The sequence below is a fragment of the Amia ocellicauda genome, chromosome 14 (assembly GCF_036373705.1).
Source record: "Amia ocellicauda isolate fAmiCal2 chromosome 14, fAmiCal2.hap1, whole genome shotgun sequence".
In the NCBI taxonomy this organism is placed as follows: Eukaryota; Metazoa; Chordata; class Actinopteri; order Amiiformes; family Amiidae; genus Amia; species Amia ocellicauda.
This window is the reverse complement of record NC_089863.1, coordinates 23373702-23616375: the sequence shown is the minus strand read 5'-3', so window position 1 is coordinate 23616375 and position 242674 is coordinate 23373702. Positions and strand designations below refer to the sequence as shown.

The window sequence follows — 242674 nt, the reverse complement described above, 5'->3', positions numbered from 1 at the left end:
CAATCACTGACAGGGTGGAATGGACAGATCAAGGTTGGCTGTACTGACATGGGAAAATGTCGGTGTGTTGTCAGCTGGGTGGCAAAGGACACGTGCCAGCCTGCCACAGTGTGGGTCTTGAGAATCTGCCCTCGGTGAAGCCAAGGCCTGATGTGAGCTTGTGATCATGTCTGTGTTTGTTGACTCCTTTACTTGGATGTGGGGAAGTGGGGGAGAGCAGCTTGGCACGTATGAGGACATCAGCGTGACGTCGAGAGGCATAAACACACTTGTTATGTGTTCTGGTTTTGCCAAAACAAATGCCCTTCGGTGCCCGATGAAGATCAGGCGTTCTGATCTCGATCTACCACAACTGCTAGCCCACTTGGTTGCCCTCAGAAAATGTTTTAATGCAATAAAATAAAAGAATAATGATTAAGTAGACAATGCACATATTAATGACTTTTAATGAATAAAACATCACAGGTGTCCCTCATTATCAACGGGGGTTTTGCATGTATACACTTGCAGATGTATCGCTTCATAAGGATTTATGCGTTAACTGGCTTGATTAAAAAGCACAAGTTTTTATTATTTTTATTTGCCGAAAGTGAAGTTGTGGCAATCCATCTGCCTAAAACGCCTTCAGAGATGGCTGAACAAAGAGGTGGGGCCTACAACTAGGGGATGGGGATAGGGGTGGTTGGGGTTATTCTCAGTTTAAATCGATGATCATCTTCAAGAGGGGAGCTCCCGGGAAGTCCATGACCACCATTCCCACCCGGAGTTTCTGCCCCGCGAGGGTGGCCAGGTGCTGGTAGAGCCAGGAGTTGATGCGCTGGGCTACGGCGTTGGGGTAAGCAAAGACGCCCGCCCCGCTGGCGTAAGTGAGGAAGAGGCGCCCGCAATCACCTGCCATGGCAGCATCCAGGTGCTCGTAGACGCTCTGCCACTTGGTGGGAATGTGCAAGAGAGTGGGCACCTTCCACTCGTCCGCTATGTCCATGGCGCCATAGGACATCCCGAGGTGGGGGCCGGAGAAGTTCTGCAGGATGATGAGTTTGCCGCGAGCCTGGCCCATGGTGGGGGTGTCCCTGCTGTGCCACAGTAGGTCCCAGTCCCCGTATGCACGGATGTAGCTGACCACGGCGTCGTAGAGGGCGTGCGTCTCGCTGAACTCCTCCTTCACCCTCATGAGCACGGTCTCCGTGGGCCTCTCCCGGAGGAAGCGGGTGACCTCCTCCAGGACCGTGCCGAAGTGCGCCCGCTGGTACACAATCCCGTGGTGGATGGTGAGATTGCCCCGCACATGGCGGACCCGCACGTCCAGGAAGCGGACGCCCGCTCGGAGCTGAAGGGACAGCGGCCAGGACTGGCACTCCGTGAGCGCCCCCCCATAAAACGCCATGCTGTTGTGGGTGCCGGGTAGGTTCACCTCCGAGAGTGGGCGCTCGTCAGGGATGCCCGCCATCCAGGAGGGATTAAGGAACTGGGGACTGCTGGTGTCGTCATAATCAGGTGTCTGGATCGCCCCTTGGCACCCGATGGCAAGGAGGCTTTAAACAGTAAGGCAGTGTGGAAAAAAGTTGGACAAGGCTATTCACCACAGAATCCAAATACCACGTCACACTGTCCTAGCCTCATTACAGCACCAAGGTGGGGCAGACATTGCTATCTGGGGATAGCATTTTACTGGGGATGTATGGAGAGAGAACTACACTGGAATACTAATTTAATAAAGAGAGATGTCTGTATACTGACAGAGAAATACAAATATAGATATATTTCCCACCAAGAGAGAAATATAAAAATATATACAGACAGGTGAGAAATTAAAAGAAAAACCTGAATTAATGAGTGGAGGAACATAATGAATGCTGATGCCTCCAAACAGGTGTACAGCATGATACAATTAAGCAATTCACATCCCATCATGCTCTGTGGCATGTGTACAAATGCTGAGCGGCCCAGTTGAACTCTGTTTTGGATCAAAAACCATAGGCACTGGTCTACAGAGATCTGGTCACATGAGTCATCCTTATTCTCGACAAGTGGGCGAGTGCATGTGTGGAACACAAAGAGAACGGGACAGGCCTGACTGCTGGACCCCTACAGTGAGGGGGTCCGGAGGCTCTGTTATGCTGTGGGGGGCATTTTCCTGGCATGGTTTGGGTCCACTTGTCCCCTTAGAGGGAAGAGTCGCTGCAAATCATTACAGAGTTATTCTGAGTGATCACCTTTATCCTATGGAGACACATTTCTATCCTGATGGGAGTGGTCTCTTCCAGGATGACAATGCCCCATCCACAGGGCATGAGGGTCACTGAATGGTGTGATGAGGATGAAAATGATGCGATTCATATGCTATGGCCTTCGCAGTCACCAGATCTCAACCCAGTTGAACACCTATGGGAGATTCTGGACCGACGTGTTAGACAGCGCTCTCCACCACCATCATCAAAACCCCAAATGAGGGAATAACTTTTGGAAGAACGGTGTTCATCCCTCCAGTAGAGTCCAGAGACTCGTACAATCTGTGCCAAGAGCATTGAAGCTGTTCTGGGGCTCGTGGTGCCCAGCACCTTACTGAGACACTTTATGTTGGTTTTTCTTTAAATTTGTCACCCATCTATATATATTCCACCAAGAGAGAAATACAAATATAGATATATATTACACCAAGAGAGAAGTTTTCACTTCCAGCTTTTTTTGTAGCATTAAGTAATCCACAGATCATCTTCTGTCTTATAAAAGAGTGAACTGTCCAACAAAAGATGTTAATGAATTAAGTGTAATTAATGTGATTAATACAAATTCAAAGAATGCCTTTGTTTATCTCGGGAAGCAGAAGAAATACTACCATCTGTAATTATTATTATTATTATTATTATTATTATTATTATTATTATTATTATTATTATTAAATAAATAATACATTATGAATTTCTGACTGTAAACCTGCTCTGTCCAGCTCTATCCTGCTCAGTGGTGACCTTTGTGGATGGGATACTCACGCTGCCCAGACCCCCAGCCGGATTAGAAGATACCCTGGACTCCCTTTTCCTTTCATCTCTGTGCTTAAAGCCCAGCTGGACCTAATGAGGAGCAGGACAGAGGTGGAAGGGATTTATCAAGTGTTTCATTCTTTAGGCAGCAACAGACAGAGGCACTTATTCTCCAAAATCCTAGAGCTTGCAATAATCCAATGCCCTTAAAAACACAGTAAATACACTCCTAATCTGAAATTGAAGAGTTATATATTACACCAAGGCACATATTACTTTCACATCATGTTGAATATACCTTTGGAAAGGTCAAAACAAACACCTAATGCTACAAAATCATAACTTGAGGTGTTTAATTTGGCTTGTTTAGCCATCAGACCCTGATTACCACTAGTCTAACATTTTAAATTAGCAGTTTTGTAAGTATTTCATGATATTAAAAGCATTATTATTGTTTTTTTCTCATATGTTAACTTCATAAATGTAACTGTTACCTGACTGAAATATGAAGGCTGCCTCTAGCTGGGAACTCTCGTGGTGAGTGAAACAGCCTCCAGATAACATATCAGCTCCTATACACGGGTCCAGGTGGGCTTTACGTAACTGAGCACAGGGGTGGGATTCACAGATCACGCCACTGCTGCAGTTCCCACTAACCCAGCACGGACACACTCACTCTCTGCCCCTCACACACACACACACACACACACACACACACAATAAAATAAAGGCCAACCCAAACAAAAGGGAGTCCTGCACACTCGCTCTCGCTCACTGTCACACAAATTCTGTTAACTCAGCTTCGCAACTCTATAAATTGAGAGAGAGAGAGAGAGGTGGGCGTCTGGAACAAACTTCCCCGACAGCCTAACGACCCAACTGTCCTGTAATTTGTCCACATTTGTAATTGGGTCTGTGTTCTAGTGTTCCCTGCTATGCAAAGTCAAGCTTCGTCCAATTGTACCACCTCTATAAGAGCGTTTTTGGTGTGTGGTTTGTTAGTTTTTTCTTCCGCTTTTTAATTTAACCACAAGAGTATCAGTGTTCTTTATCTGGTCGCCTCAGCGGGTTTACTCAACATGATAGGTGTGACAAGGAATAGAAACTGTAGATCGAAGCAAGTGGAGACATCTTGGGGATCCTTCATGCAGCAGTGGATCGATATGGGCTGAAATATTAATATAATGCATTTCTCCTTTAAGGCTCTAGGTCCTGACACAGTTTCTGTATTGATAGGAGTACTGGGTAAATAGTGTGTGTAGCTATCAGTGTTTTTACTGGACTGTCTGTACAGACTGAGTACAATTCATTAAAATATCCCCCGTCACCCAAACGAATGCAATGCTATTCCATTCTCTACAAAGGTAGGGGACACAGGCTGTATTGTGATGTGAACCATTGGCTATGTCTCCAGTTTGTAGGGTTCCCAAATTAGGACCCCTTGCCCTGCTGGTATTTGTTCCAACTGAGCTCTTAATGATATAATTGAGCCTTATATTGCATTGTTAGTTCCATTAAGGAATCAATTAAGATCTCGGTTGGAACAAAAACCAGCAGGACAGGGGGTCCTCCAGGACTGGTTTAGGAACCACTGCTCTACAATACTCCCTGCGTGTGTCTTCTGAATAGTCACAAAAAAGGATTGCAAAGCTGCAGAGTGTGAATGTATTGGACTTTTTGGATGCCGGGTGTCAATCGTCCAAACAAAGCAGGGTCAATAAAAGCACTGTAGCATTTTAGTCCTTCACCCCAAAGGGTGCCCCACTCTGCTTTGAAGTCTTTTATTGCCATTTGCTTCGTGATTTTGGCAAAACCAATTTCAAACTGCACTGCATGCTTGTGAAATGCTTCACTTTGTACAGCACCTGTGCAAGTCGCCATGAATCGCCATGAATCAATTAGAGCAGGAAAGTGGACAGAACTGCTGGGTTACAGTAGGTCGTAACCGCAGAAAAGGGTGCGCACAAACCCTAGAGACACCCCAAGAGCTAGAATTGCCCAACAGGTTCCAACTGCTGGACACTGAGTTGGACAGTGACAGCTCAGAGGGTGATGGGGGGGCAGTTGAGCACCAGAGCACCATGGTGCCCACTCCCCCCCCAGACGAAGGAGGAGACTCAATTCTTAGAGGTGTAGATCACACAGTGTGTTCTAGTGACAAGGAGACCCGCATGGTATCTTGCCTGCCTGGTGCTCAGGTTGCAGATCTCCCTAAACTACTAGACGGGCTACTGGCCAAAGCCGGGGGGAATCCACTGGTCATGGTCCACATTGGAACCAATGACATAGGAAAAGGTAGGACAGAGGTTCTGCAAGACAAATTTAAAGAGTTAGGAACAAAACTAAAGAGCAGAACCTCCACGGTAGTTTTCTCTGAAATACTTCCGGTACCACGTGCCAGGCCAGGGAGACAGGCAGAGATTAGAAAGTTTAACACGTGGTTGAAATCCTGGTGTAGGGAAGAGGGGTTTAGGTTTATGGAGCATTGGTCTTTCTTCTGGGATAGATGGGACCTGTACAAACCGGACGGTCTACATCTAAACAGACAGCATTATATGTCAGAAATTTAATTGAGGCAGAAGATCCCAGTAATGGAACAGAATCTTTGTGGGTGAAACTTTTGAACAAGAGATCTGGAGGATTAGCGGTAGGAGTGTTACAGACCAGCCAACTCAGATATTCAGAAAGATGCTGCATTGTACAGTGTAATCAGGACTGCATGTAGCAAGGATGTGGCTGTTATAATGGGGGATTTCAATTTCCCAAACATAGACTGGGAAAGCCCAGTGGGGACTACAGAAGCAGAAATAGAAATGGTTGAGATGGTAAATGACTGCTTTCTAACTCAATTTGTCAGGGAACCAACCAGAGAGAGCGCATGCATTGACTTGAGCTTTTCAAATGACCAAGATAGAGTCAGGGGGACAGTAGTTAGAGAACCAATGGCAAACTGTGATCACAATATGGTAATCTTTGAGGCATTCCTTCAAAAAACAAGGTCCAAGTCTAAAACAATGGTCTACAATTTTAGAAAAACAAACCTTGAAGGTATGAGACGGCACTTAGAAGAGGTAGACTGGAGCACACTGGATACAGAGTTAGTTTAAAATGGATGGTTATATTTTAAGAATATATTACTTGAGGCTCAGGAGAAGTTTGTACCAAAACTTAGCAAATTGAAGACCAAAAAACATTGTCCAAAATGGTTTAATAGAGGTATGCAAAAAAAATATAAACAGAAAGAAAATGTTGTATAACGCATACAAAAGGGATGGAGACAAAACTTACTACATTTTTTTGAACATGCAACTGCAGCTGTAGATCATGTGAAAGCATATGATATGATATACTTAGATTTCCAGAAAGCTTTTGATAAGGTTCCACACCAAAGACTGATCCTCAGATTGGAAGCTGTAGGCATTCAGGGTAATGTAAGTAGATGGATTATGAACTGGTTGATGTATAGGAAACAGAGGGTGTCGATTAGAGGAGTCACTTCTAACTGGAGTGAGGTTGTTAGTGGAGTTCCACAGGGATCAGTACTAGGGCCTGTGCTTTTCTAATCTATATTAATGATCTGGACTCTGGGATAGTTTGCAAACTTGTCAAATTTGCAGGTGATACTAAATTAGGTGGCTCAGCTGATACAATCTCAGCAGCACAGGCTATTCAGAGGGACTTAGATAATATTCAGTTGTGGGCCGACACCTGGCAGATGAAATTCAATGTGGACAAGTGCAAGGTAAGACATGCAGGTAACAAAAATGTCCACTATAATTACACTATGGGAGGAATAGAACTAGATGAAGTAACGCATGATAAAGACCTAGGAGTCTATGTGGACTCCTCACTTTCTCCATCCAAACAGTGTGGGGAAGCAATAAAAAAGGCAAACACAATGTTAGGGTATATTGTCAAAAGTGTAGAATTGAGAACAAGGGCCGTGATGTTCAGACTGTACAATGCACTAGTTAGAGCTCATCTGGATACTGTGGACAGTTCTGGGCTCCACACTTCAAGAAAGATATCGCTGCTCTAGAGGCAGTTCAGAGGAGCAACCAGACTTATTCCAGATCTGAAGGGAACGTCCTACTGAGAGACTGAGGAACTGAACCTTTTCACCCTGGAACAGAGGAGACTACGTGGGGACTTGATCCAAGTCTTCAAAATCATGAAAGGCATCGACCACATCAAACCAGAGGGGCTTTTCCAGATCAGCAGGGACACACGCACCCGAGGACACAAATGGAAATTGGGCTTCAAGGCATTCAAGACAGAAAACAGGAGACACTTCTTCACACAGAGAGTCACAATCTGAACAAACTCCCCAGCGATGTGGCTGAAGAGACAATTTGGGAACATTCAAAAACAGACTGGATAGGATCCTTGGATCACTCAGTTATTAATGGACACCAAACGAGCACGATGGGGCGAATGGACTCCTCTCGATTGGACACTTTCTTATGTTCTTATGTTCATAAAGATCATGCACTTCGGACAGCATGACTAAAGGTTAAGTACCATACGTTACAAAGGATAACCCATGGAGTGTTGTGTTTGGAAGTGTGGCGTACTAAAGAAAGGTACCAGCAAACACAATAAAAGAGACCGACAACTCTCTTTAACCGACTTTTATTAGAGATTCTGTGAACCGCAATACAAATATGAATGTAATCTGGCGCAGTCTGACAGACCGCACACAATATGTTCAGAGAATTAGAGCTCTGATCTCGATTCGTTTATACTTGCATTCCCTTCATGAAGATTTTTCTGGTTCACAGGTGCAACAACGAAATATGCCTTTGTTAAAACACAGACATCCAGGGCCTGGAGAGAGAGAGAGAGAGAGAGAGAGAGAGAGAGAGAGAGAGAGAGAGAGAGAGAGAGAGAGAGAGAGAGATGAACAGTTTAATTTCATCTCATCTTCTAGGCAACCAAATCTTAAGAGATGAACGTATTTCTATTGTGCATTGATTACAAAAGATCAAATACATTTAGCTCCCCCTTTAGGAAAAGTGTTTTTTTGTTTGTTTGTTTGTTTTTCTTTTCTTTTTTTGGTTTAACACGTATTATTATTATTATTATTATTATTATTATTATTATTATTATTATTATTATTATTAACATATATTGTTAATACTATAACATTACTAATAATTCACTAATTCAGTTCAATAGGTACCTGACGTCAGCAGGTCTTGCATTTTTCTGACCGAACATCAATCACGTTACACCGAGCCTGTGGACGTCAGCTTTAGCGGAGAGGTCAAAGGTTATTCAAATAAACCCAATAATAATCCAATAAATACATACTAACAGCTACGAATTTGGGGAAGAAACGTGAGTATTATATATATATATATTTACGTTTTTAGAAACAAATGTATAGAATATATAGAATGAGTCCAAATGACCGATGAAACAAAAAAATATGTGGGGTTTGAGTTGGTTTATTTAGTCATTTATTTTACTTGTAAAGCCATTCCTAGCGAAGATCCAGATCCTGTCTTTTCTGACGAAGGAGTTTGGGTGCAGATCATGCTCCGTTGCAACAATAAATACCCATAAGAAATGAAATCAATCTTGCACGACACTATATGCATGGTTGACGTCTATGTATTGTAATATCTAATAAACCGCTCTTATAGATGGCTTTTGCTGTGCAGATGTAACAACGCAAAACGCATTTTGCACACCGGGAGCTGCCAGCTGACGTAACGTTGTAGTAAGGTTGTGTTAGTGGACTCAGAACTACGTTGTATCCACAAAACCCACCGCGTTGGCGCAAATGCCACCCAGCTATTGTGTGTTGTGTGAGTGGTGGGTGATCCCCTCACTGCACGGCATTCAAAAGCCCCCCTGTCGTGGCTCCTTTACTGCCCTCTGGGGGTTTTCAGCGCTTATTAGCACCAGCGAGCGCAAACTGCACCTGTCGCCGCTCATTTGCGCGCCGACGAGAAACAGCCGCAGTGAACGTGTGCAGCAAACCAGCGCGCTTGCATTACGCACGGTCACTATATGCGACATTGCTGGTGTTTAAACATGTCAACAGATTTATAAGACGCTAAACCTCTTTAAAATAGCGCTGTTTTACTGTAGGCGATTATTTTTGTACCAATCTACATTTCGAGCAGCTGTAAAACAGTCCTCGGTTATATTGTCAGCCTTGGTGTTTTTTTTAACATGATCTCTATTACATGAATCATTTTATTTCAATTTAAATGCTGCTAAGGCTTATTGGACGCCGACTTGGACGTTAAAACACAGAGCAGCGCAAATGTTTGTTTTGCAAACTGGATAAATGTGCAATATTGACCTTTACAAGGAAAAGGGCGCTTCTGTGTCGTTTTTGTTATTTTCCCTTGGGATTACTGTTGCTGTTCTGGTGTGTCAATCAGTGTGTGGAGGAGGAGGGGGGTGAAGATAGTTTGATAGTATCTCAGTGGTGCAGCTGTTTTTTTTTGTTTTGTTTTTTCCTCTTACCAGACTGAATACAACAGTTGCAAAGCACACACACAGCTTCAAGACTTTTATTTCCAAGGAAAGGGTTGAGAAGCGCAATCCCAGATTCATGTCTAGTGGGTTTGGATCTTTACGACATAACATGGAGATATCTACTTCTGCAGATGCCCCCGTCCCCCCCTACTCTGTTCAGCCAATAACAACAGTGTCCTTGTCTGATCTTGTTAATAATAGCACCGACTTCCAAAGCCCCTAGCCACGCATTTTTTAACCACATATTAGCTATGCGGTCGCAGGCAGGAAGAGCCGGCCCTCGTGCTCGGGCTAGTGGGACAGTCTCATGCATTCCCTTGTGCTCATTACGGCCGCGCCGTCTTGTTTCAATAGGGATGCATTTAAGGTGCATCTTAGCCTTTGTAAGTGTAAGATTGTGCCGTTGTGACAGATTGTCAGATCATATGAGACAAATAAAACTGGAATGGTTGAGATAATATCCCCTTTCTCGGTAAAAAGCTGCTGCAAGAACGGTTGTGTCTGCAGGTTATTGAGTTTATCAACACAAGTTTATAACTGAGAGAGATGGTGCCTTTTCTTCAGATGCTCCTGAGAGCGAGATTGCCAGCAGCCTAGGGATGACCATCTGTGTCAAGTACGCGTTTTCTTGGGACTGGACTCACTGAAGCCACTTTTCTGCTTGTCTCCCTGTGCCCTCTGGGTGTCCGGATCCATCTAAAGACATTTAACTCTTTAACAGCAGGAGTTTCAGCTTCATTTAACCCTATACAAGCTTATTTGTGCAGCTAAGGGCAGTCATGAGGAACTGACATATAATGAATGCTAACTGCAGCGTTTGCATTCCTGTCGGTCCTAAATACATTGTCCAGCCTGACCAGGGTCAATTCAACTCTTTTCTGGTCTTAATGTGCTTAACTTAAGCTTTGAGCTGTTGAATATACTCTCCACAAACCTCTCAACAGTGTCATGTGGGGTCTGTGTTCAACCGCTGTGGCTAGAGGTACAGATTTTATAGCTGATGAACGGGCCCTGAATTTCCTCTCCTCACACCTTAAACCTGACTCAGAACGCACTGTTAGAGCTACAGTAGCCAAAGACAGCGCCTTTTACTCATCACTGGCCCTCCAATAGCTCAACATGCGCCAATTTAACCACCAGACTTGACTGGATGCACCTTGCGCGTTGTTTTGGGGAAGTGTGCAAAGGGGCGTGAGCAACGGGAACTGGTTTTTCTGTTCCGGCTGTTCATTTTCCTAACGGATTTCATATTTACTCGCTGGCTACTTTGCATGTCTTTATTGTTTTTAAGCCAGAACAGCCACTGGGCTCCTTCTCTGGGCTGTGCCGGGCTAAAGAGAGCGCTATACGGATGCACAGTCGGGCAGGATCCTCTGGTCCCCCCCAGCTGCTCAGCCAGTGACAGTTGGTGCTCAGTTGGCCCTTTCTGGCTCATGAAAGGGCTGAATTATTGGAAACCCCTCGAGGGAGGAGGAGGGGAGGCTGGGGAGGGGGACCTGTGGGTCTCTGGACATGTGGCACATCAGCTGAAATCAGCATGTAGCAGCTTGTGTGCCCTGCATAGCTCAGGCCTCTATTCTGAGTAGCTCAGGCAACTGTAACAAATAATGGTACAGTCCATATGAGCACCCCTGCACATTGAACTTGCAGTGGGAGTGCCCCAAGCAGGGATTGCTGGGAAGAAGAAGAAGACGTGATTGGGAATTTAGAGAGGGAGGAAGAGGCAGCAGGCATCTGAAGAGGTGAGTGGGCAATGTACCTCCTTATCAGTGGCTCTGAGGGGGCATGGGGCACTTGGAGGCTCCAGGGTGCCAGGTCACAGTCAGGATCAGTGAAAGTTAGGTGTTGTGAGGTGTCTGTGTAGTGCTGAAGGGTGGGAGGGAGAGGGCCTGTAGCTGAGCATAAACAAGGAAATGGAAGAGCAGGGGCAGTGAAGCCAAAAGGGAAGCCATAGTTGAGATGGGGGGGCTTGACTGTGAGTTGATATAGAAGAGATTTCTGGCTGACTGGGGACTCCCAATGTCAGGGAGACTAAGGAAGGGCTGTGTGTTGTTCTCCCCTGGCTGGGGTAGTGGCTTTCTGCTGTGATCCAGCTGCTGTCAGTGCCTTGCATGCTGGGGAAGTGCCCACACTGCCACATAGGCTGAGCTCTGCAGGGAAGACAGGCAAAACTCACTGCAGCAAGCACAGGGGGCTCAGGACCCACCCCACAGAGGCAAAGAGGGGGCCTAGTGAGTCGGTTGGACCTTGGTTTATACTCTCTGCCAAGCTGGGGGAGAGAGTTTCTCTGCTGTGCTGTGGGAGAGGGAGATTCCAAGATGGCCGTCGATCAGAGAGTCGCAGCAGGAAGAGGGCTGTTCATTTCCTGCTTCAGCTCTCCCTGCAGTTGGGAGTTTTAACCCCGGGGAAGGCTCCGTTTTCGAGCACTGCGGCTCTGGGGAGGGGAAAAAAAGAGTTTAAGTGTCGCTATACACCTTTATTGATAGTAGTTACTTGACACATGACAGCACAGGCTGTGGGGCCTGCACTAACTGCCCTGTGCCAGAGAGCACTGCTCTATCAGTGGCAGTTGGGGCCATGGTGTAGTAGCATTCAACAGGTTAACGTGTGTGCGTCTTTAGGCAGAACAAAGCAGTGCAGGGAGTCGTAGAAATGTATGTATCGGGTAAACAGGCACTGATTTGATTGTTTTCCTTAGCAACCGGAAAGAAACCATTGTTTCTGTGCCGTTTCCTCTACTGTCAGTTAGCTCTTCTGGAAGTAGCTGCCTGTGTGTCAGTTACATCCCCTGCTGGGCCTTTTCCTTTCAGATTGTATCTGGAGAAGTATTTGAGGAATTCCTCTCTCGCTTAGAGGGTTAACACACAACCTGTGCCGACCACACAACCTCCAGCCTCTGTTAATTATCATGGTGCTGACAGGGTGCATTTTTCTGTTTGTGAAAGCGGGAATTTTGTGATCCGAGCCTTAGATTCCATGCAGAAATGTAGGCCTTAGTCTGAAGTTACATTTGGGTGCTGGTCTTTTACCATTAACCCTTTCCCTGCCGCCATTTTGTCCAGGTATGAATGCAGCAGTCCTGACCGATTTGAATCTGGCATTTTAAGGGTTAAACTGAAAATGCCTGTTTTCAGAGCTCAATTGGCTGTAGGCTTCGTACTGAGATTCAGTCTGGTTGAATACCTGTAGCGGGTGGGTGGTGGGGATGGGACACATTTTTCTGTATAGATAGTACAGTTGCTTATTTGGAAATCGGACATGTTGACAAAGCCTGGCGTTCTTCACGAAGCGTATGCATCCCTTAAGATCTTGTCCCCGCTGTGCTCAGTCCCTGTTCTGCCTCAGACCACACTGTGTTCACACTGTCCCTCACAGAGGGACTGTCATCTATTTCACTCATTTACTAGCGGACAGGGAGGCAAAGGGTTAAGAAGGAAAGGAAGGAGTATTTTCTTGTGCACCTGGATTGTGTTGCAACCCATGTGGGACTGTGGATGCAGAACCTGGGTCAAACAAGAGCCTAAACACAGACAGAACATCGCCCGCCCTGTGGGGCAGCAAGGGTTAAACACTTGTTTTTGTGTGAGCTGTGTAAGATTGAGACTTGTTGTGCTCTTTTCTGCTGGAAATGGTACTTGTCTCCAGTCGGTGTCCTCTTAGACTGAGTACAGAGCACGGTTTGCAGCTACAAACCTCACTAAGGTCATTGTTTCATACTGAAAACGTGAAAATGTATCATTCTGAGTATTGAAACAAAATAAAAACTGCATTGAAACTGCTCTCCAGGATTATCACAGTGGTGCTCCAGCTGAAGGTGTCTAATGATCTCCCTGCACTCTCTTATCTGTTAAGTGCTCTGTTGGTGTGTGTGTTTATCCTCTTTCTCTCTGATAGACACCGATTTGCTGCAATAATTAGTCTTGGGTTTTAGTGCCCTCTGATTTCTCCTTCCAACTTCAGTCTTATTCCCCAAGATTTTTTCTCTTGCTGCCCTAGGACAGTCTAAAGATAAGCAACAACACACAAGCATGCAAACTCTGCTCTGAGATATATAAGTACATGTGTTATTGTCTCTTTGGTACTGGCTTATTATCCCTGTGCCAAGTAATACAGCTTGGCACTGATACAAGCCGAATCCGTTCCAGTCCCATACCTGTTTAAGTTTTAAGATGAAACCATCAAGAGCAGACGTACCTTTCTAGCGGGGGCTCAGCCGTCTTCCCCCCTAGCCTCCAGACTGGCGGACAACTAAAGCTCCCTGTCTGCTCATTGTAATCTCTGCTGTGTTACACTGTTAACTCTCTCCAGAATGAAGAGATCGTTCCCTTGCCTTTATTCTTTTGTTTGCTTTAGGGAAACGGCGCTTAGTTCAGAGTCTTGGCCTCGAGTTGTTAAAAAAAAAAAAAAAAAACCTGCTCTCACATGCTTCGTCAGTTTAACTGCTGCTCCGTAGTTTTTTTTTCTTTTGCTTTTGAAGGGAGTCGACAGTAAACGTTCTTTGTTACTCCTAACAGCTGCTGCAGGAGCAGTTTTGAAAAGTTTAAGGCGCATTTCCTCAAGCAGGTGGCTGTATCACCTCAGCGCGGCATTTCTTTTGAAAAAATCCCATGATGCATTGCTCTCGCAGGGCTCCGTTGGGAGGCCCTGTCAGACTCTTTCAATCTGTCCCAGGAAGGAAGATGTTTTTCTTTTTTTTCCCGTCCTTCTCCTGTAATTGGCCCTCCCATTCGTTCTGAATCCTGTCATGGGGCAGGTTGTGCCACAGAGCCTGGGCCTTTAGCTATGGAGGCTTAACTGCACAGGCCGAGCCCAGAGGGAAGCTCTACATAAAGATCTCTTGGGTTGGGAGCGTTCAGGCCACGGCAAACATGGCTGTATTGAATTTCTGTAGCAAAATTAACCCTTTAGACAGGTGTCAGCCCGTGTTCACACCTCGACCTGCAGTCACAGTGTTATAGAGGATGTGAATTTGGCAGATAAGATCCCGCAATTACAAGTTTTCTTATGGGTGCCGCTCATAACGCTTTAGTGTTTTTTCTTTAGAAAATAGTGAATTGTGTTTTGTTTTGAATGATATCAATGCATATCCACTCTGACTGAGCAGTGGGCTGGTCCTTTTTAAACCACTAGAATGATATTATTGATATTTTGCATATTGCATGATGTGACTGGGGTTAACTTGTCTGTCATTTTCATACACAGGGGTGGGTTGTTGAAGGTTTAAGTGGGATGTGGGTATACCCCTAACTTGCTCTGAAAACAACCAGTTAGTTTAAGTGGGAGAATTGGAAAAGGGTTATTGAATGGTGCTGATAATGAAAATGACTTTCATACATACATCAGGGGTGTGAGATTCCAGTCCTGGGGGGCCGCACTTGTCTGCTGGCTTTCATTCAAGCCCAGCTCTTGGCTCCTTAATTAGTCCAATTAAACAATTAACTGGATGAATTGTTCCCTTCTCTCCAGACTCTGAAATGTTCTGTGGGTTCAAAGCTTCGAGTCATCAACAAATTGTAAAGGTATCGGCTATAAAAAATAAAATAGGAAAGTTCTAGATAAGCCTACCTGAGTAAATAATGACACTAATTAATTAATAGGAAGCTCTTGTTGGAACAAAAACCAGCAGACACTGCGGCCCCCCAGGACTGGAGTCTGACACCCCTACACAACACCATAGATTTATCATACATAAGGACAAATTGTGATTGTGTCCGTGTATTGAAGCTCTCCCTATGATAGCAGAGCTGTTCGTAACTATACCTGGCTTCTAACGCGTTGGGCCCCCTTTCAGCTACTAGGCGACATTTTGTTATCTTTAGAACTGGGAGGAAAATCATTGGAGTTAATCAAGTTGGACTCTTAACAACAAATTGGATTTAACTAATTTATCTCTGTCCTGAGCTAGTTAGAAAAATGCTGCAGGGTAGGGGTGAGGGATGGGCTACACCTGGGGTTAGTGAATGAAACCCTGCTTTTGTTTACCACCGTAGGTCGTGACTGCCTTTACAAAAGCCCTCACAACATAATCCTGCATAATCCTTGTGCCTCTCTAGGACTGACATTGTTCCTAGCTTTATATACGAGTCGTCACTCGCATCACTTTCAGATGGGTGTGAGTGGTTGCGTAAATGAGTTATCCTCCGTCAACAGATAACTTCTGAATATAAGCACCTCAGATAGATTTATGACATCAGTAGTAGAACATATATATACTGGACAGAGTCTTTAATCAGTCTGACTCCCGGACAGATCTCTCCAGTTCGCCCTTAAGCAGTTACCTTTCCTCACTAACAATATCTGTGCATCTCTTATCACTATATTATCTCCAAAGCTGGCTTGTGGGCTTATGCTGCTTGACTCACGGTTTACTCTTTAAAGCATTCTAGTCAATCAGTTACCTATTCTCCTCCATCTCCCCAGGGTGACGCTCTCCCAAAAAAGACATCAACCACCTCCCCGATACCGACACATCCACTCATCTCTCCCTCCGAGGACACCTGACAAGAAAGGAGAACAAGGGGGCATCTTCAACGTAAGGAATTAACTTTCCACTTCCGAATAACTCCTCGATGCCGGTACTTTTTCTATCTAGAGGCCTGTAGTGTCAAACCATTTGTGAGAGAAGTCTGTGATGCTTGAAGGCGCAAGTTGCAGGTTTGCGGAAACGGTCGAGTAACATACCGAGATTTTTTCTTCTCCCTAGTTAAGATCCAGACTTATTATTCCAGCCCGAGAGGTCTGAAGTCTTAACTGTGAGGGAGAAGGGGAAAAAACAGTGTTTCGTGTTTCTGTGCCCTGTGAAAATCAGAATTGTTTACTGCAGTGTTATCGGGTTTTCAATGTGTACAATAATTATACTTTAATCCCCCTTTCATCCCAGTTTTTTAACTATGTTTTTTGTTTGTTTATTATTTTGAACGGTTGAAGGGCTACGACACACATGGGTGTACCCTGAAAGCAGACAACTTTATAATGTAGTGAGAAAGACTTAATCCTTTTGCTATAGAAAATAATAATATCATTATCGGGATGTTAACCAAGGAACAGAGTGTCATATTTCCCCCCATTTTCTGAACCCTACAACTTTGTTTCAATGCGCAGAATGCCAGCTCCTCTCACGGTATTGTGCGCTCCATTGTAATTAGCTTCGTGCTGCTGGTCTTTTCCAGTAAATTCTCTGTATTAAAACCACTGAGTGAAAATTGCAAGAGTCTGGAAGAAAAAGGCCTGCGGTTTCAATGACTAATGGTCCATTAGGATCTCGGACAGATTGCGGAGTGCGTCCTTGTCTCGCCTATGAGAGACTGCATCATATTTTCAAATCCCTTTCAAGACCTCAGCAGAAACTGAATTCCCAAATTGTGGAAAGCTTTTTGGGGCAGGTGTTTGCTGCCTCTTAACTTAATTTCCATACCTTTCCATACTCCTTCTGTAGAGCTGGCCACACAAGTTGTCACCAGTCAGATATCCATATCTGCCTAGGCAGGGCTTCTGTCACAGCTTTGAGAAGTCTGACCTGATCTTTTTTTTTTTTAACGTTGATTTATCAGGTTTAATTTTCCACCTAAAATCTGTATATTCTTGAGATGGGAGAACTATTAAGTGTGTGTGTGTGTAATGACGCTAATTGTTATTGGTTGTGGTGGAATGCACAACCACAAAATGGACCCCAAGCCTTCAGTCTCAGAGCCGCTTACTGAGGGCCTGGTTTTCCAGAGATTGATTCACTGGTTCAGCAGTTTGATATCAGTTTCTCACAGATGGCAGTTTTTTAATTTAAGAAAATGTTCCTGTGGCGTGATTGTGAGTGAGCAGAACAGCTTTGAGTGTGTGCCAGTCATTGGCCTTAAGAGGGGTGCTGTATCCTTTACCGAGCCTGGAAAATCAGACCCTAAGGCAGTGTTTCCCAAACCGGTCCTTGGGGACCCCCTACCCTGCTGGTTTTTGTTCCAACTGAGCTCTCAATTACTTAATTGAACCTTAATTGAAGTAACAATCTGCTTAGATTTTACTTTTTAAATTGTGTAAGAAAATAGTTGTTTCTTCAATACGTTTTTTAATATAATTCTATACGTAACTTAAAACCCCTACTGTTTAAAATAATTGAAAGTCTCTGATTTAGGAAATTATTAGTTCAGTTAAGGGTTCAATTAAGTAATTGAGAGCTCAGTTGGAACAAAAACCAGCAGGGTAGGGGGTCCCCCAGGACCGGTTTGGGAACCACTGCCCTAAGGGTATGTAGAGGGCAGTGGACAGTTGAACAATTCACTGATTGGTTCATGCTGTTTGTTGACTGTTCGTTAGAATGCTGTGAACTCCAGAAATGATGGTTCTAATTGTTTTGATTGTATTACTGCACTTTTTTGATTATGACATCTGCCACGAAATAATAATAATTATAGGGAGTTGCGTTTAATTTAGGAGCAAAGTATTTAAGCCCCCCCCCTCATTTTCTTCACTAGATTATTCTTATTTCCTATTTTCTTATCACAGTTGGCTATTTTTCAGTGTACCTATAAAAATAATGTAACGTGGAATTTTCAACGTTTTAGGATAAATTAAAAATGTCTGTGTCAGTAAACATGATATATATATATACAGTACAGTGCAAAGTGAGTGAACAGATGAAAACTACATCAAATCCATATTTGGTGTGACCACCCTTTGCCTTCAAAACAGCATCAATTCTTCTAGGTTCACTTGCACAAAGTCAGGGATTTTGTAGGCATATAGTCAGGTGTATGATTAAACAATTATACCAAACAGGTGCTAATGATCATCAATTCAATATGTACAGTAGGTTGAAACACAATCAGTAACTGAAACAGAAACAGCTGTGTAGGAGGAATAAAACTGGGTGAGGAACAGCCAAACTCAGCTAACAAGGTGAGGTTGCTGAAGACAGTTTACTGTCAAAAGTCACACACCATGGCAAGACTGAGCACAGCAACAAGACACAAGGTAGTTCTACTGCATCAGCAAGGTCTCTCCCAGGCAGACATTTCAAGGCAGACAGGGGTTTCCAGATGTGCTGTCCAAGCAATTTTGAAGAAACAAAGAAACGGGCAACGTTGAGGACCGTAGATGCAGTGGTCGGCCAAGGAAACTTACTGCAGCAGATGAAAGACGCATCATGCTTACTTCCCTTCGCAATCGGAAGATGTCCAGCAGTGCCATCAGCTCAGAATTGGCAGAAAACAGTGGGACGCTGGTACACCCATCTACTGTCCGGAGAAGTCTGGTCATGGAAGACCTGCGGCCAAAAAGCCATACCTCTGACATGGCAACAAGGCCAAGCGACTCAACTATGCACGAAAACACAGGAACTGGGGTGCACAAAAATGGCAGCAGGTGCTCTGGACTGATGAGTCAAAATTTGAAATATTTGGCTGTAGCAGAAGGCACTTTGTTGGCCGAAGGGCTGGAGAGCGGTACACGAATGAGTGTCTGCAGGCAACAGTGGAGCATGGTGGAGGTTCCTTGCAAGTTTGGGGCTGCATGTCTGCAAATGGAGTTGGGGATTTGGTCAGAATGAATGGTCTCCTCAATGCTGAGATGAACAGGCAGATACTTATCCATCATGCAATACCATCACGGAGGCATCTGATTGGCCCCAAATTTATTCTGCAACATGACAACGACCCCAAACACACAGCGACAGTCATTAAGAACTATCTTCAGCGTAAAGAAGAACAAGGAGTCCTGGAAGTGATGGTATGGCCCCCACAGAGCCCTGATCTCAACATCATCGAGTCTGTCTGGGATTACATGAAGAGAGAGAAGCAACTGAGGTGCCTAAATCCACAGAACAACTGTGGTTAGTTCTCCAAGATGTTGGGGCCAACCTACCTGCCGAGTTGCTTCAAAAACTGTGTGCAAGTGAACCTAGAAGAACTGATGCTGTTTTGAAGGCAAAGGGTGGTCACACCAAATATTAATTTGATTTAGATTTTTCTTCTATTCACTCACTTTGCATTTAGTTAATTGATAAATACATTAACATGTCTATTTTTGAAAGCATTCTTACTTTACAGCATTTTTTCATAGCTACCTAAAGGTTTTGCACAGTACTGTAGATATATTAATATTACTCGGTACAACATAAATGTTTAAAATGCCCATAGAGACTCTCAGGTTTGCATCCTGAAATATGAATATTTTTTTATTATGAAAGGAAAAAAAACAACAGTGTAAGCAAAGCAGGGTAGGGAATATTTTAGAGAAAACTGGTTCATAAGATTTAGAAATTGAGACACGGTTCTCATGTCTGGATGAAGATCCTGCAAAGATGCAAATGATACACAAATAAAACAGAGAAGTGGACATTTGCTACATCTGAATCTGTGGATCCCACCTCGAAAATAAAGCTGTCATTGTGTCACAACCTCATCTCTACATGAGTAGGAATTCAAACCATTTAATAAAAAACATTACAAAAATGTGGCTGATCAGGTCTCAAAACTGGCACTTTATAGCCAGCTATCATTTTCTTTATATCTATCTATCTATCTATCTATCTTTCTTTCTCTTTCATTCTTTTTGTTTTATAAGAATACACACAATTGTTTACCCTTCTGCTGTTTTCCCTCCCTGTTTCCATCCTCGAGTTTCACTATGCCAGCCCAGCGTAAAACCCAGCTACAACAACAGAGTATCGACCAATCGATGCGCCCCAGCGTGTAAAGAATGCGACCTCACACCAGGGCTGTGCTGTGGCCAGGAAATGTGACATTCATCCCCCAGTTACCTGCAGAATCAAGCCAGCTAACGCGTGGCCTTTATCAACGGTAAATGGCAAGGCCTGGATTATCTGAATCCACAGAGGTCTGTCTGATAGATCCTGCCTGTCCTGCTTGTCCTCCCTCACGTTGAGAAGGCGGTGCCTCGGCTCTGTGGATTGCTGGCTGACAGCATTCTTCTAACCCAATCGCTGTAGCGCTCCCTGTGAGTCACTTCCTCTTCCCCGAGCTAAGTATGGTATAGAGGCGAGGCCTGACAGGGGCAGTTGGGAGTGAAATGGTGGCTGGTAGCACAAAACAACAGATCTTGTAGGAAGTGACAGAAGAACCGAACTCGCAGGTAAGTCATCACACCGAGCTGTGGATTTATGCATCTTGTACACGTTAAATGATTAAATGTATCCATTTCTGTGACACTAAATCGGGCCTAGAAGCTTTGCTTGATGATGCAGCACAAATACAGCAAACAGGACGTAAATCCTCAGACAATGTCGAGATGAATGAGACTCCTGAGAGATCAGAACTGGTATTGTAGGATGAGAAAGAGAAGGATAAGCCATTATATTGTCTCTGAGTGCATGTCTAGCTGTTTTTCATATGTATTTACATCTATATCCATGTAATATCCATTTCCTATACTCGTGTGCTCTATCATAAGTAGTTCACTGTTGTTTGTTACAGAAAAGCTGCTCCTCTTTTTCATTTTACTGCAATGCAGTCTTTTTTTTCCTTTTTTTTTTTTTTTTTACTGACGCACACAGAAAGAGCCTCTGTAACTGAGAACAGCCCTTGTGCTAAAATCAGGAGGTCTGAAGACACTCACCAAAAGTGACACGAGAGACATTTCACAACATCGTTAGCCACATCCACGAGATAAACGCGAGCAGGGAGAACCGTAGTAAACACGACTAATGACAGAGGTGTGGCCGGACTACGTCTCTGTGTCTTGCACATCCCTGCATACGGTCTGTTTACAGTCATCCCTGCACTTAAGGGGGTTACTGTAGTAATTCCAGGCAAAGTATGTCTAAGTATGACATGTTTTTGTAGTTCAGTTCTCCCTGACTGACATCGCTGTAAGAGATCAAGGCTGCATTAACCCTATTCAGTTCTCTGTATTTTCGACAAGTTACTGACTAAACCTACCTTTCCTTTATTGATAATGCTTAACAATTCTTTAATTTGTTGCTGTTTTGACAAAATCACTAAATGTAAAAAGATAGGCACAGAAATGAGTTTTCAGTTGTATTTACATCACACACTGTCCTCTGCATTGTATATGTTGAATGCATGGGTTCACTGTTCTGCCAACTGACAGTGCAGTCCCTTGCGTTGATCCCGGTACACGGTCAGTGACCTGTCTCTTCCCGGCTGTCCTTTCAGGTCCGACTGCAGGGAAGAGACTCCGCTCCCCGTCTGGCCTGGCCATGGGCGACACCGAGAACATCAGGAAGACGGCCGCCAAGGTGCTGTCTTGCGTGGAGAAAGTCTCCTCCTTCGCCACCTCCATCGACCCCCTCTTTGGCATCGTCACCTCCCTGGTGGCCGTCGTGCGGAAGGGCGTCTACGACGAGGAGGCCAACGCCCTGGAGGAGGAGTTCCAGACGGTCCACACCAAGCTGGAGAGCATCTCGCAGCAGAACAGGCAGACCCTGAAGCAGATACGCATCGACGAGATCCACGAGACCTTCTCCAAGTACGAGGAGTACCTCAAACACCAGTACCAGGCCTTCAGCAGCATGGTAGAAATGGTGAAGACCGACCCGGAACACAAGGAGAGCCACTTGCAGGACTTCCAGGACACGTACGAGAGAGACAAGGGCGAGCTGAGCCTGGACGTGTTCTACTACGGGGTGATGGGGACGCGCCGGGCCTTCGGGAGGCCTCTGCTGAAGGTCTACATGGAGCACTGCGACGGCAACATCAAGGTCATGGAGCAGAGGTGCTCCCACCTGACCAACCTGTTCCACATCGGGCTCATCTCGCTCATGGCCTACACCGCCGTCATCGAGGACGACGAGGACGACGTGAAGTGCAAGTGGACCCAGAGGGTGGTGGACATCCAAGCCAAGATGCAGGAGGTCCTGAGTCAATGTCATTGAGACCGCAGTGCCGCATGGAGAGAGAGAGAGACATCTGCCTCCGTCTGGAAAGCCCAGGAGGCGGCGTCCGCTTCAGACTGCCCTTTCTTACACAGGTCGCTCGAGCTGTATTGCTGTTTGTTTTTTTTCCCCCTGATGTTCCCAAAGTCTTAAGTCCAAAGATGCTCATCCACCCCTGCAATTCTTTGCACAGTTCTCTTTACATTCCAACTACTGATAAGAATGAAAACGGAAAAACCTTCCCGGAAAGCCGAAGAGCTGTATAGACCGTTGCACCGCAGCCACTTTGTAATATTTGCTCTGTTTTTATTTTGAACTACTCCGATGCTGTTCCTGTCTGTCATTTTTTTTTTTGTTAATAAACAGGATGAGATCCTAATGCCCTCGGTTGTGCCTGCATGTTCATTTCACGAGTTTATATATATATGATAGAAATGTATCATCACATTTCTTCTTTCTCTTCCTCTTCTTCTTCTGTTTTGCTGGATGTCTAATACCTCTAAAATATGGACTGGAAATCTCTTGCAACACCCAAAATGGTTAAATCAATCTAGTTAAGTGTTGTGACCAGGATGTTTCATTTAGTGTCGCCCAATATATTTTATTCCTAATGCAGTATTCCATCTTTTCGTCTTGATCTTCAGTTTTTGTTTGGATTATTTTCAGCAGAACAAAAAGCTTCTGAAAACTCTTCTCAGACCGAATCGGGGGCGACTTAAATAAGTGTTGCACATAGATCCCAAGATCATTATACTCTTAGGTTAGTGCACCGAAATATGCATCCCCCTGCCAATTCTTTCAGCTGCTAATCTGGGTGGAGTTGTTAGTTTAGCTACTGTCTGTACGTAATCTGCATTTACCATCAATAGTGGTCATGGGTCTCAAAAAGGCCTCTCTCTAAAGTCTGTATTATAAGTGAATACGTTGTATGAAATGTCTCTTACTGTATAAGAGATGTCATCTCATACAGTTTGGATGTGAGGACCATGAAGCAAAGCTGAGACAACTATACAAACTGTGAGAAATTACATTGCTTGTACGATAAGAGACACCTTTCACACAACCTATTCACTCATTATATACCTCACGAGAAAGGATTAGACACCCAAATATCGTTACAGTGGAAGAAACATACATGTTCATTCAATTTCTCTCCGTCTCAAAATGTTCCTGTCCAGGCTCCGTGGTCACCGACTTACAGTAGCTGGTCTGTGTTGTGTTTTCATGCTGGTTAAACTATTAACAACAGATGTGTATGGTGACGTTCGTACACAAGATAAGAGGATGTTTTGGAAACGCTGCTCTGTGATTGGCTGGTTCCACATGTGATTCCTAATGTAATCTTATATGCAGTAAGCAAATATCTGACGGGATCAATCCAACCTCTTTTCACATTGCCGTTTGTGCTCATTTGCTTTCACTCCCGCCTGTGCATGTGCTGTGCTGTGCTGTTGTTTCTGCATGACGTCCGTGATTGGTCCGTTGTTGACGGCCAGGGTGTTTGCACCTGTTTCCCTGGAGGGCGGGGCTGACCTCTCAGGTCTGTTTGGTTGTCCCAGAATGTGTTCCTTCTTGTCTGGGAGACATGAGACTGTATAAACTTTTCTCTTTGTGGGGCAGCTTTTCATTCAGGTTTCATTCAACTATTCACAGGGACTATTCAGTCTTTTTTTCCCCTAATATATATTTTTCCTACCGATTCACAAAGATGACATTGAGATTTCTGTACTGGTAACGGATATTTGCTGTGATTATGTGTATTCTTCTGTATTTTTACATTTCCAGGTTAAAAGCACAGCCAGTACAGTCATGCATATTAAGAATACTTTTGTATCCTCCCTGTCAGTTTGCAGGGAACTACGCAGCCAGCTGTACGGCAGGTGCTGCCCTCTCACTAATGAGGTGTAGAGGTTAACAGCCACAGCAAGATCGGAGGAATTAGCTTTGTGGACGAGATTATTTTCATTTTATTTTCATTTTTTTAAGATGATATAAAACCAACACTAACAGCCAGATGAAACCTAAATCAGCTTTAAGATGAGGTGCTGGTTCTGCCAGTTACTTGACCTTAACCAAAATTACATGAGATATGGGATGAGTTTCAGTCTGTTTTTATTGAGAGCTCTTTTTATTTATGTATTTAATTGAGAAGCCTTATTGAACCCTTAATTGAACCGATAATTTCCTATATCAGAGCCTTTTAATTATTTTAAGTAGGGGGTTTAAATTAAGTATACAATTGCATAAGGAACTTTATTATCTTATTAAGGAGCCAACTTTTTATCAATTACACAATTTAACAAGTCAAATGTTGGCAAAAAATATTTTCAATTAAGGGTCAATAAGTAATTGAGAGCTCGATTGGAACAAAAACCAGCAGGATTGGGGCTCCTTCAGTACCATTGGATTATATGAATTGGTGTCCAAGAAGAAGAAGAAATTGCCAAATATTTAGTGTTCCCCTTTACTACAGTGACGATTCAGCAGTTTTCTTGTGATGTAAGCATCCATATACTGTCCTTTGTCATGGGTTTTTCACCTGCCCTTATCACACTGTACTCGTATCCTCATATCCTTCTGGAGCCTCTGATCCGTCCATAAACCCTTTTTTTGTTTTCTTCCCCCCCCTCTCCTCTCCCCAGCCTAGGAAGCCATGTCCGACGACATCCAGGAAGACCGTGACAAGCTGAAGAGGGGCATTGTGAAGGTGCTGGAGTGTGTGGCCACCATCTCGTCGGCGGCCGCCGTGGTCAATCCCATCTTCGGCATCGCGGGCTCGCTCATCCGCGTAGTGCTGCACCAGATCGACGATGAGGAGATCCAGACCCTCAAGAGGGAGTTCAACAGTGTCAACCGAGCCCTGGAAGACCTGTCGCAGCAGAACCGCAATGCCCTGCTGCAGATCAAGAAGGAGACCGTGGACGGCCAGTACTCCAAGGTGGAGGAGAACCTCAAGAACCAGTTCCGCAAGTTCATGGAGCTGGTGGAGGCCCGGCCCGACCTGCAGGGCCGCAAGAGGGAGGATTTCGAGGAGAGCTACAGCAACGACCTGGGCGACCAGAACCTGCACTCGCTGTACGACGGCGTCATGGGCAAACCCAAGCTCTTCAGCAAGCCCATCCTGGAGGTGTACATGAAGCACTCGGGGGGGGACCGCAGGGCCATGGAGCGCCTCTGCACCCGGCTCACCTACCTGTTCTGCATCGGGCTGATCGCACTCATGGGCTACGCGGCCGTGGTGGGCGACGACGAGGAGGGGCTGAGCGAAGAGTGGACCGAGAAGATGGAGGACGTGCAGAGGCGCATGCAGGAGGTGCTGAGGATGTGCAAGTGATCTGGATACCCCCCCCCCCCACCGTCCCTCTCAGAACTGAGAATGTAACCGCCACCGCCCCACCGCTCCCACCCCTCTCCCTTTCCTGAGCGCCCGCCCACTTTTTACAGCACAGGAGAGGCTGTTAAAAGCTAAAAAAAAAAAGCTGTTAGGAAAGCTTTTCTAGGAATCCAAGGGTGAGCGAGGGTCTTTACAGATGACAGCTTGTGACGGAGTAGTTTACACCATTGGCGTGTTTCTCGATTCATCAGTAATTTAGCTTCCCACCGCCCACCCCCCAAAGAAAATACTTTATGGACTAATTAACTATGTCTCAGAGCCTGCTTTGCATTATGGGAAATACACATTTTGACAGTCATTAGGATGCATTATACATTTTGAACCGAAACCAGTTCAATTTCGCCAGACTTCCAGGTAGTCTATAGTTTCACGTGATCAACAGAGGTCACGGATTCCTAATACTCCACAATCTGAACACTAGGGCTCCTTCCAGTTGGGATTTGCACTCAACACATCTATTAAAAGAACAGGTCTCATACTAGCCTTCAGACATTGAAATATGCCTCTTTTCTCCAGACCATTTGTCCCAAGTTGGACCTCAGTGCTTTACGAACGAGCCAAAAAGCACTGTGCGCCACAGATTAATTCCCTTGTCGACTTCCTGCCAGTAAACACTGAGAAAACCTGGCTGAGCGGACACTCCAATTAAAACATGCCATCCAGAGCGAACGATAATGACAGGAAACGGCCAATGATCTGAATTACTCCTCCAAAGCAGCCAGTCTCTGCCTTCTCTCAGTATGTAACCAAATCTCCGAGTCTCATGTTTCTGATCTGTTGAATATAGCCTGATGCTGGTAGTTTATTACCAAACAGCACTACGAATCCGTCTGCTTTAGGAAACTCGCCAGCCGTTTTGAACACGTTTCTTCACACTGCTGGGGGAAAGTGCTTGCCTCCTCTTCCTCTGCACACAGAAACTGAAACGGATGCTCTTCGGAGCTCTGGCGTGTTTGTTCATTGTAAGCTATTCATCCCTACAAACACTAACCCCGTTGTGTCATCTGAGTGTGAGGCTGTGTGACAGTATATCTCTGTAACACTAATTTGAACAAAGCAGCCATCACTTTGTGCAAAACTGTGTGACGCCTCTTCTGTTGGGCAACAAAACAGCAAAAAGGAAACCGTTACAAAGCTCTGAAAAATATGAATATGCAGTTCCATGTGTAGATCTCTTTATTGACCTGATTTGCACTGGCTTCTTGTTGACGTATATCTTTTGTGTGGCTAGGGAAGTTTAAAACTAAAACACTACAAAAACCTCTCCTTCGTTATGTGGCTCTTAATGACAGAATAATAACAAAGGCCCCACTAGATGTACACTACATTCTCAAAATCAATAAAAAAATTACGATATTGCGCAAGTGAAGCGTAATATCGAAACCAGACTGGACTGGAAACTGAAAGAGATTGCATCCTGGAATACCGATGCAATCTTCTTCAGAGGAAAAAAGCTGTAGTCATTTAGTAGACCTTTTTAAACTGTCCTGATGGTTCCGATGTTGAATTGAGTCTGATTCCCAGTTCTAGATATTCACTACAAACTGCAGTTCTGTTGAAATCTCTTGTTCTTTAACTTCTGTTATGCTTTGACTAAGTCACACCAATATGTTTTGCATAGGAAACTGAATGTATTATAATCTTATATACTCTTACACTACACTTAAAATAAACTATCTACGTCGTATTGCTGAAAATCCATCCGATTTATAAGAGCTGTTGAAATATAATCACCCCGGCACGATAGAGGTATTTTTTTTTTAAATCTGCACTTTCATGTCTTGGTTCTTTTTTGAAATCTCGCTAGTGCAGTCATTGTTTGCTGTCTCCTGTTAATGCAGCATGAGTTTGAGAAACGTGACTGTCTTAAGATGTTATAATGAGGAAATAGATATTTTGAAATAAACCCAAAAAACAGGACAGTCTTATCCTTTAACCTCATTACATCGTAACCACTAGATAAATATTAAATCCTATCAGTTCACAATGTCCAGTGTAGTCTGTGCCTCACTATGGAGTCTGTACAAGGGCTCTGAAGTAGAAAGAAAAAGAAAAACCTTCACGGCTGAACCGCAAAGGGTAGATTTCCAGGGAAGGGATGCTCGCTGTATACATAACCTTTGATTATTTGCATCCTTGTTCCTTGGTAACACTGATTTGTTTACACTAGTGCTGTCGCCGGTTAAAACACGACATTGGGGCCAGTCTGAAACCTGCGGCCCGACATGCCTGCAGAATTGAACACGGTAGTCGTTCCAGTTCACAGCTTGCCCTTACCTATTGATTTTGAAAGAGCAAGTTGGCCAAAGAAAGTTTTTTTATTGTTTGTCTGTTTTTCAAAACAGCTTTCACACATACTCTTTCACTTTAACTTAAGTTTGAGGCCTTGTAGAGTGAGATTATTTAATTTCTTTCCAACGTGAGAGATCCATCCTGGCGTTAGATCTGAGCAGCCTTTGCACTGGGAAGGCCTTTTATTATAGTCGACCTAAGACACAAAAACTAGACCCTACCATGCCAAGAGTGCCTCCTGTCTATATGTTGTGAATGCAGAATTTGCCCTTTAAAATGTGTCATATTACATGTCCATTTTGACTCCCGGGACACTACTTAAAACTGAATTGTACTATGCATGTGTTTTTATTTGTCTTCATTGTGTGCTCTTCACTGTCTCTCTCTGTGATCTTGGTCAGTGATGTTTCTGTGTGTTGTTGTACATTTTCTTCTTATTAGAATGCACTTTGGAATACAAATGGAAGCACTTAATCACTCAATAGGAGATACAGAGGAATGATTGGTTTATTTCCTTCCAGAAAATGCTTATTTTTTTGTTCAGTAAACCTTGTTGTACCACCTCATCGTGCAATATTATCAATAAACTGTTACAGAAAGAGGGAGTTTTGTGGAACTGGTTTGTTTTCACGGAATCCACACACGTTTTATTAAAGTTGCATCACAGAATTGCCATAGTTGCCTGACATTACTGATTGTAAGTGGTTTCTTAGGCTGCACTTCATCCTTCCTAGCACAAGGTGGCGATGTAGTCTTCATCATTAAACCACTTAATGATTAATAATCTGACGATTCATCTAAATTACTCATTGTATGAAGGCGCATTGATTAAGAGCAGCAGCCGCGGATGCTTCGCTTTATTACTGATACCCCTTATTCAATATTATTTGTTAGAATAAGTAAATATGTGTAAATAAATCGATATATGTATTCGCCAGTGATTGACGTTGTTCTGTAGAAACTTTTCACAGCTCCAGAATTAGAAATAACGGAAATAAATTATGGCCTTTTGTGTTAAATTGGGACATCATTCTTTCATTTAATGCGAACTAATTTTAAATGTGCACATCTGTAAGCACTGCTCCGCTTTACCTCACTGATATTTTATCCTCCAAAGCCCTGAGAGCTATAGTCTTCACTCCACTGCTCCCAGACTCCTCTGTGTCCCTCCTGTGGGCTGGGAGCTGTATTGAACACAATTCCGCTAGAAATCAGGGTTTTTAAAGTGCTTTTAAATCTTGTTTTAAGACTTTTCTTTCTAAAAAGGCATTTTCTTCATTTGTTCCCACTTGTTTGTACGTTCTCTCTATATCTGTGCTGTTACTGCGTTGTTATTTGACATGTTAAGCGTTTTCTGATGCTTTGCCTGGAAAGGTGATGTATGAAATATGTAACATAAAATTCATATTATTATTATTGATGCTGAGTATAGAAAATGTGTTTGTGATCAATCTGAGTCTTTATTGTATTTTGTTCATTCAGTTCTGCAGCAACGCCTCAATATAAAACTCCTTCCCTCCCATACATAAAAAAGCAACAACTTCACTCTCTCTTCCTGTATTAATTTAGCACCCATCACTTCCCTGGGTAGCAAATATGTTTAAAAAAAATCTAATTCTCTATGAAGCATGACTGTTGTAACAACCTATCAATATACAGACTGGTAACGAAGGAAAAATCTGAATAAATGAGTGGTGGAACATAACGAATGCAGATGCCTCCAAACAGGTGCACTGCATGATACAATTAAGCAATTAACATCCCATCATGCTCTGTGGCATGTGTACAAATGCTGAGCAGCCCAGTTGACCTCGATTTTGGATCAAGATGGCAAGAGGAAAGGATCTCAGTGACTTTGAAAGAGGGGTCATTATTGGGGCACGAATGGCAGGAGCTTCAGACACACAGACGCTCAACTGCACAGTGTTTCAATAGGAACAGAGACTAAAGTTACATCTGCATTGAGATCTATGAGAAAGACATCAGTAAACAGGGTTGGAAATTGTGGTGGAAAGCGTGCATTCGTTGACCGTGATGCTCTTGCATTAGTGCCATATGTAAGGACAAACAGAAGAGCAGCTCTTTCCCAGGTGTCTGAGAATGTCAATGCAGGACGTGATCAGACTGTCAGCAAGAACAGTCCGTCCAGAACGACACAGAGAGGATATTATAGCAGGGCTGCAGTGCAGAAACCCCTCATTACAAAGACAAATGCACATCTGAGTGTTCAGTGGGGCAAAAACCATAGGCACTGGTCTACAGAGATGTGGAAAAAAGTGATCTGGTCAGATGAGTCATCCTTCATCATATTCTGGACAAGCGGGCATGTGTGGGACACCAAGAGAACGGGACAGGCCTGACTGCTGGACCCCTACAGTGAGGGGGTCCGGAGGCTCTGTTATGCTGTGGGGGGCATTTTCCTGGCATGGTTTGGGTCCACTTGTCCCCTTAGAGTGAAGGGTCACTGCAAATCATTACAGAGTTATTCTGAGTGATCACCTTTATCCTATGGTGAAACACTTCTCTCCTGATGGGAGTGGTCTCTTCCAGGACGACAATGCCCCATCCACAGGGCATGAGGGTCACTGAATGGTGTGATGAGGATGAAAATGATGCGATTCATATGCTATGGCCTTCACAGTCACCAGATCTCAACCCAATTGAACACCTATGGGAGATTCTGGACCGACGTGTCAGACAGCGCTCTCCACCACCATCATCAAAACCCCAAATGAGGGAATAACTTTTGGAAGAACGGTGTTCATCCCTCCAGTAGAGTCCAGAGACTCGTACGATCTGTGCCAAGAGCATTGAAGCTGTTCTGGCGGCTCGTGGTGCCCAACACCTCACTGAGACACTTTATGTTGGGTTTTCCTTTATTTTATATCTTGTCTTTCTACTGCTCCAGTAAACACTGCCTGTTTGCAACTCATTTAAACCAGAGCATGTCGTATCGTGTGCCGCCACTAGGCGTCAGTAACGCCTACATTTTGCAAGAAGACACATTACAGTAATTGCAGTTTGTGTATTATGTATAATGCAATGAACTTAACCATACAGACCTCTGGGGGAATGAATTACAGTGGATCTGACTGCCGTGCTGTGAATACCAAGAGAAAGGAGTAATTATCTGCACATCATAACAACCATCCCCAAACCCAACGCCCTTGTGCACTTCCAGCACAGGCTTAGACTAATCCAAGGCCTCACATATTTGGATTTTTTACATATATACATCTATCCCACAGTGTGCATCTTTTACAGGAAACCCAAAGCAACCTAAATGTATTAATAATGATAAAAATGGGGCTGGACAGGACCCCAACTGAGACTGCAAGTGTGAGGTAAACAAAGCTAAGCCGTGCAGGATGTGTCTGCTTTAGTAGAACAAGATAAGACTTTGAGCACGGTCTTAGATTCTCCCAAAGTTTGTCCTTTAAAGTCTGAGTCTGTGCATCGAGAGAATAGGTAGGTAGGTACAATTCTCTAAAGGTGTTGTGAGATACAATACTATCTATACAATAATCAAAGCTTCATTGTTACACTGAGAAACCTTTAGCTTTTTTCTGACGTACAAGACAGTACTGATCAGGGGGGTCTGATTAATGCAGTACAGGAACAGCAAAATAAAACACTAGTTTTCTAAATCAGAGGGATCCTTCTGCCCAACTTCCTTGTTAGACTAACTATTTAAAAAGACGGTGCTTTGCAAAAGTCTTGGATGCATTCAGATGTTCTGAGCAGCAATAAGTTACTGTCTTGTTAGGCCACTTGTCCTTATAGAAGGAAAAAAACACTTGAGTGAAACATCATTTTGAACCAGCAGGAGGCGGGGGTGTCGCTCTCCTCAATAGTAAACAGGTTATTTGGACGAACAGGTGCAATTTACAAAGATCTGAGCTTGGCAACGACAGCTAACCAATTCAAGTCTGAAGATGGTACCCTCATGTCAGTGACTGCAGCAAGGGACACACACATTTGAACCCACGATGCGATCTGATTTCAATGTCGCTTTCTGTTTCTTGACGGTATTTGTGCATTTAACACACCGGTTTTGTTTCCTTGTGCCCCAGAGTAGAGTCTTATGTTTAATACACCATGAGTGGTAGGGGTAGGGTCCATGAACATCTGAACTGCAATCACAGCGAACACAGTGTATTCTGCCCACGCTGAATAAACTACAACTGTGAGAAAGACGGTATAGTACCGAAACCGATGTTCAAACTGCACGCATTTTGTAATATTGTATATCACGATCACGAAATCGAATCACGATGAAAGAAAACATTGTTGTGGAAAACATCCATTGAATAAATATGTGTTTGAAATGCACCAGGACCTTGTGTGAAGGCCTGCCACGGATGCCGAGGACAGCATGACTGGGGAATGGCTGTCAGACACTATACGGTCAGCTGTTCAGTAGTTCCATTCGCACAGAAATCGATGCCACATTGGAAACGCAACACCTCGACAGAACCCAAGCGAGAAGCTATTAGCGCTTTATTCTCACATAATTCATTGACTGGAGCCGGGCTTCATAAACACACCAACACAGTTTGCGCCATTAGCATCAAATCCCATTAAAGACCCCAGGGCGATGACCTGAAGTGGAGAGGCGAGGGGGCAGCATGGAAACGGCTATACAAAATTACTTCCATGCAGTAGTTTGAAAGCAGTGCTTCCTGGAGGACCCCCTACCCTGCTGGTGTTTGTTGCAACCGAGCTCTCATTTTACTGAGCAGTATGGCATCTAGATCCAGAGAAGACAATTCCAGCACAAATGACTCATCCTCATGAGCATGCAGTGCCATGGACGTCACATGTTTTAGGAGTCAATCAAATAAAACGTAATATATGATATACTATTCAACTTAACCAATACACAGTTTGCCATTACACACCACTTATAATTATTCACGCTGGCAAATTGCTTACCTCTACAACCCCTGGTTCTGCTGTAATGCAAAAGTAATCAAATTATCTAGTAACCTGTGCGTAAAGAACCCACAGCCGGTTGCAGAAACAATTTCCTGTCTCGCAATTGCTAAGAATTTAAGATATTAATGATGATACAAAGATACACTGAGGAGACAGACAATGCGCACAGGTGAAACGTCGGGGGAAAGCAGAGCAAGATCGTGTATTGAGGAAAACAAGCCAATTCAAACAATATCTAGTAAGACACATCCAAAAGGGGCCAGGTGACTTGTCCAAGAAGTCCAAACTAGTGACCATTGCTGTTTCTCCACGAACATGAAGCTACAGAAGTCCGTAAGGGAACAGTGACACGGTACCCAACTTGGCACCAATGCATCCAGCTCTGGCGCAAAGAAAGTGAAACATAGAGAGACCCGCCGCGCTCTATTATATATTATGGTCTGACGAGGTGGATTTACATGTTGATTTATTCCATGTAGCCATAAAAAGGGTCTCCCTACTTTCAGACGCGCCAAGCCAGCTGGTGATCAATGCAAGGTGTGGGCCTGATTTGAGATCGTCGGGGAAATGGAGACGTTTGCGCGATTGGAGCCATCTGAAACGTAACCAAAGGACGCACTCCCCATTCCCGGCACTTTACGCACATTTTACCCAAACGTGCCGGCTAAGTCAAAGCAAGCAGCCCTCTGATCTGAATTGAATGTTTGAATCATGGGTTAATCTGCTTAAAGAAGTCACTGCCGCCTTGACACCTGCCGAGCTGGAGGTGCCCCGTAATGCGACGCCCTGCTCCGGAGAGATCCCGTTACCTACCCCGTATTTAAATACGCTGATAAATGTGAAAACGTCAGTGAACACTGCAGTGCATTGGATTATAAGCTTTATACAGGATACATATACATATTATAAAGTATAATCAAACCATTAAATCAGCCTTTAGGCCTAATTGTCGTTCTTTATTGATTATTTCATTTCTTACACCCTCCCCCCGCCTCCTTGAAGGGTGTCCCTTATTTCTGACAAGTATGCTGTGGGTCTAATGACGTGAAGTCCAATGTAATAATTTAGTAATTACTGACACAATTATAAAAATTCCCATATATCTCCCATTTACATTAACTGTTTCCAACACTAAAAACCCCAGTGTTCACAGAAGAGAGTATATTCATTTGCAGTGGGATTTAACAGATACGTGCCATTTCGTTATTGAAGATTTTTTTTTTTCCCCACACAGTTACGCCCTTGCATAGCCCATCTGTAATGGCTAAGAATTTGACTGAAGGAAAAATGCAATCAAAACAAATGCTAGTAATTACTGTTACAGTATTAGAAGAGTTATCAGTAGGGTGTCATGCATCTCTTTTTTTTAAAGAAAAAACTGTAGATTATGTGGAACAAAACCTGGGTGTCAGAATGGTGGAGATTAATATTGAGGGGAAGCACATGCTTTAACGACCCTATATTTCAGCAAATCAGCCACTGAGGATCTGAACATCTTTCCCCCGTGAAGGTCAATGTGTATTTGCACTGCATTTGCAAAGATTTGTTAGTTCATTTTCACAAATATGCCCCCAACTGCGTCCTCTATCCTTAGGAATGAATGAATGGATGAGCGAATGAACACACCAACAGACAAACAAACAAACAAATAAATAAATACATCTTCTTACCTGTATATTGCATTACAGCGAGGGTCCATATTGTGCACGCATGCCGTTCTCCAAAGGGTGTCTTGGTGAGCTTATCCGCGGAAAAGTGCGCCACCTTTTTGCGCATCATCTTGCATCTCGAAGAATATCGCCGGGGTTCTTTATAGCAGAAGCGCACTAATAATACATCAATAAATACAGAAATACAATAAAGCAACAGTGCTATCCTCTGGGCAAGGCGTGTGTCTAGTTGGAGACTCACTGTCCACTGCTGAGCCATTAGCCGCTACATGGCTGTGCGTGGGTTCTCCTCCCCTCTCTTTTCGGGTTGAAGGATTAGTCTCACAGCAGATGCGCCACATCTGCAGCCGGGTTGCTGCCAGTCCTTGGGGAAACCAGCATCACTCACTGCAAGAGTCAAACTTGCACCAGCTGGAGACCCAAGCGTGAAGGACAAGATACGCCTTTGTTTGCAGGTACAGAAGCATGCCTTTCTTATCTTTAAAAGCTTAAGCTACAAATATCAGGTATAGTCCCCCCTAACAGAGGTATACTTTCTCGGATGGAGCAGCTGAGCCGTTTTTAAGGTGTGTCTATTAGCGTCTTATCAAGAGGGAAATCTGGAGCTAAGTGCGCATTTTCCCATCCAGGGGGGAGGATTTGATATGTATTTATAATTTACCACCTGTCTAGGGGGAAAAAAGCAGAGTACTTGCTATGGGAGAAGATTATTTCAAGTTAATTATTCAATCTTGGCTTTCAAAAAATATATTTAGGCTAGATTACAAAATCAAAGTATAACTATATATCTAGACCGCGAAGGAATGTATGCTGCGTAATAAGAGGATCGTATTGCAGATATGTAGGCTAAAGCAAAGTTTGTTTTTTTGATTGGATGATTCGATATACAAATGTAACGTTATTTTGTTTTGTTTATTCATGTATTGACCTATTTTGATCATGGCGTTTTGATATGACAATGGGCGGGATGATTCTTCTTCTTCTTCTTCTTCTTCTTCTTCTTCTTCTTCTTCTTATTATTATTATTATTATTATTATTATTATTATTATTATTATGAGAAGTCTTCACAATCTAGTGCAGAAACTCGGATTAAGATGTTAATATTTTGGAAAATAGGTTCGTGACAAAGCATCTTTGCAGGTCTCCCAGTGACCTTGAATTTCCAGGACTTTGATAAATAAATCATTAGCAGCAGGCTTTGACCTCCCCCGGGACCCGGCCTTTCGTATCTGGAGACAGAACACGATATATATATATATATATATATATATATATATATATATATATATACGCATCATTTAAGTCCCTTTGGAGACTGTTAATTGACGATTGAGTGTTCATGAACACCCCCACAGTCCTGTGATTGCTCTCCGGCCTCTGGGACTGGGGTGTCGTTCATGCAGAACAAATTGGACTCTCTGGGGGCTGTCGTTTTTAGGAAGACAGTAGTTTTTAGGAAGGTATTTCAATATTATACAACAGCTCGCTCTTCTAATACAGTTAGTGGCTGACGCCCCTTGTTCCTGGCATTTCATATCTAATTACGTCTTTATTTTGCGCTACTAGGACGCTGTTGTTTTGCTGTATAATACATATAATACCTCTCTCTTACATACATTCATACACACAAACATATATCATCATCATTATCAGCCTATATGAACCCAGATGTTTCCACTTGCTTCTATCTAGAAGGGATGTCAGACTCCAGTCCTGGAGAGCAGTGTCTGCTGGGTTTTGTTCCAGATAAGCTCTTGCCAACTTAATTAATCCAGTTAATCAATTAACTGGATGAATTGAACACTTCTCTCCAGATACTGAAATGTTCTGTGTGTTCAGTGTCTTGAGTCATTGTAAGGGATCGGCAATAGTTTTAGATAAGCCTACCTGAGTCGATAATGACATTAATTAAGTAATTGAGATCTATAGCTTACATTTTCTATGTCAAGCCTATAAAATATATTTGTTCTTTTATAAATATATACTGTTTATGCAGTGTGTAGGACTATGCCCACACACACACACATATATATATATATACATGCATGTGTGTGGGTGTGTTGGTTTGTTTTTAATTCATTCAGTAGTTTTCATAATTATTTAAAAAACTATACTTTAATAGAATATAATCGTATACCTACAGTAAAATGTTAATTTCACCATGTGTCTACACCTTAGCACATACTACGACTCTTCGTTTGAAATGTCTCTCCTCTTCCAGCCTCAGATCACCAGGATGCCCAGCCCTCTAGAGAAACTGGTGGCGCAGAAGAAGGAGTCCATCGAGGCGTTGATGGAGGTGTTCGAGAGGGGGGCCGAGGTCCTGGCCAGTGCCGTGGGGGAGCTGTTCCCACTGTGCGAGGCAGCCGCTCCGGTCCTCAGGCTGGCCCTGGACAACGTGCAGAGCAGGGAGGTCTTCTACGTGAAGGAGCAGTTCCAGGTCGTCCGCAACAAGTTGGACGTTATCTCTGAGGAGTTGGAGGACATCGACCAGGAGATAAAGAGGAGCCTAGTGGACAGCCATTACTTCACGGTGGAGGAGAACCTGCGCAACCAGTTTCGCAAGTACATGGACATCCTGAACGCCAAGGAGCAGTTCAGAGAGGTCAAGGTCCGGCTCTTCCTGGAGCATTATGGGAAGACCAGCGGGGACAAGAACCTTCATGTTCTCTACGATGCCGTCATGGGCTTCAACACCTTTGGGGAGTCGGTTCTGGAAGTGGTCCTGAGGTACGAGGCGAGGAACAGGAGGGTGCTGGAAGACTTCTGCGTCCGCTTGAAAGAGCTCTTCTGTGTGGGGCTGATCGCTCTGCTGGGCCGCGCCGCCCTCTCGGTAGGGGAGGAGGAGGAACAGGAGCTGGTGAGGCAGTGGGGCGAGAAGATGCGGGAGGTGGAAGGCAAGATGAAGGCGGCCATTGATGAGTGTGTGGCCGCCTTCCCCGAGCAGGCCCAGGAGGACGTGGAGCGGATGATCAAGGAGAAAGAGGAGAAGAGCAACGAGGAGTTGGCCAAAGCCCTGCAGGAGTTCCTGGCCCGAAAGTACGACTGGGTGAAGTGGTCCGTGCGAGTGATCAACCACTCCGGCAGCGGCTTCAAAAACTGGCGGGCAGGGGACAACTTTCACTGTGTGACGGGCAAGAACTGGTTTGAGTTGCTGCAGGTGAACGACACCAACGTGGTGGTGTCTTACAGCCGCTGCCCTCACCCCATCGCCAAGGAGAGCATCCAGCAGCTGATGGACAGGCCCAATCGGAAGGGCGGCGCCCAGGCTGTGGCAGAAGCAGTAGCTCAGGAGATACCAGGGTGTGTGGCAAACGCCATCAGTCGCCACAAAGAGGTCTGGACCGCCTGGAGCTTCCCGGACGAATGCCATTATTGGGAGAAACACAAAAATGTATATCTGTGTGTGCATTCTGAATAAGCTTGGATAAGAATAGGTTTACAAGTCATTCGTAATTCTCCAAAACAGAAATCCTAACTGCTGGTACCGTGTTTTTTTTGACGTTGTTGTGTGCTCTCCACAGGATAGCAGAAGCTCATCAAGTGACCTTAGACACAGTCAGTGGACAGCCACGATTAACCAGGTTTCATAGCTCAACCTAGAACACTCAGCTCTCAACAGCGCTAGTGTGATCAGATACGAAGGTTGTTCATTCAATTAAGCGATTTAGAGATCGCTGGGGATGAAAACTCCAACACCTTGCAGCTCTCAAGCACCATAGTTGGCCACTCCTCATCTAATTGAATGAAATTAGTTGCTTAGAATGTATATTTGCCATTTACATTATCATCACAAGTCATCACAAATGGAGGATCATGGGTAATCTATAAAACCTGGTTAATCATGGCTCTCTCAGGCCAGGGACAATCACCCCTGTTTCACTCATCGTTTCATCTGCATTTTGACATAACATGAGAGAGATAAAAAGCCAGAGAGAGACACTCGGCCCGTTTGTCTGTCAGGTTCCTGGCTGTTTATTGATCTACGAATCCTATTACACAGTTTCATTGTGGATCCGAGAAAAGCTACATGAAAGTCTATATTTCAGGCTTTGAGCGGTTCAGTTCTATGGCTGTTATTATGTAATTTACACACAAATTCATTCCCGCATGCATGTCCACTGCATGTGTTAATCCTGGTTCAGCCATGTGCCTGATCTCTGCCTGGACTGATTGAGAGACACAAGCCCAGAGCAGCATGTGCCTGAAAGTGGTTCAGGGAGAAAGCCACAGTGTCTGCGTTCATTATTGTAAATGAGATATTGATTGCCTTTGCTATTGTCTACACAATTCACTTAGAGATCAACAGCTAAAGGAACGCCCATTCACTTCCTAGAAATATCTCCTCATTATGTTCAATGTTCTTCATCTGCGGAGTGGGTTGGGCGGGTTGGGTTAGGGCCACCCAAGGGTGAGGGAGAGGTATGCCTTTTTGTATCTTTCTGTGAGCTTGTGGACCCCGTTGCATCACTTACACTGCAGTATATTGTAGAAAACAGGCCTGTGCTGGACGACATTTACAAATATAAAATTATATAATTTATTGGGGGGTGGGGCAACTGAAATGTAATGTAAATGTAAATTGCCTTGTGGGCATATCTAAATGTATCTGTAATTGACCGCAGCCACAAGGCAGAGTTAGCTGAAGCAGCTCAAGTGAGGTAAATACATAATGCAAATATAGAGGAATAATTATGAAAATAAAGTTGCAGAACTTGGACTTGTGTCTTCAGAGGATTTTCTTTCTTCATTCTGTGTTGTACAGCGAACCCATTTTTGACTCAACATCTTTCAATATCAATTACACTGTAGGTTTATCAATATTTCATAGTGGAAGAACGAAATCTAGGCTATACAAACCTCGTGTTGAAAGAGGTATTTGAACACCTTTAGGAATACAACACAACCAGGGAAGGCATATAGAGTATAACGGGTAAACAAGAGGCCATCTCTTCATTATTATTATTATTATTATTATTATTATTATTATTATTATTATTATTATTATTATTATTATTATTTGAACAGCTTTATATTTCAAAGCTAATTTAACAGGATTCTGCATATTAGCTGTGTAATGAAATCAACACATTTAACTCAGTAGTCCACAACCTGGTCCTGGTTTTCGTTCCAACTGCGCTCTCAATTGTTTAATTGAACCCTTAATTGAACTAACAGTTTAATTTAATGTTCAATTAAGTAATTAAGCTCTCAGTTGCAGCGAAAACCTGCCGACCGGGTTGGGAACCACTGCTTTAGTGCCACACGCGTTCCCATTATCGAAGAAAAACATCTGTAGAAATTCCTATAAATATATGTATATATAATTTATCGCCTGGTCGCTGTTACTTAATTGATACTTGCACAAAAGTCAGCGCTTTTGAAGTCGGGGCATTTATTTAATCGCCTGCGAATAACCTTTGCGGAGTTGTGGCCCCATTAATACGGTGCAAACGAGCCGGGAAAGTGCTGCGCTCAGCGCGGTGACATCCATCACTGCGGCCGCATCATCAGAGCAAAATCACTGGCGAAGTTAATTGCTAACAGAACGGCTGTGTCAGGGTTTTACCTACTCAACTCAAACAAGCTTTATGGCTTTTTACTGAGCATCCTGGCTCGTCCAGGGGGGAAAGGGAATTAATCTCCTGGCTCATTTGTAAGTCCCCACTTGATTTATATAACCTTATTGGTTTTTACTCTACACTTTGAGGAAGCTTGATTTGAGTGAGACTGAAGGCCCAGTCCTGGGACCGAAGAAATGAGGGGAGTTGGTTTTATTTTTTATTTGGTAGGTGAGTTAAATAGTCAAATACTATTTTTTAGGTAAAGAAAATAACATTTTGTTTTATGTGTCCTGTTTATGTGATTATTTATGTGAAATGGTTACATCTTAGTATAAAAAGATGCTTTCTTTTGCTTCCAGCTGCTCAGTCCTTATATAAATGTGTTGCAAATGATCATCAACAAAATATAAACATATGTAACAGATGACAGCCAAACCGAACATCCACTGGGTCTTTTTCAGACGGTGGCCCTGAAGTGCGCAGCGCAAATGCAAAAGGAAAATCTCAACTGCAAAAAGAAAAATCACAAATGCAAAAAAAACAACACTTGTGTTTTTCCCTTTTTTTTTGTGTTTTGCACTTCAGGGCCACTGTAATGTCATGTCACACACAGCATTATAAATATTTCCAAATCAATGCATTGCAGTTGTAGTTTTGGAGAAGGAGCGCAAAGCTGGTATTGAGTATTACAATCATTCATAATCATTTTGTTTTGACAGTATGGAACAAGGCCACACCTTAAAACATAAACTCACGAAAAAAGAAAGATCGTAAACCCATCTGTGGTCTTAAATAGAAATCCAAAGAGATATTTCAAGTGAACTATTACAAATCCTGTGTAACCTGAAATCAGCTCCCCATGCACAGAACATAACGGGGTCCGGGGAAATACTCCTAATTAACCTTTCCTTAAGTGGCAAAATATATCCTTATTCATTAGTGGTTTTTTGGGTCTTTCCCCTTATAAACGCTATTGATCGCTATACCTTTTATCCCCAATAACAACAGCTTCACAGTTCTCACTGCTGTTACCACAAAGGTCCCAGACAGTAGTCAGGTCTAATGTATCCGCCATTTTGCCCAGTGTTCAGATGTGAAGGTTATTGCGGCTCACCACAGCTAATATATCAACATATAAGAAATGTCATGGATTCAATGGAGCTGTTGTTCTCTGGCAATCAGATCGTCACGGCTTAATTGTTCCCTGGAAAAGAAAGGGAAAGCTGCAAGCTGATTGGCTGATACAATAAGGTCTGTGTTTTATAACTCTGAGCTACTCTACCGGTGATATAATTTCTTGCTCTTTAAAAAAAAAATGATGTAATACTTTTATTTTAGCTTATTTTAGGTCTGATTTGACTAACTAGGTCTATCAGTTTGAAGGTAGAGGGTCTGTCAACAAGATTTGTTGAAATGAAAGTAAAATGTTGGAATCCAGAATTTAAAGTTAATTTCTTGTATTGCTTTCCACCCCTGGACAAGTTGTATAAAGGAAGGTGTTTTTAAGATGTTCAAAAGGTAATATAGCTTGAGAGGAATTCAATTCTATATTTTATAATCATTGTTATTTATAATGAGCATTTGAAAGACTTCGTGGTGGAAAAGTCTCTGCTTTAGAATTCTATAAATGAGTATTTAAAAGTGTTCGATCAGTCCACCCAAGCAACGCAGATATTTCTTGTGAAGTGATATCCACATTTAACTGGTAAACACGTGAAAATAAATTCCTTGTAGAACAGGGGCGTCCCAAAATGTCATGGTATTGATCGCCTCCTCAAGGTCTTCCGGCGGTCTCGAAGAGGCGGGGGGCAGATTTTGATTGATTTATTGTGGAGGAGCTGCTGTTGTTCCCTGAGGGGCTTTAGTACAGACACTCACAAAGCACACTGAGGTACTGAGAGCAGGATTGAAACCGAGAGAGACGGAACAATACAAGAGCAGGGCAGTGGGGAGGGGGAGCAGAAAAACAGTATGTTTTAACTCCACACCACACCTTTTATGAAAAAGAGGCAATGTTGGTTTACTTGCTGGTTCCCAACCCTGTCCTGCAAGTTTTTGATCCAACTGAAACATCCATAAAATTTGCTTAGTTTTACTTTTCAAATGGTTTAACTTAAACAGTTGGAGACTATGGGGATGCCTTATAAACTTTGATATGTAATACTATGTTTCTAATGGTTCAAAAAGAATGCTAAGCTCTGATTAGGACAATTATTAGATCAGTTAAGGAATTGAGATCTCAGTCGGAACACAATCTAGCAGGACACACTTTTAAAGCTTGCCGGTTCTGTGAAAACCTGATATGGATCAAACTGCTGTGCAAGAGGAGTCCCATTTGTATCGCGGCAGGTTATAGAGGTATTATGGTCTGCAAAGTCAGTACAAGCTAAATGATAAGACTTCCAACCCAAACCTTAGGAGTTAACGCCACTGTGTTACTTCCATCAAGATGCTGGGATCTCACGACAGCTAAGGGAGAAGTATCAATATTTAATACACAATTTACTAATGCTAAGAAGCGGGGATGTTAGAAGCCCCTGGAGACTTTCCATCAATGACAGATCAGCCGTGGAGGCTACCAGTAACAATATTACCCATCAGGCCAGAGAGCCCATCGATCAGCCTCCTGTTCTTTAAGTGGTGTAATCTGATCAAAAGCCTTAGAACATTTGTTTAATGACAAAACGCTCCAGTTGTAGAGAACCAGATTAGCTGGCTGTCTTTCTCAGAAGACTGTGCAGGTAGCTGGAATACGGATGCTTATAAGAATACACCCTATCATCTAGTAAAGGTGACGTTATTAAATGACCCAAAATAATATTGATGAATCTGAAAAATAAATATTGAATAACGGAACAAAGAAATGGTGGTAATCAATAAACTGTTAGCATTTATATATCCCCTGACCCTTAATCTGTCTCTCCCCATCTCTGTTTATGTAGATATGTTACAGATATACAGACGGGTGACAAATTAAAGGAAAAACCAACATAAAGTGTCTCAGTAAGGTGTTGGGCACCACGAGCCCCAGAACAGCTTCAATGCTCTTGGCACAGATTGTAAGAGTCTCTGGACTCTACTGGAGGGATGAACACCATTCTTCCTAAAGATATTCCCTCATTTGGGGTTTTGATGATGGTGGTGGAGAGCGCTGTCTAACACGTCAGTCCAGAATCTCCCATAGGTGTTCAATTGGGTTGAGATCTGGTGACTGTGAAGGCCATAGCATATGAATCGCATCATTTTCATCCTCATCACACCATTCAGTGACCCCCTCGTGCCCTGTGGATGGGGAATTGTCGTCCTGGAAGAGACCACTCCCATCAGGAGAGAAATGTGTCCCCATAGGATAAAGGTGTTCACTCAGAATAACTCTGTAATGATTTGCAGTGACCCTTCCCTCTAAGGGGACAAGTGGACCCAAACCATGCCAGGAAAATGCCCCCCACAGCATAACAGAGCCTCCGGACCCCCTCACTGTAGGGGTCCAGCAGTCAGGCCTGTCCCGTTCTCTTGGTGTCCCACACATGCACTCGCCCGCTTGTCCAGAACACGAGCCAGTTGAGCGTCTGCGTGACTGAAGCTCCTGTCATTTGTGCCCCAATAATGACGCCTCTTTCAAAGTCACTGAGATCCTTTCCTCTTGCCATCTTGATCCAAAATCGAGGTCAACTGGGCTGCTCAGCATTTGTATACATGCTACAGCGCAGTACACCTGTTTGGAGGCATCTCCATTCATTATGTTCCTCCACTCATTTATTCAGGTTTTTCCTTTAATTTGTCACCCGTCTGCATATATCCATCAGTCTGTCTATATCTAATGTAATTAATTTATTTAATATTGTGTGTGAATGAAAATATTCCTCTTCTGTTCTTGCATGTGTGGTTAGCTGTTGCTAAGCAGAGCTGTGAATATTTAAGATGACTGCGGAGGGGTCACTGACTCTGTCCTTGATTGCTTGGGTTCTCTGTTCACACGCAGGTGGTGGGGGGGCCCTGTCACAGGGAGGCCTTTGTTAGACTTAGAGTCTCGGGGGGGGCGGGGGGAAACCTCTTTTCACAATCCTGCTTCCGTTTCTCTTCCTGTCCTCTGTCAGCTTCCAGTCTTTATCAGACAGGAGCACAATTTGAGCGAGCATGTTGGTCAGTAAATAGTGTATTTTTAATTCCGCAAACATAATCATTCAGCAAAAGTGTTCAGGAAGGCGCTCAAGTCTACAGCAGAGACAAGAAATACTTTTGTAAACAATGATTTATTCAGGAAATGAAGAACATGGTGATATTTAACATTGAAGTTCACCTTTTCCATCTTACTGAGATTTACGAGTCACCGTCTCTTGTAAGAACCGTGGGGATGGGGCTAATACAATCGAATCTCATTTACACAGCACCCTGTCTACCAAAGGCCTGTGACTCTCTCATATGTGTTCACTGCACTGTGTACACAAATTGAGTGCTCGGTAGTTCTATCAACACACACTTTAAACCTGACCTGAACATATTGAACGTAAACCCCAAGCTTTCAGAAACTGGTCTCTTTCAGTTAATGAGCCTGTTATAATGAAGTCACTCCCCTGGGTTCTCATGGAAAAATACCAACATTCACATGTGGACTAATTAATTAATTAAGCAAACTTGACAAAAAAAAATGGACTAGCCCAGCACCCAGACTTACAATGGAAGTTGCAGTTAAGTACACAAATCCCTTAGAAGCATTTATGAGGTTTAAAATACAGGTTTATGTAGATAAAGGCCCCCGTGACTAGAGATAGAAGCGGCAAAACAGTTAGCACCTGTCCACTGTTAAAATGGTTTGTTTTATTAGCATCGCTGTATTTTACTTTGTTTTATAACGCCTCCAATAAAACTTTCCATACCCAGGAATGTAAATGCGGACAGTATTGGTCCATAAAGTCACCAGCAAGACAAGAACTTGTTTAATTTTCGTCTTTTGTTAAACAGAAATAAGTGCAAGCAGCATTTATCAGTAGCCCAGTAGTGTGGCATAGGGGTAAAACTTTAGTTGCAAACTGTGTAAATTGGGTGGATTCAAAAAAAAATAAAGTAAATTGAATTGGTTTTGAAACACCTTGTTGTTGTCACACACTGTCACTTTAATTTGTATTTTGAATCTCCTCCTCTGAGTGCAATCCCCCTTTCAACCCCTAGGCTGTTACCTTGTCTTGTGTAACAGGCAGGAGTTCCTTGTTGCTTTTCATAGTGAGCTCACCTGGTCCTGTTTATGTAGAAAACAAAAATGGGGTTGAATGCATCATCGTGTTGTTACTCCTTTGCCACAGGTACCTGCCAATAACTCCAAACTTGCGTGGAATCCTTTGAGACCCCTCACCTCCAAACCGGGGGTGGCTGTAGTCACAGTCATTGGTTATGGTCACATACTTACTGTAACGTGAAAAGTTATATTGTTTTTGTTGTGGCTGCTGTGTGTTGCCCATTAATACTCGAGTTTCCTGCATCTCCACTAGCAGACAAGCCCCACAGGGGTTATCGGGGCTAAAAGCACCCTGAGCTAACCGAAAATCACAGAGTCTGTTAAACACAAGGGGCAATAGATTGAGCCTCTCTGTGCTTTTCTGTTATTTGTCCGTCCACATGCACATTAGTGAATTAAACCTGTTGTAATCGGTATATTGATCTCTGCAAGGCCTGCTTTGCTGATGTGTGTATCGAACAGTACAGATCCTTTTGATGTTGGGGGGGGTTAAAAGCATGTCTAATTTTACTAATGGCTGCCGGGAGATACTCCTGTCCTAGAAATTAATATTCACATCTGTGTTTTGGAGTGACTCTGGAAAGAGTTTGTATAGCTGAGGTACAGGAAGCTCTGTTTGTGGTAGGTTGTGTAGGACAGTGGGTAATGTAGGGGACGTTCCTTATCCACCAGGAAGCAGTTGAAATCTCGTAGAAAAGCTACAGACGGGTCCCTGTGTGCTGTGACCGGAGCCCCGGGATCTGGAACGAAGAGAGGAGGGGAAAAAAGGCAGGTAAATATGCACAAAAACACCCAGAAGGGACAGTTGCCAACTTTCAGTCAACTTCAGTGGGGTTTTGAGTATGGGTGTAGAGCAAATGCTATAATTACCCTCGGTGTGTCAGGCCATGACACATGGAAACGTGAAGCTCATGTGACCCACCAGAGCCAGTCAACTAAGGCTAGATTATACCAGTACAGTATTTCTTCTCTATACCCCTGTGTGAACAGTTACAAAATAATACTGTTAATTAAAGGGTGGCCAAGATCTAGAAAGACTGACGTTTGGGACCATTCGATTGGTGAGTTTGAGATAAATTTTCTTTATCTGATGACATATTCCTGTTTTGTTTTCCTGTTGCTTCAAATGGTTTGAAGGTGGATTGGTTTCAAGTCAATGTGTTTTTGGTCCAAATCCAAATCCTTATCCCTTACTTCAGATCACCAGCTGTGACGATTGATCCCACGGGGAAGACAAATTATATTGCGCGATATTGTGAGTGATTCTGCCAGGTCTACTCCTGTGGAAGTGTTGCATTGTGCTGACGGGTCAGTCTTTTCGGTGAGCAAACAGATCAATGGGGATCATTAAACCACTGTCTCTCCCGGCCCTTGTGAAGTAAGATGATCAGGGCCGCAGTGTTAATTAACAGAATCCATCTAGTCTCCAGCTCCCTTCTGCGAGGCATGGATACGGTGCAGGATATTGTCGACATTTTCTTTGGTTCCCAGATGCACACAGCTGATGAAAATTATTATGTTTTTGCTAGAGAGATTATCTTTGTGAATTGTACATGTTCACTAACTTACCCGCGTTAACATTAGACGCTGGTCAAGTGAGTGACATTGGGATTCAAATTATTGTAAGTGCTTTATCTGGTCAGGGGTAAGATTAGTGAGATATAGCTTATATGACATGCCACAATACATTATATTGCCTGGGCTTACAAACTAATCATACAGCAAACAGTTAGCCTATGTCAATATTTATTAAACCTATTTCCTTTGCCAAAGCACTCTGCATTCATAATATCCTTATGCTGTGTTTGCAGCTTGGCTTTGAAGATTCCTTACACAGTCTTAAATAGAAATGTATGTGAGAAAGTGAGTTGCTAAATCTGCTGTTAACACAAGAAAATGTACTCCAAATATCCTTTTTGTTATTTTTTTGACCACCAAAAATGACTCGGAAACACCTGTCCTGTGAGATGTGTCACGCAGGGCTCCTCTGCTCTTATGACACCTCGGGACCATGATGGAAAAGGGGTGAGATGGAAAAGTGCTTGCTCAGGGAGAGATGGATGCGGCTCCCATTGGCACCGCTGTGCAGTTTTGTGGTGAACCATGAATAACCCCAGTCTGCTCCTGCATTCTCCGCCCAGTTGTGGTGACATTTTCATAGTTCAGTTGGGCTCCATCAGTGAGTGAAGAGGCCACGATGAGAAGCCGCCATCTCCACTCAGAGTTCATCCTGCACTGAAGGCCGAGGCCTGTGTATATAATATATACAGCTCTGGAAAAAATTAAGAGACCACTGCAAAATTATCAGTTTCTCTGGTTTTACTATTTATAGGTATGTGGTTCGGTAAAATGAACATTTTAGTTTTTTCTTTAAACTACTGACAACATTTCTCCCAAATTCCCCCCCAAAATATTGTCATTTAGAGCATTTATTTGCAGAAAATGACAACTGGTCAAAATTACAAAAAAGATGCAGTGTTGTCTCGAATAATGCAAAGTTCATATTCATTTTTAAACAACACAATAATAATGTTTTAACTTGAAATCAATATTTGTTGGAATAACCACAGCTTTCATGCGTCTTGTCATGCTCTCCACCAGTCTCTCACATTGATGTTGGGTGACTTTATGCCACTCCTGGGGCAATAATTCAAGCAGCTCGGCTTTGTATGATGGCTTGTGACCATCCATCTTCCTCTTGATCACATTGCAGAGGTTTTCATTGGGATTCAGGTCTGGAGATTGGGCTGGCCATGACAGGGTCTTGATCTGGTGGTCCTCCATCCACACCTTGATTGACCTGGTTGTATGTCATGGACTATTGCCCTGCTGGAAAAAACAATCCTCAGTGTTGGGGAACATTGTCAGAGCAGAAGGAAGCAAGTTGTCTTCCAGGACAACCTTGTACATGGCTTGATTCATGCATCCTTCACAAAGACAAATCTGCCCGATTTTAGCCTTGCTGACGCACCCATGGATCATCACCGATCCTCCACCAAATTTCACAGTGGGTGCAAAACACTGTGGCTTGTAGGCCTCTCCAGGTCTGTGTCTAACCATTAGACGACCAGGTGTTGGGCAAAGCTGAAAATTGGGCTCATCAGAGAAGATGACTTTACTCCACTCCTCTACAGTCCAATCCTTGTGGTCTATTGCAAACGTCAGCCTGGCTCTTCTTTGCTTCTCATTGATTAAGGGCTTTTTTCTAGCTCTGCACGGCTTCAGCCCTGCCCCTAGGAGCATGTTTTGAACCGTCCTCGCCGTGCACTTCACCCCAGCTGCCGTTTGCCATTCTTTTTGTAGGTCACTTGAGGTGATGCTACAGTTGTTGAGTGACATTCGAATGAGTTGGCGGTCATCCCAGTCAGTGATAGTTGTTTTCGCCCTCTGCTGGTCTGTAGCTTTGTTGTCCCTATGTATGTATATAATGGGGTAGGGTCTTTTTACACAAATGCGCACACACACACACACATACACACACACACACACTGTAGTGGGAGGGACCAACAGGCACACAAAGATGAGAAATATGGTGAAAAGGAGTGAATTTAATGTTTACAATGTCGGTGAAAGACAAAACCCTTCCACAGATTGTTGGGTCGCTTTCTTTCGCACTTTCACTGTCTCGCTCTCCAGCCAGTGCCTGCTACTTCAACTCCCCCAACAAACAAGGCAGGCTGAATCCTTGCCTTTATGCAGGAGCCACGTCGATCGGGGGAATCCTGTGATTCTGGGGGATGTTTTGCCACTCCGGGCGGCCATTTTGTGCGGTCATATATATATATATATATATATATATATATATATAGTGGCACTGCATGGAGATCGCACATGCATACAGATAGTCAATATTGGTTGCAAAAGGGGCTATGATACAATAAAGTGATAGGATACAGGTCTGATACAATGCAGAGAAAAGGCATGGCAGGCAGCTGGTAAGCATAGGGCCTAGATTGATGTCATCTGCATGGGGTGGGAACCCTATGGTTGCCAAGCACAGCATCAAAGACCGCACCAGTGTGGGTAAATCGAGTTCTCGCGGTGTGTGCCGTTTAGCAGGCCGACCTCGGTTTGTCTGCTGTGTGCGCACGTGATGCCTGCGTCTCGTGGGAAGATGTAGGGAGGATTCTGGGAGCTGTTGCAACTTATCCAAGAGTAACATACATCTTACATTTAATTCCAGTTTATGGCACTCCCAGTATCGGGTATAATCAACCAAAGCCAAAGATTTAGAGGTGTCACAACAGATAACACTCAGTTCACCAGCCTGCAGCCAATTCCCACAATCAGGTACTTTCTCACGCTCTCTCCCTCCTAACGGATCGGCTCACATTGCTCAGCCCACACTCGTTTTCCCATGAGATGAACAGAGATCTGGAGAAACAAGTTTAGTCATAACTTTTCCTCCTTTTTGTTCAGAGCCAGGCATTATTTGATACCCAAAAAAAATGTTCTTTCCTTTTATATACGATGCATTGGCTTCTCCCATCGTTTCGCCTCCAGACTCGATAGTCTTCTCTTGAATCGACCAGGAGGAACCCAACAAAGATCCATCTTTTCCGAAGCAGACCAGTTGATTTATGGCACTACCGTAAGGAGAACGGAAATGGCAGATCTTAAATACGGCCTGGAGGACTGACGCAGGTTCTGCCGAGGCGCCGCCCCGCCCCTCGAGCCCAACCACCGGAAGCACCCAAGGACACTCCAACCCGCTGCTGTGCTTTCTCCCAGCCACGGCGGGAAGCAGAACCATCTGCAGCGTTCCTGAGGGCTCGCAGTTGCAAAAAAACGATCTACGCTGTGGGACTCATTCCCCACTGTGAAAGGAGGCAGTGACTGGATCAGGCACACAGGAATGTCTGGAGTGGAACAAGTGCATAGAGCAGTTATTGTTTTGCAGCTGTTGGTGCTTTTGAATGTGTGGCACAGTTTTTGTGATAGTGGGTGATTGTGATGCAGTGGATATTGTCTGTGTTGGACACAACCTTCAATTTTTGCTTTTGGGGACCATTTTTCAATCTGGATCAGCAGCTTTTGTAATGAAGATAATGATGATTTATTTGCATAATTGCTTAATTGTAAAGGTAATGTGCTGTCCAAGTCTCTTCTCATTGCCTAGCTGTGTTGCTGCTACTGTTTCCTCCACCTCACGGTAGCCCATGCCATGTTCAGACATTTATGCAAATCCTTTCCGGGAGTTACCGACCACATGCGTCTAATGGCATAGCCTTGACTTGACAGCAACCCCCCCCCAAGGGTGTAAGTCCCATTCTGCACACCCAGAGCGCTTTTCCCAGATGAGTCACTTGGTAGTCGTTTTATACGTTCCCCTCGGCAGCTGTGACTTGGCGAGGTCGGTCTTCCCCTTTTTGTGCTTCTAATCTTCTCAGCCAGCCTCCTTATCATGCCAGACGGAGGGCCTAAGCTTCACACTCTTAAGAGGCTCCTTCGCATTTCCCAGAAAAGTATTCTTATGGTTCTTAACTAAAGAAAGACCAGAGACTGTTAAACCCAAATGAGTGCTCCGAGTATATTTCATATCGGAAGGAAAATGTCTGTTTTAGAGAGTCTCCGCCCACCTTTTATTTTTCTACCGATTTGAGTATTCTTAGGGTCTCCTAATGTGAGACCCTTAGCTTGAGTCTAATGTATGTGGTCAGAGGGGACAGGATGGATCGGGGTGGTTGCTCGGCTTCTGACGGTGGGGAGAAAGTGACATCGTGTGGCCGTATGTGGAAACGCAAACCCTTCTCTTGTGAGCAAGTCGGTTCACTTTTCGCCTAACGGCACCCTGCGTCTGCTGGTGTGCAGGGAAGTCCAACCAAACTCTCGCAAGACTTTTTCTCCTCTCACCTAACAGTAGGCCAAGACAAAAGCCATCACCTTCAGTACGTTGAAGAAACATAATGAATTCTTATCAGGTTAGTCATTAATGATTCCCAGATGCAGGTATATATATATATATATATATATATATATATATATATATATATATCCAACACTCCCATAATATTGGGTTGATTCAATGGGTGAGGAGACTTTGGACTGGCAACCGTTATGTTTCCTATGGCGTGCAGGTGCTACAACCCCCGACTTCAGCCCATTTGAATCCCATTAAACGGGATCATAATGACTCAAACTTTACATGCAATGGACTCCATTAAACCATTACCATCCCATTTTGTATACATGCATGTAGTGTTTGCCTTAAAAAAGTAAAACCAGCTGTAGAAGACGTTGGTAAAAAGACATCAATGTGTAACTAGTTAGATAATACGTCCCCTGATATTTTCAACGTGAATCAAGACTCATTGACAGAAAGAGGCTAAAATATATACATGAGGACAGAATTGAAATGATCATTTTTAAAAATGGATTGTACATGTCAAAGCTGAGGAAAGGGGGGATTGATGTGGCACGTGTTTCCACGCCGTGTCACACAACAGCAACTCCTGTAGCTCGGCAGGTATGTGTGAGCGTTGGGGGGATTTGTGGGAGAGACGCAGGGTGAGAAGGAGTAAAATTTGGCAGAGAATCTGGTCTGTGTGTACGTGCCGCGTGAATGCTGTCTATATCCCTCCCACGTTGGGCAGAGGCATGGACCAAGCGCATTGAACAATTTGCAATTCCACAATGAACAGCGAAGAGTAGAATGATTGGCAAGGACGACTAAAATCAAAAAACAAACCATGCCATCGGCTATGTCACACGACGGGAACGGTGTAATTATCTTTCCCACAGACTTCAGTTTTTTTGTTTTGTAAACTCTTTCCAAGATTCGATCTGCGATTTGGCACTTGTCACGTTTGTGTGTGGATGATTTTTTGGAAGTGGATGTGGATACATTCGGAGAGATGGGGGAGAGAGAGAGAGACAGATGTATTGAAGGACAGTGGTCTGCAGATGTCACCTTTATGCTGAAAGTCTCACTGCAGCCTATACTGAACTAGAGGTAAGAATCTTATTTTGTCTTGATTCTAGATGCACTTTTATTTTCTTTCCTGTATCCTATCAGATATGAAGTAAATGAGGGTGACTTTGTCAGTTAGTGCCTTTATCTATATAATACCTGAAAATTAGGCTTTGAAGGATTGATGACTTATGCTTAAGAAACCGTGCAGTCATTTACAAGTAAGAACAAGGATTGTCATTGTTAATGAAACATGGACTATCCCAAACACGTTCAGCCGGACAGCAGTCAGAGATTCGGGCAGGCGTTTGTTGGCCTGGTAATTTTTCTGGTGACTGGTCATCATGCGTGGTAATCATGCAGGCTAGGTTTGTTTTAATCTTTTAGTCTGTTTTTTTTTTTTCTGAGGTTCTGTAGAAAATATCTAGATTCAACTCAATTCAATTGCTTTTTACTTGTTATGCAATACAACGTCATTTAATTGGAATCCCTAATTTGTTTTTATTGTTTTGTTTTTAAAACGCTTCAGGTTAAGTTAGAGAAATCATGGCTTATAATATGAAAAAATGTTTGTGTGTGACCCAAGCATGTATGTATTTTACTTTTAAAATATTGAATGGATACTGTAAGAAGTGACATTTGAATACATCAAAACAGGTGAAAAACTAACAGGAACAATATACAGTATATGAAAATATATATGAAGAGTTGCAGAAAATAGCAAGAGACTCGTGTGTGGTAGAAGGTTGATTCTTTATTCCAGCAGCTACAAGGGAGTCTGACAGGAGAAGTTTCTTAAGACAGTTTCCACATTTCTAAGTTACATTTGGTATTTTCTGGGTCGTGTACAAGACAGAGAAGACAGTTATTTCCTTCTTGATTGGTGCAAACAAGCTTACTAAGCAAATTCTAACTAATTAACAAGAGACATTTAAATAACTCATTACACAGATTTAATGAATGAATAACCTCTTGGTCAAGGATACTAATACAGCAAGTTAAACAACAGGATGCAGGGTAACAACACAGTGCAGAGCCTTAGAGAGAAGAGAGCTATATTTGAAATGAGAGAAAGAATCTATACTGTTTGAGGGAGGTTGTGTCAGCCTTAACCAGGTCCAAAGAGTAACAGAGAAACAGAGTCAGCTTTAAAACTCTAGGAATGTGAAATGTATCTAGAAATATTAAATGTAGTTATTCAACATATAATTGAAATGATGTGTTCAACGTTTAAAATATGTATTGTAAATGTATGAAATTGCACAGAAATAATGTTATTAATAACTGGCATAACATAATCAATATTCTGCAAGATGAATCATCAGATGTCTGTGATTTGATTGAGAAACAGACACCAATGCTCAATACACCTTTAAAGGTTGGTAGGGACATTAGGAATAGATTTCTCTCTATCTAAATTAATGGCCTACTAAGCCTAGTTATCAGCACAAGGCTGTTTTCTCTATAGGAAATACATATCCACAGGAAGTTCAAGACTGAACCTTAATCATCATAATCATATTCATAATAAACAACAACAATCACAATCTCCTTTGCCTGATTTCTATGGAGTGGAAATGAGGTTTACACACACACTGTCTGAACGAAGATATTTATACACACACACACACACACACACACACACACACACACACAGTGCCTGGCAAAAGGCAAATACTATGAGAAAACAAAGAAAATGTCTTGTAACACATTAACTGCTGGAAACTAAACCAAATGTGGCTAAAATATGACTGGAAAAAATACAACAAATTTGAAGCACCTCCGGAAAGTGAAATGAATCAAATTACATTGGTAAGGTTTTGCATTTATTTATTTCTTAGACACACATGTGAAGACTTTGGAGGTAAACTAATTATTTTGAATGTAATTTAATCCATTATTCTTATATATTCTTAGAGTAAGATTCCTTATCTGTTTTGTTTGATGCTTAAATTGTTTTGGTAAGTAATAAGTTGCCACACAATTATTGTATGGATTTAAATGCTAACAAATTAGAACTGTCTTAATTCTAAAGTTAAAAGGTAAATTTAAAATTACTATTCCAAAGACTAAAACTGAATTAGTTATGCAGGTTTTAGATCAGACTAAATTAAATAGCATGATTAAAACTAATGTATTTTTAGTTGACTAAAATTAACAAAGATTTTAGTCCATTTTTAGAGACTTAAAAAAAGTGCATGACTAAACTGTGACTATATCTCCTAGACATATTAGCCGACCTGACTAAGACTACGACTAAATTAACGCTTCATGGGGGCTATCGCAAATGTTAAATCTCTGAACTAAATGGTATTCCCTGAATAAAAACAAAAGACTGCAAAAACATCCCCCTGTTTGTTTTCTTTGTGTGAAAAGTTGTATACTTGTAAGGACTATATGCTGTAAGGCTGTTGACTGTCATTTATAAATGATGGAACTGTGGCACTATCATCACAGACTTCGAAAATGTCTATCAAGAGAAAAAACACACCTAGCCCTCTCCCACTACATTCAGTTACATTAATTGTGTCCCATAATATTTAGTAACGATGTCTAATTCCCATACACTGCGTACACTGTAATTCTTTAGAATTAGGTTAAGGGATCTGGACCTTGGCGCGTACTCGCTTTCAGTGTCATTTGATCTAAATCATTTAAATCAAACTTAAACCATTTAAGTGCACCTTTCAGTTATGTGGTAACACTGGCGTAAGCAAAGTACTTTGCCTGTAATAAAAGCTAAGTAATCAATGTTGTAGCATTAATATTGTGAGAGTCCCTGTTTCTACAGTATTGATGTGAGGTTATAAAGAGACAGATTACAGCCAGGAATAGCTACCTTTATCTTCACTCTCTGGAAGAAGGAAAGATAACTTGTCCAGATGCTTCTGAAGTCAGCAAGACTGTTATCAATTTTTTAATGGCCATGGGACCTCTTGTTAAGATAACGGAGCCGGGTCAGCGACTAGGGTAGGGACCAGGGTCGTTGCTGGGGCGGGGGTTGAGCGACTTGGAACAGGAGAGGTGGGGGATCGAAGGGTTAAGGAGTGAGAGGAGAGAACAGGCAACTGATGTAACGCTAGTGATACACGTCTGGCCAAAACAGGCTCTGAAAGATGAGGTGGACCTGTGACCCAGGATTTAACCCAAACAAGTCGACATTCAAGACAGAAAACAGGAGACACTTCTTCACACAGAGAGGCGTCACAATCTGAACAAACTCCCCAGCGATGTGGTAGAAGCTGAAAATGTGGGAACATTCAAAAATAGACTGGATAGGATCCTTGGATCACTCAGTTATTAATGGACACCAAACGAGCACAATGGGCCTCCTCTCGTTTGTAAACTTTCTTATGTACTGATGACATGTGAGGATGTCTTTTTTTTAACTGGTTTTGTCCCGTAGCCCTACTTAAAGTATGCATAAGGAAGTGGTCCCCATCCCAGCACCTGCAGCTCTCCAGTCCAGATGGCCACAGCAGTCTTTAAATGCTAGTGAAGTCAGGTGACCTGTGAGACACAAGTCACCTGACTTCGCCAGTATCTAAAGACTGGGTACACATGATAGTTATTGATCAAGTCACCCAGGAAAGTTCATTGTTCACTTCAGGGAGTGCTAACCCTACAAGGCCAAAGGGCCTTCAGGAATTGGTTCCTCATGCTCTCTCAATTACTGACTCGAGCGACATACCTGCTCACCCCCGTCTGTGCCAGATTGCTTGTGTTCTGCAATGTGGGGCTTTCAAACTTGGGGCAATGAGGGGCTTTCAGACTCACTGTTGGAAAAGACTTGTTTTTCCCGGATTGCATTCAGGACAAGTCCTTGATTACTTAATGGAGACTGTCATCAAAGTAATAATGTGATCAAACTAACCTCATATAGAAGTTATCAGCCAGAAAAAGATGACAAAACGATCTTAATTACGCAAAGGAGGGTTTCCGTCATTTCAGTGCTGTGTTCGCAGGCTCGGAGTAGCCCGTGTTAGTGAAGGGAGGGTATTCCCAGAGGAATCGAGGTCCTTGAACCGAGCTCGTTGAGTTCAAGCAGAAGAGTGGTCTTCTGAGAAGCAGGATCGGAAACTCCAGCTCCCATTGCCAAGCTGCAGAGGGAGGAGCGACCCTGGTTCAATTCCCGAAGGCACGTTTCTCCAGAGAATCCAGATTTAGGAGCCATTCTTACTGGGATGGCACCTTCTATAAGCCACACTGGGAAAAGCCCAAGTTCAACAGCACAGACTCATCAATCAGTTTGTCACTCTGAAAATTATAAACCGAAATCAGTGGCCCAGCCCTACAGCAGCGAGGGCTTCAGTCGTGGGGAAAGTGACAATCACTTGCATGGGAGCTTTATTTTTGTATTTTGTAAAAATCCCCATATTATATTTAACTTACACAAAGGGAGTGGTATATATATATGTTGTGTGTGTCATACTACCACTTTGTCTATTTCTGCTACTGTATAATCAGTACCATAACTTTGAAAGGTATATTTCAGGTAAATCAAAGACTAAATGGACCATACCTGGAACATGCATTTAATCTAACGTATCGCAAAACAGTCTGTTGATGTGTGGTGGGTTTATATGTACACTTACAGCTGAAAGTATTCACTCCCCGCATTTGACACAGCGTGTTTTGCTGATTGGCGTAGTTTAGAAACACATTGTGTCACTCGACTACAATGAGATGTTCTCAGAGTCGCTTGGGCACTGTTTCCAGTCGATGTTGCAAAGATGGACCGAGTCGAGCGATAGAGTGAACCACAGCAATCCACCGCTGTATTCGGCCCTGTATCCATGTCTACACTGTGCTGTACCTGTGCCTTCCGGATATCTTGCAGGCCGTGTCCTCAGTGACCTCACAGACCCCGTCATCAAAAGTAGTAAAGTTGCTGAAGTGTGCAAATGTTTTCAAAAATATGTTATGCAAATGAGGGATTCAGCTTTGTCCTTTATTGTTCAGTTGTAACATTTTAAAAAAAAATGCAGAAGTTGGTTTGTTCAGAAACAGGATTCGAAACTGCAGCTCTGGGGCATTGGACGATGTGGGGAGTGGGGTGGTTTGGGGGAGGCTGGTACGCTTCTGCACAGCTCTCTCCCTCCCAATTTGTTTGGAGAAGCCAGTTTTAGAAGCCGGTCCTGCTGGGATGATTATCAACCGGTTCCTATGCAAAAAAAGTGGGAAGATCACACAAAGCACATGCAACAGTATAAACACATCTTTGTTGTTCCCTCTGACAATTATAAACGCATGGAATTGGTCACCCAGCTATAAGCGGCGGGGGCTTAACAAAGGCATAATTCAGGATCACGCCTGACACTGTGACGGAAACACTTTCTCTTGCAAGAAAACTTTCAGTGCAGTCTGAATCGGGGGCAGAACTTGTTGGACTTTTTGAAACTTCCCGTCAACAATTCTCAAATCTATGTTTAACTAGAAAAAAAGAAAAAAAAGAAAGGGAAACTGGAAAACCACAAACTTTTCACTTGTGTTTTGCACGCATACACTGTCATCATCATATTTTTTTTTTACTTCAGACATTCATGGTGGCTGTCAAATTGCTGCTTTTTAACTTTTTAAATCTGAAAATCACTTCCGTGAAGGTGGAGGAAAATGCAGCCCTGCCAGGTGATCGACCTGTCCTCTGCAGAACAGTTTTGGACAAAAATAAACGAGAAAAACACGCATACAGCAGCAGAAGGGCAGAGTTTTCTCCTCTCGTTAAATTACTGACATTAAATTGTCATTAAAGTGGCCGGTTCTACCAGCCCTTACTGTTTTTTTGGGGGGACAGTTGATGTCCCTCAATATTTCCTCTTTTTCTGTAATTCTGTCAGTGTTCATTTCCTATGGAGCAATGTTGACAGGATGTTATCTGTGAAAATCCCAGCCAATTGCTCCCAAGGATGGGTTCTGTGAATGCAAAGTGGCTGTGGAGGAGATCCAAGGGGAGTGCCCTGCGAGGAGCCTATATATACTCAGGTTTTAGGAAAAGCTGCTGTAGAGGCACAGATGATCTTTGCTGGGAACTTGAGCACAGTCTGAGTACACCTTGTTGGACTAGAGGGTGAGTTTTTCTCTTTATTCTGAATTTTCTTTCTTGTTCATTGTGTGATTGTCCTCAATTGAAACATCTTGAGATCAGTTTGGCTTTTGTGTCAGGGAAAATAATCATCTGGGAGATGAAAAACTGCTTTCAAATGTGACCTGGATTAAAACGAGGGGGGGGGGGTGGGGGGTAAAAACACAAACAGTTTATTTTTTAAATGTACCTTAATGCTTTTTTTATGAGGGTTGTGCATTGAAAACATACATTATGGGCTACAAGGATGTTGTTGTTAAACAAACATTGACTATTTGCTTTGCTGGCTGTTTCTGTGGATCTGGTTAAACAGAATTGAAGTTAGGGATGTGTGCATAATGGCTGTTCCTTTTCATGGTCTTTTTTTTCATTGAGACAAAGGAGAGTGGCAGGAGTAGTTATAAAATCTCTTGGATGCTTTGGTTTTTCCCTCTCCCCCGAGTTTTTGCTCTTTGCCTGGGGTTCTGTTGGACATATCTTGTCTAAATTACTGGATGAAGAAATTGTGTTTGGTTAAGTCAGGCTATTTTTAATATGATAAGGTGGAGGCAGTTGTGTGGTTTTTGTCAAGCTGGCTTTCTTGATGTAGTCAGTTGTTGCGCAGCTATAATGTGTGTGGTGTTGAAGCATTAACAAAACCACAAAAAAAGAAAGGCATTTTGCTTGTTGGGGTGCTGCAATGTAAGTGTTTGTTCTTTTGTGTTGGATTTGAAATCAGTGGGTCATTTTGGATTATAATTTATCTTCCTAAAGAAGGTTTTAGATTGCTTAAGTGACATTCTCTGGTGTCTTTAATTAGAAGGATGGCATTTCTAATTAAGATTGTGCATGTTGGGACCACAGCCTTGTTCTGCAGGGGTAATTTCTGAATTATAATGTTTCTAGTCTGCCTAGTTCCCAATTATTTCCACCAGGAGTCTTGAAAACAAGTAGAATAAGGAATGCATTTGGACAGTACTGGAATTGCCAGTCTCGGCTGGTTTTGAATATGAAAATCTACTGTTCAGCTGTTGTGCCTCAATGAAGCTGTCACAGTGGAAAAAAACCCACTTTGAATGCAAACGACACCGAACAGCAGACGTGTGAGAGATTTCACTTTGGGCTTTTGACTGTTTTTTTTATATAAATGGTACTGCAGGGAAGGTTAAACAGTTACTATTCAGGGCGTGCCATCACTGCAGTGCTCAGGGTCTGGGATATGCCGTAGTCACATGAGCCCTTCCCTCCAGTGAATTCGATGGACCAGATTTGCCTATAAAAGTAAATATCCATTCTTGTTCACTATTGCGCGTCTTGTTCACATCTGTGTTTGGTTTGGCTGGTGGATTGTGCTGTGAACATCAAATACACACACACACACACACAAATCCCCACTTTCATCTTCCACGTAGCACATACAAGTCACCCATGTCTACTCCACAGAACCTTTTTTTCTTTTTCTTTGGGACGACGTAATCAAACGAGACCTTCTCTTTCGGCAATCTTTTCAACAAGCGCATTGTTTAGCATGACTCAATCCCATCAAAGGTCTCGACTGCAGTCCTATCATTAATCTGTAGGCGTGGCTGCCGTGCCGGAGCGTGAAGGCTTTCCACGCTGCAGTGAGCAAGCAGAATCGTTCCCAGTTGAATACCTGTACCATGTGGCGTTTTCACAGCAAGGCGGTGTCATTTCACATACTACTTTTCACATCTTGATGGCCACACTGGATGACTATTGCATGTCTGGTGGATCCGTGTTAGAGAATCCGTTCCCCTTTTCTTCTCCCCAGTGTTTAATTAGTCACTGTATCTTTAAAGTTTGTAACATTCTTCATTTAAAAAATGCTAAAAAAAACACACAAAAAAACTTCAGTCTCTGGGGAAGCTATATTCGGGCTCTGAAGGACAAGATGGGAATGGAAGGAATTCCAACTAGGGTTTGAATCATGTAAGGGAAACAGGAAATGAGGCATACACACGCACACACACGCACACACACGCACACACTGTACATTAGAACTTGTATATGTTTTGACCTTCGATGCAAATACATTTCAGAGCCCCATGACAGTTGGAACGCATTAGACGGAACCATTAAAGACTTAATTCAACAGCATGCCATTTGCCTGAGAACGCATTTACACACCCACTCAAACAAACTGGTTGATCTTAGATTCATCTCTCACTTCTCTTCACAGCATCTGTACGGCACCCCTACACCCCCCACCCCTGCATCTCTCCGAAGACAAGAAGACACCCTTTTAGCTTCTGTAGCCACAGCAGAACATGGAGCGCGTTGAAGAATGGGTGTTGGAAAACAAGGACAAGATCGAACTGGGAGTCGAGATGATAGGGAAGGGCTGTGAAGTCCTGGCGGCCACTGTAGGTCAACTACACCCCCTGCTAGAGGCAATCTTTGTAGCTTCTAAAGAAATACTGAGCAACCCAGACAGCAATGAGGCCAAGTACCTGACCGAGCAGATCGAGAAAGTCAGCCAGAGACTGGAGGGCATTCAAGATGAGCTGGACACCATCCAGAGAGAGCAAAAGAAGACCTCCATGAACAAGATGAACTTCGACTACGAGGTGCAGATGATTAGCCAGTATGAGAAGTACCTGGAGTTTGTCAACGCCAAGCCTAAGTTTAAGGAAACTAGGAAGGACAAATTCATGAAGCACTTCCAGGCAACGGACGGGGACATGAACCTGGACGCTCTGTACAACTCGGTGACCGGGGAGAGCCTGAGCGGGGAGTCAGTGCTGGAGACCATCTTGGTCACGGAGGAGAAGAGCCGGAGGGCCGTGGAGGAGTTCTGCGCCGTGCTGAAGAAGCTGTTCATCGTGGGGCTGGTGGCCGTCATGGGCCACGCTGCCCTGAAGGAGGGGGCGGTGGGGGAGTCGCTGATGAAGAAGTGGTGCCTGCGCATGGAGGACGTGGAGAGGCGCATGAAGGCGGCTGTGGACGACTGCACGGAGAACTTTGCCACACAGGCCAAGCTGGACGTGGAGAACCAGATGCGGGAGACGCCGGCAAAAATCGCCCCGGAGTTCGTGCAGCCGGTCCTGGAGTTCTTGCAGAAGAAGTACGATTGGGTTTGCTGGTCGGTGCGGGTTTACAATAACACTGGAAAATGGTTCTGGAACTGGCTAGCTGGAAAGAAATTCCAGGGCAGCGGCGGGGGCAACTTCTTTGACATCTTGACCAAAAACAACATCAATGTGGTGGTGTCCTACAGCATCGGCCCCCAGCCCATCAACAAGAGCCAGATTCAGGAACTTGTTGAGAGCCAGAAGATCACCAACAACATGCAGGACTTGGCCCAGTCCATCTACAACAACTTTCCGAACTGCGTCGTGCACGCCATCAGCCGCTACAAGGACGTTGAGGAGTACAACAACTTTCAGCCTGAGTGTTACTACTATGTGAAGCATAAAAAGTGCTATCTGTGTGTTCATCCCGAATAATCGCTTCCCAGCATTCTAGATCTACAAATCCAGCTTCCAATCATGCGCAACTCTGCACGCCTCCAAGTATCTTGCGGTACTTCTAAGCTCCAAGTTAGCCCAGGCCCAGTTAGCCCAGGCCAAGATAGCCCAGGCCCAAGGCCCAATAGACATTGATTGTATATCTCAATGCCTGTATGTATTCATGTTAGTCTCCTGCTTTGCACATGCTCTGCCTTTCTGCCATAAGGGTTCATCTCAGTGAGAAATGTCTTTGTTTAAGGATCAGCAAACTGTCAAACTGTGATCATGGTGGGAAGGGCAGAAATACACAAATGTGTTGTGGAAATAATAATGCAGAAAAAAGTTGGGCGTAGGCTGTTTCATCTTGGAAAATATCTACCTGTGGTGGGTGGGCCTTTAGTTTGTTTATATGAAAAGAAAACTGTTTGCAATATACACAAGTATATATCCTGTTAGGTTAGTCTATCATTTTCAGTGTATGTCAATCCTCAAGGACAAACCAATAAAATGAATCTTTTGAATGCATTTCCAATGTTATTTATTTCATTTAAGAAAATATTCACTGCATTAAGTATAATTACTTATTTAATATCTGAACTGAAACCTTAAAAAAATGCCAACAGGATTTGAGTGCAGCCTTTCTACTACATTGAGTCTGGGCGCCATTTTGTTTTTATCGGGAGATTACATGGGAGCTTTTTGGGCACGGACTTGTTTTTCTGATAAATATTTTTTCCATTTGTTTTTTTTGGTCTTACATTATTGTAGGATTACAATTTGAGAGATTTGAATACTTCTGTCTGTCTGCAAAGTTCAATGGGGTTATGTAGACATTTCATATATTTCTTACATCAATAGTTTACAAAAAAAAAACATCCTTATATATATTTATTACACGTCAAAAAGGTATTGTGCAGGAAGATACTGTGGTATAGTAAAGAGTTGGTTCTTTGAGATGCACAGCTTTTCCAAAATGGGAAGAGATTGCTTACCACCATTTTCCAGCCAACAGAAAGTAAAAAAAAAAAAAAAAAAACTCTCTATCCCCACCAGGGCAATGGCTTTCGTGTCTCTATCATATTATTACATTTTTTGTCATCAATTAAAGGCAGATTCTCTAAAATAGACCTAAGGAGTGGCCGTCTTGGCCTAAAATACATAAACGACATCGTGTACGTTACTGTCCGCCATGCTTCTGCCATCTTTCATTTCACACCCAGACGTTTAGCACACTATTGCGCAAACCAAAAAATACCAAACGTAGGCTAAAGCACAGATAACAGTCGCACTGACATGTAATACACTTGGGGGGAACTTCAATGTGCATGTTTCATAAGGGTGAGCTCTGAATTACTGGGATGCAGACTTGTGTTAGCTCAGCAGGCAAGCGCAGATAGAGAATCAAGTCTGTCGCCCCTTCCACACTGCCAGCTATGTATATGGACGAGCAAAATGGCTTTAAAGGGCATCGCCTCTGCTAGTCCCGGGTAGGAGGTGCGCCGCTGTGCCGCCTCTGAAACCCGACACCGCCGAGACTCAGTCAGGGGACACAGCCTCTTCCGCATTGTCTGCGACTGCCCAGTTGGACACATTTATTCAAGGTAAGTTTGTTTCCTGTGTGTTACAGTTTTGTCGTGTGGCGAGACCACCTGTGACCGTGTAGGTGCAGAGTGTGGTCTCTTTGTCGGAGGGGGTTTAGGAAGCGATGTCATATGAAATGCGAATAAAGGGTGTGCGCTGCATTTTCTGTCGTGGGGGGTGGCTTTGCAGCAGGATGGCGAGGTCTGTTATTATGGTCGAGTTCAGGGATTCATTGTCGCGGGAGAAGGCCAGTTCAGTAATCGATTATGTTTAAAACCGAGGTCGTTATTAAGAGAGAGAGAGAGAGAGAGAGAGAGAGAGAGAGAGAGAGAGAGGGAGAGGGGGAGGAAAAAGGGTGTTGGTAACTTCCTGCACGTCAAGGCCTGCGTTATGAAGTGACAACCCATACAGAGTCCAATGCTGAGCCGTATGGGATCTAATGCTATATAATGTCCTATTTCTTATTTTAGCACCTCTGACAGGACAGGCCAGGCCAGAGCCAGAACCACCTGAACACCAGTTCAGAAAAACGAAAAGGGAAAAGTTGCTTAAGACCTGAGTTTTGGAAAGGTCTCCCCAGAGAGAATCCGTGTATGTATATATAATCCAAACACAGTCCTAGTGAAACCATGTTATCGCACTCCTTTGTTGCGAGGTGAAATAGCAGCCTTGTCATTTTGTATCATTATTCAGAGGTAGCCACCCATTTCGACATTCGTTTTATCTGATAGGGTGGCCTCCCCGTTGGCAGACTATTATTTTAGTCGCTGTGACAATTGCCCAGAAGTCCAGCTACGTCATTGCCGCGTCATAGGTCATCAGTCTGAATTACAGCACCATCCAAGTCAAAAGTACACGTTTTTATCGACAGAAATCGACAAAGAAAATGTGTATATAATACAAATACGTAAACACATAATATGGTGTCAAATGAAAGGTGGAAGTGAATTGACATGGCCCTCGTTAACTCATTAACTTCACTAGATTGCACAGTTTTTAATGAGGGCCGAACTCCGATAAGGAAGGTAAATGAATACGGTATTTATTGAAAGGATGTGTAATGCCTATAAAAAAACAGTTCCTGTGTATCCGTCTGTGTGATGTGATCCTTGTTTAATGAGTAATTTGGCATGAAGGGCGGATAACTAAAAGGGGGAGGGCAAACTAACACACTGGCTTAATGTAATATTGATTCGCTGAGAACTTTCAGAGGTAGATAGACACAGACGTCTCTCTGAGAGGCAGCTGTGGTGCAGCCTGGGTCCTGCTGGCTCTGTGCCCACGATAGTCTATTTTTATTGCCGCGTTAAAATGTTTCCAAAGAGCAAACACTACCGATCTTCCTGTGTTAGAGCTGTGCGTTGCCCCTCACGGTGTACACCACATCGGCCACAAATGGGCAGCGCTCAGTTTGGATGCTAATGCAGCCCTCCTTTCTCACCCCCCGAGTCTGGGACAGGCATTTGCAAACGGGGCCTGTAAACAGGAGTGAGTTGCCCTTTACATTTAGGTGCACTACTGGCTGTTTTCACAGACCCACAGGCAGTCTAGGAGTCAAGTAAACTTTACATAAAGGTGTAAAACAGCTCAAAGGCTGACGAGGGACAGGCAGGTCAGACTAGTCACCAACATGTTTTTTTCATAGACCGATCGGTAATGGCCGCCGAACAGCAGGTCACTACCATCTGAGACCTGGCAATGCATCTTGCAGGCTTTCCCGGTTTATTGCCTTCTTTTTTTAGCAGACGAAGTCCAGAGCTCTCGTGCAGACGCCCGGGGGAGCGATCCTCGCTGCTGCAGGCTAGAGTGCTGCTCTGAATGGCCGTGTTTAATTTCCGTGGCGTCGGGAGAGCTCGTGCGCTCCCTGATTGAATGAAGACGCGTGCTTCTAATGCATGCACCCTCTTATTAATGTTACTCCAGCGTGCGAGCATCGATCTGCAGCCCGCTAGGCCAGAGAGAAAGAAGGTTAAGACGCTGCGCTCCACATCCGGCACTAAAGGAAAGTGCCAAAGCCGGGCAGAGCTTTGTTTTAGTGTGAGTTACAGCATCCATCATGGTGAAGGCAACCTGGTACACTTCTGTGCTGGATTTAGTTCCCACTAAGAGCTCCCGTCTCTGTGTTGTTATTTCTGAGGTATTTGAGGATCATTCGGATTATGCGTTGGTGGTGGCAGCACTTGAATCCCCCAGTCTTGCACGTTTTTGCAATTCTCTTAAAATTCCTCTATTGCTAAAGCGTTAAAAGTGCATTTAATTGGAAGATGCGCTCCAGGGAGGCCTGTGGTTCTTGAGGGCCAGACCTGACTGGTCTTGCAACGTTGTCTGCAGCCCAGTCTCTTCAGCCGTATCTTCCTAAAGGTGTGAAATGCTTTGATTCCTTTTACAAACTGTAGATGTCTGCCTTGTGTCGACCGGGACCAGCAGTGGGATCGGCAGGCAATATTAACCATGTTATCCGTTCGGCCTAGTGTGCAGTGGCGGTTCTAGACCCTTTCAGCTGGGGGGGCATGGCTGGGGCCAGTTGTACTATTAGAGGGGCAATCAATAGCAATAGTGGGGGGGTGTTGCTGACGGTGTTTGGTCCGCGATGTTAGTGGGAGTGGGTGTTGACATTGGGCCCCCCCCTAAGAGGGGGGGCCAACTCGACTCTCAATCCTGGCTCGTGTGTTTTCTCCCTGTAATTGAATTAGTGGCTGTTTTTATTATTGCCATTACCATGACGAAGTTAAAGTTACACAGAAATCAGAGGCACTGTGAATCTCAAGCGCTTGTATTAGGCAGCACTGCGTTGAAAAAAGGATTTAGAGAGCAGGATGCCAGTAATAATAGCCATCAGACTGCAGCTCCCAGGGTGCGTTGCGGCAGGACTGTAAACGTACTCCTCCCGGGCACTGAGTGATGCAGCCCCAGATCAGCAGAATTATGTTGCATAAAAAAAAAAGGTGCTGAACGAGAAGCCGTTGATTCGTGACATCCTGGCTGGCGCACGGGGAGCGGAGAGCTGACGTGACGGTTCTGTCTGCTGCTGTTGCCGTGGTTACCGAGTTAGATCCCTGTGAAGAATCGCTGGGACGTGCGCTGTGTTAAATAAGGAGCTCTGACGCCTCCAAGTCCCCACGCAAAGCCCCGAGGAGAGCTACAGTCACGGTTTGTCTAAAATAAAGGGTATCACAATATTACAGCATTATAAATGCCCTTGGGATAAAATATTAACCGATTAACTGTCTATCTGGCCCTGTCACGCAGAATTAAAGTCAAGGTCTGGGATACAGTAACAGCACAGGCACTGTAACAAAGCTGACGACCCTGAGACAGGGTTAGAAAGGCTCGTCAATAACAAGCAGCTGCTATGTCTCATACACACTCTCTGCTTGAACTCTTAAGCTTTTTTTACATGTCTTATGTCCCCACCCTAAAGAATCTAATGGAAACATATACAATTCATAGAAATAACCTCTCCTGACCCAGACACACTGTCAATCGGCGTGATGGGCTGGTGGGAGTCCTCAGACTGGCAGCTTTATAGTCTGTGGTCAACATTCAATGCATAGTTGCCTAGTTCCTCATACAGTATCGCTCAGGGCGTTCCTGCCACACGCAAACCTGGATCGGCAGCAGGGAGATTGCTGGCGTTTGCTGGCTCGCCCATTTGCTAACTTCACTCTTGTCTCTCTCTCTCTCTCTCAGTGGGAGAGCGGCCTGGACTGAAGAAGCATTTGAAGTCTTAAGGCAATTCAAGTCAGAGACGTGAGTAGACCCATCTGGGGCCTAGTGTACATCCTGCTTGGTTTTAAAGCCATCTTAATGTATAATGTATTTCAGAAGGGCGTTTACTGCAAAGATGTGCTGGTGAGAGGCCTAAACTCTGCATTGTCACACCTTCAAAGTCAAATAAAGGGCCTTTCAGAAAGGGGGTGATGGTTTTGGTGACAGGAGTCTGGGAGAGATTGAGCTGGTGGAATACCCAGGGGTGCATGTGGGACTGGTTTCATAATCGTGAAGGATAACTGTGTTTATGTGTAAAACCCAGCATAGCGCTCTATAATCACGACAGCTAGGCCCAGCTGACGTAAAATGCATAGAAACTAGAGATTATCAAAATGCCATAGCTTGACAGAAAGAGGGCTTTGCGATAAACAACTAAAGACAGTGAGCACTGTGTAAGTGTAACCAACAACAGCACCGTAAGCCTCCAGATCTAATTGTATAAAATCAGGGGAAAGCAAGTGTTGTTGTTTTATACAGTAGGGATTAGAGTTATTTGATACACCTGGAAGAGACTTCCACAGCCTTGGAGCATAGCTAGAAAAAGCCCTTTCACAGAGGCATGAAATCGAGTTATTGGGACATGAGTCCATATATCATCCTGACATATTTTTCCTGCAAATTCATCATGTTGATGTGATGTCTTCTCAGGCGTGCTGCTGAGCTGCAGTTGTTTTGTTGCAAATGTCAGCGTGAAAACTTCCAAACATGTCTTTTGGCCTTTTTTACAGATACAGAAGCAGTTTCCGCCGATTGAACGCTCAGATCGGGAAACATGACGAACCAACTCCAGAAACTCGTGGCGGAGAAGAAGGACATGGTGGAAACGGTGATGGAGGTTTTCGAGCAGGGCGCCGAGGTGGTGGCCAGCATGGCCGGGGACCTCTTCCCCATCTTCCAGATCGCCGCACCCATCGTTAAGCTGGCCCTGGACAACGTGGAGAGCAAGGAGGCGGAGTTCATGAGGGAGCAGTTCCAGAAGGTCCGGGACCGGTTGGAGGCCATCTCCGAGGAGGTGAACCGCATCAACGCCGAGATCAAGAAGAGCAAGGTGGACGCCGAGTACTTCTCGGTGGAGGAGAACATGACCAACCAGTTCCGCAAGTACATGGACATCCTCAACGCCAAGCCCAAGTTCAAAGAAGTCAAGAAGAAGCTCTTCCTGGAGCACTTCAGCAAAACCGGGGGGGAAAAGAACCTCCACACTCTTTACGCCGCCATCACCGGGGACAACTTCTCCGGTGAGTCCATCCTGGAGATCACCCTCAACTACGAGGAGAAGAGCCGACGGCCCGTGGAGGAGTTCTGTGCCCGTCTGAAGCAGCTCCTCTGCGTGGGCCTCATCGCCCTGATGGGATATGCCGCCCTGAAGGGGGACGACGAGGAAGCGCTGCTGAAGAACTGGGCGGAGAACATGAAGGCAGTGCAGGCCAGGATGAACGCCGTCGTGGAGGACTGCATCAACAGCTTCCCCGAGCAGGCCAAGATTGACACCCGGAGGATGTTGAGGGATGGGGGGGCCGAGACCAACCAGCAGCTGGCCGACCGAGTGTTGGATTTCCTCAAGAAGAAGTATGACTGGGTCTGCTGGTCCGTACGTGTCTTCAAGACCCCTTCTTGGCTGCTGAACAAGATCAAGTCCAAGGAATTCCACTGCCTGACTGGGAAAAGCCGCTTCCAGTTGCCTGAGGAGGACGCCAAGATCAACTTGGTGGTCTCCTACAGCGCCAGCCCGGAGCCCCTCGACAAGGAAAAGATCCAACAGTTGATCGAGGAGCAGAAGAAGCCCTCCGTGGTGTCGATGGCCGAGATGCTCTTCAGTGCACTCCCCGCCTGCGTGGTCCACACCATCAAACCGCAAAAAGACCTCGGCTTCTCCTGTAGCTTCACAGACGAGCTGCACTACGTGGAGAACGGCAAGAACCTCTTTGTCTGCATTCACGGTGCATAACTCTCCCCCCTCTCATCTCCCCATTAGAGATTGGGCTGAGTCAGACGACCATGGATGTCTGCTGAGCCAGATCCACAAGTGCCTTTTAATTGCAATGTTAATCTTCTCTCTGGGTGATTGGGGTTGGGAACAGAAATGGATTTAGGTATGTTTAGGTATCGCTTGTCTCCCTCCAAGCCCTGTGGACTCCCAATAAGACCGCCAGCTGATCTAAATCTATTCCTAGCACTACTCCCCAGGTTATAGTAACACATTTACTGCTTTTGAGCATGCAGAAGTTTTTTGTTGCACATAAGAAAATGTAAAAAAAAAGAAACTTAATTAGAAACAGTTCGAACAGCTGACCTGTATTATTGCACATTGCGTAACAGCGGGGGGACTGTATCTATTGAGACCACTGAGCAACAATACTGATATTTTCTCCACCAATGCCGGCGTAGAGGGAAACAGGCATGTTCAGACTTGCCTGCGCAGGATCAGATATATCTGTCACCGCGCCAGTACTGAATTTTACTAGGAAAAACATCACTTTAGTGAGTCTTGGCTTTGCTACTTGGCAGATGTGTGTCTATAACGTTGCGCAACAGAAGTACAGCTGTGACAAGCCCCTCCCCCCCACTCCCTCCGTCCACTAACCAGCCAATGGCAGCGTTTGTACTGCTGAAGAGTTTCTGTTGCTATAGGCACAGCAAAAGTCTTCCCCTCCCTCCCCCCTACAACTGCAAATGCCTCACTGGAAAGTCCAGGACTGTTTTTTCTTGCTCTGCTTTATTACTCATTCCGTATCAAATAGGTTGGTAGGCAGGCAGGGTGGGAGGGGTGGGGGGGGCACCTGTTTCTTTGTGAGGCTTGAGTAAGTCTTTTCTCTTGAGGTCACACCCTGCAAACGAAGCTCGGGGGCTACAGTACTGAAAAGTACAGAGCTGAAATCGAAACCCTTTTGGCCTCTTTAAAACTACCCCCCAAAACTCGTTCTGAGCCAGGGGGGGTGTTCGCTCTCCAGCGAGTCAGCGCTCTGATTCAGCCGCAGGCATCGGATCCAATTTTCACTTGTTGCGAGAGACACTAGGGCATTGTTCCAGCCTGGTGGGATAGAATACCTCCCCTTCCTATTTCTGTAAGCTTTTCTTTCCACGACCACAGCACTTCCACCCGAATTCTATTCCCAGTCATCGGGGCCAGCCTGCTATGGGCTTTTCATAACGACCTCGGCACCCCCACCCACACAGGGCTATAACTCTCATGTTTGCATTAGATCTCCCTCACAGATTGCACCGTCAAGCTCGACTTCGCCTGATCAGTTTTTACTGCCCGCCCTATCGCCCTATTTCCTCACGGATATTCTTGCGGTCGAGGGGGAATTCTGGGATTGCACTTGTACAAAAGCCTTCTCATCCCTGGCTTACCGGGTCCAGTTAAAAAACTGCAGCCAGCAGGAAACAGTTTGGACTCCCTTTAGGTGACCGTGTGATCTGTGTAGTGCTTTAAGCATTCCTCGGGTGCCGGCTGTTGCCCCCACTTTCACCTCTTTGCCGTAAATCTGAATTAAAAAGAGAGGCCCTGGTATTCGTATGTTATGTGTTCTTGCACACGTGTCGGCACCAACCTGTATCCTGTAAGACCGGAGATGAATCTATTTGCTGGGAAGTCCGTTTTTTGTGTGATTTGTTTTTTGCACTGAACCAGATTTTACGAGGCGGTTCATTTGAATTATTTGGAAAAGATCAAGCAAATAAAAGCAATTGTCAGTGTTTGAAACCGCCTTGGCTCAACACAGTTTATACTCTGGGACGGGGGGGAGGGGGGGCATGTGAGTGTCTTATCGGACTGTCCTGAACACATTCCTGTCGTGAAGTGAAGCGGTGCGGTATTTCTGGGGATTTGGGAATGCAATTGTGAAAGCGGAATAGATGTTTCGGAAGACTTTGAGAATTCCTTACTTGTTGTGAGACATCTTTACACCCCAGTGCCCCCTCCCACCACATTTCCTGAATGCCCTGCATGCGTTTCAATACCAGCTCGACCTCCAAGACTCTCCCCCCCTCTCTTTAATGTGGTAAGGGCTGGGCAGCTTTGATGTTGGCTCTGAATGCAACTCCAATGTTTGGACCACTCCATTCTCTGCTAATTGTATGGTTTGCGGTTTGTTTTGTCTGTCTTTCATTCATTCTATTTATGTAAAACTGACAGAACTCCCGTAAAACTCCTAGGAGAGCACTGAACCCAACTCCAGTTCACTGCCAGGTCTCGTTATCCAATACCATTGTCCGATAGGTTTGCCCTGATCCCAGTTAGACCTTAAGCAGATTTAGTTTTTTCTTTGGAGGGCTTGGTTCAGTCATTAACTCTTTCATGGTAGAAGAATTTCATATTGCGCTCCAGTTAGGGCTAAGGAAGGTATAATAGCCTCTGATTATCCACCCTGTGCAGGTTTTCGTAATGGGGTGCAGATACGTACCGGCTAGCGTCCGGCACAGACTGAGGTGATGGGTATATAATATCATTAAAAAAATACTAAAAACAATAAGACTGAAAATAATACAACTTAATAAAAAATACTAAAATGTATCCTCTTTTTTTAACAATAAACAAAGTATAATGGTTCAATTAAACAATCTGGAAATTCAGCTTTATTTATGTATGCTCCCAAGCATTGACCACCTGTGTCTGCATTACTCGTGCCTGCCGTTTAACCCCTTCAACACCGCAATCTGTTGTAGTGATCGAGTGCCCCTTTAATGCCGCTTGCTAACGGCAGCATATGAATAACTGAAGAAACAAAACCCTACACAAAGAGGTTGCTCTGTGTTTGTATCTAAAGCTGGGGCAGCATATGAATGACAGGAGTCTCTCTCTCTCTGGATCTAATGATCTATTTACAGTGACTGCTGTCTTTTGCCAAGACATGTTAAATACTGATTAGCTTTGCTCTTATGCCAGTTTGCAGGAGGACCCCAGTAGGTTGGAGAGGTCGGAAGAGGTGGCCAGGCAAGGTTCTGTACATAAGCAATACTTTAATGCCAAAGACAACGTATGGTAATTTTCCCCCACTGCTACAATAAGAACATAAGAACATAAGAAAGTGTCCAATCGAGAGGAGGCCATTCGACCCATTGTGCCCGTTTGGTGTCCATTAATAACTGAGTGATCCAAGGATCCTATCCAGTCTATTTTTAAATGTTCCCAGATTGTCAGCTTCAGCCACATCGCTGGGGAGCAAAAATGTTATGACTTGCATAATATGGAGATTTGTTTTTATAATGTACAATAAAAAATTGAAAAGTGCTTTTGTTGTGTTCTTGACAAACAGAAACGACTGCTTGTACACTCAGCTATTCCCACTTTGCATCTGTCCAAAGATCGAGATGAGGCTGATAATTGAGTTTTTGTTCGATGTCTGAGGAGGCAGGAAACAGTGTATTTGAAAGGGGGGCTGTCGAAAGCCAAGATGGACGACTGCTTTTTCTCCTGGGTGAGATGGAAGCAGCAGTGACCGTGCTGCACTGATAGAGTATGACTGTTTTAACCCCAAAGACGACTTTTAATTTGAGGAGGGGGGTGGGTTGGGAGGCATTAATTTTATCTCTCCCCTTTCTTGAATGATTTTCACATGTAATAGTTACTTTGTTCCCTGGAGGAGCCTGACGTTGGGAAAACAAACTCTTAAGACTTCCTCTGACTTCTACAATACCCTGTGCAGTTTTATATTATTTGAATATTTGCGTAGCCACGTCCAGGACTCTGTAGCTCTCCCCCCCAGTTAAAGCATCCAGTTCAGAACTCACTCTTTCTCTCCTCCGCTCTGTCACCCTTTCCTTTCCGCTCCGATTTTCCAGTACAAGTGTTACATCACCAGACAGACGCATCGCGGGCACAGGGACAGCTCGGTCTTTCCCAGATAAAGATCTCGGGATTGTTTTTCCTCCATGCCTGCAAAGCCTCTCAGCTCAGATGCCCTGTAATAACAGAAGGAGGACTACAGTGGGCGTGTCGGCAGAGGAAGAGGCCAAATGCCGGGCCCTGGACTGACAGACATAAGGGTAACCTCTTGGAGAATGGTTTCCTTTTCTGTTTACCCTGTTTACCCTCCGTGTTGTTTTGTTTCATGTGTGTGAGTGCGCCAGTGGTTGGACTGGCTCTGTGTTTATGTGTCTCTGTAGCTTTGTGTCTCTGTGGCTGTGTGTCTGTCTATGGGGCTGTGTATCTTTGTGTTTGTGTCTCTGTGGCTGTGGCTGTGTCTGTGTCTCTGTCTATCGCTGTGCGGCGTTGTGGCAGTGTGGCTGTTTGTGCGTCTCTGTGCGCATCTCTTGTGTGTATCTGTGTGTATCCCTGATGTCTGACCTAGCCAGTATACATATAGTGTGTGTTTTGTGTTACTATAAGCCGTTTGTCTTTATCTTATGTGCTTGTGTTCAAAGAGCAATCTGCATTCAGAAGGGCTCAGCTTAGACAAAGGTCTCTGTCAAATAAAGTAGAATATAGTACTACAACCATGAGAAGTTCTACTACTACTACTACAAATAATACACCTAATATTCAATTTTCAAATTACTTGTCTGACCTGGATAACACGTTACATAAGACCATACAGGGTGTCCCTATATATCCAATATACAGACTTTTGGGCAACTGGATGTGTAAAGACACCGTTTAGGGCTTTAATACATGCCTACATACATACATACATACGTAAATATACACTACCGGTCAAAAGTTTTAGAACACCCCCATTTTTTCAGTTTTTATAGAAATGTAAGCAGTTCAAGTCCAGTGAATAACCTGAATGGTACAAAGGTAAGCGGTAAACTGCCAGAGGTAAAAAAGAAAAAAAGAGGTTTAGGATACCAAAAACTGAAAAATAATGTACATTTCTGAGTTATAGTCTGTGTTACTACACCCTCTTAAATTACACTGTATTTCTACAATGCGCACATCATTTGAAAGCTTATTCTCTTGGCTGCCAGCGCGTTTCATTCTCAGACACATCCAATTTAAAGTTTCCATGTCGGTCACAGATCACTCAGTTTGATTGGATTTCTTTGCAAATAGGCTTGTTTTGTTCAGAACAACCTAACCATTCATTCAGTATACATTTTATTTTATGTTCTATCAAACACAGAGAGGTTCAGATCCAATGATGTAAAATTGTTGTGTATTAGTACACTGTAAACAGAGTTTTCCATCTCGGCTGAAAGTCTCAGCTTTCATGGGATCCAAACACTTGTCAAACAACACAACAGTGAATAGTGCACATGGGATTAAAGAGAAGCACACGGATTTGGTGCCCTTTTAAGGGTACAGAGGGGTATGTCAGCTTGTTGATTTGTTGAATAAAACGATTCCATGATTTATTTTTATCTCCAATTGTTTATTTGTTCTATGCTGTAATTTCAGAGTACATTGAGCCATTAAACTGCATACATTTCAATAAAACCTGGAAAAATTGAGGTGTTCTAAGCCATATGATCGGTAATGTACACATATTAACAAAAGACTTGGGACAATAGGATAGATTAAAATGTTTTCGGTGTATTTATTCATTATGCAATTGAAATCCTAGAAAGCAAACTCGAGCCCAGCGATCACAACTCCCTCTGGATTACTTCCTGTTTTAGAAATGATTTCTATTAACGTTATCAAAGAGGGAGGCAGGGGGGCACTGAGGGCAGCAAGAGGCCACCCAGCTCTTAATGACTGGCTGGACTGTGGTGTCCCATGAGCTGTCCGATTTATTGACTGTCCAGAATGAGAAGGCGATTGTTTCCCTTTGGCCAATCAGGGCAGACGGCTCCAGCTCTACACAGAGGGTCAGTTAAGGTCTGCCGATTCACTGTGTGGATTTCAACTCAAGCTAGTGAGGTTATTTCACAGCCCTGGTATATTTGCTTTTGGTTACTTTCTATTGGTTTTTGAGCTGTTGGGCATCCTGTGGTTTTGTGGCAAGAGAGTGTGCATTTAGGCATCACCAGGCTAGGTTTGGGTGCTCTTATTTTAAAGGCTAAAACAGAGGTGTCTGAAATATGAATGTTGCCTTTCCATGAATGCATCAAGGGAATATGTATGAATTGTCTGTACAAAAGTATGCAACTTGCACTAATTACACCCATTTCCTTATGTCAGTCTGAACTAAAATAACTGACTCTTATGGTGAACGCTTTCAACAGGGCCGGGCTTCTTCTGGTTTTAATTGGCATTTGTGGATGGTAGTTTTGGTTGAATGTATTGTAAGTTTATTTGGCCTTAACCTGCCCGGCACAGGAAATGACAGCCTGGCACTGAGAATGAGGCTACCAGAAGCCCCGCCCCTCCATCGACCGAGCCAATGGCAGAGGGGGGATGCGGAGGGATGTGACGCTCCTGATGACACAGGTGTAGGGAATCTTGTCATGTGACACCTGTGCTTGTGTGGGTGTATTTGACTGGTTGCGCTTATGAACAAGAGAACAGGCGGTTAACTTCCTCCCTAATTTATGTCATAAACTCCAGGTAGAGACCAGATTAAGACCTGGAACCCACAGGCGATTGGACTTCTTATTCTAATAACGACTGGAGTAAGATCATGAAGTTGGAATGACAACCAGAATTCCTCGAGGCCCGTGTGGACTGGAATAGCCCACCCCTGGTCTAGATCCATAGCCTTAAAGTCACAACATGCGCCAAACAACTTGCCTCGGTTCCGCATTCAGTCCTAGCAGTGATGCTCTGTTCCCAAATTGAGTGCAAACACAAACTAATGCTCTTATCAGGCCAAATGGTTTGCCTGCAATACAATTTGCCCCCAGACAGTCTCACATTGAGACTTTTCCCCGTCAGGTGACTACAGGAACGCAGGCAAACATCACGTGGGCGAGGAAAGCACGATCGGCACGCAAGGACACACACACATGCTCTCTCACGAGGGCAAGAGTAATCCACTTTATTAATACCGGCTTCATGATGTTTCTATGGCAATGGTGCTGTGTTCTGCCTCGTGTCACCGCACAGGTTGTCAGGTGACGGGTTCAAAAATAATTTAGACGCTTGTCATGTGGTCTCCTCAGAGCAGGGCGCCCCAAGAGTTTGAGTTTTGTTGATGCTGAGTATGAGGAACAGCAGAGATTGAGCATATGTTAGGTTCATATGCTAGGTTTGCGTCAAAACAATGTATCTTTTGGATTGGAGCAAGCAGGCGATCCTCAAGCCAAGATCGAATGCCATCTTTAAGCAGTGCAGCACCGAGACGAAACCTAGATTTTTGGAAACTAGATCATATTCCTCTGTTCTCCAAGATAGTTGCCTGGGCCGGGTCCAACCCTGGTCCTGCTGAGCAACTGAACCTCCTCGTTTAACTTCCAAACATGTTATCAGTTTACTTAATGGCTCCAATTGCTAGTTTAAGCCACTGTCCAAAGCAGTCTATGAAACTGAAGGGTTGGGCTAGTCCAGGACAAGTGTTGGAAATCAATGGATGAAGGCCACGATTCTCAACCCTGTCCCTGCAGGCTGCTTTGTGTACCAGCCGAGCTCTCCATTACATAATTGAACCGTTAACCACACTAATGATCTGAATTGTGCCTCACATCAATTTATATATAACTTGAAAAGGAGCGCTTTTTGACAATGTTAAACAGCTCTTGATTTCAAGTCAAATAAATATAAATTGATGTGAGGCACTTGAATTCTCCAGATCTTTCTAAGCTCAACAATTTACAAATGAAATTAGAAAAGAAAACGTGTCCAATTAAGTAATTCGGCTGGAACAAACATCCCACAGGACAGTTCGACTTCAGGACCAAACAGGAATTGCCATGCATCCGCAAATCACCTTCAAGTAGGGTGTGCAATTTTAGAATAAGCTACTCTAGAACATTGGAAGAGTTCTTTGAAATCGCTTTTTCAATGACCACTTGAAAACAAAGTGTCCCGTATACCCTTCCACCTTCCAACAAAAGTGCCTACAGACAAGACACAGCAGGCTTTTTGCAAACCCTGTCTTATTGTCGGCCTCCATCAGATAACGCGAGTGGAATAATGATAACAAAGACGCAGGGCATTACCCAGAATGTATTCACCCTTTCATTAAAAAATGCAGCCGTGGGGCCTTTTTGTGTCAGCAGTGCCCTACCTGTCACATACGGTACAATACAAAATACTGTTTTACTGATATTTTAAATTCGTTCTTTGGAGAAACTCATCCTCAATTAATGCATTTCTACAAAATCTGAGTAGCACCTGCCTGTTTGTGGTCCCATAGTTCTGCCAAACCCAACATCACTGGTCCCATTGAGTGACTGGTCTATACATATGCAAATGTCAACCTGCCCCGCGCGTTTCTACCGTTGCAACAACTGTAAAAGCAGTAAAACAGCCTCATTTGCATATCGGACAGGTTCTGATTTGCATACTCTCAGCTCTGTTGTGCCCGGGCCAGATGTGCTGATGTCACTGACCTCCATCTCCGGCATTGACATACAAATATTCCCAATGAAGAAAGGCCACAGCTGTGACATACATACATACTAGAACAACTGTAATAAAGGAAAGGGCAAAACAATGTCATCATTAAGCAGACTTTTGTTATGACAATGATGAGATTATTATTATTATTATATAGGTAGGTTTGGCGACTGTTTTCTCCAGCTCCTTGTTGAACAAAAGCTTAGAGACAACCTAGACATACCTGTGGCTGTTTTAAGGGCAGGGAGCAGGCGCTGTCGTCGAAATCCACTACCGTCTAGTGGCTGAGGAGCGAGAGGGCTAGCTCTTCCACGGAGCTCACTTTAAAACCTGTTTGCGCTGGAATGCCACCTGCTCCTGCGAAGAGAACCACCAAATTATAGGGTTTGTGCGAGACACTTTCGAGATGGAGGCTCCTGCAGATTAGGCAGTGAACAGCAGGTGTTTTGCTGTCTATTACAAGAACTCGGGACCGGTTTTCTCTCCGGGCTTTTGGTTTGTTTTGACAGACTGTTGACATGCAAGCGGAGTTGGCTGCCAGGCATGAGAATGTGCCACAGACAGACAAGTCCCTGCATAGGTTCCGCTGGAATGCAGTGATATTTTCTGCTCATCGACGTTTTAATTGCCTCCAGCGTTGGAAGCTAAATCCAAGATCCAAACTGATACATTCATAACAGGACAGCCGGAGGCCAAAGACCTCCCTTATACTCACTCCCGACCTGGAATCAGAGCAATTTGTGCATTACGGGATTGTGAAAGTGCGATGCACCTGTTTCAGACTGTATTCGGTACATGCCCTGACATTGCATTGCTTTCTGCAAGGGAACCATTGTTTTTATACAGGTGCAAAAACTCCACTGGGTTACAATACAACCCTGCATGTTCATGTCTTCAACACATAGACCGGCTATGAGGTCGTGGTTTGGGTTTCCAGTTGTCGCCTGTTAGCCCGGATGCTCGTTAGGTGTTCGTAGCTTTTGTGGGTCATCTTGACTTAAATTACTATAATTTTACAATTGACATTACACTTTACACAGAAAGAAGATATAAGAATCAGTCTGTGCTTATAATTAGACAGATGTACTCAGTGGCGTTGACACAGGTTCCCTTATTGAAGGAAGTACGAGAAAACAATCAGGAACTTTTAGGCACAATGGACATAAAAAGAAATGTGTAACTGAATTTGTTTACACTTTGTTAAGCCTTTGTAATACATTATACTAGAATGCAAAACACTTAAAAATAGAGAAATAGAGAGATGTAAAAGCTTAGAAAGAGAAAAGGGAGTTTCTTTTCCTTCCTGCTGTACTAAAGTAAAATCACTAGTAACTACGCAGTTGCTAAGGTGTTGTTCCTATTTTGGTCAGCGGGGAGGCTGGGTTGTTGAAAAGGAACCGGTTTTCGAAGGGGAGAACGTTTTGTTGACATTGTCAACTCCGGGGACCATGTGACATTTATTCCCACGCTCCTCCATCCTCTACGTGGCAGGGGTGGGAAAAGTTCAGGGAAGACAAATGTTTGCGATCTTGTCGCAGTGTTTGTGAAGCCTGTGGGAGCTCTGGGACACAGTCATGAAGATAAAATAGCAGGCGAGGCCTCCTTCTGAAAACAGGGCCGATATCTTGTATCAGGTGACGCCCTCGCCTCGGTCCGCCAACCTGTAACATTTGAGACCGTCATCTTGTTTACGGAAGGGTGGACATTGCTCAAGTTGTGTTCTCAAACAAGATTAATTTCCTAATTGCCCTCATGTGTAACTTTATTCAATACTTTCCTCCACCTCCACAACTCCCTGCATTTCACGGACCAATATATATATGCTATGAAAGAGAGAGAGAGAGAGAGAGAGAGAGACGTTTAAATCGCCTTTATTGATCAAATGCCAAACAAATGCACCAAACAATCCAAATTAAAAATACAATAAAACAAACTGTAAAACCAACAACTACCATATCTAAGGTAAAAGCAAAACCATTACCCAATTTGAAAGAGACAGAGAGAGAGAGAGAGAGAGAGTGAATGAATGAAAGAAAAGAAAGTGGATCAGTATGTTGTTATTGTGTTATCATCCTGATAAAGGTCTGTGAAGCCATCTAGTTCTTCAGCATAAATCTACTCCAGGGTCATAAAACAAATCATGTATTCTAGTAAGGAGAGTAGTGGGCGTAAGTAGGAAACATGATATGGTGACTGTATGGCCTTGTGTGTTTGCTACATCCTTTGGGGATTTAGAAATGTACTTGGCTGAGCGTAAAAATGCATTACCCTAATGAAAGCCCAGAGATTCGTATAGTAAAGGCTTTAGGACACTGTGAGACAAGACACACAACCACATTCAACATCCGAAATATTACACTGTGATTGGGGTTGTGCTAACACGCGTGGGACCGTGTTAACCCGGGAGCGCAATCCCACAGATGTGTGTCAGCCTCTCTGTGGAGACCTGGGCTTGGCGTGCAGCCATTTGAACAGGTGCAGGAATGCAGACGGCCGTTGTGTAACGAAATGATTGGAAATAAAGATGTTTCCCGTTGCAGTATTGTCTGGGTGTTGCATCACACGCTTTTCTTGTTTGTTTAGAAATTAGTATTATCTGTGTTTTGATAGCTTTGGCTACATTTTCGTGTCAGTTGCACATTTAACTGTAAATGTTCCAGATGATTGATCCGAATTGAGACTATGATTGTGAAAACTTTGGATTTGACTCATACACTGACACACACAGACACTCACACACACTCTGTCTCTCTCTCACCCACACACACACACAAACACACACACACACACATATATAGATAATCAACTGTCAACTTGTTGGATGTACAGCAGACGACAGCACAGCATTGAATTTAGCAGAAACAATTAATTGGGGCTTTTGCATCCGATAAACAACCATTCAGCTTTGGATCAGTCAACTCAAAAACTGATAGTAATTCATCTAGATAGTTACATATTACACTAGTGCTTGATTTTGTTTTCTTTCATACCCCAACTGAGCGCTTTTCCGCATTTGCTTGTTTTTCTGGTTGTACGTTTTTCCTGTCCCTAGCAAGTTCAGTTTACAGGGCAATTCATCTTCTCATGCTCCAACTGACCGTGCAAATCTGCAAGAACGTGGAACCAACATATTAAATCGTTTTCTGTTTTTCTGCCTGCTGGCATCGCCGCCCCTCCTCTGGTCTCCGGACGCATGAGGGTGACGGTCAGAGTGCCAAGACAAACTAGAGGCACCGTTTGGTTGTCAGTCTTGTGTATCAATTGGCCATATTGTTGAGTTTTGGACGAGTCTCTCTCTCTCTTCCTCCCTCTCCCCCTCTCCCTCGATGTGAATTTCTCACGGTGAGATCAGGCGCTGTGCTTTCGCTACAGTTGTCATCGCACGTCAAAGATACAGACCCAGAAATACACACAAGCCTGCTGAGGAATTCAAGCATCTTTCCACTCCATAAGCTGAACTGAACATTGGCTTTCAAGCATCTTATTGAGTCAGGAAGTCCTATTAACTCTTTCTTGACCGTTCCTGCTGGATTTGTGTACACAGTAGGTCAGGGGTGGCCAACCCTGGTCCTGGAGAGCCACAGGGCCAACAGGTTTTTGTTTCAGATCGTTAACTGCTTAATTGAGCCAATTAAGTCTTAATTAGGCAAACTGTCCCTGTGTTCAAGGTATCCAGTGATTGTTGATGTAGAGAGAGCTGGAAAACCTGTGGGCCTGTGCTTCCCATGTTTGTTTCCCAGGACAGAGGACAGATTTACTTACTGTATAGTAGCGGGGAAATACGTCGTTAGATTGTAAAAAGAGTGACCTTTCGTTGTTCTCTACCAGAGGATGGCGGTGAAAAATGTGGTTGGCGTTTCTCCATAATATTTGATCGGATTTAAGGTCATTCGTTTCTTTTCAGCACTTGCTATCTCATATCCCAGCTGACCTGCTTTGTAATTGTGATCCTTAGTCGCCACCTGCTGACAAGCCTACTGTATCTGGGAACCTTTTGGGGAATAACGGTGCCAAACTGTAACAGGTGTTTAATATAACCTAGTCTCTTAACAGGTGGATTATGAAAGAGATCTGAACCCTTAACTGAACTAACAATTTCCTATATCAGAGACTTTTAACAGTAAAATATCAGGAGGAAGTTTATTATAGGGCTAAATGTGAATTAATTCGGTGTAAGAGTCCCAAGAAAGTGAATCTATTTGCTAAGGTTTGGGTTGTTTTTCTACTTACTTAACGCAACGTGCATTTGTTTGGTCAACTCTTGGGGATGTAAATACAGTGCAGTGGTAAGGTAGGTAGCTAATCCTATTATAGTGATTACAGAGCAACGATTGTGTGTTTGGGGTCGTTGTCATGCTGCAGAATAAATTTGGGGCCAATCAGATGCCTCCCTGATGGTATTGCATGATGGATAAGTATCTGCCTGTTCATCTCAGCATTGAGGAGACCATTCATTCTGACCAAATCCCCAACTCCATTTGCAGACATGCAGCCCCAAACTTGCAAGGAACCTCCACCATGCACATTTTGACTCATCAGTCCAGAGCACCTGCTGCCATTTTTCTGCACCCAGTTCCTGTGTTTTCGTGCATAGTGGAGTCGCTTGGCCTTGTTGCCACGTCAGAGGTATGGCTTTTTGGCCGCAAGTCTTCCATGGAGGCCACTTCTGACCAGACTTCTCCGGACAGTAGATGGGTGTACCAGGGTCCCACTGTTTTCTGCCAATTCTGAGCTGATGGCACTGCTGGACATCTTCCGATTGCGAAGGGAAGTAAGCATGATGCATCTTTCATCTGCTGCAGTAAGTTTCCTTGGCCGACCACTGCATCTACAGTCCTCAACGTTGCCCGTTTCTTTGTGCTTCTTCAAAAGAGCTTGGACGGCACATCTGGAAACCCCTGTCTGCCTTGAAATGTCTGCCTGGGAGAGACCTTGCTGATGCAGTAGAACTACCTTGTGTCTTGTTGCTGTGCTCAGTCTTGCCATGGTGTGTGACTTTTGACAGTAAACTGTCTTCAGCAGCCTCACCTTGTTAGCTGAGTTTGGCTGTTCCTCACCCAGTTTTATTCCTCCTACACAGCTGTTTGTTTCAGTTACTGATTGTGTTTCAACCTACTGTACATATTGAATTGATGCTCATTAGCACCTGTTTGGTATAATTGTTTAATCATACACCTGACTATATGCCTACAAAATCCCTGACTGTAACATGTCACATGATAAAAGTCATGGTTTCGCACACAAAAAGGACAGTGGCTTCTAAAGCAGTCATTTACCACCCTTACTTTAAAATGACCTGCATTTCTCATTGTTGTCAGCTTTTACTTTCACTTCACAGGTAACTTTTACTTTTAATAAAACACTTTAAACCTTCAGCCATTCCAATTCCCATTCTCTCTGCCAAAGGCACACAGCCACGATAATAACACCTCCACACACACACACAGTTAATTTAACAATGTGTGAAGCCAAAGAGACGAACCATTATCACCCAGAAGTAAAAAGTGTGAGTTCCCCACGTAGTCTCCTCTGTTCCAGGGATATCTTTCTTGAAGTGTGGAGCCCAGTACTTCGAGACTGCGAATTTTCTATCATCACTTTATTTACCTTGCCTTTAATTGTAGTTTTTTAATTTGAATCGATTAATTGTAAGAATAAATTAGTGAAAGCATTCCCAGCAAATAAAACCATACCTTTTATAGAATTTAAAAATTGTTAAAGCAAACTTGTTTTAATTAAAGGCAGCCCTGCAAACTGCACTGTGTTCAGCACTTACTGTGTTTTACAGCCATTGTAGAAGGAAAATGTTAAACACCATGGAACATATATTTTAATATTTCTAAAATACTCCATTACATGGAAGATAACACTGCAAATGACATGTGAAGCTCTCCTGTGACAGCACCTCCCCCTTGTGGACATTTAGAGAAATACCTCACCTCACCACCACTCCTGACATCACAATACATTTTGTAATTAGTCTTTTAAAAAACAAACCAAGTCTGTGGCACATCTGACCGATACTGCTACGAATGATGTCGGATCTGCGCTGGCAGGACTCCGTTTTGGGATTCCCAACTCTTTTTGAGGCCTGGGATGAACCGAAGCCAGGCATGGAAATGCAAGACTCGGCATCGCCGTGCCACAGCTGGGGCAGAAGACCAACTGACCTGAACAGGTTTTCCGGCCCCATGTTGTAGGGTCCTGTCCCTCAAGGATGACACACACAAGCTTGGCTGCAGCCACAGTTTCTTTATTAGTGTAAAATATTATATAAATGAAAGCAAGAAAACAAGTGCATTCTAATACAATCAAAAGTGCTAAATGTCAGTGCAAATACTGCAAGATTAAAGCTCTCCTATAGGTATGGTCGATAAGAGCTTAGGAGGCGACTACTAAATGAGAGTCTATGAATAGAATCGCATCTCACAAGTCAAAGTATTTCTGTGAACAGGGGCCATTTCTCCCATGATCCTTCTCTCTACAACTACCACACCTTTTGGCTGAAAGAAAAGGACGTTGTATCTAAAGTAAACACAGCTCTGTCATTCGCATCCCAGAAGGATGGGGGAGGATTTCTTTGCTTGTCCTCCATTCCAAACACAATTCCACAAGAGCCACATTGGCCCCTCAGACGGTCACAGAAACAAAACTGTGGACTTTACGCTTCTGAAACGCTTCTGCAGGTTCAGAGCAAAGCCTTGACATTCATCGTGCAAACTGGTGTCAAAAGTCAAATATTATACTCCTTTTATTCATTTACTTTTGATCCATCTTGGAGATATCTTTTCTGAGAGATGTTCTTCCCCATCTTGAAATAAATGCAAAACTGGTGACAGATTGGGCCCCCAAAAGAGTTACACGGAAATGGACACCCCTTTAACATGCGAGATATTAGAAAATGTATAACCAATAGATATTGATGTGGGGAAAAAGGGTAATGATACACCTAACAGGAAGTGAATGATAATCAGGTAATTAGGCGCCCGATAAGAAGTGGTTTATAGATTGCCAAAATGCAATTGGGACCATTGCGTTATGTTTCTTTTGTTGGTTTTCTTCAGGCTTCTGGGTCATCGGTGTCCTCTTCCAGAAGTGGCTTGGAGAGTTCAACGTCAGACAGGGGCTGCAAGACATCAACGGTGCAACACAAATAGTTTGCATTTCTCACCCACCCCGATTGGAAATTGCCAATTATAGTTGTCAGTTTGCCATTATGACATGCAATAATAAAAAATAATAATAAATGACAGGCCTCTGAGCAAAACCACCTGGGAGGCGTGATGGACTGTATATTCACACTTTACACTCCAGACTATTTTTCCTGTTTTTCTTGATTTATTCATGTGTAGCTCCTTGATAGTTTGTGCCACGTGCATTCATCTTACATCAAATCAAAGGCCAGAACATTTTTTTTCCTATTATAAAGGTTCATCAGCTGACCGAACTGCGTCTGTATATTCTGTCATTACCAGAGACGCACACAATGATATCCCGTCATTCACACAGTACAACATGCACTGCATTCTCAAGTTACCCAGTGAAGACATTGGCGGAAACTAGAAGACAAAACGCATCTAATCCACTGTGAATTCTGGAAACAGATCAGACGGCTCCGAAAATGTAATCGGATGGTAAAATAATTGACAAATGTACCTATAGTAATCAGACAAGTAATCAGATGGTCTGAATATAATATTAAGCAATGATTACAATTTATTACAGTTCAGTCAAATCGTAGCTCTGTGACAAGAGATCTGGCAGTGACTAGAGGCGTCTGGCCGTTCGCGTGGCCGTCGCGGACTTACCTTCGGCTCCCTCTTGTTGCGGCACAAGCACTTGATGCCGAGAGTCGCCGCGCTGAGCGCCACGCACAGCTGCAGGACGCTGACCACTATCAGCATGATCCGCAACCCCCTCAAGGTCACCTGGAGACGAGAGGGAGACGAAGGCAGGGTGAGGAACAGAGCCTGTAATGCATGGTGGCTAGGACGAGTGTGAAAAGGGCACTGTGTTGATTGGGCCTAATATGGTTCTAGACCACCTCTATATTGGTGGGCGTTTCAAAAGCCTGAAAGAACGAGCAGCTCCTAAGAGACCTCCGTACAATATCCTAGTTCTCTCTCTGCTCTGGACACACCGATTCAGACTGTACCCGTAATACCGCAATCCTAATCTTCTGGGCCCGGGAGTTCACACGTGATCGCGGCTATCGGACTGGATTCAATCCTGCAAATGGGTAGTTCAAAACCCCCAAAAAGTGGATTTGGATCACTTAGAAATGTATTCAGATCAGGTAGTCGAATCCAAGATATAATATGGATCAAATCTTCAAAACGCGTAGTTCTAAACTGATAGGGTAGGATTGGGATCATTTTGATCCACAAAATCAGGATTACCCAGATCCCAGTAGAAGAGTGGATTACTGAAACAAAATGTACCACACAGCTCATTAAAAACATCTCAATATAAATAAGGTGGAAAAGATTGTCAATAATAAAAATACAACTGTACTTGTAATGAAATGGTTGAAAAATGCATATTTGTTTTTATGTAACATTTACTGTAATACAGCAGACAACATACATATTCTTCAACGCTATTCTGAATAGTGGAGTCAACCAAATCATGAATTCATCTGCACAACACGAATAAAACATAACATACAAATATTTATAACATAACAAATGTTTGACCGTGACGAAGATATGTTTATCTAAATAGGCATATGTCCATCTGTAATCAATCTTAAACTTGTTGAAAGCAGTTGTTGACAACAGCATCTCTAATTGCATGCCCACTAAGTCTGTCATTTAGAGAGTCCGCAAGAGGGCCCAGATCCTCAACAGGAGCAAGGGGTGCTGGATGATCCTCATTTTCATCACAGAGAGGAACTCTGCATCGGATAGCAATGTTGTGCAACACAATACAAGCCAGTATTATGGCTGCAGGCACGTTGCGGCTCCACGTGTATTGTTGTAGCAGGTCTGTGAGGCTGTATTTGCTGTGGGAAAAGGTGTCATCAGCCACGGCAGCAGTGAGTAGGCACTGTCACCTACTAAGCTAATAGTTGGCTCTCCCTTAAGATGCGTCCGTCATGGACTGACCCAGGCCATTTCACTACACAGTTGGCGATGGCAAGGTCAGCATCTCCCACAAGCTGAACATTGATGCCGTGTCTCCCTTTCCTACTGACAAACTCCCATTCCCTCTGATAAGGTGCTTGCACATACACCTGGGTGCAGTCTATCACCCCAATCGTGTTGGGCATCTTGCAGCGATTTTGTCATCATTCGGAAATACAACAAACTGACCGTGCTGGCCAATGCAAAAGACAGTAGATTTGTGGACTCCCATATGATCAGCTATGACTTGAGAAAATGCTATTCTGTAGTATACTGTTGAAGAGGTCTGGGATGCTCAATACAGACTCTCTGGCCTAAAGGTCTTCTTTCAGCATGGCGGAGGTGAACAATACCTGCCATATCAGGGTGTTCTCAGATTCTCTGACTAATGAGTATGAAACATGTCAATGATAAGACACACCCGTGACTTCAATCAGATAGAAATGTTAGGGCCTGTGATTAAGACATATAAAAAGCCAGTCTTGGCAACACCAGCAAGGCCAAAACATGGATACAAAGGTGCCACATTTTACACCTGCAGAGACCCACAGGGAGGCGAGTCCATGCTGGCTAGTAAACGTGTGTGTGTTGAATCTGCCTGCAATCAAGAGGTCACAAGTCTGCACCCGTTGAACCAGAAGCTGGCCTACACCACAACTACCTCCTAACAAAGGTTCAAGCTCACCAGGAATGCAGAGAGAAGAGAAATCAGTCATCCACTGGCAGTGTTCATGGCCCAGGCAAGACGATTTTTCTTATTTTGCCATCTCAGCAATGGCTTTCTTACTGCCATCGACCTGTCAAACCTGCAGCTCAAAGTCTTCTCTTCACAGTTGACACCGAGACTTGCTCACTTTGACCAGTTGAGCTGTGCTTGAAGCTGCTGTCCTGTGAGCCGCCTGCCACGCAACCTGTTGACTCTCAGAAACGTGTCTTCTGATTGTGTTGTGGCTTTGGGTCTGCCAGACCTCCTCCTGTCAGAGTTTCCTCCAGTTTCCAAGTGCCTTTTGATGGTGTCAGAAACTGTACATAAATTTCAATCAAAACTGGAAAAATGGGGGTGTTCTAAAACTTTTGACCGGTAGTGTATGTTTACTTATTGTATTTTGGGTCTCGAACAGCCACTGCAGATAATGCCTTTATCGCCGAAGCTCTGTCATTAGTTGCTGGCTTCATGAATATTCAGATCCTTGATCGAGGACAGAGATTGGCGGCAATTAAAACAATAATATAGTACATGGATTATAAATGATATTAGTATCATTTTAAGTAGCAGAAGTCGTAATAGGAATGACACAAAGGCATTGGATATTTACTTTGGTCTACACAACCAATACAAATAATCTCTCTCTTCTCAGTTTTCTGCGGGATGATATTCTACACATTTTGTAGAAATACACTTGTTTGTAAAAGAGAAGACATTAAATATGAAATGAGGCAGGTCTTCAGTTATATATAGAGAAAAGCGCCCACAGAACTCCTTGCAATCCCACAATGCACTGCATCATAAAGATGGTAGAAAAGGCAGAATTGACCAACTTGCTAAAATGCGGGATCTTTGAGAATCGAATCAACAAAAGTTTAGATGCACGCCTCGGGAGGATGCCCTACCTGCAGCATGTGTTTGACCTCCAGGCACTTTTCCTTGTTCATCTGCTGGATGCGTTCATCTTCGGGGTTGGGCGACGTGGTCGTCGCATACCAGGAACGGTGATAACCGTCATCATTGAAGCGACAGAAATAGTACAAGCCATCTCTATTGGCCAAGTTCACAGAGTACAGCACGATTGCGGTCACAGCCAGCATGGCGCTCACCAGGTCTGTGCAGACCGTCAGAGACACCTGCGGAGCAAGGAAGAAAGACAAGGGAGAGAAGGAAAAAAGAGGAGACAATAAGACATGTTTACTGGCCACAGCCCGACCTTACATATAATCGCTTACCTATCTTCCGTCTTGTCATCCTTATTATATATGCATAAAGGATATGTCACGTCTTACCATATATCCCTCCCAATCAGGAAATAAAATTAACACCCGCCACCCGCCAAATGAGGGTAGATTTAGCCAGTGGCGGGTAAATCTGTCAATCTTACCAGCCACTTTGGCGGGTAGCCAACAAGTGTATGGGAACTCAACTCGTTTTAATTTCTCCCAGCGTATTGGTCCATGTTTCAAAATACGATTTCATTTGTTGACGTTGTAGTGTTGGTATCTTAGTTGATTTGGATCAAAGTGTTTTCGAATTATAATAGTTGCATTGACAATGTTCATACATTCTGCAGGTCTGCGCAGATCTGTGGAACTCTGCGCTATGGCTTCCTTACAGAGAAGCACATACGTGTATAATATGTGCAGTGCAATTAAACTACCACAAATCTACAGCTGGTATGTTAACACACCTAAAAGCCAAACACCCTTCTGCGAAACTAGCAATGACAGAAAAGGAAGAGGAGCAACAAACATTAATACACACACAGCTGGCTATTGCTATTTATTCTGTATTCGCTGGAACTCAAACGCACAGTTATGTTTCTGAGCGCAGAGCAGCAGTCTGAGTGTGTGCTTTGGAGAGGAAAAGTCAATCGTTTAGTCAAGTACATTGTATAAATTAGCTAGATAGGTCTTATACATTTTGTATTTCGCTGTTGTGACCGGAACACATTGCCACAAGGACGCTAATGTTAAGGCATTTTCATTGCAGCTCACATTGCTAAACTGACAATTGAATGAAAATGTATAAAAAATGAAAAAGAAAAACATATTGGTCGGTCAATTACAGCTGTAATTGCAAAATATTCCTTTATAAAACAAATAGTCACAACCATTATAGTTACTTTGAAATTGTGACAATAATACACGACATGCGTGAGAGTTGACAGGTCTGTTATTGTGACATTTCCATATGGCTTCTAATAATGCATTTTTACATAGATATTTATTTAATAAGTTGTGTCAGATAATTATTAATTACGACTTATTAATTTATGGGGAAACAATTTGCAATAGAGGCATTTTTTGCTGTGAAGCGGAGATTCTGCTGAAGAGAAACGTGCGGTTTGTTTACATCGCGTCTCTGCTGGCGTGCATCGTATTGACCAATGGAAAGGACGTCACTGTCTGTCTTCATCACTGTAGATTATATGTTTTACCCAATCCAAAGGACCTCTCTCAGCCCTGGCACTCTCAACTGATAAATAGGTGTCAGGTTATGCGCTGCTGTGAGAGCAGTGGTCAGAGTGCCGATGAGTGAGAGAAACAGACTTTTAAATTGTAGCTTATAAACAATGACTTTTAATGACAATATTAATTTGACTTTTAAGGGCCTTAAGAAAATACTTTGAAATGTAATAACTTTTAATGATGTGCAGAAACCCAGAGAAGGGAGAAGCACTGAAGAAGAAGAGGAGTATGAAGAGCAATAATGTGTCATTAACACCCCTTCTCATGTGTTGGTGTGTTTATACAGATCCCCAGCAGCTGCCGTGTTATTGCATGTGATTGATTCATTTGAAAACGATGCTCCTGCACAGTCTCTACTAGCAAGTGTTATAATTCAGCAGAATGCAATCAAGACCTTATAAAACTTGCAAGTAGAAACTGTGTGGGAGCATGTTTTCTATCCAGATCCTTTTCCTCATACACACCTGTCTAGTCTATACAGGTGTGCAGTTAGCTTCTGTTATGGTGATTGATTAATTACCTGAATAAATGCCACATTTTAACATGTTCACCACACATTTACGCACCCTCATGCATTTCTGGTGATGTTTGCCTTTGGCTGGTAAAAATACCAAGTGGCTGGTAAGTTTTTTCCTTCTACCAGACACAGTGGCTAGTGGCCAAAAAAGCTAATTTTATCCCCTGCTCCCAATACATTTTGAGATCTGGTTTTGGTCGAATTCTGCCCTGGGCTCCACGTGGAACGGTGAACATCATATGCAGTTCACTGAGGAATATTTCTGTACGCCAAGGTCTATATCGCAGTGGAATATCTGGCTGCGTCTGAAACCAGATGTAATTTATCTGGCGTACCATTAGAAGCGCTCCTACCCGGTACGAAACCCACCCGAGTACATCGCAACTGCAGAGTGGGATGACGCTTTTCCTTTAATGTAGGAAAAAGGAACTGTTGCAATTACCTTCACCATAGCCATAAAATAACCTCATATAGGACAGCCCCAGCGTAATGGCGGAGTTGGAAGAGGGGAAAAAAAAATCCCCCGGAAAAACTGACAGACATTTGACAAGATTACAGGGAACCTGGTGCCCAGGCTTAGAATTTTGTGATTTTAGGGACAAAGCCACTTGGCCTTAAGGGGGAGCTAAATCGCCTATTAAATGGCTTCGGAACCAGAAAAACACTATTCTGTTAAGAAAAACACTAGGAATTACTATAAAAGATGGATTTTAGAAAGCTTGTGTATGTCCTCATGCCATGGTGACTAGTGACAAAGTGGGTAAGAATGAATAATTGGTGGCCACAGCCAATCTCCGTCTCTTCAAACCACCCTCTCTCCTCCTACCAAGCCCTGTGTGCGTGGGTTGGTACTGTGGCAAAAAATATTTTTTCAAGCACTAATTATAATTTTTATTATAAGGAACATCAATTAAAGCTGACAGTCTGCACTTTAACCCTGGCTATAATCATTGTATAATTTCAAATCTAAAGTTCTATTTGTCATTGAGTATTAAAAACTAGCCTGTCACAACCTAAATTAAAAGGCTGCGAGTCACAGCACTTCCTGGTTGATAAATATCTGAATAAGGAGATAATTTTAATCTATTTCATTTACATCTTACATAGATATAACATGGAGAGAAAAAAAGCCAGCTAAAATCCACTGTCAACATAATGTCGCATAGAAAAAAAAAAAATCTGTACTCCGTCTCTCTCTCACACACACTCAAACTTTGAAGCACTTTATTGGAACAAAAAAAAGTGTTTCCAGTGCTATCATTTTAATATCATTAAAAACAAGCTCATTCTCAAACTTTGTCTTTGTTGGTGAAACACTAAAACTGGAAATGGTTAAAAATCTAAATCGTTATTTAACTGTAATAAACATTTTGTGCGATAATTCCCCCAGTGTTCAATATTACTTATTATTTAATATACAATGTTGTTACGGTTTAACACACAAAATAACTAACCTACTCAATTCAAATATTGAAAGTTATATACATCTATTTCCTCCCCGGTTTCTCTCTGGGATGGACCGAGATGCTTGTAAGCTGCAGGAATCAAATTTTAAGCGCATTCAAGAACAGTCCCCGTCACGGCAGAGCATTTTAAACAAAGGGTTAACTCTGAAAACAATTTCACCGTTTACATTTGAGTAAGCTAACGTTAGCTAAAATAGAACAATGAAAGCACCGTAATGTAAGATACTCTTTGTTAGTTAACGAAGTTACCGAAATTCAAAGCCGCGCGCCGTTCCCCGAACTGGCCAATCAGAAGGGAGATATCCAAGCGCCTGCAGTGACTGGTGCTTCGGAGGCCGTTCGTAGCGCAATGATTGGAAAGAGCAGTGTACAGCTCATTGACAGACGACCGGGAGAATTATATTTTTTAGTCAGTCCAAGGGCACAACGGCTGGTTTGGCCTCAAGAACTACATTTTGGAGGGGGGCATTACGGTGGCCATCGGTGCTGCGGGAAAATTCGATCACTGCTGGTATCTATGTTCGGCAGTCCTACCGTGGGTTTTTTTTGGGAAGCGTTTGAGGAGTTGTATTTTCACCGTCCTGCCGAAAACGGGTCACTTACCAAGCAAGGGTTGGGGAACCGGTCAGCGAAGACGCACATCACACCTGCAGCAATGAACTGTCCAAAAGAGGACAAAGCACTGTTAACACAGTGAACAGGAACAGTGCATTCTGGGCACAGAGTCTTTTATGAAGGTGCCAGAGTCTGGCCCTTTAAAACTCCATTTCAGCTTCAGTAAACTGGTGAAAACAAACTAAGCTTACATTCATTACAGCTCTGCTAGGTGGTAAAATGTGTTTTTGGCTCTTCTCTTTTCTCCTTTTGTTCCCAGTGTAGACTAACCAAGAGCGCTGCCATCTCGAACCAATGTGAGCATGTGTCCAGTGTATTGGTTTTGGGTTTTTTATTCAAAAGGGGTCACACAAGCAGGTACCACTAGATAACTCCCCAGATTCAGCAGTAGTCAGTAACTACAATAACTGACAGTCAGTCTGTTCATTAAGAAAATAAATAACCATTTTAACTTCAACAATAGGGCAATACTATTACACACATCAGACGTGTACAGTAATATTTAAGATTTCCGTCTGCTGCTGACATATATGTGCAAAGGAATGGTGCATTCTGGGTAAAGCAGAACGGTTATTGAGGCCTATATCACTTCTGCCTTCAATGCACTAGCTCAAGCGTTTACACACACACACACACACACACACACACACTTCTCAGGGGTTCTTTGACCAGAAGTGACTAATGTACTCACCATGCCTCCCAGCCAAAAAGGATGGGATTCATAGTAATCAAATTGCTGAAGGATGACTCCTAACCCGATGTTGATCAGACCAACCATGATCTGCACAGTCTGTGGAGGGTGAGGACAACAGAAAGAGAAGTATTTATTTACAGTAAAGCCTGGATAGTGCGAGAAATGCATGGTGAGAAAACCGCCCTGCGGCACAGAGATAACGAGGATGACCGTTACCCCGCAGGGAACGGACAGAGGCGCCCCGGATGAGCGTCATGCAGTTAGATTTAAACACGAAGGCGTCTGCAATCGATCGGTTCGTTTAGCTGGAGTCTGAAGTCAGCAGACATTGTGCTGGGCGTGAAGTGACGTGGAGAGTTTGCCAACAAAGGGAATCTGATCACACGGGAGAAAGCTGCCGCACTTACTCACCCCCAGGGAGGCCTGAGTGCCCGAGTAGAAGCGCCTCAGACTCCGGGACACCAGGCAGAAAGGGCTGCAGCACAGACTGCCCAACAGCTGGCACAACACCGGCCAGTTGCTGGTAGGGTCAGAGGTCACAGAGAAAACCACCACCCCATCGCCTTTAGTCACAGATACAGCCATCTTGGGCTACAACTATGGACCGGAGAAGAGAATTGAAACTTGTCAGTATGAATGAATAAGTCAACACAGTCAAAGCAGAGAGGTTTACAACTTCCTGTTCTCAGTATCATTATTTATGTATTATTTCTACAATTCTATACTTATACTTACTTACTAAATCAAAGCCTTTTAATTATGTTAAACAGGAAGTTATTTCAATTGAGGGATCAATTAAGTCATTGAGAGCTGGGGTGGAATAAAAGGGGCTCCTCCAGGATGAGGGTTGGGAACCCCTCATCTAATCAATTAATACATTCAATCAAATGGCATGATTCATAGGTTCATAGCAGAACACCTTTCTAATAACGCAGGGCCACTGAAATGATACACGTAAAATAATACACATCAAATGGAAATCATCACAGCGAGCCAAAATGGCATACCAGCATCACACGAATCGATAAACACATGCGTCGTTAAACATGGCAGCTTAAGTCCTGCACTGAAGTCCACTCCCCGCAAAGGTCCGCTTATTTCTCAGCGGGACAGCAATGCGGATGGGCTCTCTCCCCCCCGGCTCACCTGCTGGTTTGTTACGGATCACAGGCCTGGGTTTAGCGAAGGCAAGCAGGGCAGCGTGAGGAGCAACTGCGGCCGCGGAGGCGCTGTATTTATTGTTGATCCGGGATTTCACAGAAGACCCGCCCCCGACCCGTGACGTGTCGGCAGAGAAGCCCTGCGATTGGACAGCAGCTCACAGTGTCACAGGAGCGCCGACGATCATTGGCCGCGTTCGGTTAGCGCAGATTCCCACAGTTCTGCGCGAGTCTGCGCTGCTCCGCCAATGGGAACGTGGGAATTCTGCAGATCTGCGCACACCTGCGGAAATCTGCGCTCCAAAAACGGCAACCTTGTATGTAGTGTTTTTGTAGGGCACATTTCCGCAGTTCTGCGCAGATCTGCACTTTGCTTGTACTATACTTGGTTCAAAGGCGCAGAACTGTGCAGAACTGGGTCAAGCCGAGCATCTTTGCAAGGACCTTCATCCATGACTCTCCTTGCCCCCGTAGGTTGCGCCCGTGGACAGGAACTCCACCTGTTCGTTCCTGATCACCTTCACTGTCCCATTCACCACCACAAACATCAGCGTGGCGACGTCTCCTCTCAGAGCCAGGTACTCCCCTTCAAGCACAAAGAGAGAAAAACTGCTGAACACAGGGCTGTGTGAGTGTGGCACACGTGTGAGCTGTGGCAGCAGCGCCGTGCCGAGCCCCCCGGCACAAGAACACAATGTTGCCGCGCTATTGCTGTGTAGAGCCCAGCTTTGAAAACGACAAGGGCAACATCTGGGCTCGTATCACTGTCTGAAGGACCAGTGCAGGCTGTGCTTGACCTCTGACCCCGAGGAGCGTCACTCACCTGAAGTGAAGTTCAGCAGCCGCATTTTGGTGGAGAGGTGTTCCAGGAAGGGTGTTGACATATTCACCAAGATGTCGTGCTGCTGAAGTGCTTCCAAACCGGTCCTGAAACATTGGGAAATGAACATTTACTCAAGGTGTCCTGGTCTGTGAGGATTCACGTGTGTCCCATTTGGGATCTCAGGCCCTGTCCTTACTGCTCGAATATGTCTGCCCTCATTTGTCTGGGAATGTCCCTAAAGATCACCTCCGTGTTCCTGCCTCTAGTGCAGGTCCACTTGTGTTTGAAATAGTGGATAATTTTGTCTTGTAACTCGAGGGAGATGTTCTCATCCCTCAAGACGCTTTTTATGTCCTGAAATGATAATAAACACAAGGCAGCGGTTATCTGCTGGTCTAAGGGCTGGCAATCTGCTCAAGTCTCGATACTGGTGTTGAAGCAGCCACCCTTTCACTGCGCTCTCCTCACCGGTCACAGCCAAGCGCTATGACTTCCCTCAACACTCAACGCTTTCAACATTGGAGAATTCAAATCTCGATCATGAATAACCTCAGAATCTCTTCGTGGGCCCCATGGAGAGCATGCTTGTTGGCCAGCGTCGAGAGGATCATTCCCAGATTGTACAAGATGTGTACCTTGCAGAAAAATATTGTGAACCAGTGCTCTCGCTTTGTCATGGCCACAATATCACTGAAGTCTGTACTTGTGTGCGTTGTTAAAGTCCAGTGAACTGCATACAAGTACAGGTCGGTGAATTTTTAAACATCTGCAAAAACAAGTTTCCTCTAGTTAGGGCTTTTGGATTTCCTTTCCCATGTCCTCTACAACCTGCTTGATCTCCTGGAAGATGTCTGGGTAATATTGCAGTTTCCTCAAAGCTCTTCATCAGCACAAACAGATCGCAGTCCGCACCAGCTCTGTGATGCAAACATAAAAATATGATTAAACAATGGTTCTTTTTTAATGTCTCCTCTGTAAAGGGGTTTAGGACACGACAAATCAATCAAGCTTGAGAAAAGCAGCAGCACTGGTACTCAATCAGTGACGTACCCCAGCGTTTACTCCAGGCAATGCATGTACAAGAATGGGATCGCCAGAGCACAGAACAATGCCATCACTGTGCAATTCAGCGCTGTGGAGACGTCCTGCCTATAGAAACGCAGTGAATGAGCACGGGAGTGAGCGGCCCTCAGCAATGACAACGACAGTGACGAGGCCAGGCAGACCTGATCGTTGCTGCCCGGGGCTCTGAGTGAAGGAAGCCGTCCTCTCCAAAGTACTGTCCCGCCTTCAGTGTAAACAAAACAGTCCCTGCATTACGAGCCAAAACCTCCACCTCTCCTTTCTGAATGAAAAACATCTGAAACAGAACAAAGATTCATGTACAAGTCAATCCTGCACCTTTACTGCTTTAACCGAGTGTCAAACCTCCATCTCTGCTGTGAGTGCAGGGCCTTTAATCAAGCGTAGTTCAAGTGCTGCGTCTTATTGTATCCCCTATGGACTGTCTCCGTTGTTACCAACACAGCCACGGGTCACTGCGCCAGCAATGCTTCCTACCTCCGATTCAGTCACCCTTCTTATACACAATGTTGCCCGTTCTGTAGAAGCGGTGCCGGACCTGTCTGGAGAGCATGCGGGTGATCGTATTGGAGCTTCTCCAGGCTCTCTGCTCATAGCATTTTGTGGAAGATTGGCCCGTGTGATTCATAGCAGAGGGTAAAGCACAATCTAAAGAACAGCAGTCAGCTCACGGCTAGAGAAACCACCTCCTCCCCCAGGGTCATACACTCTGGCACTGTCCTCCCTCTTCTGTGACCCTGGGTGAGGCAATGGTCCCTCTCCCCGTCCCCTCCAGATTCCACCGCCGGGTGGGGTGATCTCCCAGGCAGTGGTGGTGCCCCCTCAGGACACAATAGCAGCCACGACACCGGTACTTCATCCCCAGGCGGCGGCAGCAGGCTGGCGGCCCCGGGCGCTGCGGGCACGTCCTCCCTGGGTGGCGGTGGCAGGCTGACTTCCCTCTCGAGCTCAGGAAAGTCACCCCCCTCAGGCTGCCGAGGCAGGAGCAGCCGGAGTTCCGCTCAGAAGGCGGAGGCGGGAGCGGCATGACATCCCCCGCAGACGGCAGAGCGGGCAGAATGTCCCCCTCAGTTGCTGGGGACTCGGACTGCTTCAGCCAGGCCACCGGGCACGCATCCGCTGGGCTTCCCTCAGCAGCACATGCAAAAGCTGCCGAGGAGGAGCCCGTGCATGCCCCTTCTGGTCTCCTAATGGAGGCGTGGGTTCAAATCCCACTTCTGCACCACGTGTGGCAGGGTGGCCAGTTATGGAGGCTTGGAGACAAAACAAAACAAGACTTTAAATCAACAAAATAAACTGGCATGATGGCCAAACCAAAAGATAAACAAAACTCAAACACTAATGCACAGGATGGTCAAAGGATGTCACTGTAATGAAAACGTATCCAAAATCACAAGCAGAAACAAAACCGCACACAGAACACTGGGCAGGTTTCCTCCCACACCCAACTCTCCAAGCCTTCACCCTTAATGGGCGGCTGAGGCCTCCTTATATAGCAGGTGGCTGGGGGTGATTGAGCTTAATTGATCAAATCAGCCCAACCACCTGCAGTCCATGAGCCACGTCGCTCACTAATTCGTTGACTATGCTGTCCTTTTGATGTCTCCACAGATGAATATAACAATCATAAACCCAGGTTTGCATGTCTAGAGGCAGGCCTGTTTCTCTCTAAAAAATACAAAGTAATTGTATAGAAAATTCAAGGAAAATGCTGACAAAATATCAGAAAGCAGGATGAGGTCAATATAAAATTTGACAATGCATATCAATGTGACCAAAACCACTATTGTCATTTTGCACAAACATTATTCTCTCTTTTCCATTAACATGCTAATAGAATGTACAAAGAGCAAATCTGGCACAATCTGGTACAAATACAGAAGAGTCGCTATCCTTTCATTGTAGCCGTTGCTGATACAGGCTGACAGTTACTAAAACAAAAACAGTGTCTTCATTACGGGCGCACGGAGTTGAAATTTACCATGTATGTCTTGATGGTCTGAAGACGATGGTAAAAACCCCCTCTGTGAGCATCAAGGTTGGCACAAATGGAGCTCATGCCAGAAAATGTGCCCAGTAATGACTATTAATCCAACTACCATCCAAAAGGCTGTATAAATCATTTCTCCCAGGTTGGTTGGATAGATGTCACCGTAACTGTGCAAACGAGTCAAACACTCCATATTAAACAAGGTTCATTTCAACTGCAGTTCCTTGAGTACAGAACAGTACTCTGGAAGCCAAAATAACTTTTACCGGCAAACATTTATCTAAAAGTACAGAAAGTCACCCCCTCATTGGTTTCAAATCAAATGATTTTTCACATGTATAAATAGCCCAAAATATCTGGTTGTTTAAAAGTACCTGTGTTTACTTGCATGCCAACACGTAGCATCTCCTGTACCTGCTTCACAATAAAAGCAGATTTGATTGACAGTATACCACCCAATCACAACATAAATCCCGCCGACTCCACTAAAAACCCACCCAAATTCAATTGTTGATAGAAAACCATATCTGTAACGCAATAAAAACAGTACAACAAACGATATGAAAATACTACAAGAAATAGGTACAGCTGACAAGAAATGTCCTCTGACCTCGTCCAACTCAGGAAACGAAGAGCAACAGCAGCTTCCCCGCCACAATGAACGCAGGGAAGATTTGAACTAGAAGCAGTCAAGTGACCTCAAGTGGTCAAAAGAGAGGCGCGGGCGCGGGGTGGCTGGCATGGGGCTTACTGTCAAAAGTAACATTTATTTTTAAGAACCTATAGATACAAACTCCTGGCCTAACGTCTGCAGCACAAGAAACTGGAATACATTGCTCAGTTTACGAGGACAATGATAATTATTGTGTTCGGATAACCCCCCCAACACACACACACACACACACACACACCATTTGTGATTTTACTTTGGTGTCAAGAATCCACTGTCCACTGATGACATTTTTAATGACATATTGAATAGATTACAGTACTTAAAATAACTGGACATCTTCCAAAAAGGGGGTCAAAAGTACATACACTACATGGCCAAAAGTATGTGGACATGCTCATCAGACATCTCATTCCAAAATCATGGGCATGAATATGGAGTTGGTCCCCTCTTTGATGCAATAACTGCCTCCACTCTTCTGGGAAGACTTTCCACTAGATGCTGGAACATTGTTGAGGGGATTTCAGACACAAGAGCATTAGTGAGGTCGGGCGCCGATGTTGGGCGATCAGGCCTGGCTCACAGTCGGCTTTTCCATTCATCCCAAAGGTGGGATGGGGTTGAGGTCGGGGCTCTGTGCAGGTCACTCAAGTTCTTCCACACCAATCTCGACAAACTATTTCTGTCAGGACCTCACTTTGTGCACGGGTTGTCATGCTGAAACAGGAAAGGGCTTCCCCAAACTGTTGCCACAAATTTGGAGGTGCAAATTCACCCAGAATGTCACTGTAGGCTGTAGCGTTACGATTTCCCTTCAGTGGGACAAAGGGGCCGAGCCCTGAGACCATTATTCCTCCTCCAAACTTTACAGTTGGTCTATGCATTCGTGCAGGCAGCGTTCTCCTGGCATCCGCCAAACCCAGATTCCTCCGTCGGACTGCCAGACGGTGAAGCGTGATTCATCACTCCAGAGATCGCACTTCCACTGCTCCCGGGTCAAATGGTGGCGAGCTTAACACCACTCCAGCCGGCGCTTGGCATTGCGCATGGAGATCTTAGGCTTGTGCGGCTGCTCGGCCATGGAAACCAATTTCATGAAGCTCCTGACAAACAGTTCTGCTGATGTTGCTTCCAGAGGCAGTTTGGCACTCAGAAGTGATTGTTGCAACCAACGAAAGACTATTTTTATGCACTACGACAGTCCCGTTCTGTGAGCTTGTGTAGCCAAGCAATCGCGGCTGAGCTGTTGTTGCTCCTAGACGTTTCCTCTTAACAATAACAGCACTTGCAGCTCACCAGGGCAGCTCAGCAGGGCAGAAACTTGACAAACTGACTTGTTGGAAAGGTGGCATCCTATGACGGTGCCGTGTTGAAAGTCATCGAGCTCTCAGTAAAGTTCATTCTACTGCCAATGCTTGTCTAAGGAGATGCTGCGTGGCTTGATTTTACAGTGGCTCTCAAAAGTATTCACCCCTCTTGGTCTTTTCCACTTGTCATTGTGTTACAACATGAAATCAGAATGGATTGAATCAGGAGTTTTTGCCACTGAACACTAGTTAGAAGGGGTGCCCACATACTAGTGGCCATGTAGTGTACAGATACCGGACAGTCCGCTAAAATACTGGCCGGCTGGCAACCCTAATTGCCACAGACATCTTTACAATTTTGAATGGTTAAACAGATGTTTGTTATTAATATTTTGTTTTTGTTAGTTATTTACATAAAATAAGTAAAAATGAATCATTATTTATAATGATGGCATCCTAGTTTGCACTGTTTTTTGTGGCTCCGGAGCTGGAGCTGGTTAAAAGTAGCCGGATCCGGAGTGTAGAGCTGCACCAGAGCCGCTCCGGAGCTGGAGCTGGAGCTGAACCTCTGGAGCCAGCAAACCCGGAGCACTGCCCAGCCTACCGTGGTGTACTCTGATTTTCAGTCCAGCTGCAGCTCTTTCTCAATTTCCTATCATTTTTAAATCAGTGTTTTTATTCAAGATGGTTTAGTTATATTCTGTTTATTATCCAATTTATTTCCGTTGCTCCCCTGCATCCTCCTGACATTTCATTAAACAAAGACTGATGTAGTTCCCACTTTGCCTGCTCTCCCAGTGCCAATTAAGGAACCGAATGTGAAGCTGGTGCCATCAGTGGTGTAGTACGGCTACAAGAATAAATAACATAAAGCCAATGACTTGAGTCTGATGGAGACTTTTGTGTTTTAACTCGAGTCACGTATTTTGAACGTTGACTCGAGTCATTACAACTCTGCCCCAGAGCACAGTAACGCTAGGTTTTGCATCTGTTGTGCTGTGGCCCTGGGTCTGTGTGTATCAATCAGGACACTAAAGCTGTCTGATGAAGGCGTTTTAGACTGACCGAAAACCAAAGTAACAAAAGAAAGCAAATGAGAAAATTCAGTGAACAGATTTTATTGACACTGGTCTCTGTGGACTAAGATCTAATCAGGACAGACGTTGCAACACAATCAGGGAGGGGGTGGGGGATTGTTGATAGATTGATTGTTAGATTTAATTCATTAATTATCTTAAAGCTGTGCAAAACGCAGGGTAATCTGAAGTCAGAAGTTTCACAGCTGTGGTCACAGGGGCCCAGACACACAGGTCCCATTACCGCTCACTGGGAAAGTGTGAGGGAGACGATGAAGTCATGACTGAATAATCGGTGACAGGAAAGACGTGCGTCGGACTCACCGTAGGGTCCCTGGTCACCTGCAACACGCCAGGAACACACCAGAGAACACGGGGGGAGAGGATCGGACTGTATGAAAGAGTGAACAGGCGAGCGTTTGAGGGAGCGAGCGTGTCAGTGCGTCAGTGCGCAGTGTCTCAGTGTGCTGCGGTCAGCGCGTTGAGGAGTCAGTGCGTTGTATTCCAGTGCAATATGGCATTGATAACTATGGGAACACAGCCACAATGGAGACCAGTAACAATGTAATTGTGCCCAACAATGACTTTATGTTAGCTGAACTGAAATGGCACAACTATGAAGCAAACTGATCCCACAAGGATCCCACGGGTGGGGGCCGTTTGCAGAAGGGCAGTAGCTGGGCGCAGCTCTCGTTCAGACGGGTTTTGCCAGTGAAGCTCGCCTGTCTGCGCCAATAACAGAAGAACCCGGAAACACAAGCTGTGCGGCCTCCTGCTCCGATAGGAATGGACAAGGTCAAAGGTCAAATGCATTAGTAGTGCGTTAATGTAGTGCATTTTGTAAACGCATCAGACAAATCAAACTACCAAACAATCAAAACAATAACACATCAAGTGCATTTAAAATCATCTTTTTATTTCAAAATACAACAGCTGAAAGAATAAACGCACTTGGCCCAAAGCATCACAAGATTAGTCGCGTCTTCTCTCGAGAACACACACCCGGCGCTGCTGTCTGCCATCGTACTGACTGAGCCGCGTTCAGCCCCCCAGACTCCAGCGCGCGCTCTTGCCCTTTCAGCAATGGCTGCTTTACCCCCAGACTGTGTGCCGGGCGTCAATAAAGGCTGTCACAGACCCTCTATTGAAACAAGACAGTCAGCCCCACCTATTAACATCGGGACTTCCGTCTTACCCGAAGCAGTGCATTATGGGAGTCGCACAGAGTTCCTGTGGCGCTTTTCTCCCCATCTCTGTCATGGCAAACCTGCCTCATTTCATATTCAAAGCTTTCTTTTTAAAAAACAATTGCATTTTTAACAGGATGCACCTGGATTGTATTAGACACTTCTTAACACATACGAGTTATTATTTAACCAGCAGTGTTTTCACCCGGCCTGACGAGCGCTGTATCAGCGAAGTGCTCTCTCTAGTAGCCGGTCATGAATATCCATGAGCACATCAAGCCTGAGGCCTGGTTTGGTTGTTATAGACGGGTGACAGATCGGCGGCAATTCAAAACATACGAGAGCCTGTGGGTAATTATTATTATTTATATAAGAAAATCAGTAACACTAATGTCTCGGAAATGTTCGGTATTTTTTGTATTATATATGAAGTAAAATGTACAGAATATCATCCAGCGGAAAACGGAAAAGAGATTCTTATTGGTTGTGTTGCCACAATTAAATACCGAACACCTTCATGGCATCAGAATTACGACTTCTACTACTACTGACAGTAATAATAATGATCCACACGCTGACTATTCGTTTTGAATCGCCGCCAATCCGTCACTTGTCTCCGATAACAAACCCCGCCTCCTAGATCGAGGATCTGCCTCAGCAGTCTTGTGCTCATGAATATTCATGACCGGCGAATAGAGACAGCACTTCGGCCATAAAGCGCTCGTCAGGACAGGTGAACACACTGCTGGTTAGATAATAACTTGCATGTCTTCAGAAGGGGCGTCTCTAATACAAGCCAGGTGCATCATGTATAAAAATGCAAGTGTTTTATAAAAAGAAAGCGTTGAATATTAAAGAGGCTGGTTTTCTATTGCATAGAAGAAAAGCCTCACCGGAACTCTGTGTGACTCCCATAATGCATTGCAGCTCAAAGACAGAAGAAAAGGGGGAGCTGACCATCTCGTTTAAATAGAGGACCTTCAGCTGTGTTGTTGCCCACTCTGAGCCAGACCCCCCTGTTTGAATCCAGGTCTCCGTTTCCTGGTCTGTCTCTGTTTCTCTCCATGTCTGTCCGCGTGTGCCCGTGTGTCCACAGGTGTCTGGGCGTCTCCGGGACCTGATGCGGCTCTTCCACACAGCGGCCCGGCAGTTGAGCCGAGCAACAGAGCAGCGGTCTGGACACCTGTGGACACACGAGCACACGCGGACAGACATGGAGAGAAACAGAGACAGACCAGGAACAGAGACACAGAGACCTATACTTGTCATTATATAGTGGATCTATATTGTGCGCCTCAGTATATGGTGCGTCTTAGTATATAGTCTGTATGTCTTAGTATATAGTGCATCTCAGTATATAGTGCGTCTCAGTATATACTGTGTCAATATAGTGCGTCTCAGTATATACTGTGTCTATATAGTGCGTCTCAGTATATACTGCGTCTATATAGTGCGTCTCAGTATATACTGTGTCTATATAGTGCGTCTCAGTATATACTATGTCTATATAGTGCGTCTCAGTATATACTGTATCTATATAGTGCGTCTCACAGTATATACTGTGTCTATATAGTGCGTCTCACAGTATATACTGTGTCTATATAGTGCGTCTCAGTATATACTGTGTCTATATAGTGCGTCTCACAGTATATACTGCGTCTATATAGTGCGTCTCAGTATATACTGTGTCTATATAGTGCGTCTCAGTATATACTGTGTCTATATAGTGCGTCTCACAGTATATACTGCGTCTATATAGTGCGTCTCAGTATATACTGTGTCTATATAGTGCGTCTCACAGTATATACTGCGTCTATATAGTGCGTCTCAGTATATACTGTGTCTATATAGTGCGTCTCAGTATATACTGTGTCTATATAGTGCGTCTATATAGTGCGTCTATATAGTGCGTCTCAGTATATACTGTGTCTATATAGTGCGTCTCAGTATATACTGTGTCTATATAGTGCGTCTATATAGTGCGTCTATATAGTGCGTCTCAGTATATACTGTGTCTATATAGTGCGTCTCAGTATATACTGTGTCTATATAGTGCGTCTCAGTATATACTGTGTCTTTATAGTGCGTCTCAGTATATAGTGTGTCTATATAGTGCGTCTATATAGTGCGTCTCAGTATTGTGTCCCTCATGGCACCTCATTAGCGAGCGGGGGCTCAGGCACACAGTCATTCAGCTCAGACGGCAGAGTGCGACCTAATCTCCTCCCGTCTCCTTGTGGGCTGAAGAGCCTCTTCCACACGGGCTGCGTCGCTGCGCTCTGGCACTGGGAGGCGGAGCAGTTCTCCAGGGCCTGGGCAGTGCAGCTCTTAGCCAGGGCGTCGCTCTCCTCCTGCTTGGCCCGCGTCAGAGCACGGACCACCTCCTGCCACTGTCGGCGTCCCAGGAGGTTCTTATTAATCAGGGACTCTGTGGACAAGAGAGAGCAACACCGAGTCACAACTCAACACAGAGGTCTAGAGCAGCAAGACAATGTCACCCTGGCTGCCATCAGATCCACAGAAACATTTCAGCTCCACGGGTTCCTCAGTGGCGTTACAGAATCGATACCAATCGCCTGTGCGCTCCATCATGGGCCACATCCTCCCCCGGCGTCTCATCTCCTCACCTGTGAATACGGCGGCGTTGGCTCTGACTGCAGGAGAGCGGCTGTTCAAACAGTCCAGGACGCAGCTGAAGGCCCCGCCCAGCGCCTCGGGGAAATCAGATGCCTGGAAAAGACAAGGAGTCAGATTCGGGGACTCTCAGCAGACCTGTAACTCAAGAGCCACAAACATCTCTGTGCATCTCTGTCCTTCATTCACAACGTCACACGTGTGTGCCTCGGCCCTGCGTGTTGCAGGAGCCAAACTCATGTGAGACAGTGGGATTGGCTGAACTGGTCCTCACCAAGAACGCGGCCAGGTCCTCCAGAAAGCCGTCTACGAACAGCGCCCCTCTGTCCTGGTTCCTGGAGATCAGCGTCCTGACAATGTTCAGATCTAGAACCCAGATGCTGTTGTTCAGGGTCCAGAGGCAGGCCTGCACAAACACACGAGCTGAGACTCAACACTGGGCACTGATGCCAGGACACAGCGGCACAATCCGACAGCAGGACGTCTGTAACTCTTCTGATATTCTTAAAAGCCCCTGCAGCCCCTCCTGGGTTTGCTGCCCGGGTGGTGTCTGATCTGCTCTTACCTGGGTCACCTCAGGGTTGGTGTCTCGCAGGTGAAGCGCCAGCTGCACCAGGGCCACCTGCAGTTCACGTTTGAGGTGGGCTGTCACTGCCGGGCACCTGCACAGGTTCCCCAGCACGGTGGCGCAGGCACAGTGCAGCTCTGCATCATCCTGAAAACAAGCAGAGAAGGTCAGGCACAGAGTGGCGACAGCACAGCCTGTGAAACACTGAGCACGACAGCCTGCACGGACACCGCAGCCTTAAACAGCGACTCACTTTTTCCCAGAGCGCAGTGATCCTTCGCAGGACATCTGCAGCGACATCCCGGCTGACGCTGTGCCGTCTCAGGTGGGGCAGAACGTGTGAGAGGGCGGACAGAGCTGCCAGGACCGCCTGCCTGTCCGCCACGTCCGTGTCCTGCAGGCCAGAGCGGAGGATGGCGAGCAGCTCCCGGCCGTGTTCTGTCACCTGCACACAGAGTGGTGGCTTTGGAATTGAAACATGCATCTCTCTCTTCACTGTTTAACACACAGACAGAGCGGCTTCATCCCCACGTCCCCGTCCGCACTGGGCATCCAGCACAAGTCCTTACCTGGGCAGCTGTGGATCTCTCTATGCCTTGGAAAAGCAGCAGCCTGACGCGCACACAGGGGTCCTGGGCTCGGCGCTTCAAACTCTTCAGTAGTGGCTTCTCCGAGCCGCCCAGCAGCTGCAAGACAGCAGAGCGAGGCGCAGTGAGAGCAGCCCTCAGCCACATACTCACCTCGGAGAAGAAGGCAGTGGCCGTCACTCTGTGCTGCTCCCGGTCAGAGCTCAGGGAAGGGACGAGGACCTCCATGATGCCAGGGAGCTGCGGGCCGGCGTGCTCAACCATGGCCCTGGAGGATAAAGGGACAGCCGTAATGAGACAATAGATAACCGATCTCGGGAACGGAGTAGACAAAGGGAAGCCCCGAATGACAGGCTGGTTTGGAGACCCGTACCTGGCCAGGAGACGGACGCCCTCGGGGTGGCTGTCAGGGCTCTGCAGTTTCGCCCAGGCCGCCTCCTGCTTTAGCTGATCGGTCGCCTTCCTCAGCTTGGCCCGGGCCAGAAGGGCCTTCAGTGCCAGTACGATCTCTCTGTGGAGAGAGGAGAGGACAGTGCTGTAGACAGGGAATAAAATTAACACCCGCCAAATGTGGGTAGATTTAGCCCGTGGCGGGTAAATGTCAATTTTACCAGCCACTTTGGCGGGCTGCCAACAAGTGTACGGGGACTCAACTTTTAGTCGGCATGTTTCAAATGCCAGGAGAACGCTGCCTGCACGAATGCATAGACCAACTGTAAAGTTTGGAGGAGGAATAATGGTCTCAGGGCTCGGCCCCTTTGTCCCACTGAAGGGAAATCGTAACGCTACAGCCTACAGTGACATTCTGGGTGAATTTGCACCTCCAAATTTGTGGCAACAGTTTGGGGAAGCCCTTTCCTGTTTCAGCATGACAACCCGTGCACAAAGTGAGGTCCTGACAGAAATAGTTTGTCGAGATTGGTGTGGAAGAACTTGAGTGACCTGCACAGAGCCCCGACCTCAACCCCATCCCACCTTTGGGATGAATGGAAAAGCCGACTGTGAGCCAGGCCTGATCGCCCAACATCGGCGCCCGACCTCACTAATGCTCTTGTGTCTGAAATCCCCTCAACAATGTTCCAGCATCTAGTGGAAAGTCTTCCCAGAAGAGTGGAGGCAGTTATTGCATCAAAGGGGGGACCAACTCCATATTCATGCCCATGATTTTGGAATGAGATGTCTGAGGAGCAGGTGTCCACATACTTTTGTGGTTGACATTTCGCATCCCCCCCCCCCCCCCACCAGGGGTCCAGTATTTTCGTATCTTAAAAGTGGCAAACAAGGTGCAGGGGGCATGACTCTGCATGTGACCTTAACTCCCTGGCAACCAACTTCTGGACAAACTAGTCAGGACATTTCAGATAACAGACGGCTATAAAATGAGGTTAATTTAGGCAGATGAAGAATTTGCTTGGAATAAAATAATTTGGAAATACTTAAAACTTTACAGTTAAAATGGACTTTACTTCTTTTGCATGAGGTTTATGAGAGATGCCCTGAGATTATAGCATCACTTCTAGAAAGTGACAGGTGTGAGAAAGTGAAGGTGTCATATAATTACAATTAATAAAAAATGTATTATGTACCAATAGCTGGAGTGAGAACTGATCTTATTTTATAACCCCCAATACAAAACAATACCTATGAAGTTATACATGTTGTTAATTTAAGAAAAGTGGACTTAATATCTGGGTAATGGAAGGGGGAAGAGTGGAGCAGCTCCGTGACCTCAGCTCCGGCTCCAGAGCGCTCCGATGAGCTCCACACCGGAGCCGGCACACGGCCAACCCTAGTGTATGTATTAATTCTGTATTCGCTGGAACTCAAACGCACAGTTATGTTTCTGAGCGCAGAGCAGCAGTCTGAGTGTGTGCTTTGGAGAGTGAAAGTCAATCGTTTAGTCAAGTACATTGTATAAATTAGCTAGATAGGTCTTATACATTTTGTATTTCGCTGTTGTGACCGGAACACATTGCCACAAGGACGCTAACGTTAAGGCATTTTCATCGCAGCTCACATTGCTAAACTGAATGCAACTGAATGAAAATGTATAAAAAATGAAAAAGAAAAACATATTGGTCGGTTAATTACAGCTGTAAATGCAAAATATTCCCTTATAAAACAAATAGTCACAACCTTTATAGTTAATTTGAATTTGTGACAATGAACTAAAAGTTGTGCTAATGTCGGGACAACACGAGTCTGACACGAGGTGTGTGAGAGTTGACAGGTCTGCTGTCTTATGCCATTTCCATACGTCTTCTAATAATGTATTTTTACGTAGATATTTATTTAACAAAATTGTTGTTAGAAAAGTATTCATCAATTGCATCAATTACACCATATACATTTCTGCTGAAATGATTTGCGATAGAGACATGCATTTTTTCCTGCGTAGTGGAGATTCTGCTGAAGAGAAACGTGCGGTTTGTTTACATCGCGTCTCTGCTGGCGTGCATCGTATTGACCAATGGAAAGGACGTCACTGTCTGTCTTCATTCCTATATATATATATATATATATATATATATACCACAGACCGTGACTCTATGAATATCTAGCCAATCCAATGAAATCCTTTTAATGACGTGCAGAAACCCAGAGAAGGGAGAAGCACTGAAGAAGAAGAGGAGTATGAAGAGCAATAATGTGTCATTAACACCCCTTCTCATGTGTTAGTGTGTTTATACAGATCCCCAGCAGCTGCCGTGTTATTGCATGTGATTGATTCATTTGAAAACGATGCTCCCGCACCGTCTCTACTAGCAAGTGTTATAATTCAGCAGAATGCAATCAAGACCTTATAACACTTGCAAGTAGAAACTGTGTGGGAGCATGTTTTCTATCCAGATCCTTTTCCTCATACACACCTGTCTAGTCTATACAGGTGTGCAGTTAGCTTCTGTTATGGTGATTGATTAATTAACTGAATAAATGCCACGTTTTAACATGTTCACCACACATTTATGCACCCTCATGCATTTCTGGTGATGTTTGCCTTTGGCTGGTAAAAATACCAAGTGGCTGGTAAGTGTTTTCCTTCTACCAGACACAGTGGCTAGTGGCCAAAAAAGTTAATTTTATCCAGTGTCTGCAGAGCACCAACACTCAGCAGAATCAAGTGCGTCTCTCACTGTGGCCCTCCTGGCCGCTCAGGTCACTCACACACAGACCAGCGAGGTACTGACGGCTCCATCAGGGACCACACTGTGAACAGACACCCTGTGGGTCTGCCCAGCGAGACGGCACTCAGTACGACCTGCTCACCTGGATATACTTGGTTCTCTTGGCATGTCCTGGCTGGGGGTGCCGGCCTCCTGTGGGATCTCCTCTCTGCAGTCCGTGTGGAGAAGCAGGGCCCCAAACAGCCGGGGAAAGACCCTCTGAAAGGCCCCCGTCCTCCCTGCGACGGCCAGCAGTTCTTGCACGGCAGTGGTCACCTGACACCGGGAGAGACACACAGGGTCACAGTCAGAGAAAAGGCACCCCATTCAGAGCCCCTCTGTACTGCTTTCTGGAGAGTCAGTAGATCACGGACAGGTCAGTGGAAACATCAGTGAATGAAAAGTCCTGCGATGTTCCCGGCCTGGTTTACACAGTGAGTAAGTGTCTGGGGACTCACAGCGAGGGTCCGGCGCGCAGCGGACACACAGTCCTCAGCCGGGTCCCTGGGCAGCTTCCTCATGAGGAAAGCCAGCAGCCTGCGGGACATCTTGCTTTCAGATCCCAAGGCCCTCCACAGCACACGGCTGGAGCTGTGGGAGACAGAGACACAGTGAGTCAGAGACACACGGGAGCTCCTTGACGTGACACACGAGCCAATCAGCACTGCAGACAGTCACTGTGAGAGAGGCGCTTCTGTGGGGCTCACCGGTCCAGCGGCAGGGCTTCGTTCAGCAGCGCCTTGGTGAGCTCCTCCGGGCACTGGGACACGATGTGGGCGACCACTCTCAGCTGCCGGTCAGTCAGGTGGGGCAGGCAGGGCTGCACAGCGTGCAGGATCTCAGGGACCTGGAGGACAGAGGAGACATGCACTCAGTCTGCCGCCCAGCGCAGCGAGAGGAAACACAGCGGGCGTGAGAGACTCCAAACTGGCCCTGACCTGCTCTTTCAGCTGGGCTCGTCTGCCCTCCAGGATCTTGCAGAAGATGGTGCTGGAGGGGCCGTAGAAGGAGGGCTCACCGGGCCCCCGTGGCGCCAAGGAATCGGCCTTCCCTGTAACGGATTCGGCAGGATCAGGTTTGGTAATCGGAAAACAACACCACATGGCAGGTTCTCTCGGTATCCGTGGCTGATGTAATCGGATTGCGCCGGGTCGGTAGACGTCACTTTGGGTTTTGTTTATATTTTACTTAAGCGGTTATGAAGGCCAATTCAATTTAAAAAGTATTAGATTTAATTTAAAAAGTGCCAGAGCGTCAGAAATGTCCAAAGCAAATGTCCAAAGAATTACTGCATTAGAAAACAAAATATTCATTATTATTATAACAACGGCAGCCAAAAGAGGCTCACTGATGAAAATAAATGCTTTGGAAAAGTTGTTTTGATATTCTACCCTAAAAGGAATATATACTAAAATATTTATAGATTGAACAAATTGAACAAGCCGTCTATAGTGTATTTGAAGTCTTCTGCTCATAATTATGCAAGTCTGTTTATTCCGTCTTCCTGATTATAATTGATATTTCTAATCCGATAGTTGCCATAGAGTTTATTATTTATGTCTGAGCAGATGACCTTACAACGATTTACAACTGTAAACACAATATACACAAAGAATTACAAGACAATAAGAAGGTATGAAACAATACATCACAGTATACAATAAGTTTAGTGCTAGTCAGAGCAAGTATCAGAGACAATTACAACAACTACAGTACAAGCAACAGCAACACGACACCGTGGCATTCGATTTCCTCACAATAACACGCTATATTACAACGCATGCGTCGTTAAACCGCGTGACCGAGGCCTTGTCTATTAAAATGCTTGTCACGAGTTTCGATGACAGCAGGAGGTCAGACAGCAGAGAGCGCTGTAGCGCAGCGGGACAGGACGGGGGAGAGGACGGTACCTGCGGCGCGGAGGAGGTGGGCCAGCATTGCCGCGGACCCGGCCCGGCCCGGCTCACTGCTGCTCTTCAGCTGCCCAACGATGAATTTGGCCACCTTCTTTGGGAAGGCGTTGGCTGTAGGACAAAGGCAGGCAGAGCAGTGAGGTCACAACACAGGCCAGCGCACTCTCTCCTGGGACCACAGAGAGAGACGCCCACGAAAGCCTTCATTGCATCAACAGTGGCTCCCAACCCACCCTGCTGAGCTCTCAATTACTTAATTGAACCCTTAACTGAACTAATCATTTCCTAAATCAGAGCCTTGTAATTATTTGAAACAGTAGGGGGTTTAAATGAAGTATAGAATTGGATAAAGAACTTATTAAAGACTGAGACGTACCCAGCAGCGTTAGTGATGACAGGACCGCGTTGTCCTCGTCCACGGGCGGCCGTGTCTCCTGACGGGCGCAGATCTGAAGGAGAAAGACACGGTCACTGCGTACCGAGGGGGAAGCGCCGCTCGGCTGCACGGGAGCCTTGTGTCGGTGCGTCTCGGCTGCTCCGCAGAGCGGGACCTACCTCTTGGTGCAGCGCGCGCAGCAGGCTGTCCACGGAGGAGTAGATGGCCACATGGTGCGAAGTGAAGCCCGGCTCCAAGGCTGCCAACAGAATCTGTCGCACGTTCTGAATAAGAAAAATAATAATAATAATAAAGAAACACAGCCGCTGACTCACACTGCACTGTGGGCCGGTTCACAGACCTGGAATCCGGCTGAGCTGTTAACATGGACTCCAAAACAATAAACCAAACCAACCCCAACCCTGATCCTGATGTTAAACATAAAACCAAGCCCTTAATCTGGAGCCGGTCTGATCTCACCCACCCCTGTTACCCCAGACAGCAGAGAAAGTCCTACCTGGCCCAGGGCTTCACCGTTGGAGCTGTGCTTGTACACCTCCACTGAAGCGGCGACCAGCTGGGTCACATTGGCCTGTTGAGTCTCAGGGCTCAGCAGGGGCGACATGGCAGCCAAGGCACCGACGAGCGTCTCCTGAAGCCTCAGCGACTACACAGACAGAAGGACATAAGATCACATACAGGAGTCACAGCGCAGAACAAGTGACTAGATGACTCTAGACATTCTCATGTGTGGAGCTGGATATTTTGCCAGTCCATATTTAACAACCACCCCCTCCTCCGGACATTTCCCGCTGGCCCGTACCTGCAGGTTCCTGCCCTCCAGCACCAGCCAGCCCTTCAAAATGGTTTTGAAGGCGGAGTCAATGACTGGAGCGAAGTCCTGCTTCTTCACTGTGGGGTCAGCGCTCCCTCCGGGGCCAGAAACATACTCCTGGAGGCTGGTGCAGGCGCTGGTGAGCACTGGGAGACAAAAAACAGACGCTGGGGTCACTCTCCACTAGACACACGATTCACAGCTCAGCTCCGCTGAACTAAACCTTAAACAAAAAGAAGAACAAGGGCGCCCTTTGGGGATCTGTCATTGCAGGAGTCAGCCACCCTCACTCACCTGAGCACAGAGCCATCTGCAGCTGAGCCCTGGAGTGGGCTTCCACTGAGTGCATCTCCACTCTTTTGGCAGCGTCCAGCTTGGGCAGCAGACCGGTGAGGGTTTTCTCAAGATGGGGCATCGTGCCGGACCCTGCAAACACAGACAACAGATGGTTAGGGTCGAAAACAGGGCACATCTCAGTTCCCTTACAGCGCACAGATGCTGTCCCAGCATGGGGTGAAACCCCTTTGACAAAGTGGCTTCAGGAATGGAAGGAGCAGGCAGACTCACCGTTGGCTCGTAACAGACGGGCCAGAGTGTTCAGCCACATGATCTCTGGCTGTACATCTTCACTGATGACACACATGGTTTGCAGGACCTCCCCCGGAAACCCACATCCCACGGCCACCAGGACGTCACTGGCTGCCTGCTTCGTGTCGAGAGGCATGTTCTGGGTCAGGGGAAGACGAGAGGAGGGGCGTGAGTCTGAGAAGGCTTTCTGGGGACAGCAGTGTTCCTGGCACATCTCTGAGTGAGAAGAATCTTTATACAAAAAACAGGAAGAGCCTGACAGGAGCAAGTGGCTCACCGCATCGCTGCCCATCAGTCTAGCAGCCACAGCAATGACCTTCCTGGCTGTGGAGGAGCTGATGTCTTCGATCTGGCTGCGCAGAACTTTCTCCACGGCCTGCAGGACGAGGGTCGGATGGGCCAGCTGAGCAGAGGAAGACAGGAGGAAGAGCTTAGGAGGGATGTGACACAGCACAACTCAGAAGAACTGTTACAATATTGACAAATCAATGTCAATGTCTCTTCTCTGCATAACAGACACCATGTTATATCTTGAACCCTTTGTACACAAGGACACTGAAAGCTGTACAGATTTCCAAAAATCTGGATTTTGTCAAACAGACAAATGTGCATCACATAGTAACCTCAACAACAAACTACTCATATAGACACTCATACTTCAGCTGGTTCTTAAAAGGAACTGAATAAAGAAAGAAGATAATTACTATACATTCAAATATACAATCACACAATACACACATTTTAGAAGCAATTCCAGAACAAAACCTGGAAGAAACAACTCCGAAGAAAAGCCACACAGTTAAGCACTCTGTCGGGAGACGACACGGACGGTCTTGGCATCAACAGACGCTCAATTCTCACCTTGAGGTATTCCAGACACTTCAGGCAAAAGGTGTTTGGGGCCATCATTTGAGAGAGAGACGCTAAGGTTTCCTGGATGTCCTCCATTATCACCTGCCAGGGATCAACCGTCTCTACAATATCAACACAAATCACAGTTAAATCAGCCAGGATCAAGTCCAGCTCATCCTTACAGCAGTGGTTCCCAACGGATTGTATGATTAATTGTTATTACATATAGTCAGTAAAAAGTCCTCCAAACAGACACTCACCCAAACCCTCAGACTCGTCCACTGTGTCGTCACACTAAAAGACAACAGGAATTCTGGGTTACATTTCATTCCACTTTACTGATTGTATTATTTTGTGTGAATAAACGCTGACCATCAAGTCAAATCATTATGAAGTGTAGTTTTAAACAATAATGTCCGTATTAAAACTATAACAAGGCAGTGTAATATAGTTTAGTCCGGGCAATTCAAGTATGAATCCCAACCCCAAAGACATTTTCCATTGGCAGGTAAGATATGCATGCATATTCACCAGTTTAAACTTTAAACGTATTAAGCAAGCAGTTACAATAGGTATCCTTCTCCTATAGCACACGTGTTGGTTCACTTGATTCGCTATGTCTCCTGTGCAATTGTTTATCTAAAATATACACGATCATCATGTGTTATTATTGCAATGATTATGAGACGAGCCTCATGAGTAAAATACACACGGAATCAAACGCCTCCCAATCAAAGTATCTGCTTGTGTAGTAGCCTGTATTACATGAAACGGGTGTTTAATATGATTGCTGGGTGACTACTGCCGACTAGGACTAACATCTAGACAAGGCAGAGTCTTGCAGTGACAGTCAGACACTCACGTCTGTTTCGCCGCCATCTTCCACCGACGTCTGAATCTCTAATGGCGCCGAGCGGCGCGGACTGACGGCACAGCGCGCCTGCGCATTGTGACGCGTCACCGCGGCAACCGCGCCCGAGCGCCCTCAGCGCACGCGACGGGCGCAGCTGCGCAGGCGCGCTGTTCCGTGATGTCCCGGATGTGCGGCGCGGCGGGTGCAGGTTGGGATACTGTACTTGATTTCTAGCACCATAAATGGAAAAAAGTGATTTTCGCAATATATGAATTATGAATGTGGAAATGAAGAAACGTACTGTGTGGCTAACTACAGTATTCTACAGAATACTACAAACACTGCACTGTGCTAGACTTTGGGCCCCCACCATAGTTACCAGGGGCCCCGGCATCTTGTGTTACGCCACTGGATTGAGCTGCTGACCTGAATCTCTGGGACTGCTCTCACCTGGTTCTCCTACCAAGTGACATGGCGAGGCTCCTCATCCACCCCCAACCTCTCCACCCAGGCGTTCCCCACGGCTCTGTCCTGGGCCCCCTCCTGTTCTCTCTCTACACTCGCTCCCTGGGCCCCCTCATCGCATCCCATGGTTTCTCCTACCACCTCTACGCTGATGATGCCCAGATCTTCCTGTCTTTTCCCTCTTCTGACCCCCTCATCCCCTCTCGCATCTCTTGTGCTTGTCTGCTATTTCCGCCTGGATGCACTTAAGCTCAACCTCTCCAAATTGGATCTCCTGTTTTCCCCCCACTCTTCCTCGCCTTCTGCTGACCTCCCCATCTCGATCCCCTTGGAATCCACCACACTCTCTCTTTCTTCTTCCGCTAAAAATCTAGGAGTCACCCTCGATCCTGCGCTCTCCTACACCCAGCACATCACCACGCTGACGCGCACCTGCAGATTCTTCCTGAGCAACATACGCCGGATCCGTCCCTTCCTCACCGACTACTCGACTCAGCTGCTCGTCCAGTCACTGTTCCTCTCCCGCCTGGATACTGCAACTCCCTCCTGGCCGGCCTGCCTGCATCCACTACCCGCCGCTCCAACTCATCCAGAACTCTGCGGCTCGTCTGGTGTCTCTCTGCCACGGTTCGCACACGCTACTCCACTGCTCCGCTCCCTCCACTGGCTCTCGATAGCGGCACGCATTCAGTTCAAGACACTGACCCTCACCTACCGCTGTCTCGACCACACTGCACCGAGCTACCTTCAGACACTCGTCTCTCCATACATCCCCTCCAGACCACTGCGCTCCTCCAGTGCCAGAAGACTAACTCTGCCTCCTCTCCCCTCTCCTTCCTCCAGAGCCGCTCCTTCTCATCCCTGACCCCTAAATGGTGGAACGACCTGCCCACCGAAGTCAAAACCGCCGAGTCCTTGACCTCATTCCGGCGCTTACTCAAGACGCATCTCTTCCGACAGCACCTGTAATATTAGTCCTCTATCCCTGCTAGATAGCACTTCAGTTTATTATGCTTCTTGCGTTCTTGATTGTTTTCCTCCTTGCTTCCTTTCCCGTAGCCCTCGTCTGTAACCCTACATCTTGACAGCACTTAGCTTTCACCATCCAGGATGTAGGACCTCACTTACTGTACTTGAGTAAATTGTAAATTGGAATTTGTAAAATGTATTAGTTTGAATTGCTGTTTTAGCTAAATTGAATTTGTAATGATTGATGCCTTGTACTTCACTGTATTTTTGCACTTTGTTTGCACTTATGTTGTAAGTCTGCCAAGAAATAAAAATAATAATAATAATAATAATAATAATAATCTTTTGTTCTTCCTAATACTAAATTTACTTTCTAAACCACACCGTCTCGATGGAAGCAAATGTAGCAGTTTGTCCAAACAAATGTAATGTGAAAAGATTGTCTTGAAAAAGAATACAAATGCTGAGTTTGATTGACGTGTCATCTGTCCGGTCTGTAGTCTAGCTGGCGTGCGTGTCTGCTGCATGCATGTCACAGTTAGCTGTGTAGCTTAGCCAAAACTGTAGGAAATGTAAGTCTGCTGCCCATAAATGCAAGGAAGGCGACAAGAAAAAGTGTCATTTCCTTGTGTGTCCCACTGACAAACTACTTCTCACAGCAAGGTCTGCTTCCATATGCAGCGCTCAAATAGTCTTGTTGAAACGGTGGCTATAATGGCAAATTGTAGCCCATATTGCTCCCTGTCCATCGTTGTATCGGGGTGTCTGGCGTTGTCTGCTCTATTTTAAGCTTTTATTTGATCAGTCCTGCTCTCCAGTGCTTAGGGTCGGTGTCACAGCAACATTGCCTGTTCTTGCTGCTAAATAAACTGCATCACATATGGCATGTTTTCTTATTTCTTATCTGTTTTGCACATATAGTCCTGCTTGATTCAATACACAGCGACAGTGATGCTTATTTTTTGTAGAGTCTATAGGCTATTGATCGGTTCTATATTTTCTTTGAAAGTAATCTTGACCCTTTGCAGCCGAAGCTTTCTAATATAATTAAAACGTGCTGATTCAATGGGGAATTGAATGTATACATTTCCCTTTTCAAATGGTTGTCTTCGGTTCTGCAAGTCTGAAAGTGCCGTTACAATTCACCCGAGAGCGAAGCACATTTAGTAGGACATCTGCACTAATCACAAGGAATCGTATGCATTAGTTATCGATAGCCTATTGAGATGAATAATCTGAAAATGTGTATCACACACACAGCACATATAATAGATTACAGTAGCAGTACTTCAGGTGTCCGTCTCTTCGGTGCTGTTTCTGCAGGTCGCTGTCCCGCAATCCTGCTGCTGCTCAGTGTTTGTGCTGAGATCCTCGGAAAAGCGTGCAGCCTTTTCTCTGGACCCCACCGCGTTTGTCGTCATGTACATTTTGAATGCATGAACACACTCCCATACACTAACACACACACAATCACGCAATACACTCACATAATTACACACACAATGCATTCATTCTCTCTCTCTCAGTTCAATTTCAATTTCAATTTGGTGTTCCTGTGAACTTGCAGTGTGTTCTTATAGAGTTCAGCATGCAGCGTTTCGATTGGGTGTTTGTCCCACCTAGTGCAGTCCTGTAGACTGAGTGGACCCCCTGCCTCACTACACAGCGCAATGGGCTGGATCACACTGTCAATTAGTTTGAGCCAGAGTTTGACTGGAATATCAGTGTCATAGAATCCGCTTCTGCTTGCGTAGAAAGCTCTTCTTGCGTTGTCTTTGAGTGCCTTCACTGCCAGGTTAAAGCCCCTGACGCACTGATAGTCAGGCCACGTGAGTGTAGTCTGAGGTGTGTTCTGGGGCGGTGCTGCCTAGAGTGCAGTGGTATTTGTTTCCCTGAGGTCTGGCCTTTTCTTGAGAGATCAATATTTTTGTCTTCATGTTTACTGCCAGGGCCAAAATTGAAAAAAGGCTGTTCTCTGAATAAATAAAATAATAAACTAACCAATACAATACATCTCCCTCATCCTCCTTACTGCGATGGCCTGATCCAGGATAGAGGAGAGCTGCTACCCTGGGCTGTAGCTCCCTTTCTTTCCGTTTTCTCGGCCTGTCCTTTGTTGGCATTATGTTGCAATTGCTGCAGCCAGACTGTAACTGTCAGTGGCCCAACTTCAGGTACCCTGTCTCATAGCTACTTCTGACCAGCCCACTGCGTCATGTTATTTTACACTCGTTGGCTACTGATCTACTCTGCCGCTATGGACCAGCCTCCTCTGGCCTGTGTAATGGTTACGGTCTAACTGTGTTACCGTTTCATTCACAGATCCTCTGCGCTGTGACTTTTTGGTGCGCTATACTTACATTATAAATAAAGGATCACACTCCGCATGCTAGATTCTTTACAATTCATTTATGTAGAACAATGACAACATGTTTTTGGCCTCAAGCCTTCATCAGTGTCTGTGGCACTAGTTGTCCACTTTTGTTTTTAAGAAGTGTTTTTCAGGTGTTTCGTGTTAAGTCAATGCATGTGCAAAATTAGATAAATGAATCAATAAACAACACAAATTGCTAAATGTGCTTCACACACACAAAAGGAAGTAAACCCTGCATTCAGTTCTGTTTCAATTTCAATTAAATCACAAGTGGTTAAAATAACACCACACTAGGGTATATGTCTGAGGACATCAGGCTTCTTGCAGTTCATGAATCAGTACAATAGTTAATAGTTAACAGAAGTGGAAAGAGTACTGAAAAATCCTACTCAAGTAGAAGTATTGTTACTTTGATGAAATCTTGCTCAAGTAGAAGTAAAAGTACTGGTATAAAAACTACTCAAGTACAACTAAAAGGTAGCTAATTTAAAATGTACTTGGGGTACAAGTTACATAGTTACTTTTAACAAAGCCTTGTCACATGATCTCCAAGCAAATATATATATATATATATATATATATATATATATATATATATATATAGTGACGGAACGGGGCTCCGTCCCTTTAAGGAATGTCCACCCAAGGTAGAAAACTACTTGTCCCAGGAGCCCCTGCAGTAGAGACAGGAAGGGGCGGGGGCTCCTGTGTATATAAGGGAGCAGGCAGAGCGAATCAGGGCAGTTGGTGGGAGGTTGCAGCCAGGGACAGACATGAGCTGGGAGAAAGCATAAGAGGAGCTACTAGAACCTGTTGCAAGCTTTACACTTCACAGAGGGATATGTACCACCAAACTGCCAATGTGTATAGTGTGGTAAGAGTGTATACTGGCGAGTGAGTATAATCGCCAACCCCTTGCTAATAGTTACTCGAATAATAATAAAATACCCTGTGGTTTGGGGAAAGACAAAAACCTGTTTAGGGAACCTGGGATTGTGGGGATAGTCCACCATTGCAGGACACGGACATTCTAACCTGGGAATTGTCATCCTGCCACCTGCTGGTGGTTGGGGTGAAATAGTTTTCCCAAAAGGACTTCCCCTGTGTTTGTTGGGTTCCTGGACAGATGTGGTCATAGAGAGGGAAGGAAGAAAGTCAGGTAGGACTGGACAAGGCTAGGCATTTTTTGTTTTGTTTTGTTCAATTGAGTGTGTATTACATTTTGGTTTGCATTAAACTTACCTTGGCAGAAGAGTCCTTTCCACAAAGCCCCTGTCTGGACGGCTCATTCTTAACTCACCCACTTACCGGTCTGTCACAATATACATATATATGTATATATGTATATGTGTATATATACACATATACATATATATATGTGTATGTGTGTGTGTATATACAGTGAGGGAAAAAAGTATTTGATCCCCTGCTGATTTTGTACCTTTGCCCACTGACAAAGAAATGATCAGTCTATAATTTTAATGGTAGGTGTATTTTAACAGTGAGAGACAGAATAACAACAACAAAATCCAGAAAAATGCATTTCAAAAAAGTTATAAATTGATTTGCATGTTAATGAGGGTAATAAGTATTTGATCCCCTATTAATCAGCAAGATTTCTGGCTCCCAGGTGTCTTTTATACAAGTAACGAGCTGAGATTAATAGCACTCTCTTAAAGGCAGTGCTCCTAATCTCAGCTCGTTACCTGTATAAAAGACACCTGTCCACAGAAGCAATCAATCAATCAGATTCCAAACTCTCCACCATGGCCAAGACCAAAGAGCTGTCCAAGGATGTCAGGGACAAGATTGTAGACCTACACAAGGCTGGAATGGGCTACAAGACCATCGCCAAGCAGCTTGGTGAGAAGGTGACAACAGTTGGTGCGATTATTCGCAAATTAAAGAAACACAAAATAACTGTCAGTCTCCCTCGGTCTGGGGCTCCATGCAAGATCTCACCTCGTGGAGTTTCAATGATCATGAGAACGGTGAGGAATCAGCCCAGAACTACACGGGAGGATCTTGTTAATGATCTCAAGGCAGCTGGGACCATAGTCACCAAGAAAACAATTGGTAACACACTACGCCGTGAAGGACTGAAATCCTGCAGCGCCCGCAAGGTCCCCCTGCTCAAGAAAGCACATGTACAGGCCCGTGTGAAGTTTGCCAATGAACATCTGAATGATTCAGAGGAGAACTGGGTGAAAGTGTTGTGGTCAGATGAGACCAAAATCGAGCTCTTTGGCATCAACTCAACTCGCCGTGTTTGGAGGAGGAGGAATGACCCCAAGAACACCATCCCCACCGTCAAACATGGAGGTGGAAACATTATGCTTTGGGGGTGTTTTTCTGCTAAGAGGACAGGACAACTGCACCGCATCAAAGGGACGATGGACGGGGCCATGTACCGTCAAATCTTGGGTGAGAACCTCCTTCCCTCAGCCAGGGCATTGAAAATGGGTCGTGGATGGGTATTCCAGCATGACAATGACCCAAGACACACAGCCAAGGCAACAAAGGAGTGGCTCAAGAAGAAGCACATTAAGGTCCTGGAGTGGCCTAGCCAGTCTCCAGACCTTAATCCCATAGAAAATCTGTGGAGGGAGCTGAAGGTTCGAGTTGCCAAACGTCAGCCTCGAAACCTTAATGACTTGGAGAGGATCTGCAAAGAGGAGTGGGACAAAATCCCTCCTGAGATGTGTGCAAACCTGGTGGCCAACTACAAGAAACGTCTGACCTCTGTGATTGCCAGCAAGGGTTTTGCCACCAAGTACTAAGTCAAAGGGGTCAAATACTTATTTCCCTCATTAACATGCAAATCAATTTATAACTTTTTTGAAATGCGTTTTTCTGGATTTTTTTCTCTCACTGTTAAAATACACCTAGCATTAAAATCATTTCTTTGTCAGTGGGCAAACGTACAAAATCAGCAGGGGATCAAATACTTTTTTCCCTCACTGTAGGTACAGCTGACAAGAAATGTCCTCTGACCTCGTCCAACTCAGGAAACGAAGAGCAACAGCAGCTTCCCCGCCACAATGAACGCAGGGAAGATTTGAACTAGAAGCAGTCAAGTGACCTCAAGTGGTCAAAAGAGAGGCGCGGGCGCGGGGTGGCTGGCATGGGGCTTACTGTCAAAAGTAACATTTCTTTTTAAGAACCTATAGATACAAACTCCTGGCCTAACGTCTGCAGCACAAGAAACTGGAATACATTGCTCAGTTTACGAGGACAATGATAATTATTGTGTTCGGATAACCCCCCCAACACACACACACACACACACACACACCATTTGTGATTTTACTTTGGTGTCAAGAATCCACTGTCCACTGATGACATTTTTAATGACATATTGAATAGATTACAGTACTTAAAATAACTGGACATCTTCCAAAAAGGGGGTCAAAAGTACATACACTACATGGCCAAAAGTATGTGGACATGCTCATCAGACATCTCATTCCAAAATCATGGGCATGAATATGGAGTTGGTCCCCCCTTTGATGCAATAACTGCCTCCACTCTTCTGGGAAGACTTTCCACTAGATGCTGGAACATTGTTGAGGGGATTTCAGACACAAGAGCATTAGTGAGTTCGGGCGCCGATGTTGGGCGATCAGGCCTGGCTCACAGTCGGCTTTTCCATTCATCCCAAAGGTGGGATGGGGTTGAGGTCGGGGCTCTGTGCAGGTCACTCAAGTTCTTCCACACCAATCTCGACAAACTATTTCTGTCAGGACCTCACTTTGTGCACGGGTTGTCATGCTGAAACAGGAAAGGGCTTCCCCAAACTGTTGCCACAAATTTGGAGGTGCAAATTCACCCAGAATGTCACTGTAGGCTGTAGCGTTACGATTTCCCTTCAGTGGGACAAAGGGGCCGAGCCCTGAGACCATTATTCCTCCTCCAAACTTTACAGTTGGTCTATGCATTCGTGCAGGCAGCGTTCTCCTGGCATCCGCCAAACCCAGATTCCTCCGTCGGACTGCCAGACGGTGAAGCGTGATTCATCACTCCAGAGATCGCACTTCCACTGCTCCCGGGTCAAATGGTGGCGAGCTTAACACCACTCCAGCCGGCGCTTGGCATTGCGCATGGAGATCTTAGGCTTGTGCGGCTGCTCGGCCATGGAAACCAATTTCATGAAGCTCCTGACAAACAGTTCTGCTGATGTTGCTTCCAGAGGCAGTTTGGCACTCAGAAGTGATTGTTGCAACCAACGAAAGACTATTTTTATGCACTACGACAGTCCCGTTCTGTGAGCTTGTGTAGCCAAGCAATCGCGGCTGAGCTGTTGTTGCTCCTAGACGTTTCCTCTTAACAATAACAGCACTTGCAACTCACCAGGGCAGCTCAGCAGGGCAGAAACTTGACAAACTGACTTGTTGGAAAGGTGGCATCCTATGACGGTGCCGTGTTGAAAGTCATCGAGCTCTCAGTAAAGTTCATTCTACTGCCAATGCTTGTCTAAGGAGATGCTGCGTGGCTTGATTTTACAGTGGCTCTCAAAAGTATTCACCCCTCTTGGTCTTTTCCACTTGTCATTGTGTTACAACATGAAATCAGAATGGATTGAAACGGGAGTTTTTGCCACTGAACACTAGTTAGAAGGGGTGCCCACATACTAGTGGCCATGTAGTGTACAGATACCGGACAGTCCGCTAAAATACTGGCCGGCTGGCAACCCTAATTGCCACAGACATCTTTACAATTTTGAATGGTTAAACAGATGTTTGTTATTAATATTTTGTTTTTGTTAAACAGTTATTTACATAAAATAAGTAAAAATGAATCATTATTTATAATGATGGCATCCTAGTTTGCACTGTTTTTTGTGGCTCCGGAGCTGGAGCTGGTTAAAAGTAGCCGGATCCGGAGTGTAGAGCTGCACCAGAGCCGCTCCGGAGCTGGAGCTGGAGCTGAACCTCTGGAGCCAGCAAACCCGGAGCACTGCCCAGCCTACCGTGGTGTACTCTGGTTTTCAGTCCAGCTGCAGCTCTTTCTCAATTTCCTATCATTTTTAAATCAGTTTTATTCAAGATGGTTTAGTTATATTCTGTTTATTATCCAATTTATCTCCGTTGCTCCCCTGCATCCTCCTGACATTTCATTAAACAAAGACTGATGTAGTTCCCACTTTGCCTGCTCTCCCAGTGCCAATTAAGGAACCGAATGTGAAGCTGGTGCCATCAGTGGTGTAGTACGGCTACAAGAATAAATAACATAAAGCCAATGACTTGAGTCTGATGGAGACTTTTGTGTTTTAACTCGAGTCACGTATTTTGAACGTTGACTCGAGTCATTACAACTCTGCCCCAGAGCACAGTAACGCTAGGTTTTGCATCTGTTGTGCTGTGGCCCTGGGTCTGTGTGTATCAATCAGGACACTAAAGCTGTCTGATGAAGGTGTTTTAGACTGACCGAAAACCAAAGTAACAAAAGAAAGCAAATGAGAAAATTCAGTGAACAGATTTTATTGACACTGGTCTCTGTGGACTAAGATCTAATCAGGACAGACGTTGCAACACAATCAGGGAGGGGGTGGGGGATTGTTGATAGATTGATTGTTAGATTTAATTCATTAATTATCTTAAAGCTGTGCAAAACGCAGGGTAATCTGAAGTCAGAAGTTTCACAGCTGTGGTCACAGGGGCCCAGACACACAGGTCCCATTACCGCTCACTGGGAAAGTGTGAGGGAGACGATGAAGTCATGACTGAATAATCGGTGACAGGAAAGACGTGCGTCGGACTCACCGTAGGGTCCCTGGTCACCTGCAACACGCCAGGAACACACCAGAGAACACGGGGGGAGAGGATCGGACTGTATGAAAGAGTGAACAGGCGAGCGTTTGAGGGAGCGAGCGTGTCAGTGCGTCAGTGCGCAGTGTCTCAGTGTGCTGCGGTCAGCGCGTTGAGGAGTCAGTGCGTTGTATTCCAGTGCAATATGGCATTGATAACTATGGGAACACAGCCACAATGGAGACCAGTAACAATGTAATTGTGCCCAACAATGACTTTATGTTAGCTGAACTGAAATGGCACAACTATGAAGCAAACTGATCCCACAAGGATCCCACAGGTGGGGGCCGTTTGCAGAAGGGCAGTAGCTGGGCGCAGCTCTCGTTCAGACGGGTTTTGCCAGTGAAGCTCGCCTGTCTGCGCCAATAACAGAAGAACCCGGAAACACAAGCTGTGCGGCCTCCTGCTCCGATAGGAATGGACAAGGTCAAAGGTCAAATGCATTAGTAGTGCGTTAATGTAGTGCATTTTGTAAACGCATCAGACAAATCAAACTACCAAACAATCAAAACAATAACAAATCAAGTGCATTTAAAATCATCTTTTTATTTCAAAATACAACAGCTGAAAAGAATAAACGCACTTGGCCCAAAGCATCACAAGATTAGTCGCGTCTTCTCTCGAGAACACACACCCGGCGCTGCTGTCTGCCATCGTACTGACTGAGCCGCGTTCAGCCCCCCAGACTCCAGCGCGCGCTCTTGCCCTTTCAGCAACGGCTGCTTTACCCCCAGACTGTGTGCCGGGCGTCAATAAAGGCTGTCACAGCCCCTCTATTGAAACAAGACAGTCAGCCCCACCTATTAACATCGGGACTTCCGTCTTACCCGAAGCAGTGCATTATGGGAGTCGCACAGAGTTCCTGTGGCGCTTTTCTCCCCATCTCTGTCATGGCAAACCTGCCTCATTTCATATTCAAAGCTTTCTTTTTAAAAAACAATTGCATTTTTAACAGGATGCACCTGGATTGTATTAGACACTTCTTAACACATACGAGTTATTATTTAACCAGCAGTGTTTTCACCCGGCCTGACGAGCGCTGTATCAGCGAAGTGCTCTCTCTAGTAGCCGGTCATGAATATCCATGAGCACATCAAGCCTGAGGCCTGGTTTGGTTGTTATAGACGGGTGACAGATCGGCGGCAATTCAAAACATACGAGAGCCTGTGGGTAATTATTATTATTCATATAAGAAAATCAGTAACACTAATGTCTCGGAAATGTTCGGTATTTTTTGTATTATATATGAAGTAAAATGTACAGAATATCATCCAGCGGAAAACGGAGAAGAGATTCTTATTGGTTGTGTTGCCACAATTAAATACCGAACACCTTCATGGCATCAGAATTACGACTTCTACTACTACTGACAGTAATAATAATGATCCACACGCTGACTATTCGTTTTGAATCGCCGCCAATCCGTCACTTGTCTCCGATAACAAACCCCGCCTCCTAGATCGAGGATCTGCCTCAGCAGTCTTGTGCTCATGAATATTCATGACCGGCGAATAGAGACAGCACTTCGGCCATAAAGCGCTCGTCAGGACAGGTGAACACACTGCTGGTTAGATAATAACTTGCATGTCTTCAGAAGGGGCGTCTCTAATACAAGCCAGGTGCATCATGTATAAAAATGCAAGTGTTTTATAAAAAGAAAGCGTTGAATATTAAAGAGGCTGGTTTTCCATTGCATAGAAGAAAAGCCTCACCGGAACTCTGTGTGACTCCCATAATGCATTGCAGCTCAAAGACAGAAGAAAAGGGGGAGCTGACCATCTCGTTTAAATAGAGGACCTTCAGCTGTGTTGTTGCCCACTCTGAGCCAGACCCCCCTGTTTGAATCCAGGTCTCCGTTTCCTGGTCTGTCTCTGTTTCTCTCCATGTCTGTCCGCGTGTGCCCGTGTGTCCACAGGTGTCTGGGCGTCTCCGGGACCTGATGCGGCTCTTCCACACAGCGGCCCGGCAGTTGAGCCGAGCAACAGAGCAGCGGTCTGGACACCTGTGGACACACGAGCACACGCGGACAGACATGGAGAGAAACAGAGACAGACCAGGAACAGAGACACAGAGACCTATACTTGTCATTATATAGTGGATCTATATTGTGCGCCTCAGTATATGGTGCGTCTTAGTATATAGTCTGTATGTCTTAGTATATAGTGCATCTCAGTATATAGTGCGTCTCAGTATATACTATGTCCATATAGTGCGTCTCAGTATATACTGTGTCAATATAGTGCGTCTCAGTATATACTGTGTCTATATAGTGCGTCTCACAGTATATACTGTGTCTATATAGTACGTCTCAGTATATACTGTGTCTATATAGTGCGTCTCGGTATATAGTGTGTCTATATAGTGCGTCTCAGTATATACTGCGTCTATATAGTGCGTCTCAGTATATACTGCGTCTCAGTATATAGTGTGTCTATATAGTGCGTCTCAGTATATACTGCGTCTATATAGTGCGTCTCAGTATATACTGCGTCTATATAGTGCGTCTCAGTATATACTGCGTCTCAGTATATAGTGTGTCTATATAGTGCGTCTCAGTATATACTGCGTCTATATAGTGCGTCTCAGTATATACTGCGTCTCAGTATATAGTGTCTATATAGTGCGTCTCAGTATATACTGCGTCTATATAGTGCGTCTCAGTATATAGTGTGTCTATATAGTGCGTCTCAGTATATACTGCGTCTATATAGTGCGTCTCAGTATATACTGCGTCGATATAGTGCGTCTCAGTATATACTGTCTATATAGTGCGTCTCGGTATATACTGTGTCTATATAGTGCGTCTCAGTATATACTGTATCTATATAGTGCGTCTCACAGTATATACTGTGTCTATATAGTGCGTCTCAGTATATACTGTGTCTATATAGTGCGTCTCACAGTATATACTGTGTCTATATAGTGCGTCTCAGTATATACTGTGTCTATATAGTGCGTCTATATAGTGCGTCTATATAGTGCGTCTCAGTATATACTGTGTCTATATAGTGCGTCTCAGTATATACTGTGTCTATATAGTGCGTCTCAGTATATACTGTGTCTTTATAGTGCGTCTCAGTATATAGTGTGTCTATATAGTGCGTCTATATAGTGCGTCTCAGTATTGTGTCCCTCATGGCACCTCATTAGCGAGCGGGGGCTCAGGCACACAGTCATTCAGCTCAGACGGCAGAGTGCGACCTAATCTCCTCCCGTCTCCTTGTGGGCTGAAGAGCCTCTTCCACACGGGCTGCGTCGCTGCGCTCTGGCACTGGGAGGCGGAGCAGTTCTCCAGGGCCTGGGCAGTGCAGCTCTTAGCCAGGGCGTCGCTCTCCTCCTGCTTGGCCCGCGTCAGAGCACGGACCACCTCCTGCCACTGTCGGCGTCCCAGGAGGTTCTTATTAATCAGGGACTCTGTGGACAAGAGAGAGCAACACCGAGTCACAACTCAACACAGAGGTCTAGAGCAGCAAGACAATGTCACCCTGGCTGCCATCAGATCCACAGAAACATTTCAGTGGCGTTACAGAATCGATACCAATCGCCTGTGCGCTCCATCATGGGCCCACATCCTCCCCCGGCGTCTCATCTCCTCACCTGTGAATACGGCGGCGTTGGCTCTGACTGCAGGAGAGCGGCTGTTCAAACAGTCCAGGACGCAGCTGAAGGCCCCGTCCAGCGCCTCGGGGAAATCAGATGCCTGGAAAAGACAAGGAGTCAGATTCGGGGACTCTCAGCAGACCTGTAACTCAAGAGCCACAAACATCTCTGTGCATCTCTGTCCTTCATACACAACGTCACACGTGTGTGCCTCGGCCCTGCGTGTTGCAGGAGCCAAACTCATGTGAGACAGTGGGATTGGCTGAACTGGTCCTCACCAAGAACGCGGCCAGGTCCTCCAGAAAGCCGTCTACGAACAGCGCCCCTCTGTCCTGGTTCGTGGAGATCAGCGTCCTGACAATGTTCAGATCTAGAACCCAGATGCTGTTGTTCAGGGTCCAGAGGCAGGCCTGCACAAACACACGAGCTGAGACTCAACACTGGGCACTGATGCCAGGACACAGCGGCACAATCCGACAGCAGGACGTCTGTAACTCTTCTGATATTCTTAAAAGCCCCTGCAGCCCCTCCTGGGTTTGCTGCCCGGGTGGTGTCTGATCTGCTCTTACCTGGGTCACCTCAGGGTTGGGGTCTCGCAGGTGAAGCGCCAGCTGCACCAGGGCCACCTGCAGTTCACGTTTGAGGTGGGCTGTCACTGCCGGGCACCTGCACAGGTTCCCCAGCACGGTGGCGCAGGCACAGTGCAGCTCTGCATCATCCTGAAAACAAGCAGAGAAGGTCAGGCACAGAGTGGCGACAGCACAGCCTGTGAAACACTGAGCACGACAGCCTGCACGGACACCGCAGCCTTAAACAGCGACTCACTTTTTCCCAGAGCGCAGTGATCCTTCGCAGGACATCTGCAGCGACATCCCGGCTGACGCTGTGCCGTCTCAGGTGGGGCAGAACGTGTGAGAGGGCGGACAGAGCTGCCAGGACCGCCTGCCTGTCCGCCACGTCCGTGTCCTGCAGGCCAGAGCGGAGGATGGCGAGCAGCTCCCGGCCGTGTTCTGTCACCTGCACACAGAGTGGTGGCTTTGGAATTGAAACATGCATCTCTCTCTTCACTGTTTAACACACAGACAGAGCGGCTTCATCCCCACGTCCCCGTCCGCACTGGGCATCCAGCACAAGTCCTTACCTGGGCAGCTGTGGATCTCTCTATGCCTTGGAAAAGCAGCAGCCTGACGCGCACACAGGGGTCCTGGGCTCGGCGCTTCAAACTCTTCAGTAGTGGCTTCTCCGAGCCGCCCAGCAGCTGCAAGACAGCAGAGCGAGGCGCAGTGAGAGCAGCCCTCAGCCACATACTCACCTCGGAGAAGAAGGCAGTGGCCGTCACTCTGTGCTGCTCCCGGTCAGAGCTCAGGGAAGGGACGAGGACCTCCATGATGCCAGGGAGCTGCGGGCCGGCGTGCTCAACCATGGCCCTGGAGGATAAAGGGACAGCCGTAATGAGACAATAGATAACCGATCTCGGGAACGGAGTAGACAAAGGGAAGCCCCGAATGACAGGCTGGTTTGGAGACCCGTACCTGGCCAGGAGACGGACGCCCTCGGGGTGGCTGTCAGGGCTCTGCAGTTTCGCCCAGGCCGCCTCCTGCTTTAGCTGATCGGTCGCCTTCCTCAGCTTGGCCCGGGCCAGAAGGGCCTTCAGTGCCAGTACGATCTCTCTGTGGAGAGAGGAGAGGACAGTGCTGTAGACAGGGAATAAAATTAACACCCGCCAAATGTGGGTAGATTTAGCCCGTGGCGGGTAAATGTCAATTTTACCAGCCACTTTGGCGGGCTGCCAACAAGTGTACGGGGACTCAACTTTTAGTCGGCATGTTTCACATGCCAGGAGAACGCTGCCTGCACGAATGCATAGACCAACTGTAAAGTTTGGAGGAGGAATAATGGTCTCAGGGCTCGGCCCCTTTGTCCCACTGAAGGGAAATCGTAACGCTACAGCCTACAGTGACATTCTGGGTGAATTTGCACCTCCAAATTTGTGGCAACAGTTTGGGGAAGCCCTTTCCTGTTTCAGCATGACAAGCCGTGCACAAAGTGAGGTCCTGACAGAAATAGTTTGTCGAGATTGGTGTGGAAGAACTTGAGTGACCTGCACAGAGCCCCGACCTCAACCCCATCCCACCTTTGGGATGAATGGAAAAGCCGACTGTGAGCCAGGCCTGATCGCCCAACATCGGCGCCCGACCTCACTAATGCTCTTGTGTCTGAAATCCCCTCAACAATGTTCCAGCATCTAGTGGAAAGTCTTCCCAGAAGAGTGGAGGCAGTTATTGCATCAAAGGGGGGACCAACTCCATATTCATGCCCATGATTTTGGAATGAGATGTCTGAGGAGCAGGTGTCCACATACTTTTGTGGTTGACATTTCGCATCCCCCCCCCCCCCCCACCAGGGGTCCAGTATTTTCGTATCTTAAAAGTGGCAAACAAGGTGCAGGGGGCATGACTCTGCATGTGACCTTAACTCCCTGGCAACCAACTTCTGGACAAACTAGTCAGGACATTTCAGATAACAGACGGCTATAAAATGAGGTTAATTTAGGCAGATGAAGAATTTGCTTGGAATAAAATAATTTGGAAATACTTAAAACTTTACAGTTAAAATGGACTTTACTTCTTTTGCATGAGGTTTATGAGAGATGCCCTGAGATTATAGCATCACTTCTAGAAAGTGACAGGTGTGAGAAAGTGAAGGTGTCATATAATTACAATTAATAAAAAATGTATTATGTACAAATAGCTGGAGTGAGAACTGATCTTATTTTATAACCCCCAATACAAAACAATACCTATGAAGTTATACATGTTGTTAATTTAAGAAAAGTGGACTTAATATCTGGGTAATGGAAGGGGGAAGAGTGGAGCAGCTCCGTGACCTCAGCTCCGGCTCCAGAGCGCTCCGATGAGCTCCACACCGGAGCCGGCACACGGCCAACCCTAGTGTATGTATTAATTCTGTATTCGCTGGAACTCAAACGCACAGTTATGTTTCTGAGCGCAGAGCAGCAGTCTGAGTGTGTGCTTTGGAGAGTGAAAGTCAATCGTTTAGTCAAGTACATTGTATAAATTAGCTAGATAGGTCTTATACATTTTGTATTTCGCTGTTGTGACCGGAACACATTGCCACAAGGACGCTAACGTTAAGGCATTTTCATCGCAGCTCACATTGCTAAACTGAATGCAACTGAATGAAAATGTATAAAAAATGAAAAAGAAAAACATATTGGTCGGTTAATTACAGCTGTAATTGCAAAATATTCCCTTATAAAACAAATAGTCACAACCTTTATAGTTAATTTGAATTTGTGACAAATGAACTAAAAGTTGTGCTAATGTCGGGACAACACGAGTCTGACACGAGGTGTGTGAGAGTTGACAGGTCTGCTGTCTTATGCCATTTCCATACGTCTTCTAATAATGTATTTTTACGTAGATATTTATTTAACAAAATTGTTGTTAGAAAAGTATTCATCAATTGCATCAATTACACCATATACATTTCTGCTGAAATGATTTGCGATAGAGACATGCATTTTTTCCTGCGTAGTGGAGATTCTGCTGAAGAGAAACGTGCGGTTTGTTTACATCGCGTCTCTGCTGGCGTGCATCGTATTGACCAATGGAAAGGACGTCACTGTCTGTCTTCATTCCTATATATATATATATATATATATATATATATATATATATATATACCACAGACCGTGACTCTATGAATATCTAGCCAATCCAATGAAATCCTTTTAATGACGTGCAGAAACCCAGAGAAGGGAGAAGCACTGAAGAAGAAGAGGAGTATGAAGAGCAATAATGTGTCATTAACACCCCTTCTCATGTGTTGGTGTGTTTATACAGATCCCCAGCAGCTGCCGTGTTATTGCATGTGATTGATTCATTTGAAAACGATGCTCCCGCACAGTCTCTACTAGCAAGTGTTATCACTCAACAGAAGGCAATCAAGACCTTATAACACTTGCAAGTAGAAACTGTGTGGGAGCATGTTTTCTATCCAGATCCTTTTCCTCATACACACCTGTCTAGTCTATACAGGTGTGCAGTTAGCTTCTGTTATGGTGATTGATGAATTACCTGAATAAATGCCACGTTTTAACATGTTCACCACACATTTACGCACCCTCATGCATTTCTGGTGATGTTTGCCTTTGGCTGGTAAAAATACCAAGTGGCTGGTAAGTGTTTTCCTTCTACCAGACACAGTGGCTAGTGGCCAAAAAAGTTAATTTTATCCAGTGTCTGCAGAGCACCAACACTCAGCAGAATCAAGTGCGTCTCTCACTGTGGCCCTCCTGGCCGCTCAGGTCACTCACACACAGACCAGCGAGGTACTGACGGCTCCATCAGGGACCACACTGTGAACAGACACCCTGTGGGTCTGCCCAGCGAGACGGCACTCAGTACGACCTGCTCACCTGGATATACTTGGTTCTCTTGGCGTGTCCTGGCTGGGGGTGCCGGCCTCCTGTGGGATCTCCTCTCTGCAGTCCGTGTGGAGAAGCAGGGCCCCAAACAGCCGGGGAAAGACCCTCTGAAAGGCCCCCGTCCTCCCTGCGACGGCCAGCAGTTCTTGCACGGCAGTGGTCACCTGACACCGGGAGAGACACACAGGATCACAGTCAGAGAAAAGGCACCCCATTCAGAGCCCCTCTGTACTGCTTTCTGGAGAGTCAGTAGATCACGGACAGGTCAGTGGAAACATCAGTGAATGAAAAGTCCTGCGATGTTCCCGGCCTGGTTTACACAGTGAGTAAGTGTCTGGGGACTCACAGCGAGGGTCCGGCGCGCAGCGGACACACAGTCCTCAGCCGGGTCCCTGGGCAGCTTCCTCATGAGGAAAGCCAGCAGCCTGCGGGACATCTTGCTTTCAGATCCCAAGGCCCTCCACAGCACACGGCTGGAGCTGTGGGAGACAGAGACACAGTGAGTCAGAGACACACGGGAGCTCCTTGACGTGACACACGAGCCAATCAGCACTGCAGACAGTCACTGTGAGAGAGGCGCTTCTGTGGGGCTCACCGGTCCAGCGGCAGGGCTTCGTTCAGCAGCGCCTTGGTGAGCTCCTCCGGGCACTGGGACACGATGTGGGCGACCACTCTCAGCTGCCGGTCAGTCAGGTGGGGCAGGCAGGGCTGCACAGCGTGCAGGATCTCAGGGACCTGGAGGACAGAGGAGACATGCACTCAGTCTGCCGCCCAGCGCAGCGAGAGGAAACACAGCGGGCGTGAGAGACTCCAAACTGGCCCTGACCTGCTCTTTCAGCTGGGCTCGTCTGCCCTCCAGGATCTTGCAGAAGATGGTGCTGGAGGGGCCGTAGAAGGAGGGCTCACCGGGCCCCCGTGGCGCCAAGGAATCGGCCTTCCCTGTAACGGATTCGGCAGGATCAGGTTTGGTAATCGGAAAACAACACCACATGGCAGGTTCTCTCGGTATCCGTGGCTGATGTAATCGGATTGCGCCGGGTCGGTAGACGTCACTTTGGGTTTTGTTTATATTTTACTTAAGCGGTTATGAAGGCCAATTCAATTTAAAAAGTATTAGATTTAATTTAAAAAGTGCCAGAGCGTCAGAAATGTCCAAAGCAAATGTCCAAAGATTTACTGCATTAGAAAACAAAATATTCATTATTATTATAACAACGGCAGCCAAAAGAGGCTCACTGATGAAAATAAATGCTTTGGAAAAGTTGTTTTGATATTCTACCCTAAAAGGAATATATACTAAAATATTTATAGATTGAACAAATTGAACAAGCCGTCTATAGTGTATTTGAAGTCTTCTGCTCATAATTATGCAAGTCTGTTTATTCCGTCTTCCTGATTATAATTGATATTTCTAATCCGATAGTTGCCATAGAGTTTATTATTTATGTCTGAGCAGATGACCTTACAACGATTTACAACTGTAAACACAATATACACAAAGAATTACAAGACAATAAGAAGGTATGAAACAATACATCACAGTATACAATAAGTTTAGTGCTAGTCAGAGCAAGTATCAGAGACAATTACAACAACTACAGTACAAGCAACAGCAACACGACACCGTGGCATTCGATTTCCTCACAATAACACGCTATATTACAACGCATGCGTCGTTAAACCGCGTGACCGAGGCCTTGTCTATTAAAATGCTTGTCACGAGTTTCGATGACAGCAGGAGGTCAGACAGCAGAGAGCGCTGTAGCGCAGCGGGACAGGACGGGGGAGAGGACGGTACCTGCGGCGCGGAGGAGGTGGGCCAGCATTGCCGCGGACCCGGCCCGGCCCGGCTCACTGCTGCTCTTCAGCTGCCCAACGATGAATTTGGCCACCTTCTTTGGGAAGGCGTTGGCTGTAGGAAAAAGGCAGGCAGAGCAGTGAGGTCACAACACAGGCCAGCGCACTCTCTCCTGGGACCACAGAGAGAGACGCCTGCGAAAGCCTTCATTGCATCAACAGTGGCTCCCAACCCACCCTGCTGAGCTCTCAATTACTTAATTGAACCCTTAACTGAACTAATCATTTCCTAAATCAGAGCCTTGTAATTATTTGAAACAGTAGGTGGTTTAAATGAAGTATAGAATTGGATAAAGAACTTATTAAAGACTGAGACGTACCCAGCAGCGTTAGTGATGACAGGACCGCGTTGTCCTCGTCCACGGGCGGCCGTGTCTCCTGACGGGCGCAGATCTGAAGGAGAAAGACACGGTCACTGCGTACCGAGGGGGAAGCGCCGCTCGGCTGCACGGGAGCCTTGTGTCGGTGCGTCTCGGCTGCTCCGCAGAGCGGGACCTACCTCTTGGTGCAGCGCGCGCAGCAGTCTGTCCACGGAGGAGTAGATGGCCACATGGTGCGAAGTGAAGCCCGGCTCCAAGGCTGCCAACAGAATCTGTCGCACGTTCTGAATAAGAAAAATAATAATAATAATAAAGAAACACAGCTGCTGACTCACACTGCACTGTGGGCCGGTTCACAGACCTGGAATCCGGCTGAGCTGTTAACATGGACTCCAAAACAATAAACCAAACCAACCCCAACCCTGATCCTGATGTTAAACATAAAACCAAGCCCTTAATCTGGAGCCGGTCTGATCTCGCCCACCCCTGTTACCCCAGACAGCAGAGAAAGTCCTACCTGGCCCAGGGCTTCACCGTTGGAGCTGTGCTTGTACACCTCCACCGAAGCGGCGACCAGCTGGGTCACATTGGCCTGCAGAGTCTCAGGGCTCAGCAGGGGCGACATGGCAGCCAAGGCACCGACGAGCGTCTCCTGAAGCCTCAGCGACTACACAGACAGAAGGACATAAGATCACATACAGGAGTCACAGCGCAGAACAAGTGACTAGATGACTCTAGACATTCTCATGTGTGGAGCTGGATATTTTGCCAGTCCATATTTAACAACCACCCCCTCCTCCGGACATTTCCCGCTGGCCCGTACCTGCAGGTTCCTGCCCTCCAGCACCAGCCAGCCCTTCAAAATGGTTTTGAAGGCGGAGTCAATGACTGGAGCGAAGTCCTGCTTCTTCATTGTGGGGTCAGCGCTCCCTCCGGGGCCAGAAACATACTCCTGGAGGCTGGTGCAGGCGCTGGTGAGCACTGGGAGACAAAAAACAGACACTGGGGTCACTCTCCACTAGACACACGATTCACAGCTGAGCTCCGCTGAACTAAACCGTAAACAAAAAGAAGAACAAGGGCGCCCTTTGGGGATCTGTCATTGCAGGAGTCAGCCACCCTCACTCACCTGAGCACAGAGCCATCTGCAGCTGAGCCCTGGAGTGGGCTTCCACTGAGTGCATCTCCACTGTTTTGGCAGCGTCCAGCTTGGGCAGCAGACCGGTGAGGGTCTTCCCAAGATGGGGCATCGTGCCGGACACTGCAAACACAGACAACAGATGGTTAGGGTTGAAAACAGGGCACATCTCAGTTCCCTTACAGCGCACAGATGCTGTCCCAGCATGGGGTGAAACCCCTTTGACAAAGTGGCTTCAGGAATGGAAGGAGCAGGCAGACTCACCGTTGGCTCGTAACAGACGGGCCAGAGTGTTCAGCCACATGATCTCTGGCTGTACATCTTCACTGATGACACACATGGTTTGCAGGACCTCCCCCGGAAACCCACATCCCACGGCCACCAGGACGTCACTGGCTGCCTGCTTCGTGTCGAGAGGCATGTTCTGGGTCAGGGGAAGACGAGAGGAAGGGCGTGAGTCTGAGAAGGCTTTCTGGGGACAGCAGTGTTCCTGGCACATCTCTGAGTGAGAAGAATCTTTATACAAAAAACAGGAAGAGCCTGACAGGAGCAAGTGGCTCACCGCATCGCTGCCCATCAGTCTAGCAGCCACAGCAATGACCTTCCTGGCTGTGGAGGAGCTGATGTCTTCGATCTGGCTGCGCAGAACTTTCTCCACGGCCTGCAGGACGAGGGTCGGATGGGCCAGCTGAGCAGAGGAACACAGGAGGAAGATTTGTCAAACAGAAAAATGTGCATCACATAGTAGCCTCAACAACAAACTACTCATATAGACACTCATACTTCAGCTGGTTCTTAAAAGGAACTGAATAAAGAAAGAAGATAATTACTATACATTCAAATATACAATCACACAATACACACATTTTAGAAGCAATTCCAGAACAAAACCTGGAAGAAACAACTCCGAAGAAAAGCCACACAGTTAAGCACTCTGTCGGGAGACGAAACGGACGGTCTTGGCATCAACAGACGCTCAATTCTCACCTTGAGGTATTCCAGACACTTCAGGCAAAAGGTGTTTGGGGCCATCATTTGAGAGAGAGACGCTAAGGTTTCCTGGATGTCCTCCATTATCACCTGCCAGGGATCAACCGTCTCTACAATATCAACACAAATCACAGTTAAATCAGCCAGGATCAAGTCCAGCTCATCCTTACAGCAGTGGTTCCCAACGGATTGTATGATTAATTGTTATTACATATAGTCAGTAAAAAGTCCTCCAAACAGACACTCACCCAAACCCTCAGACTCGTCCACTGTGTCGTCACACTAAAAGACAACAGGAATTCTGGGTTACATTTCATTCCACTTTACTGATTGTATTATTTTGTGTGAATAAACGCTGACCATCAAGTCAAATCATTATGAAGTGTAGTTTTAAACAATAATGTCCGTATTAAAACTATAACAAGGCAGTGTAATATAGTTTAGTCCGGGCAATTCAAGTATGAATCCCAACCCCAAAGACATTTTCCATTGGCAGGTAAGATATGCATGCATATTCACCAGTTTAAACTTTAAACGTATTAAGCAAGCAGTTACAATAGGTATCCTTCTCCTATAGCACACGTGTTGGTTCACTTGATTCGCTATGTCTCCTGTGCAATTGTTTATCTAAAATATACACGATCATCATGTGTTATTATTGCAATGATTATGAGACGAGCCTCATGAGTAAAATACACACGGAATCAAACGCCTCCCAATCAAAGTATCTGCTTGTGTAGTAGCCTGTATTACATGAAACGGGTGTTTAATATGATTGCTGGGTGACTACTGCCGACTAGGACTAACATCTAGACAAGGCAGAGTCTTGCAGTGACAGTCAGACACTCACGTCTGTTTCGCCGCCATCTTCCACCGACGTCTGAATCTCTAATGGCGCCGAGCGGCGCGGACTGACGGCACAGCGCGCCTGCGCATTGTGACGCGTCACCGCGGCAACCGCGCCCGAGCGCCCTCAGCGCACGCGACGGGCGCAGCTGCGCAGGCGCGCTGTTCCGTGATGTCCCGGATGTGCGGCGCGGCGGGTGCAGGTTGGGATACTGTACTTGATTTCTAGCACCATAAATGGAAAAAAGTGATTTTCGCAATATATGAATTATGAATGTGGAAATGAAGAAACGTACTGTGTGGCTAACTACAGTATTCTACAGAATACTACAAACACTGCACTGTGCTAGACTTTGGGCCCCCACCATAGTTACCAGGGGCCCCGGCATCTTGTGTTACGCCACTGGATTGAGCTGCTGACCTGAATCTCTGGGACTGCTCTCACCTGGTTCTCCTACCAAGTGACATGGCGAGGCTCCTCATCCACCCCCAACCTCTCCACCCAGGCGTTCCCCACGGCTCTGTCCTGGGCCCCCTCCTGTTCTCTCTCTACACTCGCTCCCTGGGCCCCCTCATCGCATCCCATGGTTTCTCCTACCACCTCTACGCTGATGATGCCCAGATCTTCCTGTCTTTTCCCTCTTCTGACCCCCTCATCCCCTCTCGCATCTCTTGTGCTTGTCTGCTATTTCCGCCTGGATGCACTTAAGCTCAACCTCTCCAAATTGGATCTCCTGTTTTCCCCCCACTCTTCCTCGCCTTCTGCTGACCTCCCCATCTCGATCCCCTTGGAATCCACCACACTCTCTCTTTCTTCTTCCGCTAAAAATCTAGGAGTCACCCTCGATCCTGCGCTCTCCTACACCCAGCACATCACCACGCTGACGCGCACCTGCAGATTCTTCCTGAGCAACATACGCCGGATCCGTCCCTTCCTCACCGACTACTCGACTCAGCTGCTCGTCCAGTCACTGTTCCTCTCCCGCCTGGATACTGCAACTCCCTCCTGGCCGGCCTGCCTGCATCCACTACCCGCCGCTCCAGCTCATCCAGAACTCTGCGGCTCGTCTGGTGTCTCTCTGCCACGGTTCGCACACGCTACTCCACTGCTCCGCTCCCTCCACTGGCTCTCGATAGCGGCACGCATTCAGTTCAAGACACTGACCCTCACCTACCGCTGTCTCGACCACACTGCACCGAGCTACCTTCAGACACTCGTCTCTCCATACATCCCCTCCAGACCACTGCGCTCCTCCAGTGCCAGAAGACTAACTCTGCCTCCTCTCCCCTCTCCTTCCTCCAGAGCCGCTCCTTCTCATCCCTGACCCCTAAATGGTGGAACGACCTGCCCACCGAAGTCAAAACCGCCGAGTCCTTGACCTCATTCCGGCGCTTACTCAAGACGCATCTCTTCCGACAGCACCTGTAATATTAGTCCTCTATCCCTGCTAGATAGCACTTCAGTTTATTATGCTTCTTGCGTTCTTGATTGTTTTCCTCCTTGCTTCCTTTCCCGTAGCCCTCGTCTGTAACCCTACATCTTGACAGCACTTAGCTTTCACCATCCAGGATGTAGGACCTCACTTACTGTACTTGAGTAAATTGTAAATTGGAATTTGTAAAATGTATTAGTTTGAATTGCTGTTTTAGCTAAATTGAATTTGTAATGATTGATGCCTTGTACTTCACTGTATTTTTGCACTTTGTTTGCACTTATGTTGTAAGTCTGCCAAGAAATAAAAATAATAATAATAATAATAATAATAATAATCTTTTGTTCTTCCTAATACTAAATTTACTTTCTAAACCACACTGTCTCGATGGAAGCAAATGTAGCAGTTTGTCCAAACAAATGTAATGTGAAAAGATTGTCTTGAAAAAGAATACAAATGCTGAGTTTGATTGACGTGTCATCTGTCCGGTCTGTAGTCTAGCTGGCGTGCGTGTCTGCTGCATGCATGTCACAGTTAGCTGTGTAGCTTAGCCAAAACTGTAGGAAATGTAAGTCTGCTGCCCATAAATGCAAGGAAGGCGACAAGAAAAAGTGTCATTTCCTTGTGTGTCCCACTGACAAACTACTTCTCACAGCAAGGTCTGCTTCCATATGCAGCGCTCAAATAGTCTTGTTGAAACGGTGGCTATAATGGCAAATTGTAGCCCATATTGCTCCCTGTCCATCGTTGTATCGGGGTGTCTGGCGTTGTCTGCTCTATTTTAAGCTTTTATTTGATCAGTCCTGCTCTCCAGTGCTTAGGGTCGGTGTCACAGCAACATTGCCTGTTCTTGCTGCTAAATAAACTGCATCACATATGGCATGTTTTCTTATTTCTTATCTGTTTTGCACATATAGTCCTGCTTGATTCAATACACAGCGACAGTGATGCTTATTTTTTGTAGAGTCTATAGGCTATTGATCGGTTCTATATTTTCTTTGAAAGTAATCTTGACCCTTTGCAGCCGAAGCTTTCTAATATAATTAAAACGTGCTGATTCAATGGGGAATTGAATGTATACATTTCCCTTTTCAAATGGTTGTCTTCGGTTCTGCAAGTCTGAAAGTGCCGTTACAATTCACCCGAGAGCGAAGCACATTTAGTAGGACATCTGCACTAATCACAAGGAATCGTATGCATTAGTTATCGATAGCCTATTGAGATGAATAATCTGAAAATGTGTATCACACACACAGCACATATAATAGATTACAGTAGCAGTACTTCAGGTGTCCGTCTCTTCGGTGCTGTTTCTGCAGGTCGCTGTCCCGCAATCCTGCTGCTGCTCAGTGTTTGTGCTGAGATCCTCGGAAAAGCGTGCAGCCTTTTCTCTGGACCCCACCGCGTTTGTCGTCATGTACATTTTGAATGCATGAACACACTCCCATACACTAACACACACACAATCACGCAATACACTCACATAATTACACACACAATGCATTCATTCTCTCTCTCTCAGTTCAATTTCAATTTCAATTTGGTGTTCCTGTGAACTTGCAGTGTGTTCTTATAGAGTTCAGCATGCAGCGTTTCGATTGGGTGTTTGTCCCACCTAGTGCAGTCCTGTAGACTGAGTGGACCCCCTGCCTCACTACACAGCGCAATGGGCTGGATCACACTGTCAATTAGTTTGAGCCAGAGTTTGACTGGAATATCAGTGTCATAGAATCCGCTTCTGCTTGCGTAGAAAGCTCTTCTTGCGTTGCCTTTGAGTGCCTTCACTGCCAGGTTAAAGCCCCTGACGCACTGATAGTCAGGCCACGTGAGTGTAGTCTGAGGTGTGTTCTGGGGCGGTGCTGCCTAGAGTGCAGTGGTATTTGTTTCCCTGAGGTCTGGCCTTTTCTTGAGAGATCAATATTTTTGTCTTCATGTTTACTGCCAGGGCCAAAATTGAAAAAAGGCTGTTCTCTGAATAAATAAAATAATAAACTAACCAATACAATACATCTCCCTCATCCTCCTTACTGCGATGGCCTGATCCAGGATAGAGGAGAGCTGCTACCCTGGGCTGTAGCTCCCTTTCTTTCCGTTTTCTCGGCCTGTCCTTTGTTGGCATTATGTTGCAATTGCTGCAGCCAGACTGTAACTGTCAGTGGCCCAACTTCAGGTACCCTGTCTCATAGCTACTTCTGACCAGCCCACTGCGTCATGTTATTTTACACTCGTTGGCTACTGATCTACTCTGCCGCTATGGACCAGCCTCCTCTGGCCTGTGTAATGGTTACGGTCTAACTGTGTTACCGTTTCATTCACAGATCCTCTGCGCTGTGACTTTTTGGTGCGCTATACTTACATTATAAATAAAGGATCACACTCCGCATGCTAGATTCTTTACAATTCATTTATGTAGAACAATGACAACATGTTTTTGGCCTCAAGCCTTCATCAGTGTCTGTGGCACTAGTTGTCCACTTTTGTTTTTAAGAAGTGTTTTTCAGGTGTTTCGTGTTAAGTCAATGCATGTGCAAAATTAGATAAATGAATCAATAAACAACACAAATTGCTAAATGTGCTTCACACACACAAAAGGAAGTAAACCCTGCATTCAGTTCTGTTTCAATTTCAATTAAATCACAAGTGGTTAAAATAACACCACACTAGGGTATATGTCTGAGGACATCAGGCTTCTTGCAGTTCATGAATCAGTACAATAGTTAATAGTTAACAGAAGTGGAAAGAGTACTGAAAAATCCTACTCAAGTAGAAGTATTGTTACTTTGATGAAATCTTGCTCAAGTAGAAGTAAAAGTACTGGTATAAAAACTACTCAAGTACAACTAAAAGGTAGCTAATTTAAAATGTACTTGGGGTACAAGTTACATAGTTACTTTTAACAAAGCCTTGTCACATGATCTCCAAGCAAATATATATATATATATATATATATATAGTGACGGAACGGGGCTCCGTCCCTTTAAGGAATGTCCACCCAAGGTAGAAAACTACTTGTCCCAGGAGCCCCTGCAGTAGAGACAGGAAGGGGCGGGGGCTCCTGTGTATATAAGGGAGCAGGCAGAGCGAATCAGGGCAGTTGGTGGGAGGTTGCAGCCAGGGACAGACATGAGCTGGGAGAAAGCATAAGAGGAGCTACTAGAACCTGTTGCAAGCTTTACACTTCACAGAGGGATATGTACCACCAAACTGCCAATGTGTATAGTGTGGTAAGAGTGTATACTGGCGAGTGAGTATAATCGCCAACCCCTTGCTAATAGTTACTCGAATAATAATAAAATACCCTGTGGTTTGGGGAAAGACAAAAACCTGTTTAGGGAACCTGGGATTGTGGGGATAGTCCACCATTGCAGGACACGGACATTCTAACCTGGGAATTGTCATCCTGCCACCTGCTGGTGGTTGGGGTGAAATAGTTTTCCCAAAAGGACTTCCCCTGTGTTTGTTGGGTTCCTGGACAGATGTGGTCATAGAGAGGGAAGGAAGAAAGTCAGGTAGGACTGGACAAGGCTAGGCATTTTTTGTTTTGTTTTGTTCAATTGAGTGTGTATTACATTTTGGTTTGCATTAAACTTACCTTGGCAGAAGAGTCCTTTCCACAAAGCCCCTGTCTGGACGGCTCATTCTTAACTCACCCACTTACCGGTCTGTCACAATATACATATATGTATATATGTATATGTGTATATATACACATATACATATATATATGTGTATGTGTGTGTGTATATACAGTGAGGGAAAAAAGTATTTGATCCCCTGCTGATTTTGTACCTTTGCCCACTGACAAAGAAATGATCAGTCTATAATTTTAATGGTAGGTGTATTTTAACAGTGAGAGACAGAATAACAACAACAAAATCCAGAAAAATGCATTTCAAAAAAGTTATAAATTGATTTGCATGTTAATGAGGGTAATAAGTATTTGATCCCCTATTAATCAGCAAGATTTCTGGCTCCCAGGTGTCTTTTATACAGGTAACGAGCTGAGATTAGGAGCACTCTCTTAAAGGCAGTGCTCCTAATCTCAGCTCGTTACCTGTATAAAAGACACCTGTCCACAGAAGCAATCAATCAATCAGATTCCAAACTCTCCACCATGGCCAAGACCAAAGAGCTGTCCAAGGATGTCAGGGACAAGATTGTAGACCTACACAAGGCTGGAATGGGCTACAAGACCATCGCCAAGCAGCTTGGTGAGAAGGTGACAACAGTTGGTGCGATTATTCGCAAATTAAAGAAACACAAAATAACTGTCAGTCTCCCTCGGTCTGGGGCTCCATGCAAGATCTCACCTCGTGGAGTTTCAATGATCATGAGAACGGTGAGGAATCAGCCCAGAACTACACGGGAGGATCTTGTTAATGATCTCAAGGCAGCTGGGACCATAGTCACCAAGAAAACAATTGGTAACACACTACGCCGTGAAGGACTGAAATCCTGCAGCGCCCGCAAGGTCCCCCTGCTCAAGAAAGCACATGTACAGGCCCGTGTGAAGTTTGCCAATGAACATCTGAATGATTCAGAGGAGAACTGGGTGAAAGTGTTGTGGTCAGATGAGACCAAAATCGAGCTCTTTGGCATCAACTCAACTCGCCGTGTTTGGAGGAGGAGGAATGACCCCAAGAACACCATCCCCACCGTCAAACATGGAGGTGGAAACATTATGCTTTGGGGGTGTTTTTCTGCTAAGAGGACAGGACAACTGCACCGCATCAAAGGGACGATGGACGGGGCCATGTACCGTCAAATCTTGGGTGAGAACCTCCTTCCCTCAGCCAGGGCATTGAAAATGGGTCGTGGATGGGTATTCCAGCATGACAATGACCCAAGACACACAGCCAAGGCAACAAAGGAGTGGCTCAAGAAGAAGCACATTAAGGTCCTGGAGTGGCCTAGCCAGTCTCCAGACCTTAATCCCATAGAAAATCTGTGGAGGGAGCTGAAGGTTCGAGTTGCCAAACGTCAGCCTCGAAACCTTAATGACTTGGAGAGGATCTGCAAAGAGGAGTGGGACAAAATCCCTCCTGAGATGTGTGCAAACCTGGTGGCCAACTACAAGAAACGTCTGACCTCTGTGATTGCCAGCAAGGGTTTTGCCACCAAGTACTAAGTCAAAGGGGTCAAATACTTATTTCCCTCATTAACATGCAAATCAATTTATAACTTTTTTGAAATGCGTTTGTCTGGATTTTTTTCTCTCACTGTTAAAATACACCTAGCATTAAAATCATTTCTTTGTCAGTGGGCAAACGTACAAAATCAGCAGGGGATCAAATACTTTTTTCCCTCACTGTAGGTACAGCTGACAAGAAATGTCCTCTGACCTCGTCCAACTCAGGAAACGAAGAGCAACAGCAGCTTCCCCGCCACAATGAACGCAGGGAAGATTTGAACTAGAAGCAGTCAAGTGACCTCAAGTGGTCAAAAGAGAGGCGCGGGCGCGGGGTGGCTGGCATGGGGCTTACTGTCAAAAGTAACATTTCTTTTTAAGAACCTATAGATACAAACTCCTGGCCTAACGTCTGCAGCACAAGAAACTGGAATACATTGCTCAGTTTACGAGGACAATGATAATTATTGTGTTCGGATAACCCCCCCAACACACACACACACACACACACACACACACACACACACACACACCATTTGTGCTTGAATTCTTTTACAGTGATTTTACTTTGGTGTCAAGAATCCACTGTCCACTGATGACATTTTTAATGACATATTGAATAGATTACAGTACTTAAAATAACTGGACATCTTCCAAAAAGGGGGTCAAAAGTACATACACTACATGGCCAAAAGTATGTGGACATGCTCATCAGACATCTCATTCCAAAATCATGGGCATGAATATGGAGTTGGTCCCCCCTTTGATGCAATAACTGCCTCCACTCTTCTGGGAAGACTTTCCACTAGATGCTGGAACATTGTTGAGGGGATTTCAGACACAAGAGCATTAGTGAGTTCGGGCGCCGATGTTGGGCGATCAGGCCTGGCTCACAGTCGGCTTTTCCATTCATCCCAAAGGTGGGATGGGGTTGAGGTCGGGGCTCTGTGCAGGTCACTCAAGTTCTTCCACACCAATCTCGACAAACTATTTCTGTCAGGACCTCACTTTGTGCACGGGTTGTCATGCTGAAACAGGAAAGGGCTTCCCCAAACTGTTGCCACAAATTTGGAGGTGCAAATTCACCCAGAATGTCACCGTAGGCTGTAGCGTTACGATTTCCCTTCAGTGGGACAAAGGGGCCGAGCCCTGAGACCATTATTCCTCCTCCAAACTTTACAGTTGGTCTATGCATTCGTGCAGGCAGCGTTCTCCTGGCATCCGCCAAACCCAGATTCCTCCGTCGGACTGCCAGACGGTGAAGCGTGATTCATCACTCCAGAGATCGCACTTCCACTGCTCCCGGGTCAAATGGTGGCGAGCTTAACACCACTCCAGCCGGCGCTTGGCATTGCGCATGGAGATCTTAGGCTTGTGCGGCTGCTCGGCCATGGAAACCAATTTCATGAAGCTCCTGACAAACAGTTCTGCTGATGTTGCTTCCAGAGGCAGTTTGGCACTCAGAAGTGATTGTTGCAACCAACGAAAGACTATTTTTATGCACTACGACAGTCCCGTTCTGTGAGCTTGTGTAGCCAAGCAATCGCGGCTGAGCTGTTGTTGCTCCTAGACGTTTCCTCTTAACAATAACAGCACTTGCAACTCACCAGGGCAGCTCAGCAGGGCAGAAACTTGACAAACTGACTTGTTGGAAAGGTGGCATCCTATGATGGTGCCGTGTTGAAAGTCATCGAGCTCTCAGTAAAGTTCATTCTACTGCCAATGCTTGTCTAAGGAGATGCTGCGTGGCTTGATTTTACAGTGGCTCTCAAAAGTATTCACCCCTCTTGGTCTTTTCCACTTGTCATTGTGTTACAACATGAAATCAGAATGGATTGAATCAGGAGTTTTTGCCACTGAACACTAGTTAGAAGGGGTGCCCACATACTAGTGGCCATGTAGTGTACAGATACCGGACAGTCCGCTAAAATACTGGCCGGCTGGCAACCCTAATTGCCACAGACATCTTTACAATTTTGAATGGTTAAACAGATGTTTGTTATTAATATTTTGTTTTTGTTAAACAGTTATTTACATAAAATAAGTAAAAATGAATCATTATTTATAATGATGGCATCCTAGTTTGCACTGTTTTTTGTGGCTCCGGAGCTGGAGCTGGTTAAAAGTAGCCGGATCCGGAGTGTAGAGCTGCACCAGAGCCGCTCCGGAGCTGGAGCTGGAGCTGAACCTCTGGAGCCAGCAAACCCGGAGCACTGCCCAGCCTACCGTGGTGTACTCTGGTTTTCAGTCCAGCTGCAGCTCTTTCTCAATTTCCTATCATTTTTAAATCAGTTTTATTCAAGATGGTTTAGTTATATTCTGTTTATTATCCAATTTATCTCCGTTGCTCCCCTGCATCCTCCTGACATTTCATTAAACAAAGACTGATGTAGTTCCCACTTTGCCTGCTCTCCCAGTGCCAATTAAGGAACCGAATGTGAAGCTGGTGCCATCAGTGGTGTAGTACGGCTACAAGAATAAATAACATAAAGCCAATGACTTGAGTCTGATGGAGACTTTTGTGTTTTAACTCGAGTCACGTATTTTGAACGTTGACTCGAGTCATTACAACTCTGCCCCAGAGCACAGTAACGCTAGGTTTTGCATCTGTTGTGCTGTGGCCCTGGGTCTGTGTGTATCAATCAGGACACTAAAGCTGTCTGATGAAGGCGTTTTAGACTGACCGAAAACCAAAGTAACAAAAGAAAGCAAATGAGAAAATTCAGTGAACAGATTTTATTGACACTGGTCTCTGTGGACTAAGATCTAATCAGGACAGACGTTGCAACACAATCAGGGAGGGGGTGGGGGATTGTTGATAGATTGATTGTTAGATTTAATTCATTAATTATCTTAAAGCTGTGCAAAACGCAGGGTAATCTGAAGTCAGAAGTTTCACAGCTGTGGTCACAGGGGCCCAGACACACAGGTCCCATTACCGCTCACTGGGAAAGTGTGAGGGAGACGATGAAGTCATGACTGAATAATCGGTGACAGGAAAGACGTGCGTCGGACTCACCGTAGGGTCCCTGGTCACCTGCAACACGCCAGGAACACACCAGAGAACACGGGGGGAGAGGATCGGACTGTATGAAAGAGTGAACAGGCGAGCGTTTGAGGGAGCGAGCGTGTCAGTGCGTCAGTGCGCAGTGTCTCAGTGTGCTGCGGTCAGCGCGTTGAGGAGTCAGTGCGTTGTATTCCAGTGCAATATGGCATTGATAACTATGGGAACACAGCCACAATGGAGACCAGTAACAATGTAATTGTGCCCAACAATGACTTTATGTTAGCTGAACTGAAATGGCACAACTATGAAGCAAACTGATCCCACAAGGATCCCACGGGTGGGGGCCGTTTGCAGAAGGGCAGTAGCTGGGCGCAGCTCTCGTTCAGACGGGTTTTGCCAGTGAAGCTCGCCTGTCTGCGCCAATAACAGAAGAACCCGGAAACACAAGCTGTGCGGCCACCTGCTCCGATAGGAATGGACAAGGTCAAAGGTCAAATGCATTAGTAGTGCGTTAATGTAGTGCATTTTGTAAACGCATCAGACAAATCAAACTACCAAACAATCAAAACAATAACACATCAAGTGCATTTAAAATCATCTTTTTATTTCAAAATACAACAGCTGAAAGAATAAACGCACTTGGCCCAAAGCATCACAAGATTAGTCGCGTCTTCTCTCGAGAACACACACCCGGCGCTGCTGTCTGCCATCGTACTGACTGAGCCGCGTTCAGCCCCCCAGACTCCAGCGCGCGCTCTTGCCCTTTCAGCAACGGCTGCTTTACCCCCAGACTGTGTGCCGGGCGTCAATAAAGGCTGTCACAGCCCCTCTATTGAAACAAGACAGTCAGCCCCACCTATTAACATCGGGACTTCCGTCTTACCCGAAGCAGTGCATTATGGGAGTCGCACAGAGTTCCTGTGGCGCTTTTCTCCCCATCTCTGTCATGGCAAACCTGCCTCATTTCATATTCAAAGCTTTCTTTTTAAAAAACAATTGCATTTTTAACAGGATGCACCTGGATTGTATTAGACACTTCTTAACACATACGAGTTATTATTTAACCAGCAGTGTTTTCACCCGGCCTGACGAGCGCTGTATCAGCGAAGTGCTCTCTCTAGTAGCCGGTCATGAATATCCATGAGCACATCAAGCCTGAGGCCTGGTTTGGTTGTTATAGACGGGTGACAGATCGGCGGCAATTCAAAACATACGAGAGCCTGTGGGTAATTATTATTATTCATATAAGAAAATCAGTAACACTAATGTCTCGGAAATGTTCGGTATTTTTTGTATTATATATGAAGTAAAATGTACAGAATATCATCCAGCGGAAAACGGAGAAGAGATTCTTATTGGTTGTGTTGCCACAATTAAATACCGAACACCTTCATGGCATCAGAATTACGACTTCTACTACTACTGACAGTAATAATAATGATCCACACGCTGACTATTCGTTTTGAATCGCCGCCAATCCGTCACTTGTCTCCGATAACAAACCCCGCCTCCTAGATCGAGGATCTGCCTCAGCAGTCTTGTGCTCATGAATATTCATGACCGGCGAATAGAGACAGCACTTCGGCCATAAAGCGCTCGTCAGGACAGGTGAACACACTGCTGGTTAGATAATAACTTGCATGTCTTCAGAAGGGGCGTCTCTAATACAAGCCAGGTGCATCATGTATAAAAATGCAAGTGTTTTATAAAAAGAAAGCGTTGAATATTAAAGAGGCTGGTTTTCCATTGCATAGAAGAAAAGCCTCACCGGAACTCTGTGTGACTCCCATAATGCATTGCAGCTCAAAGACAGAAGAAAAGGGGGAGCTGACCATCTCGTTTAAATAGAGGACCTTCAGCTGTGTTGTTGCCCACTCTGAGCCAGACCCCCCTGTTTGAATCCAGGTCTCCGTTTCCTGGTCTGTCTCTGTTTCTCTCCATGTCTGTCCGCGTGTGCCCGTGTGTCCACAGGTGTCTGGGCGTCTCCGGAACCTGATGCGGCTCTTCCACACAGCGGCCCGGCAGTTGAGCCGAGCAACAGAGCAGCGGTCTGGACACCTGTGGACACACGAGCACACGCGGACAGACATGGAGAGAAACAGAGACAGACCAGGAACAGAGACACAGAGACCTATACTTGTCATTATATAGTGGATCTATATTGTGCGCCTCAGTATATGGTGCGTCTTAGTATATAGTCTGTATGTCTTAGTATATAGTGCATCTCAGTATATAGTGCGTCTCAGTATATACTATGTCCATATAGTGCGTCTCAGTATATACTGTGTCAATATAGTGCGTCTCAGTATATACTGTGTCTATATAGTACGTCTCAGTATATACTGTGTCTATATAGTGCGTCTCGGTATATAGTGTGTCTATATAGTGCGTCTCAGTATATACTGCGTCTATATAGTGCGTCTCAGTATATACTGCGTCTCAGTATATAGTGTGTCTATATAGTGCGTCTCAGTATATACTGCGTCTATATAGTGCGTCTCAGTATATACTGCGTCTATATAGTGCGTCTCAGTATATACTGCGTCTCAGTATATAGTGTGTCTATATAGTGCGTCTCAGTATATACTGCGTCTATATAGTGCGTCTCAGTATATACTGCGTCTCAGTATATAGTGTCTATATAGTGCGTCTCAGTATATACTGCGTCTATATAGTGCGTCTCAGTATATAGTGTGTCTATATAGTGCGTCTCAGTATATACTGCGTCTATATAGTGCATCTCAGTATATACTGCGTCGATATAGTGCGTCTCAGTATATACTGTCTATATAGTGCGTCTCGGTATATACTGTGTCTATATAGTGCGTCTCAGTATATACTGTATCTATATAGTGCGTCTCACAGTATATACTGTGTCTATATAGTGCGTCTCAGTATATACTGTGTCTATATAGTGCGTCTCACAGTATATACTGTGTCTATATAGTGCGTCTCAGTATATACTGTGTCTATATAGTGCGTCTATATAGTGCGTCTATATAGTGCGTCTCAGTATATACTGTGTCTATATAGTGCGTCTCAGTATATACTGTGTCTATATAGTGCGTCTCAGTATATACTGTGTCTTTATAGTGCGTCTCAGTATATAGTGTGTCTATATAGTGCGTCTATATAGTGCGTCTCAGTATTGTGTCCCTCATGGCACCTCATTAGCGAGCGGGGGCTCAGGCACACAGTCATTCATCTCAGACGGCAGAGTGCGACCTAATCTCCTCCCGTCTCCTTGTGGGCTGAAGAGCCTCTTCCACACGGGCTGCGTCGCTGCGCTCTGGCACTGGGAGGCGGAGCAGTTCTCCAGGGCCCGGGCGGCGCAGCTCTTAGCCAGGGCGTCGCTCTCCTCCTGCTTGGCCCGCGTCAGAGCACGGACCACCTCCTGCCACTGTCGGCGTCCCAGGAGGTTCTTATTAATCAGGGACTCTGTGGACAAGAGAGAGCAACACCGAGTCACAACTCAACACAGAGGTCTAGAGCAGCAAGACAATGTCACCCTGGCTGCCATCAGATCCACAGAAACATTTCAGTGGCGTTACAGAATCGATACCAATCGCCTGTGCGCTCCATCATGGGCCCACATCCTCCCCCGGCGTCTCATCTCCTCACCTGTGAATACGGCGGCGTTGGCTCTGACTGCAGGAGAGCGGCTGTTCAAACAGTCCAGGACGCAGCTGAAGGCCCCGTCCAGCGCCTCGGGGAAATCAGATGCCTGGAAAAGACAAGGAGTCAGATTCGGGGACTCTCAGCAGACCTGTAACTCAAGAGCCACAAACATCTCTGTGCATCTCTGTCCTTCATACACAACGTCACACGTGTGTGCCTCGGCACTGCGTGTTGCAGGAGCCAAACTCATGTGAGACAGTGGGATTGGCTGAACTGGTCCTCACCAAGAACGCGGCCAGGTCCTCCAGAAAGCCGTCTACGAACAGCGCCCCTCTGTCCTGGTTCGTGGAGATCAGCGTCCTGACAATGTTCAGATCTAGAACCCAGATGCTGTTGTTCAGGGTCCAGAGGCAGGCCTGCACAAACACACGAGCTGAGACTCAACACTGGGCACTGATGCCAGGACACAGCGGCACAATCCGACAGCAGGACGCCTGTAACTCTTCTGATATTCTTAAAAGCCCCTGCAGCCCCTCCTGGGTTTGCTGCCCGGGTGGTGTCTGATCTGCTCTTACCTGGGTCACCTCAGGGTTGGGGTCTCGCAGGTGAAGCGCCAGCTGCACCAGGGCCACCTGCAGTTCACGTTTGAGGTGGGCTGTCACGGCCGGGCACCTGCACAGGTTCCCCAGCACGGTGGCGCAGGCACAGTGCAGCTCTGCATCATCCTGAAAACAAGCAGAGAAGGTCAGGCACAGAGTGGCGACAGCACAGCCTGTGAAACACTGAGCACGACAGCCTGCACGGACACCGCAGCCTTAAACAGCGACTCACTTTTTCCCAGAGCGCAGTGATCCTTCGCAGGACATCTGCAGCGACATCCCGGCTGACGCTGTGCCGTCTCAGGTGGGGCAGAACGTGTGAGAGGGCGGACAGAGCTGCCAGGACCGCCTGCCTGTCCGCCACGTCCGTGTCCTGCAGGCCAGAGCGGAGGATGGCGAGCAGCTCCCGGCCGTGTTCTGTCACCTGCACACAGAGTGGTGGCTTTGGAATTGAAACATGCATCTCTCTCTTCACTGTTTAACACACAGACAGAGCGGCTTCATCCCCACGTCCCCGTCCGCACTGGGCATCCAGCACAAGTCCTTACCTGGGCAGCTGTGGATCTCTCTATGCCTTGGAAAAGCAGCAGCCTGACGCGCACACAGGGGTCCTGGGCTCGGCGCTTCAAACTCTTCAGTAGTGGCTTCTCCGAGCCGCCCAGCAGCTGCAAGACAGCAGAGCGAGGCGCAGTGAGAGCAGCCCTCAGCCACATACTCACCTCGGAGAAGAAGGCAGTGGCCGTCACTCTGTGCTGCTCCCGGTCAGAGCTCAGGGAAGGGACGAGGACCTCCATGATGCCAGGGAGCTGCGGGCCGGCGTGCTCAACCATGGCCCTGGAGGATAAAGGGACAGCCGTAATGAGACAATAGATAACCGATCTCGGGAACGGAGTAGACAAAGGGAAGCCCCGAATGACAGGCTGGTTTGGAGACCCGTACCTGGCCAGGAGACGGACGCCCTCGGGGTGGCTGTCAGGGCTCTGCAGTTTCGCCCAGGCCGCCTCCTGCTTTAGCTGATCGGTCGCCTTCCTCAGCTTGGCCCGGGCCAGAAGGGCCTTCAGTGCCAGTACGATCTCTCTGTGGAGAGAGGAGAGGACAGTGCTGTAGACAGGGAATAAAATTAACACCCGCCAAATGTGGGTAGATTTAGCCCGTGGCGGGTAAATGTCAATTTTACCAGCCACTTTGGCGGGCTGCCAACAAGTGTACGGGGACTCAACTTTTAGTCGGCATGTTTCACATGCCAGGAGAACGCTGCCTGCACGAATGCATAGACCAACTGTAAAGTTTGGAGGAGGAATAATGGTCTCAGGGCTCGGCCCCTTTGTCCCACTGAAGGGAAATCGTAACGCTACAGCCTACAGTGACATTCTGGGTGAATTTGCACCTCCAAATTTGTGGCAACAGTTTGGGGAAGCCCTTTCCTGTTTCAGCATGACAAGCCGTGCACAAAGTGAGGTCCTGACAGAAATAGTTTGTCGAGATTGGTGTGGAAGAACTTGAGTGACCTGCACAGAGCCCCGACCTCAACCCCATCCCACCTTTGGGATGAATGGAAAAGCCGACTGTGAGCCAGGCCTGATCGCCCAACATCGGCGCCCGACCTCACTAATGCTCTTGTGTCTGAAATCCCCTCAACAATGTTCCAGCATCTAGTGGAAAGTCTTCCCAGAAGAGTGGAGGCAGTTATTGCATCAAAGGGGGGACCAACTCCATATTCATGCCCATGATTTTGGAATGAGATGTCTGAGGAGCAGGTGTCCACATACTTTTGTGGTTGACATTTCGCATCCCCCCCCCCCCCCCACCAGGGGTCCAGTATTTTCGTATCTTAAAAGTGGCAAACAAGGTGCAGGGGGCATGACTCTGCATGTGACCTTAACTCCCTGGCAACCAACTTCTGGACAAACTAGTCAGGACATTTCAGATAACAGACGGCTATAAAATGAGGTTAATTTAGGCAGATGAAGAATTTGCTTGGAATAAAATAATTTGGAAATACTTAAAACTTTACAGTTAAAATGGACTTTACTTCTTTTGCATGAGGTTTATGAGAGATGCCCTGAGATTATAGCATCACTTCTAGAAAGTGACAGGTGTGAGAAAGTGAAGGTGTCATATAATTACAATTAATAAAAAATGTATTATGTACAAATAGCTGGAGTGAGAACTGATCTTATTTTATAACCCCCAATACAAAACAATACCTATGAAGTTATACATGTTGTTAATTTAAGAAAAGTGGACTTAATATCTGGGTAATGGAAGGGGGAAGAGTGGAGCAGCTCCGTGACCTCAGCTCCGGCTCCAGAGCGCTCCGATGAGCTCCACACCGGAGCCGGCACACGGCCAACCCTAGTGTATGTATTAATTCTGTATTCGCTGGAACTCAAACGCACAGTTCTGTTTCTGAGCGCAGAGCAGCAGTCTGAGTGTGTGCTTTGGAGAGTGAAAGTCAATCGTTTAGTCAAGTACATTGTATAAATTAGCTAGATAGGTCTTATACATTTTGTATTTCGCTGTTGTGACCGGAACACATTGCCACAAGGACGCTAACGTTAAGGCATTTTCATCGCAGCTCACATTGCTAAACTGAATGCAACTGAATGAAAATGTATAAAAAATGAAAAAGAAAAACATATTGGTCGGTTAATTACAGCTGTAATTGCAAAATATTCCCTTATAAAACAAATAGTCACAACCTTTATAGTTAATTTGAATTTGTGACAAATGAACTAAAAGTTGTGCTAATGTCGGGACAACACGAGTCTGACACGAGGTGTGTGAGAGTTGACAGGTCTGCTGTCTTATGCCATTTCCATACGTCTTCTAATAATGTATTTTTACGTAGATATTTATTTAACAAAATTGTTGTTAGAAAAGTATTCATCAATTGCATCAATTACACCATATACATTTCTGCTGAAATGATTTGCGATAGAGACATGCATTTTTTCCTGCGTAGTGGAGATTCTGCTGAAGAGAAACGTGCGGTTTGTTTACATCGCGTCTCTGCTGGCGTGCATCGTATTGACCAATGGAAAGGACGTCACTGTCTGTCTTCATTCCTATATATATATATATATATATATATATATATACCACAGACCGTGACTCTATGAATATCTAGCCAATCCAATGAAATCCTTTTAATGACGTGCAGAAACCCAGAGAAGGGAGAAGCACTGAAGAAGAAGAGGAGTATGAAGAGCAATAATGTGTCATTAACACCCCTTCTCATGTGTTGGTGTGTTTATACAGATCCCCAGCAGCTGCCGTGTTATTGCATGTGATTGATTCATTTGAAAACGATGCTCCCGCACAGTCTCTACTAGCAAGTGTTATCACTCAACAGAAGGCAATCAAGACCTTATAACACTTGCAAGTAGAAACTGTGTGGGAGCATGTTTTCTATCCAGATCCTTTTCCTCATACACACCTGTCTAGTCTATACAGGTGTGCAGTTAGCTTCTGTTATGGTGATTGATGAATTACCTGAATAAATGCCACGTTTTAACATGTTCACCACACATTTACGCACCCTCATGCATTTCTGGTGATGTTTGCCTTTGGCTGGTAAAAATACCAAGTGGCTGGTAAGTGTTTTCCTTCTACCAGACACAGTGGCTAGTGGCCAAAAAAGTTAATTTTATCCAGTGTCTGCAGAGCACCAACACTCAGCAGAATCAAGTGCGTCTCTCACTGTGGCCCTCCTGGCCGCTCAGGTCACTCACACACAGACCAGCGAGGTACTGACGGCTCCATCAGGGACCACACTGTGAACAGACACCCTGTGGGTCTGCCCAGCGAGACGGCACTCAGTACGACCTGCTCACCTGGATATACTTGGTTCTCTTGGCGTGTCCTGGCTGGGGGTGCCGGCCTCCTGTGGGATCTCCTCTCTGCAGTCCGTGTGGAGAAGCAGGGCCCCAAACAGCCGGGGAAAGACCCTCTGAAAGGCCCCCGTCCTCCCTGCGACGGCCAGCAGTTCTTGCACGGCAGTGGTCACCTGACACCGGGAGAGACACACAGGATCACAGTCAGAGAAAAGGCACCCCATTCAGAGCCCCTCTGTACTGCTTTCTGGAGAGTCAGTAGATCACGGACAGGTCAGTGGAAACATCAGTGAATGAAAAGTCCTGCGATGTTCCCGGCCTGGTTTACACAGTGAGTAAGTGTCTGGGGACTCACAGCGAGGGTCCGGCGCGCAGCGGACACACAGTCCTCAGCCGGGTCCCTGGGCAGCTTCCTCATGAGGAAAGCCAGCAGCCTGCGGGACATCTTGCTTTCAGATCCCAAGGCCCTCCACAGCACACGGCTGGAGCTGTGGGAGACAGAGACACAGTGAGTCAGAGACACACGGGAGCTCCTTGACGTGACACACGAGCCAATCAGCACTGCAGACAGTCACTGTGAGAGAGGCGCTTCTGTGGGGCTCACCGGTCCAGCGGCAGGGCTTCGTTCAGCAGCGCCTTGGTGAGCTCCTCCGGGCACTGGGACACGATGTGGGCGACCACTCTCAGCTGCCGGTCAGTCAGGTGGGGCAGGCAGGGCTGCACAGCGTGCAGGATCTCAGGGACCTGGAGGACAGAGGAGACATGCACTCAGTCTGCCGCCCAGCGCAGCGAGAGGAAACACAGCGGGCGTGAGAGACTCCAAACTGGCCCTGACCTGCTCTTTCAGCTGGGCTCGTCTGCCCTCCAGGATCTTGCAGAAGATGGTGCTGGAGGGGCCGTAGAAGGAGGGCTCACCGGGCCCCCGTGGCGCCAAGGAATCGGCCTTCCCTGTAACGGATTCGGCAGAATCAGGTTTGGTAATCGGAAAACAACACCACATGGCAGGTTCTCTCGGTATCCGTGGCTGATGTAATCGGAATGCGCCGGGTCGGTAGACGTCACTTTGGGTTTTGTTTATATTTTACTTAAGCGGTTATGAAGGCCAATTCAATTTAAAAAGTATTAGATTTAATTTAAAAAGTGCCAGAGCGTCAGAAATGTCCAAAGCAAATGTCCAAAGAATTACTGCATTAGAAAACAAAATATTCATTATTATTATAACAACGGCAGCCAAAAGAGGCTCACTGATGAAAATAAATGCTTTGGAAAAGTTGTTTTGATATTCTACCCTAAAAGGAATATATACTAAAATATTTATAGATTGAACAAATTGAACAAGCCGTCTATAGTGTATTTGAAGTCTTCTGCTCATAATTATGCAAGTCTGTTTATTCCGTCTTCCTGATTATAATTGATATTTCTAATCCGATAGTTGCCATAGAGTTTATTATTTATGTCTGAGCAGATGACCTTACAACGATTTACAACTGTAAACACAATATACACAAAGAATTACAAGACAATAAGAAGGTATGAAACAATACATCACAGTATACAATAAGTTTAGTGCTAGTCAGAGCAAGTATCAGAGACAATTACAACAACTACAGTACAAGCAACAGCAACACGACACCGTGGCATTCGATTTCCTCACAATAACACGCTATATTACAACGCATGCGTCGTTAAACCGCGTGACCGAGGCCTTGTCTATTAAAATGCTTGTCACGAGTTTCGATGACAGCAGGAGGTCAGACAGCAGAGAGCGCTGTAGCGCAGCGGGACAGGACGGGGGAGAGGACGGTACCTGCGGCGCGGAGGAGGTGGGCCAGCATTGCCGCGGACCCGGCCCGGCCCGGCTCACTGCTGCTCTTCAGCTGCCCAACGATGAATTTGGCCACCTTCTTTGGGAAGGCGTTGGCTGTAGGAAAAAGGCAGGCAGAGCAGTGAGGTCACAACACAGGCCAGCGCACTCTCTCCTGGGACCACAGAGAGAGACGCCCACGAAAGCCTTCATTGCATCAACAGTGGCTCCCAACCCACCCTGCTGAGCTCTCAATTACTTAATTGAACCCTTAACTGAACTAATCATTTCCTAAATCAGAGCCTTGTAATTATTTGAAACAGTAGGGGGTTTAAATGAAGTATAGAATTGGATAAAGAACTTATTAAAGACTGAGACGTACCCAGCAGCGTTAGTGATGACAGGACCGCGTTGTCCTCGTCCACGGGCGGCCGTGTCTCCTGACGGGCGCAGATCTGAAGGAGAAAGACACGGTCACTGCGTACCGAGGGGGAAGCGCCGCTCGGCTGCACGGGAGCCTTGTGTCGGTGCGTCTCGGCTGCTCCGCAGAGCGGGACCTACCTCTTGGTGCAGCGCGCGCAGCAGTCTGTCCACGGAGGAGTAGATAGCCACATGGTGCGAAGTGAAGCCCGGCTCCAAGGCTGCCAACAGAATCTGTCGCACGTTCTGAATAAGAAAAATAATAATAATAATAAAGAAACACAGCTGCTGACTCACACTGCACTGTGGGCCGGTTCACAGACCTGGAATCCGGCTGAGCTGTTAACATGGACTCCAAAACAATAAACCAAACCAACCCCAACCCTGATCCTGATGTTAAACATAAAACCAAGCCCTTAATCTGGAGCCGGTCTGATCTCGCCCACCCCTGTTACCCCAGACAGCAGAGAAAGTCCTACCTGGCCCAGGGCTTCACCGTTGGAGCTGTGCTTGTACACCTCCACTGAAGCGGCGACCAGCTGGGTCACATTGGCCTGCAGAGTCTCAGGGCTCAGCAGGGGCGACATGGCAGCCAAGGCACCGACGAGCGTCTCCTGAAGCCTCAGCGACTACACGGACAGAAGGACATAAGATCACATACAGGAGTCACAGCGCAGAACAAGTGACTAGATGACTCTAGACATTCTCATGTGTGGAGCTGGATATTTTGCCAGTCCATATTTAACAACCACCCCCTCCTCCGGACATTTCCCGCTGGCCCGTACCTGCAGGTTCCTGCCCTCCAGCACCAGCCAGCCCTTCAAAATGGTTTTGAAGGCGGAGTCAATGACTGGAGCGAAGTCCTGCTTCTTCACTGTGGGGTCAGCGCTCCCTCCGGGTCCAGAAACATACTCCTGGAGGCTGGTGCAGGCGCTGGTGAGCACTGGGAGACAAAAAACAGACGCTGGGGTCACTCTCCACTAGACACACGATTCACAGCTCAGCTCCGCTGAACTAAACCTTAAACAAAAAGAAGAACAAGGGCGCCCTTTGGGGATCTGTCATTGCAGGAGTCAGCCACCCTCACTCACCTGAGCACAGAGCCATCTGCAGCTGAGCCCTGGAGTGGGCTTCCACTGAGTGCATCTCCACTCTTTTGGCAGCGTCCAGCTTGGGCAGCAGACCGGTGAGGGTCTTCTCAAGATGGGGCATCGTGCCGGACCCTGCAAACACAGACAACAGATGGTTAGGGTCGAAAACAGGGCACATCTCAGTTCCCGTACAGCGCACAGATGCTGTCCCAGCATGGGGTGAAACCCCTTTGACAAAGTGGCTTCAGGAATGGAAGGAGCAGGCAGACTCACCGTTGGCTCGTAACAGACGGGCCAGAGTGTTCAGCCACATGGTCTCTGGCTGTACATCTTCATCGATGACACAATCCATGGTCTGCAGGACCTCCCCCGGAAACCCACATCCCACGGCCACCAGGACGTCACTGGCTGCCTGCTTCGTGTCGAGAGGCATGTTCTGGGTCAGGGGAAGACGAGAGGAGGGGCGTGAGTCTGAGAAGGCTTTCTGGGGACAGCAGTGTTCCTGGCACATCTCTGAGTGAGAAGAATCTTTATACAAAAAACAGGAAGAGCCTGACAGGAGCAAGTGGCTCACCGCATCGCTGCCCATCAGTCTAGCAGCCACAGCAATGACCTTCCTGGCTGTGGAGGAGCTGATGTCTTCGATCTGGCTGCGCAGAACTTTCTCCACGGCCTGCAGGACGAGGGTCGGATGGGCCAGCTGAGCAGAGGAAGACAGGAGGAAGAGCTTAGGAGGGATGTGACACAGCACAACTCAGAAGAACTGTTACAATATTGACAAATCAATGTCAATGTCTCTTCTCTGCATAACAGACACCATGTTATATCTTGAACCCTTTGTACACAAGGACACTGAAAGCTGTACAGATTTCCAAAAATCTGGATTTTGTCAAACAGACAAATGTGCATCACATAGTAACCTCAACAACAAACTACTCATATAGACACTCATACTTCAGCTGGTTCTTAAAAGGAACTGAATAAAGAAAGAAGATAATTACTATACATTCAAATATACAATCACACAATACACACATTTTAGAAGCAATTCCAGAACAAAACCTGGAAGAAACAACTCCGAAGAAAAGCCACACAGTTAAGCACTCTGTCGGGAGACGAAACGGACGGTCTTGGCATCAACAGACGCTCAATTCTCACCTTGAGGTATTCCAGACACTTCAGGCAAAAGGTGTTTGGGGCCATCATTTGAGAGAGAGACGCTAAGGTTTCCTGGATGTCCTCCATTATCACCTGCCAGGGATCAACCGTCTCTACAATATCAACACAAATCACAGTTAAATCAGCCAGGATCAAGTCCAGCTCATCCTTACAGCAGTGGTTCCCAACGGATTGTATGATTAATTGTTATTACATATAGTCAGTAAAAAGTCCTCCAAACAGACACTCACCCAAACCCTCAGACTCGTCCACTGTGTCGTCACACTAAAAGACAACAGGAATTCTGGGTTACATTTCATTCCACTTTACTGATTGTATTATTTTGTGTGAATAAACGCTGACCATCAAGTCAAATCATTATGAAGTGTAGTTTTAAACAATAATGTCCGTATTAAAACTATAACAAGGCAGTGTAATATAGTTTAGTCCGGGCAATTCAAGTATGAATCCCAACCCCAAAGACATTTTCCATTGGCAGGTAAGATATGCATGCATATTCACCAGTTTAAACTTTAAACGTATTAAGCAAGCAGTTACAATAGGTATCCTTCTCCTATAGCACACGTGTTGGTTCACTTGATTCGCTATGTCTCCTGTGCAATTGTTTATCTAAAATATACACGATCATCATGTGTTATTATTGCAATGATTATGAGACGAGCCTCATGAGTAAAATACACACGGAATCAAACGCCTCCCAATCAAAGTATCTGCTTGTGTAGTAGCCTGTATTACATGAAACGGGTGTTTAATATGATTGCTGGGTGACTACTGCCGACTAGGACTAACATCTAAACAAGGCAGAGTCTTGCAGTGACAGTCAGACACTCACGTCTGTTTCGCCGCCATCTTCCACCGACGTCTGAATCTCTAATGGCGCCGAGCGGCGCGGACTGACGGCACAGCGCGCCTGCGCATTGTGACGCGTCACCGCGGCAACCGCGCCCGAGCGCCCTCAGCGCACGCGACGGGCGCAGCTGCGCAGGCGCGCTGTTCCGTGATGTCCCGGATGTGCGGCGCGGCGGGTGCAGGTTGGGATACTGTACTTGATTTCTAGCACCATAAATGGAAAAAAGTGATTTTCGCAATATATGAATTATGAATGTGGAAATGAAGAAACGTACTGTGTGGCTAACTACAGTATTCTACAGAATACTACAAACACTGCACTGTGCTAGACTTTGGGCCCCCACCATAGTTACCAGGGGCCCCGGCATCTTGTGTTACGCCACTGGATTGAGCTGCTGACCTGAATCTCTGGGACTGCTCTCACCTGGTTCTCCTACCAAGTGACATGGCGAGGCTCCTCATCCACCCCCAACCTCTCCACCCAGGCGTTCCCCACGGCTCTGTCCTGGGCCCCCTCCTGTTCTCTCTCTACACTCGCTCCCTGGGCCCCCTCATCGCATCCCATGGTTTCTCCTACCACCTCTACGCTGATGATGCCCAGATCTTCCTGTCTTTTCCCTCTTCTGACCCCCTCATCCCCTCTCGCATCTCTTGTGCTTGTCTGCTATTTCCGCCTGGATGCACTTAAGCTCAACCTCTCCAAATTGGATCTCCTGTTTTCCCCCCACTCTTCCTCGCCTTCTGCTGACCTCCCCATCTCGATCCCCTTGGAATCCACCACACTCTCTCTTTCTTCTTCCGCTAAAAATCTAGGAGTCACCCTCGATCCTGCGCTCTCCTACACCCAGCACATCACCACGCTGACGCGCACCTGCAGATTCTTCCTGAGCAACATACGCCGGATCCGTCCCTTCCTCACCGACTACTCGACTCAGCTGCTCGTCCAGTCACTGTTCCTCTCCCGCCTGGATACTGCAACTCCCTCCTGGCCGGCCTGCCTGCATCCACTACCCGCCGCTCCAGCTCATCCAGAACTCTGCGGCTCGTCTGGTGTCTCTCTGCCACGGTTCGCACACGCTACTCCACTGCTCCGCTCCCTCCACTGGCTCTCGATAGCGGCACGCATTCAGTTCAAGACACTGACCCTCACCTACCGCTGTCTCGACCACACTGCACCGAGCTACCTTCAGACACTCGTCTCTCCATACATCCCCTCCAGACCACTGCGCTCCTCCAGTGCCAGAAGACTAACTCTGCCTCCTCTCCCCTCTCCTTCCTCCAGAGCCGCTCCTTCTCATCCCTGACCCCTAAATGGTGGAACGACCTGCCCACCGAAGTCAAAACCGCCGAGTCCTTGACCTCATTCCGGCGCTTACTCAAGACGCATCTCTTCCGACAGCACCTGTAATATTAGTCCTCTATCCCTGCTAGATAGCACTTCAGTTTATTATGCTTCTTGCGTTCTTGATTGTTTTCCTCCTTGCTTCCTTTCCCGTAGCCCTCGTCTGTAACCCTACATCTTGACAGCACTTAGCTTTCACCATCCAGGATGTAGGACCTCACTTACTGTACTTGAGTAAATTGTAAATTGGAATTTGTAAAATGTATTAGTTTGAATTGCTGTTTTAGCTAAATTGAATTTGTAATGATTGATGCCTTGTACTTCACTGTATTTTTGCACTTTGTTTGCACTTATGTTGTAAGTCTGCCAAGAAATAAAAATAATAATAATAATAATAATAATAATAATCTTTTGTTCTTCCTAATACTAAATTTACTTTCTAAACCACACTGTCTCGATGGAAGCAAATGTAGCAGTTTGTCCAAACAAATGTAATGTGAAAAGATTGTCTTGAAAAAGAATACAAATGCTGAGTTTGATTGACGTGTCATCTGTCCGGTCTGTAGTCTAGCTGGCGTGCGTGTCTGCTGCATGCATGTCACAGTTAGCTGTGTAGCTTAGCCAAAACTGTAGGAAATGTAAGTCTGCTGCCCATAAATGCAAGGAAGGCGACAAGAAAAAGTGTCATTTCCTTGTGTGTCCCACTGACAAACTACTTCTCACAGCAAGGTCTGCTTCCATATGCAGCGCTCAAATAGTCTTGTTGAAACGGTGGCTATAATGGCAAATTGTAGCCCATATTGCTCCCTGTCCATCGTTGTATCGGGGTGTCTGGCGTTGTCTGCTCTATTTTAAGCTTTTATTTGATCAGTCCTGCTCTCCAGTGCTTAGGGTCGGTGTCACAGCAACATTGCCTGTTCTTGCTGCTAAATAAACTGCATCACATATGGCATGTTTTCTTATTTCTTATCTGTTTTGCACATATAGTCCTGCTTGATTCAATACACAGCGACAGTGATGCTTATTTTTTGTAGAGTCTATAGGCTATTGATCGGTTCTATATTTTCTTTGAAAGTAATCTTGACCCTTTGCAGCCGAAGCTTTCTAATATAATTAAAACGTGCTGATTCAATGGGGAATTGAATGTATACATTTCCCTTTTCAAATGGTTGTCTTCGGTTCTGCAAGTCTGAAAGTGCCGTTACAATTCACCCGAGAGCGAAGCACATTTAGTAGGACATCTGCACTAATCACAAGGAATCGTATGCATTAGTTATCGATAGCCTATTGAGATGAATAATCTGAAAATGTGTATCACACACACAGCACATATAATAGATTACAGTAGCAGTACTTCAGGTGTCCGTCTCTTCGGTGCTGTTTCTGCAGGTCGCTGTCCCGCAATCCTGCTGCTGCTCAGTGTTTGTGCTGTGATCCTCGGAAAAGCGTGCAGCCTTTTCTCTGGACCCCACCGCGTTTGTCGTCATGTACATTTTGAATGCATGAACACACTCCCATACACTAACACACACACAATCACGCAATACACTCACATAATTACACACACAATGCATTCATTCTCTCTCTCTCAGTTCAATTTCAATTTCAATTTGGTGTTCCTGTGAACTTGCAGTGTGTTCTTATAGAGTTCAGCATGCAGCGTTTCGATTGGGTGTTTGTCCCACCTAGTGCAGTCCTGTAGACTGAGTGGACCCCCTGCCTCACTACACAGCGCAATGGGCTGGATCACACTGTCAATTAGTTTGAGCCAGAGTTTGACTGGAATATCAGTGTCATAGAATCCGCTTCTGCTTGCGTAGAAAGCTCTTCTTGCGTTGCCTTTGAGTGCCTTCACTGCCAGGTTAAAGCCCCTGACGCACTGATAGTCAGGCCACGTGAGTGTAGTCTGAGGTGTGTTCTGGGGCGGTGCTGCCTAGAGTGCAGTGGTATTTGTTTCCCTGAGGTCTGGCCTTTTCTTGAGAGATCAATATTTTTGTCTTCATGTTTACTGCCAGGGCCAAAATTGAAAAAAGGCTGTTCTCTGAATAAATAAAATAATAAACTAACCAATACAATACATCTCCCTCATCCTCCTTCCTGCGATGGCCTGATCCAGGATAGAGGAGAGCTGCTACCCTGGGCTGTAGCTCCCTTTCTTTCCGTTTTCTCGGCCTGTCCTTTGTTGGCATTATGTTGCAATTGCTGCAGCCAGACTGTAACTGTCAGTGGCCCAACTTCAGGTACCCTGTCTCATAGCTACTTCTGACCAGCCCACTGCGTCATGTTATTTTACACTCGTTGGCTACTGATCTACTCTGCCGCTATGGACCAGCCTCCTCTGGCCTGTGTAATGGTTACGGTCTAACTGTGTTACCGTTTCATTCACAGATCCTCTGCGCTGTGACTTTTTGGTGCGCTATACTTACATTATAAATAAAGGATCACACTCCGCATGCTAGATTCTTTACAATTCATTTATGTAGAACAATGACAACATGTTTTTGGCCTCAAGCCTTCATCAGTGTCTGTGGCACTAGTTGTCCACTTTTGTTTTTAAGAAGTGTTTTTCAGGTGTTTCGTGTTAAGTCAATGCATGTGCAAAATTAGATAAATGAATCAATAAACAACACAAATTGCTAAATGTGCTTCACACACACAAAAGGAAGTAAACCCTGCATTCAGTTCTGTTTCAATTTCAATTAAATCACAAGTGGTTAAAATAACACCACACTAGGGTATATGTCTGAGGACATCAGGCTTCTTGCAGTTCATGAATCAGTACAATAGTTAATAGTTAACAGAAGTGGAAAGAGTACTGAAAAATCCTACTCAAGTAGAAGTATTGTTACTTTGATGAAATCTTGCTCAAGTAGAAGTAAAAGTACTGGTATAAAAACTACTCAAGTACAACTAAAAGGTAGCTAATTTAAAATGTACTTGGGGTACAAGTTACATAGTTACTTTTAACAAAGCCTTGTCACATGATCTCCAAGCAAATATATATATATATATATATATATATATAGTGACGGAACGGGGCTCCGTCCCTTTAAGGAATGTCCACCCAAGGTAGAAAACTACTTGTCCCAGGAGCCCCTGCAGTAGAGACAGGAAGGGGCGGGGGCTCCTGTGTATATAAGGGAGCAGGCAGAGCGAATCAGGGCAGTTGGTGGGAGGTTGCAGCCAGGGACAGACATGAGCTGGGAGAAAGCATAAGAGGAGCTACTAGAACCTGTTGCAAGCTTTACACTTCACAGAGGGATATGTACCACCAAACTGCCAATGTGTATAGTGTGGTAAGAGTGTATACTGGCGAGTGAGTATAATCGCCAACCCCTTGCTAATAGTTACTCGAATAATAATAAAATACCCTGTGGTTTGGGGAAAGACAAAAACCTGTTTAGGGAACCTGGGATTGTGGGGATAGTCCACCATTGCAGGACACGGACATTCTAACCTGGGAATTGTCATCCTGCCACCTGCTGGTGGTTGGGGTGAAATAGTTTTCCCAAAAGGACTTCCCCTGTGTTTGTTGGGTTCCTGGACAGATGTGGTCATAGAGAGGGAAGGAAGAAAGTCAGGTAGGACTGGACAAGGCTAGGCATTTTTTGTTTTGTTTTGTTCAATTGAGTGTGTATTACATTTTGGTTTGCATTAAACTTACCTTGGCAGAAGAGTCCTTTCCACAAAGCCCCTGTCTGGACGGCTCATTCTTAACTCACCCACTTACCGGTCTGTCACAATATACATATATATGTATATATGTATATGTGTATATATACACATATACATATATATATGTGTATGTGTGTGTGTATATACAGTGAGGGAAAAAAGTATTTGATCCCCTGCTGATTTTGTACCTTTGCCCACTGACAAAGAAATGATCAGTCTATAATTTTAATGGTAGGTGTATTTTAACAGTGAGAGACAGAATAACAACAACAAAATCCAGAAAAATGCATTTCAAAAAAGTTATAAATTGATTTGCATGTTAATGAGGGTAATAAGTATTTGATCCCCTATTAATCAGCAAGATTTCTGGCTCCCAGGTGTCTTTTATACAGGTAACGAGCTGAGATTAGGAGCACTCTCTTAAAGGCAGTGCTCCTAATCTCAGCTCGTTACCTGTATAAAAGACACCTGTCCACAGAAGCAATCAATCAATCAGATTCCAAACTCTCCACCATGGCCAAGACCAAAGAGCTGTCCAAGGATGTCAGGGACAAGATTGTAGACCTACACAAGGCTGGAATGGGCTACAAGACCATCGCCAAGCAGCTTGGTGAGAAGGTGACAACAGTTGGTGCGATTATTCGCAAATTAAAGAAACACAAAATAACTGTCAGTCTCCCTCGGTCTGGGGCTCCATGCAAGATCTCACCTCGTGGAGTTTCAATGATCATGAGAACGGTGAGGAATCAGCCCAGAACTACACGGGAGGATCTTGTTAATGATCTCAAGGCAGCTGGGACCATAGTCACCAAGAAAACAATTGGTAACACACTACGCCGTGAAGGACTGAAATCCTGCAGCGCCCGCAAGGTCCCCCTGCTCAAGAAAGCACATGTACAGGCCCGTGTGAAGTTTGCCAATGAACATCTGAATGATTCAGAGGAGAACTGGGTGAAAGTGTTGTGGTCAGATGAGACCAAAATCGAGCTCTTTGGCATCAACTCAACTCGCCGTGTTTGGAGGAGGAGGAATGACCCCAAGAACACCATCCCCACCGTCAAACATGGAGGTGGAAACATTATGCTTTGGGGGTGTTTTTCTGCTAAGAGGACAGGACAACTGCACCGCATCAAAGGGACGATGGACGGGGCCATGTACCGTCAAATCTTGGGTGAGAACCTCCTTCCCTCAGCCAGGGCATTGAAAATGGGTCGTGGATGGGTATTCCAGCATGACAATGACCCAAGACACACAGCCAAGGCAACAAAGGAGTGGCTCAAGAAGAAGCACATTAAGGTCCTGGAGTGGCCTAGCCAGTCTCCAGACCTTAATCCCATAGAAAATCTGTGGAGGGAGCTGAAGGTTCGAGTTGCCAAACGTCAGCCTCGAAACCTTAATGACTTGGAGAGGATCTGCAAAGAGGAGTGGGACAAAATCCCTCCTGAGATGTGTGCAAACCTGGTGGCCAACTACAAGAAACGTCTGACCTCTGTGATTGCCAGCAAGGGTTTTGCCACCAAGTACTAAGTCAAAGGGGTCAAATACTTATTTCCCTCATTAACATGCAAATCAATTTATAACTTTTTTGAAATGCGTTTGTCTGGATTTTTTTCTCTCACTGTTAAAATACACCTAGCATTAAAATCATTTCTTTGTCAGTGGGCAAACGTACAAAATCAGCAGGGGATCAAATACTTTTTTCCCTCACTGTAGGTACAGCTGACAAGAAATGTCCTCTGACCTCGTCCAACTCAGGAAACGAAGAGCAACAGCAGCTTCCCCGCCACAATGAACGCAGGGAAGATTTGAACTAGAAGCAGTCAAGTGACCTCAAGTGGTCAAAAGAGAGGCGCGGGCGCGGGGTGGCTGGCATGGGGCTTACTGTCAAAAGTAACATTTCTTTTTAAGAACCTATAGATACAAACTCCTGGCCTAACGTCTGCAGCACAAGAAACTGGAATACATTGCTCAGTTTACGAGGACAATGATAATTATTGTGTTCGGATAACCCCCCCAACACACACACACACACACACACACACACACACACACACACACACACCATTTGTGCTTGAATTCTTTTACAGTGATTTTACTTTGGTGTCAAGAATCCACTGTCCACTGATGACATTTTTAATGACATATTGAATAGATTACAGTACTTAAAATAACTGGACATCTTCCAAAAAGGGGGTCAAAAGTACATACACTACATGGCCAAAAGTATGTGGACATGCTCATCAGACATCTCATTCCAAAATCATGGGCATGAATATGGAGTTGGTCCCCCCTTTGATGCAATAACTGCCTCCACTCTTCTGGGAAGACTTTCCACTAGATGCTGGAACATTGTTGAGGGGATTTCAGACACAAGAGCATTAGTGAGGTCGGGCGCCGATGTTGGGCGATCAGGCCTGGCTCACAGTCGGCTTTTCCATTCATCCCAAAGGTGGGATGGGGTTGAGGTCGGGGCTCTGTGCAGGTCACTCAAGTTCTTCCACACCAATCTCGACAAACTATTTCTGTCAGGACCTCACTTTGTGCACGGGTTGTCATGCTGAAACAGGAAAGGGCTTCCCCAAACTGTTGCCACAAATTTGGAGGTGCAAATTCACCCAGAATGTCACCGTAGGCTGTAGCGTTACGATTTCCCTTCAGTGGGACAAAGGGGCCGAGCCCTGAGACCATTATTCCTCCTCCAAACTTTACAGTTGGTCTATGCATTCGTGCAGGCAGCGTTCTCCTGGCATCCGCCAAACCCAGATTCCTCCGTCGGACTGCCAGACGGTGAAGCGTGATTCATCACTCCAGAGATCGCACTTCCACTGCTCCCGGGTCAAATGGTGGCGAGCTTAACACCACTCCAGCCGGCGCTTGGCATTGCGCATGGAGATCTTAGGCTTGTGCGGCTGCTCGGCCATGGAAACCAATTTCATGAAGCTCCTGACAAACAGTTCTGCTGATGTTGCTTCCAGAGGCAGTTTGGCACTCAGAAGTGATTGTTGCAACCAACGAAAGACTATTTTTATGCACTACGACAGTCCCGTTCTGTGAGCTTGTGTAGCCAAGCAATCGCGGCTGAGCTGTTGTTGCTCCTAGACGTTTCCTCTTAACAATAACAGCACTTGCAGCTCACCAGGGCAGCTCAGCAGGGCAGAAACTTGACAAACTGACTTGTTGGAAAGGTGGCATCCTATGACGGTGCCGTGTTGAAAGTCATCGAGCTCTCAGTAAAGTTCATTCTACTGCCAATGCTTGTCTAAGGAGATGCTGCGTGGCTTGATTTTACAGTGGCTCTCAAAAGTATTCACCCCTCTTGGTCTTTTCCACTTGTCATTGTGTTACAACATGAAATCAGAATGGATTGAATCAGGAGTTTTTGCCACTGAACACTAGTTAGAAGGGGTGCCCACATACTAGTGGCCATGTAGTGTACAGATACCGGACAGTCCGCTAAAATACTGGCCGGCTGGCAACCCTAATTGCCACAGACATCTTTACAATTTTGAATGGTTAAACAGATGTTTGTTATTAATATTTTGTTTTTGTTAAACAGTTATTTACATAAAATAAGTAAAAATGAATCATTATTTATAATGATGGCATCCTAGTTTGCACTGTTTTTTGTGGCTCCGGAGCTGGAGCTGGTTAAAAGTAGCCGGATCCGGAGTGTAGAGCTGCACCAGAGCCGCTCCGGAGCTGGAGCTGGAGCTGAACCTCTGGAGCCAGCAAACCCGGAGCACTGCCCAGCCTACCGTGGTGTACTCTGGTTTTCAGTCCAGCTGCAGCTCTTTCTCAATTTCCTATCATTTTTAAATCAGTTTTATTCAAGATGGTTTAGTTATATTCTGTTTATTATCCAATTTATCTCCGTTGCTCCCCTGCATCCTCCTGACATTTCATTAAACAAAGACTGATGTAGTTCCCACTTTGCCTGCTCTCCCAGTGCCAATTAAGGAACCGAATGTGAAGCTGGTGCCATCAGTGGTGTAGTACGGCTACAAGAATAAATAACATAAAGCCAATGACTTGAGTCTGATGGAGACTTTTGTGTTTTAACTCGAGTCACGTATTTTGAACGTTGACTCGAGTCATTACAACTCTGCCCCAGAGCACAGTAACGCTAGGTTTTGCATCTGTTGTGCTGTGGCCCTGGGTCTGTGTGTATCAATCAGGACACTAAAGCTGTCTGATGAAGGTGTTTTAGACTGACCGAAAACCAAAGTAACAAAAGAAAGCAAATGAGAAAATTCAGTGAACAGATTTTATTGACACTGGTCTCTGTGGACTAAGATCTAATCAGGACAGACGTTGCAACACAATCAGGGAGGGGGTGGGGGATTGTTGATAGATTGATTGTTAGATTTAATTCATTAATTATCTTAAAGCTGTGCAAAACGCAGGGTAATCTGAAGTCAGAAGTTTCACAGCTGTGGTCACAGGGGCCCAGACACACAGGTCCCATTACCGCTCACTGGGAAAGTGTGAGGGAGACGATGAAGTCATGACTGAATAATCGGTGACAGGAAAGACGTGCGTCGGACTCACCGTAGGGTCTCTGGTCACCTGCAACACGCCAGGAACACACCAGAGAACACGGGGGGAGAGGATCGGACTGTATGAAAGAGTGAACAGGCGAGCGTTTGAGGGAGCGAGCGTGTCAGTGCGTCAGTGCGCAGTGTCTCAGTGTGCTGCGGTCAGCGCGTTGAGGAGTCAGTGCGTTGTATTCCAGTGCAATATGGCATTGATAACTATGGGAACACAGCCACAATGGAGACCAGTAACAATGTAATTGTGCCCAACAATGACTTTATGTTAGCTGAACTGAAATGGCACAACTATGAAGCAAACTGATCCCACAAGGATCCCACGGGTGGGGGCCGTTTGCAGAAGGGCAGTAGCTGGGCGCAGCTCTCGTTCAGACGGGTTTTGCCAGTGAAGCTCGCCTGTCTGCGCCAATAACAGAAGAACCCGGAAACACAAGCTGTGCGGCCACCTGCTCCGATAGGAATGGACAAGGTCAAAGGTCAAATGCATTAGTAGTGCGTTAATGTAGTGCATTTTGTAAACGCATCAGACAAATCAAACTACCAAACAATCAAAACAATAACACATCAAGTGCATTTAAAATCATCTTTTTATTTCAAAATACAACAGCTGAAAAGAATAAACGCACTTGGCCCAAAGCATCACAAGATTAGTCGCGTCTTCTCTCGAGAACACACACCCGGCGCTGCTGTCTGCCATCGTACTGACTGAGCCGCGTTCAGCCCCCCAGACTCCAGCGCGCGCTCTTGCCCTTTCAGCAACGGCTGCTTTACCCCCAGACTGTGTGCCGGGCGTCAATAAAGGCTGTCACAGCCCCTCTATTGAAACAAGACAGTCAGCCCCACCTATTAACATCGGGACTTCCGTCTTACCCGAAGCAGTGCATTATGGGAGTCGCACAGAGTTCCTGTGGCGCTTTTCTCCCCATCTCTGTCATGGCAAACCTGCCTCATTTCATATTCAAAGCTTTCTTTTTAAAAAACAATTGCATTTTTAACAGGATGCACCTGGATTGTATTAGACACTTCTTAACACATACGAGTTATTATTTAACCAGCAGTGTTTTCACCCGGCCTGACGAGCGCTGTATCAGCGAAGTGCTCTCTCTAGTAGCCGGTCATGAATATCCATGAGCACATCAAGCCTGAGGCCTGGTTTGGTTGTTATAGACGGGTGACAGATCGGCGGCAATTCAAAACATACGAGAGCCTGTGGGTAATTATTATTATTCATATAAGAAAATCAGTAACACTAATGTCTCGGAAATGTTCGGTATTTTTTGTATTATATATGAAGTAAAATGTACAGAATATCATCCAGCGGAAAACGGAGAAGAGATTCTTATTGGTTGTGTTGCCACAATTAAATACCGAACACCTTCATGGCATCAGAATTACGACTTCTACTACTACTGACAGTAATAATAATGATCCACACGCTGACTATTCGTTTTGAATCGCCGCCAATCCGTCACTTGTCTCCGATAACAAACCCCGCCTCCTAGATCGAGGATCTGCCTCAGCAGTCTTGTGCTCATGAATATTCATGACCGGCGAATAGAGACAGCACTTCGGCCATAAAGCGCTCGTCAGGACAGGTGAACACACTGCTGGTTAGATAATAACTTGCATGTCTTCAGAAGGGGCGTCTCTAATACAAGCCAGGTGCATCATGTATAAAAATGCAAGTGTTTTATAAAAAGAAAGCGTTGAATATTAAAGAGGCTGGTTTTCCATTGCATAGAAGAAAAGCCTCACCGGAACTCTGTGTGACTCCCATAATGCATTGCAGCTCAAAGACAGAAGAAAAGGGGGAGCTGACCATCTCGTTTAAATAGAGGACCTTCAGCTGTGTTGTTGCCCACTCTGAGCCAGACCCCCCTGTTTGAATCCAGGTCTCCGTTTCCTGGTCTGTCTCTGTTTCTCTCCATGTCTGTCCGCGTGTGCCCGTGTGTCCACAGGTGTCTGGGCGTCTCCGGGACCTGATGCGGCTCTTCCACACAGCGGCCCGGCAGTTGAGCCGAGCAACAGAGCAGCGGTCTGGACACCTGTGGACACACGAGCACACGCGGACAGACATGGAGAGAAACAGAGACAGACCAGGAACAGAGACACAGAGACCTATACTTGTCATTATATAGTGGATCTATATTGTGCGCCTCAGTATATGGTGCGTCTTAGTATATAGTCTGTATGTCTTAGTATATAGTGCATCTCAGTATATAGTGCGTCTCAGTATATACTATGTCCATATAGTGCGTCTCAGTATATACTGTGTCAATATAGTGCGTCTCAGTATATACTGTGTCTATATAGTGCGTCTCAGTATATACTGTGTCTATATAGCGTGTCTCAGAATATACTGTGTCTATATAGTGCGTCTCACAGTATATACTGTGTCTATATAGTGCGTCTCAGTATATACTGTGTCTATATAGTGCGTCTCACAGTATATACTGCGTCTATATAGTGCGTCTCAGTATATACTGTGTCTATATAGTGCGTCTCAGTATATACTGCGTCGATATAGTGCGTCTCGGTATATAGTGTGTCTATATAGTGCGTCTCAGTATATACTGCGTCTATATAGTGCGTCTCAGTATATACTGCGTCTCAGTATATAGTGTGTCTATATAGTGCGTCTCAGTATATACTGCGTCTATATAGTGCGTCTCAGTATATACTGCGTCTATATAGTGCGTCTCAGTATATACTGCGTCTCAGTATATAGTGTGTCTATATAGTGCGTCTCAGTATATACTGCGTCTATATAGTGCGTCTCAGTATATACTGCGTCTCAGTATATAGTGTCTATATAGTGCGTCTCAGTATATACTGCGTCTATATAGTGCGTCTCAGTATATAGTGTGTCTATATAGTGCGTCTCAGTATATACTGCGTCTATATAGTGCGTCTCAGTATATACTGCGTCGATATAGTGCGTCTCAGTATATACTGTCTATATAGTGCGTCTCGGTATATACTGTGTCTATATAGTGCGTCTCAGTATATACTGTATCTATATAGTGCGTCTCACAGTATATACTGTGTCTATATAGTGCGTCTCAGTATATACTGTGTCTATATAGTGCGTCTCACAGTATATACTGTGTCTATATAGTGCGTCTCAGTATATACTGTGTCTATATAGTGCGTCTATATAGTGCGTCTATATAGTGCGTCTCAGTATATAGCGTGTCTCAGTATATAGTGCGTCTCAGTATTGTGTCCCTCATGGCACCTCATTAGCGAGCGGGGGCTCAGGCACACAGTCATTCATCTCAGACGGCAGAGTGCGACCTCATCTCCTCCCGTCTCCTTGTGGGCTGAAGAGCCTCTTCCACACGGGCTGCGTCGCTGCGCTCTGGCGCTGGGAGGCGGAGCAGTTCTCCAGGGCCTGGGCAGTGCAGCTCTTAGCCAGGGCGTCGCTCTCCTCCTGCTTGGCCCGCGTCAGAGCACGGACCACCTCCTGCCACTGTCGGCGTCCCAGGAGGTTCTTATTAATCAGGGACTCTGTGGACAAGAGAGAGCAACACCGAGTCACAACTCAACACAGAGGTCTAGAGCAGCAAGACAATGTCACCCTGGCTGCCATCAGATCCACAGAAACATTTCAGTGGCGTTACAGAATCGATACCAATCGCCTGTGCGCTCCATCATGGGCCCACATCCTCCCCCGGCGTCTCATCTCCTCACCTGTGAATACGGCGGCGTTGGCTCTGACTGCAGGAGAGCGGCTGTTCAAACAGTCCAGGACGCAGCTGAAGGCCCCGTCCAGCGCCTCGGGGAAATCAGATGCCTGGAAAAGACAAGGAGTCAGATTCGGGGACTCTCAGCAGACCTGTAACTCAAGAGCCACAAACATCTCTGTGCATCTCTGTCCTTCATACACAACGTCACACGTGTGTGCCTCGGCACTGCGTGTTGCAGGAGCCAAACTCATGTGAGACAGTGGGATTGGCTGAACTGGTCCTCACCAAGAACGCGGCCAGGTCCTCCAGAAAGCCGTCTACGAACAGCGCCCCTCTGTCCTGGTTCGTGGAGATCAGCGTCCTGACAATGTTCAGATCTAGAACCCAGATGCTGTTGTTCAGGGTCCAGAGGCAGGCCTGCACAAACACACGAGCTGAGACTCAACACTGGGCACTGATGCCAGGACACAGCGGCACAATCCGACAGCAGGACGTCTGTAACTCTTCTGATATTCTTAAAAGCCCCTGCAGCCCCTCCTGGGTTTGCTGCCCGGGTGGTGTCTGATCTGCTCTTACCTGGGTCACCTCAGGGTTGGGGTCTCGCAGGTGAAGCGCCAGCTGCACCAGGGCCACCTGCAGTTCACGTTTGAGGTGGGCTGTCACGGCCGGGCACCTGCACAGGTTCCCCAGCACGGTGGCGCAGGCACAGTGCAGCTCTGCATCATCCTGAAAACAAGCAGAGAAGGTCAGGCACAGAGTGGCGACAGCACAGCCTGTGAAACACTGAGCACGACAGCCTGCACGGACACCGCAGCCTTAAACAGCGACTCACTTTTTCCCAGAGCGCAGTGATCCTTCGCAGGACATCTGCAGCGACATCCCGGCTGACGCTGTGCCGTCTCAGGTGGGGCAGAACGTGTGAGAGGGCGGACAGAGCTGCCAGGACCGCCTGCCTGTCCGCCACGTCCGTGTCCTGCAGGCCAGAGCGGAGGATGGCGAGCAGCTCCCGGCCGTGTTCTGTCACCTGCACACAGAGTGGTGGCTTTGGAATTGAAACATGCATCTCTCTCTTCACTGTTTAACACACAGACAGAGCGGCTTCATCCCCACGTCCCCGTCCGCACTGGGCATCCAGCACAAGTCCTTACCTGGGCAGCTGTGGATCTCTCTATGCCTTGGAAAAGCAGCAGCCTGACGCGCACACAGGGGTCCTGGGCTCGGCGCTTCAAACTCTTCAGTAGTGGCTTCTCCGAGCCGCCCAGCAGCTGCAAGACAGCAGAGCGAGGCGCAGTGAGAGCAGCCCTCAGCCACATACTCACCTCGGAGAAGAAGGCAGTGGCCGTCACTCTGTGCTGCTCCCGGTCAGAGCTCAGGGAAGGGACGAGGACCTCCATGATGCCAGGGAGCTGCGGGCCGGCGTGCTCAACCATGGCCCTGGAGGATAAAGGGACAGCCGTAATGAGACAATAGATAACCGATCTCGGGAACGGAGTAGACAAAGGGAAGCCCCGAATGACAGGCTGGTTTGGAGACCCGTACCTGGCCAGGAGACGGACGCCCTCGGGGTGGCTGTCAGGGCTCTGCAGTTTCGCCCAGGCCGCCTCCTGCTTTAGCTGATCGGTCGCCTTCCTCAGCTTGGCCCGGGCCAGAAGGGCCTTCAGTGCCAGTACGATCTCTCTGTGGAGAGAGGAGAGGACAGTGCTGTAGACAGGGAATAAAATTAACACCCGCCAAATGTGGGTAGATTTAGCCCGTGGCGGGTAAATGTCAATTTTACCAGCCACTTTGGCGGGCTGCCAACAAGTGTACGGGGACTCAACTTTTAGTCGGCATGTTTCACATGCCTGGAGAACGCTGCCTGCACGAATGCATAGACCAACTGTAAAGTTTGGAGGAGGAATAATGGTCTCAGGGCTCGGCCCCTTTGTCCCACTGAAGGGAAATCGTAACGCTACAGCCTACGGTGACATTCTGGGTGAATTTGCACCTCCAAATTTGTGGCAACAGTTTGGGGAAGCCCTTTCCTGTTTCAGCATGACAAGCCGTGCACAAAGTGAGGTCCTGACAGAAATAGTTTGTCGAGATTGGTGTGGAAGAACTTGAGTGACCTGCACAGAGCCCCGACCTCAACCCCATCCCACCTTTGGGATGAATGGAAAAGCCGACTGTGAGCCAGGCCTGATCGCCCAACATCGGCGCCCGACCTCACTAATGCTCTTGTGTCTGAAATCCCCTCAACAATGTTCCAGCATCTAGTGGAAAGTCTTCCCAGAAGAGTGGAGGCAGTTATTGCATCAAAGGGGGGACCAACTCCATATTCATGCCCATGATTTTGGAATGAGATGTCTGAGGAGCAGGTGTCCACATACTTTTGTGGTTGACATTTCGCATCCCCCCCCCCCCCCCACCAGGGGTCCAGTATTTTCGTATCTTAAAAGTGGCAAACAAGGTGCAGGGGGCATGACTCTGCATGTGACCTTAACTCCCTGGCAACCAACTTCTGGACAAACTAGTCAGGACATTTCAGATAACAGACGGCTATAAAATGAGGTTAATTTAGGCAGATGAAGAATTTGCTTGGAATAAAATAATTTGGAAATACTTAAAACTTTACAGTTAAAATGGACTTTACTTCTTTTGCATGAGGTTTATGAGAGATGCCCTGAGATTATAGCATCACTTCTAGAAAGTGACAGGTGTGAGAAAGTGAAGGTGTCATATAATTACAATTAATAAAAAATGTATTATGTACAAATAGCTGGAGTGAGAACTGATCTTATTTTATAACCCCCAATACAAAACAATACCTATGAAGTTATACATGTTGTTAATTTAAGAAAAGTGGACTTAATATCTGGGTAATGGAAGGGGGAAGAGTGGAGCAGCTCCGTGACCTCAGCTCCGGCTCCAGAGCGCTCCGATGAGCTCCACACCGGAGCCGGCACACGGCCAACCCTAGTGTATGTATTAATTCTGTATTCGCTGGAACTCAAACGCACAGTTATGTTTCTGAGCGCAGAGCAGCAGTCTGAGTGTGTGCTTTGGAGAGTGAAAGTCAATCGTTTAGTCAAGTACATTGTATAAATTAGCTAGATAGGTCTTATACATTTTGTATTTCGCTGTTGTGACCGGAACACATTGCCACAAGGACGCTAACGTTAAGGCATTTTCATCGCAGCTCACATTGCTAAACTGAATGCAACTGAATGAAAATGTATAAAAAATGAAAAAGAAAAACATATTGGTCGGTTAATTACAGCTGTAATTGCAAAATATTCCCTTATAAAACAAATAGTCACAACCTTTATAGTTAATTTGAATTTGTGACAAATGAACTAAAAGTTGTGCTAATGTCGGGACAACACGAGTCTGACACGAGGTGTGTGAGAGTTGACAGGTCTGCTGTCTTATGCCATTTCCATACGTCTTCTAATAATGTATTTTTACGTAGATATTTATTTAACAAAATTGTTGTTAGAAAAGTATTCATCAATTGCATCAATTACACCATATACATTTCTGCTGAAATGATTTGCGATAGAGACATGCATTTTTTCCTGCGTAGTGGAGATTCTGCTGAAGAGAAACGTGCGGTTTGTTTACATCGCGTCTCTGCTGGCGTGCATCGTATTGACCAATGGAAAGGACGTCACTGTCTGTCTTCATTCCTATATATATATATATATATATATATATATATATATATATACCACAGACCGTGACTCTATGAATATCTAGCCAATCCAATGAAATCCTTTTAATGACGTGCAGAAACCCAGAGAAGGGAGAAGCACTGAAGAAGAAGAGGAGTATGAAGAGCAATAATGTGTCATTAACACCCCTTCTCATGTGTTGGTGTGTTTATACAGATCCCCAGCAGCTGCCGTGTTATTGCATGTGATTGATTCATTTGAAAACGATGCTCCCGCACAGTCTCTACTAGCAAGTGTTATCACTCAACAGAAGGCAATCAAGACCTTATAACACTTGCAAGTAGAAACTGTGTGGGAGCATGTTTTCTATCCAGATCCTTTTCCTCATACACACCTGTCTAGTCTATACAGGTGTGCAGTTAGCTTCTGTTATGGTGATTGATGAATTACCTGAATAAATGCCACGTTTTAACATGTTCACCACACATTTACGCACCCTCATGCATTTCTGGTGATGTTTGCCTTTGGCTGGTAAAAATACCAAGTGGCTGGTAAGTGTTTTCCTTCTACCAGACACAGTGGCTAGTGGCCAAAAAAGTTAATTTTATCCAGTGTCTGCAGAGCACCAACACTCAGCAGAATCAAGTGCGTCTCTCACTGTGGCCCTCCTGGCCGCTCAGGTCACTCACACACAGACCAGCGAGGTACTGACGGCTCCATCAGGGACCACACTGTGAACAGACACCCTGTGGGTCTGCCCAGCGAGACGGCACTCAGTACGACCTGCTCACCTGGATATACTTGGTTCTCTTGGCGTGTCCTGGCTGGGGGTGCCGGCCTCCTGTGGGATCTCCTCTCTGCAGTCCGTGTGGAGAAGCAGGGCCCCAAACAGCCGGGGAAAGACCCTCTGAAAGGCCCCCGTCCTCCCTGCGACGGCCAGCAGTTCTTGCACGGCAGTGGTCACCTGACACCGGGAGAGACACACAGGATCACAGTCAGAGAAAAGGCACCCCATTCAGAGCCCCTCTGTACTGCTTTCTGGAGAGTCAGTAGATCACGGACAGGTCAGTGGAAACATCAGTGAATGAAAAGTCCTGCGATGTTCCCGGCCTGGTTTACACAGTGAGTAAGTGTCTGGGGACTCACAGCGAGGGTCCGGCGCGCAGCGGACACACAGTCCTCAGCCGGGTCCCTGGGCAGCTTCCTCATGAGGAAAGCCAGCAGCCTGCGGGACATCTTGCTTTCAGATCCCAAGGCCCTCCACAGCACACGGCTGGAGCTGTGGGAGACAGAGACACAGTGAGTCAGAGACACACGGGAGCTCCTTGACGTGACACACGAGCCAATCAGCACTGCAGACAGTCACTGTGAGAGAGGCGCTTCTGTGGGGCTCACCGGTCCAGCGGCAGGGCTTCGTTCAGCAGCGCCTTGGTGAGCTCCTCCGGGCACTGGGACACGATGTGGGCGACCACTCTCAGCTGCCGGTCAGTCAGGTGGGGCAGGCAGGGCTGCACAGCGTGCAGGATCTCAGGGACCTGGAGGACAGAGGAGACATGCACTCAGTCTGCCGCCCAGCGCAGCGAGAGGAAACACAGCGGGCGTGAGAGACTCCAAACTGGCCCTGACCTGCTCTTTCAGCTGGGCTCGTCTGCCCTCCAGGATCTTGCAGAAGATGGTGCTGGAGGGGCCGTAGAAGGAGGGCTCACCGGGCCCCCGTGGCGCCAAGGAATCGGCCTTCCCTGTAACGGATTCGGCAGAATCAGGTTTGGTAATCGGAAAACAACACCACATGGCAGGTTCTCTCGGTATCCGTGGCTGATGTAATCGGATTGCGCCGGGTCGGTAGACGTCACTTTGGGTTTTGTTTATATTTTACTTAAGCGGTTATGAAGGCCAATTCAATTTAAAAAGTATTAGATTTAATTTAAAAAGTGCCAGAGCGTCAGAAATGTCCAAAGCAAATGTCCAAAGAATTACTGCATTAGAAAACAAAATATTCATTATTATTATAACAACGGCAGCCAAAAGAGGCTCACTGATGAAAATAAATGCTTTGGAAAAGTTGTTTTGATATTCTACCCTAAAAGGAATATATACTAAAATATTTATAGATTGAACAAATTGAACAAGCCGTCTATAGTGTATTTGAAGTCTTCTGCTCATAATTATGCAAGTCTGTTTATTCCGTCTTCCTGATTATAATTGATATTTCTAATCCGATAGTTGCCATAGAGTTTATTATTTATGTCTGAGCAGATGACCTTACAACGATTTACAACTGTAAACACAATATACACAAAGAATTACAAGACAATAAGAAGGTATGAAACAATACATCACAGTATACAATAAGTTTAGTGCTAGTCAGAGCAAGTATCAGAGACAATTACAACAACTACAGTACAAGCAACAGCAACACGACACCGTGGCATTCGATTTCCTCACAATAACACGCTATATTACAACGCATGCGTCGTTAAACCGCGTGACCGAGGCCTTGTCTATTAAAATGCTTGTCACGAGTTTCGATGACAGCAGGAGGTCAGACAGCAGAGAGCGCTGTAGCGCAGCGGGACAGGACGGGGGAGAGGACGGTACCTGCGGCGCGGAGGAGGTGGGCCAGCATTGCCGCGGACCCGGCCCGGCCCGGCTCACTGCTGCTCTTCAGCTGCCCAACGATGAATTTGGCCACCTTCTTTGGGAAGGCGTTGGCTGTAGGAAAAAGGCAGGCAGAGCAGTGAGGTCACAACACAGGCCAGCGCACTCTCTCCTGGGACCACAGAGAGAGACGCCCACGAAAGCCTTCATTGCATCAACAGTGGCTCCCAACCCACCCTGCTGAGCTCTCAATTACTTAATTGAACCCTTAACTGAACTAATCATTTCCTAAATCAGAGCCTTGTAATTATTTGAAACAGTAGGGGGTTTAAATGAAGTATAGAATTGGATAAAGAACTTATTAAAGACTGAGACGTACCCAGCAGCGTTAGTGATGACAGGACCGCGTTGTCCTCGTCCACGGGCGGCCGTGTCTCCTGACGGGCGCAGATCTGAAGGAGAAAGACACGGTCACTGCGTACCGAGGGGGAAGCGCCGCTCGGCTGCACGGGAGCCTTGTGTCGGTGCGTCTCGGCTGCTCCGCAGAGCGGGACCTACCTCTTGGTGCAGCGCGCGCAGCAGTCTGTCCACGGAGGAGTAGATAGCCACATGGTGCGAAGTGAAGCCCGGCTCCAAGGCTGCCAACAGAATCTGTCGCACGTTCTGAATAAGAAAAATAATAATAATAATAAAGAAACACAGCTGCTGACTCACACTGCACTGTGGGCCGGTTCACAGACCTGGAATCCGGCTGAGCTGTTAACATGGACTCCAAAACAATAAACCAAACCAACCCCAACCCTGATCCTGATGTTAAACATAAAACCAAGCCCTTAATCTGGAGCCGGTCTGATCTCGCCCACCCCTGTTACCCCAGACAGCAGAGAAAGTCCTACCTGGCCCAGGGCTTCACCGTTGGAGCTGTGCTTGTACACCTCCACTGAAGCGGCGACCAGCTGGGTCACATTGGCCTGCAGAGTCTCAGGGCTCAGCAGGGGCGACATGGCAGCCAAGGCACCGACGAGCGTCTCCTGAAGCCTCAGCGACTACACGGACAGAAGGACATAAGATCACATACAGGAGTCACAGCGCAGAACAAGTGACTAGATGACTCTAGACATTCTCATGTGTGGAGCTGGATATTTTGCCAGTCCATATTTAACAACCACCCCCTCCTCCGGACATTTCCCGCTGGCCCGTACCTGCAGGTTCCTGCCCTCCAGCACCAGCCAGCCCTTCAAAATGGTTTTGAAGGCGGAGTCAATGACTGGAGCGAAGTCCTGCTTCTTCACTGTGGGGTCAGCGCTCCCTCCGGGTCCAGAAACATACTCCTGGAGGCTGGTGCAGGCGCTGGTGAGCACTGGGAGACAAAAAACAGACGCTGGGGTCACTCTCCACTAGACACACGATTCACAGCTCAGCTCCGCTGAACTAAACCTTAAACAAAAAGAAGAACAAGGGCGCCCTTTGGGGATCTGTCATTGCAGGAGTCAGCCACCCTCACTCACCTGAGCACAGAGCCATCTGCAGCTGAGCCCTGGAGTGGGCTTCCACTGAGTGCATCTCCACTCTTTTGGCAGCGTCCAGCTTGGGCAGCAGACCGGTGAGGGTCTTCTCAAGATGGGGCATCGTGCCGGACCCTGCAAACACAGACAACAGATGGTTAGGGTCGAAAACAGGGCACATCTCAGTTCCCGTACAGCGCACAGATGCTGTCCCAGCATGGGGTGAAACCCCTTTGACAAAGTGGCTTCAGGAATGGAAGGAGCAGGCAGACTCACCGTTGGCTCGTAACAGACGGGCCAGAGTGTTCAGCCACATGATCTCTGGCTGTACATCTTCACTGATGACACACATGGTCTGCAGGACCTCCCCCGGAAACCCACATCCCACGGCCACCAGGACGTCACTGGCTGCCTGCTTCGTGTCGAGAGGCATGTTCTGGGTCAGGGGAAGACGAGAGGAGGGGCGTGAGTCTGAGAAGGCTTTCTGGGGACAGCAGTGTTCCTGGCACATCTCTGAGTGAGAAGAATCTTTATACAAAAAACAGGAAGAGCCTGACAGGAGCAAGTGGCTCACCGCATCGCTGCCCATCAGTCTAGCAGCCACAGCAATGACCTTCCTGGCTGTGGAGGAGCTGATGTCTTCGATCTGGCTGCGCAGAACTTTCTCCACGGCCTGCAGGACGAGGGTCGGATGGGCCAGCTGAGCAGAGGAAGACAGGAGGAAGAGCTTAGGAGGGATGTGACACAGCACAACTCAGAAGAACTGTTACAATATTGACAAATCAATGTCAATGTCTCTTCTCTGCATAACAGACACCATGTTATATCTTGAACCCTTTGTACACAAGGACACTGAAAGCTGTACAGATTTCCAAAAATCTGGATTTTGTCAAACAGACAAATGTGCATCACATAGTAACCTCAACAACAAACTACTCATATAGACACTCATACTTCAGCTGGTTCTTAAAAGGAACTGAATAAAGAAAGAAGATAATTACTATACATTCAAATATACAATCACACAATACACACATTTTAGAAGCAATTCCAGAACAAAACCTGGAAGAAACAACTCCGAAGAAAAGCCACACAGTTAAGCACTCTGTCGGGAGACGAAACGGACGGTCTTGGCATCAACAGACGCTCAATTCTCACCTTGAGGTATTCCAGACACTTCAGGCAAAAGGTGTTTGGGGCCATCATTTGAGAGAGAGACGCTAAGGTTTCCTGGATGTCCTCCATTATCACCTGCCAGGGATCAACCGTCTCTACAATATCAACACAAATCACAGTTAAATCAGCCAGGATCAAGTCCAGCTCATCCTTACAGCAGTGGTTCCCAACGGATTGTATGATTAATTGTTATTACATATAGTCAGTAAAAAGTCCTCCAAACAGACACTCACCCAAACCCTCAGACTCGTCCACTGTGTCGTCACACTAAAAGACAACAGGAATTCTGGGTTACATTTCATTCCACTTTACTGATTGTATTATTTTGTGTGAATAAACGCTGACCATCAAGTCAAATCATTATGAAGTGTAGTTTTAAACAATAATGTCCGTATTAAAACTATAACAAGGCAGTGTAATATAGTTTAGTCCGGGCAATTCAAGTATGAATCCCAACCCCAAAGACATTTTCCATTGGCAGGTAAGATATGCATGCATATTCACCAGTTTAAACTTTAAACGTATTAAGCAAGCAGTTACAATAGGTATCCTTCTCGTATAGCACACGTGTTGGTTCACTTGATTCGCTATGTCTCCTGTGCAATTGTTTATCTAAAATATACACGATCATCATGTGTTATTATTGCAATGATTATGAGACGAGCCTCATGAGTAAAATACACACGGAATCAAACGCCTCCCAATCAAAGTATCTGCTTGTGTAGTAGCCTGTATTACATGAAACGGGTGTTTAATATGATTGCTGGGTGACTACTGCCGACTAGGACTAACATCTAGACAAGGCAGAGTCTTGCAGTGACAGTCAGACACTCACGTCTGTTTCGCCGCCATCTTCCACCGACGTCTGAATCTCTAATGGCGCCGAGCGGACGGCGCGGATTTCTAGCACCATAAATGGAAAAAAGTGATTTTCGCAATATATGAATTATGAATGTGGAAATGAAGAAACGTACTGTGTGGCTAACTACAGTATTCTACAGAATACTACAAACACTGCACTGTGCTAGACTTTGGGCCCCCACCATAGTTACCAGGGGCCCCGGCATCTTGTGTTACGCCACTGGATTGAGCTGCTGACCTGAATCTCTGGGACTGCTCTCACCTGCTTCTCCTACCAAGTGACATGGCGAGGCTCCTCATCCACCCCCAACCTCTCCACCCAGGCGTTCCCCACGGCTCTGTCCTGGGCCCCCTCCTGTTCTCTCTCTACACTCGCTCCCTGAGCCCCCTCATCGCATCCCATGGTTTCTCCTACCACTTCTATGCTGATGATGCCCAGATCTTCCTGTCTTTTCCCTCTTCTGACCCTCTCATCCCCTCTCGCATCTCTTCTGCTTGTCTGCTATTTCCGCCTGGATGCACTGGAGCTCAACCTCTCCAAATTGGATTTCCTGTTTTTCCCCCACTCTTCCTCACCTTCTGCTGACCTCCCCATCTCGATCCCCTTGGAATCCACCACACTCTCTCCTTCTTCTTCCGCTAAAAATCTAGGAGTCACCCTCGATCCTGCGCTCTCCTACACCCTGCACATCACCACGCTGACGCGCGCCTGCAGATTCTTCCTGAGCAACATACGCCGGATCCGTCCCTTCCTCACCGACTACTCGACTCAGCTGCTCGTCCAGTCCCTGGTCCTCTCCCGCCTGGATACTGCAACTCCCTCCTGGCCGGCCTGCCTGCATCCACTACCCGCCGCTCCAGCTCATCCAGAACTCTGCGGCTCGTCTGGTGTCTCTCTGCCACGGTTCGCACACGCTACTCCACTGCTCCGCTCCCTCCACTGGCTCTCGATAGCGGCACGCATTCAGTTCAAGACACTGACCCTCACCTACCGCTGTCTCGACCACACTGCACCGAGCTACCTTCAGACACTCGTCTCTCCATACATCCCCTCCAGACCACTGCGCTCCTCCAGTGCCAGAAGGCTAACTCTGCCTCCTCTCCCCTCTCCTTCCTCCAGAGCCGCTCCTTCTCATCCCTGACCCCTAAGTGGTGGAACGACCTGCCCACCGAAGTCAAAACAGCAGAGTCCCTGACCTCATTCTGGCACTTACTCAAGACGCATCTCTTCCGACAGCACCTGTAACATTAGTCCTCTATCCCTGCTAGATAGCACTTCAGTTTATTATGCTTCTTGCGTTCTTGATTGTTTTCCTCCTTGCTCCCTTTCCCGTAGCCCTCGTCTGTAACCCTACATCTTGACAGCACTTAGTAAAATGTATTATTTTGAATTGCTGTTTTAGCTAAATTGAATTTGTAATGATTGATGCCTTGTACTTCACTGTATTTTTGCACTTTGTTTGCACTTATGTTGTAAGTCTGCCAAGAAATAATAATAATAATAATAATAATAATAATAATAATAATCTTTAGTTCTTCCTAATACTAAATTTACTTTCTAAACCACACCGTCTCGATGGAAGCAAATGTAGCAGTTTGTCCAAACAAATGTAATGTGAAAAGATTGTCTTGAAAAAGAATACAAATGCTGAGTTTGATTGACGTGTCATCTGTCCGGTCTGTAGTCTAGCTGGCGTGCGTGTCTGCTGCATGCATGTCACAGTTAGCTGTGTAGCTTAGCCAAAACTGTAGGAAATGTAAGTCTGCTGCCCACAAATGCAAGGAAGGCGACAAGAAAAAGTGTCATTTCCTTGTGTGTCCCACTGACAAACTACTTCTCACAGCAAGGTCTGCTTCCATATGCAGCGCTCAAATAGTCTTGTTGAAACGGTGGCTATAATGGCAAATTGTAGCCCATATTGCTCCCTGTCCATCGTTGTATCGGGGTGTCTGGCGTTGTCTGCTCTATTTTAAGCTTTTATTTGATCAGTCCTGCTCTCCAGTGCTTAGGGTCGGTGTCACAGCAACATTGCCTGTTCTTGCTGCTAAATAAACTGCATCACATATGGCATGTTTTCTTATTTCTTATCTGTTTTGCACATATAGTCCTGCTTGATTCAATACACAGCGACAGTGATGCTTATTTTTTGTAGAGTCTATAGGCTATTGATCGGTTCTATATTTTCTTTGAAAGTAATCTTGACCCTTTGCAGCCGAAGCTTTCTAATATAATTAAAACGTGCTGATTCAATGGGGAATTGAATGTATACATTTCCCTTTTCAAATGGTTGTCTTCGGTTCTGCAAGTCTGAAAGTGCCGTTACAATTCACCCGAGAGCGAAGCACATTTAGTAGGACATCTGCACTAATCACAAGGAATCGTATGCATTAGTTATCGATAGCCTATTGAGATGAATAATCTGAAAATGTGTATCACACACACAGCACATATAATAGATTACAGTAGCAGTACTTCAGGTGTCCGTCTCTTCGGTGCTGTTTCTGCAGGTCGCTGTCCCGCAATCCTGCTGCTGCTCAGTGTTTGTGCTGAGATCCTCGGAAAAGCGTGCAGCCTTTTCTCTGGACCCCACCGCGTTTGTCGTCATGTACATTTTGAATGCATGAACACACTCCCATACACTAACACACACACAATCACGCAATACACTCACATAATTACACACACAATGCATTCATTCTCTCTCTCTCAGTTCAATTTCAATTTCAATTTGGTGTTCCTGTGAACTTGCAGTGTGTTCTTATAGAGTTCAGCATGCAGCGTTTCGATTGGGTGTTTGTCCCACCTAGTGCAGTCCTGTAGACTGAGTGGACCCCCTGCCTCACTACACAGCGCAATGGGCTGGATCACACTGTCAATTAGTTTGAGCCAGAGTTTGACTGGAATATCAGTGTCATAGAATCCGCTTCTGCTTGCGTAGAAAGCTCTTCTTGCGTTGCCTTTGAGTGCCTTCACTGCCAGGTTAAAGCCCCTGACGCACTGATAGTCAGGCCACGTGAGTGTAGTCTGAGGTGTGTTCTGGGGCGGTGCTGCCTAGAGTGCAGTGGTATTTGTTTCCCTGAGGTCTGGCCTTTTCTTGAGAGATCAATATTTTTGTCTTCTTCATGTTTACTGCCAGGGCCAAAATTGAAAAAAGGCTGTTCTCTGAATAAATAAAATAATAAACTAACCAATACAATACATCTCCCTCATCCTCCTTACTGCGATGGCCTGATCCAGGATAGAGGAGAGCTGCTACCCTGGGCTGTAGCTCCCTTTCTTTCCGTTTTCTCGGCCTGTCCTTTGTTGGCATTATGTTGCAATTGCTGCAGCCAGACTGTAACTGTCAGTGGCCCAACTTCAGGTACCCTGTCTCATAGCTACTTCTGACCAGCCCACTGCGTCATGTTATTTTACACTCGTTGGCTACTGATCTACTCTGCCGCTATGGACCAGCCTCCTCTGGCCTGTGTAATGGTTACGGTCTAACTGTGTTACCGTTTCATTCACAGATCCTCTGCGCTGTGACTTTTTGGTGCGCTATACTTACATTATAAATAAAGGATCACACTCCGCATGCTAGATTCTTTACAATTCATTTATGTAGAACAATGACAACATGTTTTTGGCCTCAAGCCTTCATCAGTGTCTGTGGCACTAGTTGTCCACTTTTGTTTTTAAGAAGTGTTTTTCAGGTGTTTCGTGTTAAGTCAATGCATGTGCAAAATTAGATAAATGAATCAATAAACAACACAAATTGATAAATGTGCTTCACACACACAAAAGGAAGTAAACCCTGCATTCAGTTCTGTTACAATTTCAATTAAATCACAAGTGGTTAAAATAACACCACACTAGGGTATATGTCTGAGGACATCAGGCTTCTTGCAGTTCATGAATCAGTACAATAGTTAATAGTTAACAGAAGTGGAAAGAGTACTGAAAAATCCTACTCAAGTAGAAGTATTGTTACTTTGATGAAATCTTGCTCAAGTAGAAGTAAAAGTACTGGTATAAAAACTACTCAAGTACAACTAAAAGGTAGCTAATTTAAAATGTACTTGGGGTACAAGTTACATAGTTACTTTTAACAAAGCCTTGTCACATGATCTCCAAGCAAATATATATATATATATATATATATATATATATATATATATATATATAGTGACGGAACGGGGCTCCGTCCCTTTAAGGAATGTCCACCCAAGGTAGAAAACTACTTGTCCCAGGAGCCCCTGCAGTAGAGACAGGAAGGGGCGGGGGCTCCTGTGTATATAAGGGAGCAGGCAGAGCGAATCAGGGCAGTTGGTGGGAGGTTGCAGCCAGGGACAGACATGAGCTGGGAGAAAGCATAAGAGGAGCTACTAGAACCTGTTGCAAGCTTTACACTTCACAGAGGGATATGTACCACCAAACTGCCAATGTGTATAGTGTGGTAAGAGTGTATACTGGCGAGTGAGTATAATCGCCAACCCCTTGCTAATAGTTACTCGAATAATAATAAAATACCCTGTGGTTTGGGGAAAGACAAAAACCTGTTTAGGGAACCTGGGATTGTGGGGATAGTCCACCATTGCAGGACACGGACATTCTAACCTGGGAATTGTCATCCTGCCACCTTCTGGTGGTTGGGGTGAAATAGTTTTCCCAAAAGGACTTCCCCTGTGTTTGTTGGGTTCCTGGACAGATGCGGTCATAGAGAGGGAAGGAAGAAAGTCAGGTAGGACTGGACAAGGCTAGGCATTTTTTGTTTTGTTTTGTTCAATTGAGTGTGTATTACATTTTGGTTTGCATTAAACTTACCTTGGCAGAAGAGTCCTTTCCACAAAGCCCCTGTCTGGACGGCTCATTCTTAACTCACCCACTTACCGGTCTGTCACAATATACATATATATGTATATATGTATATGTGTATATATACACATATACATATATATGTGTGTATGTGTGTGTGTATATACAGTGAGGGAAAAAAGTATTTGATCCCCTGCTGATTTTGTACCTTTGCCCACTGGCAAAGAAATGATCAGTCTATAATTTTAATGGTAGGTGTATTTTAACAGTGAGAGACAGAATAACAACAACAAAATCCAGAAAAACGCATTTCAAAAAAGTTATAAATTGATTTGCATGTTAATGAGGGTAATAAGTATTTGATCCCCTATTAATCAGCAAGATTTCTGGCTCCCAGGTGTCTTTTATACAGGTAACGATCTGAGATTAGGAGCACTCTCTTAAAGGCAGTGCTCCTAATCTCAGCTCGTTACCTGTATAAAAGACACCTGTCCACAGAAGCAATCAATCAATCAGATTCCAAAGTCTCCACCATGGCCAAGACCAAAGAGCTGTCCAAGGATGTCAGGGACAAGATTGTAGACCTACACAAGGCTGGAATGGGCTACAAGACCATCGCCAAGCAGCTTGGTGAGAAGGTGACAACAGTTGGTGCGATTATTCGCAAATTAAAGAAACACAAAATAACTGGCAGTCTCCCTCGGTCTGGGGCTCCATGCAAGATCTCACCTCGTGGAGTTTCAATGATCATGAGAACGGTGAGGAATCAGCCCAGAACTCTATCTTGGTCATTTGAAAAGATCAAGTCAATGCATGCGCTCTCCCTGGTTGGTTCCCTGACAAATTGAGTTAGAAAGCAGTCATTTACCATCTCAACCAATTCTATTTCTGCTTCTGTAGTCCCCACTGGGCTTTCCCAGTCTATGTTTGGGAAATTGATATCCCCCATTATAACAGCCACATCCTTGCTACATGCAGTCCTGATTACACTGTACAATGCAGCATCTTTCTGAATATCTGAGTTGGCTGGTCTGTAACACTCCTACCGCTAAGCCTCCAGATCTCTTGTTCAAAAGTTTCACCCACAAAGATTCTGTTCCATTACTGGGATCTAAATGCAGAGAAAACAAAGCAACATCAAATTTGTAAAGGAACAGTACACCCAAAATGAAAATAATTAAATACACCAATGAGCCATAACATTATGACCACTGACAGGTGAAGTGAATGACACTGATAATCTCGTTATCATGGCACCTGTCAGTGGGTGGGATATATTAGGCAGCAAGTGAACATGTTGTCCTCAAAGTTGATGTGTTAGAAGCAGGAAAAATGGGCAAGTGTAAGGATCTGAGCGACTTTGACAAGGGCCACATTGTGATGGCTAGACGACTGGGTCAGAGCATCTCCAAAACTGCAGCTCTTGTGGGGTGTTCCCGGTCTGCAGTGGTCAGTACCTATCAAAAGTGGTCCAAGGAAGGAAAAGCGGTGAACCGGCGACAGGGTCGTGGGCGGCCAAGGCTCATTGATGCACGTGGGGAGCGAAGGCTGGCCCGTGTGGTCCGATCCAACAGACGAGCTACTGTAGCTCAAATTGCTGAAAAAGTGAATGCTGGTTCTGATAGAAAGGTGTCAGAACTCACAGTGCATCGCAGTTTGTTGCGTATGGGGCTGCGTAGCCGCGGACCAGTCAGGTGCCCATACTGACCCCTGTCCACTGCCGAAAATGCCTACAATGGGCACGTGAGCATCAGAACTGGACCACGGAGCAATGGAAGAAGGTGGCCTGGTCTGATGAATCACGAGTTCAAGGTGTTGACTGGCCTCCAAATTCCCCAGATCTCAATCCAATCGAGCATCTGTGGGATGTGCTGGACAAACAAGTCCGATCCATGGTGGCCCCACCTCGCAACTTACAGGACTTAAAGGATCTGCTGCTAACGTCTTGGTGCCAGATACCACAGCACACCTTCAGAGGTCTAGTGGAGTCCATGCCTCGACGGGTCAGGGCTGTTTTGGTGGCAAAAGGGGGACCTACACAATATTAGGCAGGTGGTCATACTGTTATGGCTCATCAGTGTACCTGCCATATACAATTACTAAGCTGCATACTTGTACATACTATTCATGATGCTCCTATTCCAAATTATTATACTTCTGCTGTGTGGCTACAATCATATTAACCTGCATAGTATTACATATTTTTGTCATACTTACAAAGGCCAACATCAGAAGAAGAAGAAGAAAATCATGAGTGGCACGGTGGATAGCATTGCTGCCTTACAGCTCCAGGGGTCCTGGGTTTGAGTCGGGGGGCCTGTCTGTGTGGAGTTTGCATGTTCTCCCCGTGTCCGCATGGGTTTCCGCCAGGCAGTCTGGTTTCCTCCCACCATCCAAAGACATGTGGGTTAGGTTGATTGGTCACTCTAAATTGCCCTGTGTGTGTTGCCAAGCGATGGACTGGCGTCCCGTTCTGGGTGTATTCCTGCCTTGCGCTTAACTGAGCTTTGTATTATGTCAGATTGTATTTGATTGACAAAAATCTTTTTCCATATTCTTTTAAGTTATTATCATGCAACAGATTTGTCAGTTTTTTCCCTTGAGGGAGAAATCCACACTGACTGGTACTTCTAGCCTATATTCTGTTCTGTTCATCTGAAGGCTACCTTCGCTGAATTAGGTAGCTGTACAATCATGTTTCTGTTATTTTCCATGTGGTAAATTAGGTTTTCTTTTTGTTCTTCTTTTCCATCTTTTATTCTTGCTTACATGCTGAAGTTTGGTCAGCTCTGCTGCTCTCTCAACAGACTGACATTAAACATTTACAATTTTTTATTTAGTTTACTGCATATTGTTTGCCCTACCTTTGGTCATCTCGCTGCTTCAGTTTTAAACAGCACTGATTGTTTTTGCATTTTGATTCAAATGTGTTATGCCTTGGCTCATTAAACAGCAGCTACACTGAATTTATTATATGTCATTAACCACAGAGATAGGCTGTAGACAGACCATTATTAGTGTGTGTTTATGTTTCAATACGTTTTCCCAGAGCACAGCAATGGGAACAGAGGTTTGTATTTTTCCAGGTCTTGGAAATTAATACATTCACTTTAAAAAATATGTAAATAGTGCCGCCCCCCCCCCCATGTAGTGTAAATGAAGGCATGTGATGTTAAGAAGATTTACAATTGTATTTGAGGGATGAATTGCCATCACTGCATTTTTTGCCGTACCAAATTACATATTCCACCTATTCACTCTGGGGTTAAGTTAATACTATATTGTGTAGCTCAGAATGCCTTCATTAACTAAATTGGATAATACATAATAATTACAAGTTTTATGCTTTCCATTTGCATGAAGCGTTTAGCTTTCATTCCCCAATGTTATTTATTTGTGCATCTCTACACCTGTGTCTCTGTCTATGTAGACTCCATATATGCTTGTCTGTGTTCTCAGCTGTTTATATAACTAATTGTATTGATGACAAGGCTTTAAAAAAATATCTTTCTTGGACAAGATTCCTGTGACCTCCTAGGGACATTGTCTGTGCACTGTTCTGGAAGTCATGACAATTGTGCAGCATTTTGAATATGTGGAAAACCAAAGGTCCCTCTGATTTTGCACTCATATAAGGGAGGGATGAAAATGAAAATCTGTGCAGCCATACTGCACCTCAAAATCTAATTTGTGTAGCAAAAGGTAGGATTGGTATAGCAATGTCTAAATGTGTTAGACTGAGGGAGCTGACACTGTACATAGGCTAATTGTACTACATCAATAGATGATGTACTCCATTTTAAGCCCTAACAATAGCCTGAACCCCAACCCTCTCAGCATTATAGTTGAAGCTCATAGAAAGCAACACGCTGTACTGAATATTTTCAGCATAATCAAGTCTTTCCTATGCAAATGGAAATGTTTTTTCTGATTGTTTACCTTCTTTCTATGATGAAGATTCAATATTGTTGCCTACTATAGTCTATTAACTCTTAATTGAAGTAATTTGATTACATTTGACTATTTACATTGTGTAGGCCTAAATTATAGAAATGTTGGTTCCTTAATAAGGTCATAATTTCCTTATACAATTTTATACTCAACTTCAAACCCCTACTGTTAATAAAAGACTCTGATTTAGGAAATTATGAGTTAATTTAAGCGTTCAATTAAGTAATTGAGAGCTTGGTTGGAACAAAAACCAGCAGGGTAGGTGGTACTCCAGGACACTTGGGCGCTGTCATTCATTTTCTCCAATCGCTGAAGGAACCCAGTATCTGAACAGTATATTGATCCCTGGTAGGTTTTAAAATGAGCAGTGATCAGTTTACAAGACGTATCAGCTCATACCCACTTGTCCTAAAACTACACACATGACTGCATGACGAGCACTGCTTTCCCTGCAAATCAGAATGAAGTGAGCAAATTGCTTAGGTCACTGTGTGTGGCAGGGATGAAGCAAAAACAAGCACAACATGTGCACTATAAGGACATCTTCCTGCATCACATAATTTATTTACAGAACATAGTGATATTGAGTACAACATATCACACTTCTTATTACATCCTGTTTGGTTCTGCAGGAATAATTATGCACATGGAACACAAAAGATGATATTAAAATGAACTGTCATTACACAGGCTGTAAAACAGTAAACCAAAAAATGTATTGGCTAATTATTGTCATTTCAAATTTGGCTTCAGAGGTTTGGCATTTCTTCTCGCATTCTATTTATAAGTTCCACAGAGCTTAGTAAATAACCATCCTTATGACAGGAACTGTACAGAGGTTTAAAATGAGGGAAATCGCAGCTGCAAAGGTGTCTAGACACATTTGAGATAGTTGATGATAAACGTATTTCAGCACCATGGTTAATGAGCAGTAGCTTGAAAACACTGAGCATCACTATTTAACGTTTTTAGTTTCAGAACGACTGTACACATTTTGGTTTACAACATCGTTTGTAAAGACAACAAAAATGTCACAGTTCAGAAGACATTGTAACTTAAAGAAAGTGACTGATTTAGTTTAGAGTTGACACGCAAAGTCATTTCCTTGTGTTTAATGACATGCTAAACCAAGATTACCTCATTTTCTTTTCTATTTTATAACAGGTTCAACCCATTGTAGGTTTTGTGAAATTGCTTAACCCTAGTGTAGTGTTAACATTCTGTATACTCCCCTTGTCCTAAGGGTCAAAAATGACCCGACTTCACTAAACTCCTAAAATAAAGCAGCTTTTTTTAAACCCCAAATCTATTTGGAATGAAGAAACAATCTGTCATTCATCACAAACTTTGTAAATATCTGGGTTTTCCCTCTTCACAGTGCAGAAAGACTGCATTTAATCAGTGGACACCACTCGTTTTTATTACAACACACCTGTCATAATTGTTTTCTTTGCAAAAGTAGCGGTTTATTATTATTATTATTATTGCTAAAGGTACTGTATAGGTGTAGACATAATTTTTTTATCAAGAGATAGCACTTGTATAGCCAAAGAATGTAGCAGAACTGTGCAGAAAGTCGTTTTTTGGCAACATAGTGATATATTCTTATATTCTGTACAATGAGGAATTCAACTACAAAATACTAGTCTGCTCCCATTTTTTTAACCATTGCCGCCGCCCACAAGGTGTATAAACAACAACAATAAATAAGAATAAATTAAGGTAATAGATACAAACCAAAAACGTGAAGAACATAAATCAATCAACTCTAATTAGCACATGTAGGACAGTATGCAAGTGTGTGTGCATGGACTTTGCAGATGTATTTCTCATAGTATTTGTTTTAGTCCATCTTTGGGGGGCAGAATTGGCATCTCCTCGTCTTGCCTGCCCCAGCTGTAGCCTCAGGTGGATCAGGACAAGATTCAGCCCCCTGAACAGCTTTCACAAGCGCTGCAGAGGCTGCTGTGTAGGGCACGCACTCCCTTCTTTGAATGTGTGGCGTTACAAGTGCCTTTCCCAGCTGTTCCAGGAACACCCTCCTCTTGTTCCGCTTATCAGGCATCCAGGTAGGGTTGATCTTGTTCCATATCACGAAGGCATTGTATGAGGACACATCAATGATGTTATGGAAGATGACCAGGGGCCAGCGGGCCGTCATTCTCCTGCAGCTGTAGTTCCAATCACCTTGTCCAGGTTGTCCACACCTCCTTTGTTGTGGTTGTAGCCCAGGATGATGGCTGGCTTCCTGTCCTCACAATCACTGATCTCAGCCGTTTTGTGCAGTGTGCTCAGGAGGACCACCTTCTAGTTCCTCTTTGGGAGATAAGAAACTAGAGTGGTGGTGGGGGTGAAGGCAAGCTGTGATGAGAAGGCCTCATGTTGGGGTCACTCTAGGAAAAGTAATCAAATTTCAAGTTCAAAAAATATCATTTAGGGGGTTTTCTCTGCTGTTAAACATAGTGGTGGGTCATTTTTACCCTTAAGAAAACACAAGGGTTAAAAGACAAAAGGACCACACTGAGATCAATTATAGGATTCCCTACAAAGCGACGATTACTCCAGCCAGGGTAGGCTACCATTCCAGAAGAAAAAAGCACAATACAGTAAAATCCCTACCTTCTCTCCAGAGAGAAATTATCAACTCTGATAAAAGCAGGTGGGATTTTACTGCAAGTCTACAATGACCATTTGCTCTCCAGGAAAGCCCACCATGTGCCAACGCCTGCCTGATTCTGCTAGGGTCAGGGTCAGATCTAGCCTGGGTGAAATCTGACCTTGAGGATGACTGTGTCAAATGCACCACAAATTGTAAAAATGCAATCAGATGGATGCAGTGTGAACACAGAGACACAGTACTGCACGTACAACAGACTAAACAGTACCTGCAGTCAATTACAGGGAGTTTTAAACCCCCAAATCTACAGTATCACCTTATGAAGAAGTCAAAAGGAGTGGCACAGATTGTCTCATGACTCCCACCTCAGGTTGTTTTGATTTTCCTGGGACATGATTGAAATTAAATTTAATGATTAACATATGCATGCCAATAATTATTTCTCAAATACATTTTGCACAATCCACATAACACTCTGCTCAGATTCAGCTGATAAAATCTGATTTCTAGAGGTTTCTCATACACCTCAATTGCAACTCTGTTCTGTAATGGAAAGAAACCAAAATGTACCTGTGTCAGATGTTATGAACTTGCAAAAATATTCCTGTTAAATTAACCAAAGGCATGCCAAGTGCCAGAGTTACACAGACCCTTTGTCTAACTAAAGTCTCTTTGTTTCATTATGACAATATAGCCCTTCTCTGTGGGGAATAACATTCGGGAAAGGGCATGCATGAATCCAAATCCATCGGGGGATTCTTTAACACTCCATGTGATGTCAAAGCTGGAACATTTTGGCATTGAGATCATGAACCCTGAGGTTTGAAATCATGAACCTTCAGCTCTAACAAATGGCTGGTCATATTATTATGACTAGCCAGAACAACCAGGGTTCATACAGGGACAAGGCAGAGTGTTTTACTATGATAAGGCAAATATTTAAATGCTTATTTTTTTCCCCTCTTTTTTTTTTATTCGAAGCAGCACCCTGAAAAGAGATTTAAAAAAAAAACACTCAATCGTGAATAATTGATTTAGAAGGATGATGCTACTAGTAGTATGGCAACACTGCCATCTGCTGACATGTGAGTGAACTGCAAGGTCAAGTATGAAACCTGAAGGATGATGGTTCTGCAGTTTTCCTCTTTTTATCTTAAATCTGTCCCCCCCACCAATAAATGAAAACTTTAAAACAATCATAATGTCATATTTCCAGCACAAAAGCTGTGGGAGGAGTGATTGATCGAATGGAATAATAATTCAGAGAACAAGATTCTGCATGATCTCACATGCTGACAGATAATCACCATAATAATGTAGGATCTAGCCACTCTGTGAGCATCACATGCAGACACACGGACACTGACACACACTGCCTGGCCTTCACCACACATCGCTGAATGCCTCGCGAGACGCAGTACACAGACGTCCTCCCCAGGACAGTCAGCCGAGCGGCAGGATCACAGTCTCTTTACACTCACTGTGCTTACAACGGTACACCAGACCCAACGTCACCATGTTTTTAAGACAAACAAGCACAGTGGATAGTATAGAACACACTTTTATTAGGGTCTGTTAACATTGAATATTTTAAAATAAACAAACAATTATGAGAAGGGCTCAGAAGTCCACCTGCAGGCCTAAGACGGTGGCTGCGCTGCTGCTGTGATGTAGGGTGGCTTGCACTCATCCAACAGCCTGAGCCCTTCTCACAGCCTCCCAGGCAAACACGTACACGCGTACACACACACACACAGACACACTAAACAACTAAACAAACACTACTCACACACCCTGTCTAAACACAAATAAACATGTTCACTGTGTGTTTTCTACAAATCCATTTTGTGATCCGAAGCCTTTGTCAAACTGCTAGTCCAAGGTCACACTGAGGCCCGTCCGCCTTCCCACCACAGGACGTCCGCCTGTTGAGAGAGGAGGGGAGACGGTCACTGAGGAAACAGGGTCGGCTTCAGAGGGTCTTTACTCTCATACACTGTTTCTGTCACTTTCACTAAGCAATCGAGGCAGGCACTGTGGCAGAGGAAATCTGCCCCTCACTTGCCTGGAACAAAAAATACCTATTGTGTGTGATATACATCTTACCATTGGATGAACGGACAGTTCCCTGTGCATGATCACGCTCCGGGGATTGGTGGCTACCCCGATGTCATCTGCGCTCATGATCGGATGGGACATGCTTTGAAGGAGCTGCTCTGCTGTGCGTCTGAGCGCCGCGTGATCCGTGAAAACCAATGCCTCTCGAATTATAATTTCTTAGTTATGCAGCATTACCTTGGAAAAACAGATGGCACGAGATTGGAAGGAAGCAGCAATGTACATCAATATGAACTCAAATATAATAGGCATTTCCAGATTGTTTTAAACTTATGCCAAGTTAAAATATAAAATGAAAAACATTATTCTCTCTCAAAGGTGAAATGGTTACCCTGGGCTGCAGGACAACAACACTGTAAGTGTGTGAGTGTGTGTGTGTGTGTGTGTGTGTGTATATATATATATATATATATATATATATATATATATATATATGATTCTTAGAGGACAAACTAAATAAGCACTCCCTACATTAAACGACACCCACCTTGTGGAAAATGCGCAAACTCCATGCCAAGGTCTTTGAGCTCCAGCACACAGGCCTCACACACGGTCTCAGCAACAATTGTGACATTTCATGAAATCTCCTCATATAGCAGGTGGCTGGGGGTGATTGACCTTAATTGATCAAATCAGCCCAACCACCTGCAGTCCATGAGCCACACGCTCTGAGGAGATTTCTGAGTGCAGATTAAAGGGGACGTCGAGTGCTCTGTGAAAATAAACCGCTCTCGTCCACACCAAGCCGCTGAGGTGTGTGCATTTCTCTGCTAGCTATCAATCCAAACAAAATAAAGTAAGTGACGCCATCTACTCACTCAATTGTAGAAAAGGTGACTGTTGACCAGTAAAGAGAGGTAACAGGTAACTGGTGAGGTGACAGGATTATCTGTGGAACAGAATCAATAATTATACTATTACTCAAATATCACCCTTTATAGATGCTCTAGTTTTTATCAATGTGTTAAATGTCCTAGAAATAACAGGACTAGGAAGACAAAGCAACAACCTAGTAAGGTAAGCCAGGATTGCAGTTTGGTGCAGTTGTGTTCTGCGGCTCTTTCTCAGCCCTGCACACCAATGCATACCTTTCAGCAAAAGGAAGACACACATTTCACAAAGACAATCTCAACACATGTTTAAAACACATATGATTGAAATTCCCAATTCGTTAGATTAACAGACCTGCCAGAGTTTCCCCAATAGTGTCTCTAAGCATTCAAAGGTGCAACATTAATCTTGGGAACAAAAGTGAAAAGATGCAGCGGCTCCAACAAGCACAAGGTTCAAACGCAGCACTGGTATAACATCATGAGGCACAACACACGGGCAGGCGGGGGGAATGAATGTCTTACCAGCCGCACGCTGCAAACTGGATACACAGGAGGAGAACCCAGGCATATCTGAAGGCCGCCAGGTACACCTTATTGACATCCCGATGTTTCTCCAGGGATACTAGAAGAGACAGGGACCAATACGATAATTAGCTTCATTTAGTTGTTATTATGTCTAGATACGTAAAAAGTAGAGAGAGAGAGAGAGAGATACGTACCCATATAGTGACAATCTGACAATCTTCAGAGTACGGTTCAGGTACAAATAGGAGTATCCATACTGCAACATCAGCAGCTCAAGCACGAACCAGCCTTTGAGGTACTGGACTCGTACCCAACTGGTGACAGTGCGCCATTCAGACTCAGTCGATGTAAAAATGAGAGGCGATGTTTAAGATGAAGACAGCATCCAGGATGTACACAAGCGCTGTCAGATAGGGGTATCCTGTGTAATAAAACACCTGAGCAGGAAACAACAAGGTTAGAATGAATACAATTCTAGGTGTTTTTTTTTTTGTTTTGTTTTTTTAATACATGTAAATTACTTAATTTAATAATTATACTTTTGTAATGCTTTAGTTGTGTGTGTGTGTGTGTGGGGGGGGGGGGGCAGCATTACCTTCACGACTGTTAGCCACACAGACATCAGGGATGTTATGAAAATGAACCTCTCCCAGTACTCCCAGATTACTGATGCCATTGTGGGTTGGTGTTGGAACTTCTTAAACTGGAAATTAAATGCACAGATAGATAGATAGATCAATATAAATAGGGTGACCATTTGCCATGAAACCAACTTAAGAACAGTATGATCCCTTTTGAGGCACACTGCAGAATAACACATACATAAGAATAGCAATAGAGGTGTGAAATGAAAGTCCAAAATTCTGAGGAAGAAAATTTAGCCGGGGTCTGGAGCCCGCATGGCCCCGTACACCAAGCGCTGCTTTCTGACTATTTCCTTCATCAGCCTGTCTGATCATTCGCATTGCTGTCTGCATCTCTTCATTTGGTCGAGTCCTTGTGTGAATAATGACTGCACTGATATGGGTCTTGTGGTTTTTAAAGCAGCTACAAGACTGGAAGTTAAAAAAATAACATTGACTTTCAAACTGCTTTGACAGTTGAAGTTTGAACAAGTTTCATATGATCATAAGTCAAAACTCTTATACTTTACATCGTTAATATACACCCAGACTCTAGTCCTGCCGGTGGGGGAGGGTTGAATAAAGATGGACTAAATTATAGGTTTCATCCTTCCCCAATATGGCCGCAGTTGCGGTACGGTGTGGACGTAATGACGCAATCGAAATCGCTCTATCAAATACAGTTACTCCAGTGACAGTTTCATCATTTCAAAGCTATTAACGCTCACACTCGGCACATAACGCCCACAAAATAACACCTTCCCGGTTGGTTGTCGAAGTCTTTACAGACGTCAGTCATTTATTATCGATCAATAGTTGCTCACATAGCTTCAAATAGGCACCATGATCACCATACCGGCCATCGATCATGATTATATCCGGCCGGACTCCAGCGCTGCGGAGCGGACGGGTTAAACTCACACACCGCGGTCTGGTAAAGACTACACCTTTGTCTTGGTCCAATTAATACGTCATTAACGATAGACACAGTTAAAACCGTTGCGCATATTTCCTTAGACTGGTCTTACTTAGTCTCATTAGCCTAATTTAGCCGGGAGCTGAGCAGCCTAACTTTCCGGGATGAATCTTAGTCGGTCCCAGACAAATCCGGACACTTTTAGAGAATGAAGCTGTCATCTAATACATGTTTCTAAAAAATAAGAATACTGACAACCCGATTCGCAGTAATTGAAGGGAAATTGTGATGCATTTGACATCAAATGACGGTGCTGGTGGCCGGAAGAACATCGGCAACAACTGCAGCCGTTTTTCACACTATATCCCTAACTTGGATAGATAGGGATCAGGTTGAAAATCAGCAAGGTTTGCCTTTAAGTAGCTAGTTGTGATCATACCTGTTATGGGTACAGCACCTTGGCCAGACAGGATGGAGCACGAATTATCAATGAACCATCATTCAGGACCTGAAATATTGCACAACATGATGATTACAAAAAGAGATAATAAAACAAAATAAATGTATAAAGATGTTAGATGTTTATTATTGGTGCACTTTTTACAGGGTCCTTTAGAGCTACAATAGATACATTTCCTTTAAGCCTGCTGTTATATCATTCCTTACCAGGACTTCCATGCATTCAACCTAATTCAAAAATAATAAATACAAAAATTAAAAGTGTACTGATTGGGCTGGGGAGCACCCCAAGATATTTCATAGTCTAAATAAATGTGCAAAGTAAACCACAAATAAGTGGATGGGTCCTGCACTACTGCTTTGAAATAGTGATGAGTGCCATGCAGTGTCACAGCTAACCATGCCTCAGGTCCACAAATGGGTACCTTTCCCAGTGTTTATCTGTGTTGAATGCAGAAAGATGGATTCCATTAGTTTATTCTACTTTGAAAGAAAATATGATATGAACAACCTTCTTTTTGGGTAAAGTTACATTGACTTTATCCATATAGAGCAAGTATAGTAAAATATCACAGCAAGTCTGATACAGTATATCATAGCCAGGCCCCTAAACACATTCTTTTGAACTGCAAACCATAAACTCACTACAAATGCAACTCAGCGAAGTGAAAAACTTCACTTACTGGCTAAATGAACTGTAGATTTTGTTGTGGTCACTTCAATTGCCCAACATTTATTTAGGCACTTGATTTCTGCAGATGTAACTAAAAAACAAAGTTCATAACAATGGTGAACTGTGGCAATACCTATTGCTAATCTTCACTGACAGCACCACACTGCAGGACCACAATACTCAGCTTCTCATTAGGCCTATGCATTAAGAGAAGTGCTGCTATACTGTTTGATTTCAGAGTTAACACTGTTTTTCTTGGACTTGATGTTATTTGACTTTGTATATTTATTTTGTTTGAGATCACTGGAGTTTTATATGTATGGATTGTTAGTTTCCACATAAGTGTATATGTATATATATCTTGCTATTTGCACATTATATGCTGCTAGTTTGCCAGTTTTGCACATTGTCTGTTACCCTCTTTCATCATATTGTATTGTATCGCATGGCTGACACATTTAGTGCCCGTCTGTTTTAAGTCTTTTAATTGATGGAATAAAAGTTGTAATCTCTTTTAACCTGGTCTCCGCCTGTCATATATTTGTGATTTCGTAATTTGTAGCATTAAATTGACCTAAAACCCATGTCTGCTGTGTGACGCACTCTTTTTCCATTTATGTTAGAATCTAGCTTACACAACTTTAGGCTAATATAACATTAGCGGTTCATTCAAGTTCATAAACACTACAAACGTAAGGTATTGGCCGAATACAGGACAACCATAATTATAAGACGAGCGGAATGTGAGGTGGCAACGTTACCTCAAGCCTACAGCTTTATTTCAGTACGTTACGTCCGCTAACCGAATAGCCCAAAATATCTGGTTGTTTAAAAGTACCTGTGTTTACTTGCATGCCAACACGTAGCATCTCCTGTACCTGCTTCACAATAAAAGCAAATTTGATTGACAGTATACCACCCAATCACAACATAAATCCCGCCGACTCCACTAAAAACCCACCCAAATTCAATTGTTGATAGAAAACCATATCTGTAACGCAATAAAAACAGTACAACAAACGATATGAAAATACTACAAGAAATAGGTACAGCTGACAAGAAATGTCCTCTGACCTCGTCCAACTCAGAAAACGAAGAGCAACAGCAGCTTCCCCGCCACAATGAACGCAGGGAAGATTTGAACTAGAAGCAGTCAAGTGACCTCAAGTGGTCAAAAGAGAGGCGCGGGCGCGGGGTGGCTGGCATGGGGCTTACTGTCAAAAGTAACATTTCTTTTTAAGAGCCTATAGATACAAACTCCTGGCCTAACGTCTGCAGCACAAGAAACTGGAATACATTGCTCAGTTTACGAGGACAATGATAATTATTGTGTTCGGATAACCCCCCCAACACACACACACACACACACACACACACACACACACACACACACACACACACACACACACACCATTTGTGCTTGAATTATTTTACAGTGATTTTACTTTGGTGTCAAGAATCCACTGTCCACTGATAACATTTTTAACGACAAATTGAATAGATTACAGTACTTAAAATAACTGGACATCTTCCAAAAATACTGGACGGGGTCAAAAGTACATACACTACATGGCCAAAAGTATGTGGACATGCTCATCAGACATCTCATTCCAAAATCATGGGCATGAATATGGAGTTGGTCCCCCCTTTGATGCAATAACTGCCTCCACTCTTCTGGGAAGACTTTCCACTAGATGCTGGAACATTGTTGAGGGGATTTCAGACACAAGAGCATTAGTGAGGTCGGGCGCCGATGTTGGGCGATCAGGCCTGGCTCACAGTCGGCTTTTCCATTCATCCCAAAGGTGGGATTGGGTTGAGGTCGGGTCTCTGTGCAGGTCACTCAAGTTCTGAGATAATGAGACACACACACTATATACTGTGATAATGAGACACACGCACTATATACTGAGACACTGAGACACACACACTATATACTGAGACACTGAGACACACGCACTATATACTGAGATACTGAGACACACACACTATATACTGAGACACTGAGACACACACACACTGTATACTGAGATAATGAGACACACACACTATATACTGTGATAATGAGACACACGCAATATATACTGAGACACTGAGACACACACACTATATACTGACATACTGAGACACACGCACTATATACTGAGACACTGAGACACACACACTGTATACTGAGACACTGAGACACACACACTATATACTGAGACACTGAGACACATGCACTACAAACTGAGATACTGAGACACACGCACTATATACTGAGACACAGAGACACACACTATATACTGAGATACTGAGACACACGCACTATATACAGAGACACTGAGACACACACACTATATACTGAGACACTGAGACACACGCACTACATACTAAGACACTGAGACACACACACTATATACTGACATACTGAGACACACACACTATATACTGACATACTGAGACACACGCACTATATACTGAGACACAGAGACACACACACTATATACTGAGGTACTGAGACACACACACTATATACTGAGACACTGAGACACACACACTGTATTCTGAGACACTGAGACACACACTATATACTGAGGTACTGAGACACACGCACTATATACTGAGACACTCAGACACACACACACTATATACTGAGACACTGAGACACACACTATATACTGAGACACTGAGACTCACGCACTATATACTGAGATACTGAGACACACGAACTATATACTGAGACACTGAGACACACACACTATAAACTGACATACTGAGACACACACACTGTATACTGAGATACTAAGACACTGAGACACACACACTATATTCTGAGACACTGAGACACACGTACTATATATTGAGATACTAAGACACTGAGACACACACACTATATACTGAGACACTGAGACACACACACTGTATTCTGAGATACTGAGACACACGCTCTATATATTGAGATAATGAGACACACACACTGTATACTGAGATAATGAGACACACACACACTATATACTGAGACACTGCGACACACACACTATATACTGAGACACTGAGACACACACACTATATACTGAGACACTGAGACACATGCACTATATTCTGAGATAATGAGACACACACTATATACTGACATACTGAGACACACGCAATATATTCTGAGATACTGAGACACATGCAATGTATACTGAGATACTGAGACACACGCACTATATACTGAGACAAAGAGACACACACTATATACTGAGACACTGAGACACACGCACTATATACTGAGATACTGAGACACGCACTATATACTTAGACACTGAGACACACACACTATATACTGAGGTAGTGAGACACACGCACTATATACTGAGACACTGAGACACACACAATATATATTGAGACACTGAGACACACACACTATATACTGAGACACTGAGACACACACACTATATACTCAGACACTGAGACACATGCACTGTATTCTGAGATACTGAGACACACGCACTATATACTGAGACAAAGAGACACACACTATATACTGAGATACTGAGACACACGCACTATATACTGAGACAAAGAGACACACACTATATACTGAGATACTGAGACACACGCGCTATATACTGAGATACTGAGACACACGCACTATATACTGAGATACTGAGACACACGCACTATATACTGAGATACTGAGACACACGCACTATATACTGAGACACAGAGACACACACACTGTATACTGAGACACTGAGACACACACACTGTATACTGAGACACTGAGACACACACACTATATACTCAGACACTGAGACACACGCACTATATACTGAGACACTGAGACACACACACTATATACTGAGACACTGAGACACACACACTATATACTGAGACACTGAGACACACGCACTATATACTGACATACTGAGACACACGCAATATATACTGAGATACTGAGACACATGCACTATATTCTGAGACACTGAGACACATGCACTATATTCTGAGATACTGAGACACACACACTATATACTGAGACACTGAGACACACACACTGTATACTGAGATACTAAGACACTGAGACACACACACTATATACTGACATACTGAGACACACGCAATATATACTGAGATACTGAGACACATGCACTGTATACTGAGATACTGAGACACACGCACTATACACTGAGACACAGAGACACACACTATATACTGAGACACTGAGACACACACACTATATACTGAGACACTGAGACACACACACTATATACTGAGATACTGAGACACATGCACTATATTCTGAGACACTGAGACACACACACTATATACTGAGAAACTGAGACACACGCACTATATACTGAGACACAGAGACACACACTATATACTGAGACACTGAGACACACACACTATATACTGAGACACTGAGACACACGGATTATATACTGAGATACTGAGACACACGCACTATATACTGAGACACAGAGACACACACACTATATACTGAGATACTGAGACACGCACTATATACTGAGACACACGCACTATATACTGAGACACAGAGACACACACTATATACTGAGACACTGAGACACACGCGCTATATACTGAGATACTGAGACACACGCACTATATACTGAGATACTGAGACACACACACTATATACTGAGATACTGAGACACACGCACTATATACTGAGACACAGAGACACACACTATATACTGAGATACTGAGACACACGCACTATATACTGAGATACTGAGACACACACGCACTATATACTGAGACACAGAGACACACACACTATATACTGAGACACTGAGACACACGCACTATATACTGAGATACTGAGACACACGCACTATATACTTAGACACTGAGACACACACACTATATACTCAGACACTGAGACACATGCACTATATACTGAGACAGTGAGACACACGCACTATATGCTGAGACACTGAGACACACACACTGTATACTGAGACACTGAGACACACGCACTATATACTGAGATAATGAGACACACACACTATATGCTGAGACACTGAGACACACACACTGTATACTGAGACACTGAGACACACACACTATATACTGAGACACACACACTATATACTGAGACACTGAGACACATGCACTATATGCTGAGACACTGAGACACACACACTGTATACTGAGACACTGAGACACACACACTATATACTGAGACACAGAGACACACACTATATACTGAGAAACTGAGACACACGCACTATATACTGAGATACTGAGACACGCACTATATACTTAGACACTGAGACACACACACTATATACTGAGACACTGAGACACACACACTATATACTGAGACACTGAGACACACACACTGTATACTGAGATACTAAGTATATACTGTATACTGTATACTGTATATTAGGGCTGTCAGTAGATTAAAATATTTGATCGGTTAATCAATGGGCGTTAGTTGATTTATCGGTAGATTAATCGGGCACTTACTAAAATAAGTGTAACAGGCTTGAAGTGGTTGTGCCACACAGCAATGCTTTAATAAATAGTAGGCATTGATATTACGGTATAACAACACTGAACAGGAATGGTAAAAATAATATGAATTAATATTTAAAACAAACACTAAGGGCAGGTTTCACTGACAGGGTATAATTTAAGCCATGAAAAGGCCTTAATCTAGAATAGTTAGTATTAATAGTTAATCGTTTAAAAAGTGGCTTTCTGAAACACAGCTACATTGTGGATTAGTTACTTCTAGACTATGGAGTCCTTGACTATGCTAGTCCTGATTAAAATGTGCCCACAAGGGTCAAGCCTACAGCTGCTCATAAAACCAGGAATGGATTACAAAACATATTCCATTGTGTGGAATCGGAGCAGGAGGCAGACAAAACAATGCAACAAGAGAAGAGAACGCACTCTAAACATTTCAGGGGGTATGAAAGTAGTAGAAAACCACTTTTATTGCACTGACAGGTGTACGTCCCGCCCCCTGTGCCCATAGACCAGGGCTGCGTCCCAAATCGCACGCTTGCTCCCTACACCCTTCGACAAGTGTACACTTTGCGTGACGTCACAGAGTGTGCACTTGAGTGAGGAGGGTGAAGGGTGTAGGGTGAAACTAAAAGCGCTCAATGGGACACTTAGGTTATATGTTGTATGATACTGTGTGAGTAAAATCAAATAAATTAAAAATTAAAAGAATAACAAAACAAAATTTTAAATATTCTTTTAGGTTGTATGTTTTATGATACTGTGTTAGTAAAATAAATTAAAAATAAAAAGAGACTAACAAAAAGTTTTAAGTATATTTTTATATATAAGTTATATATATTTATAGCTTTGTGTTTTCTGAATAGACTTAGAATTGTAACGTTGGCAAAATAAAATAAATAAAAAATAAAAAAGACAATAACAAAACAACAACTGTCTAGCTAACATTAAGTGTATATGCACCCGCCGCTGCTTTTTTCCCCCCACTTGGCTTGTCTCCGCCTTTAACGCAAAGAGTTGTGGGACTTCCGCATAAGTGCTCTTTTGGTAGCCATTTTGTTAGGATGACAGCCATCTTGGTAAGGGCACAAGGTCGTCTTGACAACAGGTCACCGCTACTTCACGCTGTGATGTTTAAGCTTAAACTGTGTTTTTTAGGTTATATGTGTTATGATACTGTGTTACTAAAGTAAAATGAATTTGAGAATAACAAAATAAAGTTTTAAAAACGTATATATTTTTTAGGTTATATGTTTTATGATACTGTTAGTAAAACAAATTTAAAATAAAAAAATAATAACGAAATAAAGTTTTAAATACATATATATTTATGTTTTAATGTTGTATGTTTTATGAATAGACTTAAATGGTAATGTGTTAGCAAAAAATAATACATAAAAAAGACAATAACAAAATACATTTTTAAATACACGTATTTTAGGTTATATGTTGTATGGTACTGTGTGAGTAAAATCAAATAAAAAAATTAAAGAATAACAAAATACAATTTTAAATACTTATATTTTTTAGGTTATATGTTTTATGATACTGTGTTAGTAAAATACTATAAATTAAATATAAAAAGAATAACAAAATAAATGTTTAAATACTTATATATATTTAGGTTATACGTTTTATGATACTATGTTAGTAAAATAAATTAAAAGAGACTAACAAAATAAAGTTTTAAGTACTTATATTTTTTCTTTTTTTAGCTTTGTGTTTTATGAATAGACTTAGAATGGTAACATGTTAGCAAAATAAATTAAAAATAAAAAGACCAGAAAATATTTTTTTAAATACACATTAGGTTATATGTTGCATGATACTGTGTCAGTAAAATGTAATAAATGTAAGAATAACAAAATAAAATTTAAAATACTTATATATTTTTTAGGTTATATGTTTTATGATACTGTGTTAGTAATATAAATTTAAAAATAATAAAAAATACAGTTTTAAATACATATATATATTTATTTTTAATGTTATATATTTTATGAATAGACTTAGAATGGTGACATGTTAGCAAAATAAAATAAATTAAAAATAAAAACACAATAAGAAAATAAAGTTTTAAATACACATATAGGTTATATGTTGCATGATACTGTGCGAGTAAAATCAAATAAATAAAAAAATTAAAGAATAACAAAATACAATTTTAAATACTTATATATATTAGGTTATATGTTTTATGATACTGTGTTAGTAAAATACTATAAATTAAAAATGAAAAGAATAACAATAAATGTTTAAATATATATTTAGGTTATACGTTTTATGATACTATGTTAGTAAAATAAATTAAAAGAAACTAACAATAAAGTTTTAAGTACTTATATTTTTTCTTTTTTTAACTTTGTGTTTTATGAATAGACTTAGAATTGTAATGTCAGAAAAATAAAATGAATTAAAAATAAAAAAGACAACGAAATAAAGTTTTAAATACATATATTAGGTTATATGGTGCATGATACTGTGAGTAAAATAAATGTAAAAATAACAAAAAAAAGTTTAAAATACTTATATATTTTTTAGGTTATATGTTTTATGATACTGTGTTAGTAATACAAATAAAAAATAATAAAAAATAAAGTTTTAAATACATATATATTTATTTTTTAATGTTATATATTTCATAAATAGACTTATAATGGTAACATGTTAGCAAAATAAATTAAAAATAAAAAGACAAGAAAATGTTTTTTTAAATACACATTAGGTTATACACTCACCTAAAGGATTATTAGGAACACCTGTTCAATTTCTCATTAATGCAATTATCTAACCAACCAATCACATGGCAGTTGCTTCAATGCATTTAGGGGTGTGGTCCTGGTCAAGACAATCTCCTGAACTCCAAACTGAATGTCTGAATGGGAAAGAAAGGTGATTTAAGCAATTTTGAGCGTGGCATGGTTGTTGGTGCCAGACGGGCCGGTCTGAGTCTTTCACAATCTGCTCAGTTACTGGGATTTTCACGCACAACCATTTCTAGGGTTTACAAAGAATGGTGTGAAAAGGGAAAAACATCCAGTATGCGGCAGTCCTGTGGGCGAAAATGCCTTGTTGATGCTAGAGGTCAGAGGAGAATGGACCGACTGATTCAAGCTGATAGAAGAGCAACTTTGACTGAAATAACCACTCGTTACAACCGAGGTATGCAGCAAAGCATTTGTGAAGCCACAACACGTACAACCTTGAGGCGGATGGGCTACAACAGCAGAAGACCCCACCGGGTACCACTCATCTCCACTACAAATAGGAAAAAGAGGCTACAATTTGCACAAGCTCACCAAAATTGGACAGTTGAAGACTGGAAAAATGTTGCCTGGTCTGATGAGTCTCGATTTCTGTTGAGACATTCAGATGGTAGAGTCAGAATTTGGCGTAAACAGAATGAGAACATGGATCCATCATGCCTTGTTACCACTGTGCAGGCTGGTGGTGGTGGTGTAATGGTGTGGGGGATGTTTTCTTGGCACACTTTAGGTCCCTTAGTGCCAATTGGGCATCGTTTAAATGCCACGGCCTACCTGAGCATTGTTTCTGACCATGTCCATCCCTTTATGACCACCATGTACCCATCCTCTGATGGCTACTTCCAGCAGGATAATGCACCATGTCACAAAGGTCGAATCATTTCAAATTGGTTTCTTGAACATGACAATGAGTTCACTGTACTAAACTGGCCCCCACAGTCACCAGATCTCAACCCAATAGAGCGTCTTTGGGATGTGGTGGAACGGGAGCTTCGTGCCCTGGATGTGCATCCCACAAATCTCCATCAACTGCAAGATGCTATCCTATCAATATGGGCCAACATTTCTAAAGAATGCTTTCAGCACCTTGTTGAATCAATGCCACGTAGAATTAAGGCAGTTCTGAAGGCGAAAGGGGGTCAAACACAGTATTAGTATGGTGTTCCTAATAATCCTTTAGGTGAGTGTATACTGAGACACAGAGACACACGCACTATATACTGAGATACTGAGACACACGCACTATATACTGAGACACTTAGACACACACACTATATACTGAGATACTGAGACACACGCACTGTATACTGAGATACTGAGACACACGCACTATATACTGAGATACTGAGACACACGTGCTATATACTGAGACACACACACTACATTGAGGGAAATAAGTATTTGACCCCTTCGACTTAGTACTTGGTGGCAAAACCCTTGTTGGCAATCACAGAGGTCAGACGTTTCTTGTAGTTGGCCACCAGGTTTGCACACATCTCAGGAGGGATTTTGTCCCACTCCTCTTTGCAGATCCTGTCCAAGTCATTAAGGTTTCGAGGCTGATGTTTGGCAACTCGAACCTTCAGCTCCCTCCACAGATTTTCTATGGGATTAAGGTCTGGAGACTGGCTAGGCCACTCCAGCACCTTAATGTGCTTCTTCTTGAGCCACTCCTTTGTTGCCTTGGCTGTGTGTTTTGGGTCATTGTCATGCTGGAATACCCATCCACGACCCATTTTCAATGCCCTGGCTGAGGGAAGGAGGTTCTCACCCAAGATTTGACGGTACATGGCCCCGTCCATCGTCCCTTTGATGCGGTGCAGTTGTCCTGTCCCCTTAGCAGAAAAACACCCCCAAAGCATAATGTTTCCACCTCCATGTTTGACGGTGGGGATGGTGTTCTTGGGGTCATTCCTCCTCCTCCAAACACGGCGAGTTGAGTTGATGCCAAAGAGCTCGATTTTGGTCTCATCTGACCACAACACTTTCACCCAGTTCTCCTCTGAATCATTCAGATGTTCATTGGCAAACTTCAGACGGGCCTGTACATGTGCTTTCTTGAGCAGGGGGACCTTGCGGGCGCTGCAGGATTTCAGTCCTTCACGGCGTAGTGTGTTACCAATTGTTTTCTTGGTGACTATGGTCCCAGCTGCCTTGAGATCATTAACAAGATCCTCCCGTGTAGTTCTGGGCTGATTCCTCACCGTTCTCATGATCATTGAAACTCCACGAGGTGAGATCTTGCATGGAGCCCCAGACCGAGGGAGACTGACAGTTATTTTGTGTTTCTTCCATTTGCGAATAATCACACCAACTGTTGTCACCTTCTCACCAAGCTGCTTGGCGATGGTCTTGTAGCCCATTCCAGCCTTGTGTAGGTCTACAATCTTGTCCCTGACATCCTTGGACAGCTCTTTGGTCTTGGCCATGGTGGAGAGTTTGGAATCTGATTGATTGATTGCTTCTGTGGACAGGTGTCTTTTATACAGGTAACGAGCTGAGATTAGGAGCACTGCCTTTAAGAGAGTGCTCCTAATCTCAGCTCGTTACCTGTATAAAAGACACCTGGGAGCCAGAAATCTTGCTGATTGATAGGGGATCAAATACTTATTTCACTCATTAACATGCAAATCAATTTATAACTTTTTTGAAATGCGTTTTTCTGGATTTTTTTGCTGTTATTCTGTCTCTCACTGTTAAAATACACCTACCATTAAAATTATAGACGGATCATTTCTTTGTCAGTGGGCAAACGTACAAAATCAGCAGGGGATCAAGTACTTTTTTCCTTCCCTGTAGATACGGTTTAACATCGTCTCATTTATAATCTTTTTAATTTGATAAATATCAGACACAGGTTTAAAAAGTCATGGCACAAGAAATCACACCTGAATAAATACACATAAGATACATGCAATCTCATATCAAACAAAAACCTGTTACACATAAGCAAGGGTTATTTTCTTGTACTTTTAAAGATTAATCATATTCCTAATAAAAATGATTATATACACACGTTTACAAATACTTTCCCTCACTAAAAAGGTTTTAAATCAAATTCTTCATTAGGTCCTTTGAGAGATATCATATTTAAATGTTCCTGTTATTTTTCTCTTGATTTATTTGTGTGTAGCTCCTTGATAGTTTACCTTACATCAAATCAAAGGCCAGAACATTTTCTTTCATATTATAAAGGGTTCATCAGCTCACCGAACCCCGTCTGTGCTTCTTTCTGGAAGTACCCAGAGGGTTGCACACTTCAAAGTCATCAATATACAGAGTCACACTTATTCTCAATTCCCCTGCAGATAGGAACTGATTTTGTTTGAAAAACTCTCCATCCTGAAATGACTTGTATTCTTGTTGTGCAGTTTAATTTGAGTGAGCACTATAGTTTTCAACTACATCGTCAGTTATACCATCTTTGCTAAGGAGCTGCTGCAATGACTGCAATAATGGTACATATGGTTGCACTCCTTATCCAAAACATATTCAACGGGTTCAACTACTTGGAACTTGTCTTTGAAGTACTTTCTCTGCTTAAAAGCAGTGCCAAGTGGGCCCTCATCTCCAATTGTTTTTGTCAAGGGGTTAGAGAGGCAGACTACAGAGGCCAATTCCTCAATTTGTCGCATTAAGACCAAGATGATGCTTTGTACAAAAATCTGAAACATAGGCATTTAATGTAGTCAGGGACGCAGAAGTCATCAGGAAGTGCAAGTCCTGTAAAAGCTGCACTGCTGGGAACATGGAGTATGTTTTCCAGCTTAAGCAACACTGCTGCAAATTTCTCTTCTATCAGCTTCTCAACATTTTCCGAGATGTCTGTCTGAAAACTAGACTGCACTTCTTGCTGGGCTTCTTCTAATACTCCACTGTCTCCATGTTCACCTGAAAGACTTGGGCTTTCAAACTATTCCAGGTTTAAAGTCACTGAAAGAATAAACAAGGTGCTTTCTATTTTTATGCAATTTAAATGTCCCCTGACTTAAATGTACATGGACAACTAATATATGGGCAAGGATATGGCTGCCTGCACCCATAATGTGGATGTTTTCACCTATAATGTTTAAGTAACTGGTTGAGGTCGGGGCTCTGTGCAGGTCACTCAAGTTCTTCCACACCAATCTCGACAAACTATTTCTGTCAGGACCTCACTTTGTGCACGGGTTGTCATGCTGAAACAGGAAAGGGCTTCCCCAAACTGTTGCCACAAATTTGGAGGTGCAAATTCACCCAGAATGTCACTGTAGGCTGTAGCGTTACGATTTCCCTTCAGTGGGACAAAGGGGCCGAGCCCTGAGACCATTATTCCTCCTCCAAACTTTACAGTTGGTCTACGCATTCGTGCAGGCAGCGTTCTCCTGGCATCCGCCAAACCCAGATTCCTCCGTCGGACTGCCAGACGGTGAAGCGTGATTCATCACTCCAGAGATCGCACTTCCACTGCTCCCGGGTCAAATGGTGGCGAGCTTAACACCACTCCAGCCGGCGCTTGGCATTGCGCATGGAGATCTTAGGCTTGTGCGGCTGCTCGGCCATGGAAACCAATTTCATGAAGCTCCTGACAAACAGTTCTGCTGATGTTGCTTCCAGAGGCAGTTTGGCACTCAGAAGTGATTGTTGCAACCAACGAAAGACTATTTTTATGCACTACGACAGTCCCGTTCTGTGAGCTTGTGTAGCCAAGCAATCGCGGCTGAGCTGTTGTTGCTCCTAGACGTTTCCTCTTAACAATAACAGCACTTGCAGCTCACCAGGGCAGCTCAGCAGGGCAGAAACTTGACAAACTGACTTGTTGGAAAGGTGGCATCCTATGACGGTGCCGTGTTGACAGTCATTGAGCTCTCAGTAAAGTTCATTCTACTGCCAATGCTTGTCTAAGGAGATGCTGCGTGGCTTGATTTTACAGTGGCTCTCAAAAGTATTCACCCCTCTTGGTCTTTTCCACTTGTCATTGTGTTACAACATGAAATCAGAATGGATTGAATCAGGAGTTTTTGCCATTGAACAACACTGAAAATTCGTCAAAGTGAAAAATACGATCTGCATTTTGTTCTAAATTAATTACAAACACAAAACAGAAAATAATTGAATGCATAAGTAATCACCTCTTTACTCAATATTTGGTAGAGGCACCTTTGGCAGAAATTACAGGCATGAGTCAATGTGGATAAGTGCACATCTGGACACAGCAATGTTTGCCCATTCGTCTTTGCAAAATTGCTCAAGCCCCATCAAGTTGGATGGGGACATTTGGTGAACAGCAATGCTCAAATATTTCCACATATTCTCAGTTGGATTGAAGTCCGGCTTTGACTGGGCCACTCCGGGACATTGACCTTTTCATTTTGAAGCCACTCCAGTGTGGCTCTGGCTGTATGTTTGGGGTCATTGCCCTGCTGGAAGATTCATCTTCGCCAAGTCCCAGGTCTCTTGTAGACTTCAGCAGTTTTTTTACAGGATTTCTCTGTACTTTGCTGCATCCATTTTGCGTGATGCTGCCACCACCATGCTTCACGGTAGGGATGGTGTTCTCAGGATGATGTGCGGTGTTAGGCTTGCGCCAAATGTAGTGCTTAGCGTTGAGGCCAGAAAGCTGTATTTTGGTCTCATCAGAGTCTTCCTCTGCTTGGTCTCCGAGTCTCCCACATGCCAGATACACTAGTTAGAAGGGGTGTCCACATACTGCTGGCCATGTAGTGTACAGATACCGGACAGTCCGCTAAAATACTGGCCGGCTGGCAACCCTAATTGCCACAGACATCTTTACAATTTTGAATGGTTAAACAGATGTTTGTTATTAATATTTTGTTTTTGTTAGTTATTTACATAAAATAAGTAAAAATGAATCATTATTTATAATGATGGCATCCTAGTTTGCACTGTTTTTTGTGGCTCCGGAGCTGGAGCTGGTTAAAAGTAGCCGGATCCGGAGTGTAGAGCTGCACCAGAGCCGCTCCGGAGCTGGAGCTGGAGCTGAACCTCTGGAGCCAGCAAACCCGGAGCACTGCCCAGCCTACCGTGGTGTACTCTGGTTTTCAGTCCAGCTGCAGCTCTTTCTCAATTTCCTATCATTTTTAAATCAGTGTTTTTATTCAAGATGGTTTAGTTATATTCTGTTTATTATCCAATTTATTTCCGTTGCTCCCCTGCATCCTCCTGACATTTCATTAAACAAAGACTGATGTAGTTCCCACTTTGCCTGCTCTCCCAGTGCCAATTAAGGAACCGAATGTGAAGCTGGTGCCATCAGTGGTGTAGTACGGCTACAAGAATAAATAACATAAAGCCAATGACTTGAGTCTGATGGAGACTTTTGTGTTTTAACTCGAGTCACGTATTTTGAACGTTGACTCGAGTCATTACAACTCTGCCCCAGAGCACAGTAACGCTAGGTTTTGCATCTGTTGTGCTGTGGCCCTGGGTCTGTGTGTATCAATCAGGACACTAAAGCTGTCTGATGAAGGCGTTTTAGACTGACCGAAAACCAAAGTAACAAAAGAAAGCAAATGAGAAAATTCAGTGAACAGATTTTATTGACACTGGTCTCTGTGGACTAAGATCTAATCAGGACAGACGTTGCAACACAATCAGGGAGGGGGTGGGGGATTGTTGATAGATTGTTAGATTTAATTCATTAATTATCTTAAAGCTGTGCAAAACGCAGGGTAATCTGAAGTCAGAAGTTTCACAGCTGTGGTCACAGGGGCCCAGACACACAGGTCCCATTACCGCTCACTGGGAAAGTGTGAGGGAGACGATGAAGTCATGACTGAATAATCGGTGACAGGAAAGACGTGCGTCGGACTCACCGTAGGGTCTCTGGTCACCTGCAACACGCCAGGAACACACCAGAGAACACGGGGGGAGAGGATCGGACTGTTTGAAAGAGTGAACAGGCGAGCGTTTGAGGGAGCGAGCGTGTCAGTGCGTCAGTGCGCAGTGTCTCAGTGTGCTGCAGTCAGCGCGTTGAGGAGTCAGTGCGTTGTATTCCAGTGCAATATGGCATTGATAACTATGGGAACACAGCCACAATGGAGACCAGTAACAATGTAATTGTGCCCAACAATGACTTTATGTTAGCTGAACTGAAATGGCACAACTATGAAGCAAACTGATCCCACAAGGATCCCACAAGGATCCCACAGGTGGGGGCCGTTTGCAGAAGGGCAGTAGCTGGGCGCAGCTCTCGTTCAGACGGGTTTTGCCAGTGAAGCTCGCCTGTCTGCGCCAATAACAGAAGAACCCGGAAACACAAGCTGTGCGGCCACCTGCTCCGACAGGAATGGACAAGGTCAAAGGTCAAATGCATTAGTAGTGCGTTAATGTAGTGCATTTTGTAAACGCATCAGACAAATCAAACTACCAAACAATCAAAACAATAACACAACAAGTGCATTTAAAATCATCTTTTTATTTCAAAATTCAACAGCTGAAAGAATAAACGCACTTGGCCCAAAGCATCACAAGATTAGTCGCGTCTTCTCTCGAGAACACACACCCGGCGCTGCTGTCTGCCATCGTACTGACTGAGCCGCGTTCAGCCCCCCAGACTCCAGCGCGCGCTCTTGCCCTTTCAGCAACGGCTGCTTTACCCCCAGACTGTGTGCCGGGCGTCAATAAAGGCTGTCACAGCCCCTCTATTGAAACAAGACAGTCAGCCCCACCTATTAACATCGGGACTTCCGTCTTACCCGAAGCAGTGCATTATGGGAGTCGCACAGAGTTCCTGTGGCGCTTTTCTCCCCATCTCTGTCATGGCAAACCTGCCTCATTTCATATTCAAAGCTTTCTTTTTAAAAAACAATTGCATTTTTAACAGGATGCACCTGGATTGTATTAGACACTTCTTAACACATACGAGTTATTATTTAACCAGCAGTGTTTTCACCCGGCCTGACGAGCGCTGTATCAGCGAAGTGCTCTCTCTAGTAGCCGGTCATGAATATCCATGAGCACATCAAGCCTGAGGCCTGGTTTGGTTGTTATAGACGGGTGACAGATCGGCGGCAATTCAAAACATACGAGAGCCTGTGGGTAATTATTATTATTCATATAAGAAAATCAGTAACACTAATGTCTCGGAAATGTTCGGTATTTTTTGTATTATATATGAAGTAAAATGTACAGAATATCATCCAGCGGAAAATGGAGAAGAGATTCTTATTGGTTGTGTTGCCACAATTAAATACCGAACACCTTCATGGCATCAGAATTACGACTTCTACTACTACTGACAGTAATAATAATGATCCACACGCTGACTATTCGTTTTGAATCGCCGCCAATCCGTCACTTGTCTCCGATAACAAACCCCGCCTCCTAGATCGAGGATCTGCCTCAGCAGTCTTGTGCTCATGAATATTCATGACCGGCGAATAGAGACAGCACTTCGGCCATAAAGCGCTCGTCAGGACAGGTGAACACACTGCTGGTTAGATAATAACTTGCATGTCTTCAGAAGGGGCGTCTCTAATACAAGCCAGGTGCATCATGTATAAAAATGCAAGTGTTTTATAAAAAGAAAGCGTTGAATATTAAAGAGGCTGGTTTTCTATTGCATAGAAGAAAAGCCTCACCGGAACTCTGTGTGACTCCCATAATGCATTGCAGCTCAAAGACAGAAGAAAAGGGGGAGCTGACCATCTCGTTTAAATAGAGGACCTTCAGCTGTGTTGTTGCCCACTCTGAGCCAGACCCCCCTGTTTGAATCCAGGTCTCCGTTTCCTGGTCTGTCTCTGTTTCTCTCCATGTCTGTCCGCGTGTGCCCGTGTGTCCACAGGTGTCTGGGCGTCTCCGGGACCTGATGCGGCTCTTCCACACAGCGGCCCGGCAGTTGAGCCGAGCAACAGAGCAGCGGTCTGGACACCTGTGGACACACGAGCACACGCGGACAGACATGGAGAGAAACAGAGACAGACCAGGAACAGAGACACAGAGACCTATACTTGTCATTATATAGTGGATCTATATTGTGCGCCTCAGTATATGGTGCGTCTTAGTATATAGTCTGTATGTCTTAGTATATAGTGCATCTCAGTATATAGTGCGTCTCAGTATATACTGTGTCAATATAGTGCGTCTCAGTATATACTGTGTCTATATAGGGCATCTCAGTATATACTGTGTCTATATAGTGCGTCTCACAGTATATACTGTGTCTATATAGCGTGTCTCAGAATATAGTGTGTCTATATAGTGCGTCTCAGTATATACTGTGTCTATATAGTGCGTCTCAGTATATACTGTGTCTATATACTGTGTCTATATAGTGCGTCTCAGTATATACTGTGTCTATATAGTGCGTCTCACAGTATATACTGTGTCTATATAGTGCGTCTCACAGTATATACTGTGTCTATATAGTGCGTCTCACAGTATATACTGTGTCTATATAGTGCGTCTCAGCATATACTGTGTCTATATAGTGTGTCTATATAGCGTGTCTGAGAATATAGTGTCTATATAGCGTGTCTCAGAATATAGTGTGTCTATATAGTGCGTCTCAGTATATAGTGCGTCTATATAGTGCGTCTCAGTATATACTGTGTCTATATAGTGCGTCTCAGTATATACTGTGTCTATATAGTGCGTCTCAGTATATACTGTGTCTATATAGTGCGTCTCAGTATATAGTGTGTCTATATAGTGCGTCTATATAGTGCGTCTCAGTATATAGTGCGTCTATATAGTGCGTCTCAGTATATACTGTGTCTATATAGTGCGTCTCAGTATATACTGTGTCTATATAGTGCGTCTCAGTATATACTGTGTCTTTATAGTGCGTCTCAGTATATAGTGTGTCTATATAGTGCGTCTATATAGTGCGTCTCAGTATTGTGTCCCTCATGGCACCTCATTAGCGAGCGGGGGCTCAGGCACACAGTCATTCAGCTCAGACGGCAGAGTGCGACCTAATCTCCTCCCGTCTCCTTGTGGGCTGAAGAGCCTCTTCCACACGGGCTGCGTCGCTGCGCTCTGGCACTGGGAGGCGGAGCAGTTCTCCAGGGCCTGGGCAGTGCAGCTCTTAGCCAGGGCGTCGCTCTCCTCCTGCTTGGCCCGCGTCAGAGCACGGACCACCTCCTGCCACTGTCGGCGTCCCAGGAGGTTCTTATTAATCAGGGACTCTGTGGACAAGAGAGAGCAACACCGAGTCACAACTCAACACAGAGGTCTAGAGCAGCAAGACAATGTCACCCTGGCTGCCATCAGATCCACAGAAACATTTCAGTGGCGTTACAGAATCGATACCAATCGCCTGTGCGCTCCATCATGGGCCCACATCCTCCCCCGGCGTCTCATCTCCTCACCTGTGAATACGGCGGCGTTGGCTCTGACTGCAGGAGAGCGGCTGTTCAAACAGTCCAGGACGCAGCTGAAGGCCCCGTCCAGCGCCTCGGGGAAATCAGATGCCTGGAAAAGACAAGGAGTCAGATTCGGGGACTCTCAGCAGACCTGTAACTCAAGAGCCACAAACATCTCTGTGCATCTCTGTCCTTCATACACAACGTCACACGTGTGTGCCTCGGCACTGCGTGTTGCAGGAGCCAAACTCATGTGAGACAGTGGGATTGGCTGAACTGGTCCTCACCAAGAACGCGGCCAGGTCCTCCAGAAAGCCGTCTACGAACAGCGCCCCTCTGTCCTGGTTCCTGGAGATCAGCGTCCTGACGGTGTCCAGATCCAGCACCGAGCCACTGTTGTTCAGGGTCAGGAGGCAGGCCTGCACAGACACACGAGCTGAGACTCAACACTGGGCACTGATGCCAGGACTCACTCTACGTCTAACTCTTCTGATATTCTTAAAAGCCCCTGCAGCCCCTCCTGGGTTTGCCGCCCCGGTGGCGTCTGATCTGCTCTTACCTGGGTCACCTCAGGGCTGGGGTCTTGCAGGTGAAGCGCCAGCTGCACCAGGGCCACCTGCAGTTCATGTCTGATGTGGGCCGTCACGGCCGGGCACCTGCACAGGTTCCCCAGCACGGTGGCGCCGGCACAACGCAGCTCCGCTTCCTCCTGGAAACAAGCAGAGAGGGTCAGGCACAGAGTGGCGACCAGGGTTGGGGAGTAACGGAATACAATAGCGGCGGTACGTAATCAGATTACAGAATTACAGAAGTAACACGCAGCTCTACTGCGGCCGCTGTGACAGCACTGTGTGTCGCAGGGATTTCACTCGTGGAAGTACAGGCAATTGTTCGCTTCCAAAGAAAGAAAACTGAGCAAATATGCAAGTGCAATACAATATGTGACGACCACGGGTCAATGTCTGCTTCCAAGGACTAAACTTAAAATAATAATAATAAAAAAAAACATATAGAGTAAGATTTTAATTTTTAAATGTGTGCAACTGTAATACAATTGTGCTTGACATGCGAGTAGAAAATACGAATTTTAAATCACAATTATAATAAATATGATTTAATAATAACATTTTTATGAAAGCATAATAAGCAAAACGGCAGCACAGAAATAGTATAACCAAAAACGTCATTGATAGGATAACATAATTTGTATTTGCAGTAATATCTTAATTTAATATACATGCACATACATTACAAATAGTTCCTGTGCATCCTAGCTGGTTCTGTGACCTTAACAATGAAAGACTTAATATAATACCAAAACAACATCATACAACGTGTTTATAGTCTAAAACAAATCACACAGACTGAATAAACTAGTCCTGACCCGTGGCGTGCCGTGCTCTTGACAGAGTGTGCCGTCAGGATCCTCACATATCAAACCTTTAAACTTTTACAAACCGATAGATTTCACTTAAAAGAAGGTAAGACATCAATAATGTGTTAATTGCAGAAACAAGATGCATAACATTCCTCACTTGTTGATACTTAAAAATAACGCCCTAATTGCATTGATCTCAATCTGTTTTCGGTGCTGGTGAATTGAAACCGGTGATACAATAACGTAACATATCTTCACAGACAGAACAAAATAAACTGTAGTCTTTATAAGCATTAAGCGTACTTAAAATTTACAGACAAGGTACCTATTTAAGTTTGAAAGAAAATAGGTTTCACTATATTATTATTATTATTATTATTATTATTATTATTTCTTATCAGTGATTAGCAGAAAACTGAAACCAACTCCTGCATTAAAATGACTGAACGTGATGCAGCTTCTTTGACATTAACACATTATTGATATGTCTGATTTATGTCGGTTTGTAAAAAATGTAACGGTATGAAGATCAGGCCTGATGCCACGGGGGGCAAAAGGGGGAATATTGTGCCCCCTCACATTATATTTTGATCCGATTATGCAAGATAATTAAACTGACGCAAATCTTAATTCATTTTAATTGTTTGAGCTGTTGATACAAATAAACTATTTCAATCCGTCATCCATATTAGAATGTGTAGTGCATTTTGTTTCATGTCTAGAACTCGGCTGCTTTTGTTTTTTAATAAAGAAAAGTATTCCAAAAGTAATCTAAAGGTTTTCTGATTACGTTACTGAAATGGAGTAATGTATCGGATTAGCTTACAGATTATTTTCAAAACAAGGTAATCAGTATTCTGTAACGGAATACTTTTTAAAAGTAACCCTCCCAACCCTGGTGGCGACAGCACAGCCTGTGACACACTGAGCACGACAGCCTGCACGGACACCACAGCCTTAAACAGCGACTCACTCTTTCCCAGAGCGCAGTGATCCTCTCAAGGACGCCTGCAGCGACATCCCGGCTGACGCTGTCCCGTCTCAGGTGCGGCAGGACCTGTGAGAGGGCGGACAGAGCTCCCAGGACCGCCTGCCTGTCCGCCACGTCCGCGTCCTGTAGTCCCGAGCAGAGGATGGCGAGCAGCTCCCGGCCGTGTTCTGTCACCTGCACACAGAGTGGTGGCTTTGGAATTGAAACATGCATCTCTCTCTTCACTGTTTAACACACAGACAGAGCGGCTTCATCCCCACGTCCCCGTCCGCACTGGGCATCCAGCACAAGTCCTTACCTGGGCAGCTGTGGATCTCTCTATGCCTTGGAAAAGCAGCAGCCTGACGCGCACACAGGGGTCCTGGGCTCGGCGCTTCAAACTCTTCAGTAGTGGCTTCTCCGAGCCGCCCAGCAGCTGCAAGACAGCAGAGCGAGGCGCAGTGAGAGCAGCCCTCAGCCACATACTCACCTCGGAGAAGAAGGCAGTGGCCGTCACTCTGTGCTGCTCCCGGTCAGAGCTCAGGGAAGGGACGAGGACCTCCATGATGCCAGGGAGCTGCGGGCCGGCGTGCTCAACCATGGCCCTGGAGGATAAAGGGACAGCCGTAATGAGACAATAGATAACCGATCTCGGGAACGGAGTAGACAAAGGGAAGCCCCGAATGACAGGCTGGTTTGGAGACCCGTACCTGGCCAGGAGACGGACGCCCTCGGGGTGGCTGTCAGGGCTCCGCAGTTTCGCCCAGGCCGCCTCCTGCTTTAGCTGATCGGTCGCCTTCCTCAGCTTGGCCCGGGCCAGAAGGGCCTTCAGTGCCAGTACGATCTCTCTGTGGAGAGAGGAGAGGACAGTTCTCAGCCCTGTAGAACACCAACACTCAGCAGAATCAAGTGCGTCTCATACTGTGGCCCTCCTGGCCACTCAGGTCACTCACACACAGACCAGCGAGGTACTGACGGCTCCATCAGTGACCACACTGTGAACAGACACCCTGTGGGTCTGCCCAGCGAGACGGCACTCAGTACGACCTGCTCACCTGGATATACTTGGTTCTCTTGGCGTGTCCTGGCTGGGGGTGCCGGCCTCCTGTGGGATCTCCTCTCTGCAGTCCGTGTGGAGAAGCAGGGCCCCAAACAGCCGGGGAAAGACCCTCTGAAAGGGCCCCGTCCCCCCTGGGACGGCCAGCAGTTCTTGCATGGCAGTGGTCACCTGACACCGGGAGAGACACACAGGGTCACACTCAGAGAAAAGGCACCCCATTCAGAGCCCCTCTGTACTGCTTTCTGGAGAGTCAGTAGATCACGGACAGGTCAGTGGAAACATCAGTGAATGAAAAGTCCTGCGATGTTCCCGGCCTGGTTTACACAGTGAGTAAGTGTCTGGGGACTCACAGCGAGGGTCCGGCGCGCAGTGGACACACAGTCCTCAGCCGGGTCCCTGGGCAGCTTCCTCATGAGGAAAGCCAGCAGCCTGCGGGACATCTTGCTTTCAGATCCCAAGGCCCTCCACAGCACACGGCTGGAGCTGTGGGAGACAGAGACACAGTGAGTCAGAGACACACGGGAGCTCCTTGACGTGACACACGAGCCAATCAGCACTGCAGACAGTCACTGTGAGAGAGGCGCTTCTGTGGGGCTCACCGGTCCAGCGGCAGGGCTTCGTTCAGCAGCGCCTTGGTGAGCTCCTCCGGGCACTGGGACACGATGTGGGCGACCACTCTCAGCTGCCGGTCAGTCAGGTGGGGCAGGCAGGGCTGCACAGCGTGCAGGATCTCAGGGACCTGGAGGACAGAGGAGACATGCACTCAGTCTGCCGCCCAGCGCAGTGAGAGGAAACACAGCGGGCGTGAGAGACTCCAAACTGGCCCTGACCTGCTCTTTCAGCTGGGCTCGTCTGCCCTCCAGGATCTTGCAGAAGATGGTGCTGGAGGGGCCGTAGAAGGAGGGCTCACCGGGCCCCCGTGGAGCTAAGGAATCGGCCTTCCCTGTAACGGATTCGGCAGAATCAGGTTTGGTAATCGGAAAAAACACCACATGGCAGGTTCTCTCGGTATCCGTGGCTGATGAAATCGGATTGCGCCGGGTCGGTAGACGTCACTTTGGGTTTTGTTTATATTTTACTTAAGCGGTTATGAAGGCCAATTCAATTTTAGAAGTATTAGATTGAAGTGCCGGAGCGTCAGAAATGTCCAAAGCACTTAGTCTGGGTGCCTTAGAACAAGACACAACGGGCTGCTCTGGTGACGGTGAAAGCAACGAGACAGTGACTCCCAATTCAGTGCAGGTTCATAAAGCTCCCAGTTAAGGTAGTATAATTATGAATTACTGCATTAGAAAACAAAATATTCATTATTATTATAACAACGGCAGGCAAAAGAGGCTCACTGATGAAAATAAATGCTTTGGAAAAGTTGTTTTGAATTTCTAACTGTTCTAAAATAAGTAAACGGAATTTATACTAAAATATTTATAGATTGAACAAATTGAACAAGCCGTCTATAGTGTATTTGAAGTCTTCTGCTCATAATTATGGAAGTGTTTATTCTGTCTTCCCGATATTTCTAAAACTCTATTGCAACTATCAGATATTATTTATGTCTGACCAGAAGACCTTAGGGCAACTTACAACTGTAAACACAATATACACAAAGAATTACAAGACAATAAGAAGGTATGAAACAATACATCACAGTATACAATAAGTTTAGTGCTAGTCAGAGCAAGTATCAGAGACAATTACAACAACTACAGTACAAGCAACAGCAACACGACACCGTGGCATTCGATTTCCTCACAATAACACGCTATATTACAACGCATGCGTCGTTAAACCGCGTGACCGAGGCCTTGTCTATTAAAATGCTTGTCACGAGTTTCGATGACAGCAGTAGGTCAGACAGCAGAGAGCGCTGTAGCGCAGCGGGACAGGACGGGGGAGAGGACGGTACCTGCGGCGCGGAGGAGGTGGGCCAGCATTGCCGCGGACCCGGCCCGGCCCGGCTCACTGCTGCTCTTCAGCTGCCCAACGATGAATTTGGCCACCTTCTTTGGGAAGGCGTTGGCTGTAGGAAAAAGGCAGGCAGAGCAGTGAGGTCACAACACAGGCCAGCGCACTCTCTCCTGGGACCACAGAGAGAGACGCCCACGAAAGCCTTCATTGCATCAACAGTGGCTCCCAACCCACCCTGCTGAGCTCTCAATTACTTAATTGAACCCTTAACTGAACTAATCATTTCCTAAATCAGAGCCTTGTAATTATTTGAAACAGTAGGGGGTTTAAATGAAGTATAGAATTGGATAAAGAACTTATTAAAGACTGAGACGTACCCAGCAGCGTTAGTGATGACAGGACCGCGTTGTCCTCGTCCACGGGCGGCCGTGTCTCCTGACGGGCGCAGATCTGAAGGAGAAAGACACGGTCACTGCGTACCGAGGGGGAAGCGCCGCTCGGCTGCACGGGAGCCTTGTGTCGGTGCGTCTCGGCTGCTCCGCAGAGCGGGACCTACCTCTTGGTGCAGCGCGCGCAGCAGTCTGTCCACGGAGGAGTAGATAGCCACATGGTGCGAAGTGAAGCCCGGCTCCAAGGCTGCCAACAGAATCTGTCGCACGTTCTGAATAAGAAAAATAATAATAATAATAAAGAAACACAGCTGCTGACTCACACTGCACTGTGGGCCGGTTCACAGACCTGGAATCCGGCTGAGCTGTTAACATGGACTCCAAAACAATAAACCAAACCAACCCCAACCCTGATCCTGATGTTAAACATAAAACCAAGCCCTTAATCTGGAGCCGGTCTGATCTCGCCCACCCCTGTTACCCCAGACAGCAGAGAAAGTCCTACCTGGCCCAGGGCTTCACCGTTGGAGCTGTGCTTGTACACCTCCACTGAAGCGGCGACCAGCTGGGTCACATTGGCCTGCAGAGTCTCAGGGCTCAGCAGGGGCGACATGGCAGCCAAGGCACCGACGAGCGTCTCCTGAAGCCTCAGTGACTACACAGACAGAAGGACATAGGAGCACATACAGGACTCACAGCGCAGAACAAGTGACTAGATGACTCTAGACATTCTCATGTGTGGAGCTGGATATTTTGCCAGTCCATATTTAACAACCACCCCCTCCTCCGGACATTTCCCGCTGGCCCGTACCTGCAGGTTCCTGCCGTCCAGCACCAGCCAGCACTTCAAAATGGTTTCGAAGGCAGAGTCAATGACTGGAGCGAAGTCCTGCTTCTTCACTGTGGGGTCAGCGCTCCCTCCGGGTCCAGAAACATACTCCTGGAGGCTGGTGCAGGCGCTGGTGAGCACTGGGAGACAAAAAAACAGACACTGGGGTCACTCTCCACTCTCTCACAGCTCAGCTCCGCTGAACTAAACCGTAAACAAAAAGAAGAACAAGGGCGCCCTTTGGGGATCTGTCATTGCAGGATTCAGCTGCCACCCTCACTCACCTGAGCACAGCGCTACCTGCACCGGAGCCCTGGAGTGGGCTTCCACTGAGTGCACTGATAGGACATTGACCATCTGGGGCAGCAGCCTGGTGAGAACATTCAAAAGATGGGGCATCGTGCCGGACACTGCAAACACAGACAACAGATGGTTAGGGTCGAAAACAGGGCACATCTCAGTTCCCGTACAGCGCACAGATGCTGTCCCAGCATGGGGTGAAACCCCTTTGACAAAGTGGCTTCAGGAATGGAAGGAGCAGGCAGACTCACCGTTGGCTCGTAACAGATGGGCCAGAGTGTTCAGCCACATGATCTCTGGCTGTACATCTTCATCGATGACACACATGGTTTGCAGGACCTCCCCCGGAAACCCACATCCCACGGCCACCAGGACGTCACTGGCTGCCTGCTTCGTGTCGAGAGGCATGTTCTGGGTCAGGGGAAGACGAGAGGAGGGGCGTGAGTCTGAGAAGGCTTTCTGGGGACAGCAGTGTTCCTGGCACATCTCTGAGTGAGAAGAATCTTTATACAAAAAACAGGAAGAGCCTGACAGGAGCAAGTGGCTCACCGCATCGCTGCCCATCAGTCTAGCAGCCACAGCAATGACCTTCCTGGCTGTGGAGGAGCTGATGTCTTCGATCTGGCTGCGCAGAACTTTCTCCACGGCCTGCAGGACGAGGGTCGGATGGGCCAGCTGAGCAGAGGAACACAGGAGGAAGAGCTTAGGAGGGATGTGACACAGCACAACTCAGAAGAACTGTTACAATATTGACAAAAGGCCTCGCGCGGATCAATGTCTCTTCTCTGCATAACAGACACCATGTTATATCTTGAACCCTTTGTGCACAAGGACACTGAAAGCTGTATGGAAAAATGTGCATCACATCGTAACCTCAACAAACTACTCCTACAGACACTCAATTACCAGGGATGCAACGAAACCGATACCAGTTTCAGGTATCAGGCCGATACTGTGCCCATGTACTCGTACTTGGAAAAATTTCCTGATACCACTCACCAATACCACTTCATGGCAGCATTACGTGAAACTCCATGGCCAGCAGGAGGCATAAGAATAGACTACACAACTCAGATTGGTAGAGCAGGAAGACGGAGAAGACAGCAGCAGTTTGGAGATATTTTAAAATCAACGACAATGACACAAGTAAAGCAGAGTGCAAGCTCTGCTCTGCTAAATTGTCAAGAGGAGGAAAGGAAAAACACTCATTTAACACCAGCAAATTGATCAAACATCTCAAGACACAACACAGCGCAGAGTTCTGGGAGTTTGCTAATGCTAGCAGCACAGGACCGCAACAACAGCTAACTTTGCAGCAAACACTGGAGAAGCGAAATAAAATGTCCAGAGACAGCCCGCGGGCAGAAAAAATAAGAGGCTATTGGCGAGTTCATTGCACTTGATGACCAGCCATTGTCGGTTGTTGATAATGTAGGATTTTGTCGCCTTCTCAGCGTGCTGGAGCCGAGGTATGAGATTACCACTCGTCGCTACATCACAGATACTGCCCTACCAAAGGTGCATGACTTTGTGAAAAGGCACATTAGCAGCCTGTTGCAGGACATTTCCGCCTTCAGCTTCACAACTGATATTTGGACTCACGGTGTCTGCCCGATGTCACTCATCAGCTTAACCGCGCAGTGGATTGATGTGCATTTTACCTTAGCCTACTCCCGCCTCGAAGACATTCAGGTTCAGCTCAACCAGCCTATAAAAAGACTCCAGCAAGACGTGCAAACCCGCTGGAACAGCACGTTCTACATGGTACAGTGTCTGATCAAGCAAAAACGGCCTCTGGGAATATTCGGGTCCCAATATGAGCTCCCTGACAATCTCACCGCTCACCAGTGGACACTACTGGATAAGACGCTTAACTGTTCTGGCTCTGTTTGAGGAGTTAACCCGAAAAGTGAGCTCTTCTGATGCTATGGCAGCAGACGTGATTCCTGCGGTCACTGTGCTGAAAAGATTTTTTAACCAAAGAAACGGATGAGGACCATGCCATCAAAACCATGAAGGGAACCTTAGCTGCAGCTGTCAAGAGGCGCTTTTCTGACGTGGAAAAAACCCCGCTCTACTGAATCGCAACTCTACTCGATCCCAGGTAGCGTGTGTGTGTGTGTGAGAGAGAGAAAAAACTAAATATGTCATTATGGCCTGCTGAAAAGTTTATTTCACTTTGATTGAATTCATTTAGTTTAAGAAGTGATCATTTTAGCTTAGTAAGTGGCAACACATTTACTTTACAGTAATAAGTGGCAACACACTCAGGCAAATATACCTGTTGTCAGCTAAAATGTTTTTTTCCTCTTCTCTGTTGTAGATTTAAAAATCGTTTTTTCCCTCTAGCACTAACACTGCTAAAGAGGCCATAGAGATGGTGATGATGGAGCTGCAGAGGTTATCCGGAGGAGAGGCAGACAAGCAGGAGGATCAGGGGGAACCACCTGACAGAAAACCGTGCAGGTCCAGGCCAGCAGCAGTCTATACAGTGCGTTTGATGAGATAGCAGATGAGCAAGCATCAGCTTCACTGAACAGTGCTCCAGTAGGTCCTGCCGCACAGGTAGACATACCTTGGAGAGACCACAATTTCCCGGGGAGACAAACCACTGCAGTACTGGGTAGTTAACAAAGTGCGGTTCCCCACTCTGGCCCAAATGTCGTGCAGATATCTCTCGGCACCATGCAGAAGTGTTGACAGCGAACGGCTGTGCAGCTCAGTGTCACATATTGTAGATGTAAACAGAAACGGGCTCACAGCTGATCATACCGAGACTATTCTATTCATCAAAAAGAGCCTGCCTCTCACCTTTCCAATAAAGGCTCAGTCCTTAGAGACGCACTAATGTATGATGGCTATTTCAGTCGCTCTGTTACAGCAGGCTTTGTGGTGTAGTACTGCTATTCAGTGAGTTCGATATTTAATTGAAATGTGGAGACAGTGCCGGTGTGGAGGCTGTGTCTGTTTACACAGAAAGTTTTATGTTCATTTTTGGATGTCAGAAATAGGCCCCTGTTATACATTTTATTTAATACTCAGATATTATTTATATGACAAATAAAAACCGTCTTCAAATGCATTGCACTTTGATGGTAATTGTCATTTTTATGGGAGAAACACTGCCTTATTAAGTACTCGGTATCGGCAAGTACCCAAATATAAGTACTCGTACTCGGTTTGAAAAAAGTGGTATCGGTGCATCCCTAAAATTACTATACATTCACACAATACACACACTTTATAAGCTTGACAAACAGACGCTCAAATCTCACCTCAAGATATTCCAGACACTTCAAGCAAAATAGGTCTGGCTCCATCGTGAGTGAGAGACACGCCAAGGTCTCCTGGCTGCTCTTCGCTTTCACCTCTCTGGGACTGTCCGTCTCTACAGAGGGGACAATATTAGCACAAATCACACTTAAAACAGTCCCGTCTTCCCACAGTGCACTCCTGCCCCGGCACAATGACTGACGAAAGATTGGCACAGGTTCGCAGATCAAATCAAAAGATCAGATATTTAAAGGGGGAACAACATTTGTAACTCCAGTCTAAATATGGTATCATTATGTCTTATTATATAGTCAGTAAAAAGTCCTCCAAACAGACACTCACCCAAACCCTCAGACTCGTCCACTGTGTCGTCACACTAAAAGACAACAGGAATTCTGGGTTACATTTCATTCCACTTTACTGATTGTATTATTTTGTGTGAATAAACGCTGACCATCAAGTCAAATCATTATGAAGTGTAGTTTTAAACAATAATGTCCGTATTAAAACTATAACAAGGCAGTGTAATATAGTTTAGTCCGGGCAATTCAAGTATGAATCCCAACCCCAAAGACATTTTCCATTGGCAGGTAAGATATGCATGCATATTCACCAGTTTAAACTTTAAACGTATTAAGCAAGCAGTTACAATAGGTATCCTTCTCCTATAGCACACGTGTTGGTTCACTTGATTCGCTATGTCTCCTGTGCAATTGTTTATCTAAAATATACACGATCATCATGTGTTATTATTGCAATGATTATGAGACGAGCCTCATGAGTAAAATACACACGGAATCAAACGCCTCCCAATCAAAGTATCTGCTTGTGTAGTAGCCTGTATTACATGAAACGGGTGTTTAATATGATTGCTGGGTGACTACTGCCGACTAGGACTAACATCTAGACAAGGCAGAGTCTTGCAGTGACAGTCAGACACTCACGTCTGTTTCGCCGCCATCTTCCACCGACGTCTGAATCTCTAATGGCGCCGAGCGGCGCGGACTGACGGCACAGCGCGCCTGCGCATTGTGACGCGTCACCGCGGCAACCGCGCCCGAGCGCCCTCAGCGCACGCGACGGGCGCAGCTGCGCAGGCGCGCTGTTCCGTGATGTCCCGGATGTGCGGCGCGGCGGGTGCAGGTTGGGATACTGTACTTGATTTCTAGCACCATAAATGGAAAAAAGTGATTTTCGCAATATATGAATTATGAATGTGGAAATGAAGAAACGTACTGTGTGGCTAACTACAGTATTCTACAGAATACTACAAACACTGCACTGTGCTAGACTTTGGGCCCCCACCATAGTTACCAGGGGCCCCGGCATCTTGTGTTACGCCACTGGATTGAGCTACATCATCTTTTGTTCTTCCTAATACTAAATTTACTTTCTAAACCACACCGTCTCGATGGAAGCAAATGTAGCAGTTTGTCCAAACAAATGTAATGTGAAAAGATTGTCTTGAAAAAGAATACAAATGCTGAGTTTGATTGACGTGTCATCTGTCCGGTCTGTAGTCTAGCTGGCGTGCGTGTCTGCTGCATGCATGTCACAGTTAGCTGTGTAGCTTAGCCAAAACTGTAGGAAATGTAAGTCTGCTGCCCACAAATGCAAGGAAGGCGACAAGAAAAAGTGCCATTTCCTTGTGTGTCCCACTGACAAACTACTTCTCACAGCAAGGTCTGCTTCCATATGCAGCGCTCAAATAGTCTTGTTGAAACGGTGGCTATAATGGCAAATTGTAGCCCATATTGCTCCCTGTCCATCGTTGTATCGGGGTGTCTGGCGTTGTCTGCTCTATTTTAAGCTTTTATTTGATCAGTCCTGCTCTCCAGTGCTTAGGGTCGGTGTCACAGCAACATTGCCTGTTCTTGCTGCTAAATAAACTGCATCACATATGGCATGTTTTCTTATTTCTTATCTGTTTTGCACATATAGTCCTGCTTGATTCAATACACAGCGACAGTGATGCTTATTTTTTGTAGAGTCTATAGGCTATTGATCGGTTCTATATTTTCTTTGAAAGTAATCTTGACCCTTTGCAGCCGAAGCTTTCTAATATAATTAAAACGTGCTGATTCAATGGGGAATTGAATGTATACATTTCCCTTTTCAAATGGTTGTCTTCGGTTCTGCAAGTCTGAAAGTGCCGTTACAATTCACCCGAGAGCGAAGCACATTTAGTAGGACATCTGCACTAATCACAAGGAATCGTATGCATTAGTTATCGATAGCCTATTGAGATGAATAATCTGAAAATGTGTATCACACACACAGCACATATAATAGATTACAGTAGCAGTACTTCAGGTGTCCGTCTCTTCGGTGCTGTTTCTGCAGGTCGCTGTCCCGCAATCCTGCTGCTGCTCAGTGTTTGTGCTGAGATCCTCGGAAAAGCGTGCAGCCTTTTCTCTGGACCCCACCGCGTTTGTCGTCATGTACATTTTGAATGCATGAACACACTCCCATACACTAACACACACACAATCACGCAATACACTCACATAATTACACACACAATGCATTCATTCTCTCTCTCTCAGTTCAATTTCAATTTCAATTTGGTGTTCCTGTGAACTTGCAGTGTGTTCTTATAGAGTTCAGCATGCAGCGTTTCGATTGGGTGTTTGTCCCACCTAGTGCAGTCCTGTAGACTGAGTGGACCCCCTGCCTCACTACACAGCGCAATGGGCTGGATCACACTGTCAATTAGTTTGAGCCAGAGTTTGACTGGAATATCAGTGTCATAGAATCCGCTTCTGCTTGCGTAGAAAGCTCTTCTTGCGTTGCCTTTGAGTGCCTTCACTGCCAGGTTAAAGCCCCTGACGCACTGATAGTCAGGCCACGTGAGTGTAGTCTGAGGTGTGTTCTGGGGCGGTGCTGCCTAGAGTGCAGTGGTATTTGTTTCCCTGAGGTCTGGCCTTTTCTTGAGAGATCAATATTTTTGTCTTCTTCATGTTTACTGCCAGGGCCAAAATTGAAAAAAGGCTGTTCTCTGAATAAATAAAATAATAAACTAACCAATACAATACATCTCCCTCATCCTCCTTACTGCGATGGCCTGATCCAGGATAGAGGAGAGCTGCTACCCTGGGCTGTAGCTCCCTTTCTTTCCGTTTTCTCGGCCTGTCCTTTGTTGGCATTATGTTGCAATTGCTGCAGCCAGACTGTAACTGTCAGTGGCCCAACTTCAGGTACCCTGTCTCATAGCTACTTCTGACCAGCCCACTGCGTCATGTTATTTTACACTCGTTGGCTACTGATCTACTCTGCCGCTATGGACCAGCCTCCTCTGGCCTGTGTAATGGTTACGGTCTAACTGTGTTACCGTTTCATTCACAGATCCTCTGCGCTGTGACTTTTTGGTGCGCTATACTTACATTATAAATAAAGGATCACACTCCGCATGCTAGATTCTTTACAATTCATTTATGTAGAACAATGACAACATGTTTTTGGCCTCAAGCCTTCATCAGTGTCTGTGGCACTAGTTGTCCACTTTTGTTTTTAAGAAGTGTTTTTCAGGTGTTTCGTGTTAAGTCAATGCATGTGCAAAATTAGATAAATGAATCAATAAACAACACAAATTGATAAATGTGCTTCACACACACAAAAGGAAGTAAACCCTGCATTCAGTTCTGTTACAATTTCAATTAAATCACAAGTGGTTAAAATAACACCACACTAGGGTATATATCTGAGGACATCAGGCTTCTTGCAGTTCATGAATCAGTACAATAGTTAATAGTTAACAGAAGTGGAAAGAGTACTGAAAAATCCTACTCAAGTAGAAGTATTGTTACTTTGATGAAATCTTGCTCAAGTAGAAGTAAAAGTACTGGTATAAAAACTACTCAAGTACAACTAAAAGGTAGCTAATTTAAAATGTACTTGGGGTACAAGTTACATAGTTACTTTTAACAAAGCCTTGTCACATGATCTCCAAGCAATATATATATATATATATATATATATATATATATATATATATATATATATATATATAGTGACGGAACGGGGCTCCGTCCCTTTAAGGAATGTCCACCCAAGGTAGAAAACTACTTGTCCCAGGAGCCCCTGCAGTAGAGACAGGAAGGGGCGGGGGCTCCTGTGTATATAAGGGAGCAGGCAGAGCGAATCAGGGCAGTTGGTGGGAGGTTGCAGCCAGGGACAGACATGAGCTGGGAGAAAGCATAAGAGGAGCTACTAGAACCTGTTGCAAGCTTTACACTTCACAGAGGGATATGTACCACCAAACTGCCAATGTGTATAGTGTGGTAAGAGTGTATACTGGCGAGTGAGTATAATCGCCAACCCCTTGCTAATAGTTACTCGAATAATAATAAAATACCCTGTGGTTTGGGGAAAGACAAAAACCTGTTTAGGGAACCTGGGATTGTGGGGATAGTCCACCATTGCAGGACACGGACATTCTAACCTGGGAATTGTCATCCTGCCACCTTCTGGTGGTTGGGGTGAAATAGTTTTCCCAAAAGGACTTCCCCTGTGTTTGTTGGGTTCCTGGACAGATGCGGTCATAGAGAGGGAAGGAAGAAAGTCAGGTAGGACTGGACAAGGCTAGGCATTTTTTGTTTTGTTTTGTTCAATTGAGTGTGTATTACATTTTGGTTTGCATTAAACTTACCTTGGCAGAAGAGTCCTTTCCACAAAGCCCCTGTCTGGACGGCTCATTCTTAACTCACCCACTTACCGGTCTGTCACAATATACATATATATGTATATATGTATATGTGTATATATACACATATACATATATATGTGTGTATGTGTGTGTGTATATACAGTGAGGGAAAAAAGTATTTGATCCCCTGCTGATTTTGTACCTTTGCCCACTGGCAAAGAAATGATCAGTCTATAATTTTAATGGTAGGTGTATTTTAACAGTGAGAGACAGAATAACAACAACAAAATCCAGAAAAACGCATTTCAAAAAAGTTATAAATTGATTTGCATGTTAATGAGGGTAATAAGTATTTGATCCCCTATTAATCAGCAAGATTTCTGGCTCCCAGGTGTCTTTTATACAGGTAACGATCTGAGATTAGGAGCACTCTCTTAAAGGCAGTGCTCCTAATCTCAGCTCGTTACCTGTATAAAAGACACCTGTCCACAGAAGCAATCAATCAATCAGATTCCAAAGTCTCCACCATGGCCAAGACCAAAGAGCTGTCCAAGGATGTCAGGGACAAGATTGTAGACCTACACAAGGCTGGAATGGGCTACAAGACCATCGCCAAGCAGCTTGGTGAGAAGGTGACAACAGTTGGTGCGATTATTCGCAAATTAAAGAAACACAAAATAACTGGCAGTCTCCCTCGGTCTGGGGCTCCATGCAAGATCTCACCTCGTGGAGTTTCAATGATCATGAGAACGGTGAGGAATCAGCCCAGAACTCTATCTTGGTCATTTGAAAAGATCAAGTCAATGCATGCGCTCTCCCTGGTTGGTTCCCTGACAAATTGAGTTAGAAAGCAGTCATTTACCATCTCAACCAATTCTATTTCTGCTTCTGTAGTCCCCACTGGGCTTTCCCAGTCTATGTTTGGGAAATTGATATCCCCCATTATAACAGCCACATCCTTGCTACATGCAGTCCTGATTACACTGTACAATGCAGCATCTTTCTGAATATCTGAGTTGGCTGGTCTGTAACACTCCTACCGCTAAGCCTCCAGATCTCTTGTTCAAAAGTTTCACCCACAAAGATTCTGTTCCATTACTGGGATCTAAATGCAGAGAAAACAAAGCAACATCAAATTTGTAAAGGAACAGTACACCCAAAATGAAAATAATTAAATACACCAATGAGCCATAACATTATGACCACTGACAGGTGAAGTGAATGACACTGATAATCTCGTTATCATGGCACCTGTCAGTGGGTGGGATATATTAGGCAGCAAGTGAACATGTTGTCCTCAAAGTTGATGTGTTAGAAGCAGGAAAAATGGGCAAGTGTAAGGATCTGAGCGACTTTGACAAGGGCCACATTGTGATGGCTAGACGACTGGGTCAGAGCATCTCCAAAACTGCAGCTCTTGTGGGGTGTTCCCGGTCTGCAGTGGTCAGTACCTATCAAAAGTGGTCCAAGGAAGGAAAAGCGGTGAACCGGCGACAGGGTCGTGGGCGGCCAAGGCTCATTGATGCACGTGGGGAGCGAAGGCTGGCCCGTGTGGTCCGATCCAACAGACGAGCTACTGTAGCTCAAATTGCTGAAAAAGTGAATGCTGGTTCTGATAGAAAGGTGTCAGAACTCACAGTGCATCGCAGTTTGTTGCGTATGGGGCTGCGTAGCCGCGGACCAGTCAGGTGCCCATACTGACCCCTGTCCACTGCCGAAAATGCCTACAATGGGCACGTGAGCATCAGAACTGGACCACGGAGCAATGGAAGAAGGTGGCCTGGTCTGATGAATCACGAGTTCAAGGTGTTGACTGGCCTCCAAATTCCCCAGATCTCAATCCAATCGAGCATCTGTGGGATGTGCTGGACAAACAAGTCCGATCCATGGTGGCCCCACCTCGCAACTTACAGGACTTAAAGGATCTGCTGCTAACGTCTTGGTGCCAGATACCACAGCACACCTTCAGAGGTCTAGTGGAGTCCATGCCTCGACGGGTCAGGGCTGTTTTGGTGGCAAAAGGGGGACCTACACAATATTAGGCAGGTGGTCATACTGTTATGGCTCATCAGTGTACCTGCCATATACAATTACTAAGCTGCATACTTGTACATACTATTCATGATGCTCCTATTCCAAATTATTATACTTCTGCTGTGTGGCTACAATCATATGTAATACTATGCAGGTTAATATTTTTGTCATACTTACAAAGGCCAACATCAGAAGAAGAAGAAGAAAATCATGAGTGGCACGGTGGATAGCATTGCTGCCTTACAGCTCCAGGGGTCCTGGGTTTGAGTCGGGGGGCCTGTCTGTGTGGAGTTTGCATGTTCTCCCCGTGTCCGCATGGGTTTCCGCCAGGCAGTCTGGTTTCCTCCCACCATCCAAAGACATGTGGGTTAGGTTGATTGGTCACTCTAAATTGCCCTGTGTGTGTTGCCAAGCGATGGACTGGCGTCCCGTTCTGGGTGTATTCCTGCCTTGCGCTTAACTGAGCTTTGTATTATGTCAGATTGTATTTGATTGACAAAAATCTTTTTCCATATTCTTTTAAGTTATTATCATGCAACAGATTTGTCAGTTTTTTCCCTTGAGGGAGAAATCCACACTGACTGGTACTTCTAGCCTATATTCTGTTCTGTTCATCTGAAGGCTACCTTCGCTGAATTAGGTAGCTGTACAATCATGTTTCTGTTATTTTCCATGTGGTAAATTAGGTTTTCTTTTTGTTCTTCTTTTCCATCTTTTATTCTTGCTTACATGCTGAAGTTTGGTCAGCTCTGCTGCTCTCTCAACAGACTGACATTAAACATTTACAATTTTTTATTTAGTTTACTGCATATTGTTTGCCCTACCTTTGGTCATCTCGCTGCTTCAGTTTTAAACAGCACTGATTGTTTTTGCATTTTGATTCAAATGTGTTATGCCTTGGCTCATTAAACAGCAGCTACACTGAATTTATTATATGTCATTAACCACAGAGATAGGCTGTAGACAGACCATTATTAGTGTGTGTTTATGTTTCAATACGTTTTCCCAGAGCACAGCAATGGGAACAGAGGTTTGTATTTTTCCAGGTCTTGGAAATTAATACATTCACTTTAAAAAATATGTAAATAGTGCCGCCCCCCCCCCCATGTAGTGTAAATGAAGGCATGTGATGTTAAGAAGATTTACAATTGTATTTGAGGGATGAATTGCCATCACTGCATTTTTTGCCGTACCAAATTACATATTCCACCTATTCACTCTGGGGTTAAGTTAATACTATATTGTGTAGCTCAGAATGCCTTCATTAACTAAATTGGATAATACATAATAATTACAAGTTTTATGCTTTCCATTTGCATGAAGCGTTTAGCTTTCATTCCCCAATGTTATTTATTTGTGCATCTCTACACCTGTGTCTCTGTCTATGTAGACTCCATATATGCTTGTCTGTGTTCTCAGCTGTTTATATAACTAATTGTATTGATGACAAGGCTTTAAAAAAATATCTTTCTTGGACAAGATTCCTGTGACCTCCTAGGGACATTGTCTGTGCACTGTTCTGGAAGTCATGACAATTGTGCAGCATTTTGAATATGTGGAAAACCAAAGGTCCCTCTGATTTTGCACTCATATAAGGGAGGGATGAAAATGAAAATCTGTGCAGCCATACTGCACCTCAAAATCTAATTTGTGTAGCAAAAGGTAGGATTGGTATAGCAATGTCTAAATGTGTTAGACTGAGGGAGCTGACACTGTACATAGGCTAATTGTACTACATCAATAGATGATGTACTCCATTTTAAGCCCTAACAATAGCCTGAACCCCAACCCTCTCAGCATTATAGTTGAAGCTCATAGAAAGCAACACGCTGTACTGAATATTTTCAGCATAATCAAGTCTTTCCTATGCAAATGGAAATGTTTTTTCTGATTGTTTACCTTCTTTCTATGATGAAGATTCAATATTGTTGCCTACTATAGTCTATTAACTCTTAATTGAAGTAATTTGATTACATTTGACTATTTACATTGTGTAGGCCTAAATTATAGAAATGTTGGTTCCTTAATAAGGTCATAATTTCCTTATACAATTTTATACTCAACTTCAAACCCCTACTGTTAATAAAAGACTCTGATTTAGGAAATTATGAGTTAATTTAAGCGTTCAATTAAGTAATTGAGAGCTTGGTTGGAACAAAAACCAGCAGGGTAGGTGGTACTCCAGGACACTTGGGCGCTGTCATTCATTTTCTCCAATCGCTGAAGGAACCCAGTATCTGAACAGTATATTGATCCCTGGTAGGTTTTAAAATGAGCAGTGATCAGTTTACAAGACGTATCAGCTCATACCCACTTGTCCTAAAACTACACACATGACTGCATGACGAGCACTGCTTTCCCTGCAAATCAGAATGAAGTGAGCAAATTGCTTAGGTCACTGTGTGTGGCAGGGATGAAGCAAAAACAAGCACAACATGTGCACTATAAGGACATCTTCCTGCATCACATAATTTATTTACAGAACATAGTGATATTGAGTACAACATATCACACTTCTTATTACATCCTGTTTGGTTCTGCAGGAATAATTATGCACATGGAACACAAAAGATGATATTAAAATGAACTGTCATTACACAGGCTGTAAAACAGTAAACCAAAAAATGTATTGGCTAATTATTGTCATTTCAAATTTGGCTTCAGAGGTTTGGCATTTCTTCTCGCATTCTATTTATAAGTTCCACAGAGCTTAGTAAATAACCATCCTTATGACAGGAACTGTACAGAGGTTTAAAATGAGGGAAATCGCAGCTGCAAAGGTGTCTAGACACATTTGAGATAGTTGATGATAAACGTATTTCAGCACCATGGTTAATGAGCAGTAGCTTGAAAACACTGAGCATCACTATTTAACGTTTTTAGTTTCAGAACGACTGTACACATTTTGGTTTACAACATCGTTTGTAAAGACAACAAAAATGTCACAGTTCAGAAGACATTGTAACTTAAAGAAAGTGACTGATTTAGTTTAGAGTTGACACGCAAAGTCATTTCCTTGTGTTTAATGACATGCTAAACCAAGATTACCTCATTTTCTTTTCTATTTTATAACAGGTTCAACCCATTGTAGGTTTTGTGAAATTGCTTAACCCTAGTGTAGTGTTAACATTCTGTATACTCCCCTTGTCCTAAGGGTCAAAAATGACCCGACTTCACTAAACTCCTAAAATAAAGCAGCTTTTTTTAAACCCCAAATCTATTTGGAATGAAGAAACAATCTGTCATTCATCACAAACTTTGTAAATATCTGGGTTTTCCCTCTTCACAGTGCAGAAAGACTGCATTTAATCAGTGGACACCACTCGTTTTTATTACAACACACCTGTCATAATTGTTTTCTTTGCAAAAGTAGCGGTTTATTATTATTATTATTATTGCTAAAGGTACTGTATAGGTGTAGACATAATTTTTTTATCAAGAGATAGCACTTGTATAGCCAAAGAATGTAGCAGAACTGTGCAGAAAGTCGTTTTTTGGCAACATAGTGATATATTCTTATATTCTGTACAATGAGGAATTCAACTACAAAATAATAAATAAAAAAGGCATGTTCTGGGTCAGGGGAAGACGAGAGGAGGGGCGTGAGTCTGAGAAGGCTTTCTGGGGACAGCAGTGTTCCTGGCACATCTCTGAGTGAGAAGAATCTTTATACAAAAAACAGGAAGAGCCTGACAGGAGCAAGTGGCTCACCGCATCGCTGCCCATCAGTCTAGCAGCCACAGCAATGACCTTCCTGGCTGTGGAGGAGCTGATGTCTTCGATCTGGCTGCGCAGAACTTTCTCCACGGCCTGCAGGACGAGGGTCGGATGGGCCAGCTGAGCAGAGGAAGACAGGAGGAAGAGCTTAGGAGGGATGTGACACAGCACAACTCAGAAGAACTGTTACAATATTGACAAATCAATGTCAATGTCTCTTCTCTGCATAACAGACACCATGTTATATCTTGAACCCTTTGTACACAAGGACACTGAAAGCTGTACAGATTTCCAAAAATCTGGATTTTGTCAAACAGAAAAATGTGCATCACATAGTAGCCTCAACAACAAACTACTCATATAGACACTCATACTTCAGCTGGTTCTTAAAAGGAACTGAATAAAGAAAGAAGATAATTACTATACATTCAAATATACAATCACACAATACACACATTTTAGAAGCAATTCCAGAACAAAACCTGGAAGAAACAACTCAGAAGAAAAGCCACACAGTTAAGCACTCTGTCGGGAGACGAAACGGACGGTCTTGGCATCAACAGACGCTCAATTCTCACCTTGAGGTATTCCAGACACTTCAGGCAAAAGGTGTTTGGGGCCATCATTTGAGAGAGAGACGCTAAGGTTTCCTGGATGTCCTCCATTATCACCTGCCAGGGATCAACCGTCTCTACAATATCAACACAAATCACAGTTAAATCAGCCAGGATCAAGTCCAGCTCATCCTTACAGCAGTGGTTCCCAACGGATTGTATGATTAATTGTTATTACATATAGTCAGTAAAAAGTCCTCCAAACAGACACTCACCCAAACCCTCAGACTCGTCCACTGTGTCGTCACACTAAAAGACAACAGGAATTCTGGGTTACATTTCATTCCACTTTACTGATTGTATTATTTTGTGTGAATAAACGCTGACCATCAAGTCAAATCATTATGAAGTGTAGTTTTAAACAATAATGTCCGTATTAAAACTATAACAAGGCAGTGTAATATAGTTTAGTCCGGGCAATTCAAGTATGAATCCCAACCCCAAAGACATTTTCCATTGGCAGGTAAGATATGCATGCATATTCACCAGTTTAAACTTTAAACGTATTAAGCAAGCAGTTACAATAGGTATCCTTCTCGTATAGCACACGTGTTGGTTCACTTGATTCGCTATGTCTCCTGTGCAATTGTTTATCTAAAATATACACGATCATCATGTGTTATTATTGCAATGATTATGAGACGAGCCTCATGAGTAAAATACACACGGAATCAAACGCCTCCCAATCAAAGTATCTGCTTGTGTAGTAGCCTGTATTACATGAAACGGGTGTTTAATATGATTGCTGGGTGACTACTGCCGACTAGGACTAACATCTAGACAAGGCAGAGTCTTGCAGTGACAGTCAGACACTCACGTCTGTTTCGCCGCCATCTTCCACCGACGTCTGAATCTCTAATGGCGCCGAGCGGACGGCGCGGATTTCTAGCACCATAAATGGAAAAAAGTGATTTTCGCAATATATGAATTATGAATGTGGAAATGAAGAAACGTACTGTGTGGCTAACTACAGTATTCTACAGAATACTACAAACACTGCACTGTGCTAGACTTTGGGCCCCCACCATAGTTACCAGGGGCCCCGGCATCTTGTGTTACGCCACTGGATTGAGCTGCTGACCTGAATCTCTGGGACTGCTCTCACCTGCTTCTCCTACCAAGTGACATGGCGAGGCTCCTCATCCACCCCCAACCTCTCCACCCAGGCGTTCCCCACAGCTCTGTCCTGGGCCCCCTCCTGTTCTCTCTCTACACTCGCTCCCTGGGCCCCCTCATCACATCCCATGGTTTCTCCTACCACTTCTATGCTGATGATGCCCAGATCTTCCTGTCTTTTCCCTCTTCTGACCCTCTCATCCCCTCTCGCATCTCTTCTGCTTGTCTGCTATTTCCGCCTGGATGCACTGGAGCTCAACCTCTCCAAATTGGATTTCCTGTTTTTCCCCCACTCTTCCTCACCTTCTGCTGACCTCCCCATCTCGATCCCCTTGGAATCCACCACACTCTCTCCTTCTTCTTCCGCTAAAAATCTAGGAGTCACCCTCGATCCTGCGCTCTCCTACACCCTGCACATCACCACGCTGACACGCACCTGCAGATTCTTCCTGAGCAACATATGCCGGATCCGTCCCTTCCTCACCGACTACTCGACTCAGCTGCTTGTCCAGTCCCTGGTCCTCTCCCGCCTGGATACTGCAACTCCCTCCTGGCCGGCCTGCCTGCAACTACTACCCGCCGCTCCAGCTCATCCAGAACTCTGCGGCTCGTCTGGTGTCTCTCTGCCCCGATTCACACGCTACTCCACTGCTGCGCTCCCTCCACTGGCTCTCGATAGCGGCACGCATTCAAGACTTTGACC

General features: G+C 45.1%; 11 protein-coding genes and 1 long non-coding RNA gene across 19 annotated transcripts; 4 read left to right on the top strand and 8 right to left on the bottom strand.

Moving 5' to 3' along the window:
* Positions 1 to 428: 428 nt before the first annotated feature.
* LOC136768114 (1-phosphatidylinositol phosphodiesterase) lies at positions 429 to 3551 on the bottom strand. Its single transcript, XM_066722167.1, has 3 exons — positions 3479 to 3551; positions 2994 to 3074; positions 429 to 1535 (listed from the first exon to the last, which is right to left on the bottom strand). Exons 2-3 carry the CDS (start codon positions 3047 to 3049, stop codon positions 695 to 697), a joined length of 897 nt encoding a protein of 298 aa, XP_066578264.1. The 5' UTR covers positions 3050 to 3074; positions 3479 to 3551; the 3' UTR covers positions 429 to 694.
* A 4049-nt stretch (positions 3552 to 7600) lies between these two features.
* Positions 7601 to 15965, bottom strand: LOC136767441 (uncharacterized). The gene is made up of 2 exons (XR_010821831.1): positions 15878 to 15965; positions 7601 to 7811 (listed from the first exon to the last, which is right to left on the bottom strand). It is a non-coding gene; the product is annotated as an uncharacterized LOC136767441 (long non-coding RNA).
* Positions 15900 to 28608, top strand: rpz (rapunzel). Of its 3 annotated transcripts, none has more exons than XM_066721218.1 (2): positions 15900 to 16011; positions 24963 to 28608. In XM_066721218.1, the coding sequence occupies exon 2, from the start codon at positions 24974 to 24976 to the stop codon at positions 25652 to 25654; it is 681 nt and encodes a 226-aa protein (XP_066577315.1). In that variant the 5' UTR covers positions 15900 to 16011; positions 24963 to 24973; the 3' UTR covers positions 25655 to 28608. The 3 variants fall into 3 exon arrangements, with proteins under 3 accessions (XP_066577315.1, XP_066577317.1, XP_066577316.1); XM_066721220.1 differs by lacking the exon at positions 24963 to 28608 and adding an exon at positions 21602 to 22703 and having other exon boundaries at positions 15907 to 16011; XM_066721219.1 differs by lacking the exons at positions 15900 to 16011; positions 24963 to 28608 and adding exons at positions 19449 to 20558; positions 21602 to 22703.
* A 6274-nt stretch (positions 28609 to 34882) lies between these two features.
* LOC136767439 (protein rapunzel-like) lies at positions 34883 to 39335 on the top strand. Its single transcript, XM_066721217.1, has 2 exons — positions 34883 to 35069; positions 36837 to 39335. Exon 2 carries the CDS (start codon positions 36852 to 36854, stop codon positions 38034 to 38036), a length of 1185 nt encoding a protein of 394 aa, XP_066577314.1. The 5' UTR covers positions 34883 to 35069; positions 36837 to 36851; the 3' UTR covers positions 38037 to 39335.
* Positions 39336 to 46448: 7113 nt separating this feature from the next.
* On the top strand, positions 46449 to 62378 carry rpz5 (rapunzel 5). Its single transcript, XM_066721209.1, has 2 exons — positions 46449 to 46473; positions 60584 to 62378. The coding sequence occupies exon 2, from the start codon at positions 60672 to 60674 to the stop codon at positions 61848 to 61850; it is 1179 nt and encodes a 392-aa protein (XP_066577306.1). The 5' UTR covers positions 46449 to 46473; positions 60584 to 60671; the 3' UTR covers positions 61851 to 62378.
* Positions 57900 to 72438, top strand: rpz4 (rapunzel 4). Of its 6 annotated transcripts, XM_066721212.1 has the most exons (4): positions 63177 to 63454; positions 63905 to 64025; positions 67125 to 67184; positions 67934 to 72438. In XM_066721212.1, exon 4 carries the CDS (start codon positions 67978 to 67980, stop codon positions 69151 to 69153), a length of 1176 nt encoding a protein of 391 aa, XP_066577309.1. In that variant the 5' UTR covers positions 63177 to 63454; positions 63905 to 64025; positions 67125 to 67184; positions 67934 to 67977; the 3' UTR covers positions 69154 to 72438. The 6 variants fall into 6 exon arrangements, with proteins under 6 accessions (XP_066577313.1, XP_066577308.1, XP_066577312.1 ...); XM_066721211.1 differs by lacking the exons at positions 63177 to 63454; positions 63905 to 64025 and adding an exon at positions 57902 to 58389; XM_066721210.1 differs by lacking the exon at positions 63905 to 64025.
* Positions 72439 to 83826: 11388 nt separating this feature from the next.
* On the bottom strand, positions 83827 to 94474 carry LOC136767436 (membrane-spanning 4-domains subfamily A member 4D). Its single transcript, XM_066721208.1, has 7 exons — positions 94333 to 94474; positions 93598 to 93783; positions 93184 to 93282; positions 92481 to 92537; positions 88326 to 88556; positions 85398 to 85517; positions 83827 to 84715 (listed from the first exon to the last, which is right to left on the bottom strand). Exons 2-7 carry the CDS (start codon positions 93769 to 93771, stop codon positions 84650 to 84652), a joined length of 747 nt encoding a protein of 248 aa, XP_066577305.1. The 5' UTR covers positions 93772 to 93783; positions 94333 to 94474; the 3' UTR covers positions 83827 to 84649.
* A 7716-nt stretch (positions 94475 to 102190) lies between these two features.
* LOC136767435 (maestro heat-like repeat-containing protein family member 7) lies at positions 102191 to 114949 on the bottom strand. Its single transcript, XM_066721207.1, has 22 exons — positions 114862 to 114949; positions 114260 to 114293; positions 114009 to 114121; positions 113425 to 113550; positions 113127 to 113286; positions 112854 to 112985; positions 112548 to 112705; positions 112242 to 112391; positions 111904 to 112008; positions 111725 to 111797; positions 111346 to 111459; positions 110374 to 110486; positions 110143 to 110282; positions 109894 to 110026; positions 109539 to 109711; positions 106645 to 106782; positions 106254 to 106539; positions 105938 to 106129; positions 105682 to 105831; positions 105391 to 105522; positions 105110 to 105212; positions 102191 to 104910 (listed from the first exon to the last, which is right to left on the bottom strand). The coding sequence occupies exons 3-22, from the start codon at positions 114093 to 114095 to the stop codon at positions 104630 to 104632; spliced, it is 2946 nt and encodes a 981-aa protein (XP_066577304.1). The 5' UTR covers positions 114096 to 114121; positions 114260 to 114293; positions 114862 to 114949; the 3' UTR covers positions 102191 to 104629.
* Positions 114950 to 124993: 10044 nt separating this feature from the next.
* On the bottom strand, positions 124994 to 137760 carry LOC136767434 (maestro heat-like repeat-containing protein family member 1). The gene is made up of 22 exons (XM_066721206.1): positions 137673 to 137760; positions 137071 to 137104; positions 136820 to 136932; positions 136395 to 136520; positions 136097 to 136256; positions 135824 to 135955; positions 135518 to 135675; positions 135212 to 135361; positions 134874 to 134978; positions 134695 to 134767; positions 134316 to 134429; positions 133344 to 133456; positions 133113 to 133252; positions 132864 to 132996; positions 132509 to 132681; positions 129600 to 129737; positions 129209 to 129494; positions 128893 to 129084; positions 128637 to 128786; positions 128346 to 128477; positions 128065 to 128167; positions 124994 to 127881 (listed from the first exon to the last, which is right to left on the bottom strand). The coding sequence occupies exons 3-22, from the start codon at positions 136904 to 136906 to the stop codon at positions 127601 to 127603; spliced, it is 2946 nt and encodes a 981-aa protein (XP_066577303.1). The 5' UTR covers positions 136907 to 136932; positions 137071 to 137104; positions 137673 to 137760; the 3' UTR covers positions 124994 to 127600.
* A 10059-nt stretch (positions 137761 to 147819) lies between these two features.
* Positions 147820 to 160703, bottom strand: LOC136767433 (maestro heat-like repeat-containing protein family member 7). The gene is made up of 22 exons (XM_066721204.1): positions 160616 to 160703; positions 160014 to 160047; positions 159763 to 159875; positions 159179 to 159304; positions 158878 to 159040; positions 158605 to 158736; positions 158299 to 158456; positions 157993 to 158142; positions 157655 to 157759; positions 157476 to 157548; positions 157097 to 157210; positions 156125 to 156237; positions 155894 to 156033; positions 155645 to 155777; positions 155290 to 155462; positions 152393 to 152530; positions 152002 to 152287; positions 151686 to 151877; positions 151430 to 151579; positions 151139 to 151270; positions 150858 to 150960; positions 147820 to 150674 (listed from the first exon to the last, which is right to left on the bottom strand). Exons 3-22 carry the CDS (start codon positions 159847 to 159849, stop codon positions 150394 to 150396), a joined length of 2949 nt encoding a protein of 982 aa, XP_066577301.1. The 5' UTR covers positions 159850 to 159875; positions 160014 to 160047; positions 160616 to 160703; the 3' UTR covers positions 147820 to 150393.
* A 10065-nt stretch (positions 160704 to 170768) lies between these two features.
* Positions 170769 to 183733, bottom strand: LOC136767351 (maestro heat-like repeat-containing protein family member 7). Its single transcript, XM_066721121.1, has 22 exons — positions 183656 to 183733; positions 183054 to 183087; positions 182803 to 182915; positions 182219 to 182344; positions 181921 to 182080; positions 181648 to 181779; positions 181342 to 181499; positions 181036 to 181185; positions 180698 to 180802; positions 180519 to 180591; positions 180140 to 180253; positions 179168 to 179280; positions 178937 to 179076; positions 178688 to 178820; positions 178333 to 178505; positions 175428 to 175565; positions 175037 to 175322; positions 174721 to 174912; positions 174465 to 174614; positions 174174 to 174305; positions 173893 to 173995; positions 170769 to 173709 (listed from the first exon to the last, which is right to left on the bottom strand). Exons 1-22 carry the CDS (start codon positions 183731 to 183733, stop codon positions 173498 to 173500), a joined length of 3015 nt encoding a protein of 1004 aa, XP_066577218.1. The 3' UTR covers positions 170769 to 173497.
* Positions 183734 to 216828: 33095 nt separating this feature from the next.
* LOC136767350 (maestro heat-like repeat-containing protein family member 1) lies at positions 216829 to 237358 on the bottom strand. Its single transcript, XM_066721120.1, has 23 exons — positions 237349 to 237358; positions 230790 to 230911; positions 230188 to 230221; positions 229848 to 229960; positions 227122 to 227247; positions 226824 to 226983; positions 226557 to 226682; positions 226255 to 226412; positions 225949 to 226098; positions 225611 to 225715; positions 225432 to 225504; positions 225053 to 225166; positions 223977 to 224089; positions 223746 to 223885; positions 223497 to 223629; positions 223142 to 223314; positions 222797 to 222934; positions 222406 to 222691; positions 222090 to 222281; positions 220298 to 220447; positions 220026 to 220157; positions 219745 to 219847; positions 216829 to 219561 (listed from the first exon to the last, which is right to left on the bottom strand). Exons 1-23 carry the CDS (start codon positions 237356 to 237358, stop codon positions 219281 to 219283), a joined length of 3132 nt encoding a protein of 1043 aa, XP_066577217.1. The 3' UTR covers positions 216829 to 219280.
* Positions 237359 to 242674: the final 5316 nt, after the last annotated feature.

Coding starts and splice junctions, on each gene's coding strand:
- rpz5 (XM_066721209.1), top strand. CDS start 60,672: ATGGAGCGCGTTGAAGAATGGGTGTTGGAAAACAAGGACAAGATCGAA.
- LOC136767435 (XM_066721207.1), bottom strand. CDS start 114,095: ATGGAGGACATCCAGGAAACCTTAGCGTCTCTCTCTCAAATGATGGCC. Junction 112,986..113,126: donor CCGTCTGTTACGAGCCAACG/GTGAGTCTGCCT, acceptor CTGTGTTTGCAG/GGTCCGGCACGATGCCCCAT. Junction 104,911..105,109: donor CAACGCCGCCGTATTCACAG/GTGAGGAGATGA, acceptor TCTTGTCCACAG/AGTCCCTGATTAATAAGAAC.
- rpz4 (XM_066721216.1), top strand. CDS start 67,978: ATGACGAACCAACTCCAGAAACTCGTGGCGGAGAAGAAGGACATGGTG.
- LOC136767436 (XM_066721208.1), bottom strand. CDS start 93,771: ATGGCTGTATCTGTGACTAAAGGCGATGGGGTGGTGGTTTTCTCTGTG. Junction 92,538..93,183: donor CTTTTTGGCTGGGAGGCATG/GTGAGTACATTA, acceptor TCTTTTGGACAG/TTCATTGCTGCAGGTGTGAT. Junction 85,518..88,325: donor AGGTCAAACACATGCTGCAG/GTAGGGCATCCT, acceptor TCTCGTCTCCAG/GTGACCTTGAGGGGGTTGCG.
- LOC136767350 (XM_066721120.1), bottom strand. Junction 227,248..229,847: donor AGTGTCTGGAATATCTTGAG/GTGAGATTTGAG, acceptor TCCTCTGCTCAG/CTGGCCCATCCGACCCTCGT. Junction 222,692..222,796: donor GGCGTCCGTCTCCTGGCCAG/GTACGGGTCTCC, acceptor TTTATCCTCCAG/GGCCATGGTTGAGCACGCCG.
- LOC136767351 (XM_066721121.1), bottom strand. CDS start 183,733: ATGGTGCTAGAAATCCGCGCCGTCCGCTCGGCGCCATTAGAGATTCAG. Junction 180,592..180,697: donor TGCGCGCGCTGCACCAAGAG/GTAGGTCCCGCT, acceptor TTTCTCCTTCAG/ATCTGCGCCCGTCAGGAGAC. Junction 179,281..180,139: donor CCACCTCCTCCGCGCCGCAG/GTACCGTCCTCT, acceptor AATCCGTTACAG/GGAAGGCCGATTCCTTGGCG.
- LOC136767433 (XM_066721204.1), bottom strand. CDS start 159,849: ATGGAGGACATCCAGGAAACCTTAGCGTCTCTCTCTCAAATGATGGCC. Junction 152,531..155,289: donor AGAGAACCAAGTATATCCAG/GTGAGCAGGTCG, acceptor CTCTCTCCACAG/AGAGATCGTACTGGCACTGA. Junction 150,675..150,857: donor CAACGCCGCCGTATTCACAG/GTGAGGAGATGA, acceptor TCTTGTCCACAG/AGTCCCTGATTAATAAGAAC.
- LOC136767434 (XM_066721206.1), bottom strand. CDS start 136,906: ATGGAGGACATCCAGGAAACCTTAGCGTCTCTCTCTCAAATGATGGCC. Junction 132,997..133,112: donor GAAGCCCTGCCGCTGGACCG/GTGAGCCCCACA, acceptor TGTCTCCCACAG/CTCCAGCCGTGTGCTGTGGA. Junction 127,882..128,064: donor CAACGCCGCCGTATTCACAG/GTGAGGAGATGA, acceptor TCTTGTCCACAG/AGTCCCTGATTAATAAGAAC.
- rpz (XM_066721218.1), top strand. CDS start 24,974: ATGTCCGACGACATCCAGGAAGACCGTGACAAGCTGAAGAGGGGCATT.
- LOC136768114 (XM_066722167.1), bottom strand. CDS start 3,049: ATGAAAGGAAAAGGGAGTCCAGGGTATCTTCTAATCCGGCTGGGGGTC. Junction 1,536..2,993: donor CGGCTGGGGGTCTGGGCAGC/GTGAGTATCCCA, acceptor TACTGTTTAAAG/CCTCCTTGCCATCGGGTGCC.
- LOC136767439 (XM_066721217.1), top strand. CDS start 36,852: ATGCCCAGCCCTCTAGAGAAACTGGTGGCGCAGAAGAAGGAGTCCATC.